The following is a 288,358-nucleotide window of genomic DNA, read 5'->3' as shown; positions in this document are numbered from 1 at the left end:
GAACGAGGGGTGAGTGGAAATTTGTGGATCCACACAAATTCCAGAACTTTCCACTGCAGAAATGTAAGAAAAATGTGTTTTTTTGGGATAATTGTTAAGGTTTGCAAGGGATTTTAGGTAACAGAACCTGGTGGGAGGCAGTCAAGTCACCCCATCCTGGATACCTTGGGTGTCTAGTTTTCAAAAATATATAGGTTTGCTAGGTTTCCCTACATGCCGGCAGAGCTAGGGTTCAAAAACTCCAGCTCGGTACTTTGCCAAAAAACGAAAAATTTACGCTGTGAAATTGTGATTTCTCCACTTTGTGTTTTGCGCCGTTTCCTCTCGCGGGCACTAGGTCTACACACACAAGTGAGGTACTGTTTTTCTCGGAAGACTTTGGGAAACACGGAGTGGGTAAAAATTTGTAGATCCACGCATATTCCAGAACTTTCCACCACAGAAATGTGAAGGAAAATGTGTTTTTTTTTACATTGTTTTAGGGTTGCAAGGGATTCTGGGTAACAGAAACTGGTGAGAGGCAGACAAGTCATCCCATCCTGGATTACCCTGGGTGTCTAGTTTCCAAAAATGCATATATTTGCTAGGTTTCCCTAGGTGCCGGCAGAGCTACGGTTAAAAAACTACAGCTAGGTACTTTGCCAAAAAAGGAAACTTTTTCACTGTTAAATTGTGGTGTGTCCACGTTGCGTTTTGCACCATTTCCTGTTGCAGGCACTAGGCCTACCCATGCAAGTGAGGTACCATATTTCTCAGAAAACTTTGCGGAATGCGGGATGAGTGGAAAATTGTAGATCCACGCAGATTCTAGAACTTTCCACCACAGAAATGTGAGGAAAATGTGGATTTTTTTAAATTTTTTTAGGTTTGCTCGGGAGCCTAGGTATCAGAACCTGGTGAGAGCAAATCAAGTCATCCCATCCTGGATTTCTCTGGGTGTCTAGTTTTAAAAAATTTATAGGTTTGCTAGGTTTCCCTAGGTGCCGGCAGAGCTATGGTTCAAAATCTACAGCTAGGCACTTTGCAATAAAAGGGTAATTTTTCATTGTGAAAATGTGGTGTGGTCATGTTGCAATTTGAGCTGTGTCCTGTCGTGGGCACTATGCCTACCCACACAAGTGTGGTACCATTTTTATCGGGAGACTTCAGGTAAATCATATTTGTAAAGCAACTGTTATTACCTATAGCCTTTCGATGCATTTCTGCCTTCCACATGAAAGACAATGTGTAAAAAATAAGTAATTTTGAAAAATGATCGATAATTCTCATGCTAGTATGAGTATTCCCAATTTCGGAAATGTGCAAATATCTACTGTTTCTAAACTCTATATTTTGTTCCCATTTAAGAAATACATAGGTGTCTTTCATACCGATTTTTCCATGTATACATTTTCCCAGAATAATTGCTATATACCTATTACATAATGAAAAAACATTGCAAGTCGCTGCTCAGTTTTTGGTCTTGGGTTTGTCGGGTTCTTGGTGAACCTACAAGTCCTATATATCCCCACAACCAGTATTGTCTAGCGGATGTAACGGTATATTGATTTCAAAGAGTAGTCATAATTAGAAGAAGTTACAGGTGAAAACGTTGACACAAAAGGCTGTTTTTTTCAACTAATTTACAATTTTTCCTATATTTAACTGCTAGTTTCTATAACAAACCTTATAGGTCCTACACAAATGACCCCTTGCTGACTTCAGAATTTTGTCTATTTTTCAAAAATGTATAGTTTTCCAGGATCCATTATTTCTTTCATACCCATGTCTACCATTAACTAGAAGGAGGTTAAAAGCACAAAAAAATAGCAAAAATAGGCTATATCCAAGAAAAATGGCAAAACTGTGTAAAAAACTTTGGAGTGGAGTACTTTGTTGCCGCAGGCTGCTACCATGACCCATTGAGGATTTTTCACTTCCATTTCATGGACTGAGGGTCATATTTATGCAAAGTAATGCAACACAGCACAGCAAGTCATCTTGCTGCACTGCATTACAGAAAAAGGGCAAGAATGCCGGCATTCTTTTAAATATTTCCTGTCCTTGTCCCTGAGCTGGTGCAGTTTTGTCAGTCTAGAGCCAACACTGACACCCTTGCACTATTGTGAAAGGGTGCCTGCATTTCAGACAGGATTGGTTTTGTACAGGAAGGGACACCTTCCAGAACAAAAACAATCCTGAGAGGCCGATTACTTTGGGTGCTGAAGAATGCAGCACCCATCGGAAGAGGAAGTAATGAAGAGAAATAAAGATATTTTTCCCTTTAAGCCTCACCTGGGGAGGCATATCTTTTGAATGCATTTCTAGGTTTACCAATTTGGTAAATCTGGCAATGCGTCAAAAACCATTTCAGTAAAGGAACTCTCCAACAACCCCAGCGCCAACGACATACCGCCCTCACAAGAACTGTGCAACTCACTGGCCATCTTCTTCCACCGCAAAATCGCTGTCATCCATGACAGCTTTAACACCATGACCACCCCGTCTATGCCAGATCCCACCTCCTCCGTGAACACCACCAGCACCAACCACCTGACCTCCTGGTTCAACGTCAACGACGACGAGACACGCAAGGTCATGAACTCCATCCACTCAGGATCTCCGTCAGACCCGTGCCCACACCACGTATTCAACAAAGGAGACGCTGCCATGGCACCCCAACTACGGAAGGTCATCAACATCTCCTTCGAAAGAGCGACATTCCCGGAAAGCTGGAAACATGCCAAATCAAAGCCCTCCTCAAGAAGCCCAAGGCGGACCCCGAGGACCTCAAGAACTTCTGGCCCATTTCCCTGCTCCTGTTCCGGGTGTAGGTCATAGAGAAAATCGTCAACATGCAACTGGCCCGCCACCTGGAAGACAACAACATCAAGCACCGAGACAGCCCTCATCGCCGCCACAGACGACATCAGGCACCAACTAGACAGCGGTGAAACATCAGCCCTCATCCTCCTGGACCTGTCAGCCGCCTTCGACATGGTCTGCCATCGCACTCTAAAGACATGCCTCCTAGAATCCGGAATCCAAGAGAAGGCCCTTGACTGGACCACGTCCTTCCCAGAGCGTCCGCCTCCCGCCCTTCCGATCCAAGGCCACCGACATCATCTGCGGCGTCCCCCAGGACTCATCCCTCAGCCCGACGCTGTTCAACATGGCCACCCTCGCACAAGTGGCCCGCCAACACGACCTCAATATCATCTCCTACACTGACGACACCCAGCTCATCCTCTCCCTCACCAAGGACCCGCACACCGCCAAAACCAACCTCCACGAGGAAATGAAGGCCGTCGCCGACTGGATGAGGAACAGCCGTCTGCAGTTGAACTCGGACAAGATGGAGGTACTGATCCTCGGACCCACCCCCTCAGCCTGGGACGACTCCTGGTGGCCGGCCACTCTAAGAACAGCACCGACACCCACTGACCATGCACGCAACCTAGGATTCATCCTCGACTCCTCCCTCTCCATGTCTAAACAGGTCAACGCCGTCTCCTCCTCCTGCTACAACACCCTCGGCAAGCTCCGCACGATCTACAAGTGGATCCCGACTGAAACAAGAAGAACGGTGACACAGGCCCTCGTCAGCAGCAGACTGGACTGCGGGAACGCACTCCATGCAGGAATCCCAGCCAAACACCTACGACGACTACAACACATCCAAAACGCCTCCGCCCGACTGATCATCAACGTCCCCCGCCGCAGCCACATCACCCCCCACCTGAGAGACTTACACTGGCTCCCCATCGACAAGAGGATCACCTTCAAGCTCCTCACCCACGCACACAAAGCACTCCACAAGGCCGGACCAGCCTACATGAACAGCAGACTCAGCTTCTACACCCCCACCCGCCAGCTCTGCTCCGCCAGCCTCGCCCTCGCCGATGTTCCCCGCATCCAACAAACAACCTCCGGCGGCAGACCCTTCTCCTACCCCGCCGCCAAGACCTCGAACACCCTCCCTACCCACCTACGGCAGACCTAAGACCTACTCACCTTCAGAAGACTCCTCAAGACCTGGCTCTATGAGCAGTAGCGGCACCCGCTTCCCTCAGCGCCTTGAGACCCTCACGGGTAAGTAGCGCACTTTACAAGTACTCTGATTGATTGATTGAGTTGCATGGGAACACCCACGCAGTATTTATGTAATGGCTGAGAAGGGCAGAGTAATGCAAGATAGTGATTTGTACTGCTTTGCATTACTTTGCATTTTTGGAGTCGCTCAAATACAGCCACAGTGGCTTTGCATGGCTTCAAAAATCTGACTTAAGGTTTGGGTCGCTCTTGCAAGAGCAAAGAAATCCAGATCATAAATATGGCCCTAAGTGTGAAAGTTAAACTTCAGACCGGGTTAAACCTAGTTTCTGCTCCATAGTGGTAGGCCTTAAATCGTGGCTAGGAAAAGGCCAAGTGGGATTAGATGACTATGGTTAGTGCTTAATGATGTTAGTGCTGTTTTTTAATTTAAAGTTTAAAAATCCATATTCAGCTTAATGGATGTTTCTTTGTTTGTTTTTGTGTAATTTTGTTAATTACATTATTCTTTACGTTTGTAAATTGGACTGGAATTTTAATTGTGTTGTGTTTTCGATTCGTATCTGTTTTAAAACGTTTAAATGCTTTACACATATTTTGAAGGTAAGCCTGATCTGTGTTATGGCTACCAAGTGTTGAACTCAGGTTTAGTTTAGTGAAACCTTCACTGAACCTAAAAAGAATAATGATTACTATTCCTTGTGGTGGACTGAGATCCACCTCAATTTCTAATCCCCTTTTAATTTCTTATATTGATAGTAGCATTTGTAGTCTGTGTGAATGATACCCCGTGCACTTTGGTTCCTGACAAATTGAAAACAATTTTGGAAAGAGAGACAGGCTAGAGCCATAATATTTAGGCTTGGGACAGGATGTTTCAATTCGAAAACTTTGAAAGGGAAGGCACACATTTTGGCCTCATTAATAGATGGTACAACACAGATTAATTTAGACGGAGACAAAAGCACTTTGAACTGACATATTTGACTTAATTGAATTTTAGCAAACTAAGACACATGAAAGCTGTATATTATGATATATTATGAGATGGCAATATGTTTTCATAAAACATGCCTTCAGGTCTTGGCTGTAATAATGCGAATCACTACTTGCTTGAAACCTAAGCCTCAAACTCATAATAAAGTCAGTAGTATACATGCCAAACAGGCTAGGCGAAAGCTGCCAGTTCTGGGGGTGATAATACAGCCACAGACAGAGTGCAGTTTGGAAATGTTTGGAAATGTTTGCCCCTTGAGACCAGACTCTGTTATTGGAAAGGTACGCCACGCTTCAATTACCTGATAATACAGTGCTACGTTTCAAAAGAACACCCAAAAGACTATTTCCTCTAAACCAGTGGTAAGGAATTCCAAGTCTGTTTGAGGGTGTAAGGTAGGCTGATTTTATGTGGCACAGTGTAGTGTAGGTGTGAGGCCTTGTGAAACTTTACACCAAAGAGTTTTTTTACATGTAATGCTGCAGTTCCAGTAACCTGCTACCTGGGCTAGGTGTTTCATCAATCTGCTCTGGCTTGCTAGTGAAGAGATTCTGCTTAGATGGGCAAGCTGTGAAGGCGGTTGTATGGATGAGGTATTGGGTGAACGTAAAAATGTGTTATTAGTTTGAGGAATACTGGGATGCATATTAGATTGGTTTCATTAATGAGTAAATATATGTATGGATGAATTGTTGAGTTGATTAATGAGGGTTTGGTGAATCTGACGTAACATGCATTTATATTTAATCTGGGGATTCATTTTCCAATAGATTGAGATGTAAGGGACCTTGAATAGTAAAGCCATCAGAATATTGTTTTTAGACCACCATCCACAACTTTAGTTGCATGCAACTGCAAAGGAATGAATACACACACAATGCCAAGATAAACCACCTTTAAGCCACCATTAAGATTATGCCATGAGCCTGTAGCATAGTGATATTGGTGGAAGGGACTCTAGTTGTTCATTATTAAACCAAGGATCGCTGAAATATGACAAAATGCCTATCATGACTTGGTCAGCTTTTATATAGGGTTGCCACAATGTGCACGGAATTACCAGTATTGCACCAGTCCCAGCATTATGTGAGAAGGTGGTAATATGATGCCATGGGGGTAAATATACAATCATAGTCATCAACAGACACAACAGCAGGGAAAAAGGTGAAATACCCCAACATATTAGTGAAAAGGAGCGGATGTAGTAAACTGCAGAAACATCCCAACAGTCATGGGTGGCTGGGGTGAGACTGGGGTGACTTGTAAGGTGCACAGCCCAAACTGGACAGTAGTAGCAGCTAGGACTTTTCTAACATTTACAGCAAATTAAAAAAATATTACAGACTTTGGGGCAAATTAAAAAAATCTTTAATGCAAGATAGAAAGCGAACAAATGAGGAGAAAAATGATACTTCTCGTTATGCATCACCTGTCGAGGCGTAGCATTTTGACGCATTCCCAGGTATGCCAGTAATAGTAAATCTGGGAATGCACAAAAATTCATGGGTGCATGCATGAGAACATCCACACTCCACCCATGGAACGTATCCAGGGGCTGAGTAACACAGTTATTTGCGCTGCTTTGCGTTACTTTATATTTATCAAGCAACACAGGGCCATGCAAGGTGGCCTGGAATGGCTTGAGTAATCTAACCTTGTAGTCCAGTTGCCCTTTTGCCCCATTGCATGGTGCAAGGGCGACGCAACCCTTTGATAAATATGCCCCTTAGATTCTAAGGTAGAGAGAGGAAAGTGATTTGTTAAGAATGACATAGTGTTTTGGTCAAGTGCCCAAGATTTATAACATGAACAACATGATCAATTTAGTGACATACTTCTCTTCTATTGGGCCTGATTTATTAAAGCAATTTGCAATGGAAAACCCTGCAATTCACATAACCACTGGGTAAGTAACTGCAACACTCTAGTCGTAATTTAAAAACATTTTAAAACTGTGAAAAGTGTTTCTGACTAAATGGGTTTTACAATTCATATTCAATCACCTTTGGAAATTAATGTGAAAGGGCCTTTCCTTCCAAACTGACATTCAATATGTAAGTAATGTTTATTTGTACATGATTAATTAAAATCTTTACAAAAATATAAAACACCAATAGAAACATTAAAAACAGTTTATAATTAAGCTTAAAAGGTACGAGATTTACTGGGATCAGTTCAAGGTTGGCCTCAGGTCATAATAAAGTTCTTTAAACCTTACTAAGTCTTTTTCTTATTAAGTCAAAGAACTTCACAACCTGGCAGTTCAGTTGGTGTTACTGGTGGTAAAGCATAGTTTGACAGCCTGCCTGCAGGTCTGAACAGCATGTGATTTAAAGGATGGTAGCAAAAGGTTATACCTCAAATCCCTTAGTCTGGGGCATATACAAATCACATGAACAATGTCCTCCTTGCCGGACTTACAAAGGCGACACTTGCAAAGCATGTGTTCTCTCCCAGGGGGGCAGGTGTGGCATCGGGATTACACCAAGGCGTAGTTTTAGAAACTTTTCTTTAACTTTTATTTTCATCCCGGTATTAAGGTATGCTTGTGGCAGTGTTTTACCATAATCACCCAGGGTTGTCCATCCATGCGCTCTGTTTACTAAGTCCTTCTTGTCTTCAATCGCTGAGATAATACGTGCTGATTTTTTAGCAAATTTTTTGAAGGACTGGAGATCTATGGACGTTTCCCAGATGTCAGACAAACCTAGAACTTCAATTGATTCAAATAAGTAGTCTCTAGGCAACGAAATACGGAGTAACTCTTCCCATACGTTGGCGTTTAGGGAGTCGGCCTCTGCATTGCGGATCTTGCGCCAGCTGGCTACATACGCACTCCGCCTTTCTAATGTTTGTTTAAGAATGCCAAATTCTAAACGAATCTGAGCAGGAGAGACATATTTAGGAAGATTAAAAATAGCCCTATATGAGTTGGCTATGACTGTGTCCAGCAGTGCGGCATCCTTCCCATGAAGAGATTCACTCCCGTATGTGAGCGTTGGTTGTAGTTTCGCACGCAGGACTACAAGAAAGGGTTTGAGTGTGAGATCAGAGAGTTTGGCCTTTAGTTATTTTAGTGCCAGATAAGTCATTGTGGCCTTCCCTCCGATGGAATGAATTTGAGTCCTAGACGTATTATTTGAGTCCAGGAGAACACCCAGATACTTGTATGTGGCTACCCGGTCAAGTTTTTCTCCATTCAAGTGCCAACAAGGATTCCTTTTTTTCCTGTAATTCACCGTCATGACCTTTGATTTGCTAAGATTTATTCAGAGGGCGTTCTTTGCTGAGAAGGCGTAGGCTGCATTCAAGAGGTGCTGAAGGCCTGTCGGCGAGCGGCTTATCAGCACCAGATCGTCCGCATATAGCATATTTGAAAGGGTGATTTTCCCTAACTTGGGTGCATGGTTGCGGCATTTATCCAGTTCTGCAGGTGAGTCCGCTAAAAAAAGGTTGAATAAGATGGGCGCTAGTAGGCACCCCTGCTTTAGTCCTTTTGTCGTCCTAATCGGCTTCGAAAGGTGTGTACCTGCCCCCAGTTTAATTTTAATCCAGGTATTGGAGTAGAGCAGTATTAGGACGTCTAGGAGGCGTTTCAGAATACCCCAATTGCATAGTTTCTGCCAAAGTTTGTTGCGGTCCACATGGTCGAAGGCAGCAGTATAGTCGATGAACATGAGGAATAAAGGTGACTTGGTTGCTTTGGCTGCACCCATCAGGAGGGACAGTGCCATAATGTAAGTTGTAGTCCCTTGCCCTTTGCAGAAACCCGTTTGGTTGAATGGGATGATGGCGTTTTCAGAGGCCCATGACGATAATTCCTCCAAGATGAGTCCTGCGAAGTATTTTGCTTCTACGTCTAGCAGGGCAATAAGACGATAACTCAATATGGAATGTATCAATAGATCAATGGGTTTGTAAGAATTCTGTTAATTGGTTGAGAGGGGTGGAAGCCCAAATCAGGCAACAACCACAATCCTTTTCAGGAGGAACCAGAAAAATCACTAAATTAACCTGTGCTTAATCCCCTGGCAGAATAGTTTAAAAGCAGGCAGGCGAGGAGGAGCTACGCTAGCAATCAAGATGGCCGCGTAAGCTCCCGGCTCCTCCGACCTCCGCCAGCAGCTCGAATATCCTGCCATTACTCCTGAACTCCCACCAGATTCCCGTGTTCGTGAAGTTTTTCTGTTTCTAAAGGTGCAATCCCGAGTTTTTTATCTTATCGGATGGAGATGATACGCCGTGTTTCCATTCTCGGCCTAACACCGTGTGGAAGCCGGGGCCTCGATTTCTAGCCTATCCTGGTTGGAGTTGATCAACATCGGCCGTGGGACCTGGACTGAGCCCGGTCTCCCAAAGGGTGCCGTAAATTGTTGATTTTTGGGGACGATACAGTGTACGATCTACACCGAGGACCCACCAGCGTGCCGCACCGGCTGCCGTGGTCGGGGGTCCGTCGCCCTGAGACCCTGCTACCTTCCCGGGGTGGACGGGCTGGGGCCCTCCCTAACGGCGAGGGGGTCGATTTTGCATGGCGAGGAGCGCCTACTGTTACATCGGATTTGCGTGACCTGTTGCCCCGGAGTAGCCGGCCTCCGGGGTTCAGGTCCTGCTCTATTGCCTACTGAGAGTGGATGGGGCGGACGGAAGGCACGCCATCGCTGCAGGCCGTCCTGGGCGCCATCGGGGCGCTCCATTCGCACTCCATCGCTGTGTTCCGGACACTGATTGTGAAAGAGGACGGTATCTTGGGATCGGATGACGATTCATCGTTAAGTTTTCCGCTAGCTGTGGTACCAATGGTGCACTGTACGCTTGAGATCGAGGACCCCGTGCGGAACCCGGATTTAATGAGTTAAGTCGGTTCCCAATTAACAATCAGCAACCCCGTGATTATCGCCAGCGTCCCCTGCTCGATCCTGCTGCCGCCTAATACATATGTTGACGGTCTTCTGTGCTGTAACAAGTTCCTCAGTGACTATTGGAGATACTCACAATTCTTGGACACTTTTCCTTGCCCGATTAGTGGACATAGTGAATTTGTATCCTGTTCTCGATCCTGCAGCACTGACATGAACTTTGACGAACACTTTGCCTTTTCCAGCAAGATGGCGGTTCGAGTAAAAACGACTCTTACAAAAGACCGTACTGGCCAGGGCTGAACTTGACTGCCTGGGTTTGAAAAAATACCTTTATTCCATGCCGGAATTGTGCCTATAATGTTACGGGAGTCGGGTGGTTATTTGTGAAACTCCCCCGATTGGTCTGTATATTTTGTTGAATATTGTTCGACTATGTCTCGGGGTGGTCGCTTCTGGCGGGGGGTATGGGGGACCGGGGGTGTATTTGTTCTCTCCTCCTCCACTCTATCTATCTTTTCTCCTTCTTTTAGGGCAAATTCTTGGGCGACAGGCACGCTGCTAGTGGGGTTAGGCCGTAGCCATTGCAGGGGTGCAGGGTGGGGGGTTAGGGGGGGTTTCTTATTTTGCCTTTGTTTTGTTCTATGGCTCCTTTTTTCTTTCCTTTTTCCTTTTCACGAGAGGTGGGCTGTTTATCCTTCACTGGTCCTTTACTCATCTGGGTGTCTACACTGGCTTTAATTATCCTGTATCATTGAGGACGGGGTCTTGCGGTTGGGATTGTTTTAGATCGTCTGATATAATGATTAATCCTCTTTCTCTAATATGCGTAATCGAGATGACGTCATATGTTTTTCGTTGCGTTGATTATTTGCCTGTATAATTCCCCCGCCTGTCCCTGTTCTGTATTTTATAGTATGACACCTGCTATCTGTAATGCCTCCTCTTGCTTTATTTCTAAAATAAAAAATATATAAAAGCATGCAGGCTTAACTTAACTTAACTTAATTTAGAGGCAATGCGTAAAGAGTTTATGAAGCACCCAAACATTAATAAAGTGAAAACAAAATATGAGAAAAATTTCAATGGTGTAAAGCTCTAACATGTTTGCTAGTTCTGTCTTTCAGAGGTCTTAAAGTGCTGCCCACATATAAAGTTTTCCACATGTGCACTCTATGATGTATACAACAAACTCCGTGTTGCAGTTGATGTTGTGTCTATTATCATATCTTCTTTTGTCATAGTTAGTAAAATTCAAGATTCCACGTTTTGCCCATCTGCACACCCTACAACAAGTGCATTTGTAAAAACTCATGGTATGGTGGGTGAGCCAGGTTGTATCATTGGTTGTGCGTGGGACCGTAGGGCTAAGTCTGTTTCTTAGGGTCTTACCCCTCCTGAATGTGACTTGAGGGTAACCAGTGATGTGATCCTTAAGCAAATTATCAGATTGTAGGATCCCCCAATGTTTAGTAGGACTTTTCCTAATAATGTGATTCAAGCATTTAAATCAGTGAAAAGTCTCACTGGTTGATGTGTTTGTAGTGTGGGATTCTTGAACTTTAATGTATCTGCTCTTTGTATATTCCCAATTCTGTTCTCAGCTTTTTTAATGGCATTTGGTGTGTAGCTTCTCTTTATGAATCTATGCTTCATGTCTGTGAAGAAAATTTGAAATTCCGTTTCTTCACTACTGTTTCTCCTTGCCCTCATAAATTCACCATAGGGTATTGCTCTAATCGGGTGAGCCGGATGAGAACTGTCTGAATGTAGAATAGTATTGCACAAAGTTTCTTTACGAAAGAGTGTAATATGAAATGTGTCATCCTTGATGTAAAGTTCCACATCCAAAAAAGTGATTTTGGATGTGCTCGATTCCATAGTGAACTTCATGTCTAAATGGGTGTAGAATTCATTCAGTTTTTGTTGTGTACCTGACCACAGTAGGAGACAGTCGTATATGTGATGACCCCAAAAAATAATGGATTTGATCCAAGGTGCTCCCTTTTTTCCCCAGATCCAGTCTGATTCAAAAGTGCCTATAACTACATTCGCTAAGGAAGGTGAAAACTTGGAACCCATGGCTACTCCCCACATTTGTTTATACCAGAGTTTGTCAAACATGAAGAAATTATTATTCAAGATAAGATCCATCATGGAGATGAGCACAGTAGTGTGTTGACATAGTGTGGCAGGCCTGTTGTGTAACAGTCGCGTCACTGCGCGTAGGCCAAGGTCTGGTTTGATGCTAGTGTACAGGGACACTACATCTAAGTTGACTGGGATGGTACCTGGATGCCATTGTAAATCTGATTGTATACTGAGGATGTGTTTCGTATCTTGGATGTATGAAGGTAAATTCTGTACCATTGGTCCAAGGGTAAGGTCAATGTAATAGTCTAACTTCTCAGTTGGGCCTCCCGTCCCCGAAACAATAAATTGACCTGGAGGGAAGGGGAGGTGCTTGTGTATATTAGGTAGGGTGTATATCCAAGGCAAGGTGGGTCTAAAGACCTTGAAGTACATGTATTCCCCCTCATTTAGTAGACCTGCAGTGTGCCAATCTGCCACGTGCTTATTAATCCTATTGGTCAGTGGTCCTGTTGGATTACATGGGAGTAGTTCATAGCAGGCAGTATCTAGTAATTGGGTAAACATTTGATGTTTGTAGTCATCCTGATTCATGACTATGACATTACCCCCTTTGTCTGCCTCTCTAACCAGGATGTCTTGGTCAATACTCAATGTTTTGAGGGCTAGGCGCTTGCCAAAGGTGGGATTGTCCTTATGTCTGTGTCGTGTTTTGGTACTTTTGGTGGCGTATTTGTCAATATCTTCTAATGCCCGTTTGTAAAAGGTGGTCAATGGAGTTGCCCCCAGGAAGAGTTAGAGTACATTTTGATTTGGTTTTAAGACCACTCGCTATGCTGTAATCAGAGTCTATGTTCAACTCCTCTAGGAGTAGTTCCACATCATAAGGTGGTTGCTCAAGGTCCGTGAGCGAAAGAAGTAATTGTGTGGCTTGGATATCATGTATAGAAAGTACATTAGACCAACACTCGCTAGTGATGTTTATAGTGTTTTTATTCGTTGATGGGTTAAAATAAAAATGTTTTTTATGTTTCAGACCCCTGATGAATTTGAAAAGGTCAATTTTGAATGTACAGATGTCTCCTGGTTCATATGGGTTAAAGCTCAGTCCTTTGCTAAGAAGAGAGATCATGTCCGGTGTAAGAGATTTAGAGGATAAGTTAACAACTTGAACCTCTCTATTTTGTTCTCCTATTTGTTCCTCACATCTCCTGACCTCAGCTTCTTTCTGTATTCCTTTTTTTCCCTAATCTCTTGCCTTTGCGGGTTTTGAATCTTGTCCTACCCACGTTTGTGGTGTTCTGTTCCCTTTCCTTATTCTTTGTACTTACCGTAAAAAAGAAGATTTGGTCTGTCCAGCAATCAGTGAATTTTCAGCCTCACTTTCGCTGGTAGAGCTTGATGAAATATATGTGGTTGCCAATCTAGTGGATCTATCCCCTTGTGCATCAATTTGAACAAACGTATCATATTGTCTAGCGTACGTCAAAACTCTGCCCTCTCTGTAATCAAGTTCTTCTCTTTTAAGTTGTTTGCTTTCCTGGTATATTTATTGCTCAAATGACAGGCACATGAATTTTCTACCCACCAGAACTACTGTTCTTTGCTTACAAATCTACTTGAACTGTGTTGATACAGTATCGTTGTATGATTATTTTTATGTGTGGTAAGCAAGAAGGGTATGGAGTTCCTCCAAGTCAACGTGAATGAACAGTGAGATACAAAAAGTGGAATCAAAGCAGCAGAAAATCCCACGGTAATAGAAAGTAAGGGGCGGAACTAGGCCTCTCACACACCTAGCAAGCTTGGTGTCATGCTTCATCATATCAGCCTGCCACTTATCAGGTAGGCGCTGCGATATCCGACGGGCACCCAGTACACGGCTCATTATCGGGGATCTTTTGTTCCTGCCATTGGGTGCAGTGGGGTTAAGAGCCTAGTATGTGTTGATGTGAAGGGAGTGGATTAAAACAAGTCAGTTTGTCCTAGCAGTAATTTATTTAAGAAGTTAAACTGCCTGATTAAAAAAGGGAGAGTGGCAGTGAACTAGAGCCTATGTATCTAGCAATGTACGCCCTACTTTCAGACCAACTGAGAGTGTGTGTGAAATAGGGGAATCCCTCCTCTTACTTTCTATTACTGTGGGATTTTCCCCTGCTTTAATCTCACTTTTGTTATCTCGCTGTTCATTCATGTTGACTTAGAGGTACTCCACACCCTTCTTGCTTACTGTACCCATGGGGCATGTATGCTGGACCTCCATAAACTTGCCTCTCCGTCCCTCTTTTTGGAAACATATTTTTATGTGTGCCCAGGACTTTAGTTATATATGAAGCTATTTATTTTTATTTATTTATTTATTTATTATTTGGGCTTTTAGAGCGCGACAGCTACCCATATGGGTCTCCCGGCGCTAAGATACTGCAGCTAACAAGGGATGGTTGGCCAATTAGTTATAGATCGAAAAGCCAGGTCTTAACGGCTTTACGAAAACAAATAAGGTTGTCCTCAGACCGGATAGGATTTTACTAGGGTCTGTAAATAACTAGGTGCTTTCTTGTGCCTGATCTTGTGCATGTAGGTGAGAGCCTTAAACTTCAACCGGTTTTCAACCTTCAACCAGTGAAGATCACTGATTCAGTGAAGATTTGGTCGGTTTTACGGCAACCGCTGAGAAGACGCACTGCAGCATTTTGGACTAGTTGCAGGCGTCCGGTGACAGCCTTGGCCGCCCCCAGGTAGAGTATGTTGCCATAGTCCAACCGGAGATGACCAAGGCACTCACCACCGTCCTCCTTGTGTCATCAGGCAACATCCACAGGATCTTTCGAAGCCAACGTATAATGGTGAAACATATGGCTGATACTTTACTGACTTGACATTGCATTGTCAGGCCCCTGTCAATGGCAACGCCCAAATTCCGTACCTGCTCCACTGGTACAGGAAGGGGACCTAGGTTTGCTGGCCAGTGTCTCGAGGTCCACAGGTTAGGCTTCTGTCCTAGGACAAGGACCTCCGTCTTCTCGCCATTCAGCTTGAGGAGGTTGTAATTCATCCATTTTGCTATTTCTCCGAGACCAAACTAAAGGCGGGAGGAGGAGGCTTTGTCACAGTTCGTAAGGGAAAAGATAACCTGGGAATCGTCGGCGTATGTGAATAACGTGAGACCGACGTTATCAGCTATGTGGGCCAGAGGGGTAACATATAGATTAAAAAGTAGGGGACTAAGGATAGAACCCTGAGGGACACCGTGGGACTGTGAATAGGTATTGGAAGTTGCGGAATGGGAAAAAATTTTAAAGGTGCGCTTAGAAAGAAAGGAGGCCAGCCAGTCCAAAGCCAATCCTTCCACGCCCATGGTGGCTAAGGCGTCAAGAAGAATTTTGTGTGAGATGGTGTTAAACGCCGCGCTGAGATCAAGTAGTATCAGCACGGCCGTTTCACCTTCGTCAAGCAGGGACCGTAGGTTCTCTGTGAAGCTAGTTGTTCCAATGTGGCTCACACAGAAGGTCAGCCAACTGGACCTTGGAGTTACTACAGTTAGCCTGTGATGAAAGTAAGCAGATCCAGTCTTCCTTCTTCAAGCAGGAAGGCATTCCACTTGCACCACAACAGTCCTTCTTCTAGAACTTCCACAGGTTCAGAATGTTTCTGATGAGTGGTTCTGGAGGGAGAAAATGTATACTAGGGGTGGATGGGGAACTCCTCTTCGGCAAAAATTTGACCAGCCTCCGCGTAGTGGAGTTTACTGGCTCACACCCATCCGGAGTCAAGAAGCTGTCTGTGGAGTCGGGCGCCAGAACCTAGAGAGAAGCCGTGACCAACCAAGGTTAAGGGGAGGAGGAAGTGACGAATGTGAGAACTGGAAAAGGAATGCTTGACAGCAGCCTGTGAGCAGCATAATCGAAAATAAAGGGATAGCCTTTCACCAGCGAGTCCATAGGATTCCTATCTATCACAGTATCACAGTTGTCTCCAGTCCCTTTTCACACCGTGGTGGACCCGCTCATACCAGCTGGCGGTCCATTACTTTTAACTCGTAGTTCAGGGGCCACCATTCTGGCCATAGAGAGGAAGCACATGCATCTCCTGGGCCCATATTTGGAAGCCTGACTATCTGCACTGCACGCAGTGAAGAGCTCCAGCTCCTGGGACTGGGTGAGCCCAGCATCATTGCACTTCATGCAGAAAAGCTGTGTCCTTTGTACACTGGAAGGCACACATGTGTGTTACTGATTACTGCCTTTATGTTCACTTCCACAGACAGGGTTTTCTCCTGGACCCACGAGATGTTGAACATGTTGCATTATTTTTAGTGGGACCCTTGCTGTCTTTTCAACTTTCAATGAAGTTGTAGAAAGTGGCCTGAGTTGGTCCAACACTCATGATGGTAAACGCGGGCTCCAGAATTGCCTATGGGAGTGCACATTAATGGAATATATACAACATGTGGTTTTCCTGCTGGAACAGTGAAAGATGAGAAGTTAGTCCGCACGCAGCTTGTGGTGTGAGCTGCATGTGTGTTTCCATGTACATGCTTGAATGAAATGTTAGCAGGAAGTTTTGTGAACGCATGTAAGGAAGTTAATGGCGGGCCTGGACAGATACAGGTGCAAGCGTTACCTGACCCAGGTATATGTATTGTCCAGTGAGAGAAGGGGCCATACTGTACCCCTATAACTGCTAGGTGTGTGCCATTTATTTGTCTCATAGAGCTCTGCACAAGTGCATTGTCGATATGTGATGGCCGTGCTACTTGATGTCTGCCAAATAGGCAGCTTGTTTTTATAGAAACAGTAAGCAGAGAAGTGAACCCTCATGCAGCAAGGCAGCTTTCTGAAAATCTCAACCGATGTTTGCTTGGGGGTGGGGGTTTTTGTTGAATACCATTGGACTGAAAGAGCTATAAGTCCATGACCTGAATGTTTTTATTTACATTAGCCATCCACACATTCTTTCAAATCTTACTTGTTAGTTCCTAATACTGAGTGTGCTAATAGAAATGTAACAAGTCTAATCAATTTTCCAACATGTAACATGCACGGTGCACATAAATAAATATCTGCTGCAGGTCCTCCATCTGCCGAACAATTTGTCTAATCTGTGTATGGGTAGCACCTTGCAGAGGTACGGAAGCCAGAGACGAGTGCATACTTTCTGGATCAACTGAATTGCTTCCAAAGCGGCACATGTACCACAAAGCATATTTTATAACTGCAAAGAAAACAAGAACTTTCACCCTCAGCTGCCTCCCTCCCTCACGCAGATACCAAAGTGCATGCAGGGTGTGTCTGTGTTTTCTTTTAAGATGGAACTGTGTTGTTTAAAGAGGCACGGGTATAAAAAGCTGTGTTTGGTGTTTTTATGATCATTGTAGTTTTAAAAATTGTTATGATATGCTGCTAAAATTGAGTTGCATTGATCCCACTCCAATCCTAAGGAGAATCAGTGCAGCATGGAGGCTGCAACCTGAGGCCAGCTACCACTGATCAGAAGCTATAGACTCTGGCAGAATTACTGTGATGGAGTATGTGACCACGAGCGGTTTGACTCACCCACTGTAGAGGAGCTGAAACCCCGGCAGATGTAAATGGGGATGATGACGCTGGGATTCTGATACAGATTTTTCCTTACCAATCCTTAGAAACCCTGGCTGACTGAATCTCTTTTGTCTGCAAAGAAGTGTAAAGGGAAGTTCTCTATTTTCATACTTGTGACAATTTTGCAAAGACCAAATACATCCCAATCCAAAGGACCACTGACTACGAAGTAAAGTTCAAAAATTTGTTACAAACCCAAAAACAACTTAACATACAAGCACCTCAGCAAGAGGTTCAAGAAATAAACTGGCACTAATACAAACATATTCCTATGCCGGAGTCTCAGACAACTCAAAATGAAAAGCTGGGTAAATTCCAGAAGCAGTAGGCATACTATGATTGTTCCCACTTGACGTCTTGACTGCATTTGCTCCAATGGAAAAGAAAGGATTAGTCTGTCCCTACACTAACTCTAAGGTGACATCCCTACATAACATGCCTCCCAGGCAAGAGAAAAAGGTGTCAGCTGTGAAGGATCCCTAGGAAGCACATTCACTTTTTCCATGTAAGTAGCCAAAGCTACCGAGCTCGTTCTAAGATGCTCCTTTCTTTCTCCTGCCTAGATCCCACTATAAACCCCTGTCTAACTGCATCTCCAGCTGGTCTGCCTTAGACTGAACTAACTCTCCTCCCTTAGGGCACTTTCCCTAATACAAATTCCCAAAACAGTAGACACGCCTTTGTCACACTCCATCTGGGCAGGTGCCGCCTCTCGTATTTTTCAAGCACAGATCCATCGTCTTCCAAAAGCCTTTGCTGTGTCCTTGGGTCCCAGGCACCTTCTCCCCAAAATTTTGCAGTTTTGCATACCAGTAGACTCCCTTCGTTCTCACTCTTACCAACCTAACTCCTAAAACAGTGGATTATTCTACCTAACAAGTCACATTCTAAGTTACATTTCAAATTCATCTGTGGAAAGGAACCTTTTCCCAAGGAAACCATTTCTGAAACCTGTAACATTAGCCAAACTAAGAGAATACAGTTAGGCCTCTGATAGCGATTTCATGTCTCAGGCCTTTACACTTTAAAATGAAGTTCTAATACAACATAAGCATTACATTTAAACCATTCTACAGCATTATTTCATTACATTTCGAAACATTATTCTTTCTCATGTTAGCATCACGCGATTCTTTAATAGGCAACCTACGTGTGCAACTTTAATATGGCACCTTCAAATCTAATGCAACATTTTAAACACGAAACAATAATTTCTGCTTTACTTCAGGCATATTCTCGAATCAGACACTACATTAATCTCCAAATGATATGTGCACACTTTTACGCTTGGCAATATACTCGATTAGTTCCATATGTCTAAGAATCACATGTTAATACAGTCCTCTAAAGATGTGGGTGCTGACTACGAGTGGTTATGATGCCCTACAATTTTCAAAATAACATGGCGCTCTATCAGGGATTAGAGGTGGCATGTGACAAGGAAGTTAACCAATGACTTCCTCAGATGTGACAGCAGTAGCCTTGACATGCAGCGCATCATTTATCCAATAGCCACGGCTCACATTTGCAGACTGGAAACTTTCCCTCTCCTGGTAAATGTAAGAACACAGTCTAAAAGTTTCATGGATGCAGGGCAAAGTTTAATGTCACCTGTCTTATAGCTCATATGCTTACTGGTTTCAGGAAATACATCTGCGCTGGTCAGAAGGGCATTAGGGCAACTCTCTCTCGAATAATCGGCCTGCTTGAGGAACTATGCCGAATTTGTCAGAGTTTTTTCAGTAACTCCGTGGAATTCCAAAGAGTGAAACTCAGCTGGCCATGAGTACATGTAGTGCCATTAATCAGGGATTTAAAAGTAAAGTGAATGCACCAGTCGGGTAGAGGCCAATTGTAAAATGTTTAAAAGGAGAGAGCACAACCACTTTACCACTGATTAGCGAGTAAAAAGTGATAATGCCAACAAAAATGGATCCAGCACCAGAAAGCAAAAATGGTGGGGAGAGTCGGGGGGCACTGCAAAAAGAGCAGGCTCCAACAGTTTTCACATGCAATTTGCATTAAAAATCATTGACCAGTTTGGGACTATTCCCTTTTAGAAATCATAGTGAAAGGCTCAGGATGAATAGCCAATGGCTCTGGGGTTCATGACCTGCTATTCATGATGTTTTCCCAATCAAGAAACCTATTTTTTTTAAGCAGAACCATCTCCTTTGAGGAACGGAGCTGCTTAAAAAACATGAGGATCTTTTGAAAGGCAAACACAGGGATGGTAGTCTGCTCTATCATGCCGGACACCATCCCTATGTTTGTAGGCATTTGCATGGAGTACCAATTTGCAACATTCCTTATAAATATCCATTAAGCAGGCCATTCTGTGACCACTTTTGAATGGTGATTTTGCGAAGTAACCTAATAGATTTTGCAAGGTGATCTAATGGTACATACTACTATACACGTAATAAGTTGCAAATTCAGAGTCTAGTCTCAAAACGTTCCTGCACAATATTCAATCACGTTTTCCTAAAGTACTCTTACCACACTGGGACAATGTTTTAAAAACTGCTGCAGCACTCTTTTATTGAGCAGAGCATTAGGTACATGATATACATTTCACAATCCAAATCAAAGACACATTTTTTGAAACCTTTTAAAACATTAAATAACTTCTTCCTTCCATGACAAGATTAAAAAAGATGAAACTGTAGCAGCCAGTGTCATAATCAATAATTTAAAAAGAAACATTGTGCAACAACCTGTAATAAAGTGCAGCACCAGAAAAGTGCAAATATTACAAAGTGCAACGACCATACATGTGCTAATGCTTCTAAAGTGCAACCACAGAGGAATAAGTGCTAGTGCTCTTAATCGCAAAATCTGCTACAATTTCAACATCATTATCAATTTCAGGTGTTAATCACCCCCCTTTAGTTCTTCTAGGTTTCCAACATACTTCCAATTTCTTTCAAATTTCTTAACGGCTCCCACCCGACTTGCATATGCTTTTTCGAAATTACAAGTCCTTTTGATTTTATTGAACCACTTCAATTGGGAGGGAACATCACTGGATATCCAGTTCTGAAGGATTAAGGAGCGGGCTACCGTGCAAGAGATAAGCAAAAACACTTCCTCAGCCTTAGTTAACATCTTTCTATCTTTACATATGCCAAATAGGGCCAACTCAGCCTCAGGTTGGATTCTCTTCTGGATTGCCAGCTCTACATCCGCAAAAATTGCCTCCCAAAAGGGCTCTAACCATGGACAGGTAAAGAAAATATGGTGCCACCCGCCCTGACAAATGGCTTGGCATCTAAAACACTTATTTTCAACCTCCGGATATCTTTTCCCCAAGGCCTCTGGAGTCAAATAGGCAAGCCACCTTGATAAAAAAGCCATCCTTTTAAAATTGGCTGCGTGTAGGGATTTGCTTCCTAGGTTGCATAGGGTCTCCCAGTCCTTACATGAAAAAACACATTGTTTCTCATGGCCTATTTTACCCAGATGACTTTCTATTGATGATGTTTGTCCCCGGCAGTGTATCAACCTATACCAGTTCCCTATACCATTGATTTTGGCCCCATAAATGCTACCACCAATTTGATTGGAGACTCAAAAAGGCCATTAATATTTTTTAAAAAGTGAACTACTTGCAAATATTCAAAAAAGATGGGTCTTCTAGGGTTGTTAGCCCTTGCCATCACCTCTTCCAAAGCAACCACCCTATTTTGAATAACAAAATGTCTTAGCTCTATAGCTCACAATTTTCCTAATTTCTTACATGGCTTATCTTTAATTGGAGGCCTAGGCTGGTACACTCCCTCAAATTCAGATATTGCATACCTGAGGAGCTGGTCTTTTTAATAAAGGACTGAAGTCTAAAAGAATATTCCCTTAAGGTATTGTATCTGTTTTTTTTTGGAAGTTTGGAGGTTTTTAAAAACACTTGAGTTTGAGTACCAATTTCTTCTAACATTTGATCAAAGAAGCAGCTTTCTCAAATACATTTGGATCCTATCAATCCCGCCACTATATCTAAAAAGGCAGCCTCATAAAACGTTTTTAAATGAGGTAGAGCTAGGCCCCCCTGGGCAATAGATAATTGTACTACTGACAGCTTGACCCTCTATACTTTTTTCCACCAGACAAAACCTCGAAGCAATGTTTCATTTCTTTAAAAAAGGATGAATTAATTTTTATTGGCCCATTACTAAATAGAAATATAAGCAGCGGTAATATCAACATTTTGATTAATGAAACCCTGCCCACTAATGAAAGAGGAAGTAAAAGCCACCGATCTAAGAGTCTCTTGACTTTATTTTTCATTCTTGTATAATTCAGATGATATAGCTGATAGTACTGGCTAGTTACAAATATCCCAAGATATCTAACTGGATCTTGATTAGCGGCTTGGACCCTCAAAGAAGATGGAAGAAGATTTAGATCGGTGTTGAGGGCAAGGACCTCCGTTTTATTAGGATTTATTTTGTAACCCCCAATTTGTTCAAAATCTCCGAAGTCCCTCAATACACTTTCCATATTTTCTTTATTGGGCATCAGATATAGAATAATGTCGTCCACGAAAAGTTTCAGCTTAGCCATTCGGGGATTAGGGGATTGGATAGCAGCATTATTTCTGATTTTAATTACTAATGGTTCTATAAAAAAGGTACAAAGCAGCGGCAAAAGTGGACAGCCCTATCTAGTCCCCCGGTTTATTTGTATTGATCCTGTTTGTTTTGTATTGAGTAATACCTGGGCCGAGGCCCCCTGATAAATATTGCGTAACATATCGATAACCTGAGCTGGAAAACTGAATTGACCGAGGGAAAATGCTTTTTCAGCATCGACCATTATAATACATGCCGGAGTTGAATTAGTGTTAAAATAGTCCAAGGCCTGCATTAAAAACTCAGTATTAGCTGCCATAGGTCTTCCCGCTATAAAACCTGTCTGATCACTATGAATTACCTCCTGGGCAGCAAATAAAAAACGTTTGGCCCATACTTTCATTAAAATCTTATAGTCAGAATTTAAAAGACTGATGGGCCTATAAGAGTTTACATCCTCAGGATTTTTATCTTTTGAAACAAATGACACAATTATCGCTTCTTTTAAGGTTGCGGGAACCAAACCTCCTTGCTTATTATAATTAAATATTTTTTTCAAAGGTGTCAGCAATTCATTTGAAAAGGTTTTATAAAATTCGATAGGGAAACCATCCTGACCACATAGTTTTGCCCCAGCTGTTACTTTAATAGAAGTCAATCTTTCTGCAGAATTTATATCAGATACTAATTGACTGATCCGATTGTCTGATAGTTTAGGGATATCTATATTAGAAAAATAATCCTGGATCAGTTCTTCCACCACTAAATACTCTGTGGAATAAATACGGTGAAAATGTTCTATAAATCTGTGTAATCTTATCACCATTGACCTCTTACTGGCGGGTCTGAGGGTCCCGTACCTTCAATATTACTGCCAACTCCTGTCTTTTCCTTGTTTTGTTTGCCAAAAGTTTCCCTACTAGCTGGCTATCTTCATACACCTTTTGCTGGTACATTTTTGAACTACAAATTTCCTCCAATATAAGAAAATCTCTCGGAGCTGCTCTTGCCTGCTCAAGTTGATTAAGATACTGCTGGAGCTGGAGGGCATATTCTTTTTCAACTGCAGTATGTAACTTGGCTATTTTAAGCCTCCTACCATTTGCCTGGACAGCCGTTTAGGCGATGATCTGGCCACGAGCTGCCACTTTGAACCCACCCCACATGGAGAAAGGTTCTGCAGTTCAACACAATGGTTCAGCACACCACACAATGTATAATAGCAATAGTAATCAAATTATTAATATCAGTAGGCCATGAGGTATTCTTTCTTGTTTTTATTCCAAATCTTCACACATAAGTAGCCAACGCGTTTCGTCCGAAGGGCTTCTTCAGGGCGAAAAATTGTCAAAATTATCTCACAGAATATGCATTCCAGGGCTTTATCAATATGAACCAGTCTCCAATTAGCGAAAAAGAATCCTTATTTTAAAATAGTCTGGTCGATTTTCTTTCAAACTTGTATTCGGTGGAAAACGTGATTATGGGATGCCAAAATTCACATCCTTTATTAGTGATATCTGTATTCACCTTCAGTGGTCGTTACATCTCGCTTCTATCCGGTCGCCGCCTCGAGTTCGTACTATTGCTATTATACATTGTGTGGTGTGCTGAACCATTGTGTTGAACTGTATACAGTGCTTTAGGGCATTGACTTTGGAAGCCCAGGGGTATATGGCTTCAGGTTTTTGGCACCCACAAATACAACCAGAACAGTATAGAGTAGAAGAAGTGCAGTTAGGTATCTTACCCTATACCCCTGTCTTTGATTTGCTAATGGAGCAAGGTTCTGCAGTGTTTTAGTTAATCTTGAAATATTCGTAGATCCATTCTCTAAAGCCCTCCACCCAATCCTGAACTTGAAGCTGAGTACGGTCCAGCTGCCACCTGGACCGCTCTCTACTTTCCCCCACGAAATACAATTTCAAGCTCAAATTTTGCGTGGTCTAAGAAGGGATTACACCCGCTATCGATCTTAGAGACCTGGAGAGATCTTGATATGAGAAAAAAATCAATTTGAGATGCAGTTTGAAATCGATGCGAATATCAAGTAAAATTTGTTTTATCTGGATTACTATTTAGCCAGGGATCTACTAATTGGTATTCTAGTTTAAGAGCTTTCATAGTTCTTTTGGTGTTCAGTTTCAGTTGTTTCTTATTTTTATATGAAGTGTCTTTTTTCAAATCCGGTATGAAATTAAAATCCCCTTCTATAATAAACCGCCCTGGGGCCCCCCTCAAAAGCTCATTAATTTTGACCAGACTGGAAGTATCATCCGAGACCGGACCATAATAATTTACAAAATTCATGACTTTCCCCTGTAAGCTAGCCATTACCCATAGCCATCCCCCCTGTGGATCTCTCTGAACTTGTAGAAATTCCAAAGATAATTTTCTGGGAAAATAAATGGCAACTCCTCTCAGGGCCAAACCCGCCGATGAAAAAAATACATGAGAAAAAAACCTGGGTAGAAATAATTTAGGAGAATTTGATTTTAAATGCGTCTTCTGAAAGAACACCACTTGGGGATTAAGAGATATCAACCATTTATCAGAACCTTTTGTTCTTACTCTTTTCACTGCTGTTAACCCAGCCCACCCTGCCCTCCCAATCCACACTAAAATGAAGAACCCCCCCGAAATGTGGAAGAACACCTACCAACCACGCTATCCATATTTTGCCCCTCCCATCTACCATCCTGGGTGTCACGAATTTACACCCTGAGTGACCCCGCTGACCCCTGCTCCCGCCCCCACAATACTTTTCAAAACAAAACAAAATCAACTGGCTGAAAAACACATCTTGTACTATACATAACCATGTTTAAGCACCTGATCCTGACGAGATTTCATTTAACAGTGCCTGAGCTTCTTCTAAGTTGGAAAACATAAAAAATGTCCCACTTACTAGGACTTTCAACTTTGACTGCTGTTCAATAGAAGCCTGGGCACCATGGGCTTTAAGCAAATGAAGAATCTTAACAAATTCTTTCCTTCTTCGAGCGGCAGTGGCAGTCATGTCGGAAAATATACGGCACTTGGTGGTCTCATTTACAACAAACTATCTCTGCTGAATCGCCCTTGTCAAAATCCTTTCCTTAATATGGAAATCTGCACAATTTAGCAAAATGGTTCTTGGTAATGTGGAATTAGGAAAAAGTTGTGCCGGGACTCGATGGGCTCTCATAATGGTAAGGCCGCCCTCAAATTCCGGAAGAACATTCTTTTTAATAAATGAGTTGACCCATTAGAGGGTTTGGGAGCCTTCGATACCCTCTGGGACTCCCACAATCCGGAGGTTTGTCCTCCGAGAGTGGTTTTCGAGCTCCTCCAATTTATTCTCCAGGTAGCTTTTGTTCTTCACTGCCTCCTTTGCCTCTCCCATAACCTCGTTCATTTGGTCCTCCAATGCCGAAATTCTGGCTTCTGCCTCCTGAAGTCTAAGGGGAAACATGTCATTGTTTCTTCTATTTTCCCCAATCTTAGATGCAGAGCAGCAAGTTCTAATTGCTGTGTTTTTTTCATTTTGCGGACCTCTTCCAATATCAGGTTGAGCATATCTTTAATATGTGCAACTGATACACACCCGAATTCTCCGTAATTTGACTGGAATTATCTTGCGGATCATCAATACCGTGACTCATACTTCCAGCCTTAGCGTTTACCTGACTAGATATGGCCTCTAACAGTCCTTGCCCTTGAAATCCCAGTTGAGATAAAGATTGAGTTTGCAGCCGAGACTCCGTTTGCGGTGTTGTCGAGCTCGAGGGAGTAGCAATCACTGTCCCTCTATCTTCGACCGATGGATCTAGAGCCTGAGATGAATTAGGCTTATTCATGGTCTTTCCCCCTATACTCAAGGATGTGTGCAATATTGCAGGTGCTACCGAGTCTTGTGATTGTGCTTGAGTCAGACCTTGTCACAGCATCTGGGCTCCACGATAATCAGCTATGGGGTCAGATATGACATTTTCCGACTCTCCCATATTGTCTAGTATCGGGTCTGATAATTGTATTGAAGAGACTGATCCAGACCCTGCTGATAACGTTTTAGTTGGTCTTGTAGTTGAACTTAGGTTTAGAGAGGAAGGTTGTAGCTTAGTTTTCTTTACGAATAATGGAAATTCCTTCACTTCCCTTAAGCCTTACTTTGGGCCATTAGATTCCGGGTTACCCTGTTGATAGGGCAGTAGCTTCTACCGGTTTTGGTGTAATATCCGTCTGCTCAATCATTAGATCTACCTGACACTAATGTTTCTCATGTTCCTTAGATTGTGGGGGAACGGTAGTAGGGTGTAACTCTTTCTCTGAGCTTTCGAGTGTGGTGTTGAGACCTGGAGAGCCAAGATTAGGTTCCTTGCTGTTGGCCTGGCGCGCTGCTTTTTTTGCTTGAGCTAGGCGTGTTTGAGGCAAGCTACAGAATCTGCTTTATTAACAGCATTCAAATTCTTCTGGGGTTTGCCCATTTTTTCCCTTCCTTTTCCTTCGTATTTTCTGATTTTACTGTCTCTGTAACTCTGTCCTAATTGTTTTTATTGCCTCCTGTGCTTCCTTTCTGTCAACTTTAATTCTTCGGCTTTCTATTTTATTTTTTTATATACAAAAATATATATATATTTATTTTTTGTAACTCCTCGTGTGACTGGTATCAGTTAAGCTGTGCCTTTCTGTGTCTTGTAGCACACCCTCCTGCTCCTTCTCGGGCTGCGAGATACCCTGGAAGACCTGTACCTGTGTTATTTTTCTTTTCCCATGGAGGTTTCTTCCAGGAAATGTTCCCTCTGCTTTTCAGTCTATTTGCCTCTCCTCCGTCTTTGTACGGACATCCAAAGGCCAGCACTGCAGGGGATTATTAAGTTTGTTTCTGCATATGTATAAAATGGATGTGAGTACTAAATACCTGTAATGTTTTGCTGAAATGTTTTCAATCAGGGAATCGCAAGCGCACTACTCACCTGTGAGGGTTTCAAGGTGCTGAGGGGGGGGTCCGCAGATCTGTTTAGCCAAAGTGTCAGGTCTTGAGGGTCTTCCTGAAGGGGTTCAGGGAGGGGGCACGTCTGATGTCTGTCGGTAGCTTGTAGAAGTTGATTCTGTCTTTGAGGTATTTGGGTCTGTTGTTGTGTAGTCATTTATAGGCGTGAGTGAGGATGTTGAAAGTCACTCTTCTCTTTACGGGGAGCCAGTGGAGACCTCGTAGGTGTTGACTGATGTGTTCGTGTCAGGGGATGCCGAGGACGAGTCTGGCAACGGTGTTCTGTATTGTCTGGAGTTTGCGGAGTAAGGACTTGTTGATGCTGGCATAAAGTGTGTTTCCATAGTTCAGTCTGCTGGTGATGAGTGTGTGTTTTGATGAACATACATTGTGGTCAATTAGTTGTATCATTGTGGTGAGTTTTTTACAAATTAAAAAAAAATTGCAGTCAAAAGCCAGTCTTTGTTTGCATTGCATGTAATAAAATATACTTTTCTAAATTGACTTTTCTAGATATTTAGTACTGGAGGGCGGACTCTGGTTCAGTGCAAACTATCTGAATTTTAGTGATTTTGACACTAATTAAGTGTTAACTACCCGGTCCCTTCTGGTGTAACTGGGGTATACTCTCTCTTTTTCTGGATTGGAATCATCCAGGTGGTGACAGCCTTCATACCATCATGAAAGTTGTTCTTGTTGACTGTGGGTTGGTTGGTGAGGGAGAGATTCAGCTGGGTGTCTTCGGCATAGGAAACGATGTTGAGTCTGTGGTTCCTGATGATGGCTGCAGCGGGCCATGTAGATGTTAAAGAGAGTGGGGCTCAGGGTGAAGAAATGAGGCTCCTGAAGTACTAAAACAATATACCATAGAGCTATACTTACCAATAGCCCATAAACCCTATTTACCAAGAATAAGTCAGTCGGCAATGGAGAAGGTTCAATCATTTATTTTGCAAAGCGTCCTATATAGGGGAGCCTCTCTCTCGCCTTCACCCTCAAAGGTGCGCAGAGGAGACTGCTGGATTACATTCAACACAGTGCATATATACTTTCAGCATACCTCATGAAACCCCGTACATGGAAAAGTATCACTTCTCGTGAAACCAACAGGAAAACCCATATATGGCACAATTGATTGATTCGAAACTCAGCTTAAACTATTTTGGGGGTAGGTCAGTAAAGGTGCCTCCCTTTCGTTCTTGGGCACGGGAGTACAGGCACAGCGTCTGCAAGAATGTGCTCATCCCACTAGAAAGGCAGATACGACCTTGAGTTTCCTAAGTTAGAATCAATGGTCCATTCATAGCCCAGGCCGACCTTTTAGGCTCTTTCTGTCTACACAGTGGCAGGTCATTTGTTTTCCTAACAAGAATAAGAGATACAGAGAAATGAAACCAACATGTCGTTTCTTCAGAGAAGGCCCGATTCTTAATGTATACATGATTCGAGCATATTCACAATGGAGGGGGTAAACTAAAGACGGTATGCTAATATATTGGATTCATTAGGCCAATATTACATGATATCGATTTTATATTTCTTCAGATCACCCTTTTGGCGTGATGTAGCCAATATACATACAAAGAAAGAGCAGGTTTCAATCCAAAACCACACCTTCATCTATTTGCATTAGATCTGCAACTTCCTTCTGCACTAACTGTTTCTCTATTTTCGCCTGGCGCGAAACTGTCAACGAGGAAGTAAGCTTGGCAGCACAATAATAGCAACATGCCGGCCCACAATGTAGGCACAGTCAACAAGTAAATACCACCCCAATTATTCCAGCAAGGATCATAAAGATCTTCCAACCCCAAGAGGACAAGAGATTCCAGAACCACCCTGTTAAGGACCAAGTACCGGTGTCAGCATGAACTTCCGCAGCTAAGCGATGTAATTTCTGAATGGCTAAGTGTATAGTTGGAGCAGAATCAGGGATATACGCACAACAGGAGCTGCTGATCACGCGGCATGCTCCTCCTCGATCAGCTAGGATGACATCAAGCACCATCCGATTTTGAAGCGAAACGAGTCTCGTACCGTTACATTTGTCAAAATTCCAGCAGTGGTTTGAACTACATTTTCCACCACTCTGGAGAGGCGTCTAATGTCTCTGCTAGTAAAAATGGGACCTCATATAGGAAAGAGGCCCTTTGCTATGTTCACAAACTGCTGCGATGCGGTGTCAGTCTGATCAGTACTATCAGTATCGATACTTCTACTAGCTCGGGAGAGATCTGAATTCCGTTTAGTCAGCCGATGATTCTTATGATAATTAGAAGGAGCTATGTATACTGGAGGATACAGGAACGACAGGTAGCACTGCCCTGCCCATCCTCGGGGAAGCCAAGTGTAAGCATTTTCACCGCATACAAAATACACATTGGGCGGAGTTATCAAGGGCGGGGTGCTGTTGGTGTGCAAAGTGTAGGTGTAGTTACATCTACTATCTCCTACCTTAACATTACCTTTACCTTGAAAACAAAAGGAAGCAGTACTATTTAAAATAGGGACTGGCATTGCCTTGTCATCAGTAACATTACGTTCCTGGAAATACTGGAAATATTGCGTGGAGTTACAACATTCGAAATGTAACATTTCTTCCTTCAACCACGTAGCGTTCTCATAAGTAGTATACATATTCATACAGGCATCTGGATCTAAAGATCCGTCTCCTTGGTTTCCCAATGCGTCAAATCCTTGATGATGTTCTATATATCTGAAATCAGCTTCATAATCTTTTTCGGTATATCTGTTGGGGTCGGCTACGTAATGTAGATACATAAGAGATAGCAACTGAAACCATGCCTCACAGAATGCTAAGTGTGATAACGGCAGAGAAATTAATAAATCTTGACGATGCATTACAGATGGCAAAGGGCCACATACCCAACAATTTGTCTTATTTGTAGTGCTGTCAGAAATGTTCAGGCGGAGCTATTGTAGTACCTAATACCTTATGCACATGATATTTGAATTCTAAATATACAAACACACTCATTAATGCTATTAGTTCAGCTGCTTGTGTTGAATGATGGGAAACCTGAGCAGTCTCCACTACTGTTCGGAGGGTAGTTATAGCATAAGCAGCTGTTGTCGTGCCATCTGGTAACTTAAAACATGAGCCATCCACATACAACTCCCCTTGAAGTTCAGATGAAGGGGAGTCAGTGAGGTCTACACGTCCCTTCGTTTCTTCTTCAGTCCGAAATATACAATCATGGACATCGTCCTTTTGATCACTCAAAGGGAGGGGTAATAACGTGGCTGGAATCAGAGTGGCACATCGTTTGATAATAATGTGTGGTACAAATAGAGTTAATTCGTAACGAGGTCAATCGTGCACTCGTAAGGTGCTGTATTTTCGTTCAATTCAATAGTATATCCACAACATGCAGTACCATCACTGTGAGGTCAGTATTCAAAACAATCCCCTCCGACTGTCGAATGGCCACCACCACAGCAGCAGTAGCCCTTAAACAGCTAGGAAGGGCTCTGGCAACATTATCCAATACTGCCGAAAAATATGCGCAAGGTTGTTGCTTTCCGCCAAAACCTTGTGCTAACACTGAAAGTGAACAACCGTCCACCTCATGTACGTAAAGTACAAAAGGTTTTCGGTAGTCCGGAGTACCCAAGACAGGTGCAGAGCAAAGGACAGATTTCAAAGAATCAAAAGCATCCTGACATTCATCCGTCCAGGGCAAGGGTTCATGCACGTCTTTGTTAATCAAATGCAACAAGGGTTTAGGCAGAAGAGAAAAATTAGGAATCTATTGTCGACAGTAAGAGGTTATGCCAAGAAAAGCACAAACATCACGTTGAGTACCGGGCACAGACATGTTAGTAATAACAGTTATTCGTTCAGGAGTTAGTCTTCTCCCCGCTTTCGACAGTAAATGACCAAGATAGGTCACTTCCTGTCGACAATATTGAAATATAGATAAGGAGACCATATTACCGTTAGCTGCCAAATGGGTCAATAATTTAACAGTGGCCTCTTTGCAACCTTCTGCTGTGTCTGACGCCACCAGTATGTCATCCACATATTGGATAAGAACATTACCAGGAAGTAGGACTAGTTCATCTAAGACTGCTTTTAGTGCTTGGCTATAAATACTAGGACTCTCCGTATAGCCTTGAGGTGCGCAACAAAATCTAAAACTACGGCCAGATAATGAGAATCCAAAAATATTTTGGCTGTCAGGTTGGATTGGGATGCTAAAGAAAGCATTCTTCAAATCTATCACTGAGAAATACTGGGCGGTAGGGGGAACCATAGTAAGAATTGCAGTGATATCTGGAACCACAGGATATTGGGGAATCACTATTTTATTAACCTCTCTGAGGTCAATCACAAAACATTATGTATCTCTATAGCCAGGGTCACCGTCCAGTGGGGCCTTTTTCAAAATCGGTAAAATGGGGCTATTACAAACATTAGCAGCTGTTTCCTCTATAACTCCTTTCCTAATTAAGTCACGAATAATTTGTAATAAGGCCCGGTCGCCTTCTGTCAAAATACGATATTGCGGGATACATGGCAAATGTGCATTCGGTTTTAAGGTAATAGATACAGGGGGTATTTTTAACAATCCCACATCTGTGTCCCCTGTTGCCCAAAGGGTCTGGGGAATCTTGGAAAATTCAGGTGGAAGATGTTCATTTTGGGCAAAACATTGAGACGTGCATTTAGTAGGAGGCTGCATGGTTAAATAAGCACCATCAGGAGAACAGTAAATGCGAGCATGCAATTTCTTTAAGATATAAGATATCTAATCCTAACAGATTCTCGCCACAACTATAAGTAAGCAAAAATGGGGAATCCACAGTAATCGTGCCAATCGTAAATGGCAGTGGCTTAGAAATGGGGCTTACTACCGGGATTCCTGAGAAACCCACTGATACGTTATTTTGCCCATACAGAGCAGCTCCTAGGACCAGTGAATGAGCAACAGAACTATTCATTGCTCCATTATCCACCAAAAATTTCTCAGATGTCCCCATCAATTGCCCCTTTACATAAGGCCCCTGTTGGTCAACTGGTACTGATATGTGGCCCCTGCTCTGTCCTTGGCTGTCTCATGCATAACCATTTCCATCATATCCATCCTCCCGATAATCCTCATTGTAGTATTGTCTCCCTTGAGGATCATCAAAATAATTCCTGCCTGACTCACTACCGGACATGTCCCCACGTCTCATACTATTCCGATCATTACCTCCTCGCCCTCTTCCCCTGTTGAAACCACCCCGTCCATATAATAACGGGCACTGAGCTCGCCAGTGTCCCTCTTGTCTACAGTTTGAACACTGATTTATTCCTATATCAGGAACCGGATACCCTCCTCCCCTTCCTCTCATCATTGCTCCTCTTGGAAAGGAACCTCTTCCTCCTCTCCTAGCACTTTGTCCTCTGCTAACCTGTTGCAGCAGCACTCTGGTTTTCAACTCTTTAACCTTTTTATCTGACTTGTCCTTGCTCTCATTTTATCAATGTTCATAATACTGGGCCATGCTAAGAATAACTGAGGGGGTCGAAGTGGTCCATGTACTTTCGGCAGCCTGAAATCGTGCCATTACTTCAGGCAATAAATTAGTGACAAATCTATTCACAAATAATCGTATGCCACCTTCCGTGGACAAGTCTTGTCCACTAAAGTCAATAAATACTTTTTCAAACCTGGCAAAAAAATCAGACACACTCTCATCCTTTTTCTGTTTACAAGCTGTTAATTTATCCCAATCCACCTTCCGTGGGGGAATGACAGTTTGCATATATGTTATGATACAAGCAGACATAGCTAAAATATCATCTTTAGGTTTCTCACCCGGCTTCCGATCTTTGTCCCATACTTTAATCTGATCCCAGGTCCCTCCAAGTTCTGCCCCATGATCTGAGTCATGTACCTGTCTCCATATATCCACTGGGATCAAGAGGCTAAAGAATAACTCAATATCACCTAAAGTCATAATGGCCAATTTGCGGCTTCGGTTAATTCTTTATAATAAGCTGTAGGATTTTTACATGGTGACTACATGAAAAGCTACTTAAACAAAATGTGCTAAAAAGAATTAATATTGTGATGTCTGTTTTTTGTGTCTCTATACTGTACGTATAAATGTGTGCACAAAATGTCATGCACACACCCACATGCACAAGCATGAAGTACTTTATCTCTATCTCCCCTAAAGGAACCAAAACCTCCCCTTTTTTTAGGAGGACACCTCCCAAGGGAACTAATATCCCAAGTATTTCACAGGAGGGAAGAAAGAATCTTTCTTTTTTGTGAAGGACCCTCACTCACCACTAGTTGGTGACATGCTTCATCATTGGGTCCGAGCTTGGGTGGCCGAATAACCCCCCAGCGTGCTACAGCGCCTGATTACAGCGAAGCGGGATGTGGTGAGTGCAACAGTGCCCAAATTAGAATGTGATTATAACTATGTGTGCAGAATTTTTAAAAATGCGAGATTGTAGCCTTTACAAAAATCTTTAACAATGGCCAACCTGCATTTGGATTAAAAACAAAGTGGACAGACTGCCAAGGTTCTGTGCTAGGGAACCTGGGTCCTTTAGAAATAAAAAATGGTCAACATGTTTCTGCTGGTTTAAATGCAATTTGCTCAGCATTCGTCAGGACCTATAAGAAAAGTCCTCCGGTGGTGTACGCGCGCTAAGGCGCACCCTCCCGTGAGGCTCTACGTGTGAAAAAATCTTACTTGGTGGATTTCACGGTCAGTATCCGTGGTTATTCACTGCAATTTGCAGGAATATACAAAAAAACCTGTGGAGAGAAAGAGGACAAATAATAATACACATTGACATACAATTACAATTTTGGCGAGCACTTACTCTGCTATGCTCGTGTGCTGACAACTTTAGATTTTAAAACTCCCGCTTTTTGGTATTTTATTTTATATGTTATTTCTGAGCGTTTCACCCTGGTTTTAATTCCCCGCGCGCACACTTGCACACTAAATTGGTTCCCTCACCGCTACTTTGGTGGCACGGTCCCTCGCGCTCACGATTTGCTGAGCGCCATCTTGGGTGGGTGCAGGAAACGCAGGACACTCCCGCGCTCTAGCAGTCAGGAGGACTGGCTAGAGACTGACATCGGGAAATGCTTAAAAGTAGGTAGGAGGAAGGTTCTTCCTGTTTGGCGAGCACTTACTCTGCTATGCTCGTGTGCTGACAACTTTAGATTTTAAAACTACCGCTTTTTGGTATTTTATTTTATATATTATTTCCGAGCGTTTCACCCTGGTTTTAATTCCCCGCGCGCACACTTGCACACTAAATTGGTTCCCTCACCGCAACTTTGGCGGCCCGGTCCCTCGCGCTCACGATTTGCTGAGCGCCATCTTGGGTGGGTGCAGGAAACGCAGGACACTCCCGCGCTCTAGCAGTCAGGAGGACTGGCTAGAGACTGACATCGGGAAGTACTTAAAAGTAGGTAGGAGGAAGGTTCTTCCTGTTTGGCGAGCACTTACTCTGCTATGCTCGTGTGCTGACAACTTTAGATTTTAAAACTCCCGCTTTTTGGTATTTTATTTTATATATTATTTCCGAGCGTTTCACCCTGGTTTTAATTCCCCGCGCGCACACTTGCACACTAAATTGGTTCCCTCACCGCTACTTTGGCGGCCCGGTCCCTCGCGCTCACGATTTGCTGAGCGCTATCTTGGGTGGGTGCAGGAAACGCAGGACACTCCCGCGCTCTAGCAGTCAGGAGGACTGGCTAGAGCTCTATTTAAACCGAACACGATGACGCGCAGTGTGTGCGTGCAGCGTGATCGCCACAGCCACGCCGGAGTCACGCCAGAGTCCAGCCCGTCTGCGCCCGTCCGCGCTGAGGACGGGCTGGGCGGCTGGACCACTGGTCAGAATAAGGTAGGGTCCTATGCATTGAAATACTCTCTACAAGAAGTACTACGGCTTAGACCCACACCTGCCCCATGCTTCCATCTGTACAGACCTGAAGACTTTCCAACATTTCTTGGTTGTGCTTGCTTTCAGATAAATGCGGAGGATCCTAAACTTTCTTTCCCTCCCGCTTTCCTGGAGTCTTGCCCTTCTCCGGCACTTAAAGGACTGAGCGAAAATTGCCTTCTCCTTAACGCTCGCTCGCTCATTAAGAACAACATTGTTTTTAAGGAGCTCGTTTTAGATAGGAAACCATCCTGGGTTTTCATCACTGAGACTTGGGCTAAAGACTCTTCAGGCCCTGATCTTGTCAAAGCGGTCCCTGAGGGCTACTGCTTAACTCGACAGAACAGAATAGGCCGTGTTGGTGGTGGGCTGGCTATTCTGTATCAGGACAGATTCCACTGCCACACTATACCTCTCTCTGACCCTAGGGATGTGTTCCAAGTTTTATATTTTTCCCTGTCTGACTCCTCCAACCCTGCGTTTAATGGGATCCTGGTCTATCGTCCCCCCGGCCCTAGAGCAGGTTTTGGGCTGAAATTGATGCAGGTTCTAGAACCCTATTTCGGCCGACAAAATCTCACTATTCTAGGTGACTTCAATTTTCACCTAGAGTTACTTGAGGCTCATGACACCATTTCCTTATTGGAAGTAATGTCAGCCTGTGGACTCACCCAACTGGTGAATGCTCCCACCCACCGAGCGGGGCACACGCTCGATGGAATTTTTTCGAATGATCAAAGGCTGACAGTCATCAACCCTTTCCATCTTTCTTGGTCGGACCATTTGGCCGTTCCCTTTAACATGATCAATCTGAATCGGGACTCTGTCAGAAGGGTCCCGAGTACTATGGAAGCGCGAAGGAACTTCAAAAACATCAGGGAAGATTCTTTTCATCCGTGGACATCCAGCTTGTCCACTACTCCGGAGACGGACGTTTCCTCAGCGGTCCTTAAATATGAAAATACCATCTCGGAGGCCCTGGATGAGCTGGCTCCAGCTAGGTCTTGCTATTCAGCCAGGAAAAGACCCTCAGCTCCCTGGTTCTCAGAACAACTAAGGCTTCGTAGACAGGAAGTAAGGAGACAGGAACGCCTATGGCACTCTAGCTGGGCCCCCAAGGATAGAGAAGCTCATAAGGTCCTGCTTAAAAATTACAAATTGGAAGTGATTAAGACCAAGCAAGAATACTTTACGGCCCTCACTTCCTCACTTTCGTCTCCTAGAGAGCTTTTCAGGATCGCTGACATCCTTACCTCCCTCCAGATCCCAGACCCTGTGGTTGCCTCTCAGGAACTGTGCAACAAGATAGCTGCCTTCTTTCAGTCCAAAATTGCGGACATTTACACTGCCCTGGAGGCTCAAAGATCCTCTACCGCTGTGCCTTCGGTGCCCGCTCTTTTTGAGCCTGATGATGCTGAATCATCTCGACTTCAGGATCTGGAATCCTTTCCTCCTCTCTCTTGTCAGGATCTTGAGATCCTGCTCAACAAAACTAAATCTGGCTCTCCGCTAGATGTCTGTCCGCTAAAGATCCTCAAGCAGTGCAGAGATTCCCTCCTTCCCCCACTGGTTGACATCATGAACAGGGCGATGAAGGAGGGCATTTTTCCCCAGCAGTGGAAAAATGCTGTAGTAAAACCTCTGCTCAAGAAGCCCTCTCTTGACCCTGGGGTATTAAAAAACTTTTGCCCCATCTCACTGCTCCCGGCTCCCGCGAAGATGTTAGAAGCCCATCTCAATAAACATCTGGCTGCATTCGTGGAGAGCTCGGGCTGTTTGGATCTTTCCCAGCATGGATTCAGGAGGGAACATAGCACCGAGTCTGCCCTCACCATAGTGCTCGATAACAACGCACTAGGGTTGATGAGGGACAGACCTCCCTCCTGATCCTTTTAGATCTCACGGCTGCCTTCGACACCCCATCCCCCTCGGTGCTAACATCTCGGCTGAGGAAGATCGGGGTTCGCGGGTCGGCCCTGGGACTCCTTTCCTCTTTTCTCGGCCATAGAGAGCAAAGGGTGATGCTGGGATCGTTCCTATCTCCATACCTGTCTGTGCAATGTGGGGTCCCTCAAGGGTCAGCGCTTAGCCCTACCCTTTTTAACATTTATGTGACCCCCCTTGCCAGACTTATTAGATCTTTCGGGATGGAGGTAGTTTCCTATGCGGACGACACCCAGATCCTCGTCTCTCTCTCCCAGTCAGTCACGTCGACTGCCGCCAATTTTAGATCTTGTATGGAGGCAGTCGGCCAATGGATGATTCACAATTCATTGAAACTGAATGGGGAGAAGACGGAGGTGATGGTATTTGGAGGAAAGGAAGAGATCTGGTCTGCTGAGTGGTGGCCGAACTCACTGGGCGTCTGTCCCGATCCTACCTCCTTAGCAAAAAATCTGGGGGTTATGATCGATCCCATCCTTAGTATGTGCCAACAGGTCAACAGGACTGTATCGACCTGTTGGGGGATCATCCATATACTAAGAAAATTCAGGCACTATCTGTCCCTCCAGGCAAGAAAGCAACTTGCCGTCGTACTTCTGGGCTCCCGTCTGGACTATTGCAATGCGCTGTATGCAGGACTGAATAAGAGTCAGCTACAGCGCTTGCAGGTGGTCCAGAACGCGGCAGCGAGATTTGTTCTCGACTTACCCAAACGTGCCTCTGCCACTGATGCCCGGAAGCAGCTCCACTGGCTTCCCGTTGGGGATCGTATCCTTTTTAAATCCATGTGTATGGTGTACAAAGCCTTAGCTAAAACCAGCCCTACAGGCATTGGGTCTATCCTGTCTCAGTACAACCCTGGCAGGAATCTTCGTTCCTCATACAAACTTCTTCTCTCTGTGCCTCGTGTCAGGAAGACAAGATGGGGAGGCAGGGCCTTTTCTAACCTGGCCCCTAAATGGTGGAATGCTCTCCCTCTGGAAGTAAGGTCCCGCCCCACTCTACAAGCTTTTAGATCTGCTTTAAAGACCCACCTCTTTACACGCGCATACCTGTAGTGGTGCTCGGCATACTTTTTGATCTGTTTTGATAGGCGCCTTGATACCTTCGGGTTTAGTTTGCGCGATACAAATTGCATAATAATAATAATAATAATAATTAGTTAGGTCAAATGCGTTATTTCTTAGTGTATGGCCATAAAATTTGCATAGAATCAGGAAATATCGAAATTAATGCTCCCTTTACGAAGACTAACAAAGGGGGGCCATCCAGCTAGTAAAGCGTGCTTCCCCTGATTATTGGGTACAACACCATAGGCAGAGTTAAAAAATCTGACCATCATGGAGAGATTTACCTCAAATGCTACTGTTCAAGCTACTTCTCATCAATTAAGTATGGTTAAATGCGGGCATTATTTACTTAGCTCGTCATTGCCATTTAAATAAAACAAACAAAATATTTGTAGATTTTCGTCGAGCGTGGTAATATGCCTGAATCAGACATAGGGAGAACCAAGATAAACCCCCCATAAAAAAGAAAGTTAGTGGCAATGTCGCAATGATCACAAATAGCAACATAACTCACTTAACGAGTAAAATAGACTCGCCCCTTTGGTGAGGACAGCGCGGGTTCACTTCACGCGGTGTCTCTCTGAAGAGGAAAAAAGGAAGGAAAAAAGAGGTGCAATGAGCCCTCGGATAATAAGTGAGCGCCCGTACTGTTTGTGGCTCGTTTGATGGATAAAAAACTTACTTTGGCACTCGCGACTCCCCGCGGCATTCCTGCTCTCTCGGCTGCTGTCTCCCGGAAATGTAGGAGTTGGGCAGGCGGAGGCATTATATTTCATTTTACAGTGATACGTCGGGGCCGGTCACGTGGGTGACGTGAGGCTACGTAACTACCGCCTGGTCAGATGCCTTAACCTCTACCGCGCTACCTCGTTTTCCCACTGTTCGCTGATTTTTGAAAATCACGCGGTTTATGACAAAGCCAGCTGTCATCCGCGTAGCGCAGGTAACGCCCATGACGATCTGGCTTTTTCATTAGCATCGAAGGGGTTAAAGTGACAATTACTAACAAAAGGACCCAAGATGTGGTTTGCAGTGATAGGCCGGGGCAGGTCACGTGAATGACGTAACGCTATGTAACTATCGCCTGGTCGGATGTCTTAAAGTGACAGTTACTAAAAAAAGGGGGGGGGGGCAAGGCGTGGGTACGGTTCCCGGTGTAACCGGAATGTTGATATCTTATCAGAATTTTTTTTGGGGTAAGTCCATGGGCACATAAAAAAGTGCGAATGAATTTCGAAAAACCGCATTCCTTATTGCAGCCAAATGGTCACATATGATCCCAAATTAGAGGTGCACCCTCAATATCAGACGCATTACGTGTGAGGTATCGGAAAAAAACATCCACAAATGATCGGTGACTGTTACATGTTAGCAACCCTATCAAAAGTGATCAGTGCAGTGTGTAAATGTAGTCAATGTACAGACAAATTTATAAACACTAATCGCACTAAGAGACCCTGATATAAGGATATCCATAAAAAGTAAGGGCATGGCATTAACAACAAGTAGTATCCCCACATCATTAAATCTAGTGTGGCGCTATTAAGACGTGGACAACAGCGGGAAGCCTGGTTATCGGAGCATGTTGCAATGCGTAAACCTGGGTGTATTACGGTAGGCAAAGGCGGAACAAAAATACAGAAGCTCGCAAAGTCTATATTCCTAGATTTGCACTGGATTGTCATCTTAACACACTTCCCCATGGTATGTCATCATTCAATCCCGTTTTATTGGTGCCGAGCCGATAAACCCAGCGCTGTTCCTTCTCAAACAACGTGGCTTCCAAACTGGTTTCCAGATGCTCCAATACCATCCACTGCAGGTCATTTGGTGTGTGGTTCAATTGTAAAAAATGTGCTGTCAACTTGGTTGTTGCTCTTTTACAACGTATGTTACTACGATGTTCACTTATCCTGGTTTTTATGCGTCTAGATGTCATCCCTATATACTGTAGACTACATCTGCAGGTTATCAGATACACAACATTGGTGGTATTACAATTTGTGTGACTGCGTTCTTCCCATCGTGTACCATCAGTCAAATCCAAGATTTTCGTGTTGGAAGTGAGGTGGCAAACATTACAATTTCCGCACGGGAAATGTCCTGTAACTGATGGTAAACCCCAAGCATTTAAAACACTCGGTACACGGTTGTCTGTTGTCACTTCCCTGGGTCGTGTGTGGACTAAAGAGTCTTTTAGACTAGTAGCTCTTTTATACGAAAAAAGGGGCTTCTTCCAGTTTTTCTTGTTGCTGGTGATGATTTTCCAGTTTTTTGTAATGCATTTACTTACTGCATTTGACAATGAGTTAAAAGTTGTCACACAAGTCAAGGGAATCTCCTCAATTCCTGTTTTGGGATTGTCGTCCAACAATACATCCCTTTGCTGATTTCTGGCCCTCTTTTGACTCTTGTCTATTATACCCTTAGGGTACCCTCTGTTAGTCAGCTTAGTAGTCAGGTCGTTAGCCTGCTGTTTATATTCAGAGAGGTTGCTGCAATTCCGGCGTATCCTTAGATACTGCCCATACGGGAGATTCTCCCGCAGGGCTCGAGGGTGGTAGCTTGTGAAATGCAGCAAATTATTTTTTGCAGTCGGCTTGTAAAAGGTCTTAGTCTCAAGCTGATTGCCCTTCCTACTTATGCTGACATCCAAAAAGGTGATTTTATCCAGTGAATCTTAGGTGGTTATCACACGTGTTGACCCAGGTGAAGAAGTCAAGTAATCAAGTCTCATCACCTTTCCAAATCATGAGCACGTCATCTATATAGCGTTGCCATAAGATGATATTTGCTCCACAACGGTTAGTTGGACTCAGTATGTAGTTGGACTCAAAATTGAACACATAAAGACCCGCCACCGAAGGGGCAAAGGTGCTGCCCATCTATGTTCCTGTTGCTTGGAGGTAGATCTTTCCTTCATGTTCAAAATAGTTACATTTCAAGGCAATAGTGGCACAGTCTACTACAAAGGCACGGGTTGTATTAAAGTCCCAAGGAGCTCTGTCCTGAGTTTCTTTCACCACCTTGATGGTCTCATCCTGCGGAATGCAGGTGTATAAGCTCTCGATGTCCATTGTGACAAGAAAGCAAGGGTCTTCAGCTAAGGTGATAGTCCTAAGTAAAGAAAGGAGACTTTTGGTGTCTTTTAAATAAGTACTTGTAGACTGAATAATGGGTCTCAGAAAAAAGTCACAGTATTTTGAGAGGGGTTCAAGAAGTGAACCCAAACCCGAGACGATAGGTCTCCCGGGGGGATGTAACACATTCTTATGGGTTTTTGGCAGTATGTAACAATACGGAACCCTTCCCTCTGATGTTGTCAGGAAATCCGCCTCTTTTTTTGTGATCAAACCATCTCTTGCTACCGTTGACACAAGTTCGCAGATTTCATCTTTCAGGTCACTAGTCGGATCCATATTTAAAAGGACATAGTTGGTGGCGTTGTTAAGTAGACGTTGACACTCAGTGTCATAATCTATCTTGTTTTGGATCACCACACCACCCCCTTTGTCCGCACTTTTTATAATTATCTCTTTGTTCCTTTTCAAAGATTGAATGGCCTGGAATTCATCTGCGGTCAAGTTCTTAAATGGTGTGGGTTCCTGCAATTGCTCCACTTCCTTGAACACGGCCTGCTCAAAAGCCAGGATTTCTAGTGTGACTGTGTGTGGAGGAGGTGTGAAGGTTGATTTCAGTTTAAATTCAGTATCACTTTTAATCCCTTCTGCTTGATCTTTCTCTGTAGATTAAAAAAAGTTCCTCAATCGGAGTTTTCTGAAAAATTGATTAAACTCACAGTGGAGTTTAAAGCGGTCTAGCCGAGGGGTAGGTATGAAACCTAACCCTTTTTCCAAGACCTCTGTTTCTGCTGTGGTGAGGTTATGGGAAGATAAATTAACAACTAAGGTTTCGCACTGCAGGGGCCTGGTCTTTGGTCCCCTGGCATCCCCAACTCCCTCCGGCTGTTCCCAATGAACTTGGGTGTTGCCCTTCTGCCTCCCCCTGCCCCGCCTGCCTCTGTCCTGAAAAGGATGCGGGTATCCCTGGTGGTTAAATTGTGGGTATGGTACAAAGATTGGGTTCCAGCCCATCATAGGAGGGACTGGCGCCTGAAAAGGGTGGGGATGATATGGTCCCATCCCTTGTTGGGGGAATGGTGTTTGCCAACCTGGGAGGGGGTATTCATTGACATGTTGTTGTTGGCCTTGCCCTCTTCCTCTACTTCTGCCCCTTCCTCTGCCCCTTCTCCCTGTACTATCGGTGCTTGAACCACTTGTATTAGATAAGATATCAACATTCCGGTTACACCGGGAACTGAACCCACGCCTTGGCCCCCCCCTTTTTTTAGTAACTGTCACTTTAGGACATCCGACCAGGCGATAGTTACGTAGCGTTACATCATTCACGTGACCAGCCCAGGCGTATCACTGCAAAATATAAGATATAGGGTCCCTCACTCTTTTTATTATGTGCCTGTAGACTAGCATTATAAGAAAAAAATTTCTGATAAAAAAGTTTTTCCTGATACGATATAACCATTCCGGGTACACCGGGAACCAAACCCACATCTTGGGCCCTTTTGTTAGTAACTGTCACTTTAAGGCATTTGACCAGGCGGTAGTTACGTAGCGTCACGTCACCCACGTGACCGGCCCTGACGTATCACTGTAAAATGAAAAATAATGCCTCCGCCTGCCCAACTCCTACATTTCCGGGAGACAGCAGTCGAGAGAGCAGGTATACCGCGGGGAGTCGCGAGTGCCAAAGTAAGTTTTTTATCCATCAAACGAGCCACTAACAGTACGGGCGCTCAATTATTATGCGAGGGCTCATTGCACCTCTTTTTTCCGCCCCTTTTTTCCTCCCCTTTTTTCCTTCCTTTTTTCCTCTTCAGAGAGACACCGCGTGAAGTGAACCCGCGCTGTCCTCACCGAAGGGGCGAGTCTATTTTACTCGTTAAGTGAGTTATGTTGCTATTTGGGATCATTGCGACATTGCCACTAACTTCCTTGTTATGGGGGGTTTATCTTGGTTCTCCCTATGTCTGATTCAGGCATATTACCACGCTCGACGAAAATCTACAAATATTTTGTTTGTTTTATTCAAATGGCAATGACGAGCTAAGTAAATAATGCCTGCATTTAACCATACTTAATTGATGAGAAGTAGCTTGAACAGTAGCGCTTGAGGTAAATCTCTCATGATGGTCAGATTTTTAAACTCTGCCTATGGTGTTGTACCCAATAATCAGGGGAAGCACGCTTTACTGCCTGGATGGCCCCCCTTTGTTAGTCTTCGTAAAGGGAGCATTAATTTCGATATTTCCTAATAATATGCAAATTTTATGGACATACACTAAGAAATAACGCATTTGACCTAACTAATTGTAATTGTATGTCAATGTGTATTATTATTTGTCCTCTATCTCTCCACAGGTTTTTTTGTATATTCCTGCAAATTGCAGTGAATAACCACGGATACTGACCGTGAAATCCACCAAGTAAGATTTCTTCACACGTAGAGCCTCACGGAAGGGTGCGCCTTAGCGCGCGTACACCACCGGAGGACTTTTCTGATAGGTCCTGACGAATGCTGAGCAAATTGCATTTAAACCAGCAGAAACATGTTGACCATTTTTTATTTCTAAAGGACCCAGGTTCCCTAGCACAGAACCTTGGCAGTCCGTCCACTTTGTTTTTAATCCAAATGCAGGTTGGCCATTATTAAAGATTTTTGTAAAGGCTACAATCTCGCATTTTTTTAAATTCTGCAAACATAGTTATAATCACATTCTAATTTGGGCACTGTTGCACTCACCACATCCTGCTCCGCTGTAATCAGGCGTTGTAGCACGCTGGGGGGTTATTTGGCCACCCCAGCGGGGGCCGAATGATGAAGCATGTCACCAACTAGTGGTGAGTGAGGGTTCTTCACCAAAAAGAAAGATTCTTTCTTCCCTCCTGTGAAATACTTGGGATATTAGTTCCCTTGGGAGGTGTCCTCCTAAAAGAAAAGGGGGGGTTTTGGTTCCTTTAGGGGAGATAGAAATAAAGTACTTCATGCTTGTGCATGTGGGTGTGTGTATGATATTTTGTGCACACATTTATACGTACAGTATAGAGACACAAAAAACAGACATCACAATATTAATTGTTTTGAGCACATTTTGTTTAAGTAGCTTTTCACGTAGTCACTCCTCTGTTGTTGTTTATGAATTGACTGGGGTATAAGAGTGCCAACTCATGCTCTTTCTCTCCTGTTGGTATTAATGGATTTTTACGTGGGCCAGGAAGTTGGGCTTTTAATGTAAGAACCTCACTTCGCTTCCAAGGGGTATAAACCCATTGCTCTTGGAAACGTGCCTCTACACGATTTCTGGTCACCGTCCCACCTCCATCTCTTACTTCGGGAATCTCTGGATGGAAAAGAGGATGCACTTCTCTTATGGAATATTGTGCCCCCCAGTCTGGACATTTCCAATGCATTCGTTCTCTGTGTTGTATCAGGGTCTCAACATTCTGGAATAGTTGCAATTCGCATTTAAAAGCTCGATCCCTGATATCACATAATATTTGAGGGGCCAGCCCTTCCTCAAAACACTGTTCCCATTAGGAAATTAATCGAATTGCCATGTGCTTTAATGCCAATTGTTGCGTAACTGGTTCAGAATCCTTCATAGTGCTCCAAATATCTTCTAAAGTATAAATCGGATTCTGCATCCACTGGGATGCCTGAATCACAACGGCCCATCTTTCTTCAGTTCCTAAGGACGATCGAGTAAAAACTCGTCGGCCTTCCAAACCCCCTACGGGGCATCGTGACGTAACATCTAAAGAGGCAGTGGTCATTCCCATAGGGAGGACAACTGGCCCTACGGACGGGGGTGTTAAAATTACCTGGGGTAAGGGGGAAGCAGCAACCGGCCCAGGTCACAACGTAATCAAATCTGAGGTAGTAGGGCGAAGGGTAGGGGGAGAGAACACTGGAGCCGGAGGGCCCATGGCTACTGGTGCGGTAGCGACTGAGGGCCCCGCTGCGGGAGCTCCAACCACTCCTGTCCAAGCTATTGGGACCGCAGGGTACAAACCTTGAGGGGCATATGGAGGTGATAGACGGGCTTCCAATAATTCCTCTATTTCATCTTCTGCCTCAGTTTGTGTCATATAACTCTTATCGGTCTGTAATCGAAATTGTCTATCCATTTGTTCAATATTTTTTTCTACCTTTTCTTTCTCATACGCCACTGCCTTTTGAGTAACAGTCTGTCCAGCTTTAATTTTTCCCAATTTCTCTTCTCTTATTCACCGTCGTTTCGCCTCCTTTGACCACAAGTTCAGGGAGTCGAACATAGTTTGACGGCTTCTCTTCATAAACAATTTGTTTTGCAAATAATACATTTTTCTTTCATCAAAAGACCCCGTTAAAGGCCATTGTAGTTCTGAATTATCTAGTGTACTTGTTTCATAGTGTATTAAACAAAATGGGAGCAATACCATGTTTTATATATATATCAAAACTGGGACTGCCTTCCGGAGGAGCAGGCTGTCTTTCTTCCAGCCGACCATTCCGACGACGGCAGCATCCAAAACACAATTTACTAAAACACGACATGTTTATAAATTCGATAACTCAAACCATTTCAACCAGACTTACTCACAGGGACGCGTCCGTTTATCACATACCCTTTCACTCCTAGATCGTACAATCCCACTTGCTATTCATACTTAAAGTGCATATTTTTGATCGATCAAAACAATTAGGGCATGACTTCAAATGACTGTAAAATACAAAATGACATGTCTTCCATATCGAAAAGAAGCCCGTTGACTCCTGTTTGGGGAATCGATCACGCCGGATTCCAGACCACTAAAAGTATTCACAAAAGAGACAGTCCAAAGACTGCCCTGTGATCATCAGACAGGCGAACCACGAACCCTCTTACAGACCATCCCATAGTCCTGTGCTGGTTGGGCCGGGCAGCTGGGCGCATAGCTCCAGACCCCAAGCTTAACCAGTTGATCCTAGGGCTTTTCCAAAGAGGATTCGGACGAGTGAGCACCCCTTGTGCAACACTAAGGCGTCCGACGTTGTCCCAACTAATCACCGAACAAGTCTGTGGGGCATCTGCCCGTGCAGTCACTCCACTGCCACGTCAGACCCCCAGATTTCCTATGGTTCACTAACCACCAAATTCCATACACAGTCAACTGTTTCTTTAAGCCACTTCTCCAAAGTGCTTATTCAAAAGTCATCAAAGGAATAACATTACAATTCACTCACCTAGTGCACTCAGGTCTGATTGCGTGTTCTCCACTGCCGACTCCTTTATAGACCAACACGGTCAGCTGTTCCTGGGTTAAGCCCAAAGGACTCCGGCGAAGGGTTATTTAGCAGCTGGGAAGGTCACTGGGCTCGAGAGTGGAATTTCCTTTTTGACCACAAACTGGTTTCTCAATTAGGATCCTTTTTCAATCCACCCACTCGACCAGAACCCCTCCCCGTCCCTCTTCTCCTGTTTACAGGAGGGGACAACCCTATCGGGGAGTCCCGGCGGAGTCGTCAACTGAAGTACTAAAAAAATATACCATAGAGCTATACTTATCAATAGCCCATATATCTTATTTACCAAGAATAAGTCAGTCGGCAATGGAGAAGGTTCAATAGTTTATTTTGCAAAGCGCCCTATATAGGGGAACCTCTCTCTCGCCTTCACCCTCAAAGGTACGCAGAGGAGACTGCTGGATTACATTCAACACAGTGCATATATACTTTCAGCATACCTCATGAAACCCCGTACATGGAAAAGTACCACTTCTCGTGAAGCCAACAGGAAAACCCATATAAGGCACAATTTATTGATTCGAAACTCAGCTTAAACTATTTCGGGGGTAGGTCAGTAAAGGTGCCTCCCTTTCGTTCTTGGTCACGGGAGTACAGGCACAGCGTCTGCAAGAATGTGCTCATCCCACTAGAAAGGCAGATGCGACCTAGAGTTTCCTAAGTTAGAATCAATGGTCCATTCATAGCCCAGGCCGACCTTTTAGGCTCTTTCTGTCTACACAGTGGCAGGTCACGTGTTTTTCTAGCAAGAATAAGAGATACGGAGAAATGAAACCAACATGGCGTTTCTTCAGAGAAGGCCGGATTCTTAATGTATACATGAATCAAGCATATTCACAATGGAGGGGGTAAACTAAAGATGGTATGGTAATATATTGGATACATTAGGCCAATATTACATGATATCGATTTTATATTTCTTCACTCCCTGCAGTTGATCTCTGTGGGTTCTGAGTAAAACTGTGGAAGCCTGACTCTATGTGTTTGGCTGGTGAGGAAGGAGCAGATCCATTCTAGGGCTTTGTCATCGATGCCGGCATCGCGAAGTCTTGTGCATAGGGTGTGGTGGGAAACAATATCAAAGGCAGCCGAGTGATCTAAGAGGATGAGGGCTGCAGTTTTAACTCAGTTGAGGAGGGTGCGGACGGTATCTGTGTCAGCGAGGAGGGCGGTCTTGGTGCTGTGGTTGCTTCAATTGGGTGAGGTCCAGGATGTGGTTCCCTTCAATCAACTCGGAGAGTTCGGCATTGATGGCCTTCTCAATGACCTCGGCTGGAAAGGGGAGCAGAGAGATGGGTCTGACGTTTTTGAGGTCCGTTGAGTCAGTAGAGGGTTTTTTCAGCAAGGGGTTAACCTCTGTGTGTTTCCAGTCTTCCGAGAAGGTGGCGGAGTTGATGGAGCTCTGTTTAATATGTGATGCAGGCAGGGATCCGAGGGTAATCCGGAGTGGATGCTCGTCATGATCTTGAGGGTATCATCAGCAGTGAGGGGAGTCCAACTGAACAGGGTATGCTGGGGTCCAGTGTTGTTGGCTGCAGTGGTTGCAGTGAGAGGGTATTGGGTCTCGAGGCTGTCGAAGCTGTTGTAGAACTCCTTAATCTTGCAGTGCGAGAAGGTGCTGCGGTTGTTGCAGAAGTCTTGGGAGGGTGGGATGTCTGCTGCCTCTATGCTGAGTTTGGCACAATCTTTGACCATGACGTGTGATCTTTGTTGTTCTAATGAGGTAGTAGTGTGCAATGGGTTATGTGAGGGTAGACTGTAAACCTTTTTAATTAGAGACGCTTTTAGTTAATGGTACTGCAAGCGGTGAGAGTCTTTTCAGTCTCTGCTAATACATGCACGTTTTTCTGGAATTATAGGCTGCGGGAGGGCAACTTCAAAACTCACTTTAGTTCGAAGATTGTTTGATTGTGTATTGGTTTCTAAACACTCAAATGGCCAGTCTTTAATGAGTTTCCGGCTCTGAGGAGTGCTCTTTATTTGATCTAACCCCATCGATTACGGGCGTTGGTAACTACTGCTATTCCTGATACCTCGTCTACATGACATGTGTGGGTAGACTTAAATGAGCATTAGCTGTCAGATACTTATTTCAGTTGTGAACAATGGTGAAGTAACATAATACTCTGTTTTAATAAACTTTAACATTTCAGCTGATCTGTGTGGCTTTTTACCCACTCTTTGTAATTATGCGTTATTTCGAACTGATCTCAAAATCCGCTAAGGTTGAAAAACATTTCCCTATCATTTTGGTTTCTTGACTGTACATACGGCTGGGTTGTGAATATTAATTTATGTGCTTCCAACTAGTTGTTGCTTTGGCACATGGAAGCTGTGATGGGTGAATACTCAGTTTTACAATAATAGTGATAAGACTGCATATCTAGTTGTATGCGTATTTTTGCCATTATTGTTTGGCAACACCTTGTGACTGTTCTGGACATTAGGCTGCTGCTATGCAATTGGCTGCTTGCCATAGAGAATTTATAAAGAATGTATGGCTATTTGTTTACTGTAACTTCATTGGAATTGATCAAACCAATATTTTTTTGAAGGGACTCTTGTTGAAACCATATGGAGGTGGGGATAAATGGACCACATATCAGAATGTGTTACAGTAGATTCTCATTAGAAGAAAAGTTTGTAACTATACACTGAAGTTTGTCTAAGTCTCATATGTCTCATATTTCAGTTAATAAGTAACTTATGTTAGAGTTCCTGCCATACTTCTCAGCCTTTTCTCAAGATTGGAGAACAGATGTCTAATAAATAGGTAGGTCAGTCGGTCCATTAACACATAAGGATAATGTTTAGTCTAATTCTATAAGTATAAAAATGTTGCTCATTGTTATAATGGACATCTGTATCTCACTGTCAATCCAAAAACTCTGATTTCAATCACAAATTCAACTTTCAAAAATATTACAATGTGTTTGTCTTTCTTTTTGGGATTTTATCATTCTTAAATCTTGTTCACGAACTGATTTCCAAATGAGAAGAGTGTTTCTCAATTTGTTGTTGTTGTTGTTTTAAGCCCAAATCTTTTGTGTTTTGTAATTTTTGTGTTATACATATTTGCAACTGTATGTGCATTGTATGTGGCTTATGTTGGTGTCTGTCTGTTTTCTAACAGCACTTAAGAAGTCCCAATTTGTAGAGAGCAAAACATGTTGGCTGTGTCTATGTCCAATATGTACTTTTCAAGATGGAAATAAAGCATTGACTTTTAACATATTCATACATGTGTCTGTGGTACCTTGATCAATAAACTGGAATTTCTGTGCATTGTGGAATACAAAGTTATTTGATGATATGAACCGAATCAGTTTATTGGCTTCTATATATAAATTGGACTTGGATTCAGTAGGACTCTGAAATAAATATAAACTTCTTGATCTTTCCTATATTTTGTTATGATAACAATTATTTTCTGCGACCACAGCATATAGAGTATTTCTCCTTTGTTATGTTTATTATGAGTGTTAAGTTTGGGGTATTTCTGGGACGGTTAGGCCTGGGATTAGAGTAGAGTCTTTGACTGTTTATCTGTTTTGGTACTTTCTTTTGGTTCTTATGCATCATAGCTACCTTTGGTTGAGCTTAGGTTTAAACTGCTGAAGCCTTTGACTGGATCTGGCAGGATAGCAACTTTATTCCTTGTGAAGAATTACCATCCAACCTAAATAATAATGCTCTTGCTTATATGCCTTCACAGAAAAACAGGTCCTCTCAGATAATCATTAATATGTAAGATTCTGAATGTTGTGAGAGTGAACTTTGCTTTTTGACCTAACTTTCTAAAATTACCACAAGTTATGAAAAAATAAAGTACACAACTCCAAGACTACTGTTTAAGATTTAGCAGATCCTGATTTTCTTAGCTTGATTTCTCAAGCTTAAGTAGGCAGGTCACAATTTGCGACCCACTATGAATTGCTGCAATCACAAGAATAGTGGTCAGCAAGGAACAATAAACCAACATCCATGTGATTGCTTCACACACGCCTTTTGACATAGACCAATTTACTTAAACGAAACAGGGTCTTTTTGGATTGGGAGCCCAATCACAATTTGGAAGGGATGTTCACAACACACCCCTTTCAAATTGTGTTTCCGTATCCATTCATAAACACATTATTTGAAATGGTACATTTTTACTGATTCCTAAAATGGGTTTAGTACATTCAAAATTACATTTGAGCAGTTGATTTGGGGGTTTGTGATGCTAAAAAAGTTTAGACAATATGGCCCTCAATGTTTTGTTTGCTAAAGTAGGCTTCCATAAGGAGCCCTGCCCTCACCTTATGGCTTGCTTCTCGAGAGCCAGCTTTACCTTTGAAAAACTTGTACATTATTAAAGCACCACCAAAAACAACATCAAAGTCAAGAAACGAAATAACAAAAACCTAAAATCAGTTTAATAAATAGGCAACAGTTTAATTGGAGAAATAACACACAATGCTCCAACTAGAATAACAGATTAGGCAAAATGAAATTTTAAATGTAAAAGTCACTAGCACAAAGAATTATCAAACTGTAATTCCATTCAGGTAGGGGACACCGGAATAACTAGCCTCTGGAAGGGAGCGGGGTACCACATTGACCTAAAAGTGTCCTCAGTAGCGAATGCTGAGCTCTACCATGCAAACACATTTAGGGTAATTTGGACCCATAATTCAAATCGAAATTATTCAGTAAAATGGCAGCTCTTAACTGTTGAATGAAGGATTCAGCTTGTAATATGAGTGAGGGTGACTATGTTACCCTCCTTTCAGTTGTATGCACTGGCTGTGGACAAGCAAAGTCACTTCTTGGAGAAATGAAAGGTCTTCTTTGGCTGGAATCTTTTTCTTCTTGGCAAAAGAAGGTTGGTTCTCCTTCACTTTAAGAGACGTTTGAGGCTGCTTAGTGAATTGATTTTTATTTCCCATGTTCTCTGATTTCCTTCACTTGTTTACTTGCCCCCTGTGTTTAAGCCACCCCTTCACTGCCTTCAAAAGCATTTATAAACTTTTCTTGGGACTTCAGAGATTGGGTTATATTGTCTGTGAATTTCAGAGATCAGCACCACACTTGTGAATCAACATTTTATTAATGAATTGACACTGCTACTGTGGTGCAGGTTTCAGAGTAAGGATAGCACCATCACCTGTGGATGGAATGGAATAAAACATTACTGTCACTCACCATGCCCCTTCTGTTTCATACATGGGAAAGTCTTAATCAAAGAAAAGTGCAAAATAAATGTCCAAGGAATCCTTGACCTCATACCTAGGTTCAACTAGGTACCACTACCTTAAGTGAATGAGTTGTACTCCTTTCAGAGACTGCCCTATTTGCACGTTTTTTATGTTGTTTTTTAAATTGGGTAAATGTACCAGGCAACTCTCTGGGTCAATCGTGCTAGGCTATTGTTACTTGGCCATTGTTTACTTTTCTACGGCAAAACCATTGGGTGTCTTTTTTTCCTTTCAGGGCCAGAGCAGTCAATGTAATGTCAGCCCCCATTCAGCTTTATTGTCCTGATACTATACTCTCTACACTTTCACCCCATAAGTGATCAAAATATTAGCTAACACACAATTTCAATCATTGGATGGTACAAGTGAATGTACAATTGTATATGGCATGGTGACTCGCTATTAGGAAGGGACACTCCTTTCTAATAGCGGGAGTCGCGAATGCTGTCTGCTTAATTTAGGTATCAGCACAACAACAGCTTTTTATTAATTCAATATACATTAACAATAAATAATACCTGTCACCCAAGCTATTCTATTAGCTTTGGTGGGCTAGACTAGTCTGAATTGTCACACTTGTAGGAGTGCGATGGTAAGTAGTTGTGTAAGTACTGCCATTGTCAGAGATGGCACGGGCAAAGGAAGGAGCAAGCTGAAGGGCCTTCCTGCGAGGGGTGCTGGCACTTATTTTATTTTTTTATAAATTAGCACTGAGCAGTTGGCAAGAATATTTGCACTGGTTCTGAAGGTCTAACGCTGGTAAATGTGATAGCTTGTATTTAGAATTAACAACCGATCTCGAAAATGCCACATTTGATTTGGAAGTGTACTTTAATACATATACAGATACATAGGGCAAAACCTATCGGACACCTTTACATAGAAGACGGCCAACTACTGGACAGTCCACAGCTCTGCTGTAATTTAGGGCCAGATGTAGGAAGCCAAATAGCGACCGCAAACACCGATATTCGCAGAATTTCAGCCTTTGTGTTCGCAATTTGGCTTTGAGCAATGTAGGTAAGATTAAACCTACTCACAAAAAAAGGAATCGCAAAAATTGTGATTCCCTATTTTGCCACTGCATTTAAGGAATCGCAAATTGTGAGTCCTTAAATGCAATGTAAGTAGCACAAAAGAAAGTGCACTTTAGCCTTAAGGAATCGCTAATTACCACCAACTTCAAGTTGGTGGTAATTAGCAATTTCCTCTAAAAAGCACTTTCTTTTAAAAGTGCCATGTGGCACACATTCTTGGCCTTAGGGCATGTATGTGACACACATGTGCACACATGCACATTTCAGGGGTGCAACAGGGTGTCCTTTTGGAACCCTTGAAATTGCGGCCGCAATTTGCACGTGCCTCTTGGTCACGCGCAAATTGCGGGCGCAAATCCTATCCATTCCTATAGGCCTCTTGGCCCATAGGAATGAATGGGATGGTATTCCTTGATTGCATATCTCAATTTGCAATTCCCAATTAAGGAATAATAAGGAATTGCAAATATTTTTGCGATTCCTACCTACATTCAATTTAGCAAGTCCTTAATAGGGATTAGGTAAAAATCGCTATTAAGGACTCGCTAAATTGAATTTACCTACATCTGGCCCTTAATCTTTTAACCATTTCCCCTTGCAGCACTGCTGTGGCAAACTGCTATCTCCTTGCCTAATTAAGCAACTCAGGCAGAAGTGGCAATGTGCATGCTTCAAAGTGCTTGGCAGGGGTGGATATTGTAGAGTGATTGTGCCTTGTTAGCTCTATTCACCTCAGAGGCTTTCTTGGTAAACATGGTAAGTATGGCTCTTACAAGCACATGCACATTTTGGGAAAGATGACAGACCTACATACATGGGCTGATAAAATACACTTTGTTGCATGCAACACGAAAAACTATCATGTCACTGTGAACATGGGAGAAGCAAGAATATGTGAAAAAAATCCCTCACAGAAATACATACAAGAATGATAACACTATGGCAGTTCAGTAACAGTAAAGCGCAATAAAGAATAGTGCTACGAAATACATCTATTTAGGTCTCCGCGTATGAGAGGAGTTACAGCCTTTGACGGCATCCTACTCAGAGGGTACAACACTTGCTCTAAAGGTTCCTGCGAAGCAGTGCTTAATTTGTAGAATAATTAATGCCAGAGGCCAAAGGTTTGCTTACTAGTCTGTTGCTGGTGCTACCAAAGAGCAGGGTGTTGGAAAGTGGGTGTGTGGCAGATTGTAAATAGGCATCTACCACTGGCAATAAGCCCGCTAACACTGTCCAGGATTCAGAATAGGTCTCAGTAAATTATTCCCCTGCTCAACCCTGGGAAGCTTGGCTACCAACAGGCAGGCTTAACTTAGGAGACAGGTATGGTAAGCATTTAAAACACCAATTTAGTAAATAATTAAGACACAAAACACAATAAAAACCGCACAACAATTTACAAGTATAGGAAATACTTTATCTTTAAAATGACATAAAAATGGCAAAAATCAAATGTAGGGAACTGAATATATGAATTTTTAATGAATAAACACTTTGTACCACTTAGAAACATATAGCGCCGCTCTGGGACATTTGGTCACATTTGACCAGGACAAAGTCAAACTTTCAGGCTGACCACAATGGAGCCCTGTGTTGGTACACTTAGTGGGAGGCCCAGGACAAAATGTTACCTTCAGTCTTGGAAATGCTTCTGGAGCTTTTTCCATCAGGGGCTCCTAGATGCTCTTAACAGGTCTGGATTTGGTGAGGGTTCCAAGGCTTGACTTTCTGGGAGCTCAAGGTCAAACTCTGGAAGTCAGACCTCTGGAGCTCATCAGGGGGACAAACTTTGAATCTGGGCTTGGTCATGGTTGATGATGGATCTCGGGGTGAGTGGGTCAACTTATGGAGCTTTTTTCCAAAGTTGCTCCAAACTTCATTCTCTAGAACTTCTTCCTGATGTTCCTCCTTAGGGTCCAAAGGGTCCAAAACACAATCTATGGGTCTGGAAGCTCGAAGATGGTCCTTAAAATTTGGGACCATCATTTCTACAATGCACCTGGACAAACCCTTACAAATCAACTGGACGCACTCTGGGCAAGGAAATCTTGGTGGTGATGTTCCAGGTGAGCTCTGTTAACCTTTAGCTTGCAGGGAGTCCATTCATTAATCCTTAAGGAGCAAGGTACATCCACAGGGCTGTAGTTTCAGATTGTGCAGCAAGTGCAGTCAGTCAAAATGCAGGGCACGGTGGTGCAAATCAAGGCTCCAGCTTGGCAATCCGTCTTCTTCTCTTAGTTTCAAGCAGCAGATCTGGGAGTGCCTGCACATCTCACATATTGATTCAGTGTTCTCTGGAATCAAGAAGAATGGCACTCCTGTCCAATGAGGTGCAAGGCAAAATCCTAGAGCATGACCACTTGCTTCAAAGTGTGGCATAATCTTCTCCAAAATAGCACTATTCCTCCAAAATCCAACATGACTAAAAGCTCAGATGAGCATGAAGAGCTGACCAAACTAACTCTGAGTATGGCTCATTTCCATAGCTCTCCTCCCCCTAACATATGCAGATTCCTTTCTTGACTGGATCAGAGGGGATGGGGGTAGATGGACCTGGCATTCCCTGCCTGTCCTATTCCTCCTTTGAAGCTTCATGCTTTAGTACCCCTCACCCTTCTCTGACATTCTTGTGCAGCAGGGCTCTCACCAACAGATAGCATCTCCCTCTGTTAGCTACTTGTCACTTCATCAATGCACTAAATGCCAATTTGGTATTTCAGCAAAGGCCTCAGTCTCCTTTTATAATATCATATTGCTGCAGTATTCCTAATAAACAATAATGCAAACTGGAGATTGTTCCTCTGACATTATTGCACCAAGTAATGTGCAGATGTGAGCTACATATAAACAGAGTTGGCATAAGGCAAGAAAACACAATATAGACTGGAATACTAAAAGATCAGAATGATATTAATTTCTTGAATTGTCATGAAGGTATCAGTATTGTGAGTTAAAAATAGATATAGTTGCCGCAAAAGCAAAACAAATAACACCACCGAAATGTAAGCAAAATAAATAAATTACAATTGCAAGATAGTAGAAAGTGCAGACTTTTAAGTAATAATATGAGTTTGTCGTCTTCTAATGATGGTTTTACTTTGGTTTTCTGAACCCTAGCAAAATTATTTGTAGTGGAATTAGCAAAAAAGAACATTTAATGTTTAGAAAACTGCAGAAATGCAAAAACACAGTTTCTATTAATCTCCGAAAAAGCTTTCGCTGCAGGTTGCTGACAGCACTGGCAGATTGTGATGAGGAATCAATGTTAATCGCCATTGTGAATGTGTTCGCTCTCAAGGTTATGTAGACAGTAGCTGCTCGGGCATCGATATCACCTTCTTTAATCTCACTGAGTGTAAACACAAAAAGTTGGTAAACAGCAGTGCAGTTTTCTCTTGACGGCCTTAATTAAAGCTTTGATGCATTGTAATGCCGACACTGAAACCTGACCACTGGGGCAGTCAAATACTATCTGGGTTGGAAAACTCCGTGGGCCTTAAAGTGGCCTATCATTTTGTCTCCAAATTAATCTTCAACATCTCTGTCAAATCCAGTATTCAACTATCAGAGTCAAAAAGTTAAAACAATAAACATATTGGATAACATATCGAACCTGACTCCTGACCAGAAAATCAATTTAAAACCCTCACATGTGACACAGGGCTTAGAACGAAGCAAAGGGTTTTCTGTAATCACTTTTCGCTATAACGTTTGTTTGATTCTTTTTATGGAAAGCTACAGTCCAAATCCAACATATGGGGAAATAATTGGATGCGTGTGGCTCAAACTTATTTTTCAACTGAAGCGAGCAGGGCTGGGTAATGGATGAACTGGATTGATATTCTGATTTGCCTCAGCGGTGGGAGTGGTAATACATTTCTGCCACCAATATGAGCCTTGCCATCCATGCCATTGGGTGTTCTCTCTAAACAGATGCACTTGTCCACTTTGTTGTGCTAAGGGTTAAGCCTTTTGCTAAAAGTGTGACAACAACATAGACGTCCCATTGTAAACAGTGTGGAGGGTTTATCGTAGTCCCAATCTCAGTGAATGGACGTTGAGGGAAGCTAATTAATGGTAAATATAGAGTTTCAATATGGCACGAAGCATCAGCGAGGTTAGGGAAGAAATATTTGTATTTATAAATCGAAACAACCCTACCGCTAGCAATAGGAAAGATAATCAGTAGTCATAAAAAGGTATCTCCTAGCTCTATAAATGTTAACAGCAAATTGCTACTTGATCAGTATATTTACCATTTTACCAGATTTGGCAGGCCTAACAACACAATATGGATATGTGATGTGATCTGTGTGGTGTACTGGAGTGTAGTCTATCTGAACTGTCCTGAGATGAGTGATCCTGAGTTGCCAGGAGGCACTAGTTACTCACATTGATGTCTGTCAATGACTGGTCATGTGTGTAATTAAAGGCATACCTCAGTGTCCTTCATTAGGTTCAGCATTGCTGGTATGTGTCACTGCGTGTGAGACTCTTACATCACACATTGCTGTGATGTCTGTGCCAGTTAGAGGGGATTGCTACACACATGTACTTGACCAACTGGTAGTCCCTACTTACATATGAGATTTGCAATGCAGCATACAATGCGTAGCTATGAATGCACATTCACATTTGAGTACTTGATTAGCTGGAGGCACAAAGGGGCACATTGATGATGGTTTGTGCTAAGGCACTCATGGCCAGATTTTCAAGAGATAGGATTGTGCATTTCATGCTGGGCTATGCATGACATGATCTATGACCAGTGACTAATGACCAAGGGCCAGATGTAGGTAGCCCAATACCGGTCGGTAACGGACGAATTTACCGATTTTCGGCCGTTAGCGACCGGTATTGGGCATTTGGGATGTAGAGGACCCAAAAACATCCGAATCGGTAAATTTACCGAATCGGTAAAGTTTCCGATTCGGAAACCTTACCGAATCGGAAAATATACCGAATCGGTAATTTTTCCAAATCGGTAAAGTTACTGAATCGGAAACTTTACAGAATCGGAAAATATACCGATTCGGTAAATTTTCCGATTTGGTAACTTTACCGATTCGGAAAATTTACCGATTCGGAAAATAAGAAATGGTAAAAATTCATTTTGAGATGTAGGTAACCTTTTAAATACCGAATTTGCATGGAATTCGGTATTTAAGAGTCAGTATTTACCATGGATTGAAATCAGGTGGTAACCAGATGCAGGCTATAAAAAAGGCCCCAAAATGCAACAGTTTCACCAGAATAGCGGCATTCTATGTCATTGCGAGGCGGCTACAGCTACAGGCAGAAGGAGAGAGGGGCTGGAGGAGGGAGGAACAGGTGTACAGGCAGAGGATCACTGTATTCCAGCTAACTGAGCCAGAGATCCTACAAAGGTACAGATTGGCTCCCCAAACTATCCTGGACCTTATCAGGGACCTCCGCCCACTGTTGGACCATCCAACCCCAAGGGCACACGCCATTTCACTTCATGTGCAGGTGCTGCGCAGCCTACACCTGCTTGCATCTGGGAGTTACCAGAGTGTGGTCGTTGCGGTAGGTGGGGTGTCCCAGAGCTGTCTGTCCCGTTTCTTTAAAAAATTCCTTGATGCCATGTTGCAGAGAATGCATCATTACATCAGCTTCCCTGCAACGCATGCTGAACTGCTCAGGACAAAGACAGACTTTTATCAGATGGCGCATTTCCCAAACATCATTGGCTGTATTAATGGTACCCACATACCAATATACCCACCTGCTTGCACAGAGTACATTTATCGGAACCGGAAGTCCACCCATACCATAAATGTACAGGTGATCTGTGATTCCAAGTACATGATCACTGACATAGTAGCCAAATTCCCCGGGAGTACCGACGACTCCTACATCTTCCAAAACAGTGGTATCTACGAACGCCTGACAGCGGGGGAATTCGGCGAAGGATACTTGCTAGATAACACACTGTGTGAAACTCCCGTGATACGTATTGCAGGTGGATGTGTGTGTGTGCATGTGAGTAATGTTTTTTCTTCTTACAGTTAGGGGACAGTGCATATGCCCTCCAGTCCATCATCCTAACACCCTACCTCAACCCTACAACACCAAGCCAGAGGAGATACAACAGGGCACACAAGACAACCGAAAACATTGTGGAGCGCACCTGTGGTATGTGGAAGAGCAGGTTTCGCTGCCTCCATAAGAGTGGAGGGGCCCGCCAGTACACACCAATCACCTGCTGCAAGATTATTGCAGCCTGTGCAATGCTGCACAACCTTGCAGTCAAGAAGGGCACCAAAGTGGATATCTCTGATTATGAGGACCATGATGACGAGGAAGCAGTGCCTGAACCACACACATCTGGGGTTGCAACACCAACTGATGGCAGACACAGACGGGAAGAGATCACACGCAACTTCTTTTAAGTAAGTAAAGAGACACAGACAGGTGGATTATGCCCCCAATGTAGTTTAATTGTGTAATGACGTAGGTTTCTAAAGCACAAATGTGCAACAAACAGCATTTAACTTCAGTGAGGTCAGTCCTGGTTCACTTCACCATGAACTGTAATAGTCATTTTCGTCCTCGCTTCCCAGTGCCACTTGTATGGTGCTCACTGTGCTCACTGTCTTGCTGGCCTGTGGCGTCAGCGTGGCGCCTGCTGCTCCTCCTCGTCTCTGGGACAAGGGAGCTTGCAATGCTGCTCCTGCTTGTGCTCTCCTCACTCACAGGCACATCCAGAGCAGCTGTCTGTGCAGTTTGGGCTTTTAACAGCACCTCAAGAGCACTGGTCATCCTGCCCATGCCCCTGTGACCTCATTGCTGTTTTGGGTCATAGCCCCCTGCATGTCACTGCTCCTCCTGCATAGCAGGGATGTGGCAGTGGCCAGGCAGTTGATAGCTTTATTTTGGCCATGAGCACGCTGCCTTTCCTTGCGCCTTGACTCAAAATCAGTGTCTAGTTTGGTGCATAGCAGCTGTACCGATTGGCTCATTTCGCGCATCCCTGCTGCCATCTCTTTGTTCACTTCTACAAGCTCCCTGATGACCTTTCCTATGTATCCTATGTTATTGTTCAGGTACCTCATTTGGCGTTGGCATGACTGGATGGCTCTTCCCTGCTTCCTCTGGATTCTCACCATGCTCCCCTCCAGGCCACGGAACACACTTGGACCCTCCACAGGTGCATCTGCTGGCCTTCCTAGGACTCTGCAGCGTCTTGCACCAGTATGGCCCACCCCTGCAGTGAAGTGCGTTGTGCCAGAGCTAACATCCACAGGCAAGTTGTGTGTTTCGTCCCCCTCCATGTTAGCTGATGATGACTCCATTTCTAGAAGTGGGGCAACAACATGCCTCCTGCTTGGCTGTTATGCAGGTGTTGTGTCATGCTGTGATGCTGGCATTTCTGGGGATGACAGCAACAGAGGGGATTGAGATCTGCGAGGGGACGCCTGCAACTCTGGAGCCATTTCTGAGTCTTGTGCAGGAGGATGGCTACTTGGTGCACCAGTGTCCTCTGGTACGTTCTGGGCAGTTGGACCTGGCTCCTGACTCTCCTTTCTCTCTGGTGGTGTGCCTTCAGTCTCCTGCGAACGCCTGTGAGACGTTTCACCTGTGGACATATGAGCGTACATTAGCTAAGCGCTACAGTCTCACAGTCACTACAATTAAATATTTATCACTTTAGCTTTATTCTCTCCGCAATCATTTCCCTAACTTGGTGGTTGCTGTGCTGTATGTCATGTTCATACCTTTCCTGACTACATATACCATGATGCATTGCTCCTGTATAGTGCTAGCAGTACTGGACTGGGGTTCACTTGGCCACAAAGGGTACAGGTAAGGATGAAGGTATGGGGGGAATGCTGTGCATTTGTCTTACCTATGGGGGGGAATGCTGTGCATTTGTCTTACCTTTTTTGCTTGCAGCTCTGGCTGAGCTGTCTACTTCTCACAGTCCGCAGACGCTGTCTCAATGGTTGAGGCCACCATCTCCTCCAGGTCAGTAAGGGGGGGTGCTGGGTTCTTGCCACCGCCAGTTTTTGTTGCCTGCTTGTGGTGTTCAGCCAATTTCTTTTTGGTTTGGCTCCTGAGTCGTATAATCGCTTTTTCAGGTCCTCTGTGTCTCTGGTAGTCACCCCAACTGCATTAACTTTGTCCAGCCAGAATTTCCTTTTGACAGATTCTGCCACAGTGAGGGACTTCCTGCCAAACAGTTTTTGGTGCACCTTCACCACCTCCTCAACAAGGACCTGCAGCTCCATGCTGCTGAATTTGAGTTTCCTCCTCTCTGGCTGCTCTTTTTCTTTGCTGCTTGACATTTTGCAGTGCTCAAAACCCTTTCTGCTGCTCAGGGACTCAGCTCAGCTCCAACTAGCTTTCCAAAAGGTTCTAATTAGTTGCAGCTGCCTGTGTAGCCACTTCCTGGTAGGGAGGGGGAGGGTGGTAGCACCTGATTGGCTGCCTACTTAAGTTTCACTTTTGTTTGCTTTCCGATTCGGATTTTACCGATTCGGTATTTACCGAATCGGTATTTACCGAATCGGTATTTCCTATTCATGGGGAATACCGAATGGGGAATACCGAATCGGTAAATACCGAATTGGTAATTTCCGACTGTACGATTCCGAATTTTACCGATTCGGTATTTTTTACCGATTTTTTATCTACATACCATTTACCGATTCTAAAATACAGAATCAGTAAAATTCGGTATTTTAGAATCGGTAACATCGGATTACCTACATCTGGCCCTAGATCTATTGTCATATGCTAAACCGGGCATTACATGGTGTAAGTATCTTCTTGGGCAAGCAACAACTTAGGATCAATCTAGCATGACAGAAATGAGCAAATAGTAGCGGGTGCAGAAAATGATGTTGAGGCTGGACAGATACCAGTAACATTTGTTGAGGTTAGTGTGCCATGCCATATTTTTTAATCCCTTAAGGGCCACAAGAGCTTACAGAGACACCTTAGATAATGCATACTTGAATGTTTGTGACAGATAGCAGAATGGAGCAGCCAAATCCAAAATGTGCATATGTCAACATGCCCCACTGATCCATGTACAAACATGTCCTTGAACCAGATTCTCATCTGAACATGACATTGTTACTTTGAAACAGCAAAGCAGCACTTTGCATGCCAAAATCCTTGTAACAGCAAAGCTACCGATGTCTGTTAGCACAAACAGTCCACATGGCCTGGAGGCCATGCTGTGCTTTTGTATGAGACCCAGGTGGCTAGACACAGATACTGCAGAGTTACAGCCGACTGAAGTTGATGTCAATACCTGCATTGTGCCTGAGACAATGGATTCCTGGCTCTTGCCATCAGTGCATCAGATATGACCATTACATTATGACAAGGAATGACATGTTATAGGTTTAAACATTGATGACATGAGAAGTATGCATGATGCAACTTGTTGTTTTTATCAGTAAAGGTGCTACTGATCATGTACCAAGGGTGGTGTGCATTGCTTGACACACCAAGAGGACACTGGTCTGACAGGGGAGAAATCCTATATCTTTGAAAGGCCTCTCAATGTCATTATGCCCATGTAGGATGTAATGTCCGCCGATGTTGAGAGTGAGGCCCATCTACTCTCCAAGACTTGTGATGCTGGGGACCTGTGAGTCAGCAACTAAGAGGGTCCACTTGCCTCTCCTGTATCTCTAGTTTCGAATGCACACTTAGAGTACCATGCTGCACCTAGGCTTGTGTGATCTGGACTGACCAAGGTTTATGTTGGCTGAGTCAGTGACACAGAGAGGATGCTATTATTTGAGGCCAGGTGTAGTATTCAAGTTTGGGAAATGGTTGGCTGTGAAGCAGAGTAGGTCCAGAGGTTGTATCTGCACATTAGCCGTAAACAGACTGCTTTCCTTAACAGTTTTCACTGGACAATATGGAACATGTGATCTGTTTGCCTATGTTGCTATTGATGAGGCAAACATGTGGTGCATCCTATCATCCCCACATGTTATGGAGAACTTGAGTGTATGTTGGTTTTCCATGGATGCTATTGGGACAGATATTTCTGTCAAGCATACTCCTGACTGGAGTGGAGTGGCTTCTTTTCCACACTGTACTGCTACATTATTATTATAATTATTATTATTAAAAGGCTCTTCTATAGCGCATGGCCACTCGGGAGCATCCCAGCGCTTAAGACTAACCAGAAGGAGATGGATTAAAAGATGCAGGTCTGTATTATCTAGCTTTTGGGAACAGGAAGGTTTTTAACTTTTTCCGAAAGGTGAGTAGGTTAGGCTCTTGACGAAGAGGTGGAGGAAGAGCATTCCACAACCCAGCCGCGTTATGCGGGAAAAGACGACCCCCTGTACGGGCCCTGCTAATCCTGGGAGTTGTCAGAAGGTTTTGTTGGTTTGAACGAAGGTTCCTAGTGGGTGTGTATGGCCTGATCATGTCATCTAGAATGGGAGGGCCTCTTCCGTAGAGTGTTTTATGGACCGTGCAGAGTGTCTTGAAATGGATTCGCTCCTTTATGGGGAGCCAGTGCAAGGTGCAGAGCGCGGGTCTGGCTGATGTACGATAGCTAGTGCCCGTGAGTAGTCGTGCTGCGGAATTCTGGGCAACCTGAAGTTGCCGAATAACCGAAACAGGGGCTCCAAGATAGAGCGCGTTTCCATAGTCCAGCCTAGATAAAACAAGGGATTGGACTAAGGTTTTCTTAGCTGTTTCGGGTAGCTGAGGAAGGATTTTTCGAATTGTTTTCAGCAATCCGAAGCAAGTGGCTACTGTCTTCCTTGCTTGGATCTTAAATGACAGCTCTGCGTCCAACCAAAACCCGAGGCTCTTTATCTCGGTCTTTGGGGTGGGTCCGGGACCCATACAGGAGGGCCAGTGTATCGAGTTGTTAAATATGGCCTTTTTCCCTAGAAGCATCAGCTCCGTTTTTCCTCCATTCAATTTAAGGTGGGACAAGTCCATCCATTTTGCTACTGCCTCCAGGCAACAACGGAGATTGGAGGGGGGGACTCCACCTGATTAAGAGAAACCACTAGCTGTGTGTCGTCAGCATAGCTTACTAGTTGGATTCCAAAGGGAGCTACTACTTCTGCCAGGGGCGCCATATACACATTAAACAGTGTGGGGCTAAGGGAGGAGCCCTGCAGCACCCCACACTGTAATGGTATTGGTGGAGAGCAGCTGTCTCCTGAAAAGACCTTGAAGAATCTGTCGCCAAGAAAGGACTCCAGCCACATAAGTGCCCTGCCTTTAACACCGATCCCCCTAAGACGAGACAGGAGGACACGGTGATTCACCGTGTCGAAGGCGGCGCTGAGGTCCAGGAGGATAATGGCCGCGCTGCCACCTGCGTTCAGAATCCTCCTGGAATCCTCTACCACCCTCAACAATGCCGTCTCTGTTCCCTGTCCTCCCTGGAACCCGGTTTGGGTTGGATGAAGCAAATTGTGGGTCTCCAGAAAGGATGCTAGTTGTTTATTTACCCATTTCTCGGCAAGTTTACTAATGCCAGGGAGCAGGGAAATGGGACGGTAGTTGGAAAAGTCTTGGGGGTCGAGATGTGGCTTTTTTAACAAGGCCCTAACCATGGCCAGTTTCCAGTCTTGAGGTACCTTCCCAGATTCAAGTGAAGTGTTAACTAAATGAGTGATATATGTACTGATATTGGGCAGGGCTAGGTTTAAGATGTTCATAGGGGCAGGGTCTAGCGGAGAGCCACTTTTTATAGAGTTAAAGAGCGAGGGTAAGAGCTCTTTACTAAGGGGAGAAAAGAAGGGGAGGCAGGGCGAGATACTATCAGTGCCATCTGCCAAAGGAAGGATTAGTTCTTCCAGAGGTAGGGGAGGAAGGGAAAGGAGGATTTTTTGAATTTTTTCAGCAAAAAAATTTGCCAGATTATTGCAGTGAGCATCAGCTTCCTCCATACAGAGTGGCGATGATGACGAATCGGGGACTTTTAACAGAGATTTAGCTATCTTAAACATCTCTCTTGGGGCGTTGGCAGAGACCTCAATTTTTTCTGCATAGAAGATGGATTTGGCCGCGTTAAGAGCAGATTTATATTTCTTTAAGGCAAATCTATATTTGATTTTTTTCTCTTCGTCAAAGTGTTTTCGCCATTGCCTCTCCAACCGTTTGCATTCTTGTTTCGGGACCTTAATTCTAAAGTAAACCAGGGTTGCTTAGTGGGGCCTTTCTTTTTGGAGATATATTTTTTTGGGAGCACGCTATCCAATGATAGTTCGATCCATTGGTTGAAGTCCATATTTGCCCTATCAATGTCCTGATTGGCCTGGGGTTCACTTGTTTTCAATGCCTCTACCCAGTCATTAGCTTCTAATTTCGTCCACCGCCTGCCCAACGTTGTACTAGGCAGTTTTGCTAGGCCGGGTGTGGGCGTATTCCATATGAAAGGAATAACCATGTGATCTGTCCAAGGAATGGAGTATGGCTCGGCTGATATTAAATCCATAATGTTTGAGAATATAGGGTCTAAAAGGTTCCCTTTAGAGTGGGTGGGGTGTGAGACTATCAGATTCAGTTCACATGCCGCTAAGTCCTCAGCTAGTTCTGTAGCAATAGTATCTGAGGGATTATTGAAATGAAGATTCAAGTCTCCCAGTACTATGAAGTTTGAGACCCTGCTGGCTAACTCTATAGTAGTGTCGATAGTTCCTTCCAGAAATTGTCCAATTGAGCCAGGCGGACGGTAGATTAAGAGTCCTGAGAATGACACTTCTGGGGATACTGTGATAGAAAATTGTGCACTTTCACAATCAGGGATGGCGCTGTCTGTCATACGACAGATTAGGTGTTCCCTATATAGTATGGCTATCCCTCCTCCAACCTTGAGTTCTCTGTCCCTATGTTGGATCAGATATCCTGGAGGAAGGGCCTGGACGATATCTGGGCCAGACGTGGATCCCAGCCATGTTTCAGTTAAAAAAAGAATATCGAGCCCGAGATCTTGGATTAATAGAGAAATTTCAATTGCGTGTTTAGAGAGTGATCGGCAATTGACCAAGGCCATTTTCAAGGTACCTTCTGCTTTTGTTGTATTAATATCCACTTCCATAGTTCTAAAAGGGCAGTGTTGACAGAAGGGGCAGCACGTCGCTAGGTTCACAGAATGAGTACAAGAGGAAGGTAGGACATTATTAAGTGCGAGGAGAGTCGAGCGGGAATAAGTTAGTAAGCCGCTAGATGATCGGTCAGAGGTTCTGGTCCCTGAGCCCGACCGAGCGCGAACGGGCGCAAACGGGCTTACCTCTGGCGCACCTCCGGCGCTCCGCCGTCGCTCCCGCTGCGCGCCTACGCTGCGCGCTCTAGGGATGTGCATGTGCATGAACCATTCATGATGGCTGAGCAGCTTGCACAACACTATTTCAGGATGAGTATTTGTACACTGCTTGAGAGATACAAAATTGTGTGACATTATCATTTCTTCTTAGAAACATGATTGTCTATGTGTTCAACTGTGCCTGCATATGTGTGGCTAACGTGATTGTTGTAGATGTGCTGAAGAGCAAATTTACACACATCATACAATTGACATGTGTAAACTTGTAGTCACAATACAGATCTAAATGGTGCACCTTCTGGGGGCTAAAGTAATTTATTTCATGTCTGTATGACCCTAAGCAATGTCCATTCCTGTTGTCATAGGTTGCATGTTGTTGGCATGTTAGGGCTGTACTTATTGTATTCCCTGTAGCACTTCACTCATGTGTATGTCTATTCTCTGTTTTGGGGGTGTGAACACAGAGCAAGAGTTATTGGATGGAGATGTAGCCCAATCTATCCCTTCATTGCCATGACACTTTCATGTTATTGAGCATGTGACATCAATAATGTTTAGACAATCGCATTGGCAGGTACATGGTCCTACATACACGTTGGTGTGTTCTGGTGCCTTGCTATTTGGCCCATAGCTGACATATGTGTCATTGTGTGTTGCTTATGTGAATATAGGATTGTCAGATCATTGCTGTGTTGTAGGATGATTGATGCACAGTATTAGTGATGCATGGCATTTGCTGATTGGTTATTCCAATGGCACATTATTTATTTATTATTTTTTATGTATTTATTATTTTATTTCTTGAATTCATATGAGCGCAAACAGCTACCCACAAAGGGTTTCCCGGCGCTCTCAAAGGAGCAGCAGAGTCAGAGCCTACTCGCCGAATAGCCAGGTTTTTAGTGACTTTCGAAACAGGAGGAGGTCGGCGTGCAAACTCAGAGAAAGGGGAAGAGCGTTCCATAATACAGGGCCCAAGTATGAAAAAGACCGACCGCCCATACGGGAAAGTCTTATCTTGGGGACCTGGAATTTAGCTTGTGTGGAAGACCGAAGAGTGCGGGACGGAGCATAGGGGAGGGCCAAGTGCTTGAGATAGCTGGGAGCTCTATTGTGCTTGATGCGGAACATATAGGTGAGAGCCTTGAACCAGGTTCGTTTTTCAACTGGGAGCCAATGAAGCTTATTAAGCAGGCTGGAGGCCGAGGAGAATCTGGGGGCCTGGCACAGTAATCTTGCAGCCGTGTTTTGCACACGCTGCAATTTGCGCATGACATCTTTATTAGCTCCCAGGTAAAGGATATTTGCGTAGTCCAGCCTAGAGGTGACAAGGGCCTGGACTACGGTTCTCCGGGTAGGGGCCGGTAACATCCATACAATCTTCCTCAGCCATCTCAAGATGGTGAAGCAGGTAGCCGCAACCTTGGTGACCTGCTGACGCATAGATAGAGTTTCGTCCATGATAAAACCAAGGTTGCGGACCTGCGGGGAGGGCCGAGGGAGAGGACCTATTTCTGTCGGCCAATGTAGAGGGCCCCAGAGTCCTTTCTCCTTGCCCAGGACCAGCACCTCTGTTTTTCCCCCATTCCATTTTAAAAAGTTGCCATTCAACCAGGACGCAACCTTAGTAAGCCCTATCCTAAGAGCTGAGGCCTCTGAGGTCTTCCCTGCTGAAAGAGAGAAGACAATCTGGGTGTCGTCAGCATAGGAAAAAATCGACAACCCAGATTCCTCCACAATGGTGGCCAGGGGTCTAATATAAATGTTAAATAACAAGGGACTAAGAATAGAACCCTGTGGGACCCCATAGGGTGATGAGTGGACCCTGGATTTGGCAATAGGTAAAAAACCTTGAAAGTGCGGTTCGTGAGAAATGAAATCAGCCATTTTAAAGCAGCGCCCATAACTTCAATGGATTGGAGAGATTGTATTAGTACGGCATGGTAAACCGTGTCAAAGGCCGCACTCAGGTCCAATAACACCAAGGCCACCGTCTCACCCGCATCAATGCTCCTGCGGAGCAGTTCAGTAACTCCTAGAAGTGTCATCTCCGTTGAATAACCGGTCCTAAAGCCGGATTGGGAGGGATGGAGAAACTCATTAGTTTCGACATACTGGTATAACTGGGTGTTAATATGCCTCTTTAAGACTTTAGAGAGGGCGGGGAGTAAAGAGATCGGGCGATAGTTGGAGGGGAGAGCAGGGTCCGTATTGGCTTTTTTCAATAAAGGAACCACCATAGCATGCTTCCAGTCAGCAGGGACGAAAGACTCCACCAAAGATGTGTTAAGAAGTTCCAGAGCACATTGGAGGGCTGGCTGTTCAAGCTGTTGTAGTACTGAAATAGGAAGGGTATCGAGCGGGGCTCCAGAATGGGTCTTATTACGAAGTAACTTAAGCATGAACATGTCGAGGAGTGACCAGGTATTGAGAGAGTTTCCCCGGCCAGGGGCACAGGGAGTAGAGCTGTCGAGCAAGGGGCAGGGTTGATCCGTACTCAGAGCAGACAAGGAATAAGGTGGCAGGTATTGCCTGCTAATGCACAGTATATAGTTTCAACTTTACTAAGGAAAAACTGAGCAAGGTCCTCGCACATGTGTAATCTTTTGAGGTAATCAAACTTCCTGTTGTTGTTTGACTGAGTATGCTTGGAGTTTGTGGCATTACATGCACTATGTTGATACATTAGTTATTGTATATGTACTATCCTCTGTAGCTTCATCTGACACACCCACAAGTGGATGCAGTGCAGATCTGCAATGCATATTTGATACTGTTGTCAGTTACCTTTATTCCTGTACCATTCCATTCACAGATATGTTGAATTTCACATATTATGATGGTTTTTAGCTATATGGCCACAGCTACAGTGATGCGTCAGACATATAGTGTATGTTGTACTACATTCTTGTATGTAAACAAACATGTAGGTGCTCCTGTGATGGCACTACACACAGTTATTGATTCTCAATGAGGGACCATACACATTAATTGGCTCAGATGCCCAATACGTTGTTCCAATCCCACTCTTCATTTAATTTGCATCATGTCCCCTGCTAGGTGTGACAGCTCTGTGGAAGTTTTGTTTTGTTTACTTTAACTTAACAGATAGATCAACTTCAGAAGCCAGTAACCAAGCATACTAGACTTTTGTGTAGTGATATTTTATTTTTCAATGTAACAATCTGTGGACTTGTTTTTCAAGACATGCATGTGATGGGACATTTGTTTATGGTGATTAGGTAAAAAATGTGCGGATGATGGCATCCCTCCTTGCTGTTCCAGCAACAGAAGTTGTGGTGTGTCTAGCATCAGCTTCTTATTGCTGGCCATCTCTGGATTGTCCTCCTCCTCCTGGTCTTCAGCCAATGGTGTGTTTTTCCATACACAAATATTGTGCAAAATGCTATCAACCATTATAAATTGGCAGACCAGTTCAGGACTGTACAGGGGTCTCCCCCCAACAAAAATATCAAGGCACCTGAACCTTGATTTAAGGACTCCAAAGGTCCATTCAGCAATAGCCCTTGTGTATCCCAGTGCAACATTGTAGTCTCTTTGGGCCTGTGTGTGGGTCACTTTTATGGGGGTCATCAGCCATGGTGAGAGTGCATATCCTTGATCACCTGAGATATATAATGGAGAGATGTGTCCATTAATATTTGTGCCTACTATTTTTGCAGAGTGACTTTTTTAGTGTGTGTTCATTGGGCAACTTTGTAATTTCTGTTTTGTTATGGGGTGGTTCAGACAATTGACCTGCATCACTGAAATTGACTTGCCTATACATGACAGCCTACACGCCATTATGTCATTGGCCAAGTTCTGTTTATTACTTCCATGTTGTGAATGTCGGGATGTCTGGTTCAATCACAAAAGATTTGAGGTTATTTACAGGGCTGTTGCACCAACAGTACGTCATTTATGCACAGATTTTATGGGGTGCACCCTTGGCGAATGGGCCTACAGAAGCATCCACCTTGACTTTTGGCAGATTACTGTTTGAACGTCATCAAAATAAATAAATGGGAATTATTGTTCTGAGGGTAGCTGAGAGCAGAAATCCTTGGCTGCTAAATGTTTTACTCATTGTGGGTTCTTTACATCCTGCTTGCCCCCAATGTGGGTCAGTGTTTGAGTGACAGTGGCAGAGCTACCTGGTGCACTTGACATGTGAAGGCAACAGACATGTGTATTGATTAACTTTGACCCTGCTTGTATGCATGTTGGGGTAATACCTTTCGATAGTGCCCTGTGTGTGTGTCTGTTCCAAATCAATACACCTTTATTTGGCTACATTGTGCATCAGATTGCTGCACATCACTGTGATTGTTTGTATGCTCTTTCTATGCATGCGCCATTCTGCAATGACCGTGACTGATGTTTAATCAACTTTGGTGATTGTCTGAGTGCAGTTGGTGCTCCCTTCCTGCAGCAATGCTTGCAACCCCATGAGGCAGGCACCCTCGCAGCATGGTGCATGGTTGACTGTGTTTTTGCATGTCAGCTAATTATGCACCATCACAAGGGAGAACAGGGTGATCTATCATCTTAGTGTACATATGTCAGATGTGTTTATTTCAGGATGGATGTTGCACAGAAAAAAGCATATGTCTTGTGGCATGTGCTGCATTGATTAATTGCAATTTTTGTCTGAGGAGTTCTGCAAAATCAATATTCCGAGAGTGCCATAGTGCTGTGTGAGAGATTTTCTGGGATACTCTCTTGTTGGGCCTACTTACATATGTCTTGATTATTTGGCATTGGGTACTTGTGTGTAGTAGGTGGACCTGTTACAAGGTATGTTGTATTAAATTTGCTAAATGTGCATTATCACGTATTTGAGCTATATAATTGGAGACTTGAGGTTTGTGGTGTGTTCACTTTGTACTCACCAACAAGCAATCCTTTTCCATATGTGCCATTCTCAAATCGCTGATTGATGAGTGATTGGCGAAAGATGTAGGAGTCATGCACACACCCTGGAAACTTTGCAACAACATTGATGAACAAGCTCAGGTGGTCCACGATTGCCTGCATGTTCATTGAGTGAGTGTGTTTCCTGTTCCTGTCTATATGTGCAGTGTTCGCAGGAGGCACAAGTTGAAAATGGGTGCATTCAATTGCCCCAACACATTCAGAAAGCCAGCAATGTCATAGAAGCCTTGCTTGTTGTCAAGTTGTTCTTGTGCAGTGTTGGGGAAGCGTAGGTGCTGTGGTGTCAGGTTGGTGATGGCATCCAATGCAAAAAGAACAATTGATGGACAGAATGTTGCGCAATCACATGAGGCGTTCGGTTGTTTCCTTCTTGATGCAGTATTGTCCCAATCCCCTTGTGAACTAGTCAACCCAGCAAGGAGGAGAACACTTGATGAGCTAACTCGTCCCCAAGGGAAAGGGGAAGTGGAGAGAGAAACAAGACAAACACTGGGCCTTCGTCTCGAGGGGTCCAGGTACAGTTTCTCTGTTGAAGTGCTCTGGGCCTTGATTGCGAAGATGCTGCCAGCCGGCACCTTTCTTCTTCTATTAACAATAATACCAAAATAAATTAACAAGAATTCTTCTAGGATGACCTTAAATAAAAATTATCCTTTAAATAGTGTACATGCACCATTTATCCGTAGGCCCATGCCATCACTTCTATAGGTCTGAGGTTTAATCTGACTCTAGGTTCTGACCTTTGCACCCTTTAAAAAATACAATCAGATTATCTTGAGTTTATTATATTGATGATCATGCCATACGAATGTTAGATAGATGAGGTTAGTGATGATTAGCAAACATAGTAATGACACCGAACAAGTAACATACCTGAAGACCTTAGGAGATAGTCTTAGATGGGATTCTATCTGAAAGGAGATTAAAAAGAAATAAAAAAACAATTCCAAAGCCAACATCTACAAACCCTTGGACTGTAGGTTTGTTTAATAAAAGACTCCAAAGAAGAGCCACTATCATGCACAATGATTATAATGTACAATTCACTAAGCCTTAAGTTCTCACAGACACAATAGTCAACTGAATATTGACTTTTCAAAGTTGCATTGACCTGCGCCTCTGTCTATTCAAAATTGTATTGTTCAGTGCTTGTTGGCACTTCTAAATTATAGGAGTCTAGCCTATTTACAATGAACACAAAAAGATTCTATGTCTTTAAATAATTCCGAGTTGCATTGCCCCTTGGTTGTAATCAGAATTTGAATTTGTATTGTCCAAGGCTTATTTGTAACCTCCTAAATTCTAATTCCAAGCACACAAGAACAGATTAATTCACCAACACCAAGTGTCTTTTACAATCTTGTACAGAACGAGGTAGTTGCTAATCAACCTAAACGCGTACTTTCCTTTTCAGATAGTCGGGAGACACTTGCCGAGTTTCCGGTGATGAGACGCCGGTTCCGGTGAGGAGGGGCCGATGAAGGGTTCCGAAGATTTCTTTGCTAAAGGAAGAAGTCCAGGAGAGCTGCAGGAACGGGTAAGGAGGAGAAATAACTACGTGGAGGGGCAGGGGAGGAGTTGGGTTGAAGGGGCTTGCACAGGAGGTTCTGGATTCAAGGCGACTTGTAATCGAGTAGAGCTGGAGTCCGGAGCGCTCGTGGTGACTAACTATGAGCGTAAAATCCGTTCCGCTCGCGGATTTTGCGGATTTTCGGCAAATTCGCAATCCGTGAATTCTCGCGAACTTGCCGAAAATTCGTAAAATCCGTGCGAAGCAGATTTTTTGCTTGGTCGCACTTGCCAACTAGAATACTATACAATGTCGCGGGAGTAAACACTTGCGAACACGTAGATGCGGTGGGCAGCGACAATCTCGCAATTGCGAGATTGCAAAATTTGCAATTTCGCACAAGAAATCCACCAGCAGGCAGCATAAACCTTGAAAATTACGATTTTTATCAGAATAACTCCTCAGGTTGACATTTGCCTGCACTTTTTCTTTGCAAGGAGTCCATTTTGGGGGTGGGGTGGGGAGGAAGGAAGTGCCCCACAGTCTCCAACTTCCTGTTCCTGTCCAGCAGGCTCCTCCCAGTGCTTTCATCATGTGCTGGTCACTTTGATTTGGATCTTGACCTGGAAGGATTACTTTTTGTGGATGCTGCTGGATATTTGGATTCTTGCAAAACTGAAAGCACTCAGCAGGTGCAAAAGTTCAATCTTATCATTAGTAACCATTCCCTGTAGTGCTTCCTGAGGGGCCCCTTCAGGGTTCAGTTGCCTACTTGCAACTATTCTATGACCCTGCTCTGACCCTCACAGCAGGCTCAGAGAATAGCTACAAGTAGGCCACAAAGGTCCTGTGAAAAAAAATTGCACTGCAACAGAAAGCAAATTACAGATAAGGAAGCAGGTGCCAGCCAGACTGGAAGTTTAAATTCAGTGACACATTAATCAACCCCAAATTAATTCATGTCAGTTGAAGCAGGGCAGGTGTGCTTGCTTTTTTTCACCCCCATTATCTACAGTGATAAACCAACCAGAGGGTGGCAGTGATGTACCAGAGGGTGGCATGGGTGTACCAGAGGGTAGCAGTGGTGAAACAGAGGGTGCTGTGAACCTGTGATGATGAACCAGACGTAGAAACAACATAGTCGCGGCCATTGCGAGCCGACAAGTAAGTTCGCAATTGCGAACTGGTACACAACCCTCGCGAACTGGCAGAAACCCTTGCGAACACAAAAAAAAAAAAAATCCGCAAATTCGCGAGAGTTCGCGGATTTTGCGGATTGTGAATCCGTAAATATGCAAGTTCGCGGATTGCCAATTCGCAAAATCCGCCCATGCTTAGTGGTGACGCGATGCAAAGAAGCGAAGCACCGTCACGTTCTCGAGCGCTCCCTTTATAGCTTTCAGCTTGTGGCAGTTTGTATATTAGCATATGCTTCACGTGAATTCCATTTAGCAGTTTGTCGCGAGGAATTTCACGTGGAGCACGAATCCAGTGCAACGAACCAAGAAAACAAGCATTGCTAAAATCACTTATACTTTCAAACAAGCATTGCTACATGTAAACATTATATCACAGGTAATGAAATGAATAATTACTGCGCAAATGTTCTAACCGGATATCTGGTGTTAATAAACATATTCTCAGGTTATGCTATTTAAGAAAAGTGTTTAGGGTTTTAACAAACAGCAGCATGAGCTTCCTTAACAGTTCCTCCCCCCAAAGGCAGTCTCACAGGACGTGGTTTGTCCGGATTTAGGGCATGAAAAGATCTAATCAACCTTGGGGCATGTACATTACTTTCAGGTTCCCATGATCTTACAGAAGAATCATAACCTTTCCAGTCAATAAGATAATAGAGGCGACCTTGAACACGTTTTGCTTCCAGAATCTTTTTGACTTTATATTCAAGCTGATCACCAACTACGACTGGTTTAGGAGGGTTTTCAGGTCGAGTAGCTGGATCGTGGGGTTTCAGAAGGGAAACATGGAAAACTGGATGATTTGCATAATCCTCGGGAAGACTCAACCTAACAGAAACTGGGTTTAAGATTTTTTCGATTGGGAATGGGCCAATGAATCTTGGTTTCAATTTGTTGGGACCTTCAATTTGAATATTTCTGGTTGATAACCAAACTAATTCTCCTTTTTTATATGGTGGGGCTGGTAATGTATGTTTGTCAGCTGAGATTTTCATTTGCATTTTATTGCTGACCAACCTTTTCTTAACTTGTTCCTGAAATGTTAGTAATTTTTCCAGTCTTTCTGTAACTGCTGGCATAACTTGTTGTTCTACTGGAAATATTACTGGGATAGATCGTGGGTGTTGCCCAGTTAGAAAATAAAAGGGAGAACAACCCAAAGCAGCATGTAATGTGTTATTGTATGAGAATTCTGCCCAAGGTAATACTTCATCCCAATTGTTGGTCATTGTAGAAAGTAAACGACGTAAACCCTGTTCTAAATACTGGTTTACATTTTTTGTTTGACCATCTGTCTGGGGATGGAAAGAAGATGACAAAGCCAATTCAATTGCTAATTGTTTGCAGGGCTGAGCCCAAAATGTTGAAATGAATTGAGGGCCTCTGTCCGAAATAATTTTACTTGGGAGGCCATGCAGTTTTACAATATTAGCTAGGAATATATCACTAAACTCGACTGTTGATGGTAATTTGGGCAAGGGAATGAAGTGTCCCATCTTTGACAATAATTTTACCACAACCAATATTGTAGTCAAGCCATTTGATTTGGGCAAATCTGTAATAAAATCTAAACTGATTGTGTGCCAAGGATAAGGAGGAATTACCATAGGTTGAAGTAACCCCATAGGAGCGTGTGTAGAGCTTTTTGTCGTGTACATACTGGGCAAGCCTTGATGTATCGTCGTACATCAGAGGTGATATCATCCCACCAAAAATATCGCTTACAAAGTTCAAGAGTTTTGTTAACTCCTGGATGAGCTGCCGTGGACAGATCATCATTCCAATTTAACACTTGGCTCTGTAATTCCTTTGTAGGGACAAAAATGTTGTCTTTATGAAAGAAAAAGCCCTCACAAACAGTGTTATGCTTTTGGGATAACCATTGCTGTTGATCTAAAGTTTCTACTTGTTTTTTAATCAGTTCAAGGAAATTATCTAAATGAATTTCAGCCACAATTCTTTCTTCTTGAATGATACTTTGTGATTCCTTATTCTGATCCTGATGCTTTGCACAAACCAAACGTGATAAGGTGTCTAATAAGAGCTGTTTATTTCCTGGACGGTAGGTAATTAGACAATCAAATTCACTAATAAACTGTAACCAACGCATTTGTCTGGGGGTAAAAACCTTTACCGTAGAATAGAATTGTAAATTTGTATGATCAGAGTAAATGGTAATGGTATGTTTAGCTCCTAGGAGATGATGTCTCCATTCTTCAAAAACTGCTTTAATAGCCAAAAGTTTGCGCTCAGCAATGATGTAATTTTGTTCTGCTGACAGAAGTGTTCGAGAATAAAAGGCTATAGGATGTAAATGCCCAGTTTCAGGATCCTTTTGCATTAATACACCACCCAGAGCTGTTTGTGAGGCATCCGCCTCAACAAAAAATGGACTATCAGGATCAGATGCACCAAGATGGGTGCTGAGGTAAATGCCTTTTTTAAAGCGTTAAAGGATTGTTCAGCCTCTTCTGTCCATTGGAATTTTCTCCCTTTCTTGAGTAACTGTGTGCTAGGTGTTACTATTTCAGAAAACTTCGAGATGAATCCTCTGTAGAAATTAGCAAACCCTAATATTCTTTTTGTATCTTTAATTGAGGTTGGTGCTGGCCATTTCAGAATCGCTTCCACCTTTTTAGGATCCATTATGATCCCCTCAAGAGAAAACCAGTATCCCAAAAATTCCACTTTAGATGTGTTGAAAACACATTTCTCTAATTTTACAAATAAAGAATTGTCCCTTAATCTCTGCAGAACTGAACGAACGTGCTGCACATGATCCTCAGTATTCTTTGAATAGATTAGGATGTCATCTATATATACTATACAACGGACATCCAACAGATCATGTAATACTTCATTTATGAAGTACTGAAACGCAGCCGGGGCGTTGCAAAGACCAAATGGCATAACCGTACATACAAAGAGGCCAAATTTGGTTCGGAAGGCGGTTTTCCACTCATCGCCTTCCTTAATGCGAATTAACTGATAAGCTCCTCTTAAGCCTAGCTTGGTGTAAATGCTGGAGCCTTTTATCTGATTTAGCAATACAGGGATCAATGGTAGAGGGTATCTGTTTTTGATTGTTGCTTTATTCACAGCGTGATAGTCGATACACGCTCTCAGATCATCAGTCTTCTTAGCCACGAAAATGAGTGGTGACGGGACCGGTGATGAAGAATGACGAATGAACCCTATTTCTTATAGTTTGTCCAATTAAGATATTAGATATTGATTCTCCAGTTCGGTAAGAGCATATATCCTACTGCAAGGCAGCACAGCTCCGGGGATCAAATCTTTTTTACAATCGTAGACTCTGTGAGGTGTCAATTTGGTGGCTTTAACTGGATCAAATACTTCGAAAAAGTCTTGGTACTCAGAAGGGATATGAATTGTCTCGAGATCCAAGGCTGCACAAAAGAGAGGCATTACTGGGTCCTTTGTTTCCTGATAGCAATGAAGTTTGCAATAAGATGAATCCAGGGAGACTGTTCGTTTTATCCAATCAATTTTGGGGTTATGCAATTCGAGCCAGGGAACTCCCAGAATTACCCCAATAGTGGGAGTATTAATGAGATCAAATAGAGTGTTCTCGGTATGGCCATTATCAGCTACAAGAGTTAAAGGTTCTGTATGAGACTTTATTAGACCAGAGGATAAAGCCGAACCATCCTTACCATCCGAACCATCCTTACTGGCTCTGGTTCTTTCTTAGGCACTTGGATTAGTTGCAGTTTTCAAGTTAATTCTAAGTCAAAAAAGTTACCAGTGGCTCCAGAATCAATAAGCACCGATATACTATGTCTTTGTTGAGTGGATAAAATAAAAATTACTCGTATAGTAAAATGTTTGGGAATATGATTGATCACATTGGTTGCACATTGAGAGATCTTTGATACAACACCTCCCGGAGAAACAACCTCTTCTTTCTCGGAGAAACTTAGTTTTCCGACAACTGAGGTGAACTTTTCTCAATTACTAAGGCCTTTTTCTTTACAGGTTTTATAGGGCAATCCCAAGCAAAATGGCCAGGCTTTCCGCAATAAAGACATAAATTCCCTTTACGTCTTCGCTCTTTTTCTTCAAGTGTCAGAGGTCCTTTAACACTACCTATTTGCATAGGTTCGATGGTAGAACTTTTATCCTCCGCCTCTTTCCTGTCTGATTTGAAATGCAAATTCCTTATATCTCCTCTGGGTCTCTCACTCTTACGTTCCCTCAATCTATGATCTAACTTAACCACTAAATCTTGGAATTCTGCGAATTCATCAGGCAAATTGACTATATGGGCCAAACAGTCTTTCAAGTCGTCCTTAAGGCCCCGGTAAAACAAAGATACTCTTTTTTTCTTCAGGCCAATGAGTTTCCGCCAATAATCTGTTAAAGGTAGTAATGTAGGTAATCAGATCTTTTGATCCCTGACGGAGACCTAAAAGCTCGTCATCTGATGCCTGTATAAACGCATGTTTAGCGAAGAGATTAGACATGGCCACTTTGAAATTATGTAGATTATGAAGAAAGGGGTCATTTTTATCAAATAAGGGCATTGCCCAGTTTGCTGCCACACCTCCTAAATAAGAGATTATAAAAGTCACCTTGGCAGTATCAGAATTAAAAACCTGTTGTTTGCACATAAAGTGCAATTGGCACTGACTCATGAAGGTAGTGTACCTACTACTGTCCCCTGTAAACCTCTCAGGATTTGCTAGAGGAATAGGACTAGGAGTAACAACTGTGACCTGTACTGGCTGCTCAGTGGACTGACTTACGTGTGACTGGGACTGAAAAGCAGTGGTGCAGAACTTGGGAGGGGTTAATATGGGTTTTCCTTCCTCTGTTGATTCTCTCCAGGAAGTAAACCCTGATTTGTTTTTTTCTAACTCCTGTCTAAGAGACTGATTTTATAAACGCAAATCCTACATTTCCTCATTTAGTTTTTGCACAAGTTGGGTTAGTTGAGTGACATCCATATTTACTCAACTAAGGAATACAGAATCAAGAGGAAAAAAGGGTGGCTTCGCTTTCTGTTGTGCAATCACACGAGGCGTTCCGGTTGTTTCCTTCTTGATGCTGTATTGTCCCAATCCCCTCGTGAACTAGTCAACCCAGCAAGGAAGAGAACACTTGATGAGCTAACTCGTCCCCAAGGGACAGGGGAAGTGGAGAGAGAAACAAGACAAACACTGGGCCTTCGTCTCGGGGGTCCAGGTACAGTTTCTCTTTTGAAGTGCTCTGGGCCTTGATTGCGAAGCTGCTGCCAGCCAGCGCCTTTCTTCTGCTATTAACAATAATACCAACAGAAATTAACAAGAATTCTTCTAGGACTACCTTAAATAACAATTATCCTTTAAATAGTGTACACGCAACATTAATCCGTAGGCCCATGCCATCACTTCTATAGGTCTTGGGTTTAATCTGACTCTAGGTTCTGACCTTTGCACCCTTTAAAACAATACAATCAGATTATCTGGTGTTCAATATATTGATGATCATGCCATACGAATGTTAGATAGATGAGGTTTGTGATGGTTAGCAAACATAGTAATGACACCGAACGAGTAACATACCTGAAGACCTTAGGAGATAGTCTTAGATGGGATTCTATCTGCAAAGAGATTAAAAAGAAAGGAGAAAAAAAACAAAGCCAACATCTACAAACCCTTGGACTGTAGGTTTGTTCAATAAAAGACTCCAAAGAAGAGCCACTATCATGCACAACGATTATAATGTACAAGACACTAAGCCTTAAGTTCTCACAGACACATTAGTCAACTGAATATTGACTTTTCAAAGTTGCATTGACCTGCGCCTTTGTCTATTCAAAATTGTATTGTTCAGTGCGTGTTGGCACTTCTAGATTATAGTATTCAAGCCTATTTACAATGAACACAAAAATATTCAATGTCTTTAAATAATTCCGAGTTGCATTGCCTTTTGGTTGTAGTCAGAATTTGAATTTGTATAGTCCAAGGCTTGTTTGTAACCTCCTAGGTTCTAAATCCAGGCACACAAGAATAGGTTAATTCACTAACACCAAATGTCTTTTACAATATTGTCCAGAACGAGGTAGTTGCTTAGCAACCTAAATGCTTACTTTCCTTTTCAGATCGTCGGGAGACACTGGCCGAGTTTCCGGTGACGAGACGCCGGTTCGCTAAAGGAAGAAGTCCAGGAGAGCTGCAGGAACGGGTAATCAGGGGAAATAACTAAGAGGAGGGGCAGGGGAAGAGCTGGGTAGAAGGGGCTTGCACAGGAAGTTCTGGATTCAAGGCGACTTGTAATCGAGGAGAGCTGGAGTCAGGAGCGCTCGTGATGACGCGATGCAAAGAAGCGAAGCACCGTCACGTTCTTGAGCGCTTCCTTTATAGCTTACAGCTTGTGACAGTTTGTACATTAGCATACGCTTCACGTGAATTCCATTCAGCAGTTTGTCATGAGGAATTTCACGTGGAGCACGAATCCAGCGCAACAAACCAAGAAAACAAGCGTTGCTAAAATCACTTATACTTTCAAACAAGCAGTGCTACATGTAAACATTATATCACAGGTAATGAAATGAATGTTTGCTGCACAAATGTTCTAACCGGATATCTGGTGCTACTAAACATATTCTCAGGTTATGCAATTTAAGAAAAGTGTTTGGGGTTTTAACAAACAGCAGCATGAGCTCCCTTAGCACAGAATGCAGACTAATGTAATACATTGACCTCAGTACAGAGATCTGGGCCTAAATCCATCGTTTTTTTGCTCACCATGCCATTGTTGATGGCATCCGAGACCATTTTTTAGACCAGCTTTTTTCTGGTCTTAGAAACCTGCAGCTACATGGACTTAGCAGCATTTTATTTAGATTATCGCCAGACCAAAAATGTATTGTAAATATGGTGGGGTTAGCTGCAGTGTTTTCACGGGAACGCCCACCCTGCATCTGATTTTTGTTAAGTCCCGCTAACAGATGGGGCCATCTTCAAAAATCATGTTTACACCCAAAAAAGTGCTTCTAACTGCATTAGCGGCAGCTTGTAAATACAGCAATTAAAAAACGGTGCTGTAACGTCAAATAATTGACGCCACGGTGACATTAACTTCTTGTACATAGGCTCCTTAGGGCGTTTCTTAATTGCAGTAGCTACTCCCACCCCCTATTTTTCCTGAGGACCTGTTTTTCTGAAGAAGATTGTAGTTTGCTGGGAAAGCTGCTAGACCATTCAGAGAGGATTCATCTGTTAACCAGGTGTCTGTTAAAAATAAGATATCCAGGGACTCAGGTTCAAGAACATCTAATATTTTGATTTGGCGCTTAACCATGGATTTAGTGTTAAGGTGCATGACCCTGGTATGGAGAGAGTAGTAGAAAGCGACAGATTTGTCCTTTACGATATCTAGCTTTTGTAGTTTATCCAAAACATGGTTGATAACTTGTTGAGTACAGCTTTTTAAGTGCCTCTGAAGAACAAGAGAGTAGAAGGGCATGAAGTCTGGTCCCTAGCTCCTGCTAGCTATGGACGCTAGTAGAATAGGCTTGCCTTAGGCCCTACTTTGGCGTGCTAGCAGCGTGCCCACTGCACGCGTCCACTGCGTTTCTGCACTGCTGCTGGCATGAAAAAGGCTGAAAGCTCTTAGAGGCTCTGCCCCCTTCCCTTCTGATTGGTACACCCTATCCAATCAGAGAAGGAAATAGTGGTAAGCAGTTCCCCCCACAATGGTGGATACAACTTCCACAAATGTGGCAAGAAAGTTCCGATATAAGTTAGAAAATGTACTCAAATGTTGTGCAATACTTCAATGAGGTAGGAAGCCAGTGCATCTAAGTTACCAGGGCATCTGAACAGCTGTTGGCATGAAAAAGTCTAAGAGCTCATACAGGCTCTGCCCCCTTATCTTCTGATTGGTACCCCCTATCTAATCAGCAAAGACAATGGTAGCAAGTAGTTTGCCCAACAGCGGTCGATACAATTACCACAAATAGAGCCTTGACACCTGAAATCAAAGACTTGGCCACATATGTCCCATATATTCCAGCCTGCAGAGCCAGATGCGAGCCAGAATACACTTTACGCAGGGCAGCATCAATCTTGTTGTCCACTGTATCCTTGATGACTGCATCCTCTGCCGAAGATGTTCTCACAATCAATCTATCAATCAATCAGAAAACTTGTAAAGCGCTCTACTTACCCATGAGGATCTCAAGGCGCTGTGGGGGGGAGGGGGGGGTGCTGCTACTGCTCGAAGAGCCAGTACTTGAGGATCTTTCTGAAGGTGAGTAGGTCTTGGGTCTGTTGTAGATGGGTGGGGAGGGTGTTCCAGGTCTTGGCGGCGAGGAAGGAGAAGGATCTGCTGCCGCAGGTTGTTTGTTGGATGTGCGGGACGGCGGCGAGGGCGAGGCTGGCGGAGCGGAGCTGGCAGGCAGGGGTGTAGAAGTTGAGTCTGTTGTTCAGGTAGGCTGGTCCGGCGTTGTGGAATGCTTTGTGTGCATGGGTGAGGAGTTTGAAGGTAATCCTCTTGTTGACAGGGAGCCAGTGCAGGTTTCCTAGGTGGGAGGTGATGTGGCTACGGCGGGGGATGTTGAGGATCAGTCGGGCTGAGGCGTTCTGGATGCGTTGTAGTCGTCGCAGGTGTTTGCCCGGGATTCCTGCATAGAGTGCGTTGCAGTAGTCCAGTCTGCTGCTGACGAGGGCCTGGGTCACCATTCTTCTTGTTTCGGTCGGGATCCACTTGTAGATCCTGCGGAGCATGCAAGGGTGTTGAAGCAGGAGGAGGAGATGGTGTTGATCTGTTTTGACATGGAGAGGTAAGGGTCGAGGTTGAATTCTAGGTTGCGTGCGTGCTCCGTGGGTGTTGGAGCTGTTCCCAGTGCGGTCGGCCACCAGGAGTCATCCCATGCGGAGGGGGTGGGGTCTAGGATGAGGACCTCCGTCTTTTCCGAGTTCATTTTCAGATGCCTGCTCCTCATCCACTCGGCAACGGCCTTCATTCCCTCGTGGAGGTTGATTTTGGCGGTGTGTGGGTTCTTGGTGAGGGAGAGGATGAGCTGGGTGTCGTCGGCGTAGGAATGATTTTCAGGTCGAACTGTCGGGCTACTTGTGCGAGGGTGGCCATGTAGACATTGAACAGTGTTGGGCTGAGGGATGATCCCTGGGGTACGCCGCAGAGGATATCGGTGGCTTCAGAACAGAATGGCGGGAGGCGGACTCTCTGTGTTCTGCCGGAGAGGAAGGACGTGGTCCAGTCCAGGGCCTTTTTCTGGATGCCGGCTTCTTGGAGGTATGTTCTTAGTGTGCGGTGGCATACCGTGTCAAAGGCGGCAGACAGGTCCAGGAGGATGATGGCTGAGGTTTCGCCGTTGTCTAACTTGCGCCTGATGTCGTCTGTGGCGGCGATGAGGGCAGTCTCAATGCTGTGGTTGCATCTGAATCCGGACTGGGATGGGTCTAAGATGTTGTTGTCCTCGAGGTGTTGGGTCAGTTGCATGTTGGTGATTTTTTCGATGACCTTCGCCGGGAAGGGGAGCAGGGAGATGGGCTGGAAGTTCTTGAGGTCTTTGGGGTACGCCTTAGGCTTCTTGAGGAGGGCATTGCGATGGTTGCGTCAGCTTTGGCAGGGGTCTGCGGGAGATCCTGAGTGGATGAAGTTCATGACCTTGTGTGTCTCTTCGTCGTTGACGTGGGACCAGGAGGTCAGCTGGTTGGTGCAGGTGGCGATTAGTGTGTGGTTTGTTGTGGTCGGGGCGGGTGAGGAGTTGAAGCTGTCGTGTATGTTGGCGATCTTGCGGGGGAAGAAGGTGGCCAGTGAGTCGAAGAGATCTTGCGAGGGCGGGATGTCGTTGGTGTTGGCGTTAGGGTTTATAGAGTTCCTTCACTATGTTGAATGGTTCTTTGCTGTCATGTGCATTGTTGTCCAGTCTGGCTGTGAAGGACGCTCTCTTGGCTGTTTTGATGAGGTGGTGATGTCTAAGAATGGCGTCTTTGTGGGCAGCGTTGCCACCAAACTGGCCACAAATTAATAAATAGGGTTTGAATCTAGAATATCGTGCTGCATGTCCTGCAGTAGATACAACTTTGCCATACATTTAGGGAGAATGATCTTGTCTAGGTCCTTGCACTCCCTTTTCAGGACCTTATTTATGTAAGGATATACAGGAACATCCAGAGGAGCTGCACATTGAAACTGGCGAAGGAGCCACCCCGCTGATGTTTCAGGGACCTCATCCTCCAGAAAGCCCATGTTGGACTTAACATGCATGATTAACTTGTGCAACATATTACTGGCAATGTATTCCCTCTGATTTGTTTTGTCAGATCCCATTTCCAATAAAGTCTCCTTAGTAAGACTTTTTGTTCTGGCATCATCATTCTCTCCACAGCGCTTCAGCAGACGGGGAAAGGAAGAAGACTCAGAAGAAGAGGATGGCTCCATATGCCTCCTCTTTTTTGGAACGTTTGCCTATCTCAAATCAGCCAGCAAAATCTATAGTAAATGACTAATATCACTCTCCTGTTATAAAAATCCTAAAATAGCCTTGTGGTATTCACAAGATCGCCAGGTCAGGGAGACGCAAAACCCTGCTGGCCGACACCCATGCCCAGCTCGCATGCTGGCCGGTGATGACTACAGCTGATGGAGTGCCAAAGTCTCACAGGAGCAACCCCATTCCTTGTCCTCATCATCCTGTTAGGCAACAAGAACAACAAAGGGAACCTGGGGATAATCAGGAGGGAGAATTTTATACGGTTTCATTGGGAAAGCAATGGCTTATTCAAGATGGTATGCAGCAACATGATGCCACCAGTCACTCAGGCCCACCAGTCACAAAAAACACTGTGAATTGTTTAAGAGCTTTGGCAACTGTCTGTTAGTCAGTGTCAGACCCCTGGATGTCAAAACTAGCAGGTGGCCTTGAGTATTGAGTAGGCCTAGGAAAGCAGAGATAACATGCATCTTCTTATCAATACTACCAACCAGTTGTATGATTTGAGTATAACTGCCAGTGTAAGGGTAGAGCGTGTGGACTACCAACGCATAAAGTCGGGAACTTTTACTCCCCCTTCAATTAGTAATGCATACAGGTATAGTAACAACAAGTTGAGGCAGTAGCTTGCGGAGTAGCCCAAACTATTTGACATACGGATATCAGGCATCCATCCATTACGGACTGAGGTCGCTTGTAGCAGATCTTCAACACACTGAATATTTTTCAGAATATTTAATTGTTCAGATTAGCAAGTAAAAATCATTTTAGTTGTTCAGAAAATAGGCTAAGCTGGTTTCCTTTATAGAAGTTAGTACCATTCTTCATTGGCAAGAACCACCTCGCAATTGACCAAAAGTTGACTGAGGCAGGTACATTTATGGAGCCCTAACTCTATTGCATAGTCCTCAGTTCTGTGACACGATTATCCACGTATTTCCTATATAAGATAGATAGATATTTAAGGGTTTGGGTTGTCAGTTATTCTTCGTTGCACTTTAGAGTGAAGCAATGACATAAAAGAATTTAATTGTGTGCGTCCCAACACAGAGCCCTCCAAAATCTGAACTTTAATGAAAAGCGCTAGAGCCCATCTCTGTTGCCCAATCTTACATTGTTACGTTCATACATATGGACCTTATTGTTAGTTTAAGTACCTTCATTAATTATAGACATACTCTGTAAGTGGACAAACATGAGTAAAAACGAACTAGAATCCTTTGTACCACAGTTTACCACTATCTTTTGCTGTTGCCCATGAAACCTAAACAACTGTATCGCTAAAAGGATAGTTATAAAATACAGTAATCCCATAAATAAAAAAACATATTCTGAGAAGTGAAGATATTGAGCACCATCATTGGATTGGTGAAGCAGTGCATTTCCAAACAGTCATTAAAGGCAGAGATTGTCAGCATTATCCTGAAAATACTAAGGTATGCCACTCAATATAGCAGGAACGAGATGGGGAAACCACTGCCCCCTTTTTGCTGATGATAATATTGTAGATTGTGTCCTATAGATTTGTGTATACCTCTTGCGTTGTGTGTGATAATGGGTACTTAAAGGTGTTAATTTTAGGGGGGGCGTGGCTAGCGCCCGATAACAATGGCGGCTTCCCCGTAGCTCTCTCCAGGAGGCGCGGATGTCTGGAGACCTGGCGTGACTCCTTCAGGCGTTACATGCTCAGGAATTGAAGGAAAGGATGTCGGAACGCGAGGGGCGTTAGAGGACACCCTCTGCTTGCACATTTGCAGCCTTCTGAGAGGTTTTTGAGATACAAGTGAGTGCAGCGCTCAGCAAAGGAATCGCGGCTGCCATTTTGTGAACTGCCGACGGAGCCCCGCTCCTAGCGGATTTGCCTAGTAGCGAGACTTTACATTGTTTCATATTGCTGCTTTCCTCTACAACCTGCGACTTACCATGCTCCTTGTCTCTGCCATAAAGTGCCAGCTTCATTGAATTTAGTGCTTTCCTCACGCGCTTTTGGTTGTTTTTGCCTCATGATGTCACGGCCATTTTGCCCTCAGCGCTGACGTAACCTCAATTCCCGCTTTATCGCAGTTGGCCTCTTTCATGATAATAGCGCTTGTTTTACTTACCTCTCTTCAGTTACAGCGTTTATTACGCTATATAATAACTTTTCAACACCGCCTTGGATATTGCTCCTCCTTTGAATTTCTGTCATCGTGGAAGTTTCGACGCTACCTGCAGCTCCTATATGGTTTCATCATATGTTTTCAGTGTACTATTTATATATATTTATGCCTTATTGAATTGTGCAGTTTAACTGTATATTTTACCTCATAATTTTTCCTTTCATGCAGAGCTTTTTTCTGCTTCTCAGCACAAATGTCTTTTACTTCTCTGCACACTTGTTTATTTACTGCTAGGCATAGCTTATAGCAATTTGTGAATTTATTCTCACATGACTTTGGTGTTCATTATCCGTTTGGAATACGTGTGCCTCATATTGCCCTATATGTGCTCTCATTGTTCCCTTGCACACTTTTTCTACTTATTGTGGTTTTGAATTTACTGACTATGTTTTATTGTTACCTATGCCTTGGTTTATGAATATCTCATTGTAGTTCTCCTTATATTCATGATCTCTTTGATGTCAGGTAGCTCCGTTTCATTGAATATGTTAATATAACTTTTCTCAGGTACCTGTTAAATTACGACTGTTTCATTTTCCCTCCAAAAATTTCCGCAACTACATTTTCTCTTCATGGGAAGATTGTCCAAGGATCTTTGTAAGCCCTCTCCTGCTCCACGTAAATTTCTCCTTCAAACCAGTTTTCGTTACCAGTGTCTCGAAATGGATGATTCTATTGACACTTCTTCTAAGAGCTCTTCCTCATCTCCAGTGCCTCCTACGTCTGGCTCTACTAAAGGTTCCATCAAGAGGCTAAAAAAGGATCCGCCTTCTCCTCCCAAACAATCCACGTCAGCAACTATGGACATTATATTGGAGGAGATTAGGGCTTTGCGCCTCTTCATTGAAGAAACCAAATCTACTCTTCAGTTTGTATCTAACAAGTGGTCGAGTGTTGATGAACGTGTCACTATTCTAGAACAAAATGTCGTTGCTCTTACTTCTTCTGCCTCCAAAGTTGATCCGCTTTGTGCCCAAGTATCTGCTCTTCATAAGCAAATTGAGAATTTGGAGAAAAGGAACAGAAGGGACAATCTATGCATTTACGGCCTTGCGGAAGGTTCAGAAGGTTCTGACGCCCTTTCCTTTTTCAAAACCTTCTTGCCTAAAGTTCTTCAGCTCCCTGATAGCACCAATTTCAACATACAACGAGCTCATCGCTTAGGCCCTCCTTCTACTGTGTTATCTACTTCTACTGTCATAAGACCTAGAGGTGTTATCATTTACTTTCTCGAATACACGGATTTTCTCACGGTCTTGTCAGCAGCCCGAGCCATGCCCCGAATCACCTGTTCTGGAAATACACTTTTCTTTTCGCAGGATTATGCCAAATCCACTGCAGATCGCCGTAGAGAATTTCTCTCCCTTCGGCCACAACTTCGTGCTCTGGGAGCAAGATATGGGCTCTTTCACCCCTGCCTTTTCAAGGTGACTTTCAATAACAAAACCACCACATATGATGATCCTCTAAAGTTAAAGACTTTCCTTTACTCTCACAGTATTGTTACAATGGACACTGTTGCTTCATCAAGTTCTTTATAGCTACCTTTCGTCACTGTGCTTGCATTATTGCATTCAGGTTATGCTATGTTTGTTCTTTTTTTTTCTCTCTTTTCTTGAAATTATCTGTCTTTAGATGATGATCTTGGATTATCATGTTCCTGTAACGCTTTTTCTATTTTTTTTTATTGTTCTTTGTGATTGTTATTTCTAGTCATTTTCTCAAGTTGTTCTAATTTCCTCATTTTTGTAATCTTTATTGCTACGCTTTGTCCCCTTTTTCCCATTATACAGTTTTTCTTCCTTCATGTTACACCCAGTCTTCTTGTCCTTGGAGTCTGTTGCAGTCACCTTCCTTCCCCGCCTTCCCTCTGGAGCTTAGGATCCGTCATTGTTCTGTGTGGCCTCCATCCTCCTAGTCCTTAGTATGTCTCCAACATTATGTAAGTTGATCATTTTTCTCGTTATTCTCTTTTGTTCTCACATTTCTCTCTTTCTACCTCTTCTGTTCCTATTGTTCTCGAAACAAGTTCTTCTTCATTCTACTTCCACACTTTTTATTCTATTCTTCTTCTCTTTGCATTATCTCTTCCCAATTTTTTCTTTTTCTTCCCTACTTTTTTCTCATTCCTATCAAGCCCTCTTCGTTTCTATTACTCTAGTCTTATCACTTCTCTGCGTATGCTTTGTCCTCTTTTCTTTGCTCTTCTTTTTTCTTACTTTTCAGTTTTTCTTTTTGTTATTTAACTGGTCTTTACATCATTCTGTCCCTTATTCTTCATGGCTTTATATTATTGACTGGTTTTTAAATGTTTTTCTGACTTTTCTGTATGCCTTTAAAAATAATATCTTGGAATGTTAAAGGTTTGCACTCTCCAATCAAAAGACAGAGAGTTTTGACTCACCTTGCCAAGCTAAATGCAGACATTGCGTGTATACAAGAATCACACCTATCGGCTGAAGAATCTGTCGAATTGAAGAGGAATTGGGTAGGTGAGGTATATTTTTCCCCGGGTGATGGTAAACGTAATGGAGTCCTGATTTTGTTTCGGAAAACTCTTCCCGTCAAGCTCATATTAAACTGTGCAGATGATTCAGGTAGATAGGTGCTAGTGAATTTTACATTAGATAATGTCCCTATTTCCATTTTAAATGTTTATTCTCCAGTGACTGGTGATGCCTCCTTTTGGACCTCCTTAGCACCACACATTACACAACACTATGTCGATAACTTTATTCTTACTGGTGATTGTAATGAGGTTCTTGACCCATTTTTAAATAAACACTGGTCTACCGCTTACATTCCTCACAAATCACACAAATCTTTTACACAACTTATTACTCAATACAAACTTATCGATGCTTGGAGACTTTGTAACTCCACTTTGCGAGAATACACTTTTTTTTCACCCCCTCATCAAACCCAATCTCGATTAGATTATTTTTTTATCTCACATCATCTTTCCCAGTCCCTTATTTCTTCCGATATTGGTTCCATCTTAATCTCGGATCACGCGCCAGTCTCTATTAACTTAGATGTCTTGCCAAAATCTAATTCCACTAAGAAATGGCGTTTTAATAATTCCCTACTTCTTGATTCAACATTTGTCTCTTCCTTTACATCCTTTTTCCATGAATATTTTTTGTTCAATCAAACTGATGATGTCCAATTTACTGTAGTGTGGGATGCTTTTAAATCATCGGCTAGAGACTTCATAATCAGTTATGTTTCGCGCAAGCGAAAGAAAGCTCAACAAATTAATAATGAACTTTTCTCTAAAATTAAACAGTTAGAACACACATATTATACCACCAGATCCAAAGAGTGTTTAACTGAACTCATTGCCACCGAACTCCAATTTAATAAAGACTCCACATATAACGCTTCCAATTTTCTATTAAAGTCTAGTGCTTAATTCTATGGTGGCCAAAATAAGGCTGGAAAACTATTGGCCAATTATCTAAAGGTCAAACATAACAAAGTTAATATTGATTCTATTTATGGTCATGATGGATCACTAAAGCATAAGAGCGATGAAATCCTTCAAGAATTTCTTCATTTTTACGAAACTTTATACTCCTCTGAATCGGTTTCTTATGAACAATCTATTTCCCAATTTTTATCTAAGATTACCTCACCTTTCGATGTTCCTCCAGATCTTGCCCCATTGGAAACAGATCTTACAGAGAAAGAGCTCCTTCAAGCACTCAGTTCTCTTAAACAGGGGAAAGCCCCGGGTCCTGATGGCTTTACTGTTGAATTCTTTTCTCATTTCTCAAAATTACTTATCCCTAAATTGCACATTCTCCTTTCCACTTTTTTGCAATCAGGCTCTGCTTCTGGTACATTTTCTGACGCTCTTATTTGCATCATTCCGAAACCAGGTAAGGATGCACAACATTGCAAAGATTATTGTCCTATTTCCTTAGTTAACATCGACTACAACATTTTTTCGAAAGCGTTAGCCTTACGTTTGGAATCATATTTACCCACTCCTTTAGGAAAAGATCAATCCAGGTTCGTTAAAGGCAGATTGTTGGCGGACAATACTAGACTATTTTTTGACATTCTCTCTAAAACCTCGCATTCTTCTCACTCCCTTGCAGCCATAGCTCTGGATGCTGAGAAGGCTTTCGATAGGGTTGAATGGCCATATCTCTTTAGTACTTTGCAGTGGTTTGGTTTTGGTCCAAAAATTTCCACCCTGATTTCGCTCTTGTATTCTCATCCTAGAGCGGCGATTTCAGCGAATGGCAGTTTATCTTCTTATTTTTCCCTTAATAGGGGAGTTAGACAGGGATGCCCTATTTCACCTTTTTTGTTCAATCTTGCTCTATAACCTTTTTTATTAAGGATCCGTCAAAATACTGAAATACATGGTTTTAATTTTCAGCAGTCTCACATTAAAATGGCAGCATATGCCGATGACGTGTTATTGTTCCTATCTCAACCTACTACATCCCTACCTGCATTTTTAGATGAAGTTCACGCTTTTGCGCAAGTATCTGGCTACAAACTAAATAAAGATAAATGCGAAATTTTACCCCTTACTAAATTCACTCTTAAAAACGATTTGTTTCTGATTCGGGTTTTACTTGGAGTCCCTTCTACATTAAATATTTAGATCTTCACTTTACCCCCTCCCTCTCGGGCACAGTGACTCGTTGCATGGACGATTGTATACAGAAACTTACTACTCTCACCACTAAATGGCATCCTTTGTATCTGTCATGTTGGGGAAGGTTAGATACAATTAAGATGATGCTCTCCCCTACTGTCCTATTTACAATTTCCAATATACCATTTTCTATTCCCTTGAAACACTTCAAGAAGATAAATTCCATTTGATCTCTCTTTCTGTGGGGACACAAAAAGTCTTGCATGTCTTTATTTAAATTGATGTGTCCTAAAAAAGAAGGTGGGGTGAATTTTCCAAATGTTTCCTTATACCATACATCCTTTTTGTTAAATCAAGCATCAAATTGGATCTTGGATTCCACCTCCTCATCTCCCCTATGGTTGGCCTTAGAACACTCTTTTATTTCTCCCTTTTCTTTCAAGGAATATCTTATGTTTTCTCGTAAACCGCAATCCTTATCAACTCCCATTCTTAAATTTACTTCCAAACTCCTCCCTGACCTTCCCACTACATCCTTTTTTGACCAGCCTCTTTGGCACAACACGTCTATCTTAATTAATAATAAACCGATTTTCTGGAAAGCCTGGAGATCCTGTGGCCTTATCTGGGTCCACCAATTGTTCCATCAAAACCAGTTTATATCTTTTTCTTTAGCTGCCTCTTCTTTTCACTTGCCTTCCACTTTTCTGACTAAATACTCGTTACTGTTACTTGCACTTCAAACTGCTTATGCAGCTTATCTGGCTTGCCCTCCTTCTTCATGTCGGGATTCTTCTGTTACTCCTTACCTACGATTCTTACTTCTTAAACACTCTAAAGCTTCAACAATCTATGCACTTCTTCAAACTTCACCCACACCTCGCACCAAAACCAAGATAGAGGAGGCTTGGGAAGAGGATCTGGAGGTTTCCTGGTCCATAGAATTATGGGACAAGATTTGGTTAAAGATCCGCAAATCTTCCAGAGCCGCTAACACAACTCAGACACTATTTTTCCTTTATAACCGTCTATTGTTACCACCAACCACTCTTAGCAAATGTTATCCAGACATCCCTGACATATGTTGGTCCTGCACCTCACCACACGCAAACCTTTTTTATATGCTTTTCAATTGCCCCCTCGTTCACAATTTTTGGGTACAGGTATGGTCTCAAATTAACAAGATTTTTTCCTCCACGCATACCTTCTCTATTTCACACATTTTCCTAGGGAGTGTTTCTCCTATTTGGGATCATTGTTCTTTCAATATCAGGATAATTGACTTATTATTAGCAGGAGCCTTCCAACAAATTACCAAAAATTGGAAAGATTTTACTAAAATATCATATCAGGCTTGGTGGTATGCTGTCTGCTATAACCATAGATTAGATACGACTTTTGTTTTCCCTTACATTTAGCTACTAAAATAAGAGAACTGTGGAATCCAGTTACATTATTTTTTGATATGATTGCTAGTTGTTCTCTGTCTAAATCTCTGATGCAACAAGAAGTTCCTAAATCTCCATGACTTCCTCTAATTTTTTAGATGTACTTCTATTACTTTGAATTTGTATTTATATTGTATACTTATTATGTTCTTCATTTTTCTCTAATTTACCAGTTGCCAGTTTTACTTACAGTCATGCTTAATTTTTTTTTCTCTATTTCGTATTATCATCATTATCTGTTTTATTGTATAATCTTCTTTATCGTCTTATTAGACTCATTTTGTTACTTTTTGTATCATCTATTTCAATAAAACTTTTTTTGAACTTAAAAGGTGTTAATTTTTTACAAGAGCCTGTTGTGAATTGACCGTCAAAAAAAAGGAATTATAACTGGACAGTGAGAATGCAGATATAAACGATGTATATAGCTCACCCCTTCTAGGGGGTAGTTCCCCAAAGAAAACTTGAGAAAAGGGCCAAATTATACATGTTGCAGTGCAATGTTCATACTAAAGGCATGTTCAGGAATTGCTGTGACCTTCATCCGTTCAGTGTTTGGATTAGCGTTAATGCAACAGAATAGTCGATGCCAGACCAGTCTGAAAAAAGGCAAATAAAAAGAATATAAACTTAACTATGGTAAACTATGGTAAACTATGGTAAATTGTGGATTAATGCAATCAAACAGTTAACTACAAACCACTCTGGAAAATCCCATAGTGAATTATGCTACTCAATTTTAATTGCCATTGTCCATTGTCCAATTGTGATTGTCCATTGTCCATCATTAGAAATTAGATCAACACGGCACCACAGGGCTCACTATGTAATAAAGTGAGGTTATAGAAATAGTGGTCCTTAATACTTTGTCTCCAGTCCACCCTCCACAGGGGCCGGGTGAAATGAAAAGACAGGATCTGTGAACCCATTTGTGGGAAAAGTTTTGGATTTGAGAATCTGTATCCATATTCAAATCCATATTGACACTTCAGCACTTCAGGAAATTGATAAAGATAATTATACATCATCACTCCAATACCTAGGCTGAACGAGTTATGCCACGTGTTGTTAACAGCTTACTCTCTAATTGTTAGAGTGATTTTCAATGTTGAATGATTTGGTCAAATTTCCCATGACTAGAAGTTCCCCAAAGAAATCGTATGACGTCGATATTGGATTCAGCAGCTACTAGTAAGGCTTTCAGCCTAAGAGCACAATGCAGTCCTGGCACACAGCTATACATAGCAAACGAACCAGTGGCCAAAGCAGCTGAAACAGAAAAGGCTATATATTGTGACAAGCATTCTGTGTGATAGTTAGTAGGTACCTGAAGGTGCACGTTTCTATAAGGCTCTTAGAAAGTGCAAGGCAGCTTGACCAGTGTTTTAGTTACAGGGAATTCTGGTCAATTCTGAAAGAGGTGGTTTGATATATTTGGATGGAGCTTGGTGTTATCTTCCAAGAACATTTTGTTAAGTGTAGAAACCATTATGCCAGGAATAGCTCAAATGTTATCAAGAGGTGCAAAATATGTCAATGATGGGTCACCACTGTTTTACCAGGATGGAAATAATATCACTTAAATGGTTACAATATATCAAAGACAAAGCACTATTATGCCAGGAATAATCAAAATATAATCAGATATACTCACAATAAGGCAAATATGGTCACCAGCAAGATGCAGTGGTAACCACCATTTTGTCAACAAAGGCCACAATGAACGAAGGGTGGACCATTATTATTGAAGTACTACCCAGAATTGCACCACGAATATCCCAAATTGTCGCATGCTCATACTCAAAAACACACACAAAGGTACAAAAAACAAACAAACACACCCTCTTATGCCTGACTGCCATAATATATACCAGCCTGCACTGCTCACTTTATCCATAGGTTTCAATGTGCTTCCACTCCTGTGCCCTAGACAGGATCGAAGAGACTACACCTGTCCAGGTGAGGAGACTGCTAGCAACGAATGAACACAGATTTCAGGAAAGGGTGCACTCGCTGCCATTTCATGTAATGGTTCATGCCCCATTCCTTGTTGGTTTCTGAAGAAGAGGAAGAGTTAGACTCAAGACCAAATGGGCTCCGAAAGTTTACATGTTGGTATAGAGGGTGTTGAGCAACATGTGGACCGTACTATGCATTATACCTGTGTACTGGGAGTGAAACTGATGTACATCCCTTACACTTGGGAAGGCCATCGAATGTCGAGATGGAGCGTTCATTAGATTTTCTCTCCTGTCCTGCTGATATTTCCTCGTTGCTCAGTCAGTTCTCCGGCCACAGAGATCAAAACGAATGAATGTAAAAGGTGTCAGTACTCTTTGTTTCAGTTTCTACAACGGGTGCCTGTTGTTGATGACCGGAGAATCATGATTCACGGGCCAGGCAGCTATGGTGATTTCCTCGATGAAAGTCTGCTGTCGATACACCACTGTGTTGCTGCCCTGAGCATGACCACAGTTGAGTACCCGGGTTCCATTAATCACTTTCACTGGACAGACCGCAAGAAATGTGCACAAAGCTTCGCACATTGAATGATTTTTAACCTTTGCTCTGGGGATCACAGTTATAATTTATTTCCATCTTACACTACAATAAAAAGTCGCACAATTGAACAATAAAGACCAATATCCTGGGTTTAACCTTGAAAGTTTACGATATTACATCTGCTATAGCAGTATCCTCAGTTTACCTCATGTTTTGCACCAATATTTTGAACTTTTTTTTGTGGTGTGACAATTTTCTAAACTATGTATCACACTCTCTATGCTCTGTATAAATTAAATGGAGTCTCCACCAGGGTAGAACTGTGGTAGTGTATTACAGATCAAACTGATTGTCAGACCACTAACCTCTACCTATGGAGCAAACCCATGCTGGGCTGATGTGCTGCAGAGTGGTGGTAAATCCTCAACATCCGTTTTACAGCCACATGTGCATGCAGCCTCAGATGTGCAGACTGACAAGAGTTGCCTTGAGTTAAGAGGATCATGCGCTGTGTGGTCGGTCTTGGTTGCAGTGTAGTAAACTGACTTTAAGATTAGTACTCCTTGGCTTTTGTGAGCTGTTTACTGCCAAACAGTGCTTAGGTGCAAACATATCTGAAATCTAGGAATATATATTTATACTTAGTGGTAGGTGGTTTATTATTTTGATAGAAAAGTTGACAATTTTCATCCTTAATTTTTCGGTGAATTTCAAGACAGTGTTTACCACATTGACAAAATGTGCACTTGCTAATTTAGGGCCAGATGTATCAAGCGAATTCGCATTCGCAAAGGCCGAAATTTACAGAATGCGAATTTGTTAAATGGAATGTATTAAGCAAATTGTGGTGCAAAATAAGGAATCGCAAAATTTGCGATTCCTTATTTTGCGATTGCATTTAAGGAATTGCAAGACTTGCGATTTCTCAAATGCAATGTATGATGCAAACAAAATTGCTAATTGTCCCTAAGGAATCGCAAATTACCACCAACTTCAAGTTGGTGATAATTTGCGAATTTCTTGAAAAATGCCAATTTTAGCATTTTTCAAAGTGCCATGTGATGCACATACATGCCCTTAGGGCATGTATATGCACCACATTTGCACCCATGCTTATTTCAGGGGTGCAGCAGGGTGTCCTTTGAAATTATTCTCAATTTGCGATTAGCAAATTGCGAATCGCAAATTGAGAATAATTTCACATTCATTCCTATGGGCCTCCTGGCCCATAGAAATGAATGGGAAATTATTCCTTAATTGCGATTAGCAAATTGCTAATCGCAATTAAGGAATTTTAAGAAATCGCTAAAAATTTGCGAATTTCTACATACATACCATTTTGCGATTTATAAATAGCGATTCCTTAAAAATCGCTATTAAGAAATTGCAAAAGGGTATGTTGATACATCTGGCCCTTAGTGTAAATGAGAGTCAAGAGAGAGCCAGGTATGCACCGTTAATTCTCTAATTCTCTTTTTAATATATATCTGGCACCTTTGGCGGCCTTGGCGGAGTCCTTCGGTGCCCAGATCGTTTCTTATGCTGATGACACTCAGCTTCTCTTCACCTGCAAGAAGTGCTCGGATTTTGACAGCGTGCAGATCAGTGGCTGCCTGGGGGCAGTGTTTGAGTGGTTTGAACATCATAGCGTCAAATGCAACTTCGATAAATCGGAGTTGCTGTTTTTTGGCTGTCCCGCCGATCCCAGATGGCAGTCTTGGTGGCCTCCGGCTATGTTCCCTCCATCGGCTGTTTCCACCAGGGCGAAGAATCTGGGAGTGCAGATCGATGAGGGTCTTACTCTAAAACCTCAGATCCTAGGTCTTGTTGGAAAGTGTTTTGGCATTTTGAAAATGCTTAGGAAATTTCTTCCTATGCTTTCTTTGGCACATCGAAATGTCACTGTACAGGCCTTGATAGGCTCCCGCCTAGATTATTCCAACGTCCTCTACCTAGGCATGCCTGATTACCTGTTATCGCGTATACAGGTAGTGCAGAATTCGGCTGCTAGAGCCATCTATGGCCTCCATCGTAGAACCAGTGCAAAGGAGTTATTGGAAAAATTGCATTGGCTCCCTATTAAGAAACGGGTGGCTTTCAAGGCACTTACACTCGCCTTCAAGGCACTGCACGATTCAGGAGCAAAATATATTAGGAAGCGATTGGCTTTCTATATTCCGCCAGAACGCTGAGGTCAGCCTCTCTGGCCTTGGCATCTGTTCCATCCATATATCGGGCCCGGATCGGGGGTTGTTCCTTTCGTTTTCTGGCACCCAAGCTTTGGAACTCCTTGCCAGCTCACCTGAGGAAAGTCCCTAATTTGTTGACTTTTAGGAAAGAGTTAAAGTCCTGGCTCTTTGTTCAATAGTTTCCTGTCCCTCCTCCACTCCCAACAGCCACATCTGTTTTTTTTTTTTAAAAAGCGCCGGGACACACTTCGGAGTAGCCGAGCGCTATATAAAACCATTAATAACATAACATTAATAACAAAACATAGTCTTGAGGGGAAAAACATCTTTTGAGAACCTCTACATTTTTATTGTAGTGCTCTATTTCCCAATAAGGAAAGTCACAGTAGGAGCTCCTACCAGCTCATGTCATAATAAACTAGGAGGTTTCTGGATTTGCTAGGATTAAAGTTCAGGAAGGAAAAGAATGCAGAAAGAAAGGCTACAGTTATGAATGTGTTCATTATCAGTGAAAAGTTGGCTGGCTAATTGTCTTTATTCTTTTGAGAAAGCCTTTCACCAACCAGGAGGGTATGGGTGTGAACAAGGGCTGCAGAGGCGGGCACTCTGGTCCCATAAGGGTATCTGACAACACTGGTTACCACAATAAGCAACTCCAAGGTCTGAACCACGAGCACATGATTTTCAAGTACACAAGGGAGGAGTAATAGGTGTAACCCCAAAATGATCAAGTATTCTAAAAACCAATCACTCGTACAGCAAGCATCCACGCCAACAAAATGTGGCTAATGGTGCCCCATCCATGACTGAGTGAAGTTATTGGAGTCCAGGTTCTGATCACCAGTGTATTATTAGGGGCCGTATCCAAAGTTAGTGGAGTTTAAAAAAACAGTTTATCACATAACTGGTTTAGATGTGTTAAAAGGAACAAATGCAGCAGTGCACTTTGATGTACCTATAGTGCCTTAGCACTGTATGAGCATGTGTCTTGGAAATACTGGTTTCTGTCAAACATTTCTAATGTTGGAGGATTCCAAAAGAGTGCAGACAATCATTGCAGTCATTCCTGTCACTATTTTCAACTGGGAATTCTTTTGTTTATGGTTAGTGCTTGACTTAAACCTAAACATTCAAGAAGTAATGAACTATACATTTTTGGAAGGTTGGCTAAACTGCTCTAGATAGGACAGCTGATAGGACCCGACTCTACACTGGGTGTGTGAAGATGAAGAGCCTCCTTGTCCTTCTGAGGCATAGGAGAGCGAATGTAGTCACCTAATATGCACATTGTTGGCTGAAGGTTGAGCAGGCTTATCAGACCTTGCAGCAACAGGTGCCTATGGAGACCCATTACACAGATGGTACAACTGCATTGACCAGCTGTAATACATAAAAGCTATCGTTTCTGCATGAACTCCATCCATCAAGAAATCCATCATGTAGATCTTCCATTCACCAGGTTTTTTAAAGGTCTATTATAGATCAAGTCTGCTTCTACTGGTTGGTCCCTAATAGAGGCAAGTTTACTATCTCTTCACATCAACTTGCAAACTACACTTCATATCACCTTGCCAACATTATTGATGGAGGAGGGTTTTCGCGAAATAAAACCTGCTCGGATTGAACTCCTCCACGTGTGAATTACTAAACAAATGGCATGAAACTAACCATGCAAGACTAAAAGGGGAAACATGAAAACTTTGCAAGCACGTGCTGGGAGTGTTAGAGTAGGCCACAAATGCACATGACTAATGTTGAAAATAAGTCAAAAGTCAAGGGTTTATTTTTTACTAACAGCTAGAAAATAATAAGCAACGTGTAAGAAAAGGGAGTCAATGAAAGCATTCAAAGAGCGTTTAATAGAGGTGTTTTATAAAATGATACATAACACTTGTATTTGTTTTCTCTAGATGTGTACTTACTGCCCTGCAGAAAAGGCCCAAGGGTCATTTTAGAATTAACATGGCATATTACAAATGTAGACGGGAGAAAAAAAATGTGATGTGTCCTTAGAAAGTTCCTGATGATGACCAAGGCTGCGCAGAGAGAAAATTGATAAAAAGAATGGAACTTCCTCACCGAGCGGCGCATGAGGACATTGGTATTACAAATAGATACATGAGTGAGGTGGGGAGACAAACAAAACACGGAAGCCTGATACTAGAGTTTCCTCTATTGGAAGTGATTACAGTGTGCGAAGTTAAACAAAGGGATGTTTGAAAGTTAGGCACACCAAGAGTGGTGTGATTGAACACCCATTGTTTTGGACCAATTAAAAAGCATAAAACCATGTGAGATGACATAATGAGGGTTGGACCTTTAGTGAATTTAGAGTATAACTAGTAGTAGTAAGAGGGTGGGGCTAGGAGCGTTTTTCTTACTTTGTGAGAGGAGAGGGCTGTGTTGCTGGTTCCTAAATTCTATGGCTGGCTGTTGTTCTGCTGAGCCTGACTCTTTGACTTTGCTCCTTAACTCTTCTTGAGGGGCCTAGCTTACTCTCATGGCCAGAGGGTAGCTTTTCAGATTTCTAGAACCTCATATGATTGGTTAGTATTATATTCTGAATTTGCATAAAATCTACGTGCACATGTCTTTATTCTTTTGTCTCTACTCCTATCCACTCACTCATTGCGCTGACAATTGAGATGTACAATTGGTGTTTATTTTGCTAATTTTTCTTTTGTGTGATGACTTATGATTCGGTTACCTAGAAGGGTAAGCCCAAAGTGGTCATTGGGACCTGGTTATCAAACAGTACATAGGAACAGTGGTCCCAGTGAATAGTTTCATATACATTGAAAGAAACAGTACTTTCTTTACAAAAATAATAAACCAAAATGAAAACGTTGTTTACTTAGTGCACAGTGTTATTTAATCACACTGGACTCATAAAAGATTCATACATTGTTATCACAATTTTTTAAAAACGGTGCCCCATGAGGGGAAAGGGAAGGTAGGGGTGTGTTGATTTAGGGTGCGGATAAGTGAGTGAAAAATACGGAAGTGTGATTCATACAATATATTATTTACACAACAAGGAGGCTCACAAATAAGCCAAGTTATTCACATTGTATCAATAGTTCCAAAAGCCATGATCACATAACAAAGAACACAGTGATTTATTGCTGTTGTTGTCACTGGCTAATATTCTCAAGTGTTGACGTTTCAACCCCAATATGATTGTAGGTAAGTGAGTCCCTTACGCCGGGGTCTTCCTCAGGACAGTGGTAGTGAGACCGGGGGAAGAGTAGATACCCTGAAAAGGCCTTGGTGTGTCTGAGCGTGAAGAAGATGGGCGCCTAGGCTCCAGTGGAAATGAACGAGAACAGAAACACAAAGTGTCCAAATCACTAGTGATTGGTCCGTAGGCCAGGTGTATCAATCAACATAGGCCTGGAAGCATTCAAGTAGTTTGATGTCTTCACACTGGGCATAGAAGCTCCATATAGAATACTCTCGCCCCTTCGTCGTGACTGTCCCTCCGGTGGATGGGGCCCACCACCAGAGGGAGAGTCATGACGAAGAGTTCAAGGTCCTTTTGAACAGGTGGGAAGTTATGTCACTTCTTTGAAAACTTTGTCACGAACCTGTGAGTTTTGGTGGGTTGTCTGAGTCTTTAGTTAGGGATCAGTTGGTGAGATGCACCAACAGTACTCATGTACAAGAGAAACTATTATCTAAAAGAAAGATGGTCAAGTAGGTGTGCATGCTTTATTAGACTTTGACTGTTCAGTATCTTGTGATAATGTAGCTAAAGTTTCCTTTAATGATAGGAGTAAAGTTGGAGAGAAGGACGTATGTAATATACATGGTTCTGGCAAGGATTATTTATCGAGAGCAGAGCAAGATGCACGTTAACCTAGTACTGATTGTAATATTAATGATAAAAATGTCAGTGATTCCCAAACATTTAGGTGTTTTAGGTGTGGGAGTTTCTCACACCTTTCCAACAATCCCAACTGGTAAGCCAGAGGGTCAGTCTGCAAGTAGTGTGGTATCAAGGGGCATTAAGTTTGAGTCTGTAGATCCTCCTGGAAAACCCGCACCTCTGAAAATATGGCTGAAACTGTGCGCACCATTCTCTTGAATGTCAAAGATATGGTAGAGCTGATGCGGGGAAAAATAGTGATGCCAGAATGTAATGTTATTGTAGACGGACATGACTTTGTGGTATTAGCTGATTCAGGTTCACCTTTCATCATGATTGGTAACAAACAATGGGATGCAAGTGTGGGGTTGAACAATGTAACACTTATAACTCCTTATATTAGTCCAGTCAGTTATGGGGGTGTGAGAAATAATGTTCTTGGATATGTTGAAGCTGAAATCCAATTTAAGGGGAGGCATATGGTTGGAAAAGTCTATGTAGCGGAAAGGGGTGATAACTTGCTAGGATGGAGACACAAGCGTCATTTAGGTATTATACTTACTTTGAGTGCTATAGAAACCAGAGATCAAGTAATGTTAGTTGGTTGTGAAACTTAGGAGATGAATAGTTTGACAAATTCCCTGACAGTTTTACTGATGCCTTGGTTGGCTCAAAGGCTTTACGCATCGCATCATTCTAAAGGTGAGAAAATTACCCAACATAGTGATGGAGCCTTTGAAGGTAGAACTCCAAAGATTGCTAGATTTGGGGGTCATTGAGAAAATAGAAGCTTTGGAGTCGTTGGCCCCCATTGTTTTCCCCCAAGGATGGTGGGGCCAGTGTCAGAATGTGTGTGGACTTGCTGGGGTTAAATGAATGGATTTGAGTTGATTGGCATCACCTCCCCAACATCTCAGGGTCCATTAGCATGCTTAAGGCCCAGATCTTTAGTGTATTGGATCTCTCATCTGCATACCACCAGATTGTTCTGCACAGGGACTCAAGACACCTCCCATCCTCCGTAACGCCTCTGGGTGCATACCATTTTCTGAGAATGCCCCTTGGGCTAGCATCAGCTGCGACCTGTTTTCAGAGGGTTATGAAAGTGCAACTTGGTGATATGCGTAACGTGCTATTCTTTCAGGACGATCTCCTGATTTATGGAAAGAATGAGGTGGAACATGATGCGAACTTGGTTGATTTGCCAAAAAGGTTGAAAAAGAAGGGGCTCATTGTGAGGAAATAAAAGTGTCGCATTGGCTTGAGATCAGTTACATATCTTGCACACGTCATCTCAGGGGAGGAAATTCAACCCAAAATGGAGCTTGCAGAGAGTATTGTGAAGGCTCCCACTCCCGTAGATAAGGAACAAGTGAGGTCATTCTTTGGACTCGCAGAGTTTTACTCAAAGTTTGTATCAGGGTTTGCGATCGTGGTGGAATCAATTAGAGCTCTGCTCAAGAAAGGAGTGCATTGTGAGTGGTCTGTTGAATATCAGAAAGCTTTTGACAACATTAAATATGAAATTGGGAGAATGTCCACCCTGAGACATTTTGATGTCAAGCGGAAAACTATCCTAACCACTGACGCCAGTCTCAAGGGATTGGGAGCTGTGCTTTCTCAGGTGGTAGAGGGTGAAGAGAGAATGGTTGCCTTTTCCTCCAGGGTGCTCAGAAATGCTGAAGCAAATTACTCCTGTATTGAAAGAGGATTTAAGTGTGTTTTGGGCTGTGCAGCATTTTACATTTTATCGTTGGGGTATTCCTTTTCTTGTCAGATCCGACCATTGCCCCCTGGTTCAAGTTTTCACTTGTCATCACAATGAGCACATCACTCCCAGACTTAAAAGCTGGAGTGGAGGACTCCAAGAATATAATGTTCAAGTGCTATATATACCTGGTTCAAGTAACAAATCTGCTGATTGTCTTTCCCGACTGCCTTAAGAGCGTGTGCAGAATGATATTGAAATTGTGTATGTGAACTGGGTGGCAGTGTGAGAAAAGACAATGTGTTTTCTTCTCTTAAGATGTGGATAACCCAATGATGGCCTGATTATTAGACCATTGATCATGAGATGAGGTTGTTTTGGTCTGTGAAAGATGATTTGTCGTTCTATTGCGGCAATCTTAAGAGGGGTGACAGGATAGTTCCTCCCGTTGGCTTCAAAGATAGGATAATGAATCTCGCCCACGATGGTCATTTGGGAAGAAGTCTCACCAAAGCTCGGGTGGGGGAGAGACACTGGTGGCCAGGTATAGATCACATGATCGAATGTGTAGTCAAAGATTGCGTGTCCTGTGCCACCAGTGACAAGTCTCACGTCACTAGCCATGTACCTTTGTCTCCTGTGGAGGGTCCTGATACTGTGTGGACAAAGTTGGGTTTGGACATAATTGGTCCCTTCAAACATATGCCCTCCTATGAGAGATGTGTCCTTTTATTAGTAGATTATGCCTCCAAGTGGGTGGTGAAAAGGGTGTGTCAGCTGATTTTCTCAAAGAGGTGTTTGTGTCTGAAGGTGTTCCGAAATGTGTAGTCAGGGACAATGGGGTACAATTTGTGTCCCAAGAAATGTGCATGTTTCTTAAAGATTTTGGCATAACTCACCAAAAGACAGCCTTGTATGCACCCCTGGGCAATAGTTTACCCGAGAGAATGAATAGAGTAGTTAAAAGTTGTGCTCAACGTGCACTTCAATCAAAAATGTCATTTACCAGTGTTTTGTGAGATACATGGTGCACTCACCGCACTGTTCTCAATTCAGTCACGCTGAGGTCTCGTTTTGAAGCATCAAGGGGTAGAAAAGCTTCTTCCAAATTGAATCTGGCATGGTTGCCTGTATGCAGTAATGGGGGTATTTTGATTGAAGCGAGACATTCTAGACTTGCTGATTACCAACAGAAATAGAAGTTAAGATATGACGCAAAAATGTGTGTGAAGAGTAGGAAGTGGTGTCTTGGTGATCGAGTTTTGGTGAAGAATCCCAGACATACCTGTAAGGGAACTTCAAGCTTTATGGGTCCTTATACCATCATTTCAATCAGAAAGAATGTTGTGAAAGTTAACACTGGTAGCATGTGGAGTATGTCCAGGCTGGTGAGGTATACAGGCAAATCTCCAAATGTTCATGTTCGTATTTCTTCTGATGGTTTTGATCCTTTGAGTGAAAATGCTTATGACAGTGAAGCAGGCAGTTTTGCAGGAAGGTGCAGGAATCTGCCTACAAGGTTAAAGATTATGGGCCAGATGTAGGTAAATCCTGATTACCGACTCTTAAATACCGACTCATACAGAATTAGTATTTAAAATTCGGAAAACGGGATGTAGGTAAAAAAATCTGTAAAAATTACCGATTCGGTATCACTTGGAAAATGAAATCGGCATTTACCGAATCGGTATTTTCCGAATCGGTAAATACCGATTCGGTAATACCCATTCATTCCTATGAACCCCCTTGCCCATAGGAATGAATGGGAATTACCGAATCGGGATTTACCGATTCGGAAAATACCGAATCGGTAATTTGAAAAAGAACCCATGTGAGCTTGTAAACCAATCAGGAACACCTACCACACCCCACAACAAAGCTACAGATCCAACCAATCAGATGCAACCACCCCTCCCCAGTACCAGGGAGTGGCCACACCCATGCAGGTGCAGAGCAACTGAACTTTTTGCAGAGCAGGAGGAAACAGAGAGGAGCAGGCTTCCCTGAACATACCTGATCGCCAGAATGGAGTCCCAGGATGGGCAGAAGGATGCAGCAGAGCGCAGGAGGAAAATAAAATTCAGCCCAGCAGAACTGCAGGTGCTTGTTGAAGAGGTGGTCAAGCACCACACCCAAATTTTCGGTAATCAGTCTCTGTATGTTGCAGAGTCTGTGAAACGTAATAAATGGCTTGACATCCAGACAAAGGTCAATGCCATTGGGGTGACGCACAGAGAGATTGATGACCTAAAGAAAAGATGGTACGATCTGCGTATCATCACAAAGAAAAAACTTGCTGCACAAAGAAAGGAAGCTGAAGCCACTGGTGGAGGAAAAAACAGAGCACCAAGACTAACAGACCTCGAGGAGCTGGTGGAATCTACCCTGGAGCCAGAAAGCATCCATGGAATTGGTGACGCTGATAGCTCTGCCAGAGCTGCAAAGAAGCAAGGTAAGATCCATGGACAGTATTCCCCACCCATTTCCCTGTCCCCCTTCCCCACTGTGTGTGTAAGCATAACACTCCAGAACAGGTTTCACTGATGTCCAGCAATGCATCATGGAAGACAAAGTAATAGGTACATACATTCAATGCAGTCACCATAGAATTCAGCAAGGCATGCCACACACTACTTTGAGAATCTGATGTAGACTAGGCAATTGTGTGATAGAAATGTAATTTAATCATGACACACAGGTGAACGACACCACTGACCCAATGTCCATATCTGTCCATAGGAGAGTTCTCACGCAGTACAGCACCAGAAAGGGAGGAGAGTGCACCAACAACTGAGAGGAGGGAAAAGAAGAAAGAAAGAGTTGGTCACAGCGCTGTTGAGAAAGACAACACCACAGCGCAGGAAGCCACAACACCTGAGCGACCCACAACACCACTGCCTCAGTCACCTCTGTTGTTTGGGACACAAGAGTTGGAGCCAGCAGCACTTTCCCCAACACCAACAACACACTCATTTGTGCAGGAAAGGGTAAGGAGGCTTGCTGTGCCCCCTCTGAGGATCCTGCAAACCTCAGATGAGGAGGGTGGAATGCAAAGTAATCCACCTGTGGCTGACAAGGCTAGGCAGCAGAGTACTGCAGGCGCTGTGCGGGCCAGTGTCCTTGGCTGAAAGGCACAGGAGAGAGATGAAGGCCAGGAAGGAGAGGGGTCTTTTGTGGACTAGAGGCCACCATGGTAAAGGTGCAGCGCCTGCAGGCGAAGGCAATGTTGGCAGTGCACAGGCAGGTGCGCAGTATCAATTGCAAAGTATCTAACATTGACCATGGAGTTGGCAACATGGCTGAGAGCATGCAGTCAATTGCAAAGGGGATGACAGACATCACACAGTACATGAGTGCTCTCTGTGACAAATTGGATAGAGACCACTCTGAGCGGCGCAGGGAGTGCCAGTGTATGCGGCAGCAGTCAAAAGCCATGAACCGCTTTGCCACAGCAACCTCACTGATGTGCCGGCGTTCTGTCGCCATGCAGGATGCAATTGGGCACTGCTGCACAGATTTGTCAAGGGGGGTGGGGAGAGTCACCTCTGCAATGGAGCAGATGCTCACAAACCAGGCAGGCACTGCTGGAGACACAGGTGTTGATGAAACTGAAGGGTCCACCAGCAGGAGTGGCTCCAGCACTCCTGTCCCTGAGATGCGTAGGAGCGGCAGGTGCCAAATTTCTAACCCAGGCACCACCGAAGGTGTTGAGACCCAGCCTCGTACATCCCGCACTGTAGTGCGTGGGCGCAAATGTTAAAAATGCCCTCAACCATCAGGACAGGTCACAGTGAGGAGAACTGCGACCACCCAGTCATGGACATAGACATTGTAGGACCATGGTGTTGAATCTTTTACATGCTGTAGTGACAATTAAACTACATACTTCACATACTATGCCTGTCTGTGTCTCCTTACTTACTTAGAAATATCGATGTGTGATCTCTGCCTGTCTCAATCTCCCATCTGTTGCTGCTGCTCCTGTTGCATGGGGCTCTGCCTGTTCTTGGTAATCATCAATATCCTTGTGATGTGTGAGCTCCACCTTTGTGTCTTCCTTGGTGGCAAGATTGTGCAACATGGCACATGTCGCTATCATCTTGCAGCACAGGATGGGAGTATACTGGCGTGCACCTACACTCTTGTGGAGGCAGCGGAACCTGCTCTTGAGGAGTCCAAATGTGTGCTCCACTACGTTGCGAGTAGACCTGTGAGCCACATTATAACGCCTCTCACTCCTGGTAGTTGGATTGAGGTAGGGTGTGAGCACAAAGGACCGCAGGGCTTATGCACTATCGCCTAGGTTGAAATGAGAGGTCCATTAGTTACATACTCATGATACATTCATCTGCTATGACTATCAGGGTGTGTCACAGTTATTTACCTAGCAGATATCCGTCCCCAAACTCTCCAGCAACAAGGCGTGTGCATATCCCACTGTTCTGGAATATGTACGAGTCGTGGGTACTCACAGGGAATTTAGCCACAATGTCTGGAATGATGTTGCCAGCATTGCATATCACCTGCACATTGATAGAGTGCGTTGACTTACGGTTCCTGTATATGTGTTCAGTGGCTGCAGGTGGGCAGAGTGCAATGTGGGTGCCATCTATGCAGCCTATCATGCGAGGGAAGTGTGCCAGTTGATACAAATCAGTTTTGGTCTTGGCAAGTTCCGCAGGTGTGTCAGGGAACCGGATTTAATGATGCATTCTCTGCATCATGGCCTCAAGGAACTTCCTGAAAAAACAGGACAGGCACCTCTGGGACACACCACCAACTGCAGCTATCACACTCTGGTAGCTCCCAGAGGCAAGCAGGTGTAGGCTGCACAGCACCTGCACAGGGGGTGGGATGGCGTGCGCCCTTGGTGTTGGGTGATCCAGGTGTGGGTGGAGGTCCCCAATCAAGTCTAGGATGGTTCTGGGGTGTAGCCTGTACCTCTGCAGTATCTCTGGCTCAGTCAGTTGGAAGAGCGTCATCCTCGGCCTGTAGACCTGTTCCTCCCTTCTCCATACCCTCTCTCCTGCTGCCTGTAGCCGTAGCCGCCTTGCTATGGCGTAGAATGCCGCCATTCTGGTTGCACTGTTGCATTTTGGGACCTTCTTTTATAGCCTGCACCTGGTTACCACCTGCTTTCAATCCATGGTAAATACCGACTCTTAAATACCGAATTTCATGGAATTCGGTATTTTTCGGGTTTCCTACATCTCGATGGACATTTTTTACCGTTTCTTATTTACCGATTCGGTAAATAAGAACTAAGTAAATAGGGATTCAGTAAATACCGAATCGGTAGATTACTGACTCATATTTACCGAATTGGAAAGTTTTTGCCTCCTACATCTTAATTTCCAAATACCGGTCGGTAACGGACGTATTTACCGAATTTCTGCCGTTACCGACCGGTATTTGGCTCCCTACATCTGGCCCTATGTCTTGTACTAATGTGATGTTTTCATCTCTTCAGATTATCACAACTATTATCTTGCATCAGCTCCTGTTAATTTTATTTGTTACGTTTTCATTTTTTGTGCTCACTTTTTTCATTTTTTTTTTCATTGTAGAGGGTATGTGTTGTAATCTGAGACTTATGGAACCCTGCCTATGTCATGAATGTAGTGATGCATGGGAAAGTCATGATACACTAATTCTGTGTCTGGGCGGCCTGCTGTTAAGTCAGTGTTTCTACTACTGGAATAAACCTCTTTATCAACATTGACTTGTGTCATGAAATTATAATAAAATGCGTGCAAATAAAGGGGAATCATCTCATTTATTAGCAAGGGAAACAGGGACAACAATGACGGAAATGATATATCCCATGAGAGAAGTACCAGGAGGTGAACATGTTCACGTTCCATAGTCAAGACAGGATATACTGTTTTTTTACAAATGAGTTTCCCAGATTGAGAGAAAAAACAGTTGAATGGTGCCACCAAGTAGGGAGATTTGTAAAAGTTTCTAGAGTTTTATTGAAAGATTTGGATGGAGTGTTTGATATTGTGTTTCCAGATGATTTATGGACTGAGTGTAAAATTGCAATAGATCTGCCAAAAGAGAAACATCCTAGCGATGCAAAGACGGGAACCCCGTCAGATGAACTGATGAAAAAATATAATCAAGTAATTACCTATTTAAGTGAAATATTTCACCAAAAGAGACAGAGTGGGTAAAAGTTGATAGGACGACTCAGGAGATGAACAAATCAGTACATGCTTATTATGAGAGGCATTGACAGGTGTTCAAACAGTATAGTGGTTTTGAAAGCATACCTGACAAAGATATGGGACATTTTGTATACAAGGTTGTGTTTGGTTTGAAGCCAGAAATTAGTAACATGATTCAACAGCATTTGGTTTGTTGGCAGAATAAAAGTGTAGATGAGCTACTATGGTACGCACAGTATTGTAGTAATGATATTGAATTGAGACACAAGTAGTTGAAAGAGAAATTAATGTGTGCACAGATGAAGGCAGCACAGAAAGTGGTAGTGGATTATTCTCAAACAGTATTTCAAGGAAAAAGTCAAATCAGAATATTCAAAATGGTCAGATTTCTAGCATGGGAGGTCTATTGTTTGTTTATTGTTATAAGTTAATAAAAACCATCACAATATTTTTACAATTAATACAAAAGGAAAAACAATTGAAGTATAATTCATCGCACTTCTAATCGATCCCCACACATTATTTTGCAATTAATGCTAAATAATGGAACCTATATAAAATAAAATACTTTGCTTTTAAAATTGATCAGTTTTTAAAATGTGCAAATTGACAATACAGGAATGCAATAAAGCATTTTGCATTTCAACATGTTGTTGTTGCATTTCCTTCAGATGTGATCATTCATTGTTGTAAGGTAAGTAGCATATGTATCAGTGTAAAAATTAAATGCTTTCAACTATTGGTTTAGACAGAATTTCTCCCACTGGAGCTACACACTTCCAATTCTGTTTGATTATTTTATCATATGATTGTAAAAACGTACAAAGTTTGCAATTTAACCGAGGATCCGTAGAGTCCAGGCTCCTCATTAGTGCTGTTCTGCAGGTACGAATCCTCCTCTCATTAAATGAGCATTTTAGGAATATGAGGCGTGCATTAGTTAGTATTAGTTAGTATGGGACATTTGCAAACCAAATGCAGACATGGGAGTAGTCATGATGAATGGAGGTGTTTCTACTCAAGGAAGAGGTAGGGGTAGAGGTAACAAAGAAGAGATGAAAAGAAAAGTTCTTGTCATCTGTGCGGCAAGTTGGGAAATTGGAAAGTGTAAAGTTTTTCTAGAAAATAATTTTAATCAGCAAATGCAGAATGAGGTGAACAGGGATCAACAGCAGCAGCAACTGGTAGCTACACAGGTACAAATACCTCAAGCCCCAATGCCAAATGATGTGAAAGCTTAAGTACAAAGATACAGTGTAAATGTGGGTTTTCATACGGGAGAATCAGTTGGTAATAATCAAAATGTACTAGGGTGACCTACCCCAGAACATCAGAGCCAATGGCTCTGATGTTCTGGGGTTGGTCACCCTATTTTCTAATTGAAGGATCATTTGTAGGACCTATACATATGTTCTGGCAGGGTCTTGTTTTTCTTTTTTTATTTGATTAACCCCTTTTTTCCTGCCAGTATCATAAATACCCAACGGGGAACCCCCTTCTTTTCTGACACAAGTCCAGTAAGCCTGTTAGGTAGGGACCTATTATCGAAGATGAATTGCACCATCTATTGTACACCAGATGGCATCACATTTCAGAGGTCAGATGAAGATATTGCGTTCAAGGTAATGTTGGCAAGGCATGGTAAAGAGGTGAATAATTTGTATCCTTTGTTTACAGAGAAGGATTTGCTTGTTGCTTTTCTGAATCATGTTGCTTTGAGAGGCACAGTGAGGACTGATGTGTGGGATGTTTCAGGGAAAGACATTGGATTGATTAAAGGAGTTAACCTCATATAGATTTCAGTCAAACAAGGTGATGAATTTAAAAAAACGCCACAGTATAAAATTAGTCCTGAGACCTGTAGTCGAAGAGATGATTGAACAAGACATTTTGAGAGAAATACTTGGGAGTACTTGTAATTCGCCTATGATGGGGATTAAGAAATAGATCAGGGAATATAGGATAGTTTAGGACCTGAGAAAAATTGGTAAGATTGTGCTACCATGTTGTCCAATAGTGCCAAACCCAGCAGTGATTCTTTTTCCAAATTCCTTGTGATGCAGAGTGGTTCTCTTTAATTGATTTATTTCAAGCATTACTCAATACCTTTGTACCCGGATAGCAAATATCTTGCATTTTGTTTCAGAGGCCGTGTCTTGGCATGGTGCTGAGTTCCTCAAGGTTATACACAGTCCCTCAATTTTCAATCAGATTTTGAAAACATGTTTGGAGTCATTGGTGATGCCAGAAGACTCAGTACTGGTATAATACATAGCTAATTTACTAGTTGCATCGAAGACGAGGGAAGCATATGTGAGATACAATTGCTCTACTGAACCATTTGGCAGTAGGTGGGCATAAAGTGGCACCTGCTAAATTGCAGTTTTGTCAAAAGGAGTCAGGAAGGTATCAAAAGATCGAATAACTGAGATCTTACAGATGGATCCCCCCAGAACACAGAAAGAAGTTTGAATGTTCTTGGGTATTGTTGGATACTGCAGACAATGGATCAGTAGATTTCACTAACAGCCAAGCCATTACAGAGATTGACACATATGGATGTGGTTGATCCAATTGAATTGGAGGTAGAATGTATGAGGGCATTTGTAGAGTTACGAGACAGCCTTTGTTGAGCACCTGCATTAGGAATGCCAGACTACAGTAAGGACTTTGCACTATTCTGTTGTGAAAAAGATGGTTGTGCACTTTCAGTCCACGTCGTCTAATAGTCTATATTTCCTCTACCCTGTATTCAGTGGCTGCTGCATTACCAGGCTGTTTAAAAGCAGTAGCTGCTACTTGTATGTGTTTGGAGCAGAGTAAATCGATTGTGATGGGACATCCATTGATAGTGTATATGCCACATTATGTTGAGATATTGTTGACACAAACTCGAACACAGCTTCTTAGTAGTAGTATGTATGTATGTATAGATATTCTTATATAGCGCATTTGCTGTCACCCAAACGGGCATCCTGGCGCTTAGACAATCATGACATACAAGGTATGACCAGCATCCAAAAACCTATTGCAACATCCTGGGGAATAAGTGGGTCTTCAAATTTTTCTTAAAAGAAGGGAGATCTGCCATACCCCTCAGGTCCAAAGGCAGAGAATTCCACAGTTTCGCTGCGGTGAACCTGAAAGCCCGACTTCCCATCCGGGAGCGTCTGATCTTAGGTACTGATACCAGATAGGCTGAGGCTGACCGAAGTGGCCTGCCCGGGGTGTACCAGGAGAAGAGATTCTGCAGTGGGAGTGGGCCTTGACCATGAAGAGCCCTGAATACCAAACACAGGGCCTTAAAGTCGATTCGCTGCGAGATTGGCAGCCAATGCAAGTCCCTGAGAGCCTCAACAGAGGAGTCTAAACGGCGGCGCGACAGTGCCAGTTTTGCGGCAAAATTCTGCACACGCTGCAGTTTCCCCAGTAAGGTGGCAGGCGCCCCCAGAAGCAGTGCGTTGCAATAGTCGAGACGACTTAAAATAATGCTCCGCACTACCTCTGGCCTGGCATATGAAGGGAGCAAAGGTAGAATCTTACGCAGCGAGCAGAGCAGTGCCATACAAGTGGCTACCGTTTTGTTCACCGCTACGTCGAGTTGCAGATTGGAACTGAACATCACACCCAGATTCCGTACTGATTCAACAGAGGAATCAGTCCCTTGGAAATCAGGGGGCCAGAAATCCAATGGGAGAGGCCTAGGGGTACGGTCCATTGAGCAATGTAGCACCTCTGTTTTCATGCGTTTAACTTGCAAGGAGTTGTTACCTAGCCATGCTGCCGTGGTGCTCATGCATTGATGGAAAACCTCCTGGGATACCGCCTTCTTGCCTTCAAACGAGAAGACAAGCTGGGTGTCGTCTGCGTAGTTGGTGACTGTTATGCCGAAAGATGTTATCAACGAGATCAGGGGGCGGAGGTAGAGATTAAATAAGATGGGGCTGATGGAAGACCCCTGTGGTACACCCTGCCCCACCTTCCTGATGTTAGAGTTGAAAGGTGGCAGGGATACCACCTGGTACCTATGATCAAGATATGATACCAGCCACTGTAGGGCCAGCCCAGAAACTCCAACCTCCGCCAACCTCCTGATCAAGATTGCATGGCTAACCGTATGGAACGCGGCCGACATGTCAAGCAGCACTAAAAAGGCCACTTGACCCTGGTCGGCCCGCGTCCGAAGGTCATCAAGAACAGTCACCAAACAGTCCCGTGTGCTGGCCTGAAGCCAAACTGGACCATATCCAAGCACTCGGTGGACTCGAGAAAGTTGGAGAGATGCCTTGTGGCCAGTTTCTCCAGGATTTTAACTGGAAAAGGCAACAGGGAGATCGGCCTGTAATTAGCTGGGCACATAGGGTCCAGATTTTCTTTTTTCAGCAGTGGGGAAACCACTGCCAATTTCCAGCAGTCCGGCACTCGTGCGGAACCCAAGGACTGGCAGCAGATTGAAAAAAGTGGGGGGAACAGCTCGGCACGAAACATCTTCCAAAACTTCGGTGGAAGCGGATCAGATGGAGATCCGGAAGACAGCCTGTCCGCCAGAGCACAGAATTCCTCAAAAGATGGTAGTGGGAAATTGTTCAGCCCTGTAGATGTGGCACTCACCTTGCTGATCTCGCTCAAAGAGGAGCTGTCCGCCATCTTATCAATGGACGGAGCAAGATTATTTAAGACAGAAGCAATTTTGTCCTCAAAGGCTTGTGCCAGCGAGTCACAAAGATCCTGAGAGGCCGGTATGATGTTTTTAGTACAGGCTGGGTGGGCTAAATCCTTCACGATTCTAAAAAGAGCCTGTGATTTATTCGCCGCCGTCTTCAATGAATCCTCTAAAAACCGACACTTAGCCCGCTTGATCTGAACTTTATAGTTTGCCAGTGTCTGCCTGAAGAGGACGCGTTGCGGTTCTCAATACTGTCTCCTCCATGCTCTCTCAGCCTGTTTACACTGCAGCTTAAGCTGCCGGAGTTCTTCAGTATACCAAGGCATCACAAGATGAGTCCTAGCTCTGATGGTACGCATTGGAGCCAAGGAGTCAAGGGAAGATAGAATTCGCTGACGAAAAATCTCATAGCTCACGTCCACATTAGTTCCCAAAGTGAAGCCGTCAGGCAGCAATGTGGGCAATGTAGAGCTTGCGAGAATTCTGGACCATTGTCTACCCCTCCTAGTGCCACCCATCCTGCCCTTCTTCGTAACGGCGGCTATACATGAAAGAGAGAAGAGGACAAGGGAGTGGTCCGTCCAGCACTGAGGCAGAACGGTTTTCAGGGTCACTAAGCGTGCATCAGCAAAGAGCAAGTCCAAGATGTGACCCTTGGAGTGGGTCTGGGTGAGTACAAGCTGTTGCAACTCAATATTACAACAAGCTTGAGTCAGCTCTACAAAGGCGGAGTTCGTTGGTCCTTCAGGCCAGAGGTTAAAATCCCCTAGCACCAACAGCTTCGTGTGGGAGTGGGAGAGATCATAAATTAAGTCAATGAGCTCTGAGACCGTCGATAGCGAGCTAGCCGGGGGTCTATAACATAGCAGCCCAGTATATAGTACTCCTCTGTGGTCTCTAATAGAGAAACCCAGCATGACAAGTAGAGTAGTCGCATGACAAGGTATGAAAGAGTGATACTGGGAGCAGAGAATGTGACTGTGACAAGATGTACACATTTGAATCCAGCTACACTGCTATTGAGTCCAAGTTGTGAGGAAGTAGTGGATGAAGCAGATCATGATTGTCTGGATGTGACTGAATTGTGTACAAACCAATGCCAGATATAAAAGACACACCCTTGCCGGTATCTGATTGTGTGATGTTCATGGATGGATCTTGGTGAAAAAGGCACTCTTCGTGCTTCCTATACAGTCTGTACAGTGGCTATGGTTAATGAAGCTTCATGCTTGAAAGGAATAAGTTCTGCACAAATTTCTGAGCTGGTGGCACGAATAATTGGCAAAAATCTGAGTATAACCATAATCACTGTTAGTCAAAATGATTTGGGGGTTTTGCATGACGTTGGAAAATTGGGGATGCAAAGCGGGTTTTTTACATCTTCAGGTTCGCCAATTCAAACCTGTAATAACGTGAAGGATTTGCTAGATGCACTACAATTGCCCAAAGAAATTGATGTGGTAATGTGTTCAGCAAATAAATCTGGAAACGGTTATGTGCCTAAAGGTAACAGATATGCAAATTTCTGTGCTCAAAATTCAATTTTGATACAAAAAGTAACGCAAAAATCTGATACAGATTGTCATCTAATGTTCTCTTCTGGGGAGACATGGGAAGAGGCTAGACAGTTGCAAGAAGGAGCTAGTGAGGAGGAAAAAGAAACATGGATCAAAGCAGGTTGTACACAAAGGGTTGTAGATGAAGTGTGGGTGTATACAGATGGGAGACCATTAATGCCAGATAGCCTGCTATCACAGATTGCAAGGATGTATCGGTTGTTAGTTGGGGATGAATTGGAAAAGCAGCAGAACCATTTACCCAACTGCAAGCAGATTTCATAGAGTTGCCTTAATGTAATGGTTTGAAATATGTGTTGGTTGTGGTTTGTTTGTTCTCTCGTTGGGCAGAAGCTTATCCTACAAGGGGAAATGTTAGTCCAACAGTTGCTAAATTGCGACTAATAGAGATTGTACCAAGGTTTGGATTTCCAGTCTTTTTAGAAACAGATAGAGGAACTCATTTTAATAATGAAATAATGTGGATGTCTTGTGTAGCATTGCAGATTGAGCAAAATCTACATTGTGTTTATCGACCAGAAGCTTCAGGCATGATTGAGCAAATTATTGCCACTAGTAAGTCAAGACTCTCAAAAGTATGTGCGTCTACAGCACTGAAATGGCTACATGCTTTACCTTTAGTTCTGATGAATTTAAGAATGGATTATCGCCCAACCAAGTGATTACGGGGCGAGCAATGAGGCAGCCAATAGTTCTAGCATATCAACTGATGATCTGCGGCTTGATTATTGCAAAGGATTGGCTGATGTGGTGTGTTCTGTGTCTCATCATGTTAGAGAAGTTGCAACTACAACACAGCAAGAACAAGCACATGACCTAAGTCTAGGATACCGATTCTGGTGAAGAAACATGTGAGAAAGTTGTGTTTGGAACCATGTTGTCACGGGTCATACCAAGTGTTATTTGTGAGAACAACAGCAGTGAAGTGTGGTAGCGAAGAGTCCCAAGTCCACTTAAAAGACCAGAAACAAATGAAGAAGAAGAGCGAGAACTGGCTGAGAGTCAAGGAGAGCCTGAACAAAGTTGAATAAAGTAGGCACCATCTACTGGGTCTTGTGAGACTGTTGTCAATGTCAATGATGGAGAAAATGTGATTCAAGAAGAAGTGCAAACACAAAAAGAAGCAAACAAAATAAGTTGTGGCCCTAGTTCTGAATCTGGGGAAACTGAACAAGTCAAAAAGGCAAGAAAAGGAGATATATGGCCAAAGGGAATGAAAAGACTGAAAGACACTCGAAAAGAAAAAGTTCCAAACACAATAATAGAAGTGTCAAACCAAACAGAACAAAGTAACTCGGAAGAAGATACAGTTCGGAGAACAAAAAGGGCAAGAGTTTCGAACAAGAAGTACACAGCACCTGAATGTACATATGTGGTGACTGAAACAGCTGAAAACACAGACTAGTGTAGAGAAAAGACTGTTGCAGAATCGAGTCACAAAATCGGTTATGAGACACCCTAAATTAACTATGTTAAATATTAGGGTGCAGAAAATTCTAAAGAACACTTTGAAAAAGTACAAAAAGCTGTAATTGAATTGAAGGCTGTAAAGATATACAAAAAAGAGAGGGGTGAAGCAAATAGGCTCAAGGGGCTTTCAGGTTAGACAGAGAGAACACTACTCTCGTGTGTTCAATCTCGATCAAGGGGTTCCCCGGGCTCTGCCCTCAGCCCCACCCTATTTAACCTTTACGCCTCCCCTGTTGCCACCATTGTGGAAAGGTATGGCATCCAACTGGTATCGTACGCTGACGACACACAGCTGGTCATCTCTCTGTCACGGGCACCCGAAATCGCGGCATTCAACTTCAGTGCTTGCATGCAGGAGCTTGCCTCCTGGATGTCTAACAACTGCCTGAAGTTGAATGGGTCCAAAACGGAAGTGCTCGTTATGGGGGGGGGGGCCATCTGTGTGGTCCTCGGCATGGTGGCCTGACTGTCTGGGCTCAACCCCCGTGCCGGGTCAACAGGCTAAAAATCTTGGGGTTCTATTCGACTCTGATCTGTCTTTTGCTCCCCAGGTAAATTGGGTGCTTGGAATGTGCTTCGGGATACTTAAGAGCCTACGTAAGGTCCTTGACCTGCTTCCTGTTGGTGCTAGACAAACTCTTGTGCATGCCTTGGTCACATCGAGACTTGATTACGCCAACCTATTATACCTGGGTATTACAGCCAAAAGTCTCAATCGTCTCCAAGTATTGCAAAACGCCACAGCCCGGCTGGTGCTGAGGCTTCCCAGGAGAGCACCCTCCAAAGCCGCTTTGAGGTCCCTACACTGGCATCCGATCCGTGAAAGGATTACCATCAAAGCTTTATGCATGTGCCATCGCGTCTTTGGAGGTAGAGCACCCGGCCCTCTGAACAGCCTCATCACCCCCTATAGACCAGAGCGGATGCTTAGATCCTCTGGCATGGGTCTGGCTGTTGTCCCCAAAATCCGTAAGCTCGGATGGGGGGCAGATCATTCAGGCTTCTTGCAGCCAAGAATTGGAACCTGCTCCCCACTGAATTGCGCCTTGAACCTTCTGAGACCAAATTTCGCAGAACCCTCAAAACTCATCTTTTCCGCCTAGCACTGCTGTAGCCTCATGACTCTCTCACAGGTTTACTCTCAGCGCGGGAACACGCCGGAGCGCGTAACCAAGCGCTTTATAAAATTCCAAAATAAATAAATAATAAAAAATTGGATACACTACATTATTTTTTTAACTTTTTTATTTTAGCATTTTTTTATTTTATTTTTTATTTTTTACAATAGAAAATGGCAAATGCAAATTTTCTAGAGAATGGATATCAAAACCAAAGTTTTAAACTTAAATGTTTTAATACTTGCTTTATAAGTGCTTTACTACTATTTGGTTAACACTGATTGTTGTTGTGCCTTATTTTATGTTCCCTACTAAAAAATAGTATTACCAATAATGGGTTGAGTGAAAAAGTAGATGTGGGAAATCTTAAAGAAGAACCAAAAACTAATATTGAGAAAATAACAGGTGCTAATATATATCACCAGGATAACTCCATTAATGATTTTTTGTTTAATGTTTTCATAAACTATTATATGACTATGCTGATACCATGGATGCAAGAGTTTGTTATGTGTGTTTGCAATTACCTTTGTCTGTGCCTGAGTGTGTGACCTATCATCACCTCCCTTTAACTTATGAAGTTTTGTGTAGTGTACTAACAAGTTTGTTCTACGAAAAAGGAAATTTGCAGTATTATTACTCAAATTATGATTTAGTGTTTTCTGAAGTGCCAATTAAAAAGAATATGAACCGGGTACATTGTGCGAAAAATGCTGAATATATGGGTGAATACTTTCTTAAGACTAAATAGTAGATTCTCTATATGCACACTGTAATAATTTAATATGTAGTTTGCTTCAGGAAGAGGTTGAATTTATACATCTGGTGGAAGATAGAAAACAGAGTTTTAAGGAAAAAGCTTCTGAGCAAAAGTCCTGAGTACCTTCTTGGGCTTTTAGAAAAGGTGATTAAATAAAGGGTGACACTTATGCTGCGATTACTCTGGATTAGCTTCATAGGGGAAAGCTTTGCTTATTTAGACTAAAAACTGATTTTAACAATTAGTTTATTGGTTCTAGTGAGTGTGCTCATGTTTTCCTAATAACGAGAGGATGAGGAGTAAGAGGTGGTATGGATCCTATTTCACCTGGAATGTATTATGTGTGTGGTAAAATTGCCTACTATAGGTTGCCTGCACATTGGTATGAGTGTTGTTATGTGGGGATAGATTTTCCCAAAGTGTATCATTTAGATAAGAATCATGGAATCAATAAAAAGAAGAGTGAACTATCACGAAATAAAAGGTGAATTAGTGCCACAGAGATTGTAGGTGATATTTTCTGAGCATTGATACCTTCAGTTGAGGTAATTTTAAATTCACACAAAATTAGAACATTGTTCACAGTGGTTGATTGTTTATCACAGACACTGCTAGTGGGTTCCTAATGATTGGTACAGAAATGGTTGCTATAAGATCTATGGTCTTACAGAATAGACTTGCTCTTTACGTACTCTTGGCAAACGAGGGTGAGGTCTGTTGTATGTTGAAAAATCAACAGTGCTGTACTTATATCCCTGACCAAAGTAAGAGCCTGGACAATATATTAAAAGTATACACATTTACAGTAAGATTTAACTGAACTGAAGGTTTATAGTGCTTGGGAGAGACTTGGTAAAGGTTTCTCCTCAGTGGGTAATTGGTTTTCTACATTTGGTAATAGCATGTGAGGGAAAATACTAACACCTATAGTTGCTGCTGCAACAGGGATACTAATGCTGGCAGTAATATGTAAGTAAGCGCAATAAACAAACACTGGATACTAAATAAAGAGCAAGAAAGAGAAGGAGAAAGAAATAAAAATGGAAGACAAAAGGGAAAATTACTATGAAATGGTAAAGGATATTGATGCATTTATGTTGAAACAAAAGTGAACTACTGACTTTCTAAGTAGCATAAATGATGACAATCAGATATGTGGTTGTGTTTTTATGATGGCTCAAGTCACCATCAAAGGGGTATTGATGAAGCAGGGTTTTCGAAAAGTTAAACCTGCATTTATTGGACTCCTCAACATGTGAATTACTAAACAAATGGCATTCAACTAACCCTGCAAGACTAAAAGGGGAAAAATAAAAACTGCACAAGTGTGTGCTGGGAGTTATAGAGTAAGCCGCAAATGCACATGACTAATGTAGAAAATAAGTCAAAAATCAAGGGTTTATTTTTTACTAACAACTAGAAAATGATAAGCAGTTCATAAGAAAAGCAAGCGAATGAAAACATTTCAAAGAGTGTTTAATAGTGGAGTTTTATAAAATGATAAATAACACTTGTATTTGTTTTCTCCAGAAGTGCCCGTATTGCCCTGGAGAAAAGGCCAGAAATTAATTTTAGAGTTAACCTAGCATATTAGAAATGTAGAAGGGAGAAAGAAAATGTGATGTGTCCTTCGTAAGTTCCTGATGATGGCCAAAGTTGCGCAGAGAGGAAATTGATAAAAATTATTAAACTTCCTTGCAGAGCAGAGTATCAGGCCATTTGTTCTACAAATCTATATATGAGTGAGATGGAGAGACGAATAAAACATGGAAGCCTGATACTAGAGTTTCCTCTGTTGGAAATGATTACTGTGCGGAAAGTTAAACAAAGGGACGTTTGAAAGTCAGGCACATCGAGAGTGGTGGGATTGAACACCCCTTGTTTTGGACCAATCAAAAAGCATAAAACCATGTGAGATGACACAATTAGAGTTGGACCTTTAGTGAATTTAGAGTAAAACTAGTAGTAGTAAGAGGGTGGGTTTTAGGAGCATTTTTCCTACATTGCGAGAGATGAGAGCTGTGTTGCTGTTTCCTAAATTCTATAGACTGGCTGTTGTTCTGCTGAGCCTGGCTCGTTGACTTTGCTCCTGAACTCTTCTTGAAGGGCTTAGCTTACTCTCATGGTGAGAGAGTAGCTTTTCAGATTTCTAGAAGTTCATATGATTGGTTATAATAATATTCAAAATGTGCGTAAAATCTGCTTGAAAATGTCTTTATTTTTTTGTTTCTATGCCTATCCACTCACTCATTGCACTTACAGTTGAGATGTACAATTGGTGTTTATTCTGCTAATGTTTCTTATGTGTGATGACTTATGATTTGAGCTGTATTGTGCTTGATGAACAATTCAGATTTATTTGGATAAATCATTTCTAACTCTCGAAGAGAGTTTGTCATTATTAGTGTCATTGCTTTAGATATATGAAATGATTATTCTTATGATGATATTTTAGAAAATCTGATATTATTTTGCCAAATCCCTGATTTACTATAAAAAGATTGATCGCCAAGAAAGGGATATATAGGATGAACAAATTGGTAAGTATGATTTAAACTCACCTAGCGTACAAGGACCTGTAGGGTTATTAAATTGGATCCAGATGTCGGTTCCTGAATGCTAGATCATTGTCTCTGATCTTAAAAATAGTCGCAGGATAGCAAAAGTTCCACTCTTTGTCTTGATATCTTACGAAATTGGGATATTAGTTGAGGAGGTGAAATCCTTCTCAATCAAGAACCACTATCCTTGTTAGTGTGAGTCACAAAGGTCACTAGATTAACGTATGTTGAACTGTCCTGTTGCTTGGCACAAACACAGTTAGGCTTAACTTAGAGGCACTGTGTTCCATATTTATGCAGCACACAAACAGTAATAAAGTGAAAAGATAACACAAGACAGCTTAGAAAAATAGGATTTCAATAAATAGATTAACGTCGAACATATTAATTTCAATCATTAGAGCCAGAGTTAGGAATGAATAAAGTTTATGTTAAAAAAACAGTGCAGATAAGGTCAAAGCATGAATCGTGGGTATCTTGATATGTGAGACAGGGACAAAGTCAAATAATAAGGCTGATCCAATGAAGCACAGTTTGGATGCACAAAGTGGATTGGGCCTCGTCTCAGCTTACCTGCAGACTCAGAAGAAATTCTGAGAAAAATTCCAGGAAAAGGTAGAGTTTAGCTGAGCAAGGTAGCAGGCTGTGGCCAAGGAAGAGTCATCACTGCCAGTGAGCGCTGGATAAGGTCTCTGTAAAGCTGTCGGTAGTGGCAGGAAACAGTTCTACATATGATAAGCCGGATTTCCAGGCTGAGGTGGCTGTTATAGGTAATGGTCAGCCTATTGCCCTTGAGATGGTGAATAGTTGTCCCTCCTTACTTAAACAGCCTTTTGAAAGTTAAAAACATCCAGTGGGACAAAGCTGTGGGGTGTAGCCGAAGAGGGCCCCATGAGGCCGGATATCAAAACTGAGAGGTCCAAAAACAGAATTTTCTTCTGCAGAGAACAATGTAGAGGGGAGCTAACACATACCCAGGCTGACAAATGAGGCACCTTGGGTGTATCAGCTGACAGGTAAGTTCTGGTCTTCTGTTGCTCATTCTCTCCCTTTTTGGTGAAAACATTGCTTTATACCACCACTTTCAATGGTCTAGGACTGGAGGGGCATCACTTGGGGGGTGGTTATGACTCACTCCAGAAGACATCAGGTTCAGCGTTCAAGGTCTCAGGAGCTTGTTATTACCCTGTAGCCCATAAAGCAGGCCAGCCAGCCACCATGCCCTTGAGTCACTTTGGTACTCCTGGGTCCAAGCAGAAAGACAGGGCTCATGCAGCAGGACAATCCACTGGGGAGCAAGGCAAGCCTCAAACAGTAGGGCACACCTCTGGAAGCATAAGGGCAGTCCTCAGAAGTACAAGGTAGATCTCAACAGCAGGGCAATCCCCCAGGGGATGGGGTCCAACACAGTCCTTCTGAAGTCCTCCACAGGTCTAGGAGTTTACTGAAGATGTGTTCTGAGGGTCCAAACGTTATACCTTGTGCCAGCCTTTGAAGTTGGGGACTTTTCTAGGCTTCCCAAGCTGGTTCTAGAAAGGTCCTTCCACCCCTTCCATGGCTCCAGACATCTGGACATACAAAAGACTAGTGTTATATTTTTTGTGTGTGTTGAAGGAAAGCCCTTTTAAAGTGCAAGTGGGGCAGGTAACAGCTCTGATTCTACCCATCCTGTCAGGATGTCCCATCTTGCCCACACCTTAGCCCTTTTGTCTCACTGCCTGGGAGTAATACAAAAAGCCTAAAAGCAAAGGTGCCAGGACCCAGAACACAGGCACTAGGTACCGTGGGGCATATTACCAAGCTATACCGATAATTATCGCTAAGCTTGGTTAGCGGGTATTAAAATATCGCCGCGCTCCGACGATTTTTACCGCTGAGATACCTTGATATTATCAAGGTTTATCTCAAAAACGGTAAAAATCGTGGGAAATGCATGAATATCGCTGTAAAATCAGCGATATTCATGCACTATCGTGACAATGCTCTTAGCCATGTTATCCACCTTCCTTTGGATAACATGGCTAAGAACTGCTCTGGGCAGGCGTTAGCTTTTGGAGATAATCGCGCTTAGCGTGATTATTTCCAAAAGTTGGTAACAGGTTGGTAATAGGGGATAGCGATGTTAGCGACTGTTTCCAATCGCTAACATCTTGGCATGCCCACTTTGCATGTCATTAGCGATAATCATCGCTGACATGCATAGTGGGCCCCTAAATGCCCGCTATCGCTTATTAGCTGTCGCTAACTGGTGTTAGCGACAGCTAGGTAGTAGGGCGATAAAATGATCGCCGCTTTAGCGGGAAAAATTCCCGCTAAAGCGGCGATAATGCCCTTGGTAATATGCCCCCGTATGTTTACAGCAAGAAAATGACAACGTTCTAAATGTTGCATTTTCAGAATTGTGATTAAAAATCTAACTTTAACGTTAAATAGCATTGAACTTGTTTGAGTCCACACATGCAATTCCCACTTGTTACCAGTCAAAGGTTACCAGCTTTGAATTACAGTACGGTAAACCAATGTTATTCTAAGGGAGGGTCAGTCTTACTATACTGCAAAATGGATTTAGGAGTTTTCACTACCAGGACATGGAAAACTTAGCAACACATGTCCTACTTTTTTTTAATACTATGAACTCTACAATGAGGGCTGTTTAGAGCTTAGTCACTTATATTTATTGCAAAAGAAGGTTTAGGACCTGCCAAAAGTTTATTTAAAGGATGAATTGGCAGTGTACAACTGCACGACAGGCAGCAATAGTAGGCCTGAAACATGTTTTGCCGTGCTACTTTAGTAGGTGGCACAAGGAGTTGTGCAGGTCCACTAGTAGCAGATACGTTACAGATCCTGGGTACATGTAGTACCACTTTACTGGGAATTTAAAAGTACATTACATGTGCCAATTAAAGCAAGTCAGCTTTACCATGTCTTAATGAGAGAGCACAAGCATTTTTGCACTTATTAGCAGTTGTAAGTATGGGCGAATTTTGCGGATTCGCTGTCCGCGAATTCGCGCGAAATGGCAAAAAAATCTGTGAGTTTGCGGAACATCCTCAGAACTCGCGGATTTTTTTGCCATTTGCACAAATAATGTGACACGTGTGTCTGTAACTTTGCCACCACGTCGAAAGGTGCCGAGGTCCCTCGAGTGAGCTGTCCATCGTAGTGAGGAAAGGGCAGGAAGACGTTGCATACCCTAGTGTGTGTGTGTGGCAGAGCCAAACAGACGGGGCTTCTATGCGAGTTCACATGCCTCTTGTTTATAAAGGGTCAGCGACCGATCAGAGCAGTAGATGAGAAAAAAGCAACCTCCAGGAAGTACACGGGGATTGCGCACGAGAAACTCGTGGATGCAAAGACCTCCATCAAGGATTACATCTAATTGTAGGCGGTAGATATGGGGAGGAAGCACACCTGGACCGTGCTCACCAGTTGTTTGGGCTGATTATAATGCGGGACTGAATTTGAGCTTCAACTCGGGCACCTGCCTATATCTGTAAGGGCTTCTTGTTGAGGTTTAATTTTTTGTGAGAGGAGCATCTTGCCAGAATGAATCCTGCCTGCATATTTATCCACCAAGATGTCACTGTGTTGTGCCATACCTCTACTCAAATGGAGTACTTTCTACTGGCTAATCAGTAAGTGCTACCTCGTTGGGTAAATGTATAGTGCTTTTGCTCCACTACAGCTGCATAAAGCGCAGAAACTAGTAGATGCAAAGACCTCCATCAAGGATTACATCTAATTGTAGGTGGTAGATATAGGGAGGAAGCACACCTGCCTAGCCTAGACCGTGCTCACTAGTTGTTTGGGCTGATTATTTGAGCTTCAACTCAGGCATGTGCAAAATTCCACCCGCGAGCGAATGTGCGAATTTTTCGCCAATTTCGCGAGATTCGCAGATCGCGATTGCCAAAAGTTCGCAAATTCCGCGAGCGGAACGGATTTTGCGCCCATACTTATGGGTGTGTTGGTGAATGAATGAATGTCTCAGTGGAATATGTGTAAGTAACTACATATGTTTTAAGGCAGGATATGTCAGTGTTGGAGTATAGGGTGCAAAAAACACAAAAAAAATATATTGTGCTCTATATAACCAACTTATATTTCTAAAAAAACTAAATGTCACAAAAAGGTGCATAAGGTGAAAGAAAAAGGCTTTTTTCTTAAGAAGAACCCTCACTCACCAACCTGGTGGTGACATGCTTCATCATTGGGTTCCCACTGGGGAGACCGAATGTCCCCTCATTGTGCTACACTGCCTGATTTACAGCGGAGCTGTTTTTTTGTTTTTCAGTGAAAAAAAAGTGGTGAGTTAGTGAATGGTGTAAGTGATTTAAAAGATAACTGACTGTACCCCGTACAAATTTAATAAGGGGCCAACCAGCAGTACAGTAAGGTAAGGTAACATTGGATACAGTAAGGTTCGTCAGGACACTTAGAGATGATCACTAATTAGGATTGTCTTTATTCCGTACAAAATGATGGTTAACTGAGAGTTTCATCTTATAAATGTTTATGAACAGTCACAGTGGAGATAATATATAGGTACATAATAGGCCCTTGTCAAGTTCATCTTCCGCCCTTCTCACATGGTGAAGGTTAATTGTGATTCAAGTATAATAACTACTTTGAGGATTCAAATAAGCTCCCCGCTGGCTTTTTGCCTGATTTATTATGTCTACGATATAAACAAGAAGTTCATAGTGATTGAAAGTTCCCTGTTCGACAGAGGTAACAATAACGTTTCGTGCTTTCAAATGCTTTTAGATAGCCTGTGGAATATTATTGGGATATATTCAGGTATGGACAATTTAAATACCCGCACGAGATGTAGCTCCTTTTGACAACTATAAGAAATATCGATCAATTATGATTTCAACCAACATTATCATCTAAGTTTTGTCTCACTTTGTTTAATTGCTGTAGACAGCATTTACAAGACCAAATCAAGACTACTTTGACTTTAATAAGTTGTAGCAAACGGAATGATGTTGTTTCTACGGCCGGACTCGTGACCGCAGCGAGAAGGATTTTACTTCCGCGTCTCGCTGGCATTCAGTGTTTTTCGGGCTGCGGATGTGCCACTGTGTAGTTTATGAACGGGGAGTCGTCGGCTTGAAAGTAAGTCCTAAGCCCTGTGAACAAGTTACTTTAGTTAGCAGAATGGTGGCGACAATGAATTTGACTCTATCTCTCTCATTAGCTTTCGCGTGAAGATGAACCCTGCAGCGTGAGTCCATGTAGCATTTCTTTCAATTTGTGAGAGTGAGTTTTTAATTTTAATGTTATGGCTGTGATCTTCCATTTCGAAACAATTTTAAATTCCTAATGTTTTTCGAATTCTTCCCGTGACATCATTGGGAACGATTTGAAAATGGAGGGGTAGGCACGTACAATGACATTGTGTCAACAATCAATTAAAGAGGCATTTGATAGCGCCTACCTAAATTTGGTTAATAATATGCGCTGTTGTAAAGATGCTAGGAATGATAGCATTCTGTAACTACCACACCCCGATATTTCTGTGGGGTAATTATCGTGATTTGCACTTCAATTGGACATGCAAGTTGTGATTGTCACATTAGGGTGATAACGGTATTTATAAATGGGAGAATGTGATTTGAATGTATATGAACTCATTTGTTGACTATGTAGCAACTTGTCGGAAGTTGCTATTTCTAGATAAATTGTGTTTGCATTTATTCTCCCTTTTGTTCACAGATCGCCGGCTCTGGTGAAGTCTGGGTGAGCCCACACGGGTAATTCTGTGAGTTACATTAATTTTTGACACGCAAATCCTCACGGTAGGGTGCGCCTTAGCGCGCGCATACCACCGGAGGATCACAACTTTGTATTGGTCCTGAAGAAAGCTGAGTGAATTTAGCTCATTATAGCAGAAACATGTCAACCTTTTATTTCCAGGACATTGAGTTTCAAAATTAAAAACTCTTGATTGTCCGCCACATTGTTTTTAACTGATGCTGCTTGGCCCCTTATTAAATTTGTACGGGGTACAGTCGGTTATCTTTTAAATCACTTACACCATTCACTAACTCACCACATTTTTTTCACTGAAAAACAAAAAACAGCTCTGCAGTAAATCAGGCGTTGTAGCACACTGGGGGGAGATTCGGTCTCCCCAGTGGGAACTCAATGATGAAGCATGTCACCCCCAGGTTGGTGAGTGAGGGTTCTTCTTAAGAAAAAAGCCTTTTTCTTTCACCTTCTGCACCTTATTGTGACATTTCGTTTTTTTAGGATTATATATTGGTTATATTAAGCACATTATATTTTTTTTGTGTTTTGTGCACCCTGTGTCACTCTTTTGTTGTTGTTATTCAGTAAATTGAGGGGTAGAGGAGTGACCCAAAAGATACCCTAACTCTCTTATTGTTTATATATAGTTTTGGAGTATATACATTAGTATACATGAGAGTAGGATATTCAAAGATTGGGTGTATAAATCACTGTCTGCTTGTATCAGTGATTGTATACAGCACTAAGTATGTGTTAGTATCTGCATAAATAAATTATGTGGTGTGTATATAAATAACTCAGTTGGTGTATATAACTGTATACATGAGTAAATGAGTATGTAATTCTTTCTTTGCATGAGTGACTAGGTGTGTGACTAACTCCACGGATGAGTGGTAGAGTGTGACTGTATGTTTAGGTGGGTGTATCAGCACATATTATAGTACTGTATTGATGAGTAACTGTATGTATAAGACACTGGATGTGTGTATAGACCTAGGAAATAGCTGGTGGTATGTAGTATCTGGCATTCTTGTGTGTATGGTTTCAAAAATAGTAGTCTGTATTTTAGAGTGCGTGTATCATAGTTTATATTAGGGCATCAGTATGTGCATCAGATTATCACGTGGATGATGTCATCAGTGATGTCATCAGTGATGTCATTTCAGATGTCATCAGTGATGTGTTCAGTGATGTCACTGATCATGTCATGAGTGATGTAATATGTGACGTCATCAGCAGTGGATTGCGGGTGCGCGAGTTATAGTTAGCTCAACTAACTATAAATGGCAAATCTCTACGTTTCATATGAGTCAAATGTCCAACTAACTATAACGTCCCTGAAATCTATTGTTTTTTCAGTGAATTTCTAAGGTTTTTAAATGCTAACTCCTAGCTATAACGTCTGCAAAACCTATGGTTTTTTCAGTGAATTTCAAAGGTTTTTTAAATGTTAATTTCATATTTTAATATTTATAAAACCTATATTTTTTCAAATTGTTTTTTATTATTTTACAACTTTATTATCCTTTCTTTAACTTTAAAAATGTTGTAATGTTTTATATCTCCCCCAATAAATATGCATATCAAACCTTTTTTTTGGGAGGAGAAAACGACAGTCCCGTACCGGTAGTCTACCAACCTCGATCAGCACTCGAATCCTATCCACCACATTTAAATGATGCGCATTTCATATCCGAATGGTGTGTGACACCGCGTCGCACGTAATTCGGTAATTAAGAAATCACCACTCAATCTAAATTGTGAACCCTGTGAACCGCAGTCTAGACCAGATGAAGTGGTCATTAACACCTCACAGCCACATACCGTTGGATTTGAAAGCACGGAATTAGTTGCACCTGATCAGAGAGGGTACACAGAAATCATCACAGACTTTAACTTATGACATCCTCAATCACACAATCAAGACCCCATTTCACTGTTTGCACCTGCTGTACCCCACTATACTCCACCGACTAGTGTCAACCAAGCCCAATTATCATGTGCAGCAGTTAGCTATGGAAGCACAGAGTGTGATGCACCTCAACACACAAACTTCTGAGAAAAGCAAGCAGCAGGTAATATCGCACATCATCCATTATGGGATCAAGATACCATTCAACTGTTGGGACCCAGAGTTGGTTGCACCTGATCGAAGAGAGTACCTTCATCTCCACTCTCAAATGCAGTTCTAACATTGTCCATTGTGAAATCACCACACCGTTCCACTGTTGGGACCTAGAGTTGCTTGCACCTCATTGGAGGGGGTACACAGAAATCATCACAAACTTTAACTTCTGACATCCTCAATCATAGAATTAAAACCCTGTTTCACTGTTTGGACCTGCTGTACTGCGGTGTATTCCATCAATAGCAGTCAACCAAGCCCAATAATCATGTGCAGCAGTTAACTACAGAAGCACAGAGTCTGATGCACCTCAACATAGGGAGTTCTGTGAAAAACCAGTAACAGGTAATATCAGACATCGTCCATTGTGTGATCAACACACCGTTCCACTGGTGGGACCTAGAGTTTCTTACACCTAGTGGAAGGGAGTACCTTCATCTCCACTCTCAGATACAGTTCTAGCATCGCCCACTATGGTAGCAAAACACTGTTCCACTGTTGGTACCTGTCGGACTACTGTGTTAGTAGTATACAGAGCAATCCACGGTGCTAGACCTCAGGTTGGGCGCTGTAGTGCCTCTGTTGCGGTACCCTTTTACAAAAAAGGGGGAGTGTGGCCCATTCGGACATGAGTGGGGTACGGGCCCAAATACTTTATGAAAAAAACAAAGGAACCCACACTCATAATCTTTCACACCATTCTGATTCGGGATGAAGAAGATAAACAAAACTTGATATGTTTATCTCGGCAATTAGTTATGCCGTTTTATTCAACAATTCTATCAACAATAGATATCAATTTGCGTCAAGAGAAGTATCAATGTCTTGAACTTACTGACCAAAAACGTACAACTGAGCAACCAAATCAAAAAATTACGTGATTGCACAAACATGTGAAGAAACATACATATAAATTGACGATTCAAATCAAAGACTGCGTGATTGCGCAAAAATTTGACAAAACAAGCATTTAAATTGTAAAGAACATGTGACTAATATGCAATACAAAAACAAGTGCAAAGGGAATATTCATGACATTATCATACGATATTGAAAAATATTTGACCAAAATGAAGCCTTTTAATGAGCTTCCATATAACAAAACAACCTCTCGGTGGAGATGTTACCAGGCGTAATGTTCCTAACAGTTTTAACTATTTCTAAACTAGCTAAGATTTAATCCTGCCCGCCTACGCGTTTCGAGTTTGGGAGGGTTCTTCTCAAACTCTCATCAGGGCCAAATGTATTCCATTCCCCATTTGTTGACCTATTAATAAAAACACAAAAATTGAAGATACTTGTTACTGAATGCTCCCCTCAATCTGCTCAACCTTTCTCATATGTACAACGTTAAAAAGACGTACCTCTGGGGATTTGAGGTAAATCAATTCGTCCAGAAAACTCTTGTGATTCAGTACGGTCTGTGCGATAATCTAAAAAAATTATGGATTTTTATGAAGCACTATGTATACAATTTTGTTTTGAATTCACTGTGAAACAGGCGTACCATTCATACCTGGTTAACAGGTACAAGGGGGACCAAGTTCGGCTGTGATTCTCGTTAATGAAGATGTCCGTTTTGAACCTGGTGCGCTGTAAGCAAAATGAGCGCGTTACTTGCTTTTTCAATGAAGTTGACAAATGAACTAACCAGTGAAGTTATACCCACACGGGTCATAACTTACTGAATACGTTCCCAACTGGCAAGGTACAAGGGTGCCTTTGTTCACAGTGTTGTCGGTTATTTGCCTGGGTCCCTTCTGAGTTGTTTTCAACTTCCGCGGTTCTGTTTAAGAAAACGCGGGTATATGTTAGAAAACACGTTTCGTGTTGCAGGGGAATGGGCGCGCGCTGACTGTTTGCTGGAACACAGCGGCGGTGCGGCTTAAGTTAAATTTAATAGGCTAACATTTTAGAAACTGTCATTTGGTAAAGCCTGATTTTATATGAACAAAAAGCAAGCGCTGTAAGATACATCGTGACCGCTGGCCCGCTGGTAGCAGCTTGTCATACCTGTAAATTCCGCAGCCTTCGCTACTTCCTCATTTCATTACACAAAGTGGAAGCAAGTCGGTTCTCTCAGGGGCATAAAGGGACATGTAGTCAACCAGGCTGGATGACAGATTATGCCACTTAAACCCATCATAGCATTCCCGGGCTTGGAATCAAATCCGCTGTGGTGCTGGGTTTACAGCCTTGATAGCTCACTCATTGAGTTGAGGCCGGTGTTGATAGTATCAAACCGCATTATTAAATATGCCTCTTTGCGCAACAAAGCCTGCTCTACGTTAGGCGATTTGTGCTGTGGATCTATTCCAGTTATACGCACACGGGTCACACGGGTTTTGCCACAATGGCATAAAATGGAGACACAGTTTACACACAAACTGTAAAAGTAAAAATGTGATCTGCGGGATCTTGTGCACTTGCAATAAACTGTATATAGGCAAAACATGCCAACAGGTAAATATAAACAATGGGTCGCACTCCGACTCCACCCACCAGCAGGTGTGCCCCAGGAGCATCATGGTAGATGCAGTCTTTGATAGCGTGTGCGCTATATCGAAACAGTGTGTAATAGCAAGGTTGCAGCACCAACAGGTAAATGTCCGGATAACCCAACATCGCTCGCGGCTCAAGAAAAAGGTACAAAATGCACCAATGGTTGAGCACTTTGCTAACGCAAACCACAAAGAAACTGATTTCAGATGGACCGTTCTGGCTGGAATAGATCCACAGCACAAATCGCCTAACGTAGAGCAGGCTTTGTTGCGCAAAGAGGCATATTTAATAATGCGGTTTGATACCAGCACCACAGCGGATTTGATTCCAAGCCCGGGAATGCTATGATGGGTTTAAGTGGCATAATCTGTCATCCAGCCTGGTTGACTACATGTCCCATAATGCACCACTAAGGCACCGCAAAACCAACTCCTCCCTGATTGGCTAAGCCAGAAGGGGTGGGTCCCTTTATGCCCCTGAGAGAACCGACTTGCTTCCACTTTGTGTAATGGAATGAGGAAGTAGCGAAGGCTGCGGAATTTACAGGTATGACAAGCTGCCACCAGCGGGCCAGCGGTCACGCTGTATCTTACAGCGCTTGCTTTTTGTTCATATAAAATCAGGCTTTACCAAATGACAGTTTCTAAAATGTTAGCCTATTAAATTTAACTTAAGCCGCACCGCCGCTGTGTTCCAGCAAACAGTCAGCGCGCGCCCATTCCCCTGCAACACGAAACGTGTTTTCTAACATATACCCGCGTTTTCTTAAACAGAACCGCAGAAGTTGAAAACAACTCAGAAGGGACCCAGGCAAATAACCGACAACACTGTGAACAAAGGCACCCTTGTACCTTGCCAGTTGGGAACGTATTCAGTAAGTTATGACCCGTGTGCGTATAACTTCACTGGTTAGTTCATTTGTCAACTTCATTGAAAAAGCAAGTAACGCGCTCATTTTGCTTACAGCGCACCAGGTTCAAAACGGACATCTTCATTAACGAGAATCACAGCCGAACTTGGTCCCCCTTGTACCTGTTAACCAGGTATGAATGGTATGCCTGTTTCACAGTGAATTCAAAACAAAATTGTATACATAGTGCTTCATAAAAATCCATAATTTTTTTAGATTATCGCACAGACCGTACTGAATCACAAGAGTTTTCTGGACGAATTGATTTACCTCAAATCCCCAGAGGTACGTCTTTTTAACGTTGTACATATGAGAAAGGTTGAGCAGGTTGAGGGGAGCATTCAGTAACAAGTATCTTCAATTTTTGTGTTTTTATTAATAGGTCAACAAATGGGGAATGGAATACATTTGGCCCTGATGAGAGTTTGAGAAGAACCCTCCCAAACTCGAAACGCGTAGGCGGGCAGGATTAAATCTTAGCTAGTTTAGAAATAGTTAAAACTGTTAGGAACATTACGCCTGGTAACATCTCCACCGAGAGGTTGTTTTGTTATATGGAAGCTCATTAAAAGGCTTCATTTTGGTCAAATATTTTTCAATATCGTATGATAATGTCATGAATATTCCCTTTGCACTTGTTTTTGTATTGCATATTAGTCACATGTTCTTTACAATTTAAATGCTTGTTTTGTCAAATTTTTGCGCAATCACGCAGTCTTTGATTTGAATCGTCAATTTATATGTATGTTTCTTCACATGTTTGTGCAATCACGTAATTTTTTGATTTGGTTGCTCAGTTGTACGTTTTTGGTCAGTAAGTTCAAGACATTGATACTTCTCTTGACGCAAATTGATATCTATTGTTGATAGAATTGTTGAATAAAACGGCATAACTAATTGCCGAGATAAACATATCAAGTTTTGTTTATCTTCTTCATCCCGAATCAGAATGGTGTGAAAGATTATGAGTGTGGGTTCCTTTGTTTTTTTCATAAAGTATTTGGGCCCGTACCCCACTCATGTCCGAATGGGCCACACTCCCCCTTTTTTGTAAAAGTTCAGAGCGGGTTGTTACCCGAGTGAGTTAGGACTGAGACAATCACTGTCTCTTGGACATCACGAAATTGAGTAAATCCACCACAAGGAACAACCTTCCTTGTTAAAGCATGTCAGAGAAGGAAACATTGTCTTTTACGGAAAACCACATACAAAATTTGATTGCTTCTAATCCCTTCTCAGGTATTTCTCTAAGTACCACTGCTAAACATCAAAATGAGGCAGACAGGTTAACTCGTCTCCAAAAAAAGCACATAAGGACAGAATTGCATGGGCATTTCCTTCTACAACATTTGCGGGCAGGCACAATACCTTGGGGTCTGCAAGTGAAAAATATACCAGTGATCTTTGTGGAAGATCCGGAATATAAGAAAGGCTTTAGTTACATTAATACTAAATGCAGTCGGGACCTCATGGTCCACACAATTGAGACCGCTCAACGTCTTTGCAGTGAGGAAGAAAAAGAAATTGCTGAATTATTAAAAGCAATTGCTGACAATAAAACTGAAGTAGAGGCAAAAAATGTACTTGATAAAATCGAAAAAGAAATCCAGACTTTTAAAGATATAACTATTAACACCAAAACTGCCCAGTTTGAGAAAGACTCTAAGTCATTCAAAATAGAGCAAGTATATCCCTTTTTGAAGGAAGATTATTATACTACTATTGACTCAAAGAGAGCTCTAAACTCGTACCAGGGTAGATCAAGAACGAGATTTTCCACCTTCTCATCTACTTCATCTTCTGGATCGTCTCCTGATTCCAACCAGGGTCAGCAAAACAAGAAGGGCACTAACCAACCTTTTTTAGCAAAGGGCGGACAACAAAACGTCCGCTTCAAACAACCACCATGGGAAATGCGGACAAGAAACAGATACTACAACAACTAGATGTATCTACAATAGTGAACCTGTCTAATAAAACCCTCACTGAGGACGAGAATATGATCCTCAATTTGGGTCTCAAATTCGTCCCTAAACGACGTACTGATTTTACCAAGCTTAAGCTTGAGGCATTGGATTTTTGTAGGAAAATCAGATTAAAAAAATCCTTCGCCGGGGTAGAAGCTGCAACAAGCAGTGAAACTACTGGCCTTCGAGTGAAATCCAAGTTTTTGCCTACTACCAATATTCCCAAACAGGTGTATGCGTTCGAGCAAGCAGTCTTGTCAGCACTCACAAAATTAGAAAAGAAAAAATCATTTATCAGCCACAATATCAGTAAGGGTCAGCTTAAAGCTATAAAAGATCTGAAATCAGACCCTTCCATAATTATCAAACAGGCCGACAAGGGTGGTGCAGTGGTGGTATGGCCACGCACAATGTATCTATTGGAAGGAAGGACACACGTGGACAATTTGGAATGGTACCGAGCGGTCAAAGATGACCCGGTGGTAGAAATCCAAAATAAAATTTCCTCTATCACCAAAGAGGCATTGGAGAATGGCTTTTTGGGTCCAAAAGAATACGAATTTCTAAATAAAAAGTCGCCGAGAACACCTGTTCTCTACTTCCTACCGAAGATACACAAAAATAGTACAACACCCCCTGGGAGGCCGATCGTTTCCGGCTGTGATTCAGCCCTAGAGCCGGCTTCAAAATACATCGATTTTTTCTTGAAACCGTTCTTGGAGGGGGTCAAATCGTACCTAAGGGATACTATCGACTTCATTAACAAACTCCAAGAAATGACGTTTGACTCTGAAACGCAGCTGATGGTAACGTTAGACGTTACCTCACTGTACACTCAAATTCCCCAAGATGAGGCTCTTGAGGTTATGGAAATTCATCTAGAACAACGTGAAAGGCCACACAGAGTTCCAACTGCTTTTATTCTGGCCTTGGCTCAAATCACACTCAAAAACAATTACTTCAAATTTGAAAACGAGTATTTTGTCCAAATCAAGGGGACAGCCATGGGTTGTCCCTATGCTCCAGAGAGGGCGGTGCTGTACATGTCACAGTACGAGGAAAAATTCATTCATAATGATAACCCCTATGGTGCAAACATCAAACAATGGCTACGGTACATTGATGACGTCTGGCTCCTGTGGCAGGGGAGCCAGACCAAGCTCATGGCCTTTTATGAATGGCTAAACTCGAGACACCCTGACATCAAATTTTCCATTGACTGTAGCAATCAAAGAATGACATTCCTCGATGTTGCTGTCGGCACGGAAGGGGGTAAGTTTACCACCACTTTGTTTAAGAAGGCCACAGATAAAAACACTATTCTACACTACAAGAGTGCCCACCCACAATGTTTGAAGGATAACCTCCCGTATGGGCAGTTACTCAGGATCAGGCGCAATTGCTCTGACCTTGATGGGTTCAATACACATGCAGACACCTTTTGTGATGAACTAAGCAAAAGAGGTTACCCCAAAAAACTTTTGAAACACTCTAAGAAACGAGCACGCTTTACCCCCAGAGAAGAACTTCTCAAAATAAAAACCAAGAAAGAATTGGACAAACTCGTATGTGTCACCACATATGGAACACACACGAACAAGTTTCGCCAGATCATCCTGCGTAATTGGCATTTGTTGGAAGGATTGGGTTTCCCTCTACAAAAGCCCATTTTCGCCATGAAGAAAAACTTGAGCGTTGGCCAACAAATCATAAGAGCCGACAGTTTCATACAGAAACCCAAAAGTGATCTAATTTCCAAATGGAACCTCAAACCCATCACAGGCCACCACAAATGTGGGACTTGTGTGGCCTGCACTAGTGTTGTAGAAGGAGATGAATTTTGCCACAATGGCATAAAATGGAGACACAGTTTACACACAAACTGTAAAAGTAAAAATGTGATCTACGGGATCTTGTGCACTTGCAATAAACTGTATATAGGCAAAACATGCCAACAGGTAAATGTCCGGATAACCCAACATCGCTCGCGGCTCAAGAAAAAGGTACAAAATGCACCAATGGTTGAGCACTTTGCTAACGCAAACCACAAAGAAACTGATTTCAGATGGACCGTTCTGGCTGGAATAGATCCACAGCACAAATCGCCTAACGTAGAGCAGGCTTTGTTGCGCAAAGAGGCATATTTAATAATGCGGTTTGATACTATCAACACCGGCCTCAACTCAATGAGTGAGCTATCAAGGCTGTAAACCCAGCACCACAGCGGATTTGATTCCAAGCCCGGGAATGCTATGATGGGTTTAAGTGGCATAATCTGTCATCCAGCCTGGTTGACTACATGTCCCATAATGCACCACTAAGGCACCGCAAAACCAACTCCTCCCTGATTGGCTAAGCCAGAAGGGGTGGGTCCCTTTATGCCCCTGAGAGAACCGACTTGCTTCCACTTTGTCTAATGGAATGAGGAAGTAGCGAAGGCTGCGGAATTTACAGGTATGACAAGCTGCTACCAGCGGGCCAGCGGTCACGCTGTATCTTACAGCGCTTGCTTTTTGTTCATATAAAATCAGGCTTTACCAAATGACAGTTTCTAAAATGTTAGCCTATTAAATTTAACTTAAGCCGCACCGCCGCTGTGTTCCAGCAAACAGTCAGCGCGCGCCCATTCCCCTGCAACACGAAACGTGTTTTCTAACATATACCCGCGTTTTCTTAAACAGAACCGCGGAAGTTGAAAACAACTCAGAAGGGACCCAGGCAAATAACCGACAACACTGTGAACAAAGGCACCCTTGTACCTTGCCAGTTGGGAACGTATTCAGTAAGTTATGACCCGTGTGCGTATAACTTCACTGGTTAGTTCATTTGTCAACTTCATTGAAAAAGCAAGTAACGCGCTCATTTTGCTTACAGCGCACCAGGTTCAAAACGGACATCTTCATTAACGAGAATCACAGCCGAACTTGGTCCCCCTTGTACCTGTTAACCAGGTATGAATGGTACGCCTGTTTCACAGTGAATTCAAAACAAAATTGTATACATAGTGCTTCATAAAAATCCATAATTTTTTTAGATTATCGCACAGACCGTACTGAATCACAAGAGTTTTCTGGACGAATTGATTTACCTCAAATCCCCAGAGGTACGTCTTTTTAACGTTGTACATATGAGAAAGGTTGAGCAGGTTGAGGGGAGCATTCAGTAACAAGTATCTTCAATTTTTGTGTTTTTATTAATAGGTCAACAAATGGGGAATGGAATACATTTGGCCCTGATGAGAGTTTGAGAAGAACCCTCCCAAACTCGAAACTCGTAGGCGGGCAGGATTAAATCTTAGCTAGTTTAGAAATAGTTAAAACTGTTAGGAACATTACGCCTGGTAACATCTCCACCGAGAGGTTGTTTTGTTATATGGAAGCTCATTAAAAGGCTTCATTTTGGTCAAATATTTTTCAATATCGTATGATAATGTCATGAATATTCCCTTTGCACTTGTTTTTGTATTGCATATTAGTCACATGTTCTTTACAATTTAAATGCTTGTTTTGTCAAATTTTTGCGCAATCACGCAGTCTTTGATTTGAATCGTCAATTTATATGTATGTTTCTTCACATGTTTGTGCAATCACGTAATTTTTTGATTTGGTTGCTCAGTTGTACGTTTTTGGTCAGTAAGTTCAAGACATTGATACTTCTCTTGACGCAAATTGATATCTATTGTTGATAGAATTGTTGAATAAAACGGCATAACTAATTGCCGAGATAAACATAGCAAGTTTTGTTTATCTTCTTCATCCCGAATCAGAATGGTGTGAAAGATTATGAGTGTGGGTTCCTTTGTTTTTTTCATAAAAAATCTGTTGCGGTACCCAGCATTAATCTCAGGAGCCTTCTGAGCTCGCAGACCTTGAACCAGGAGCTTGTGCTAGCATGTTGTGGGCCCTCTTTCACATACAGCGGTGAACTGTGAAGCATATATGCGTCGCAGCGGCTATTACGCTTTCTAGATACCAGTACGTTGAAAGCATCATTCACACAGCCACCTTCTCTCACGGCATCAGCATCGTGGCGGTGTAGGCTGCGCAGATCTGGCAGACACGTTTGCCAATCCAGAAGAGAACCACACCCAGAGAAACGTGCCTCTTCTTCAAACCCTTACGCTAGCCTTTTGCACAACGAGCCAGCCACTACCCTAAACATTTAGGGGGGGGGGAGCACGTACACGCTACCATTCCGTAATCATCCCTACTGACTGTACTATCATGGTTGCAATCACTGTCCACTTCACTCAATAGACCATCATTGTATGTTGACATGTACATGTCTGTGCTCTGCATACTCACCTCTGTCCGGCACATCCCCTCAAGACTTTGTATTATATACTTTTATAATCGATAATTACTTACCACCTTCTCACATACTTTGCTCCCATCTCTCCCCGCATTCTGCAGTGTGAGGCAGAGGGGCCATGCCATGTTTAGTTTGTGTACATTGCTGGGCAGGTTTCCCACAGTATGTAGTGTTGTTGTGTCTGCTAGGTGCACATGTTGTTTGTCATGTTGTATGTGATTATATAAGGTAGCACGTTTATTCACGAGCAGTGGTTTCTCCCATTTACATATCGCTGTCTTAAAGAGCATACAGACGTTTTTCTCACAGGTGAAAAGTGCGACCACAATGACAGTCATTTATTACTATCCAAGAATGTCCAACTACTTCTAAGGTTACAGCCCTCAACCTTGCATCCTTTTTTAAAAGAATGCCAACTCCCACAATCAGACCAACATTCATACAGCTTTCTAACGGCAGTTATCTGCTTCTCAAAAACATGCACACATATGGAATGTGAGCTGGCACATCGCATGTCCTTACTGTTTCAAACACAGTAACTTCCTGTGGCAAAGTCTGTTCCCACACAAACTAACTCCCAAACTTTAACTTGGTCTTCAATTCCTAATTTGAAAACAGATTTCAAGAACCAAACCAAACTAAAAGTGCTTTTGTTTAGAACAAATGTCTCCCTGACTTCTGCAAAATAAATTTAACGACTGCAGATACCACGAACTTTAAGTAAAATACACTCACTTTTAAATACGAATAGCCAAATACACTTTGTGAATTGTTACACAATGTTCAACACATGTCACACTCAAGATCTGGCACACTTTTTTAACATGGTCTCCTACAGCCTACTAACACACTTTCAAACTGCACTTCCTTTAATACCAGACTACATTCATTTGATCATCTCTGGAATAACAGGAACAGTGGCCATAATTCTAGCTCTCTTTGCGGCCATCCTACTTCTAATTCTACTTCTAGAAATGGCTACTCTCTCTGTGGTAACATCTATGTCTGACAGAATATGCCTTTACGCCAAGCTACATCAATGCTGTAAAAAACAGGAAAAACTTTTCGGCTACCTGCCTCTATCTATTATCGGAGCTAGCTACAAGATAACATTTATCTACACTTCTGCAATATGCGTACAACCATCGTGTGATTGCAAAACTTGAACATTTGACTGGCGAATGGATGTATGCCTTGCCAAAATCCCAACAATTGCTCCCGATATCCAGCAGGTAATGCATTATCTTGAAAACCATGAACGTGATTGTTCTGGCAGTGGTGCAATGGCGAATGCAATGCAAAAAGGAATCGCAGCAGAATGGGATTTCTGGCAAGCCAGCAAACGATCTCCTGCAACGTTCGACCTTTCACAACATCGCAGATTGCCTGCCAATTCAAATTGGGGTGTCAACATTCGAGGAACATTACTGTCCCTTCGAGGATATAAATTGGATCGCTTAACTTTTCTCAGACGATGGCAACAATAGCCTCTTGGAACATTACGCATCTCAAACTGCTGAAGAACTTCTGGACTGGAATCTCCAAGACTTTTTATTCTTGAATGGATTTTTTTCCATCTTTTTCGACTTTTTTCTTACATTTTTTTATAATACACTTCAATCCTACTACTTTCATATAACAACTTTCTAAGTATACTCAGACATTTGAACTCTATATTCATTATTGCCCCTACGTCTCCACTTTAACCAGGGATCGGTGATGTATGGCCTATGCAAATACGCTATTTACTTCCTAAATTAGCTTAAACCTGACACCCATTTAGAAACCATGTCTATTCTTTGTGCACATGCCTCTCTGCCTCCCTGTTATTCACAAAGCCCTTTCACACAAATTTACTCAAAGTCAACCTCTGCTCAGAACCTCAATAAAAATGAAAAAAGACAACTTTGTTTAGGACCTGGTTGGCACAGTGTGGTAATCGTAAACTACCTTTATTTTCATCATACCATTTATGCATTCATGTCTAACAGCTATTGTTTAGGTCACATAGAACTGTAACATGTAATGTGCAATTCACTGATGCAGGAGCTTCGATTTGACTACAGCAGAAGCAGTTGGAGTTTGTCTCAGCTCGACGCCTTAGCTCTCTACACAAGAATGTTTTTTTGAAACAGCTGAAGACAATAATGTATGGTTTGATAACAAAGGTACCGAATGTGCTTCTCAGAAGCGCAGTGTTTTTATTCATCCTCAAAGTTCCAATGTGAGTAGAACTAGTACCAATTCTGACAAACACCACATTGAATCTACTGTACAACAGATTGCTAACTATTCTACTGTTGATAATTTTATATTACAAAAAAGCACTGCCAAGGTACCTAAAAAGTTTGATGATTACATTTTGCAATTTCTTTTTTATTTCCTAATTTCTTAAAGGATACATGTAAGATAATAATCTTTATTGCGTGATTAATAAAAATCTTTGCAATTACTCAAAGAACAAAAGAAAGCGATACATAATCAAAGAGTTTTACAAAGCAGATAAAAGCGATAGAGAAGTTGAAAAAAGAAAGGAAAGAAACCAATCATGCAAACAATACAGTACTGTGCATTTGTATAAAAAACCTTTCACAGTTTGCTGTGTCTTTAGTTATCAAAAAAGGATTGTCTTAAAGTACCAGAGCAGATCGCGATAGATCTAGTACAGTACTGTGTATTTGTATAAAAAGCATTTCACAGTTTACTGTGTCTTTAGTTATCAAAAAAAGAATTGCCTTAAGGTACCAGAGCAGATCTCAATAAATAAAGTTCAGACACTAGCCACAGGGTTTAGGGTCGAGTTAACTATTTTCATGAAGCGCACTAGTCTACAGGCTAGTTGGATGTCTACTCCCTTGAAGCTAATCAGTAGAGCTTGACGACGAGTTCGCACACAACTTTGGTTCCAGAGCTGTGTTAGTTGACTCCTTCTGGCTCTATCTAAAGCCTTGCAGCTACATAACAAGTGCAGAACGTCCTCCTTTGGGTTATCACAGAGCCTACACTTAAGGTTGGAGTCCAAGCGTTTCCACGGGGGGGAGATCTACTTTTGATGGGATTACCCCCATCCTCAACCGCATAAAGTCTTCCTTCGCCTTCCTTGAGAAGCCGGTGTTGAGGTATGACTGTGGTAAGGCGCTGGTATAGTCTTGAATCACGAACCACCCATGGGACCTCCTGGTTAGTGCTGCTTTGTCTTCTTCCAAGGAGATTATTTTCACAGAAGGAGCTTAAAGCATTTGTGTGAACAGCTCGAATCCCAAAGGTCTTTTAGCGCAATGGAGTTTATAGCTTCTTGGAGGTAGACCATTGCAGGTGATTCTTTATTTGTTTCTAGCTCTTTCCAAAGACGGGCATTCAGAGAGCCTATTTCAGCGTTCCATACTTTATGCCAGCATTTTGCGTATGCACCCTTACGTGCGATTTGCTGCTTCTGTAAGCCGAACTCCAGCCTTAACTGTGCTGGAGAGGTGTGTGGAGGAAGCGTGAAAAGTATTTGCAGTGTTTTGCTTACCACGTTGTCTAAAGTGACATTGTCTCTCCCGCTCATGCATTCACTGCCGTATGTTATCGACGGCAACAGTTTTGCACGAAGTATGTCCAGCAAGGGGATTAAATTAGGACCCGCTATTTTGTTTTTAATGCTTTTTAATGCAATGGCAAGAGAAATCCCTCTGTTCTTTATTGATGGATATATGTGGTAATTGTATCCTACTGTTATTTTCCTGATAGAATGTAGTGTCATTCAAGTGTAATAGCTATTGCTAATGTCACATGCAACTGTAACATGTAATATGCAATTCCCTGATGCAGGAGCTTACGTTTTGAATACAGCAGAAGTGGTTCAACTTTGCATCAGCTGGATGCCCTAGCTCTTGCACCAGTGGGTCCAATAATTGGCACTTAAATAAAGACACTTTCTATATAATTTTCAAACTCCATCCCTTTATTACACACAGCAACTTTCTTAGGCACACCTCATTCCACTATTTTTCTTCTGTGGCAGTGAAACATTCTTTATTATACTCTTCACGGTTATTTCTTTGTTCCTGCTTCTTAAAACACTTCATTCGACCGGTAGGGGTGTGTAGTTCGCTTCCCACTCCCTGTATTGTATAAACGCACACTAACACTACTTACACAGGTATGCTACAGCAGCCAGTGTCCTACAGCACCCACAGCACATCACTTTACAGCAATAAACTCACGACTTACACTCACAGTTTCATCCCCGAGTCTTCAGACCGGTACCAGTGAGTAGTTTGCTTCCCACTCCTGCTATATTCTAAACGCATACTAACACCACCGTCACACATATGCTACAACAGCAAGTATGCTACACCGCAGAGAGTACATCAGTTTACAGCACTCAGCTCACAGCTTAGGCGCACAGATTCATCCCCGAGTTTAGCTGTACCTCACCTCTGCACCATCTCACTCTAGACATAACAGCACTTACACACAAGGGTAATTACTTTGGTTCTGCCAGTATACTACAGACCACTCAGCTCACAGTTTAGGCATACACTTTCATCCCCAGGTGTACCGGCACCTCACCTCACCACCATCTCACAGTGGGCAAAACAGCACTTTCACACCGGTAGGAGTAAATACTTCGATTCGGCCAGTATGGTCAGCTTTGCAAATAATAAATGGGTCAGCCCACAGCCTTTGCAGTCCCAACCTACTCATCCAATCAGAAACAAATTTTACCCACAGTACTGACTTGATGCTTGCTACATTTAGTAAATCTAGAAGGGAGTCTCTGTACTCACATAATTGAGGCTTAAGCCATAAATGGTTCCAATAAACGAGTGGTCTAAGTGTCGGCAAATCTGCAATTCTTTTTATACCTAAGTCAAAGTATAGAGGCATTAGAGACAAACTGGTTAGAACAGAAACTGACTGCCTCACAAATTTGTTTTCAGCAGTGGATAATAAAGAAGCATCAGTGGAATCCCAGGTCTCAGCACCATACAGTGCAGCGCCTTGGGCCTTAGCAGGATATACTTTAAGGGCCAGTGAGACAGAACTTAAGCGTGTTTGCCTATGCAAACTGATGAATGCATTCGACCTATGCTTGAATAATAATGAGCTTTTACTAAGTTGCCCTAGTCATCTAAAATTTTCCATAACTTTTACCCCCATATAGTCAAATCTCTGCACCCTTTCTAAGAGTTTTCCACCTACTCGTATGATAGAGATTTTAACCACTCCTTTCCCAAGCACCATATATTTGGTGTAATTAGCCTTAAGCTCCAAGCCCCTAGACATACAGAAACCTAAGAATTTATCAACCAGGAGCTGGAGCCCCATTGGTGTCTTGAAAAGAAGGAGGGAATCATCTGTGAATAAAAGAATAGGTACCTTTTTCGTGCTCTGAACAGGAGAATTATTGCTACAGTACACCTAGATGACTACTACATCATTCATAGAAAGGGTAAATAGCGTGGGGGCAAGAACGCGCCATGGGCGCATGCCACGCTGAATAGGAATGCGTTCAGTTAGTTCACCCATATAACCATAGTGAACCTGGGCAAAATTGATTTTGTGGAGTTGAGACATAGGTGAACCAGATACCGAGGGACCCCCATAGTTGATAAAACATTCCACAACTTATTCCATGGGAAAAGCAGCTCTGAGATCTATAAATGCAACGTAAAGCTTTTGGTGACATAATAAAACATATTTCTAATACAATGTGGCAAATCTAAAAAGTTGGTCAGAAGTACTAATCTTTGGTCAAAAACCAGCTTGAAGGGCACCCAGTTTGACAGTTTCTCAAGAGGTTGTTCAGCAAAGATCTTCTGTGCATTAGCTATTTAACTGATTGTTCTGTAGTTTGAGGGGGCACATGCATCACCTTTTTTTTATATTGTAATAACCTCGGCTCCTCTCCATGAGTCAGGGATCTCACCCCCCAGAAATGCTTTGGCATTCTAAAGTAAATTTTAAAAACTGTCCAGATCTGGAGCTCTGATTTACATAGATCTCCTGGGATTTTATCTGGGCCAGGTGCCTTAGCAGAATTAAATGAGGCAATAGCTTTATTCTCCAAGCTAAAAACAACTGGGAAAGCAGCTTCTATGGCATCAAGACAAGATGTGTCTAAAATAGTCCCCTGTTGCTGCTCAGCCATGAATTATTGTGATCGTTTGCCTCATAATGATCAGAGAAATGGGACGCCCATTTTTTTCCGCAGAAATATGATAGTGGTAGCTTTTCACTATTTCTGTTCTATATTGGGCTACTGTATACCAAAAGGACCGATTGTCATTTGTTTTACCAACAGACAACATATCTTTCCAGATTTTTTTGTCTCAATTCTTTTTTACTGGGTGTAAAGCAGATTTGTAAATGAGTCTAGCTTCGGCTATTAGAGTCCAGTCACCACCTAGAACAGCTGACCTCAAGCAGCACTTAGTCTGCCTGCAGGCAAGATCGTACCATTTTACCTCTTTGCCAAAGGCTGGTTTCTTGAGAACCACATCTTTGTAAAATACCGTTTTGTAGCTGTTTGAATAACAAACTATTTGTATTTAGAACTGAGATTTCTGTTTGAATTAACCCCACATAGTTTGATAGCATTTTTTTATTGGAAAATTGGCCACAAGACATAATGCCAACTACTAGCTAATATGGGTTCCAGCACTAATGTGTAACATATATTTGTTTTTCTTTCCAGGGACGCCCCAGTTAGTCCACTGTCTGGTCACTGATCCACTTTCATTTTGACCTGGAGTGGCCACAATCTTACATCTCAGATAACAAAATCAATGACACTTGTACAGAACGCTCTTCTGAAAGTAGGGACTTAATCTGGATCAGAAGTGGTACATCTGTTACATGCCCTCAGCCCTCTACCAACCAGTAGAGAGGCTAATTTGAGTGCAGTGGCTGAAAAATTAACTTTGGGTTTTCAAGTTAATGATGCAATGCCCCACATTTCATCTTCCTCTTCTATTATCTCATTGATATATGAGGATGGCCAATCATCAGTCAATGCTATTTTTGTGTTTGGATGTAAAGAGTCTAAAAGTTCTTCCAAAATAGATAAAGTGGGAAATTCTTTACTTTCCGGAATCATTCTTACATATATGTGTATAAAAAACAAACTAAGCCCTGTGGGGAAAGTAACACTAATCCCCAGCAAGTTAGGACATATTGACTGAAATATACTGTATGAGCGAAATACATTATTCTTAATTAGAATCAGAAGACCCCCAATTGCCCTCCTGTAGAACTTGGGGGGTTTTGCTTCCACACTAAAAGTAATAAACCTATCTACAAACACTTTTTCAATAGCACAGGTATCTTGAAAACATGCAAACATCATGATCACAAAGATATAACACCCAATCAGGATCAACCAATTTTGAAGAAACTCCTGCCAGATTCCAAGATAGTAGGCTAATAATAGATTGTGAGTAATTAGCCCCAACTAACTCAGAGCCCAAATTGATAACTGGGCATTGAGTTCCCTCTCCATGCATGGTAATATTGTCATCCACCGGTCTCCACGAATAAGACCTGTGTCTGGCTTTAGCAGAAGTTTTCACTGGACTACCTGTGCATGACAGGTCAGCTGTAATTTCTTTTCCCCTCTTTTTAGCCTCACTTCCATCCAAGAACTCAAGACAACCAGATATTGCCAAAGTAGGGCTTCTGTTACCATTATATAAGAGTTGATAGTGACACCAATTGGATAATACACTCTCAGATAATACACTCTTGGGGGTAATCAAGGAGACACTATAGCTGGGATATTCAGTTAATCAATTGGGTTCAGATTTGACAATTCAGTGAGCAATGAACTGGCATTACCCTGCTGGGTTAAATTTGGAGTATGCACAATAGAGCCTTCAAGAATACTATGAGGGGGGGAGTGCTTTCAGTTCAATTCACAGTAGCCCCCCAGAAGATGACAGGTTTGAAGTTCAAAGTCTATAAGATTCTTGACCAAATGGTAAGCACACAATATAACCTGAATGCAATCATAAGGTCCTTGGACTAATTGCTACACACACCAGGACTTATCGCAAAGCCTGAGTTGAATGGACAATAGACATCCTCACCAAAATAGTAATCCAGGAATCATAGCACATGCCTAGTGATGAATAAACCACAAAGCACCTCCTGTGGGTCTGAAAGTTTGTCAGGTTCACTGGAGTAAAAACAAGGGGATGTCAAGAAAAGTATTTCTGTACAGGATGGCACAGAATGGCTGACTTATGCACTTGAAGTTGGAACTTTAAAGTGACTGCTTCCTCTTAATGGTGAAACCTGCTTCTTTCCGAATCACAAATAAGTTCAAATTGAACATCTACACAGAAATACATTTCTGTTCTTTAGCAATGTGGCATTCCATAATTTCCAATTCCCAAAAAGAAATAGGCTCAAAATGACAAAACTCTGGCCATGGTTGTATGCAAAAAAAGAATATACACAGAAATATATTCTGATATATATATTGTGTTATAAATTTATTTGAAAAAAATCATATTCTGGTACCATTCACTGGCCATAAATATTTGAGTGTCAAGCATGGTCTTATTGAGTTCTGCAGAAAGACTGGGGCTAGGCAATGAGCTCAGATACTGGGCTAATTGTTTCTGCCCAGCCTTTCAGTTACCAAAAACAGCAGGTCGTTGCATTGATGCCACTATGAGCAATGTCAGTCAATGACAACTGACTGATTCTGAATGTGAAGTAGTTGACGCAATGCCCAACAAAGAGAAAGGTGCCTCATCACCCATAAACTTTCTCATTATATTTCCTGTATCCAGCAACAGACTGCCTGTGTTCATGCTTTAGCAACAAGTGCAGAAGACCAGCAAAAAGTAAGTTGCACAAATAGGTGAGGCACCACCAAATGTTTTATACAAATGTCAAAAACAAGGGGCACAAATATATATGCTGCTTGTAAAAAGAAACTAATTGTACAATTTGAATGTTTATTGTGGGCTAAATGGCATAACCATGAAATAGTTTGCAACTGATACTTACCAGCACACTATGCAGATCAATGCATTGCTATGTTGATTTTATTGACAGTCTTTTACATTTTGCTAACTACCAAAGTTTTGTCCTTTAGAGGAACTGTAAATAACAAGTGTTAAAATCCCCCAACTGAATTACACTAAAGTTATCAATAGTGGGTGATAGAGGAGTGAGCCTGCCTTACAGCATACAAATGTGTGGATTACACTCAGTAGTAAGCCCTACGTTGCTGAGCTTTCTTATCTATAAAATAGATTCCTTTTGTTCAGGGAACAATCCATGCTCTTCAGAAACAGTTAATTAAATATGTAAGAAAAAGAACACTATAACAATTCAGTGTAACCTTTCAATGAATTAATTAAAACAAATAAAAACACATATACATTTATGTCTCAAATGTGTCTCTAGCACAGAACAAAAGTGAATTAGTTATTAGAAAACAACCAGCTGAGATAATTGTTAGACTTGTCCTTCTCTTCAGGGCCATCGGCAAACTTTTTGCCATCACCTTCTGGTTTTCCGAACCCATTGTTGTTGACTTCTAGGACTCTGCACACTTTACCACTGCTAACCAATGCTAAAGCACTTATACTCTCTCCTTTGAACATGATAACTTGGGGTTACACACAATTGGCCTATTTATTTTACTTGTAAGTCCCTAGAGGTCCCTAATAAAGTGGTACTACATTTACACAGGGCCTTTAAATTAAATGCTACTAGTGAACCTGCAGCACTTCTTGTGACACCCACTGACGTAGCCTTCTTGAACTTATCTCACTCCTCTCATTGCAGCCTATGTGTGCAGTTTTAAACTTCCATTTTGACCTTGCAAGATAAACCTTTTGCCAGGTCTAAACCTTCCTTTTTAATACATATAAGTCACCTCTTAGGTAGGTCCTAAACAGCCAATAGCGCAGGGTGCAGTGTGTTTAAAAAGGTGGACATGCACTTTTAACATTTACATTTCCTGGTAGCAAAGAACTCTTAAATTTGTTTTTCACTTCAGCAAGGCCTACCACTCCCATAGGATAACCGTGGGCTGCCTTATTGCATTTAATATGTATTACATTTTAATTGGTGACAGGTGAAGATTTCATGTTCGTGTCAGAGAAATTATAATTAAAAATACTCCTAAATGGTAAAGTTGGATTTGAACTTGCAATTTGGAAAATGCCACTTTTAGAAAATTGGCATTTTTCTGACCTAACGATTTGGTGCTTGCAATCGGTTCCTGAGTAACATGACTGTGTGTAGTTGACAGATGAACTTTGGTATTCCTCCCAGGAAGCCAAACAATAGAGGGAGTAGGTGTGCCTGGATGGGCCATCAACTGGCAGGATTGGGGGACGGAGCTGCGCAGAGCCCTACTTACACTTGAATAGGCTGTCTCCTGCCTCCACACAAAGGGCTGCATAACAAGTGCGGCATACCACCTGTAATTAGTCTGGAGCCAGGATATGGAAGGCAGAATGCATGGGGACTTCAAAAGGAAACCTTAGAAGCTTTTCCCTTTTCAAAGGAAAGCCCAGGTATAAATACTGGACCACAGACATCAACTCCTGAGTACACTTCTGGATCTGTGGATACCCTGCAAGGAAAAATTACTGCAGTGCTGCTGAAAGAACTCACACTCCGATGGATGGCTGCTTCCATCCTAAGCTAACCTGCTTCCCTCCTGCCTGTGAGGGAAGGACTGGACCTGCATCTGTTGAAGCCAGGACCCCAAAGTGATTGCACAAACTATTTAACTGGCCTTCTGACTACCAGGGACAAAAGATGCTAACAACCTTGACCCCAGCACCTAGACTCTACCATCTGTTAATCCTACCATTTCAAGTGGTGCCACCCCAGTCCTGGACCCTTGGAAGTGGGCCTGAATATGCTCTGCCAGCCCTCTGGGGATCCAGCAGAACCAAAGTATCTTCTCCATGGCGCGGTGCATCTCCAGAAGATCCGGAGCATTGCTGTTCGACACACAGCCTTTGAAACCAATGCATCATCTCTGCTACGAGGGTCTCCCAATACAAGGATTCCTCATTGACTCCAAAGCCCTCACCAGAACCCCCACTTGTGTGAAGCTTTCCCAACACAGGCTCTAGCACCGCAAATAACGATGTCAGCAAACAGGAGGGTTGAAGGCAAAAAGTAAGGGGGAAATCATGCCAAGGATGACAGGTCTGACAATAGTTTTATTTGGGTGTGTGAGAAAGTCAAACTTCTAGTCCTGATCACCCCCATTGTTTTTACTGATATTGGTGGCTACTGACTCTGATTGTGCCTTGGGATCAGCTAATGAGGCCCTGTTTAAAAGTATATGGTAATTAGCTATAATTACAATTGGCACTGACTACCTACCTGTCAGTCCCTAGTATATGGTAAGGCATGTAGGTTTAGAGGCCCAGTAGACTTGATACGCATAAGTGTATACTGCTGTGATGCCTGCTGTCATTTTAAGAGTAGCCCTTCTTTGCAGGCTGCTTTTAAAATAAAATGATGTCCAAATTCGACTTTAGAAATAAAAGTTTTTCCAAAATCTTAAACTACCTTTTTTTGCATGCCACCCCTAAGGTCCAACCTAGGTGCCCCAATGGTCAAACCGCGACTTGGTCTGAACTTCAGATTCGATCTGATGAAAGCTCCTGAGCTCTTTGTCAGGGGCGATGAGAACCAAGACCTTCTGAAACCATAGAGGCCTTGCCCTGAAGCAAGCCGCCGTTGCCGAACTGCATCCCTCCTACAAGACCTCCACTGGCTCCCCCTAAAGAACAGTGTCACCTTCAAACTCCTCTCCCAAAGCCTAAAATTCACTCAACAACGTCGGACCCAAATACCTCAACGAGAGATTATCCTTCGACGTACCTAAGAGAAACCTCCACTCCTCTGACCTCACCCTGGCAAAAGTTCCCTGCATCCACAGAAACAGAACAGGCGGGAGAGCCTTTTCCCACATCGCAGCCAAGACCTGGAACAAGCTCCCTGTAAAAATCACATGCACATGTTCAGGAAGAGCCTCAAGACCTAGCTCTTCGACTGATTCAGAGCTGCTCCCCCCCTAATGGGTGAGTAGTGCCCTCTATAAACCCTGATTGACCGATTGATTGATAGAATCAGGCTTGCTCAATGTTGAGAGAAAAAAAGACTAAGTGCGATGGAAACATTTTGACTGGCCCCAACCACCCCATCGTATCTGACCTGCCCTCCTTCACGGTTGGCCTGAAACTTTGACTTGGTCCCGGTCAAGCACAACTAAATATCTCAGGTTGGTGCTTTATGCTTTTAAGCACAGGAAAGCACATTTTTGCATTTTATCATTAAAAAGTAATGTTGGGCGTCCGACATTGTACTTTTGTCATTGTTGTGTCATTTTGAAGATAAAAATGTTTCCTATTTTTATAAACTGGTGTTGGATTTTTATTGTGTGTTGTGTCTTACTTATTTGCTGTTTTGATGATGTTAAATGATTTACACACAGGTCTCTTAAGTTAGGCATGACTGCTTGTGACCCAAGTGTTGAGCAAGTATTAATTTATTGAGACATAACTGGACCTTATTTGTAATTGGGGTGTTCTTACTAGCTGTGGGTCTCTACATGCACCTAGTAAAAAAACATCTTTCAATGGGGTTCATTTAATATTACATTCTTTTGAAGCACTTGTTATGTACTGACTCTAAAATGTCGATCTAGAGTCAATTTCAGTTTCTCAGAAAAGTACACAGGGTCACTAATTTATAACAAACATTTAAAATCTATTAGACGGTACACAGTTGAACATGGTGCATTCAGATTTCTTAGGTATTTTAGGGCCAGATGTACGTCATTTTTGCATGTGCAAACAGGTTTACTCATGCATAAATAGCATAGGAAATGTACAAACCCTAGTTTGTGACTCACAATTTTTTGCGACTCGCAAAATAGGCATTTGCGACTCGCTATTAGGAAGGGACGTTCCCTTCCTAATAGCGTGTGCAACCTTATGTAAGAATATTTTGTGTCTGCAATTGCGGGTGCAAAACACTCACAAATTACCACCCTCTTCAAGAGGGTGGTAATGGGGTCGTCAGAGGGAAGGGGTCCCCAGGGAACCCCTTCCCCTTTCAAACACAGGGAAAAATATTGTTAATTGGCAGGCAGTGGACAGACTGCCAGCCCTTAAAAAATTAAACAAAAACATTTTTTTTTAATGCATTCCATTTTCCTTTAAGGCTGCATTAAAAAAAACTGCTTTATTTAAAAGCAGTCCCAGCCATGGTGGTCTGCTGAGCCCAGCAGGCCACCGTACCTGGGAGGGCCTGCCATTCCCAATGGGGTCGCAAATTGTGAGAGGTTCATTATTATATATGAGCCTCTCTATTTGCGACCCCATTGGGAATCACCAACAGTGTCAAATACACTGTTGTACATAGGAAATAACGCCTCACAAATAGCGAGTTGCAAAAGGCTCGCAATTTGTCAGGCGCTATTTCCAGGGTCGTACATCTGGCCCTTAGTTCACACTAAGCTGAAAAGAATGCTGAACAAAGTGAGCAGAGGCAGCAGCACCCTTTTTGTTACAAGAGGTTACTTTCCTCTTTTATTATCAAATACCACATCTGAAGGAGAAAATGTTAATGTGGCTGAAACTGGCCTCCAGTATTGGGCAGTAATAAGAAGCACTTTATAGGTATGAAATTGGAAGAGTCCAGTGTGCTGATCAGGACAGCAGGATCTGTTGTGTGAGATCATCCCACACAAAATATAATGTGATTTGTAGCATATAGAGAGGCCTGCCTGTTCTTGGAGACATGCACGCTGTAAGCTCAACAACCCAGTTGCTCATCCGAAAATTCAATCCCAATATACACTATTCAGTATCACTTTTCCTTCTGTTTATGGGGAAACTGAAATACATTATAATGATTTCTGAATGAGATCATGATAAGAGGCAAGGAGTGGGTTGATTATGTGGATCCTTTGCAGAACATCCACGATGCAGTGTGTAAACCGGTGACTCTTTATTGCAACATTGCAAACTGAGAAAGGAAGTTGATTATTTAAAAGTGACACTTGTTTACAACCAATATTAAACAGGCAAAATTACTACTTCAGAAGAAAAACTCTCTTCAAAGTTAGAACACATTTCCTAATGCTATTGCCACCATATGTACATCGCTAAACAAATCTACATTGGCATTTAGAAATTTCATACCGTTTTTTTTACCTGTAGGACTTTTAAATTCCTAGAATAATCCCAAAATTGTTATTGGTTGCAACAATGTTATCATGTGTGAGCCTTAAGAGCTGTTTAATAACGTACACGGTTTCCTGCATTACCCTTATTTGTTTGGTGAGCTCCAATAGCCTCACAGATGGGTGAGGTTTTTTTATGGCACTGTGCACTGTTACACCTCCCACCAGTAGGGAAGACTGTATGTAGCTCTTAGTTAATGCACTTGATGTGAAACATTTGTTTACGCTGCATAGGCTTGGGTTTCGTGGTCAGACTTTCAAGGATTCAGTAAGCGAAGAGCAGTTCCAAGGCAGGCAAGAATCTCATCAGTGCCTCACAGCCCTAAGGTTTTATATTTTTTTTTAGGGGATGAAAATTAACATTTCAGTTTTAGATTGGATTCACTGTCGGATGAGTACCACGAATATTGCATGCTTGTTTTAAAGTATGCCATGCTGTCAGAACGTCAATGAAAAGGTTCCAGTGATGAAAAACAGTGCATTTCTGTTACATTCACACAAAAAAAAACACATAGAAAAATGTGTTGGCCCTCTTTGCCCAGTATTGTAGAATGGTTTATGAGCTAGAGTTTATCCAATAATTAGTTCACGCAGTTTATTTAGAAGTTCGTGTTCTGAAGCTTATTTTTGTGCCAAGTTTCTTCATGGCATTCGTCCAAAGAACAGCAATTAATTTATAAATCTGTGCTGGGAACTTGGTCTCCTGCTGCTCCCTCAGCCTCTCTTTTTCTAAATAAGGAATAGAAAGGGAGAAGCACTCTCAAAATGTTCATTCGAGGCCAGATGCAGTCGAAAAAATAAAGAAGACAGAAAGGGCTGATGGAATGGCAGCTTTATGTTCGTCCAATATGTGCGCGTAGAGTCTGGAGTGCGCAACATGAAGAGGGAAGTTGGGCATGCGCGCAACCACTCAGTTTACAAGGAACATACCTCATGACACATTTTGGGGCATATTACGATAATTATCGCTATTGCTTGGTTAGAGACAAAAAGTACCGCTGAGCTGCAGCGATTTTTATCGCAAATAAACCTTGGTATTACCAAGGTTTATCGCAAATGCGATAAAAATCGGCCGCAATGCATTAATATCGCTGAAAACTCAGCGATATTCATGCATTACCGAGCTAATGCTCTTAGCCATGTTATCCACCTCCCATTGGATAACATGGCTAAGAACTGCTCAGGGCAGGTGTTAGCTTTTGGAGATATTCGCGCATAGCGCGAATATCTCCATAAGTTGGTAATAGGAGATAGCGATGTTAGCGACTGTTTCCAGTCGCTAACATCTTGGCACGCCCACTTTGCATGTCATTAGTGATAAATATCACTGACATGCAAAGTGGGGCCCAAGATGGTCGCTATATCCTACTAGCTGTCGCTAACTGGTGTTAGCGACACCTAGGTAATAGGGAGATAATTTTATCTCCTCTTTCTTGGCTTTTAAAGCCAAAAAAGCGGAGATAAACCCCCTTGATAATATGCCCCCTAATTTCATGGAAACAGTCACACTTACTTTAATCGTCGAATGTATTAATGTTTGAAGACTGAGGGCCCGATTCACAATGGTAATTTATGCTTTTAGGTAAGTATACAACACTTTCAGTAACTTTACAGCATTTTCACAAACCGGGCTTTTGTGTAACTCTAGCTCGACTCATAGCCAAATGCTGGCACTTCAAAATCCCCACCACAAAAAATAATTGAGGTAAAACCCCATAGGAAATGATCTTGGATGACATTAAAATATTTCAAATAGGTAAAAATATAAATAAATATAAAATAATATATAAAACATTGTGTCTATATTTTATTTAGTTATGCAATGGTAACTAACCTATTTAATATGTAAAAAATAATGCAACAAAAAATGTTAATATTTTTGTTTAAACCTATTTTGTACTTAAAAAATAATGTTATGTGTATATGTAAAGCGCACTATCACCTGCGAGTGTATCCTGGAGCTCAGTAGGTATTTGTGCCTAGCCCTGCCTATAGTTGGTTGGTTACTTGAAAAGCAAGGTCTTAAGTTGTTGAAAAGTACATTATTAGTAGTGGAAGATATGCAGTTACCACTAGCAATAATACCACTGACACAATATAGGGCTCAGAATAGGCCTTAGAAAATTATTCCCAAGCTCCATCCTTGGTTGCTTTGCTGCGAGCGGGCAGGCTTACCTTCAAAGACATGTATGTAAAGCATTTAAAAACACCAATTCAGTAGATAATTAAGACACAACACACAATAAAAAGCTAATGCCAATTCATAAAAATAGGAAATAATTTGATCTTTTAAATGACACCCAAATGAAAGAAAATCCACTGTAGGGAACCAGAGACATGAATTTTTCAAGATTAGTCACTTTTTAGTGCTTAGAAACAAACAGTGCCACTTTTGGTCATTTTGTTGCTTCTGGCAGAGACACATTCACATTTAGCAATTCTTCTGGACGATCTCTCACCAGTCTTGTACAGCCCCCTCAAGCAGGCTGGATCCTGTTGGAACTCCTTTCTGAATTTCTTGTTGCGGGTCTAAAGTGTCCAACACAACGTCCAAGGTTCTGGAATCGCCAAGAGGGTCCTTGAAAGTGTGAGACTTCAATTCCCACAATCCACTTGGACAAAACCCTTACAAATCCACTGGTAGTTCTCCAGGCTGAGTATTCTTTGAGGTGAAGGTCCAGGTTAGCTCTATTAACCTGCAGCTTGCAGGGAGTCTACTCTTTAGTCCATTTGAAGCAGGTTTGATCCACAGGGCTGAATTTCAGATGGTGCAAAAGGCGCAGTTTTCAGTGTGCAGGCCTGGTGAATGCAGATCAATGTCTTCAGCATGAGCCCTTCTGATTCTCTAAGGTTTCAAAAGCAGATCCTCCGTTCACAGTGCTCCTAGCACAAAAGTTGATTTAGGGAAGCACTGTACAACAATGTGGGGAGTGAAATGTGCAATTTCACTAACCCCAGGGCATATAAAAACATTTTTATAATGATTTTCCTTCTAAGTACCTGATCCCCTATCCCTGGAACACGCAGGGGAGACCCTGGGGTACCTACCATTCCCAAACATTGTAGTTTATTTAGGTACCCCAAACACAAACGTTGAGTTTGGGCATTATTTGTATTTTAAAAGCAGTCCTGCAAAACAGGACTGATTTTAAACTGACCTCTGGCTCTAGCAGTGCACGCATGCAAGTGCAGAAAATGCTCTAAATTGCCCTGCCCTATTCTATACTAGGGGCTTAAATGTAGTTTCAACTCCTCTGCCCTGTATGTACTAGGGCCTTAAGGGGGAGATCATGCCAGTCACAGGGGTACCCTTACTCATAGTGTATATACGTAGGTGTTTTCACTGTATTCTATATGTGTCTTCAGCATTGCACTGGTCCTGGGCCCAGGGTCAGTCAGTTACCACCAGTACCAGTCAGCAAAACGTTGGGGGGGGGTGCCCATGGCACAGGATGACTGTGGAACATAGCCACTCCAAACGAAAGGTGATGAGTTACTAACCTACACCCTGGTAGTCCTCATCAGCTAAGTGAAAAAACCTGGAAAGTCTATCTGCATTTCCATGGGCAACTCCAGGCCTGTGTTCCACAGTAAAGACTATTCCCTATTGGGAAATAGATCACCTTAACAGCTTAGGATTCTCCCCTCTCATTTGTGTGAGCCATTTGAGAGGTGTGTGGTCAGCCTGAACAAAGCAAAAGCCTCTCTCTCTATGGCACTCCACGTCTGCTCTCTGGGAAGACGTTGCCTCCTAATAAAGGTAACTGGCTGATCAAAACCCTCTTCATTTAGCTGTGACAACTCTGCCCCAATCCCTTGCTCTGAAGCATCTCTCTTAACCCAACATTCTTTTGTGTAGTCAGGGGACAGCAACACTGTTGCTGAACACATAGCAGCTTTCACAGTGTCAAAAACCTTCTGACAATCCATCTTTTTGGGCCTCTTCTTAGAAGTGAGTTCTGTTAGGGGATCCACTAGGGTCCCATAATTTTGAACAAACGTTCTATAATACCCTGTCAGTCCCAGGAATGTCCTGCCCTGAGTCTGGGTAACAGGAGCTGTCCAATCCAAAATAGTTTGGATTTTAGCATGGAGAGGCTGTACCTGGCCACCACCTACCAGGTGGCCCAGGTAAGCCACTGGACTCTGCCCTATTTGGTACTTACTTGCATTAATAGTCAAGCCCGCCTGCTGAATGGCCTGAAGCACTTCCCTTAGGTTGCTTAAGTGATCCCCCAGGTTGAACTGTATTTAGCTATATCGTCCAGATAACCTGCACTGACTTGTTTCAACCCAGACAAGACCCAGTTCACCAACTTTTGGAAGGTGGCAGGTGGCAGGTGCATTCTTTGAGGCCAAAGGGCATTACCTTGAATTGATAATGTCCCTCTGGTTTTGAGAAATTTGACCTCTCCCTTGCTTCATCCTTGAGGGCAATCTGCCAGTAACCTGTAGTCAAATCAAAAGCACTGAAGTACTTAACCGCCCCTAACCTGTCAATGAGTTCATCAGCTCGAGGTATAGGGTGAGCATCAGTCTTTATGATTGCATTCAGTCCTCTATACTCCACATAGAACCTTAACTCCTTGGGTACCCTCTGGGAATTAGGTTTGGGCACCAGCACCACTGGACTAGCCCATGGACTTTCAGATGGTTCAATTATCCCCAATTCTAGCATTTTAGCAACCTCAGCTTTAATGCTGGCTCTGACATGGTCAGGCAACCTGTACAGCTTATGTGAGACAGGTAGGCTGTCACCAGTGTCAATGTGGTGCACACACCACTCAGTGATGCCTGGGGTCAAAGAAAACACGCTAGCAAACTGATTCAGCACCTGCTTATAGTATCTGTGCTGCTGGTCTGTCAACTTGGGAGAGAGTGCAAGTCCCTCCACTGATCCATCTTGCACATTTGTGTAGAGGAGGTCAGGTTCTGGCTTAGTTTCCTCCTCCACTCCCTCATCAGTGACCAATAGCATGGTCATATCTGCCCTGTCATGGCGGGGTTTCAATTTATTCACATGCAGGGCCCGGTGAGTGTCCCTGGGGGTGCCAAGCTCAATCAAGTAGGTAGTTTATGGTGCGCGAGGGCAACAACAAAAATGTCTGCACACTTCATTGATATGAAACATACAATACATGACTTGCAGTGGACGGTGATCGAACACATTACATGTGAACAACAGTGGGTTTTCTGTTTAAAAACACATGTAAATGGATTAAATGATGGAATCCCTTGGATCCAGTTTGCATGAGACTCTGAATAGTAATAGGTACAAAACAAAGAGTCTTATGAAGACATAAATCACACTACTGGGCTTGACCACTGCTCTGTCCTACATCTGAGACAAAGTCAGGACTACACCCTATCAGATGCACACGGTTAACATTGAGAGGGTGGTGGCTGCAAGTGAAAACAAGGTTGTGTATGGTGATTACATAATCAAGTATTTAACATACACCATAACCAATCGAAGGTGCCTCACATGAACAAAGAGACACAACTTAAAATAACACACCATAACCAAATCCAGGCACATATCACATATAATGCCACATATAATGCCCCCAACCCTAGCGTATTAATCATTATTCACAACATGGTCTGGATACTACTAGCCATTAACACTCATTATGTATCGTGCCCCATGTATAGCAGTATGTCAGACCGTGTCCACCCGTCTTTGTCTGTTTCTTCTCTTTATTTTCCCCATAGCCCAAAATGACCATGTGTACATTTAGAGTCTTTGGTAAGCATCTACCATAAGGGGGACCTTATCCTTCAACTAAGCGTAAACCACAAAAAACAGATTCAGAACCTATATCCCACATTCCTGATAAGGTTTGATTAAACCAACACTTGTCCCAAGAGGCATCAGAATTAGCCATTAGCGGAGGCTATTAGGTACAATGTTAGCATACCATGCAATACTGACAAGGGTTAATATATTATGAACCATGTAATAGTAATTAGGGTGAAGGTCGGAACCTACCATCTTCACAATAGAATTGATGATTGAAAAACATATGCTGACATAAAACAGGGAGAATGTAAACACGTATCGCTTGTACAAATTTGTTAACTATCATCAGCATGTTGTAACACGATCGGGGGAAATAATACTGCTCCCAAGAGACATCAGAAGAGACCGTATGGCAGCGGCCATTTTGAAAGGTTAGCATTCTATGCTTTAGCAACACGAGACATTTGAACATGAGCCGACTGGTCTTTAAAAATGGAATGTGCAGCCACACATCTTTACCCACGGAGCCACGGGTAGAATGCAAATATCGATCTTTTGTCCCCAAAGTGTGACTAGAAGCGTCTCTCCCCACCGGGCTCAGCTCATGGGGCAATGTTAGAATCATTAAAAGTACGATACTCCAGCTAAGTACTTGCACTAATACAACGAGTAGATATCTGCACGAAGTCAGGAAATTAAGCACCTAGACATGACGTCATCACACAGTATGTGCTTTCTGTTTTATGTAATGTACTGTCTTGTTTGTCAATTTTTACACCTATGATAAGTGCACTTTTTACAATGTCACAAATAGTAGAAAAGTACATCACATTTCCTTCACCAGATGGTGTTACGGTTGACAAATGCTTAACATGCTGGTAGGTTAACCCATGTTTTGTATCCTTCTTTCATTCCAGATTGAATTAAGACAACTTACCAAATAGATAGTACTATGTCAAGATACCAACTGGGTATTGTATGAACACATGTAAAAACCTTGAATAGACACTGTAATTATATCAGTCACAATTCAGGAGTGGTAACAAGGGATGACTACAGTTGGTCCTGACCAGAAGTCGCAGGGGAGGCTTGAAACATGTAGACCTGGAGCAAACACATACATTATATTGCACACCTCCAAACACCCCCTTTTTTAGAAAAACAACCACAGGTTTGAATACAATTTTGGATCCTAGTGGTCAGGTAACTTTTAAAATTTTTTTTCACAAATCTCACTGACCCTTCCACTCCTCTATTTATTACTATACCCCACACCTTCCAAAAAGTGCTCCCACGTCAACTTCGGTCGCGCAGCGGGGTGGGAAGAACCCGATGATGAAGCATGCCACCACATGGCCTTTTGGTGGGTGAGGGTTATATAAAGAAAAAGGAATTCCTTCCCCTCAGTGAATAATATTATATCTGAGATGTTATCAGTTTGTACTCTCTAGTGTATTTCTCTTGATTGCTCTATATCGTACAGGAAGCTAGGTACACTAAATACCTCTCTCCCTCCCTTTGATTGCCATTACAACCAAGTAGCTAAGCTCACCCTTATTTTCTAAGATATGATAGTGCCCACTATACTTGCCATGGAGTGCCCTGGGAGCCACGGGCTCCAACACCCACACCAATTGTCCTGGAGTATACTCACATAGTAGTCTTCTGATCATACCAGTGTTTCATGAGCTCCTGGCTGGCCTCCAGTTTTCTGCATGCCTTGTACATGTGCTCTGCCATTCTAGATCTCAGGCCTAGCACTTAATCAAGCACATAGTCCTTTGCTTCTTTAGGAGGCTTCTTTTAAGACTCTCAGCAGGCACAATGGCCCGCTTAAAGGGTGTTCAAACAGCAACTCAAAGGAATTGAATCCAAACCCTGTTCTGTGACCCCTCCCTGTAGGCAAACAGTAGGCATGGGCGGAGAACATCCTACCTCCTCCTGAGTTTCTGTGACAACCCATTGATCTTGCCCTTCAGGGTTTTGTTAAAACTCTCAACTAGACCTTTTGTTTGTGGGTGATAGGGGGTGGTGAACTTGTAGCTGACACCACACTCATCCCACATTGCATTCAGATAGGTGGACAGAAACGTTATGCCCCTATCTGACACCACGTCTTTTTGAAAACCCAGGTAAACACACCAAGCAGTGCTCTAGCCACTGCAGGAGCATCAATGGTTCTAAAAGGGTTTGCTTCAGGGTACCTAGTGGCATGGTCCACTACCAACAAGATACACATATTCCCTGATGCAGTAGGTGGGTCCAGGAGACAAACAATATTCATCCCCACCCTTTCAAAAGAAACCACAGGGAAGCCTTTGTCTTGCCCCCTGCATGGCTGCTGTCCTTACAGGTGACACAGGAGCTGCAACACTCCTTTACCTTTTCAGACATATGGGGCCAGTAGAAATGGTTTACCAACTGGTTTGTTGTTTTTGTCTGTCCAAAATGTCCTGCCAAGGGGATAGCATAACCCAAGTAGGGATGAATTCTCTATACTTCTGGGGCACCACCAACCTCCTGGTGGCCCCCTCCTTGAGGTTTCTGGCCTCAGTATAAAGGTGTCCATCTTCCCAGTAGATTCTATGAAACTCACTGTCATCCCCTTCCTCTTGCTTGGAGGCAATCCTCCTCAAGATCTCAAGGATGGGATGGTCACTCTGTCCCTTACTGAACTCCTCTCTAGAGGATCCACCTGCTGCTGTCAGTTCTGTCAAATCTGACAGCTCCGACAGAGATGGAGTCCCTCCCTCAGAGGCCAAATGCTCCCCATCAAGGCTAGATTCTTCCTGTACCTCTGGAGTTTTCTGGGCTGGCTCACCAGACCCACTAACTTGTCCTTGGATGCTTGGCCCATTGTTGCAGGATCCATGTGTCCACCCCTTCTCTTCTGGCTAGTCTGTTACCTGGTCACAGCGCATACCCACTCAGGGAGTTCCAATATTTTCATATGGAGTCCTCTCTCCACCTCTGACCACTCAGAGGCTGCAAGATCATTGCCCAATAAACACTGGAACTCGAGCACCTTTGACACATGTACCTTCATAGGGCCTGTCACACCTGCCCATTCCAAATCCGCCAGAGGATGGAGTTTGGTAGTGCTGTCTGCATAAGTCACCTGGCGAAACTCACCAGGTAGCAACCTCCCTGAAGGCACCAGCTTATCCAGGACCATAGTTATACTAGCTTCTGTGTCTCTGATAGCCTGAACCTCAGTCCTATTCACTTTAGGCTTCTGCCTGTACTTGTCCATGTTCGGAGGTAAGGCAGCAAGGGTGGCAATATTTACCCCACTCAGGGACACTAAGGTGGCTTCCACTACCTGCCTATCCGGGACACCACTCTCTACCCCTACACTTACACTGGCACTCCCAGGGGATTGCCCTTTAGGGGGGAGCTTTTTGATACAGACAGCATCTCTCTTTTTGTGCCCTGGCACTTACCCACCTTTGATGGATCAAATAACCTACTGTTCTTTCCCTGATACCCCCTTGATCAGGTTTTTGTGGGTCTTTGGAGGACTCCTTCTGTTTTTGCCCTTCTTTCCACTGGGCTTTCCCCTGGGGTGGGACCTTTTCTCTTTTTCTCTAGTCACCACCCCAGGTGCTAAATTGAAACCCAGGTTTTCACCCACTCATCAGCTGCTTCTCCTAGCTCTCTGGGGTCCGTCAGATTAAAATCCACTAGATACTGGCGTAACTTCTCTTCTACACAATGACTCAAAATATGTTCTTTCAAAAACAAATGATACAACCCCCCATATGTGTCCACTTTGTTACCAAAAACCCAGCCTTCTAGTGCCTTCACTGAAATGTCCACTAAGTCTACCCAGGACTTTGAATTTACCCTCTATGTGTCTCTAAACATTACCCTGTACTGCTCTGGAGTCAGACCAAGCATGTCCTCATCTGCTGGTATGATTCTGCATCCTAACCCCTCAAGGTCAGGAGCCTATCCCTCTCAGCTACTGGAATCAAATCCCACAGTAGTTCTCCCCAATACTTATTGTGGACAGTACTCATTCTAAGGGACTTCTCAGAGGCTGATATCCACCTATCAATGTCATCCCCTCTATGTACCTGGGTACTATACACTTGGGAAGTTTGTGATCAAATCAACTACCCCTGGACATCTCGAAATCTTCATCATTTTCACTGCCACCATTTCCTTTTTCCTCCTTCCTCTCCCATTTCTTCCTAGCTAACTCCAATGTCTCCTTTTCCAAGGCAATGGAAGCTAGTTGGGCCTCAAGCTGCCTTTCTGCAAGGGACAGTGATGGTTCCTCAATAGGGAACCCTGCCCTCCACTCACCATCTGGAACTGCATGGCTATCAATGGAAAAAATGGAACAGGCAACATCCTTACCCCCCTCCCACGTGAGGGAGGGGGAACACTCCCCTTGCCTCCCTGGATCCCCTCAGCTACCTCAGCCCAGGCCTTTAGGGACTTAAGCAACCCTGCCTTCCTAATGTTGTTGGAAGGAGGCAACCCTGCATTCCTAATCATGTTGGAAGGAGGCAGCCCTCTCAGCCTACACTGTACCCTAAGATCAGCCACCCTGAACTGGGCCAGTTTAGCCAGGTCCAGCTCCATGATTCCCTAGTTTTGGCTCCCAACAACAGGGCACACAGAGTTAGACCAATTTTGAAAAATCAAAACAATTAATGAAAAACAGTTTTAGTTCAGATTCCAAAAATCAAACTCAAAAGTTTTGTTCTAAGGCAATTTAGAGGAGTTTTAAAATCTTAAATCACTTTACAGAAAGGTGTACTTTTTAAACACACGTCCTCATCCACACCGCTGAGCACCAAATGTTGGAAAGTAGATTATAAATAGTGGCAGATGTGCATTTACCACTGGCAATAATACGACTGACATGAGATAAGGATCAGAACAGGTCTTAGAAAATTATTCCCATGATCAACCCATTGTAGCTTGGCTGCGAGCAGGCAGGGTCAACTTTAAAGACAGGTATGTAAAGCATTTAAAAATGCCAATTCAGTAAATAATTAAGCCAAAACACACAATGAAAATACAACACCAAGTTATAGAAATAGGAAATATTTTCATCTTTTAAAGGACACCAAAACAAAAACAAAATCCATTGTAGGGTACCAAAGATATGAATTTTTAAAGATTAGTAAATTTCTAGTGCTTAGAATCGAACAGTGCTACTTTTGGTCATTCCGTTGCCTCTTACAGGGACACATTCACATTTAGCAATTGCTCTGAAGGATTTATCACCTCTCTTGGGCAGTCCCCTCCAGCAGGCTGGATCCTATTAGAGCTCCTACCTGAAGTTATTCTTGCGGGTCCAAAGTGTCACACATGCAGTCCAAGGTTCAATCAATCTCCAAGAGGGTCCTTGAAAGTTTGGGACTTCATTTCCCACAATCCACCTGGACAAAACCCTTACAAATCCACTGGTAGTACTCGAGGCTGAGGGTTCTTTGTGATGATGGTCCAGATGAGCTCTGTTAATCTGTAGCCTGCTGGGATTTCACTCTTTAGTCCTTTTGAAACAGGTTTTATCCAGAGAGCTGTAGTTTTAGATGGCTCAAAAGACGCAATCTTCAGAGTGCAGGCATGGTGAATGCACATCCAAGTCTTCAGCATGGGCCCTTCCGATTCCCTTAGGTTTCAAAAGCAGATTCTCATTTCACAGTGCTCCAAGCACAACAGTTAATTTTGGGAAGCACTTTACAACAATGTGGGGAGTGAAATGTGCAATATCACTAACGCCAGGCCACATAAAGACCTTTTTATAAGGATTCCCCATATAAGTACTTGATCTCCCACCCCTGGAAAACCTGGGAGAAACTCAGGGGGGACCTACCATGCCCACACATTGTAGTTTATTAATTTGTAAGTGCCCCAAACACAAAAGTCGATTTTGGGCACACTATGCATTTTAAAAGCTGTCCTGCAACAGAGGGCTGATTTTAAACTGAACTCAGGCTCTCGCAGTGCACACATGCAAGTGCAGAAAGGCTGCTGGCCCCTAAACTGCTGTGCCCTATTATATACTAAGGGACTTAAAGGTAGTTTACCCCTCTGCCCTATATGTACCAAGGCCTTATAGGGGTGGTCATGCCAGTCACAGGGGTACCATAACTCATAGTGTACCCTAGCATATGTAGGTGTTTTCACTGTATTCTACATGTGTATTCAGCATAGCACAGGCACTTGGTCTGGTTAGGCAGAGCCTAGGGTCAGTCAGAGTCAGTTACCACCAGCACCAGTCAGCCAAATGTTTAGGGGTACCCAGGGCACACAATGACTTTGCAACATCAGTTTACGGCGAACTTGAAGAATAGAGAAGGAGGCTCTGATGTGGAGGCTGTTCCAAACTTTAGGAGTGATGTAAGAGACTGTCCCTCCTCCTGATCTCAATCTGTGAATGTGAATCTTGTTCGGTGGTGTGTGTTTAAGTAGGAGTCCTAAAGAATAGAGGTGTCAGAGTAGTGGGTGAAAGGAGTTGCAACTGTTCAGGTAGGTGGGGACTAAGTTGTGTTGCCTCGAGTGTGTGTGTGTGTGTGTGGATTTTAAAATGAGCCTGCTTGTGTATCAGGAGCCTAGGAAGCTCCCTGAGTGTGGTGTGATGTGTGGGAGTTTGAGGATAAGTCTAGCTGCCAAGTTCTTGATGGTTTGTAGTCCACTAGTGAGTTACTTGGTGATCCCAGAGTAGAGGGCGTTCCTGCAGTCCAACTTGATGTCGAAAAGGGTGTGAGTGACAGTTTCTCTAGTGCTGCTTTGGAGCCTATTTGACATGCCATATTGGTGTGTATTTCCCCTAATATTTTGCTTTCAGACCTCTTATTTTCGTTTGTTGTTTCATTTTTACTGGCCTTAGGACTCGGCACACTTTATCATTGTTACCAAGTGCTAAAGTGTTTGTGCTATTTTCCTACAACAAGGTAACATAGCCTTATACCCAATTGGCATATTTAATTTACTTGTAAGTCCCCCATTAAAGTTGCACTACATGTGCCCAGGGCATGTAAATTAAATGTTACCAGTGGGCAACGCAACGCTGCTTGTGCCATCCACTTAAGTAGGATTTTAAACTCAGGCCTGGCATTGCCGAGCCTGTGAGTACAGTTTTAAACTACCATTTTGACCTGGCAGTGCAAACCTTTTGACAGGCCCAAACCTTTCTTTCTAATACATATAAGTCACCCCTAAGGTAGGACCACGGCAGCCCAGAGGACAGTGTGCAATGTATTTAAAAGGTAGGAGATGTACCGTCAAGTTGTATATGTCCTGTCAGTGAAAAACTCTTAAATTAGTTTTTCACTACTGAAAAGCCTATCTCTCCCATAGGCTAACATTGAAGTTTCCTTATTACATTTATAAGTGACATTTCCAAAATGGAATAAATAATAAGCTCCTGTTTGGTGTCTCTGCAACTGGACTTTTAGAAATCTTCCATTTTCCATTTGTTGCCTCCAGCCTCTCTGTGGGTCACATGACTGAGTGTAACTGACAGTTGGTCTTTCAGTATTCCTCCTAGACAGCCACACACAATGAGGATCCTAGATGTGACTGGATGGGCCATCACTGGCAGGATAGGTGCTAGGAGGTAGGCCCAGCCCAAATTACACTTGAATCGGCTGCCTCCTACCTCCTCACAAACAGCTTCATACCCCCTGCAGTTAGTCTGGAGCCAGTGCCAGGAAGGCAGGGTATGAGAAATTGGGTTATAGGTTGACTAGGGTGTGAGCCCTGGTCAAGCAATAGATGCACCCTTGCAGGGTGACCCACAAAATGTCACTAAACTAACCCGTGCTTCACCCTGTGTAGGATGGCACGAAAGGCAGTCAGGCTTAACTTAGAGTCAATGTGTAAAGTATTTATGCAGCACACAAACAGTAACAAAGTGAAAACATAATACAAGAAAAAATACCAATCTCATTTTTAAAAGGACTACATTTTAATACATTATTTGACACCAAAACAACAAAAAAGCAATCAGTAGAACAGGAGTATTGATTTCTGAAAGTTTTAAGTGCAAACTAGGGCCTAACATATGAGATTGTCAATCACAGACATCTAGTTACGCGCAACCATGTAAAACCTTACATTTAAGGCTGACTGCGATGGAGCACAGTTCGGATACATGAAGTGGATTGGAACTGGTCAATGCTTACCTTCAAACTTGGAAAAAATCTTGAAGAAAAATGTATGAGAAGGTAAAGCTCAGCCGGGCATGGCTGCAGGAGGTGTCAGAGGCGGCAGCATTGTCATCAGTTGGCCCTGGGTCTAAACCATGGTGAAGATCTCTACATTTGGTCTTAGTCGTCGAAATGGAAGTCGAAAAACTCCAGATTGACTAATCAGAGGGATGTAGCTAAAGATATTTGCACAGGACTAGACACCCCTTTGGTGTGGACAGCTGGAATGGATTTGCTGCTGTGGAAAATAATATACCAGGAGAAGCCACACTGTCAGTCTGACCAGCGATATATCTCAAGCGGATAGGCAAGTAGGCTGGTATTGGTCTCCTCCTGGTTCTCAGAGAGCTTTTGTCCAAATTGTGTCCTCAGTTTTGGAAATAGGCCATCTGGTCACTTTTAGCAACACAACCAAGGGTCCAGGACTGGTGTGACACCTCTTGGGGTACAGGACTCCCTAAAGCTGGGTCCAGGTGGGGGTTCAAGTGGGTGGGAGCCTTTTATGTCCCTGTGGCTCTGAACAAGAGGCCAGCAAACCATCCCTTGGAGTCACTTCTGGTAGTCCTGGGTGCAGGTGAGAATGCGGGGCTCAGGAGCAGGGCTGGCCTCTGAGGGTTAGTTAGTCACTTTGTTTATGGTTGGCAGAGTTCTGCACCCTGTGCAAGCAAGAACCACAATCCTAGTCAGGGTAAGTCACAACACACCTAAATTATCCTACGCTCACACTATGGTAGCTTGGCATGAGCACTTACTTAGGAGGCAATATGTAAAGTATTTGTGCAACACTACAAACATTAACACCGTGAAAACACGACAAAAAAACTCAATACCAGTTTACAAAAATAGACTATGATCTTATAACTAAAACAAGACCACAACAAAAATCCAAAAGTAGAAGTTAATATTTGAATTTTTAAAGATCAAATGTACAAAAACGCACTTAGAAGCAATAAACATCTTTGGGGTTATCTGGTAGCTCTGGACCAGGGCAAAGTCAAGAGTTCAGGACGATTGCAATGGAGTGCGGGCTGGATACAATAGCCATGCAAGGCCCACTGAACAAAGGTACTTTGATAAAGGTCGCAACGCTGAGATGGTGGGTGCAGCCAAGCAATGCATTGTGTCAATCCCGCAGTAGAAGTGATTGATTTTCTCCATGCAACTATGGCAATGTGCCAGTTCTGAAGATGAATTGCTGGGTCTGAGATGTGTTTGTTCTGAAGCTGATGCACTGGGTTTCTCCACGCAGGTAAGGGGATGCGTTGCTCATCTCTAAGCAGTTGCAGTGAAGCTGTAGTTCTTTTCTTTTTTATTGGGGCACCAAACAGAGAGAAATAAACTGTACCAGAAAAAACAAATTAAAAAACAATGGTTTGTAACTCCAATATTTTTTGTTTTACACATTTACCCCCCCCCCCCTCAGGCGGATCCATCCTGTCCCTCACGAAACAGAAGAAAGGAAAGGGTTCAAAGGGAGAAACAGAGAAAAAAGGAGAAAAAAACCAAAGAGGAGCTCTGATAACACAATATACTAAAGCACTAACTAAAGCACATAGAAATAAACCCAAGGATATGGGTAAATCTGTCTTTACCTAGCGATTGAGCCAGTTGAGCATTGGGAGCCAAAGCTTCTCTCCCACCTCTCTGGCCCGCCTGCCTCTTCTCCTCACCACCGCCATCACCCAATTATATACATACATAAATTTACTAAGCCAGACATATTCTATCGGCCGTGTAATGTCCAACCAAACTGTAGCTATACATAAGCGATAGACGGCCATAGCTACAAACACAAATTTCTTGCAGTTTTCATCCATCCCTTGCTCCGAGATCCCCAGCATAACAGTCAATGGGGTAAGTCTCAGCGCAAGCCCCAGCATAACTTTTAGCCTGCATTCAATTTGGGATAGTAATAAGGAAAGTATAGGACACGTAGCAAACATATGTGTACTGTCTGCAGCTACTTCTCCACTGCGCAGACAACAAATACCCGTAAGGCCGCCCCACCTGTGTATTCGAGCTGGGGTAACATATAAATTACACCAGGTTTTAAAGCATTGTATTTGAAGGTTAGCAGATATACACGTTGTTTGACTATAAAACAAGGAATCTTCACAGTCCCCCTGCTCGGCCTGAACCTGCGATTGCCATCGTTCAAAATGTTTATATATATCATCCACCATCCCTGCCATAATGAGTTTATAGACACTTGCTGTTTGTGGGGCCCTATTATTACTAAGCATTTCTAGCAAGGGGAAATGGACCCGATTGTGACATTTTTTTACTATAACGTCCAGAACTTGCAGATATTTAAAAAAGTCCCAAACCAATCTTTAAGAGTATCAAAAGAAATTATACTGTCCACGGCTATAAAATCCCCATTACAATAAATCCCTTTCTCCTTCCACCTACAAAAATAGCTATCCGTAAATATATCCAAGCAAAGGAGAGTTTTACTAGCCAGAGGGGAATACCGATGCAGCCGAGGAATTCCCATCATTTTCCTAATTGAGGTCCAAACCTTATATTCACTTAATAAAACCTTAAACTTAACCCTCTTGAAATATGCGTAGTCTATGTGTCGTAGCAATAGGTCTCGGGCTTCTGCCCCACACAAAAGTTGAAAGATTGAGCATCCAGAATCATCTAAGCTACAACCATTGATCAATTCCGCGAAATATTTCAAAATGGTGGCCCAATAATATGCCTGAAAGTTAGGGACGGACCATCCCCCCCCTATCTCGGGGCAGGGTCATATAGCGTAAAGCCCTTCTCGGCGCTGCTCCGCCCAAATGAACCAAGAAATAGGTTGATCAAACTTCCGAAACCAGTCTTTGCTAAATTCCAGAGGAATCGCCCTAAAATAATACAACATTTTCGGAAGAAACATAATTTTTATAACGTTAGCCCGCACCAGGAGTGTTAGGTGTAGATTGTTCATTCTCTTAGAATAAGTTTTCATTTTCCCTAAAAGGGGCCCAAGATTAATATCAACAATTGTAGCCAGATCGGAACTGATCTCAACCCCGAGATACCTTGCATGGGGAACTATCCGTGAGCCAACCATATCCACCTTCCGATTTATGACTATTTGACTACTTCTAGCCGTAATAGCTCCTAGAGCCGCCAAAGAAACCTGCGGAGTTGGGGTAACCACTGCTAAATCAACCGCATACCCTAGGATTTTGACCTCCCCTCCTAAAGCTAAAACAGATGAAATTGCCTGACTTGCTTGTATCAATCTATTGAGGGGATCAATATAAATTGTGAATAACAAGGGAGAGCAGGGGCAACCTTGTCTGGTACCCCGCTCAATCCTAATCTCTCCAGAATAGCAGCCCTTCAGAGCTATTTTGGCTACAGGCTCTATGGACATACCTTTGATAGCCCTAATGTACCCGTCTCCGATTCCGTAATGTTTCATAGCTGCCCATAAAAAGGGCCAGGAGACCCTATAAAAAGCTTTTTCGCCATCCAATAAAATTAGTGCCATAGGGTCTCCTGTCACCTGAGTATAATCAAAGAGAGTTATGACTCTGCGGATATGATCGATAGTTTCCCAACCAGGAAGAAAGCCATGCTGATTAGGTTAAACAATTTTTTTGATAACAGAGGCTAGTCTATTCGCAAAGATCTTGGAGTAGATTTTAACATCATTGTTAATCAAAGTAATAGGACGATATGCCCCTAAATCTGTTGGTGACTTCTGTAGTTCTAATGCATTGGTTCCCATGATGATACATAGGTTCCAAGTGTGATGCACCTGTTCTGTTTACGCAACAGCAGTAATTGCATCAATTCTGGTTCATGCAGAAGGGGATGCATCGATTCCACTGGGTTAAAGCACTGAATCCACTTCTAATGGACCAGGCACAGGAGCAGCCGCTAAGACTTTAAAATACCTAAGTTTGAAATAGGAGGTAAGCCAGCATACCCTTGGAGATCACACTGGGTTCAAGTCTAAGCTCTGACTCCAGACTCACTACAGGAGGATATGCAGCCCTTAGTGTGGAGACAGGACACAGCCTATTCAGGTGTAAGTGTCAGCTTCTCCCTCCCATCCTGCCCAGGATGGTCTATCGGGATGTGGATGGCCACTTAGTCACACTTTAGCTGTCTTTGTGTGCGTCTGTCTAAAGGGAATGCACAAAGTTCCGCTTTCACGGCCAGTGCTTAATTTGTGCCGGTGCTTTCCGGTGCTTAGCACCGGCACTTATTTATTAGGACTGGGTCTACAACACACGTCTGCATGTCTGTGTCAAAGTAAATATAATAACCTGATTTACTAAAGGCGCACCTGGCGCAGACACTATAATTCACCTCCCGAGTGACAAGTCCTCAGTAAAGTGTTGAGAGGCAATATAAATCAAGCCATTCTCCATGTGGATTTGCTTTAGGTGGCAGCCCTTGGCTCAGTCTAGCTGGTGGGTGGGGGTTGGTTCTGCATGGGTAGGAGCTGCGGCAGCATGCATGCGCAGTTTTTATTCAAAACGCCACGCCCCGGCACACGCACCTCACAAGTTACCTTCTGTGACCAGCAGTTTAGCACTACATTGAGATGGCAGCAAGCTTATGAATAAAGGCCAGTGCCGCCCACCAGTTACTGAGTAAGTATCTAACCCAATGCTGCTTTTTTCTTGTGTGTGGTATGAATGAAGTGTGAACGGAGGCTCGAGCAATCATGGCTCCGGCGCCAGGCACCGTGTGCAAGTGGAAGTGGCTGGAAGAGCAGGGCCTTCCAGCCACTTAACGCCTATTGTTCTAATAAACGTTGATCATTCACACGAAATGAAAATGTGCTGTTTTTCCGTGCATTTCACTTTCATCATCTCTTTTGGAATCCGGATATATTTAGGTATTTATAATACTTGTTCAACTTCTTCCTGGTGTGCAGTATGTCGTAATGCGCCAGTTTTAAGTTTATTTCTATTCCACGTCATCATCCCTAGTGGTTATGCATGCAGGTGGTTCAGTGCTGAGGCATTCCCTTAGCTCAAGCCCAAAATGGTGTCGCCTTGCTCAAGTTTATCTAATATGATCCTTCAGCTCTATGATGCAGGTCACCCAAACATTGCTGCTCCAACTTCTGCCTCCTCTGTTTTGCAAGGTATGGTTTAAAGTGAACACCCAACGGAGGCCGCATGATGTCATTTTATTGTCTAAGTAGAAGTTGAGGCCCATGTCCTATACATTTATTTTAAGGGCCAATTCTGCTACGTTGCCAGCTGTTGTGATATATGTAACTATTAAAGGACTATGTAGAATTATTTCATAGTGCATAAAAAATGTAAGGGTTAGTTGTGTTTCAACAGATGAAAGCTGAGCTATCTTAACTGATGTTTATGAACATAATCTGCAAAAACAATCCCGGATACATTTAATTAAAGTATACACTTGTACCAGCATAACTTTTGCTGCTCTTCCTTGGGCTTCCTGTAGACACACTGTATTCTGCTCATAGATCAGAGAGAATGTATTGGAAGCATACTTTCTGGACAGGCAGCGCAGCCATTGCTTTAACCCCTGCCAGGGTCTTCCTGTTTGAACACGTTATTCCGAAATGTGAACGCTCTGAACGTCCATGAGATCAAGGAAGGTCATCCAGGTGGCGGAATTTAGCTAACCTTTCCTGCAGCTGGCCACGTTTGTCTGTGTTTGTTTGCTGGATGTCCCGAGACCCCAGAGGCGCGCACTGTGCAGACTCTCATATCACACATCATCAAAGCGTTGTGCCTTGCACCTGAATGTCAAATGTGGTGGCGATGATGCCTTTGTGGCAAACCACTATTGTCTGAGAGGAAAAACAGTAATCATTTAGTGCTAGCCCCAGAAGAGAGAGTGCAGATTCTCTTCGCGGAGCAGGCTGGGCAACCATACTCGGCATTAGTCAGCATTATGCTTTAAAATGTCATACTGTTAGTTCTGGGATGTGGTGGAAAATAGTGAAGTCTAAATAAAAATATCGCCATAGCCATACTGCCCACATAATGCACATACCGACTCTGATAGCAAGATGGTGCAGAAAGAAGCAGGACAACCATTAGAGAGTAAAGAGATGATTTATTAGGAGAGACAAGCAGCTAGCTTTCAGAAATACAATAAAAATGATCTCTTCCTCACTAATACTCTCAACAAACGATGCCCCCACCCTTAAGCGCCCCTAAATTATGAACATCCCCAAGCAAACAATCACAGTATTCACTGCCATTCTGCTGTATCTTCTTCTTCCACCCATCCTCCTTTCATATCTCACCACTAGAGTAAGGGGGTGGTGCCAGTGGAGGACGCGGCTGGAGCTCAGGGAAGCAGGTGTGGCCTCCTATAAAAATGTAGCACCTGGACTTAATTTTTTACAAATTAAGCACTGCTGTCAACCACTGCAGACCTGTATTGGAGACAGGCAGGCACACAGGGCTAAGTGCAGAGAAATGCCATCTACCTTTTGATTACATACCACCCTGGTCTATGGGCTACCTTAGCTGCGACTTATATGTAATAAAAGGGGAGTGTAATGCTAAGCAATGGAGTTGAAGCGCCAAGTCGACATGGCAGTGTAACACTGCATTTAGACTGCTATGGCAGGCCTGGAAAATGTTTTAGAGGGCTTTTTAAGTGGGTGGATCAATAAGTGCTGCATGCTCACTGGTAGCTTTTAATTTACAGGCCCTCAGTCTATGGTATTCCACTCTACAAGGGACTTAAGAGTAAATTAAATATGCCATATTTTGGTGAGTGAGTACAAACACTTTAGCACTGGCTAGCAGTGTCAAGTGTACAAAGTCCTAAGCCCAAAAAAATGAAATTCAGCAAAAATTCGGAGGCAAGCGGGCAAAATGTTTGGGGGAAGAGCACCCTAAGACTGGCAGATCTAGCTCAAAAGTAGGGAGAACTGCCCAACCTCCTTGGAGTTCTCATCTGCTAGGCGGAAGAACCTAGAGAGACGATCAGCATCAGAGTGGTCTGATCCACATCTATGTTCCCCTTTTGTCATGTGGCCCGACTTGAAACAAAGCCATCTTTATGTTCACGTTTCTTAAGATGCCTTCTTTCTTTAACACAGTGGCTTTTAATATACATTTGTGGACATGTCAGTGCAGGATAAGATTCCCCGAAACTGCATTTGCTTACATTTCAAGGTTATAGGAACACTACCATGACACCTTGGTATGATGTATAAAGCTCACTGCACAAATATCACGGCTTATTGTTGCCCAGTAGGCGAAGACACTATCTAAATGTAAAAATAAATATGTAAATCCGTATTTGTAAAGGGCGAACTACTCACCCTAATGGGTCTTAAGTCGCTGGGGGCTGTTGTGAAAATTAAGTGAGCTATTGCCCAGAGTCACATCGTGCTGAGCTGCCGATCGAACCGCGAGCCCTGTGCTCCGAAGTCAGCATCCCTTGCCGCTGCACCACACCTCTCCACTAATCTAGATAACATAAACAATTGCAGCCTGACAAAGACCTCAACATGCCAACATGGACACTGTTTAATATACATACAACTTCACTTTCTCGTTAAACTCAGAGGAGCACTCAGCTGACACTTTGAGGTCACATTCTGGCGGAATTCCAGGTCTGCCGATTTCTGTCCATTCCACCAGGGATGGCACATTCTACACCAAGACGGACAATCTGATTACACTTGCCTGCAAGGAATGAGGAGTTATATCACCCAGCAGGGTTTCTTGACAGATCACCCACCCTAAACCAAACTAGGGGTCCGATTAAGATGGCGGTGAATCTGCATCCTCCGGGCCGGCGGAAGCCACCGCCGGCCTGGAGGATGCGGATTCCCCGCCGCGGCCACAGAAAACACCCACCGCCAGATTAGGATGGCGGTGGGATTGCAGTGGGAACAGCGGCGGATGGCAGGTCCGTCCGCCGCTGATCCGCGGGGTGTGGAGGGCTATTTGGTGGCGGTGTCTGCAAGACACCGTCAGCCAAATTACAATGTGCGTTGAAACATGCTTTTCCACAGCGCTTTTCTGCCGTGGAAAAGCATGTGGTCTTTTGTGTTTGGGGGCCCGTTGCAGGCCCCCATGGTGTCGGGGGGTGAGGGGTGCACATGGGGGGTACCTAGGGTACCCCCCAGCATTTACATGCACAAAGCGGCAGGCACCGCGCGGTGCCTGCCGCTTTGTGCATGTAAATGTAAGGCATGCATTTTTTAACCTTGCGGCGGGTGCTGCTTCAAGCAGCACCCGCCGCAAGGTTAAAGCTAAGGGATGTGTCCGCCAGAGTGGCGGTCACATCCTAATTGCACCGGAGGGACCGCCGCTGCCCCTGCGGACGGTCCCTCCCTCCTAATAGGTCCCTAGGTTAGGGAACGCTATGTAGGAGCACACTACTTTATACTTTAAACACTACATATATGCTAGTTACATTCATTGTTTTAGAACAATGTTGGAAGTATTAATTGACTCCACTGTTCTTGTATTGCTAATTATAGTAATATGCTTTGTTCTGATATTAATTGTAGCATATGCATTTTACTCAAGAATATCACTGCTTCAAAAAATATTGAAACTGCACATTGATTCTTCCTTGCGAATTTCCTATGAGTATGCATGAGAGTCCAAACAAAAAGGTTCTAGATCTGTCACCACGATTCCTTAGGTTGTCAGGGTTGTCAAATTATAAGGTTGAACACACATTTGTTACCAAGTAGGGTTAGAAGTTTGAATGGTGTAATGTGATCTAGCAGGACAGTAGGCCAACATCTCCAGAGGATGTGTGGGGAATCAAACTTGCACCCTCCCAACATTTTTGTTGTCCAGCAAACGCCCAGTTTTTACTGAAGAAAGTATAAAACCATACAACATGGCACCGCCAACGATAGAGTTTGGGATCTTATGTAGTGAGATCACCCGAGTGTTTTTTTATACCTAAAGAGCCCTACTCACCTACCAAACGGAGAGTTCCAAGGTGCTAGGGAAAAATCTTCCTCGGCTATGTAAGGATTGCCTATGTCTTGGCTGTGGGTTGTTCAAGAATGAAGTTTTCAAAGGATTGTCCTTTAGTGGTACCGTCTCTGATTTACACGTAGTCTGATGGCTGCACCAGAACCAATAAGCATAGCTGAAAACTGAAGACATGAAGTAAGTCAGATGCTGCAACAACATGACCTTGCACTCACGGGTGGGGTTGTTACCTTCATGGTGGAGGCCCATTTAGCATATAGGACAGAGGTGTTCTATTCATGCATCATATTCTACGCCTGGATGGAGCTCGTGGAGTTTTATTTTGCGGAATTCCGTGGTGTTACAGAAAAACTCAGCACAATTCAATGGTTTTCTGCGAGCTGGTAAGCCACCATAATATTATTCTAAATTCAAGTTTCACACAAAAAAATAGTCCTTGCACCAGATAGTTCCAGACATTACATAATGCCATGCCCCGACCCAACACATGAGTTTTAGACCTTGCATGACCCTTCTTGAGGGTCTCATTGGATACATTACTAATGCTAAAAGAGCAAAGAGCATTCATAGATACATTGAATAGTCCATTTATTTCTGTGACTGTCGCACCTGCTGGTGATCTGGCCGACACTTGTGGTTGTCTTCTATTTGTGATTTGTGACCCTTTGCAAAATGTTGCACAAGAATGATACATATCGAAAGACAGCCAGTCAACTGGCTTACAGCTCTATTCCCTTCACCTCCTCTCAGTCCCCGACCTGAAGATCACATGTCTGAAATCTGGTGGCACTAACTCAGCCTTCTATCCTATAACGATGGATAAATGCGAGTGCCATTGAGCTAGATGACTGTAACACCTACAAAGAGCAGTTTATGGTCTGAGCTTTAGAGCGTAGGGTAGAGAGCACTGACCAGTCTGAGGGTACATTGTGCATTGAAAAATATTCACCTCAGTGAAGCAATTTAATTCTATTTAACATATCTTGGTGATAGAAGTAGCCTTGGGACAGGGACCCCGAGACCCCTTGTTTTATGAAAAGATTTATGTAGCGTTAACCAGAGAGTAGGCTCCAGCGCAAGAAAACAGTCCCTGCAAGGATGCTGTAGTAACCAAGTCCACGCTAGTAGTAGTATTTTAGGAGGATTTATTCAGGTTGGTTACAGCATAGTAGTACAATAGATATTAGTCCCACCAGGAGTACCCAGCTAGGCACTCAGCCCTTCTCCAACTGTGAGTTCCCACTCCCAACATTCCATCTTACATCACTCAAGCAGGGTTCCACTGGCATAGCATAAATAATAGCAACCCAGGATACTACATATCCTCCTTTGTTCCAAATGAAAACAAAAAGGAGCGCCCATGTTAGGAACAACACAATGTTCAAAAGAGAAGGAATGGACGCAGACTAGAGGAACAAGGAAAAATGAAAAACCAGAGGAAAAGTAGAATACAAGTGAAAATGTGACTAAAACAAGAACGCAAGAGGAGAGGAAAGAAAATAAAGTAGGACACCAGTGAAGGTGTGATCAGGACAAGAACGCAATAGAAGCGGAAAGAAATATACAACATATATCCTCCTTTGTTAAATGTTAAAAGAAGAAAAAGTGGAATAATAGAACAACAAAGAGAAGAATAAAATAGTCGAACATATGCAAAGAATAGAAAGAGAAACCATCAAAGGCAGCCCAATGCAAACCCACTGGCCAGGTAAGTAAGCAAAGAGACAACTCACATCAGGAGAAATGAAGACGACAGAGAAGAATAGGAGTGAAAAAAACTCAAACTTCCCCATCTGAATTTAAGAATACATAACAGATTGAAAAAACAACTGGGCTACAGTGTAAGAAAACAGAACAAACATCATAAATAAGAACGCCCAGAGTAAAACTGCCCATGTACTATGGTAATTAAAACCATACACCCATTAGGGTAAAAACTATATATACATGGGTAAACGTTGTGCACAGTACGAAAGGGATGACACCCTGTAAACAGACCCCAAGTGGTTTTGAGGAACTAGTGCACTGTATGAGCAGCTAAGTACCTGGATAAAAATATGAAAACAAAAATCTATCACTCAAGAGAGATCAAGATAGTGTACTTAGAAGAAGCGGAACAACTTCCACACAACACACACCTCGAGTGGAGGTCAACTGAAATGCACATGAAATTGGGGAAAACCACAAATACACCTCATGGAGAGGGAAAACACACCTCACGAAGAGGTCAAGAGACAAATAAATTATGTGCATAAATAGATGCGTTCTCATAACATATTCCAAACAAAGAATGAAATATAGGGGTATAAACTCTTGTTAATATTAAAGGACTATAACCTTAGCATAGTTTGACAGCGTTTGGGTAGGAACTCATAAACGTAATTCACAGGGACTAATACCCTTGCATAGTTCCAAGGAGGAAGAGGAAATGCGCACACCCTACATAGGGTAAAAACAAATATAAAGAGGTCTATGTGTGGACAACTGACGTGGTGCTACCACAAAGTGCGCAATTGAAAGCAGATGGGACAGGGGACCCACTGCAACTTTAAGTGAACAAACGCTGGACACGATAAACCTTGACGTTTCATAGGAGAAACCACTTGCAGAAAGGAAGAACAACAGATTGCATTTTATACATACAACCATCATACATAAATTGCGGTCAGAGACTATATGCTGAAGTCTGCTTAGTTCTAAGTGTGAGAGTTCACCTGTAAAAGGAATAGTTTAGACTAGACATACTTGAAACTGTGAAAGAGAACAGCTATTGTGAAAAAACAGCAGTGTGCTCTATTTGTGCACCTGAAAAACAAAATGCTGAAAATTAACAAAGACCAACAAGTGCTCAAACTGGACATCAGAATATCTTGCTGCAAAGGGGACCGATGGACAATAAATGTCATGGTAGTATTACCATTGAATTGAACATATTGCCTTTAGTCAACAATGGAAAAAAAAACTTCTGTAAAACAAGAAAACCATTGTCACTGAAACAAACCTGGAGATCGCTGGAGAATTAAGTGTTTAAGAGGCAGCTCGTAAAAACCCGAGATGTGAATAAAATATCTAGATGAGTTGAAAAATCATTAACATTGAACTGCACACCGTGACGTTGTTGCTAAATTTACTGATGTAGAACAACAAGTTTTACATGATGGGCACAAGTCATGAAGAGAAACAGCAAAGTTATTATCCAAGCCAACCATGGCGGCACGTACGGAGACGCAAGCCGGGTGGCTAAAGGTGCGCTCCTGCTCCCAAACGTCCTTCGACAGCCTAATACATCGTGATGCGAAGACGACGTCATGGAAGGCTGAAATAACTCCGTGTGGCACGATCAGCAAGGTGAGGTGCGCGTGACTAACATTTGAATTCTTCAAAATGCAGCATAACAGTAAACTCTTGCCAGCCATACATGATGAAAGAAAAAAAAATGAAATAATGTATTCTCCTACCAGATGGCTTTTAGTTGGTATACGAACTATACGAAGGCAAGATGTAGACACAGTTTCCTTTCGCCATATATTAGTCCTTTCTCTCAATGTTTCAAAATGAGTTGACAGTTAAAATAAACAGACAATGTCATTTTCAAGCGTTTCTTTCTTTTTAACTCATAACTCGCTTCTTAAACATGCTAAATAAAATGACCTTGTACAAAACAAGTAGCATTTAACCCCGCACTGGAGGGCATAATAAGCACAGCATACGTTTCTTTTCGACTTTGTAGGAATTTTGAAAAGGCAGAACAATTACCTTGATTGGAGACACTGTAGGAACAGCTTGAACAGACGTTTTGTGACATTGCATGTAAAAACAGAAGCTGTAGGTATTGCAGGCAGACTTGAGTTGCATAGGTTGGAACCTCACAGAAAACGCAGACACTTGCAGACATAGTAAAATTGTAGGTAGGCTCACCCTGTTTTGTAGATTCAGCACGCTATTGAGGAAAGGTTATTAACCCTTTAAAACCACTGCTGAAGACAGGGTTTGTGGACAGTCTTGCTTACCCTCACTGAGGGCACAGCACGGGAACCAACTTGAAGACTGATGAGGGCGACCGGTGCAGAGGTCACTGGTGGGGCTAACTTGACAGTTGGTAGACAGCAGTGAAGATAGTTTGAGGTTCCCAGACACATCTACTTGAACTTGAGAGGTAGAAATCGCAGATTCTTTCTTAAAATCGTCGCCAAGAAAATGTAGTAACCAAGTCCACGCTAGTAGTAGTATTTTAGGAGGATTTATTCAGGTTGGTTACAGCATAGTAGTACAATAGATATTAGTCCCACCAGGAGTACCCAGCTAGGCACTCAGCCCTTCTCCAACTGTGAGTTCCCACTCCCAACATTCCATCTTACATCACTCAAGCAGGGTTCCACTGGCATAGCATAAATAATAGCAACCCAGGATACTACAGATGCGATTAAAGATTCCTTCTACTATGGCATTAAACTTCCTGTCTATGAAAATGAGAGAATAAATAAACATGTCAAGTTCACGGTGGCTTTAAAAACACTCCTTTCTACCAGTTACCTCAGCGGGGACACCTACGGATGCCACAGATTGGCAACAATTGTGCTCTAGCAACTCCTATTTAACATAAAAGAACAATTACAGCCAAGACCGAAAATTGGGTGGGTGTGGGGGTTAGAGGGAGGGAATAAAATAGGAACAGTAGACTTTGGGCCTGATTCACAAATGAAATCTGAGACAAAACCCTAACTTTACGACTTTCCGTATTCACAAAGGGCATTTAGGAGTAGTAAAGTTAGGAATCCTAACTTTACTACTGCTAAATGGCTTTTGTAAATACTGAAAGTCATAAAGTTAGGATTTTGTCTCAGATTTCTTTTGTGAATTGAGCCCTTTGTTTTAACAATAGGATAACAATCACAGATGTTAAGTGCCATTTTTCGCACTTAATCAAGATGTTCGGTAATCCACCGATCATCGACTTAGATTTTACCTTGCTTGAGAGGTGCAGAATTGAAACAATAAAATGGTGTACTTTATAAAACATGAGCACTATCCAGGGTATAGCATGAGAAAGCAACTTGTTGTTTACATAACATCTCACTTTAAGCATTCCACTATGGTGGTAATATAATAATGCATCACCGGAGAAGTGAGTCACAGGGCCTGTCGCGGCTCAGAAGTTACCGAGTTTGCCGCACGCCAGTCAGGCGTGGACACTTCATATCCAACGTTGTCGCATTGCATCAAGAAGCCCTTTTCTCGCATTGCACCGGATCGTTACATCGCATTGAGGCGCCATCTTGTCGTATCGTACAGGATGACAGTAAGAATCCGACGCATCATTTCCTCTCCGGTTAGGAACTGATGCATCACTTCCCCTGCGCTGCAGTAAGGAACAGACGCATCACCTCCCCCGAAGCAAGGAACCGATGCATGTGGAGGGGGAGAACTGAGCCATTGTATTTGCCAACCAAGAATTCCTTATGTTCGTCCATTGGCCAATCTTATTTCTTTTCAAAAACTCAGAATAATCAATATCTCAAACCACTAAGTCCAGTCCTTTACATGTTGTCTTCTTGAGAGGCTTTTCAAAAATTGCCACCACCAAAATACCTAACCGGATATTTTTGATAGAACATACTGTCTGTATCTGAATCATAGTGATGTGTGTGGTGTATGTATTTTCAATTTTGCAAGAAAAAATTAATTGGGGAGGCATATATGACATCTAAATAATGTGTAATGTTTTTTCTAGCCGCACTGACCACCAGTGCTGGGAACAGTGGGGACTGCGGCGCCATCCAGGAAGCTGATGCAGCAGTGTGCCATCAGCAGTGGCAGGTGATGGTAAGTCACATTACTTACTTATTGACAATTTATAAAATCGCTGCAATGGTGCACACTGTACTATTGAGACATGTGAGAAGTTGAAGACACCCCTCTTTATTTAACATATACAGCAGAAGTTGAGTAACTAATGGCCTCTTTTATCTTCAACTTAGCAGGTAAAGTTTAATGAAAAGTCAAACCTTGATAGGTTGATGGAAAAGGGAAAGAAGGATGGAAGGAGAAAGGACGGTGGTAATGTAATATGACTGGAAGAGAAGGATGCGTGGGTGAAAGGATGCATATATTATAGGTTGCTGATAGGAAACATGGGTCAGTGAAGGATGGATGAAAGGTGGAAGGATGCCTGTGTGGGTGGGTGAAAGTGTGTGTATGAAAGTAAAGGAATCCTCCGGTGGGTTTGATAGGTCTAAGCAAAAACTCATAGGTGGTTAAATGACAAATGTATGTTGGTGAATGGTTTGTTGAGAATGACAGCCATGTTTGGATGGCTGGATGGATGGTATTCATGGGTGAAGACTGGATGGAGAGAATGTAAAGCTTAGATGGTGACCTAGTAACAACACAATGGGTGAAGAATAAAAAATACTAGAAGAACAATGCGAAGATGAATCGAAAAATCCCGGGGAAGAAGAGTAAACAAGGATTGTTTTTTTTATCAAGGATTTTGATTCAAAGTGTTGAGGTAGTGTTTCAGACTACTCCATTGACTCACAGTAGTATGCAAGAGCAACATATATTATGTACCCACCTATCATCATCAATGCCCTCCCTCCGAGTCCCTACCCATGGCACTTTGCCTGTGACAGCAATGGGCGACCTATCGGCTGCATGATTGGCACTGCATTTTTGGCTGTGCAATGTGCATCTTTCTCAGTTAATTTGTAGACCCCCTTTAAAAATGTCATGGCAATGAGAAAAATAAATAGTTGTGTTTCTCTTCAATCCCAGTGCCTACTCATTCACTTTCTAGTATATAAGTAACTTCAGTCCCTTCCTATTGTCCTTGATCCTGATTCACAAAAGTAATCCGAGACAAAATCCTTACTTTACGACTTTCGGTATTCACAAAGAGCGTTTAGGAGTAGTAAAGTTAGGATTATTAACTTTACTACTCCTAAATGCCTTTTGTGAATACATAAAGTAGTAAAGTTAGGATTTTGTCTCAGATTAGTTTTGTGAATTGGTCCCCTTGTTTGTCTTATCCTTCCATAAGATTTGATTTGAAAAAATACATTCTTTGCATGCATTTCTTTCCACTGGCAAAGTGATATATTTAATTACTGCTTCTATAACGTATAACAAAGTGACTCACTACTAGCAAAAGCTTAGGCACTTGATGATGATGATAATGTTCAGTTAAACGTCTACCTATCCGGTCTTTTCCTTCTAACTTACCTGCAGTCGACTAAGTTAACCAATATTTTTCTTACTGCCAAGCAAATGAATTTTGTTGGGAACAAGTTACGTCAAATGGGGTGATGGAGGGTCAGGCAAGGGAGTAAAATGGGAATAAATAGTAGGTGACTTTGCTTTTTGTGGATAGGATAGTCTGTAATGTTCGTGCCAAATACAATATTATGTTCCTTAATCCTTCTCCTGTACTGTAGTGCATTGTTTTCCCATGGGCAGACAGGAGGATGTCTGTCTGCATAATTGTCTTATTTGTAATACTTATTAGTATACCTCACATTATGTCCAGCATCCATATATCAGCAACTATTCATCTGCCTTATTTTAATCAGGGTGAAATTGAGGCATTTAACAGAGCATGGACATGATAGCAAAATAAATAATTGTCTAGGTAGAGCTACCCCACCTGCAGACAAAAGCAAAGTAATGCGTCACAAGTATGTCTGTCTAGGGCGCAAGCTGAACTAGCCATGCCAACATTAATTTAGCTCAAAAAGAGGGAGAAGAAGAATACTTCTATACTCCATGGTGCGTAATGCCTGAAATTCTAACCACTTCAAAATTAAATAGGCCGAGGATTCGAGGATACCAGTAAACGTTATGTACTGCTAGTGCTACAGTGCCACTATATAATTTTATGTGTTACTCTTTTGCTAAGTGTATTGGTTACAATTTGTCTTTTTTTCTTTCTTGATATAGCTACTCCTGCCAATCCATCATCATCTTCAATACAACCCAACAGGCAAGAGGTCATAGCCAGGACCCGGCAACAGAAGCTGGAAGCCATTAGGGCTGAACACCAGCGGCTGGTGGTCCTGGAGGAAGGGGAGGAGGGGAAGGAGGAGGCGGCAGCAGCTGCAACCTCAAAAACCCTTGCCCCTAACCAAGACCCAGTGCATCTGGTAGTCCGGTGCCATGGTCAGTCAGCCACGATTCCACCACTGCTGCCCCCCTATAGACTCTATAGAGCCTTTCAGCACTGCATGCTCCTGAGGATGGTGCACCCGGGAGTCAGGATTGAGGAGCATTTTGACAGATTGGAGGGGAAGTTCTTAGCCCGCCGCTAGGCCTGTCTTGCTCCTTTTTTAATCTTTTGTTTGGTGGGTGCACTTGTTTGGGAGAGGATGGGAGTTGGGACACTTTGGGGGGTTTTCTCTTATTTATTTATTTATTATGGACAGATATGTTTTGGGACTTTGTTTTCTTTGGACTAAGCCTGGAATATGCTTCCTTTGGAAAAAATGTTGGGGGTTAGGGAGAGGTGTGGGCAAGGTGTTGTGGTATTCTAGTTTACAGTTGTTGAGGAAATACATTTTATATAGCTGAACATATGATTGAAATCTTTTTTGCGTGGTTACTATTTAACTTTGCACTGCTTCCTTTTCCTGCAGGCCCACAGCCAGTTTAAATCTGCGAATAGCAAAGAGTTATGCGGTACTCTCACTTGTCCCACTACTTTCCCCTCCTAGTCTCTGTAGTCTGCAAATATTCTAAAGCCTAAGGACTTGGAGGGGTTTTACGTGTGTTAATTTCCATTGTATATAGATTATTGCAGCTTATTAATGAATCCCCCACAGTTCTTCTCCTAACTATGGGGCCGATTATGATGGCGGACGGACCTGAGTCCGTCCGCCACCATAGAGAAGGAGGGACCGTCCGCAGGGGCAGCGGCGGTCCCTCCGTGCAAATTAGGATGTGACCGCCACCCTGGCGGTCACATCCTGTATTTTTATCATTGCGGCGTGCAGCTTGAAGCAGCACCCGCTGCAATGATAAAAAAGTAAGTTGTGCATTTGCATGCACAAAGCGGCAGGCACCTCACGGTGCCTGCCGCTTTGTGCAGGCAAATGCAGGGGGGTACCATAGGTACCCCCCATGTGCACCTCCCACCCCCCCTTCACCCCTGGGGGCCCGCAACGGGCCCCCAAACACAAATCCGTATGCCTTTACACGGCAGAAATGCCGCCGTGTAAAGGCATCTTTCCGCAGTCATCCTAATATGGCTGGCGGTGTCTGATAGACACCGCCAGCCATGTTAATGCTTTTCCGCCGCGGCGGACAGATAGTAAGACCCACCAGCCATCCTAATATGGCGGTGGGTCTTGCAAGGCTTCCCGGCGGATTTCCCGCATCCTCCGGGCCGGCGGTGGCTTCCGCCGGCCCGGTGGATGCGGGAAATCCGCTATCGTAATCGGCCCCTATGTTTGGATGAAGCAATGGCTGCATGGTTTCATGAGGTGCCATGGTGATGATAGCAGTAGACAGTAGCAGCATGCAAGCACACTAGTCAAATAGTGAAACCACCGGATTCAGAAGCGATGTCCCACTCCCTCCTAGCCGAACTCAAATTGTAGGATGAGGAATATTCATTGCAGGGAACTAACTAAATTGAAATTAAAACTGAGGTAATGCCATTTTATATGCATGCTTTACAAACAAATGAGACAGTCGCCAGAGGGAGACTAGACTAATACACAAGAAGAAGAGTGGCAAAAGAGAAAATATGATAAGCAATGCTAAATTAAAACAATCAAAATGGTGAGCTAGTAAAAGTTAGAAAATGAAGTCGACTTGAGCTATGAATAGACAAGCGTAACCTTTCACGCACACAATACAGTGCCGGAAGGATGATGATGATGCTGGCAATTATTAAAGATGTTCCTCTGAAATATTCTTAAAATATTGAATACTGTGCATGCATGGGTAATATAAATATGTATAATATTGCCAGTGTGGGCCATACCTAGAGCTGAAGAAGGTCCACGCCCTGCCTTGAGTTGCTGTTGCTTTTACCACATCCTCCAAAACCGATTGTGTAATCAATTAATCATGTAAAGTTAATTTAGTCACACCTCAATAAATCACACAGCCATGGGTAAGAGGATTATGGGTTCAATGAATGAATGGGAAGGGGGATTTGAGGGAAACATTTGACATAGACAAACACTACACAAGGACAACATTCATCTTGGCAGCCCGCCATCATGAATCTGTTATGGGAGGAAAAGGAAAAGGAGGAATGATGATTCGTACAGATAAACCAAATCAAATATTCTGTCTGCTCCCAGAGAGACTCAATTTACATTATGTTCTGCTGTACCAAGCTTTGAAAGATAGCAAATGAAATTGAAATATCCCTAGGAGTTAAGTAAACAAACATAAACAACGCACACAGTTCTAATGATTATGGAGAACAAATGATACTGTTTTGCTAAATTGGGAGCTGCATCTGCATCCTCTTGGATTGTCTGTCAATCTTTGGTGCCTGGTAGATGTGGTTTGGTAAGGTAAGTATGAGTATGTGATATAGTTTTTCCAGCATGGTGCAGGGTAAAGGGCATGGAGATTGAAAAACAAAAATGATATTGAATAAACAAGGAGAAAAGTTAAACTGCATAAGGAGTGCAACAATAAAACTCAGAGGCAGCATTGCTAAATGTTTGTTTCCAGTTTTCTTAAACAACAGGCCCCCAACCATCACTTAGCTTCGAATTTGAACTAGACTGCACTGAGTACATACACACCCAGCAACATAGCATTTTCCCAATTAAGTAAAAATCAACGCACCACTGTAAGTCACCACTCACCACTACTACACAGAGTTGTGTGGGTCTGTTGTTTACCTTAAGGCCACTTCAAAGTCAGCACCAAATTGGTTCATTTCAGTACGTTTGAAAACTACCACCTTCTTCTGTGGCAGTTCTCGAAGTAGTCAATCCCCACGCCCTGAGTCATCTCATCATCCTGGATCTCTGAGTAAGGTGTACAACTCTGTACTAACTGTGTCCCAAATCTGACTCAAATACAATAGATCGGATTGTAGTAAAAAATGTTTGCTGCACAAGAAGGGAAAAATTGAGTCATTTTTTTGTGTGAACTAGATTTATGTTTGCATGATCTAACGTACTTGTCGGGTCTGACACTTTGAGGAGTATAAAGCAGAAAACAATCAAATAAAGCCGTGTAGACTGTGGAGTGGGCCTGGTGAAGGGATCTTGCTAGCTCTCAAAGGAGAAGGAAAATAAATAAACTACAGAGGAAAATTATTGATCAGTCATCTGTAGTAACCCTGGGCGTAGTGGGGCTACGCGAAGCTTCGTGAAGTGGGCATTAATCTACACCCACCCACGCGCTTCACGTAGCCCCACTACGCGTGGCCCGCCTCCCTCCCGCCCTCTTTTACACCCCTAATTTAGATTTTTAATAGGTTAAAAAGTAAAGAAAAACACCTACCCTGTATGCGGCGTCCCGGGGCTCCATCTTCTTCTTTGCGCCGACTTCTTCCAAACCAAATGCGCATGCGTGGCAGCCGCGCATGCGCATTACTCGCAAGAAATGCACATGCGCGGCCGCCCGCTCATGCGCATTTGGTTGGATGAAGTTGGCGCAAAGAAGAAGATGAAGCCCGGGACACCGCATAAAAGGTAAGTGCTTTTCTTTACCTTTTAACCTATTAAAAATCCAAATTAGGGGTGTAGAAGAGGGTGGGAGGGAGGCGGGCGGCGGGCAACTTCGCTCCGTCCACGGGTGTGCGTAGTGTTGCCTACTACGCCTACTTTGCGAATCGCATAGTAGGCAACACTATGTGCACTCCGTGGGCGGTGCGAAGTGCTCAGCCCAGGGTTAATCTGTAGGCCCCCAACATTGTGAATTATCACTAACACATTAAGCGTAATAGTTACAGATAAACAAACACCTAGTGTCACACTGCCTGCCACCACATGAATCATCTATTCTCAACACACATGATGATGACACATCTTAACAAGTTCACAACAAACAACAACACTCAGCGTGAAATGCATGTCAGCATATACCTGTTCTTTCGGTGTGCTAACCATGATCGAATATTGGTACATTGCAGACTGCAGATCCATTTGTTCATGAAGCAAAGAATTGTCAGTGTAAATCAAATTATAATGTCAAATGTGAGGCAATTCCTCTAGGGTAGGAAAGGATAGATAGTTGCAGACCAGGGTTGGAGGCAGGCACACATTTTTTTGTATTCTCCGTCCAATACCCGGCTTGAGGGAAATGGGTGTGGGGGAGTTGGAGTCTAAGAGTAAGACGTTGGTGATGAATTGGTCATCCAGACACACACACTTAATAAAGTAAAGTCAGTAATGGTTTGTACCGTGGAACAATAATTGTGGTATGTATGTAATGTTTTTAGGGCACAATGTCTCTTTGCACCCTTGTATTAGCAGACAAGCAAATGATTAAGTTCTCCACTAAGTCATCTGTGTACATTGCAGACAACTCATTTAGCTGTTCCTGTAACATGTTCAACAAGGGAATAGCTTGGCCCATGGTACTGTCCTCTTTGCTGACTTTCCATGTGAACACCTCAAAAGGATGCAGCATCTCTGTCAGGCATTTGACTAGACCCATTGGTCCATCTCAATGATTATGCCAGTCACAGTTGCATCCCTTCTTTGCATGACATATCATTGATAGGTCTATGCTGCTCAACTAGACATTCAAGCATGTAATAATTCAAGCGTCAGAGTGTTGGCAGACCTTGTTGTTAAAAGATATGGAACTCTGTTCCACCGGATGTATGCAGATTCTCTTCAATAACTGCTTTCAAATTGGAAGCCAAAAGATTCCTATTGAACAAATTCTTACCTTAATTGGGTCTAGGTTTCTCCTGCTCGAATTCATTGATCCTACAACCATTGCTCCATCATATGTTGCTGCTCTCCTTTACCGCATTGTCTGCCCCCACTACTAGCCTGCTATATTCCTGTTTATTGTATTACTCTCCTTGATTTGATTGTCTGGGTATGTGATTATGTGATTATTCCTGTTGTGTATTCTTACTTGATGTCGATATTGGATTTATGGTTTACCTTCCATTCTTTTGTAAAGCGCTCTAATATCCTTCGGGATCATGTTCGCGCTATAGAAAACTTTATAAATAAATAAATAAATAAAGTATTCCTAATGTTTGAAGCTGAATGAGATTTCTCCATGGCAAACATGGCTACTGTTGCATACTTCCAAGCAGCGTTAAAAATCACAGCTGTTTAAACACCTGCAGATATTTTTTCTCTAGCCTTCACATAGGTGATCCAGTGTGCAACTTCCACCTGGAGAACAACAAGGACCGCAACACCACCGCCCTGCTGGAAAACTTCGCCAACCTCGGACTCAAGCAACTGGTCAACACCCCCACCCACTACGCCGGCCACACGCTTGATCCCGTCTTCTCTTCCAGCAAGTACATCACCTTCAGCCACGCCACCGGACTCCACTGGACCGACCACAGCTGCGTCCACTTCAGCTTCAAAAGATCCACGACCCACCACCACCCGCAACAGGTACCTCACAGGAATTGGAGCAAGATCACCGCAGACCAGCTCACCACCTCCCTCAGCCAGAGCCCACCCACCAACACAACGGACCCCAACGAAGCAGCCCGCAACTTCACACAGTAGCTGACCGCCTGCGCCGACGACCTCGCGCCACTAAAGAACCCTCCCAGCAGACCCAGAAGCAAGAAGGCATCCTGGTTCACCGACGACCTCAAGGACTCCAAGAAGACCTGCCGCACCCTCGAGAAAGCCTGGCTCCTCGACCGGACCACCGACAACATGACCGCCCTCAAACACGCTACCCGCAAGCACCACCAGCTCATCCGCACCACCAAGAAGAAATCCCTGAAGGAACGACTGGACAACAACGCCCACGACAGCAAAGAGCTCTTCACTATCGTCAAGGAGTTCTCCAACCCCAGCACCGGCACCAACGACATCACTCCGTCACAAGACCTCTGCGACTCCCTCGCCTCGTTCTTCCACTGCAAGATCGCCGACATCCACAACAGCTTCGGCGCCCCACCCACGCACCCAACCGTCGAACCAATGCCCCCCACCGCCACCCTTCGCACCTGGACCACACAGCCCGCACGATGAACACCATCCACTCCGGATCACCGACCGACCCCTGCCCACACCACGTCTTCAACAAGGCCGACTCCACCATCGCACCCCAACTCCGGAACATCATCAACGCCTCCTTCAACACCGCCACCTTCCCGGAGAGCTGGAAGCACGCCGAGATCAGCGCCCTCCTGAAGAAACCTACAGCGGACCCCACCGATCTCAAAACCGCCCCATCTCGCTCCTCCCTTTTCCTGCTAAAGTCATCAAGAAGATCGTCAACAGACAGCTGACCGCCTTCCTCGAGACGAACGGATCCCTCGACCCCTCGCAGTCCGGCTTCAGAGCCAACCACAGCACCGAGACCGCCCTCATCGCAGCCACCGACGACATCCGGACCCTGCTCGACAAGGGGGAAACAGTGGCCCTCATCCTCCTGGACCTCTCCGCTGCTTTCGACACGGTCTGCCACCGCACCCTAGTCCAGCGCCTCAGCACATCGGTATCCAAGAGAAGGCACTGGAGTGGATCATCTCGTTCCTCGCCAGAAGAACACTAAGAGTCCACCTCCCCCCGTTTCGCTCCGAGGCCACCGAAGTCATCTGCGGCGTCCCGCAAGGATCTTCACTCAGCCCCACCCTCTTCAACATCTACATGAAACCTCTCGCAGCCATCGCACGCCAGCACAACCTCAATATCATCTCTTATGCCTACGACACCCAGCTGATCCTCTCCCTCACCAGAGACCCCGACACCGCCAGAACCTGCCTACACGAAGGGATGAAAGACGTCGCCGAGTGGATGAAGGACAGCCGCCTGAAACTGAACTCGGACAAGACGGAAGTCCTCATCCTGGGATCTTCGCCCTCCGCCTGGGACGACTCCTGGTGGCCCCCAGCCCTGCCAACCGACCACGCACGCAACCTGGGCTTCATCCTGGACCCCTCCCTCTCGATGACCAGACAAGTCAACTCCGTCTGCTCATCGTGCTTCAACACCCTGCATATGCTTCGCAAGATCTTCCGCTGGATCCCGACAGAGACAAGGAAGACTGTCACCCAGGCACTCGTCACCAGCCGACTGGACTACGGAAACGCCCTCTACGCCGGAACCACAGCCAAGCTACAGAAAAGACTCCAGCGCATCCAGAACGCCTCCGCCCGACTCATCCTGGATGTCCCCCGACGCAGCCACATCTCCAGCCACCTGAGGAACCTGCAGTGGCTCCCCGTTGACAAGAGGATCACGTTCTGGCTCCTCACCCACGCACACAAGTCTCTCCACGACCTGGGCCCCAAGTACCTCAACGACCGCCTGACCTTCTACACGCCCACCCGCCAGCTACGGTCCACCAGCCTCGCACTCGCAGCCGTACCACGCATCCGAAGAGCCACCACCGGAGGAAGATCCTTCTCTTACCTGGCTGCCAAGACTTGGAACTCCCTCCCCAACCACCTTCGGCTGACCCAGGACCATCTCGCCTTCAGGAAACAACTCAAGACCTGGCTGTTCGAGCAGTAGCATACCCCTCCCCCCAAGTGCCTTGAGACCCTCCCGGGTGAGTAGTGCGCTATACAAATGGCATGATTGATTGATTGATTGATTGCAGTGATTCACATGTAATCAGTCGCTTGGCAACTGGTCCACATGTCTGTTGTCAGGTGGATACTGTGAACAGCAACCTGCTGCAAAGCTTGCCCAATCAATTCCAGTACATCGTGATGTAGCACTGGAACAGCAACTCTGGCAAAATAGGACCAGCTTGAAACCTTTCATTTTGGGCAGATGGCTGCCACAAATGCACGAAAATCCACTCCTTCCACAAAAGAAAAAGGGAGAAGGCCCAGCACTAACATTTTAGCCAGTTTGCGTTATAAAATGTGCAGTCGGGTGATTATGTTCATACTGCACCTCTGGCCTAAACATGGCAGGAATAGTAGCCTGAATTTTTTTGTTTCCTGATGCCACTGATGCAGGTGAATTCTTGAGAGCAGGCGGTGGCAGGCTCATTTTGCCTTACAGTGGGACAGTCACTGTCCTCTGTTGCCTTGGTGTCTCGATCTGAGTCTTGTGTCATTGCGATGTTGCTGATTGGGCAATACTACTGCACAGCTGAGGAGATGGTTGCTTTGCTTAATGAAGAGGTCTTCCTTTTCTTCACCTTCCACCACTGGGGAGCAGTAGCCCCCCAGTGTTTTGCTATATTCCTTTTCGCAATCACTGCCACCAATCTTAACCATTTTTCCACGCAACTAGGCCACGACTGTTCGTTTGAGATAAGTAGCAGGAACCATCTGGAGTCTAATAGGCCCTCCGATCCCACCACTTCTGTCATGATATCTCCTGCTTTCTTCCAGTTTATTTGTAACACTGGGCACTCCTACAACATGTGAAAAAAGAAACTCACCTACCCGTACTGTCTCTGACATTGATCATGCTCTGCATGTCCCATTCAATGTATTGCTGTATGGGAGTAATATACCCTATGTAGGATTTTTAATTGGATAAGTCGGAAGCGGGCACGGATGGCTACTTCCCGTGGTCCCTGTATCACTTCCGTCCATTCCTGATCATTTATCTGTCCTAAATCATCCTCGCATTTGGCTGTCAGTGTCCCCAGGGGGTCTGGTGAGCTGTTAATGCATTTCCTATATATGCACGATATGGCTTTAGTGGTCAGCGGATCCATCAGCAACCTTCTCGATGGCTGAAATGCCAGAGACCGGTCCTAGGAAGCTTGTTTCCCCTCCAGGGAAGGCATGGCTTGGCAGTTCGGGCTGGACTGTTCCCATGAGGCACAGGGTCAGACTGATTTGCATATGGCCATGTCTGAACTGGGGTGGCAGAGTGGGCTAAAGAACGGTGATGGATTCAACCCAGATCTGTTGACTGGTTGTGAGTGTTTAATTGGTTCAGATGCTCCGTTCATCACCACCTCCTTTTGTACAGCCTGATGTTTGGCCCCGCTAATCCCCCATCATAAATTACCTTCTGTAGTTTCCGCAGTGCAATACGCGGCAGGCCAACCTTCCAAATTAAAGTTCTCAGCTCCGCCTCTTCTCTAGTGTAGAATACATTTGTAATCTCGAATGGAGTGACACTTGCAGTTTTTTGGCAACTAAGTTACGTCTCCCACCAGATCATATGTTGCTTTCTTAAATGGGTTTTTGGCCCTTGGTACCATCATTTGTACAAAGCTTATCCTGACTAACACTTGCTCAGCAAAAGGAGCCTATCGCAATGTTCGCCTCCTTCTAGCTAACTGAAAAGAAGTCCCAAACTGGGGTGCTCAACTTTCTGATGCTGGTGCCACTGCCAATGTCAGTTGAACTGGCAGTAAGTAGGCGTTTTGATGTATGACTCTCTGCAATACCTATTTCTACTGAGGTAGTTTTGGATGTAGGTCACTGCCGGGACTATGCAAATATGCAGCTGGCAGTCATTGGATATGTGGTGCCACTGCAACATCTCCCATGGGAAGTTGGGATGGGGTAATGTTGGTCTCCACTGGGGCTGGGCTAACATCCATGATGACTGGCTCATTATCCTCCTCCTCTTCTATATATGCCTCCATAACTCTAAGGCTTTCTGGAACCTCCCATTTCCCTATTCACGTCTCATGGGTGTGTCTCACTCTCAGACTGCGGCGGGTTCCAAGTGGTGTCTAGATCACCAGAAGATGGGCTTGAAGAAGAAGATGATGCATCACTATTACTTCTTTTTCTAGCTGGAGATCTGGACAACAATGGATCTTCTGAAGCAGATTGCTCTACTTACTCAGCAAGAAGCTCAATCTTGTGAACTGCTCCCACTTCAGGAGAAAATACTATTGACAGTTGTGGCTGCTGTTGTTGTCCACTTCTCTGTGTTTACTGCAACGATTGGGTACTACTTTGCGATAGAGATAAGTCAATTTCAACGTCACTGCTCATTGGCTTTGACATGATTAGACTGGCTGCCTCTTTGAAAGACATGGGCTTGGGCCTAGATAGGGGTGGGTCCACTGATTTGTGGGTACTGCTCCAAGTTTGCTCCCCAGAGGACTGTGCGGCAGACACAGTTTTTTATTTTACTAAAGAGATCTGAGGAGACATACCAGTGGTGGTGGTGGTTGCAAGCTCCTTCTTCTCACTGGCCACTTTCTTGGTAGCAGTTTTAGCACTTTTCTTTGGGGCCATCTTGGAGCTCTCAGTTAGCAGTGGCACTTAGCTTCAGAAGTTGAAGAGATATCCGTGATGTGTGGGTCACTCGTGTATCACGCCATGCACAGGCCTTCTTTCTGGCAGGTATTTGGCAGATGTTGTTTTTTGTGCATGTAAAAGAAAATAAGCCAGAAGGACATCAGTAAATCATTGCATTGTTGCTGTTTAAGTACTGGTACAAACAAAGACAGCATCTTTTAGTGTGGCCACTGGTTATCCCTATTATAAATAATGAACAATATAGTGTATCTGTATGAAAAACCACACAAACATAAACTTTCATTGTGACTTAGGAAGGATAAGAGAACAAAAACAGCAACAGCATACGGATGAAACTGTTTGCTTTATCTGCATCACGTGACGCCACTCACGTGTGATGTGGGACTCGGGGAGGTGCAGCTGGCAAATTCCACTGGAAAGAATAATCCCCAGACAACTAATGCTGTTGTGCACCTCTAGCAGACATTGGGTTGGCTTGATTTATTCCATATGTAGTGGAAAAGTGGCAACTTTCAACCAAAAAATAAAATGCAATAAATTATACCAAAAACTAAAAAAAAAATACCATAAAAACATAATTTGCCAATTAATAAATAAATGAAAATTAAATTAATTAAAAATAAGTGAAGTTATTCTCAAAGATATAGTAATAAGTTATTAAACTGCTATCTCATTGCTCAACCATCCATGCAGCATATGGCTCAGGCTGAAATTGGTTGGACGCCCAAAATGACTGCCAGCCAGTGCCACATTGTCATCAATAACAACATTGATAATGAAGGCATTGGTAACAAAGAGAAGACATGCAGTCCTATACGAAAAGCAGAGAGGTTGCCTAAACAAAATGGCCGCCAGCCACATGGTCAGTGGTCACAGGCTCACTACAAGAAGCAGGAGCCCTAGAAAACAAAGAACGCATGGAGGCTTATTACAAAATCACACTGGCTGCCTATACAAAATGGCCACAAGCCACATGGTTACAACAAGAAGCACAAGGCCTAGGCTAGAATAAAGAATGCATGTAGGCCGATGGCAAAAGCACATTGGCTACCCACGCAAAATGACCGCCAGCCACATGGTCACAGACTCACAACAAGATGCAGGAGGCCTAGAAAACAAAGCAGGCATGCAGGCCCATGGCAAAACACACTGGCTGCCTACACAAAATGGCCACCAGCCACACGGTCACAACAAACAGCAAGAAGGCATGCCACAACAAAGAAGACATGCAGGCCTATGGCAAAAGCACACTGGCTGGACCCTCAAAATGGCCGCCAGCCACATGGTCACTCACAACAAAAGGCAGGAGGCCTGTAAAATAAAGAGCACATTAAGGCCAATGGACAGTCCACTGACTATACAAAATGGTCTTTGGCCAGTGGCCAATGGCCATATGGCATCTGGAACAAAGGCACATGGTGGCCTATGGAAAACACACACACACATATTGGCCAGACAAAGGAGGTATGGTAATACAGAGAAAACAATATTAATTCAGCAATGCCAAATATGAAAATTAACAGGGCAAAACTTTTTTTTTACAACAACACACATCCTCCAAAGGCATTATCCCATCTAGTCTTATACACTGTTTGCAGGAAAACAAATACGTAAAATACCACAAAAAACACAAATTTTTTATTCAGTCCAAATCCATCCATGGTTAAATTATATTTAAAATTCAACAGAAACCACAGAAACAGTTGTTTCATGTACCGATGACTAGCAATGGGGCCCAGTGGCTGGAAGGCCAATTGTCAGACTAGGACACATAGTGAATTAAATAAATATTGCACATGTATTCAAAATTGAGAAATTTAGTGAACTGTGACATATTGTTCCTTTACAAAAGAATAAAAATGAAATGCAAAGAAATCACTAGGCCCCTATTGTAACAACCGGCCACCCACCACAATCATTTAAAAAAATCAGTAAAATAACAAATAAATCTAGGTGCATGGCTCTAATCAAATAAACAACACCAGTTTTTCAACTTACTTGTGAAATCTGAAATATAAAACGTCCTTAAATCCAATGGGATATGCAGCATACACAAACAGTAATCCTTCCAGGTCAAAATCCAAATTAAAAGTGACCAGGATATGGACAAAGCACTGGGAAGAGCTTGCTGGACAGGAAGAGGAAGATGGAGACTCTAAGGCGCTTCTGTCCAGTTTGAAAAAAAGTTTAAAAAAAACAAAAAGACTCCTCAGACACAAATCAATGCCAATTGTCAATTTGAAGACATTTTTAACTCCAAATCATCAGTTCCGAAAGATTTTGCTTCCCAAGGGGAGAATCTTCCCCAGATTGCAGCTGCAGTAGATCATGGGCATTCGGCATTACAAACGGCAGAAAATATCTGCCAGAAGTCACTGGCACACCGAAAGGACTTGTTGGCGACCGCAAAATCTCGTGGGAGAATGCGGCTGGCTTGCAAATCTCATGGATGGCACGAACAGCCCAGAAAGTCTTGTGGGCTATCATAGCAAGTTTTCTTTTAGTCTGCGTGTGTTGCAGAATTCCGCAAACTCCACAAACAGAGCGGTGTTTGACGCCCAGGTTTATTAAATATTCTACTACAGTAGCCATGTTTGACATGGCAGACTATATTGGATCATTTCAGTTTCACAGTACTTATGGTTAGGATATTTGCAGTCCTCTGTAGTATGCAGATCCACCTAACAAAATATCTGTCTCCTGTAAACAATAAAGATCTCAAGATCAGCAGTTGTCTCACCAGGCTACATTCCGCAGCTGCCACAACATATGAGAAATCAGTTGGGTTATAGACAACTGCACTACCGAGGTCAGTCACGTGGTAAATAGATATTGCCCACCTCAAATGGTCAGCTGCCACATGACCACAAATAGAAACATACACAAAAGCTATATGAGAGACAATAGACACGAGTAGCAAGTAACACACTGCTAGGTGTACAAATTGATAAACAATCAATAGTCATTTGTTGATGTCTTTGTATGTCTTTATTTCAAATACTCTTGGTGTGCATCTTTAGAAACAGCAGTATCTACTGCCCCTCATCTATCTTCTGTGTGCATTCCACAGCTGGCCAGTGTAGGCTCAAGCAATGTCAATCAAATGTAATTTGTACCTGACTTGTGATGACTGCACAAGCATTATTCGATGATCAAAGCACCTTGCCATATTGGAATCTTCTCCTTCATCCTCCTGTCTTCTCAACCTGTTTTTGATGGCTTGTAGGGCTCTGTGCACTTTACCACGGCAAACCAGTGCTAAAGTGTGTTTGATCTCTCCTTTATATATGAACAACAAGAGAGAAAGGGCTCAAAGGACACTCCTCTACCCCAGTCTGAATATATCTAACAACAAAGGAGTGACTAATTATTAATCAATACTAAAAGTGAAAACAGAAGAAAAAGGGAAAAGGGAAGTGCGACGTGAAAGTACACAAAGTTTTTTGTAAAACCCTCACTCACCCGTCTATTGGGTGACATGCTTCATCATTGGGTTTTTTTCACCGGGCAGGCCAAATGCTGAATGAAGAGTGATGAAAAAATTGCTACTACTACTCACCAAGCCCGGGGACCTCCACTCCCAGCAGGTCGAGCAGGTCTGATTATAGGTGCGCTGGACCCCCGTGATGTTAAAAAGGGCCCGGCACACCTGCCCCCACCGCTTCCGACGCTCCTGGCTGTTGGTGTAACCGGCAGCGATCCTGCCGCCTGCCGCGATGGTCCTGGGGAGACGGCGCTGCACATAATAAACCAGTGAGCCCACCTCCTCAGGGCTGAAGATCTCCCCGGGCACCACCATTTCCGCCCTCAAGCGGCCACACGGGAGACGGGCACGGGCTGCGGTGCCCGTCTTGGGCAGCTTGACAGCTGTCTTACTCTTAGTCTTCTCCATGTTCTGGGCAGGTAAGGAGATAAAATGAAAAAGAATAAGAGTAGAGAAGAAGGAAATAAAAGTTTAAAAAAGTAGTTGAAAAGTAAACAAAAGTAGACTAAAACACAAAAATATAGACCTAGAAAACAAGAGGGATAGAAAAAAAGTTTAATAGATCAAAAAAAAAAAAAACAAGCAAAGGATGGCAGAGATATACAGAGGATAGAAACACCATGCCCAGACACATAGGAATGAATGAAAAACAAGATGGCCGCCCGAACAGGTGCGTGTAAGTAAGTTCGCACGCGATTTCTCTCGCGAACTCGTGCGAACTTGTATTCGCAAGGCGCTCATCGCGCGAGATTACACATAGCGGGCGGAAACGGAAATACGTCACGCAAACAAAATGGCGGCGCCCGTACTCAACCTTGGGGTAACTCGCACGAGTTCGCGGCTTACACGATCGATTTCGCACGACGTCGCGCCTCGCGAATAGGGCGAAATTACCGAAAAACGAGTTTTGCAAAAGCAAAACCAACGAGCAGGTGCAAAAGTTCGAGCTCATCATTTGTAACCATTTCCCTGTAGTGCTTCCTGAAGGGGCCCTCCAGAATCCGGTTGCCTACTTGCAACTATTGTGTGACCCTGCTCTGACAGTCACAGAATAGTTACAAGTATGCCATTGCATCCTGTTAAAAAAAATTTACAATGCAACAAAAAGGAAAGGGAGCAGACAAGCAGGTGCCAGCCTTCATTAATGTCAGTTGAGGCAGGGCAGGTGTTGCGGTTTGCATAACTTAAAGCACTTAGCAGGTGTGCTTTGCTTTGCCTCAATAATGTACACTCACTGGTCAATCAGAGGGTGTTGTGATGACACCGAGGGTGGCATGGGTGTGCCAGCCAGAGGGTGGCATGGGTGAACCAGAGTGCCAGTGTTGACAGAGGATGGCAGTGCTTTGCTTTGCCCCAATAATGTACACTGGTGAACCAGAGGGTGCTGTGATGACACAGAGGGTGACATGGGTGAGCCAGAGGGTGGCATGGGTGACCAAAGAGAGTGCCAGTGGTGACAGAGGGTGGCAGTGATGAAGAAAGCCTTGCAAACAGGCTGGGCACGTAGAAACAACAAGTTCGCAAAACTGGCGACCCGACAAGTAAGTTCGCAATTTGCGAAATTGTACAAAACCCTCGCGAACTTGCAGAAACCCGTGCGAACACACCCCCCCAAAAAAATACGCAAATCCGCGAGAATTCGCGGAATTTGCGGATTTTCGCAATCCGCAAATCCGCAAATTCGCGGATTGCGAATCCGCCCATGTGTGGTGTTGGGTTCAAATCAGGCCTACATACTCTGCTAAGCTCTCGAACACCTTAGTATAGAAGTTGGCACGGACACTGGAAAAGGTAAAAGACAAGTTTATTAAGACCCCATGGGGTGGTGATACATTCCTACAGCACCCTTCGGCAGTGTAAGAAGTAGCACACCGAACATTGGTGCGCGACCTCTTTTATACAGTTTAATAGCAATAAAAAGATAGGCGGTCACAAGTTACACATTTTAGGTACATATAAGGTCATTTTTGGAACACAGCCAGCATGTGGGAGGAGTTAAATAGCACTGGTCAGTTAGTACCAACATTCCTAAAGAGTGACCAGTAAATGCATGATGCGCATGTGCGCTTGACCAGTACTAAAAATAGCCTGTTGCTGAGCAGAATAAGGGACCATGGATATCGAGAAAGGACGAAAGGGCACACTGACCACGAGGCAGCGTGTTCATAAGAAACGGAAGTCAGAGGGATTCAAAATGGCCCCCGTTCGTTTTGGTCAAGTTAACAGAAAAGACCGTGTAGCTGTGCTAAACGCTAACTCAGGAGCTGCCAAAACACGACAGACGGCCCTTTTAGCGTTTAGCAAAAGCTACCTCATACTGAACATAATCAGAATGTTCATCATCAATGTTAATAGCCATTAGTTTCAATACTTAGTCGTTGATCAGTTTCTCTTGTTTAACAATAGCTCGTTTGGACGGAATACAGGCTGTGATACATACAGAACATAACGTAGGGCCGCATTGAATACATAGACAAAGGGTAAATAGTACTCCAAGAAAGACACAGAGAATCGTTAATAATTTCCAACCCCAAGTAGTAAGCAGAGTCCAGAACCACCCAGAAAAAGTCCATGCTCCATTTTCTGGATGGATCTCAGCAGCTATCTTATGTAATTTCGTAATTGAATCATACACAGAAGGTGAGTTATCTGGCACGTACACACAACAACTACTCCCGATGACGCGGCATGCTCCACCCCTATCAGCCAGTATCACATCTAAAACCATTCTATTCTGGAGCGCTACAATTCTGGTAATTTGCAATTCCTCAGTAATATTCCCTAAAGCAGAGGCAGTTTCATTGGCGACAGCTTCCACCACACGTGTAAGCCGCCTTATCTTCCTGCTATTCAGTGCAGCTCCTACAAATGAAAATAACCCCAAGTTGAAATCTACATATTGTTGTAAAGTGGTATCAGTCTGATCAATTTCATCAAGATCTAACGTTCGTTTAACTCTGTTCAGCACGAAATCATGGTACAGAACGTAATCATTGTGATACATGGGAGGAGCAATAAACACAGGTGGTAATACAAAAGCTATATAACATGTTCCTTACCATCCCAATGGTAGACGATGGTATCCCTTATTTCCACAAATGAAATATGTGTTACGTGAAGCTACAAATGCAATTCCAATCGGTGTATCGAAGGTAAGTGTAATATTACATTCACTGCGACCTACAGGGATTGTACCTTTATTTCTAATACACAAATCTGCTTTTGTATCAATGACTGTTATCATATGCAAATTCGTCACATTTATAAATCTTTGATTCGTATATACACGAGGTGTAGAAACATTGTCCGGACGATACTCTTCCCATTCAAATTTAGTTCCTTCAGCGTGTGGATAGCCATCTTTATCGTTATAGCATATTTTATTCAGCCGAAAAAGTAGTCCACCTTTCGTTGGCCATCTCAAGGTGAAGAGAAGAGTGTACCAAGGATGACAAGAACCATTATGAGAAAACGGGAGAGGAATAAGTGGTGTTCCTCCCTTCTTCTGATGTCCGGGCAACATTCCACATACCCAACAATTGGACATGTTGGTCATGTTATGAGTATGATGCAAAATCTGAATAAAGCTGTTATTCAAATAAGTCTGCCTATGTCTTTCTTCGTGAAAAGGCAAAGTAAAATGAAAATGTTCAGATGGACTCGGAGTGGTGGGCAGCAAATGTTCTCGTACAGGAAACAATAGTTCTATAGTCCAAGCTAATACTGCGATCACCACTACGGTCAAGACAAAAAAAACAGCACCAAGAATTCTCCCTTTTCGTGTCGAAGGAGATGCCATAGTTCACAAAACAATATTCTTCAAAAGCAACACTAAGCGGAAAAATAAAAACGATGGTTCTGGACCGAGGCTGCCGTTGATTTGTTCTCCGGGATTCAAGACGGGTGTCGCTACACTGGGTAGAACTGATCCCCCCCCTTGATATTCCCGGCTTCCGTTTCACAAACCTCAGAGCGGTTACCAACCAGTTTCAAAAACACAAAAGGGAATCTTATTTCCTGGGACGTAGATTGTACTTCACTTTATCAGAAACAACGTGGTCCGGGAAGGCTCCCTCCAATTCATCAGGCGTGACAGCTGGGCTCTTTTCTGTATCCAAAATCTTTCTGTAGTCGGATATCACCACAGGGCTCACCAGATCCGGAGAGACACGTCGGCAGTGCGTTGAATGTATCCACCGCTTCTTGTTGGTGACTCTCACAGCAGTTCGCGTAGCCAGCAGCACTTGTTCAGGGCCATGCCATCTCGGTTCCAAACTGCTGGATCGCTCAAATACTTTGACCATCACGTGGTCCCCAGGGTGGAGATCGTGAGCCTCACCAGTGGAGTTATCAGGGAGCGCCTCTCGAACCTGTTGATGAATAGAAAGCAAATCATTTGTTAATCGTGCCAAATAATCGTTCATCATTATACAAGGCACATCATGTATTAAACGAGGTTTTGGAATTCCCCAAATATTCATCGGCCTTCCAAACACCACTTCATAGGGTGTGAGGCCAGATCGGGAATGTGGGACTGATCGAATGGACAGCAATGCCAAAGGCAAAGCATCCGGCCATTTCAGAGATGTGGATGCCACTATCTTTGCTAGCTTCAGTTTCAGAGTTGCATTGTATCTCTCGACCAAACCTGCTGATTGTGGGTGAAAGACTGTGTGGAATCGTTGTTTGATTCCCAATCCTTTCAGGATGTACTCAATTACTTTCCCAATGAAATGAGGACCATTATCACTCCACATAAGTTTACAAACACCATAGCGCGGGAAGTACTCTTTGAGTAACACCTTAGCTGTTGTCAATGCTGTATTGTCTTTCGTAGGGTAAGCCTCAATCCATTTGCTGAAGGCACACACCACCACTAGGACATACCTGAGATTATTACAGCGCTCCAGCTGGATGCAGTACTTCGAATGGTGCAGTAGGTGGAACAAACCCTCCTTTGGGAGTATGAGTCCCTTGTCCAGGATTGTACTGTAAACATATCAGACAAGTCTGTACTACTCTCTTAGCCGTGCTTGCAATATCAGCATTTTCCCAAACTCGTGTAAGCAATTTAGTAATTGCGAGAGCTCCAATGTGTGCCAGCCCGTGTGTCATTTGCACCATTGTTTGTAAATAGGCCATGGGTAGTTTCCATCTCTCCATATCTTTACTACGCCAGCAACCCTCATCATCCAATACTCCTTCAGTGGCCCATTTCGTAAGTTCTGCCTCAGATGCAGACTTCTGTATATCTAATATTTCTTCTCTAGCATCATGCCACCGCTCAGCTTGTGACTTCACCACATACATGGGGAAATTATTTTGCAGCATAGCGGTCTCTCTCGCAATGCGATCTGCGAAAGCATTGCCTTGCCCTATTTTGTCCGTCACCTTTTTGTGTGCACTGCACTTGACTATTGCAACTTTCTTTGGGCACAACAGTGCATTCAGGAGATCGCGTACCAATTCTCCATGCATGATGTGTACTCCGTGTGAAGTCAAAAATCCTCGTTCCTTCCAGAGTAAGCCAAAATCATGCACTACTCCAAAAGCATAACGACTATCCGTGTAAATGTTCACACATAGTCCAGTACTTAACTCACATGCTTTCGTTAAGGCTATCAGTTCAGCTGCTTGAGCCGATTTCTGGGGTATTCGTGCTGCCTCTACAACTGTCTTAAGTGTCGTGATCGCGTAGGCTGCAGAAGTCGTACCATCTCGTAACCTCACGCACGATCCATCAACCCACAGTTCCCCATCTACATCTGGAAACGGTGTATCCTGTAAATCGATACGACCCTTTGTCTGTTCCTCAGTCAGAAAAACGCAATCATGTTGTTCTTCCTTCTGAGTCTCAGCAACAGGATCCGGCAGTAAAGTAGCAGGATTCAGTGTCGTACATCGTTTTAGTGTGATGTGCGGCGCCAACAATGTTAGCTCATATCCTGTCAAACGGGCGCTGGTTAGATGCTGTGTTTTCGTTTGATTCAGTAACGCATCTACCGCATGGGGAACTAACACCAACAATTTGTGTGACAAAACTATTCCCTCACTTTGTCGTATCGCAACTGCTGTTGCTGCAACTGCTCGAAAACATCCAGGCAATCCTCGAGCCACAGGGTCGAGTACCGCCGAGAAGTATGCACAAGGCCTCTGTTTGTCTCCGTGTGTCTGCACTAGCACTGACAATGCGCACCCATCCTTCTCGTGTACATACAATGTGAAAATCTTCGTGTAATCAGGTGTACCTAACACTGGTGCAGAACAAAGAACTTGTCTTAATTGTTCAAAAGCATTCTGACATCCATCCGTCCATTCAATGGGGATCGGTGTATCTTTAGACAACAATGCCAACAATGGTTTAACGATGTGTGAAAAACCTAATATCCATTGCCTACAAAAAGACGTCAAACCTATAAAGGCACGAACATCCTTCTGGGTGCGAGGAACTGGAGTGTCTAGGATTGCCTGAATTCGATCTGGTGTCAATGCACGGCCCTCCTTAGACAAAAGATGACCGAGGTAGGTCACCTTTGGTCTACAATATTGCAGCTTTTTCTTCGAAACTTTATGATTATGTTTGGCCAGGAAGGAAAGCAAGGAAAAGGTACTCTTCTCACATTGTTCTGGCGTGTCTGCAGCAAGTAAGATATCATCTACATATTGAATAAGAGCCACTCCATCTTGTAATTCGAAGGAATCAAGCTGTCTTTTTAATGCCTGACTATAAATGCTAGGACTTTCAGTATAGCCTTGAGGAACTCGACAAAATCTGTACGATTTGTTATTTAATGTAAAGCCGAATAGATATCGACTGTCAGGATGTACAGGGATCGAAAAGAAGGCATTCTTCAAATCGATGACTGTAAAAGTAGTTGCCGTCGAAGGAACCAACGTAAGCAACGTGGTGATGTCGGACACCACCGGGTATTGAGGTACTACTATCTTGTTTATTTCCCTCAAATCAATAATGAAACGGTAAACCTTAGCATCTGTATCTCTTTTAAGGATCGGTAAAATGGGGCTATTGCAAACATTGTAGGGGACTTCCTCAACTACTTCTGCCGAAATCAAATCATTTACAATGTGTATCAAAGCAAGTTCACCCTCTCGGGAAATCTTATATTGTGGGACACGTGGTAGAGATACTCCCTCCTTTACAGCAATACGTACTGGAGGAATTATCATCCGCCCCACATCCGTATCAGAAGTGGCCCACAACGTTTTCGGTAAAGAGGCCAGTACTTCAGATTCATGGAGAAAACACACTCGTTCTAATTCTGGGTAATTCTCATTCAACACAACTCGCACTCCTTCTGGGGCACAGCGAATAGTGGCGCGAAAGTGTTTTAACATATCGAGTCCCATAATATTATCTGGTGTATTTGGAGACAACAAAAAAGGACAAGGGGCAGCAAATTTATCAACATGAAATGCAACTGGTTGAGACAGTGGGCTAGAAGTAGGTGTTCCATCGAACCCTATAGCTGTAATTACCTCGCCAGACAGGGGAGCCCTTGGAACCAAGTATTTGGACAAGGCGCTACGAGTAGCTCCTGTATCGACCAGAAATTGATCAGTAGAACCCAGAACATGTGCTTCTATATATGGACCCCTTTGATCAACCGGTACCTCAACCGATTCCACACCCCATCCTACGCAATCCTATGCATAGTGCTCATCCCGTGGTTCAGCAGAACCACCCTCATTTATCTGATATTGATTACGATTATCAAACGTATTATAGTCTGTCTGACCACGACCCCTTGCTCCATATCCTCCGCGATCATTCGTGCCATAACTTCCTCGATCAGTCGTTCCATAGCCTCCTCTTGACCCCCCATAATTACTTCTAGACCTCCCACTTCCTCGTCCCCTCAAATTACGCTGCTCTCGAAACACCGGACAGTCTGCAATCCAATGCCCAAACTGTTTGCAGTATGCACATTGATTCACAGAAATGTCAGAACGAGGGGGAGGAGCATTACTGTACGATCCTCGCCCTCCTCTATTGTTTCCTCTCGTAGCCTGAACCTGAGCTAACATTACCTTCGTCTTCAAATCCTTCGCCTTCTTTTCACTACTTTCTTTTGCCTCCAATTCCTGTCGTTCATAATATTGAGCCATAGTCAATAAAGAAGCAGGGGTTGCTGTGGTCCATGAACTTTCACTCGCTTTTAATCGTTTCGCAATCTCCGGTAGGAGATTAGCCACATACTTATCAACGAATAAATGCCTGCCTGTATCTTCTGTCAATGATTGACCACTGTAATCATGGAACGCTTCCTCGAAGCGAGAGAAAAAATCAGAAACCGATTCATCCATTTTTTGTGTACAAGAAGCTAACATAGTCCAATCAATCTTTTTAGCGGGAGCAAGAGTCTTTAATTTTGTTAGTATGGCCTGTGGAAGGTCTAATATTAATTGACACGGCTTACATGCTGGTTCTCTATCTAAATCAGCCTGAACAAGATCTTTCCAAGTGGCCCCGAGAGTCGTGAGGTCATCAAACTTATGAATCGCTCTCCACATATCAGGAGGCAATATCAACCCGAAAAACAGGTCAATATCAACTAACGTCATAATACACGAAGAAATCGCGCTTTCAACATTTTCATAAAAAGCCGCAGGATTTTTACGGGGATCAGGTAAAGCATTCTTAAGCGCCATAACATCTGCTCTATTCCAAGGCGTATAAACCCAGTTATATACAAAATACCCTTTCGCATCTTTGGATCTTTTATCATCATCTGTGCCATCCCCTTTATGAGGGACATATAAAGGCGCAGCTTCTCGCATAAGTCTAACATTAATCGCAGCAATCTTATCTGTTTCAAAGATAGGGCATTCTTTGGATATCCCCGTCGCTCCAGACGCAGACGAATTCTTCGACTTTGCCAACTCCCGTAGTCGTGTCGCCTCATTTCGCAGTTGAATCAAACGCTTGAAGAAGTCGTCCGCATCTGAAAGAACAAAAAGACCTTTACGAAAATTCTCACGACCCTCGGATATCTCCTTTGGCTCTAACTCGAGAGAATATTTTCTGTACCGCTCAACAACTTCATCTCCAAAATGATCTAAAAAATACAGTCGCTCCTGATCAGACCACTGTTCCATTTTCGCAGTAATGTCAGAAACAGTAACAGTATTAATATTTAGCTTTCGTGCAAACGAACGTAATTCCGCAGTTTGTTCCGCATGTAACCTGGTACGCTGTGTTCGATCACTATCCTCGTCTGATTCCTCGTTCGGAGCCGTAGGTGCGACGTACGGAGGCGGACAACGATCTAGTAATGAAAAATCATCTGTTTCATTAGTAAGGACTGGATAAAGAGGACGCCTGATAGGGAATTGACCATTAACCTGTAAATTGCGTTCTCGTCTCTCCCTCTCTTTCTTTTCCTGTAATTCCTTCTCCTGTAGCTGTAAAGCTTTGTCATGTGCAGCCTTCCGCTGCACTTTCTCCGCCAAGGCTTCCTCACGCTTCGCTCGCTCACGCACCTCTTTCTCCCACATACGCACACAATCAAACATATCTTGTCTAGACCTTCGCTGAAACAAACACTGCTCTACATATTGTACCTTTCGAATGTCAAACGATCCATATAGTGGCCACTGTAATTCGCGATCAGTCTTAGTATACTTATGCCATAATGTACTATACATTATTGGTGGAATACCGAATTTGACATACATTTCACGATTTGGAGTCCCTTCTGGGGGAGCCGGCTGTTTTTTACTTAATCGATAATTGGTACCATTTTCCGGACAGCACATCCTGCGGAGTGTGCTAAAAACAGGCATGTTTCAAAAAGTACCACGAGAACGCGATACTACAAAAATGACACCTAACGCGGTGTACCGTTCAAATCAAATAATATCAGAGAAATATCCCTACATGCCTGCCTATGTGAGGTGCACTTCACATATTCAAATTCAAATTCAAAAATTCAAACGTTAGCTAACTTCAAACAAATTCAAATTCAAATTCAAAATTCAAAAAGCCACAGTAAGTGTCAGTAGACTACCTCACCAATCAAAAGCTTACCAAATATTTTCAAACGTCCAAAGTCCAACTGCCAAGTTCTGTGGTCAAATCAGCCAAAACGGCACATCACGGCAATCCAAGATCAGAATCTCAGTCGGAGACCGGCGCCACCTGGAAGGTCAGATCGGAAGGAAGGAAAAACACACCGTGGGTGCCAAGACTCGGGTCACTCAGTGGCAGCGTACGCGTCCATGGCGAGTTTCCTAACCTTCGTCACGACCTCTCCTTCGGGCATCCGAGTCGCCGATGAGTCCCTTCGTGGTCGCCAATTGTGGTGTTGGGTTCAAATCAGGCCTACATACTCTGCTAAGCTCTCGAACACCTTAGTATAGAAGTTGGCACGGACACTGGAAAAGGTAAAAGACAAGTTTATTAAGACCCCATGGGGTGGTGATACATTCCTACAGCACCCTTCGGCAGTGTAAGAAGTAGCACACCGAACATTGGTGCGCGACCTCTTTTATACAGTTTAATAGCAATAAAAAGATAGGCGGTCACAAGTTACACATTTTAGGTACATATAAGGTCATTTTTGGAACACAGCCAGCATGTGGGAGGAGTTAAATAGCACTGGTCAGTTAGTACCAACATTCCTAAAGAGTGACCAGTAAATGCATGATGCGCATGTGCGCTTGACCAGTACTAAAAATAGCCTGTTGCTGAGCAGAATAAGGGACCATGGATATCGAGAAAGGACGAAAGGGCACACTGACCACGAGGCAGCGTGTTCATAAGAAACGGAAGTCAGAGGGATTCAAAATGGCCCCCGTTCGTTTTGGTCAAGTTAACAGAAAAGACCGTGTAGCTGTGCTAAACGCTAACTCAGGAGCTGCCAAAACACGACACATGCTTACATAAAACATATCTGCTACGAGGGTTGCTCATCAAAAGTACTGTGAAGCCAATAAAACTGCCATACCCAAATGAAGATGCATGGAATGACTGAAGAGCCCTGTCCACACTGCTAGTCAATTGAAGGACTTTAATCTGGTCCATGACTGCCGATATAAATATCTATTCACAAGGGTCGCTACTTTACTTTTCACAATAACTTTGAGATATGAAAATGTAGTAACAATGCACATCCAAGAAGATTTCTCCATTTCTCACTCCCTACAGGAATGCCACCTCTGCCTGAGGCCTGTGCTCAAAATTCCTGTTTCGACAACCCAGTGCAGTAACCAGTAAAGCAGACTATATAATTAGAAACACCATAAATGCATCTGTATAGTTGTTCAAAGCTGCCGGCATATTGATAAATCATAAACTGCGCATATGCGTTTACCACAACTCATCATCCATCACACTACTACCGGGATGCATCTTGTGACAAGATAACCGCACATCATTGGTCATAACGCACGACATGGAAGCACTTCTCCCATAGAATCACAAACCAAAGACCACACCCTTCCAACCACATGCCACTCTATATGGCATAGCTTGCAGCCCATGTAGGTAAGTGCTTCAGGGCAAAACATAGTAAGTGCTATATACATGTACAATACAATACAACATTCATCATTTATGCCTCACCAAGATTTGTTTTAATCGGATTGAAATCTTTTTTCCATCAGAAATATATTACAGAATGTGCTTTATTTGTGGTTTTATAAATGCTGGTATAAGTTGAAATATTTGTATGATGTGTATGTGTATGATGACTAGGGAACAGAGTCCATGCCATTCAGGGAAGAGCTGAGTGTATGCAAACTGACCGCACTGCTAGTAGATATCCAGCAGCTTGGAGGTGCCCAATTGCATATGCAGAATGTACAATCATTCATGCTCAGTGGAAGTGCTCCTTTACCTCTGAAACACAAGGAATGCAACATACGTTTCCTTATAATTAGGGGATGGCCTTTCATTCTAACAAGTGTATCCACCTATCTCGGTATCCCAGATTTCCTGACATGGGGTGGGTATGATTTTACCGGGTGTGACTCATTTCCCTGTGTATCATCAAGCTGGATGGCCCTATGGAGGAACTTCATGTCGGAAGTAGACTAGTTGTTAAAGAAGAATACCCTTGATATGTTTAGATCCACCCTTTGACCACAAACGGAGGCAGGAGTTGATGTGTTTGGGCATTGAGTTGGGGGGTTCCCTACCTCCAAGAATGACTTCTCTGAGAAGTCTCTGTGCCAAAAAGTATGCTCCCCAATAATGCCCTTTCTACCCATCCTGTCTAGCTCAGTTTCACTTCTACTCTGTGGGGTTCTACCTTGTTAAGCTACATTTTGGCCCTGATTCTGCATAAGTAAAAGTAGAGGAGGGATTCTACTTTTTCAGGGGCTTCCTCGTGGGACAAGTGAAGTTGGTCTGCACCTACTGCATGCGCTATCAATGCACAGATGTAACATGACTGGCTGATGTTTGAGTGCCCACGGTTGTCATGTGCTGATACCACGTGTTGTGCAAGAGGGCACTATGTAGTACATTTGGGATGTTGTCATGACACAGTGGTACTGCTTTGACCTATCATGTATCACACTGCATATGCCTGGCACCCTGTATTGTAACAGAGTAATGGAAATCTGCGTATCATGTTATTGCAAAGCGCATTATGATCATGCCACAAGCACAAGGATATAAGAACTCACTGAACCACTAGTCTGTCCTTAGATGTTCGCCCAGTGTGTGGCTTAACAGAAACTGAATGGTAGTTACTGAGATCTTGTGAGTTCTTGTGAGTTTATAGCAACTCTCTTCAGCCATCTTGAGTGTGGTTTCCTCATGTAAACCACACCCCATGGCTTAGAGGTTGCTTTGCTTCTGCAACTTCGGAGGGAGCAATGAGAGATTGCTCCAATTTTCGATTCCTGGTTTCTGTTCCCTATTGACTAACCTGAGAAGATTCTTCGACTCCAGATGAAGAATCCACAGGTACCATTTGTGCACAGCACAAATTAGGCACTTCGCTCAGCCTTCTACTTGGCTATCCTGAGATTCTGGAACAAAAACAGAAAAGGCATATTACAGTACCCATCGCAAGCAAGTAAGGACATGCACTATGCATACCCCACGCTTCTATGTGTGCACTCATTTTGTAGACATTTTTGCAAAATAAAATTTTAACAATGTTCTCTTAGTGTGGTTGCGAAAAGAAGCAATCTTTTTTTACAGACAAAACAACACTGAAAACGACACAGAACTATAGAGACATCAGTGAAAGAAACCAGGTGTCTTCCCTTTACTTACACAATCATGTTTAGGAGAATGGTACTCACCACCATACAATACTAAGAATGAAAACTCCAGTTGCTTTCACAGGACGTAATGTCCCATGTTGATCTATACATCCTGGAACATGTTTTACATGTGATAGATGTAGACATATCTGCTTCTTCAAAGAAGTCATTGCAGTTATATTGAGACAAGATTCTGAGGGACCCACACGAGTACACCACAACCAGATTTAATTACCAATGAACACAGATGGAAGCCCGACAAACATAGTTGTTCGCAGGTGAGATAGGAGACATAAACTGGCATCACAATCCACTAGGGACATCAGGGAAAGGTCAACTGTGGGATCATTAGTATACATCCTGAAGCAGCTTTTCTCCACAGGTCGACAATTACCATTGGTCTCCCCAACGACTTCCCATCACGGTCTTTCTCCTAAACTCTACCTCACTTTCCTTGTGCAAGAAAGAGTCACCAGCAGTAAGGTACAGTGTACAGAGCTGGGTCTTGAAAAACCCTGTGAAGCTGGCAATGCAGGCTGTTGGGTAAGTGCCAGATTGCTCTGTCTGATAGATGCTCGTGTTGGGGTTGGTGTAATTGTAAGTGACATGGGAAACAACCCTATTCAAGCGCTGTGACTGTTTTTGAACTGACTTCATTTGGTCAAGTGGTTTGGGAATAGGTACAGCAGCACCCAACATAGAGGGTACACAGAAGTGCAATGGTACATAAATTGTTTTTGAATATTTTAGGTTTTGGTATAGATTCCGAGGAGTTGCCTGTGGTCATTTGGTGATTGGGGTCTCTCATTTCACAGTTTAAAAACGTTTAAATTGCAGTTCGTAATTTTGATTTGCACACTTTAGACTCGCTTTGGGGTGTTGATGTGACAGCTGAAAGTTGGTGCACTTGGAGGTTTGATTCCAGACCTGTTGGATAAGAACTTGGTTCATTTGTTAATTCAGAGAAACATTGCATGTGCGCCATCATTTAATGTTCTTTACTTTGGGTTCCTGCATTTCCCTCAGTGGTGTGTACTCCACACTCCATTTATGCACCTTTCAGTGGAGCACTGTAAAGTGGCCCACCTCATGGTATTTTTTTGATAGTAAAAACGTAAAGGCGCCGTATTGTTGATCTGACAGAGCATTCTCTTTTATGAGTCGTTGAGTCCCCCCTTTTTCTTTGAACCTAACTGGATGATTGGTTAGGTGCGATTTTTCTTTAAGGAGTGGTCATATGATCATAAAAATTAAATACACCAGTATTTTTTTATCTAGGGTTTTATGGGTGCCATCAGTTTTTTCAAGAACATTTCTCCCTTGGTGTGTGCATGGGGGTGCCATCAGAGAGGGCTTGTCACTATTAATTGTTGTTGTTGATTACAACGTACCGCAAAGTCACGTATGTGTATCTCCCAGTTTCTGGCATGTGATGTGCAACGTGTTTTGGGAATAATATAGCTTTTTAAAAAATCATTTTTAAGGTTTGGTCAGGGGCAGATTTGCCGATTGATGGCAGATAAATGAACTCTTGTGCAAGAGCATCCCCAATTTTATAGATGTAAATATCTGTCTTATTTTTTAACTGTAGTATTTTAAAAACTGAATTGTAAGACTATATTTTTGGAATTATTAATTATCGTACATGTAAAAATGTATTATCTTGTATGTTTTTATTGCAAGGGTTTTAGGTAACCACGTAATTCTCTAAATAAACTCCCAAAACTCTCCCTCCCACAGTGCCTTGAGACCCTCACAGGTGAGTAATGCGCTTTACAAATCCCTGATTGATTGATTAATTGATTGATTGATTCTCCTAGGCTCCGGGTCCTCCTGACTACCCTCTATGATGGTCATGGAAGGTGTAGTCAGACACACCCACTCAAGCAACCCTAACATCTCCAAGAGGGACTTGACCTCGACCTCGTTCCAGATGGTGCACTCCAGGTTATTACCAAGGAGAAAATCCAAAGCCATGGATAGACTCACAGTTACCCTCAAGGAACTTGAGACCCTTCCCACTGAAAGGGACTCAGAGCCACTAGAAAGTGACTCTTGTGGTTGACAGCTGCAACAGCTTGGTGAATGCAATAGGGACTACCTGGTCTGAGGTTACCAGATGACATTTGACAGTTGTCATGCTGTCTCCAGTGTCTCTCAGAGTCTCTACCCTCTGCCAATTGATGGTGACCCACTGCCTGTCTTTCCTAGTATTACTAGGCATGCAGTCATTCACCATCTCTCCATAAACCAGGGACTCTAGTCTAACTTTTAAGAGGTTCCCAACACTATCTAGGAAATTCGTCTCCCCAACCTATACACTATCCAACCCCAGTCTCTGCAGATCATTGGGGGGTTTGCCTGCTTGGGGCACTTGGCATCCACCTTGTTTTGCAGTGCCCAACCAGTTGGGAGCGATAGCACTCAAAGTGCGCCCTCTTTGAAGACTTACTATTGTGTACCATCTCATTCTCTGTGTGTGTGGGGATTCAGAATACTGACCATTGGAAGCAGCTTTAAGACCTTTAGAGAAATCCCTCTTTTTATGTTTGTGCCCTCCTTCATTCTTCTAATGGGGACCCTGCCCATCCTTGTAGAAAACCACCCCAGATATCTTCTTGTGAACCATGGTGCTGAGTCAGAAGCTCACCTCCTTAGTAAGCAATCTTACTATTAATAAAATGTTGTCACAGCTCTGAAAACAATTACTTAACATGTGCTCTCTTGAAAATAAATATTACAGCAGTTTGTATAGATTCACCTAACTGCCCTTCACCCATACATTGAGTGCGTTGCAAAATGAATCCACGAAATACACAAAGGACTGCTGAGGCAGCTTTTGGCTGTCCCTGAAATTCTACCTGTATTTTCTAACAAGGGCTTTCTTGACGGGGGATACCTCATCCTAGCCTACCCACTACTCATGGGTCAGTAGGGTGTCCTTCCACTCGCTAAGGATACTTTTCTAGAGACTAGGCTCCCAATCCCCCTAAAGGATCCTTTGCACCTGTAAATCCACTTCATAATTTTCAAACCATTTGTAAATGTTACCCCCCACAAAAATGCCAAGCACCAGACATTTAGGGATATGGACCTTCCTGTCTCTATCAGACAGTTCAGGTACACAGCCACCATCATTGCTGGACTCCACCTGCTGAGTTCTAATGTCCACCTCTCTGAGACTTAGCTTATGGAACATTCTCTTTTCCTCCATGGCTATTTTTCCACTCTAAGGCTCTCACAACCTTCTCATTTGCCAAGGCCCACGCAGCCTCACCATTCTCATTTGGTGAAAACAAAAAGATGCTAGTCAAAGAGAATTTAAACTTAAATTGGTCATAGATATGGGAAGGTAGTTTATAATGCATCACTGAATGGCACTGCACAAACAAAATTCCTGATCCTCACTGCTGATCACCAATTTGGGAATTTGGGGTGTTGGTTGAATGTGATGTGAACCCTGGTCAAGCAGCAACCATAATTCCTGTCAGGGTAAGGCAAAAGCAAAACCCAAATCAACCTGTGCTCAACCCCCTGGTAGCTGGGCATACGGCGGTCAGGTTTGACTTAGAGGCAATATGCAAGGTATTTTTACAATACCTCAAATCGTAAAAAAGTGAAAATACCACACAAAAAGATATCAAACCAAATTATAAATTTGAGCAAAATGTAATTAAAAGAAGACCAAAACAACAAAATTCTGATCAGTACAAACAGAGTTAGGGATTTATAAAGAACAAAAGGAAAAATAGTGCATAAAAGCACAAAGCCATAGCCAGGACATCTGGTCATGATTGACTGGGTCAAATTCAGAAGTTCAGTCCAACCGTGATGGAGTGCATCTTGCATATAGCCCCAGGTTAGTCCAGCTGAAGGTTTGCCTTCTCAAGTATGTGCCAAGAGTTCAGCTCACATTGCAGAGGGCAGCGAGGAGCTGGGAGAGAGTCGAAGGATACTGTTGGTGAAGAGTGAGCAGGCAGCCGGTGTCTGGGCAGGCTAACTGGAGCTTTGAGCTGACTGTCCACACAGGCAACAAATGCAGAGTCGAGCGTCATACGATTTGAGATTAGTGCGATAAGATCTCAGTGGGAACAGGCCTGTTTACAGTTGCAAAGAGCTCAAACGCTTGATTTCAACACCTTTGAACCACACCTAGGGTCCAGCACCTTAGAGGCACCACTTGGAGGTCAGGAACTTGCTGTAACTGGGTCCATGGGCTGGGATAGGATGCTAGAAATAAAATATGAGTTACCATTGAATAATAACATATACCTTTAAATAATAAGACAAGGTTAATATAATTCTATAAGCTTGAGAGACTGCGTTATCCAAACTGCTTGCATTCTGCCCTCCTAAAGCCTTGCTTTCGTATGAAATTGTTGGAAGGAGTTTCGCTCTTACAACTTTCAGAAATGTCATCAAGAAATGTCGGCTGGTGCATGGCCGGCAGCCGACAAACATGGCTGCTGCCTAAGAGAGCTCCAGGCCTCAAGAGAAGTCCTCACACATCTGATCATTTATCCGGACCTGAAACCACCTGCAACCAACAGTGGTAAGATCAGAACATCCGAAGAACTTGAGCTTCCCGCGACCCAGCATCTCGACGATCTGGGGAAGTTATGCCGACAGCGCGAGGTGCGGCCTCAGGAACACAGCATGACCAGGGCCTATGTTAGTGCCTGACTCCAACGGGCATCAGTGACATCACGCCTGTTACGACGCACTCAAGAGGTACATGCCAAGAATCAATCCCTTAATCCAGGACTTTCCAGTTGGAACCAGCCGGTTGCAAATCTGGACCTCAGCCCACAGGCAAGGTCCCACCCCCACCGTAAGCAACACAGAAACGGAGTGCTAATCGCACCCCCTCGGAGCCTTAAACCGAGCAATTGCGGAGGCATTTGGCCAAGAGCGTGGATGCAGAAAATAGATGCTTCTGCATGGTGAGTCCCACCACCAACTGACTAATCTGACTTTCAAATGAAGGAGCTAGTGGTGATACGGTCCACCTATTAATTGATTTTTGGGGAAGGGTCTGGTCCCGAGGTGAGGAACAATTGATTATTAAGAGGTATATCAGCGGCGCGCCAAGACCACCTGCAACCAACAGTGGTAAGATCAGAATCGCAATCTTCATTACCTCATAGCGTTGTGGGGCGGTATCCTGGGCCGGGGACGGCCCTGCGACACTAAATCGCTCACTTTGAGGTCCTGGTGCCTACAACCGTATCACATGACCACTCCCCACGAAGACTCTGTGGCTCTACTAACCCTCCCCACAGTACCGGCAGGCCCAGAAAAGTGCACCCGCACTCATCAATATACTGCCCACGAAGATAAAGTAGAGTGAGGCCCCAACACTATGGACTGCGCAGACTCCCATGCAATGCAGTCAACGCAATAACTAGCTGGTAGAAAACCCAACAGCCTTTGTGTAACATGCTGTTGCACTGGAAGGTGGCAGTGACTATTGCCAGCTAGTGTTATACTACTACTATTGTTGCAACAACATAAGGCACGATGGGAGGCCATGGCCAGCGCGCGACCAATCAAAACAAACTTGAAAAATATGCATACTCGAAATCCACTCAAAATCCACAGGATTGAACCACCGTTGACGCAACAGACAATGTTATGTTTATGTTATGTTATGTTAGAGGCTTTTGTATAGCGCTCAAATCACCCGGGGCATCTTGGCGCATCACCTAGCAAATACAGTGAGGACAGGAGGAGGGACCATGAAGAAAAGATGGAGTTAGGAATGTTTTCAGGTGTTTCCTGAAAATCAGGTAGGAAGTACATTTCCGCAAGGGTAAAGGGTGCTTATTCCAGTATTTTGGGGCGACATAATAAAATGCTCTGCCACCGGTACGTACGAGACGTATACATGGAATCTTCAAAAGAGCTAAAGAAGAATTGGACCTAAGGTTGCGGACCAAGGTCTGTTTGACAAGCATCCTTTGAAGGTACTGGGGGCCCCTGCCTTCCAAGTCTTTAAACGTGAGATAGCAGATCTTAAAGAAGGAATTTTTTTTATTGGCAACCAGTGTAGTTCTTTCAATAGGGGAAGTGATGGAGAGCCAGGTGGACGATTTAGTGTCATCCTGTCGGCCATGTTCTGAATAACTTGTATCTGGCCAATAGTAACTCACCCACTTCAGCCAGTAAGGCATTGCCGTAGTCAAGATGGCTAATTGCTAGCGCCTGGACCACAGTTCTACGATGGTTCTCTGGCAGAAAAGGTATTATTCTGCGCAGAAGACGTAGGCTGTAGTAACAGGAGCTCACTGTGGCTGAGATGTGGTCCTTCATCGTGAGAGCTCGGTCTAATTTTAGGCCCAAGTTTTTTACTGATGAGGCTGGGACAGGAGGTCATCCCAAAATGTCTGGCCACCACTCCCCTGTCCAGAAGGATGCTGCTTTGCCCATAAGCATCATCTCCGTTTTTTCGGGATTCAGCTGTAGACTATTTTCGGTCATCCATTTTGAGATGGCCAGCATGCCCTCTGAGAAACGCAGTTTCTCCTCTTTAAGATTTTAAACTATTGGGAATATAAGCTTGGTGTCGTCAGCATACGAAATAATTTCAAACCCAAATGGTTCAACAATAGAGGCCAATGGGGCCATATAAATATTGAAGAGCGTAGGGCTAAGGCATGAGCCCTGTGGTACCCCTTTGTCTAACGGATTTTTTTTTGACAGATAGGGCCCGAGCATGATGGTTTGCCATCTATCAGTCAGAAAATCATTAGGCCATTTTAAGGGCAGTCCTTGTATGCCGCAGGCATGTAATCTCTCCACAAGCATTCCATGGGAGATGGTATTGAATGCTGAGGAGAGATCGAGGTGGATCAGAACCAAAGAACCACCAGCATCGAAGGTCCTTCTCATAGAGTCGGTTACTGCAAGAATAGCTGTCTCGGTGCTAAAGCCTGGGCAAAATCCAGATTGAGATGAGTGAAGGATCTTATTCGCTTCCAGGTAAGAACTTAGTTGTCTGTTCACTGATGTTTCTAATAGCTTACCGAGCAGGGGCAGCAATGATATAGGTCTATAGTTACTGAGCACCTGGGGGTCCGCGGTAGCTTTCTTTAGGATCGGGAGGACATAGGCTTCTTTCCATACTGCAGGTATACTGCCCGATTGAATCGAACAGTTGAATATTTCTGCGCTGTCCTGTGCACAGCTGGAGGAAAGAAGAGCCATGATTTTAGGAGGGCAGAGGTCCTCTGGCGAGCCTGATTTTGCCGATCGCAGAAGATTCTCTATCTCTTCCGGCAAGATGGTATTTAACTGGATGTTACCCTCTCCTCCTCAAGACTCATAGTAAAATCTATGTTATCTGACATCGTGGTGGGGAATTTTGCATAGATCAATGCGATTTTATTCTGAAAAAATTCCGCTATTGAGTCGCAGAGTTTCTGTGACTCCACTGGTATTTCCTTACAGGCTTGAGGTGCCAAAAAGTCTTTAACTATATTGAACAAAGCTTTAGAAGAGTTGGTCGCTTGTTCAATTTGATTCAAGATATATTCTCATCTCGCTGTCTTTATATTTTGGTGATAATTGGCGAGTGCCAGTTTATAGATATGCCTGTCTTGAGGACTTTTTGTACTTCTCCAACGTCTTTCCAGGCGCTTTTAGCTGGGTTTGTCATTTTTCAATTCCCCTGAGTACCAGGTGGCAGATTGGCCCACTGCAGAAAAAGAAATCACACTGCAGTACATGATTACCACACCGAATAAGGTACATATGTCTTTGGAGTCCCGCATTTACACTGTCTTTACTGAACTCTCATAAATCCGTGCCGATTTAAGAAAACTCAGCTCACGAGTGTCAGAAGTGGAAGCGACAACAACCACTCTGAGAATTGACACCACCTCCCTGAAGAAACAAATGAAACATCTTGAGATGTAAAATAAATCTATTGCAGCAAAACTGGATGGCGATGAAGGTCGCATCCGCTGCAATAATGTCCAAATTGTGGAAGTGCCTGAGGGAAGAGAGGCAACTCGGTGGACCTCTTTGTTGAAGACCTGATCAAGAATCAATTGCAACTCAACGGCTCCTCCGATATGGTATCAACAAAGCACAATCTCCTTCTTCCCGGACCACACGGCGGCAGTTGCCAAAACACAGAAGGAGTTTCATCACCATAAAGCAAGAACTTTGCAACCGTGAACTTGAATATTCGATGATGTTCCCTGCAGCAGTGAGATACAGGCAATTAACCCCTTGGGTGTGGCAGCGATTCTGCACCTGTGCGGCGTTTTTCGAAGTGGGCGGGTTTATGATGGCCCCCAGCCGTCATCAGCACACGAGCCCCGTGATGCATGATGGCTGGGAGCCATCATCAGCATCGAAGGGGTTAAGGCACAATGAGACAAAAGGCACAAAAGGCAGCAGGGCACAAGAGACAGAGTCACAAAAAAGACAACAAGAGACAAAGGCACAAAAAGACAACAAAGCAGAAGAGAGAAAGAGGCACAAACTGCACAAACAGACAATTAGACACAGACAGACAAAAGCAGGGAAAACAAAGAGAAAGGCTGGCAGAGCAGACCAGCGCAGGCGCAGGCAGGAGCCTTCAGTTTGAGGAGGGCCTCATACAACTTAACTGGAAGCCGGAGGCGCAATGATGGAGCTGAGCGAGGGGAGAGCAGTTTCCCTGGCCAGTAAGTCAGCTGTCCAGCTCACCCTGTCACGCAGCGGCTGCCATTTAGTGGGGGTCGGGGTAAGGAGAGGAGCTGGGAGGTGGGAGACAGAACAGGCAGGGGGAGGGGCTGTGTGGACAGCTGCAGCGGGAAAGGGAGCAAAACTGGCAGCAGTGAAAGTACAACAAAACAAAAAGGCACAAAAGGCAACAGGGCACATAAAAGACAATGAGGCACAAGGGACAAAGGCATAAAAAGACAACATGGCAGAAGAGAGACAGAGGCAGAAACTGCACAAACGGACAATTAGGCATACACAGACAAACAGGGCACAGACAGACAAAAGCAGGGAAAACTAACAGTAAGGCTGGCAAAGCAGACCAGCAGAAGAGCAAGGCACTCCCACTGGACCACCAGGGATGAGGCGCAGGCAGGAGCCTGCAGGTGGAAGAGGGCCTCAAACACCTTACCTGGAAGCCAGAAGGTGCTGGGTACAGAGGCGCTATGAGGGAGCTGCGTGAGGGAAGAGCAGTTTCCCTGACCAGGATGTCAGAGGTCTTGCTCTGACCTCCGACCACCTGGTCAGAGTCAAGGGACTACTCCCCTTCTGGCCCAGTTGCCTGCCATAAAGAGGAAGAGCAAGGGTGCAGGAACCCCAGTCCTGAAACTTCCATGGTCCAGCAGGAGGGTAAACCTGAGGGAAGGGATGCCTGAACCTATATGGGAAAATGTTGCCACCCTGCGGAACCCTTCTGAGCTGGCTAACTGGTGGCAGAAAGAGGATCCCACCAGGGTGGAGTTCTGCAGGGTGCAGATGGAGTGCTGAGGCCCAGGCAGCTGGCAACACCTCTGGTGATCACCTGATTTACTGGGAGAATGGTATTCTGTATAGCAAGCTTAGGGTTCCTGAGCCTGGGACATCACAGTGCATTCCTACTGGAGCTCGCTCATGATGTAACCCTGGCCGATCATTTGCCTCAAGTGAGGAGGGCGTCAGGTGCTTTCTACCCTCCAGACCAGTGGAAAGCCAGAAGCGAAGCGCCAGTCTCCTCTACAACCTTTCTGTCATTGGCACCCTCTTTAAAGGGAGGGCATCAACATTGTTGGGCCTCTGTCCGCAAGACATCCATGGGCAGCAGGCTTATCCTGGTCTTGGTGGACTATGCCACCTGGTTCCCAGAGGCTTTCCCTCTAAGGACAGTGACTGCACCTGTAGTTGCCAGGGCTGTTACCTGTGTGGGGTTCCCCAAGCAGGTGGTGTCAGACCAAGGTGCCAACTTCATGTTGGTGTACATGAATGCTATGGAGAAGGAGTGTGGAGTAACCTATAGTGTATCGACTCCTTACTACCCTCAAACTGACAGGCTAGTTGAGAAATTCAACAAGACACTAAAAGGCATGATGATGGTTCTGTCTGAACCTTGTCTTAGAAGTTGGATGTCCTTTTGCCATGCCTGTTGTTTGCATACCAGAAGGTGTCTCAGATGAGGTTAGTTCAGCTCTGTTGAGCTCCTGTATGGGCTCCTGGTGCAATGACCTCTCATTCTGGTCAAGGAGGGGTGTTTGCATGCTCCCAGGAAGGCCCCCCAAGATGATGTCAGGTACGTGCTGGCACTCTGGACCAAGATGAAGGGCTTCAGGAAGACAGCTAAGGCAAATATAGAAGCCAGCCAGGAGGTCATGAAACAGTGGTATGAAGCACTGTGAAGGGTTTAGATTAGGTACAGGAAGAAGTGGCACTCTTGCGTGTTTAGGAGTTGAAGTTCATGGCTTGTGAGTCCACGGTGCAGACAGATCAGGGGAAACAAGCCCTGAGGAGAAACAACCCCTGCAAGTGTGTGGGTCAAGACCCACACAACACATATGAGACAAAGTCCTGTGCACAAGCAAATAGAGTAGTTAGGCTTTGTTGTCAAAGCCCAACGCATACAACACTGTTCTTAGAAAAAGTAATGGAGGTCGACTTCCAAGGTTTCATGTAGTATAGATTGTATTTCAATTGGATCAGTACAAACGAAAACAAACCAGCCGACATATGTTTCGTCACACTGTGCAACAGTGTGACTCTTCAGGGCTGTGGGTTTGATAGAAGTAACGAAAATCGTGCCGCCGGTGTGAAAATCAACCAGGTCGCGGTCTAATGAGGGTTCAAAGGCAATGCAGGTAAACGGTATCCGTAATCCCTGATGTCTCAAGTTGTGGAAATACGAAGACCGAAAGGACGGGTGCGTCCAAACATTAAAATGGAGACCTGAGCTCCTATAGCTCTGTAAGCTGAAAGCATCACGTGATCCGTGTAATGGATCACGTGACGCACCCGTCCTTTCGGCCTTCGTATTTTCACAACATGGTAACATTGGCTTATAGTTTAAATGAATGTCAGACACAGTGGTGTGATGGAGCAAGGTTTCACATATTTCGAAACTTGCTTGTATTCAGCCCTCTCTAAATAACTTATAAAATATGAATCTACATGTTTTGTTTACTAATATTTCCATTTCCCGACATTTTTAGTATCTAGGGGAAGCTCTTCAATGTACTTTTACTAACAGTAACTCTAATGCATTAAAATGGCCACCGAAAACGCGTGAAATCTCCTGCGCATGCGTCTGCCACACTCACTTGGTGTGACTTACCTCTTTGCTTGGTGGTAAAACTTTGCTTCTGCGCACTAATGCCAGAAATGGCTGTTTTAAATTTCACATGCTAGTGCTTATGCTGCAGCTTGTACTAAACTTGCTCGTTCTGCTTAATCATAAACACACAAGTTAAAATAAAGTAATGGGAATAGAGTAGAGATAAGTAGTATACAAAGCATTTATTTATTTTTGTATTCTAATATGTTTCTTTTTGACTTTGCTACTTGCTACTACTTTGGGCCTGACCCTTGATACATCTTCCATCTTGGATGACTTTGCACATGCGCACACTGACTCTGAATTTGCTGAAGCATTGCCATTGAACCCCTGCCATCCCACTTCTTACCCACGATGTGCCTGGGAACCTGTTCATCTGACCTCTAGAAAGGAAGCTACCAAATACAATGTATTCGAAATGTGTACCAATATTGTTGGGCGGAATAAAATCATGGGAAAATAACATTTTGAGTGGGGATTCAATCAATATAATTGAAATTGAAATTACATCATCTTAGTATTGTATGATAATCTCTCCTTGTCTTTCCAACCAACCACTAAAGGGGAACACATAGATTTGCAACATTTAGGGGTGGTACATTGCCCTCGAAATGGTATAACTAAGGTAGGCTCAGATAGAGAAATTGTCCAACTTGTTCGAATAGCTGACTTGTCACTGACACAACGCACTCAATAGGCGATCGAGAGCAGAGGTGATGGCGGAGCACTCTGTCAGAAGAATCAATTAACCAATCGGGGTATTTATTGGCTTTCCTAGAGAGAGGGGTGTGATGCTGGCGTTGCACTTAGCTGAAGTCACCTGTTCTAATCTGCACCTGTCTTTTCCCGTGGGCACCTGATTAGTCGGGAGCCCAGTCCTGGTCCATATTTTGTCCCAGCCTGTGGCCAGGATTGGTCATTGCACCATTCTAGGTAAATATAATCAATGTGATATGTTCTTGTGCTATTTCCCTTTCTCATCCTTCCCAGGTACCAATGTCTAAAGGTGTTACTGTGATTTCTTACAAACTGTATGTCCTGCTGGTTATATTTTTGCTTGTAAAATTTATGGTCATGAGATTGTGGCCTTTTTCATTGATTCAGAAAATCTATCATAGATAAAGGTTTTAAAACTTACCTGAGTATTTGGGTATTATAAGAAAGGTAGATGTGTTTAAATACTATATGTTTATGCTAACTCCCTGATCCACAGGACTTATAATATGGTGACAAGGATTGGTAAGTCATGGTTTACAGGTATAAGTCCTAAATCGGACCTCTGGGCAAACTGATAGAGTGAATAAATTAGTAAATTGGTTAGGCAGGACTACTAGTTCAATGTGTGAATGTTGTATGGGCCCAAGGTGAGTATGGTAAAACTGAGCTAGTTGGTCCCTGCGTGGTCCATCAGGTGTCTGGCACCTCAAATGTTTGTCTAGAAAACCCTCACACACCAACCTAGTTGGTGTCATGCTTCATCATCAGGTCACAGCCGAATGCTACTCAGCTGTGCTGCAACACCTGGTTACAGTGGAGCGGGTTTGAAGTGTCTGTGAATGTGATGAAGTGAGTTTGAATTTAAAAATACCTCCAGAATTCTACCTGTTAAATACTTTATATTCCTGATGATCCAGGGTCTGTTAAAAACAAGAGAGTGGATAATGTGTAAAGGATACTATGTGTAACCTACTATTATCCTTTCATGGTCATCATGTTTCAGCCCACTCGAAAATATTGGGGCTTTCTTCAGGACCTCTCAAATAAAGTGAGTGCAGTGCAAAAAGTGAGTGGTAAAAATAAACCATGTGTTAAAGCATTTTTAGTACTCACGCTAAGGAGTACTGTATATGCTGGGAGGAATGACCGTGCTTTGGGTTCTCATGCGGGCAAATACCTGAAAAAGAAAGAGACATAACACAACACTATGCAAAAGTTAACATAAAGAATTGTACATTCTGAAGGTTATCCACAACGGTGGTGGACTATGGTTTTCTAACTGCGGCAAGCTGTGTCAGACATACATGCAGTACCTTTCATACACATACCATGCACTCAGAATATCATGCTTGTGTATGATACTGTGATCATGCCATCAGATACTATAAGTAAGGCACGCTTTTTCGTGCCTCATATTATGCATTATTGTTTGTTGTGAACAGTGGCAGTGAATGGGCTATGGAACTATAAGTGATAGTCATCATTAAGGGCGGTTTTAGTAGACCGCGTGTAGTAGGCTAAATTGCGCCGTGATTTTTGTAATAGTATATTCTACAGTGACTTGTAGAGGAATGATTAGTGTTCAGTATTTGCACTAATCGTATGTTTGGCTCACACATCTGGTCCTGTGAGGGGGGCCTTTTAAGTCACATACTAGAACAAAGAAAGTGATAAAAAAGGGGTGGAGAAGATCAGCAAAGACCTCCTGGCTAGTGTCCTGAAGATAAAGTTTTGGCATGGCAGACATTTCAAAACACGGGATCAGCAGCGAAGTTTGCAAAAAGCCGACTGTACCCGGAAATGGTTCGATCTTACTTGGTGAAGAGAGCTCTCCCGCTGTATGACCTATTATGGTGTCCTCAGGAGCAGGCTGGTGGGAATCGGGAGAACCGGTGCTTGCTTAAGAAGGCTTTGAATCCAGGATCCCAGAGTGACTACAAGGACTAGTCTGCTAGCCTCCTGATGTGAGCTTCAAGGACATAAAAGACTCTCCAACATCCTACCCCGGCCCCAGCACCCTGAACACAGCTGCAGTGAGCTCCTGACCCTCAACTGGTGCCTTTCAGATCCTGCACCCTTAATGTGACTCATGGGCAATAAAATCAAGGTTTTGGCCTAATTGTGACTATGATAGGTCAGTTTGCACAGAGTCCTCATCGCTCACACTGCAAATTGGAAAAAAGCTCCGTCAACCCCACTCTTCACACTGAAGCATCGACTGCACACAAGTCCTGCCAAGGCAAAGCTCCAGGATAGCCCACCTGCAAAGCCAACAGGTTCCTGACTATTCCCTGACAGACTATCCAATAATGCTCTCCTTGCTCCTCACAACCCTCTGCAATACAAACCGGACTCTAGGCATGAACTTGAGAAGGTGAACCTTCAGCAGGACTAACCTGGGACTGTAACCAGCCTGTGCTCCATTGCCTTCGGCCTGAAGTTTTGATTCTTTTTTACCCGGTCCAGTGCGACCTGATATCCTGGTTGGCGCTTTGTTCTTGAAGGTGCTGTTTTTCACTTTGTTCTTCAAAAATGTATAACTCCGGTTCTGCTGAGTGAATTTTTGTTATTTTTGGGCTTGGTTTATTTGTTTGATATTGTACCATTTTTTTAACTTGATGTGGGATCTTTTTGCATGGTCTTTTCACAGTTTTACAATTAAACCCTTCCTCCCCCCAAAGATCTGAAACAGGTCACGCAGGCACTAGTGCTCTCCAGAATTGACTATGGCATCGCTGTACTGACCGGAACAGCCAAGTCGCACTTGGGTCCTCTCTCCTCCACCCTCAACGCAGCAGCAAGAATGGTCACAGGAACAAAGAAATATGACCACATCTCTCCGGCACTCAAAGAACTGAAATGGCTCCCAATCGACCAACGAGCCAACTTCCGCACAGCCTGCCTCACACATAAAGCCCTGCATACAGGCAAACCAGAATACCTGGCCTCCAAACTCAAAAGGGCGGGTCAATCCAGGAACCTCAGAAGCTCCAACACACTACTACTCATCCCTCTGAAATCACAGAAACGCAATACCTCAAATAAATCCTTTGCGGGGAATGCTCCCAGGATCTGGAACTCCACCCCCCCCCCCCCACATCAGAATGACCGCCTCCTTCACGCAATTCAAATCGCTACTCAAAGCCCTCTTCCTGGAACGCTCCTCTGTTTAACGAGAACTCCGCCTGTTGGTGAAATCCGATATCTCTCTTGATCGAGAACCGATTGTTTCGCTCTTGAACTCCGTCCCATTTTGCACCCAAGCTGTTGTTTTACAGACTCTAACTCCTACCTGTTGTTCCTGATTCCTGTTTTCTATGTTTATTTCTCCTGTTGCATTTCCCTATTTGCAGTGAAGCGCTCTGATACCCTCGGGTCCAGCCAGCGCGATACAAAACTTCAATAAATAAATAAATGTAAAAAAATAGTATTCTGAGAAGTGTCAAACAATTGTCTAGGATGCTGCTAAGTTTTTTAATGACAGATATTTCTATTCAAAACCTGTTGGACGATACCTTTGGTAAACTTTCTGGAATTTGGGAAAAACCTTCAGAAATCCGTGTAGAAATGCGAACTTTCACTTTAGTTCTCCATTCCTACTGGTCAATATCAGAGTAGTGCTTTAATACTACACACAGAAATGACCACACCTCACTGTTGTAGGAGTGTATCACACTGAGTTACCACACTGAGAGTCATTCATGTCTCATAATCAGGGCTCTAGGATGATCAAAGTAGCTGGCCCCACTGTAGGTCTTCTACAGTCTGTGGCAGCCGGCATGGCTCGCGGGTGGTGGGGCCAGGCAGGGGGCGACTCACGTAGGAGGTACGCACTATCAAAAAAAACACGTACCCTGCTGCTGGGTCCCACATCTCTGCTCCTGCTCTCCTGGTTGAACTCGAGGAGCCGGAAGCACAGCCAGGCCCCACTGACCAATCACAACGCTACATACAATGCAGCATTGTGATTAGTATGAGCAACCTGGTTCGATGCTTACACAGGGAATAGGGGTAGTTCTCCACACAGGCGGTAATGCTGCCTGCACGAAGAACAGGGAATTTGTGCAGGAGTCTTTTGGGCCACTTGAGAGGGCTGAGCAAACAGTCATGTGCATTTAGAAGTGCAAACCACTCCTCCCCTTCTCCGAGAGCAGAGCAGTTCCGCACACCCACCCACTCGCAAAGCTGCACAAGTATAAAATGATAATAACTCAAAGTTATTATCATTTTGTGTTTCTACTTTGCACTGCGTAGAAGCAGTAGGGCGAAGCTCCTCTACCATAGCGGAGGAGCCGCTAGTGATTACAGTTGGCACTACTAACTTTCCATGCTAAACATCGTAAATAAACATGTATCCTGTCCTGCCACGCTTCCAATTGCCCTACCTCATCCAAAGGTAGAATTAGCACAGATTGTTGTTTAAAGGACCAGTACATCTGCCAGAGCTCAGTGAAAGGATGTGTCTTGTTTGCTGCAGAATCACCGCATTTCATGCTTCAGGACATCCTTGGTGTTAAAGTCAGTCCTTTACCCCATATTTTACTGACACGTGAGGTCTGATGTTCCTAGGTTGGCTCTATAAGCTATACCCACCAACACATAGGAAGAGAACTCGATAGACTTCAGGACAATTAAATTTTTTGTTTTCCACTGAAAAATTCTCACTTTGACAGTGTGGTTTGGAGGTTGAGAATTATATAAGAAGCGTCCCAAAATATCTTGGTGCCTGGTTTGCACTCACTTCTAATCAATGTGCGATGGTGCAATTGTGAGTTGTCAGAAATTGAACACCACTGTGGCTGCCAATGTAAAATAGAGTAGGCATGTCAACTGAAGGCTGAGTGGTCGGAGGCCAGGCCTCCGCCCCTTTAAAACCTCTGTGGACGCTCTCCTGAGTTCTAAGTGACCTCACTGAAGAAAACTGTACGAATTTTGAATTGAGTGAGCAATTGTAGGTGAAGCAGATGTTCCTGTTGTGATTCTAAAACATTAATAATGAATTAAATGTATAACTGATAATAATGAATGAAATGCATAACTGACTCAGATCAACAGTCCTGCTTATCTTCGTATTTCCTGTGCCCCAAATTGACAGCCGAGCCACATAATCATTAAGCGAAATACATGTACCGTCATATCCCATCCAATCAGATACTCGTTCTCCGACTTGAACAGATTATTACAAACAGCAGACACATATTAACCAATTTATGAAAAGCTGAGCGCTAACGAATCTGAGATATGGTCAATGTGACTTTTGAGAATTATGATTACATTTGCTCCTATTCATCCATCCTAAAATAATATTGCAATTAGAGATGTTGCCTTTATTGTTTACTAAATTAAAGAAGCACCGCGTCTGCTGATTTCTTCAAATATGTCTGATATGGGGCTTTTTAGCAATTAGTAGAATCATAAACGCAAATTGAATAGTGTGCTTCTGATTTTTGTAATTTAATTTTAATTTGTTGTTTGTATTTAGCTTGCAGGAAGCAGCTGTTATTGTACTTGTGCGATGCTACTAATATTTCTGCAACAATGGTTAAAAAAACAATTCCCCTTTTGCCTTTCTATATAAGTGTCTGCAAATCTTCCTCATGGTTATGAAAAACAAGCTCTACAGTAAAATAATACATGTAAGAGACGTAATTTTGATATTTTCAACGCAAGATTACATCCTGCAAAATGCTCTAGAGCACAGTATCATATGTATAAACTTGTTCTACAAAATCAAACCAATTACTGACCATATTTGGGTTTTAAATACAATTTTTATCATTGTCATTGTATTCAATTTAGACAGACATTCAGGTTGCATATAGGGAAACATAATGGCACTTGCGTTGTGAATAAAGTGAACTGAAACAAACTGAAAGATGTTATCAATCAAACAAAAATGTGTAAAAATGATTGTAATTAAAGGATAACATAAGCCACACAGAACATGAAGGAATGATTTTGCGTTTGAGAGGAGCATGACAAAGTGTCCAGAACAGCCACATTGGTGATGTCAACGGTGCTCTGTGAAAGACATTCTGGTATTCCATCTTCTGACGCAAATTAATGTCTACATACTTAATGTTTACACTCTCTGCATCAATTCCTTGGTGGTGGCAACGTTCAAGCTTTCATGTCATTTGACAATAACTAAAGTTGTAGCAAAAAGCAAGTCTTACCCTAATTAAAACCTTGCAGATTCCGAATCAATGTATGCCACATGGAGAGACTCTGGATGCAGTAACAGCTAAAGTCTACAGTATCTGTCATTCTATCTGCCACCTCCTTATTACGCAGAATGGAGTGACTTAAAAAAGAACTAGAAAGAAAATAATAAAAAAATGGCGCTCATTGGTACTAGTTTTCAAAGGATAATTGTTATGGTTGCTTTAGCTTCTGTCTCGTGCGGGAGTTTGTTAGAATCTGGAGTCATGCAGTAGAACTAGCCTGATTCCAGATTCTTGGGATTCCGGCTGGGACGGTTGCTGAGGCAGGAAGACTTGTACTTCTCTCTTACAATAAATCGACTAATGAACTTCAACTCACCTTGACTGCTGGACTTCTTACTTACAATATTTGGCGACGAGGATGGGAATGCCATCACGTCTTATTCAAACCTCTGTCTTCATTTCTGCTTGGTTTCAAAGTTTCACCTCACGGAAAACGATAACGATCACTTCTCCCTCTTCAGCTTCTTCGTGAGTAACTCGCTGTGGTTACAGGTACCTTCTCATCTTTTTGGCACTTTTGGCATATTTCTTAAAGGAAACCGTTAGCTGCATGCGCAACTTCAAAATCCCCTTCACGCGCTGACTAAGAGACACGTGCTGATTCAGAGACGTCATTAACTACGCGCAAGCAGCGAGACACTCCTACGTGCGAGCAACGTTGTGCACGTCACCCGCGTCATCACGCTTTCACGCACAGCGGCCATTTTGTGCTTTTGCCAATCAAATTTTGCCAACCACATAACGTTTTACACGCATTTATCGTGTTTAACGTTACCAGTGCCTCCAGCTTTGTTTTCTTTTGTTTTAACGTCTGTTCATCATCAAAATATAATATAAGTATCTTACAAACACGCATTTAAAGTGCTGATTTATATTTTAAAGTTTTGTAAATTTTTTATTTTCGCTTATTCTTCTAATGCTGTACAACTCTGCCATTTTAAGCATTTATTTGAATATTTTCCTGCCTCAGCTTAATTTTGCATACATTATTTGATCTTTAAAATTAAAATGGCTACTACAGCTAATTCTACTATTGCACCACCTCCTCCTTTTTTGATTGATGGTGATACTCCTACCATTGAATGGGAAGAATGGATAGGTATTTTTGAAAATTATTTGGAAGCCATCGATGGACGGAGATTTCCTTTAACACGCAAAAAAGCAATTTTTTTTAATTCACTTGGTAAAGGAGGCCAACATGCTTTTAAATTCTTGCCGGAATTACGTGGTGCGGATGGTGAACTTGTTGATAACCCATATGTTGAAGCAAAAATGAGACTTGAAAAATACTTTGGCAAAAAAGTGAATATTGTTATGCAGAGACATAAATTTTATGCTATGCCACAAAAAGACAAAGAATCTGTGGATCAAATGGTTACTCGTTTAAGGGAACTCTCATTAAAATGCGATTTTGGTCCTATGACTGATCAAATGATCAGAGATCAGTTGATCGTTCAATGTAAAAATAAGAGAATGCAACAAAAACTGTGGGCTGCCAGAAATCCAGGCTTAATGGAAGCTATTGCTATTGCCGAAGTCGTTGAAGAGTCGGATAAGTGCATGGAGGAGATGCACAGTTTGGAATTAAAGAAGGATGACGCTATTAATGTTGTCAACAAAGTTGTTGAGAACATGGTTTCTATGGATATTAAACCCAAAAACTTTGTCCCTACTGATGTTAAATCCAAATTTTCAAATTTTAAACAGAAAGGCAAAAATGTTGTTCCTTTTGGGAAAAGTAAATTTGTGGGTTGTTTTCGCTGTGGGAGTATGTCTCACGCAGCGGACTTTGCAGGTTGTTTTGCCAGAGATAAAACCTGTATGAAATGTGGGGAAAGAGGTCTGTAGATTTCCTTCACTTAATAGAGTTGCATATGTTGATGATGACACTATTTCTAATGAAATGTCTTTATGTATAGAAGAATGTTCTGATATAGGAAATTGCTTGTGTGTTGCTCTTCAAAGGCCGAAAGCTGTCTTTGTTGTGAATGGAGTTGCTATAACGCTTTTGGTTGATCCTGGATCTATGTTCTCAATTATTCCTTTTCCTTTATTTAATGAATATTGGCCCAACTTTCCACTTTATAAAAGTGATATCACTCCGAAGGGATATGGAGGCCAGATTATTGACATTAAGGGCGTTATGGATGCTTCATTTGAGTTCAAGGGCAGATTTTCTTCTGGGAAAATCTACATCTCTGATGAGGGTCCGGCTATTTTAGGCTGGATACAACAATATGATTTGCACATCATCTTAGATCCGAGGTCTGCAGAAAGTGTTCTTGTTGTTGATGATTTTACCAACATTGATACTATTCTGGATAAATACAGTGATGTGTTTCGCACAGTCTTAGGTAAACTAGAGGGTTATATGCACGAGATAAAACTTAAAGAGGATGCTGCTCCTGTGAGATATCCCTCAGGAGAATTCCTATTGCCATTCGCAATGAAGTGAAAGAAATGTTAAATGATATGCAGAAGCAAGACATAATAGAGCCTGTTGAGGTCTCGGAGTGGCTTTTCCCTGTTGTAGTTACTAAAAAAAAGGACGGAAAACTTCGTTTTTGTGTGACCTTAGGTCCCTCAACCAGAATATCATTGTGGATAAGTTCCCACTTCCAAACATTTCTGAAATGGTTCCTCTTATGGACAAGGCGAAGTTCTTTAGCAAGCTCGACCTCCGTTCAGCCTACCATCAGGTTGTTTTACACCTGAAGTCCAGGGAACTGACTGCTTTTATTACAGTTGAGGGAGTGTTTCAATTTAAAAGGTTACCATTTGGGCTTGCCTCTGCGGCCAGCGTGTTTCAACGCATGATGCATTCCTTGTTAAAAAAATTGAAACATGTTCATTTTTTTCAAGATGATGTTTTGATTACTGGAATTGATGAATCAGAGCATAATGTTAATTTAGCCAAAGTATTACATGTATTTTCAAGTGCTGGTCTCACCCTTAGAAAGGATAAATGTCAGTTTTTATTAACAGAGATAGATTATCTAGGGTACACCATCTCTCGTTCTTGGGTGAAGCCAAAAGAGGATTTATTGAAGGCTATTAGGTGTGCTCCTGTACCCTCAAATAAAGATCAACTGAAATCCTTTTTAGGGTTGGGGGAGATTTACTCCAAGTTTGTTTCAAATTTTGCCCACAAGACTGAAGCTTTGAGGTTACTACTTAGAAAGGGTGTGCAATTTGAGTGGGGCTCACAACAATCTGATGCTTTTGAAAAAATTAAACTTGAAATTGTCAATGCAGGCATTCTCTCCACATTTGAACCTGGTAGAGACACCTTTGTGACTGTTGATGCTAGTGCTCATGGTATTGGTGCCATTCTCTCTCAAAGGAAGGGTGGCGTGGAGAAAACTGTAGCTTTTGCTTCGCGCACTCTTGGTGCCTCTGAAAGCAACTATGCAGTAATAGAGCGTGAAGCGCTGGCTGCTGTTTGGGGAGTTTCTCACTTTCGCACTTATGTGTGGGGCACGCATTTTTCTTTAAGAACAGACCACAAACCGCTTTTAAGAATTCTGTCACCAGGAGGAGCTAATAACGGTTCTCCTCGTTTGATGAGATTTGCTGCGAAATTGCAGGAGTATGATTTTTCGTTGCAACATATTTCTGGATGGAAAAATGTGCAGGCAGACTGCTTGTCTCGCCTACCTATTAGATCTGAAGAGTGTGTTGATTTTGATGATGAGACTGTTTGTTTGGTTGCTGGCTTTGATGATGTGTGCTCAAATGGTTTAAATTCTATTTCTAAAGACGAGTGGCATCAAGCTGTTGCTGAGGACCCTGACTTCGGTGAATTAATTAGTGCCATTCGTCTTGGTTGGAAAAGAGAAGGTGATGTGAAGCCTTCTTTACGTAGTTTTGTGAAATTACAGGAAGAACTTAGTTTGGGTAGTTCTGATGATTTTGTGTTGAGAGGTGAACGTTTCATACCTCCGCATTCTCTTAAAAGAAGACTTTTTGTTTTAGCACACAAAGGTCATCTAGGTCAGAGTATGACTGGCAAACGTCTGAAGGCCAATTCCTGGTGGCCTGGTTTGGATGAAGACGTAAGAAGGTGGGTTGAGAACTGTTCTTTGTGCAAGGAGAGCGAGAAGAGGCTTAAGATTGATTCGCGTCCTTTAGATTCGATTGCGTGTGATGAAAATGTACCTTGGAGCAAGGTCTGTTTGGATTTTATTGGTCCGATGGACTACTTGTCTGGTGATTGTCGTTTTGCAATGGTTTTTGTGGATGTGTGTTCACGATGGGTGTGTGTTGAGTTCATGAAAAATATAACTACTGAGAGTGTAATTAGACAACTCAAATCCATTTTTATGAAAGAAAGTTTTCCTTGCATTTTATTGACAGATAATGGTACTCAACTTACCTCTTCTTCTATGCGGATGTTTTTATCCAATCATGGTATCAAGCATATGTGTACATCTTTATATAATCCGCAAGGTAATGGCATTGTGGAGCGCATGAATAGGTTGGTTAAGGGCACTATTCCGTTGGCTGTGCAGAGTCAACGTGATGTTTGTTGTGCTGTGGAAGAGGCGGTTTGGTCTTATAATACCACTGTTCATAGTGTTACCTATAACGTTCCTTTTGAGTGCATGCGTGGTAGGCTTCAAAAGACCAAGATGGTCCCTCAGTGGTTATTTGAAGAGAAATGTCATGATGTTAACAATTCTTGTACCAGTTCTGGAAATTTTTCTAGTGGTTTCAAGGGTAAGGTTGGTAGAGTTGAGGTTGGTGACTTTGTCAAGATTAAATTGGGTAGGAAGGAGTTTGGTGTAAACAAGTTTTCGGAACCCCTTAAAGTCAAAGAAGTGCATAAGTGGCATGTTGTTCTGGAGAATGGTCAGAATTGGAACTTCAGGAGAATAGCTTTGTATTCTAAGGGAGATAGTGGTAGTTCTGGTACTAATGATTTGGTTTCTAGTAAGGATGCTTCTGGTTCCAAGCTTGTTGTTAGTTCTAAGACTGTTCCGAGTAAGGATGCTTCTGGTTCCAAGCTTGTTGTTAGTTCTAAGACTGTTCCGAGTTCTGTTAGTGGTAAAAGAGATCTTTTTAACAAAATTCTGCAAGAAAATAAAACTGTGCAAGAAAATGTACACTCTACTAGACAGCGCAGTGTGCCAAAGAAGTATGATGATTTTGTCATGTATTAGTTTCATTTTAGTTTTACAAGATTTATACCTGCAGGGTGTTATTTTGATTTTGTGTAACCTTGTATTTTTATTCCATGCTTTTGTCTTTATTTTTGCTTGTCAAGTATCTTAGTGTTTTGTTATCCTTTTCTTGTTGTTTCTTTTTGTTCTATAAGAAAAGGAGATATGTTATAGTTGCTTTAGCTTCTGTCTCGTGCTGGAGTTTGTTAGAATCTGGAGTCATGCAGTAGAACTAGCCTGATTCCAGATTCTTGGGATTCCGGCTGGGACGGTTGCTGAGGCAGGAAGACTTGTACTTCTCTCTTACAATAAATCGACTAATGAACTTCAACTCACCTCGACTGCTGGACTTTTTACTTACAATAATAATCAGTGTGGATTTATTTTTTTAAGACAGCTTACTACTCTTAATAAAATAAAATGCATCTATCTAAGTTCTTGTAAGGCGAATGGCCTCTTCGACTACTGAAGGAAAAGTCCCACTTTAACTTGGCCCGGATCCTATGATTTAATAGATCTGTCTACAGAAAATGTGTAGACGAACAACGTGGAAAAACAGTTATAATCTAAGGAGATCATCTGTAAAGCAAAATGGAACTAACACTGAGAATCCATGCATTCAATCACTGTTTCATTACAGACCTGCTGCATATAAGTGCTTGTTTCTAAAATGGTTTGTATATTAGGCTGAATTGCTAATCTCTAAGGTAGGAGACATTCTACTTGATCTACTTAATACTCAAATTAAGGGGCATATTTATAATCTCCTATCACCACAGGAAAGTTACTTTTAGTGACGTTCCTGTGGCGATTTGTGCTTCACATTATTAACAAAGCAGCATTGAGCCACTTAACATGGCTTAACGTGCCTGGCAGATAAGGCCCCCTTTCAAGCCAAACTTTGCCTGAAAGGGGTGGACAATGTGTGTTATGTTGGCCGTTCAACCTCAACACCCATTGATTTTGACGCTGGCTCATATTTACAAGGGCGGCGTAAATATGGGTCAGCACCAAAATTAAGACCAGAGAAAACCTGGCCTCAAACAGATGCAGCTAGGAGAAATGTTTAATATCTCCTCTTTTTTGCTGTTTCCATGTGTACTGCGTTGTGCAGCACACATAGAAACAGCAAAAGGCCTTTGATTGTCTATGTGCAGGAAGGTGTTAATGTTAGCGCCTAAAACCGGCAGGTCTCTATGCGCTCAGAGAGAGTAACCATAGCCCACCCCAATGTGTGAATGTTAGCCCCTGATCAGCATCTACGTTATATCCAGGCCTCTAAGAAGAGGCCAGTCTTCAGTTTGTTCCTGATGGTAAGGAGGGCTTTTTCTGACTGGAGGTGTCCAGGCAGCTTGTTCCACAGTTGTGGGATCAAGCCAGAGAAAGCTTGCCCCCCTTTTAATGCATGTTTAGCCCTAAGAAGAATTGTTTCTAACTTGTTGGCTATTGATGTGACTGAGTCACAAAGGTAAATGTACACTTTTGTGTATGTTTACAATTGTTTGATATTCACAAAGGTATTCATAGCTTTATGACTGAGGAGTCTCCACACGTAAAAAGCTAGGACTATCAAAAAGTGTAAGTTTACTCTTGTGATTCAGACCAGATAAATTTAGTTTGTCATTCAATGTTCCTTGTTTTTCATGTTTTTCTCTGAGTAATAATTTGCATACTCACTGCTATCAGTTTCTTGTAAATCAGGCCACAGCCTATTTATGTTGTTTTTCTAACTCATAAAGTTTCATTTGTAAATTCTTTCTTATTGGAACCCTCAGTCATTTCAGATGAGACACTGCAGTGATAACCTTACTGTAGGAAATGACTATATTTTGCATTGTGTAACGCTTGGGTTTCTGCCTTTGTCTGTTTTTGCTGGCATTAGAACTCTGAACATTTTACCCATAACAAAGTGTCTGTGCTTCCCCTTTTAACATGGTTGAATTTGCATTCTCTCAATTGGAATATTTAACATACCTATAAGTCCCTAGCATGTGCTGCAAGGAACTAAGGGCCATATGTACAAGGACTGGCGAAAACTATCGCTAAAGTTAGTTAGCGGCAGTTTTCTACAAGGCGTCGCTACATGGTGATAGCGTTAGGGATCGGGGCAAAAACTGCAGCCAACATTAACGTGATGGCAATAGGAAATCCGGCGTTAACAGGTAAAAGCCAACAGAAGGCCCTTTAGCGGCATAAAACGCATGTTAGTCAGCCTCTATTGGAAAGAATAGCCTATCAGTCGATCGTCAATAGAAAATAGGCAAAAAAAAACAATGAAATGAAGAATGAAGCAGCAGGGCACACTAACAACCCCCTCAAGTCACCCAACATCCAGGATGACCAGGATGAGAACCTGGATGCCTCGCTGGACCTGCGTCTGGAGCCTATAAGCCTTGCTGGACCTGTGCCCGGAGCCTGGATGCCTCGTTGGACCTGGGTCTGGAGCCTGGATGCCTTGCAGGACCTGTGCCTGGACCTTGGATGCCTCACCGAACCTGCGTCTGGAGACTGGAGTGGGATGTGGAGAATCTGTGAATTTTAGAGCCATGAAGGTAGATATTGAGGCGCGGTGATTGCCCGTACCTGGTTGTGAAGTCTAGCAGGTCGCATGGAGACACGTTGCTGATCTGTGTGAGAAGACCACCTTGAGCCCCTTGGAGCTATGAATGGTAAAGGCGCTCCTGCGCACCAACGTAGGGAGTTCTGAATTGCATGCTACGATCCACCAATACACCTGGGTGAACAAAGGGGATTACCAATGGTGGGCGGTGCCTCTCTGCATCACAGGCCGGAAGAAGTTGCGCTGGCCGGTTGCTGGGGAGGGTGAGGCCCCTGAGCTGCACCAAACTTGTGTGGTGGGACCACTGTAACTTCACGCCTAAGAGGGCCCGTCTGCATCAACTGCATCAGGAAGTTCACCAGCAGACTTGGCAATGGCTGCTGTACCCAGGCTTGTGAAATCCCTCCAGGCTTAGGCTCCTGCTGGCTGAGTCACAGGTTTGGAGAGAGTTTTGCGGATTGCGCCACGGTGTCAATGTCCAGGTAAGAGGAAGGTGGGACACGTAGCGGAAGAGACCCGGACGTCGAATCCCCCAGGCCCAGTACCTGTAGAGGACGCACTCCCAGTGTCGGCTTATTCGCTATGGCAGAAGAGCGGTGCCGCACTGCTTTCTAGCAGTGCAAGAAGAGGAACAATCATCACATGATGATAACTTCCTGATGTAATCATGTCATGTTTCCTTTGCGTGGGGGAGAGTGGGTAGGGCTGCTCCACTCATGGAGCAGGACGGGGTGGAGTGTCATCCCCAAGTATGCAGTGACTGTTTGGTCGGCGTACTCAGGCTGCCTACTTCCTGTTCCTGGAAGCAGACTCAGGAGAGCAGGAGCAACATGGGACCCAGCCTTGAGTTAAGATTTCTCTTTTTTAAATATTTACAACACCCGCTCACCCCCCGCGCCCATTCCCCTTCCAGTGCTCACTCTGAAGTTTCCCACCTTCCAGCTGTCATTTCAATACATGCATACTAATACTAGGCATATTGCAACAGTAGGAAAGGTGTTGAATTGCGGAGATGTAAACATTACTAGTCCCACTTCAGTGAGTGCAGCCCTAATACTAACCCTTGCACACAAAAATCAAATCCTGAACCCTAAAATTAATCTTTGAGCCCCCAAACACACCCTAAAAATCATATTTGACCCAAATGCACAGCCCCAATTCTCATAATAATAATAATAATCTTTATTGCATGAATAATTAAAATCTTTGCAATTTCTCAGTAAAACAAGAAGGAAGCAGTAGTATAAATATAATGATTTTGCAAGCAATTAAAAACACTTTTGGAAAAATAAAAAATAAACAAGAAAAGAGAAAAGAAAAAGAAAAGAAAAGAAGCCATGAAGCTAATACAATGCTGTCCATTAATAGAAAAGAACCTTTGCAATCAGTAGTGACTTTAGTTATCTGAAGAAAATGGTCTTAGAATGCGAAAACAAGTCACAATAGTTCAAGTTTAGTTAGTGGCCTCTGGATTTAGGGCCATGTTGGCTATTTTCATAAAGCGCACTAGCCTGCTGGCTAATTGAATATCTTCTCCCTTGAAGCTCATCAGCAGAGCTTGTCTGCAAGTGCGCACACGTCTTTGATTCCAAAGCTGTGTTAGTAGGTTTTTTCGGGCACTATCTAGAGCTTTACAGCTACACAGCAGGTGCAGGACGTCCTCCTTTGCGTTATCACAGAGCCTACACTTGGGGTTACAATCCAATCGCTTCCAAGGGGGGAGATGTACTTTGGATGGTATTACCCCCATCCTCAACCGTAAAAAGTCTTCCTTCACTTTCCTTGAAAAGCCGGTGCTGAGATATGGCTGTGGTGAGGCGCTGATGTAGCCTTGAATTACAAACCACCCATGGGACCTCTTGGTTAGTGCTGCTTTGTCCTCTTCCAACGAGATTGTTTTAACAGATTTGTTGACAAGGCGCTTGAAGCAATTGTGTGTGCAACTCGAGACCCAAAGATCTTTTAGCACAAGGGAGTTAATGGCTGCTTGGAGGTACACCATTGCGGGGGAGTCCTTGTTTGTTTCCATCTCTTTCCAGAGATGAGCATTCAGGGAGTCTGTTTCAGCGTTCTTTACTTTGTACCAGCATTTTACGTAAGCGCCTTTACGTGCAATTTGCTGCTTCTGTAGGCCAAACTCGAGCCTTAGCTGTGCTGGGGAGGTGTATGGAGGGAGCGTGAATAGTATTCGCAATGTTTTGCTGACCACGTTGTCTAAGATAATCTCGTCCTTCCCTCTCATACATTCACTACCATATGTTATTGACGGCAGCAATTTCGCACGAAATAAGTCTAGCAAGGGGGTTAAGTTTGGGCCCGTTATTTTGTTTTTGATGCTTTTTAATGCAATGGCCAGTGAAATCCCTCTGTTCCTTATTGCTGTTTCTTGTCGCTTGAAGGAGCCATTTGAATCAAGAATTATGCCCAAATACTTGTATTCTTGAACTATTTCCATTTTGTTGTCCTGAAGAGACCATTGGAATACTTGCTTTTTTGATTTTTGGTTTAGTACCATCACCTTCGATTTTTCCGTGTTTACACATAGCCCGTTCTTTCCGGCAAATTTGCTTGTGGTGTTGATGAGGTGTTGCAAGCCTACTGGTGTTTGACTGATTAGTATCAGGTCGTCTGCATATAGCAGGTTGGACAGCGTAAAACTCCCTAGCTTTGGGGCATGGTGGTTGCAGTTATCCAGATCTTTGGAGAGGTCGGACATAAAAAGGTTGAACAGGGTCGGTGCGAGAACGCACCCCTGTTTCAGCCCTTTAGTAGTTGGAATTTCTTTGGACAGACAGTTGCCGGCCCCCAGTTTTACTTGGATCCATGTATCTGTGTGTAGCAACATCAGTAGTTTCAGCAATTTGTGGTCCACTCCCCACCTTGAGAGTTTTGCCCATAGTTTTCCTCTGTCAACGCTGTCAAATGCAGCTGAAAAGTCGATGTAACACACATATAGTGGCTTTTTCTGTTTGATAGTAGCATCTGTCAACAAGAAAAGGGCTAAGATATTTGTCGTGGTGCCCAGATTTTTTTGAAAGCCAGTCTGATTGATGGGGATTAGTTTTTTTGCGTGACGCCCATGCTGTTAGTTCTTCCAAGAGAAGCCCCGAGAAGTATTTAGCGTCTATATCTATAAGGGCTATGAGCCTATAATTCTTTGCCTCGTTCTTGTTGCCCTTTTTGTAGATTGGGGCAATAATTGAACCCCTCCAGGAGGATGGGAGTTGTTCGGTCCTCCAGGTTTCCACAAAAAGGGGGAGCAATTGTTCAGCCCAGTAAGTTGGATCTTGCTTATAGAGGATGGGAGGAATTCCATTTGGACCTGGAGCTCCCTCCTTCCGACCTTTCGCGATTCGACCCTTTAACTGGGCGTTTGAGCCTGGGAAGTTAGACTCTTCGACTAGAGGCTTTGGAACCATCAGGTTTGCTTGACAGAATTTAGGGCTTTGTTGGTTTTTGCATTGGCCTTCGTCATTGAAGTGTTTAAAGAGAAAATCTGCCCATGTGTCCTCAGTGATGTAGGAGTTCACGCCGCGGGCGTTCGGATTCTCTATTATATTGATAGTTTTCCAGAATCTTGCGCTGTTGTTTTTTGAATCGTACAGCAGTTTGGCCCAAGTTTGTTCAGTGGACTCCTGCTTGATTCGCCACAGGATTTTGTTCTTTTGACACTTTAATGATCTCAGGTTGGTCAATAGGTTGGTATCACTCCTAGCGTTCCGCAGCTCACGGAGTGTTCTATTTATGGCCGTTTTTATTGCCCTTAAATTAAGGAATAGAAGAGTCTGAGATTGTGTTTTTGAGTCACTACTGGTACGGGTAATTGTTTGTTAGCCTGTCCGTATGTCATTTTCTCGAGAGAAAACAGCCGAAGGTTTTCAAGAAGGTCTCCCAGGCAGTAATATGACCAACATTCGAGTCTGCAACACTTTCCCAGCACAGCTTCGCTTCTTTTGCTAGTCGCTCCGGGTCATTGATATTGCATTAATTCTTTTACATTTTGTTGTGGTCAGTAACTTTGGGCCATTGGTGGGAAATGTTAGAGCTGTCCCTTGAGCCCTTAGGGTCAATTCTTGCGGGAGATGGTCACTGCAGTCGAGTGTGCCTATTTTGAAGGCTTGAACTAATGTAAACATTGAAAAAGATAGGAAGGTGTAGTCGATCGCCGAGCTGGCGGACGTGTTGTGAAAAGTTGCCGCTTGTGGTTTGTCCCCCGGCGATCGGCCATTTATCGAAATCAGGCCCAGGTTTGATAAATCTTCCATTAATCTTTTTGATAGATTTGTCAAACTGCCCCATGGACACACTTCCAGTGTGGGAATCCCCCTGGTCAGCAGATGTTCCTCCATTGGCGGATTCTTACCAGTTGACTTCGAAAGGAACATATTAAAGTCTACTGAGACAATAAGGTTCGAGTTTTCCGCTTCTGTTATTAATTTAGTCAATTCTGTCACCAGGTGTTTCGCCCCACTTGTTTTGCCTTTTGGGTGCAGGTAGATGTTAACCAGGGTTAGTTCCTGCCTAATGGTTCCTGATGTTTTTATTTCTAGCTGGACTGCAATGATCCCGTTTTCTATACCCGAAGTGTTTTTATTGAGAAGTTCTTTTGCATTATTTATTGTTTGTATCGAGGTGAATATCATTAAGCCACCTTTCTCGTGGCCAAACTTTGAAATTCTCCTTGCTGGGAGGTGAAATGTTTTGTAGCCTTGAAGATGAAATGGTTCTGCTAACCAGGTTTCCTGTAACAAAATTAGATCATACTGCTGGAAGTATGACAGTAGATCTTTATTTGACGTTTTTGATCCTAATCCGTTTATGTTCCAGGAACACAATTCTCATGATTGACCCCAAAACTCATCCCACATTTCAAATTTTACCCCATAATACACCCCACATTTCCTCTCCGACACCCGAAACCCATGCCCACCCTAAAACTTATAAATACCCCATTACTGACCGCACAATGCATTGTAAATGAATCTGATGTAAAGGCACCTGCGTTGTTGGATTTGCGTTGGAAAGGCATTACGATGTAATGCCTGCATTGTAATGGATGTCTCCTGTGCCAGAGGCAAGCCATATGCAAGCCCGTCTGCGTCCGTCTGCTTCTCGACCGCGCTCGGCACCAAGGACCCTTTTGTCTCGGATATTCCACCCCCAGGGCACCAACACCGTCCTCGCCATCAACCCTGGACACCACATCACCTGCCAGGACCAATGTCTGCTCCGGACTGGACATCGCCATCATTGACTACTACTAAATCACCCGCAAGGACCAACCCGACCGTCACCTACAGAAGCACACTCCGACAGACAACGCACTCTAATGGCCTAATGGTGAACATGGAACACCTCAACTTTCAGATGTGGAGCAACCCCAAACCCATCCTCTGCGGCACCCTCATCTGCAGACTCCCCCCCCCCCGGGCCATGGACACCCGTTCTCCGATACCATTGTAGACCTCACACCTGGCTCTCCCATCCTCCGACAGCATCCTATTCGGCGAACTCAAGTTCCACCTGGACAGCCCCAGTGACCAGAACACCACCCCCTTCTGGGGAAGCTCCCCAACATCCGACCTAAGAAGGTAGTCACAATAGCTAGCCATATAGCAGGACACATGGTCGAGCACGTCTCCTCCATCAGAGGGACCTTTAATTATCGCTAACAGAAGAAGCAATCTTTTCTATGGATGTTTTCGCTGGTAAACTGCCACTAAAAGATGTTAGCGACAGCTTGTACAGATGGCGATAAAACTCGGCACAAAACAATCAGAAAAGTACTGCTAATGCAGTGGTAATTCATTGTACATAGGCCCTAAATGTCTCTAGTGAACTGCAGCACGTTTGCGCACTTGCTACAGTGGTATTATAAACATGGTTTCAGACCTATCAATGTAGCCTGAGGCTAGCTGTGTAAATATTTTAATTCAACCAGTCAAAAATAACCGTTGATAGGTCAAAATTAACATTTAAATATTAATTAATCATACCTATGTAGGACTTAATGTTGACATCGCCTTAGAGTGACAAGCACCCAAAAGGTATTTCGCTGTAGAAAGGTGAGCTAATCAATAGAGAAGCACAAGAAAGGAATATTAAATATGAATTTATGCTATCATAGGGTAGGATCTATTTTCTAGTCAATGAAGTGAACTCCAGCGGTCATAAGGCTGACGTCTTGTTCAAGTTGCAGTGACTCAACAAGCTACAAAAGGCCTTTTCTGCAATTTCCCAGAGGACCACGTCCAACTGGTACGTGACCTGGACCCTGCTGGTGGCACCTGCTGGAGTGAGTCCTGAACCTCAAGTTTTGTTCTTGAGGTCCTGTGGACCTTGGCTGTGTCTCAACAGCTATTTGAACTAAGGGAACCCTGTTGGTTACAATCGCCTACCTTGACCCTCTAAATATGTATGACTTTCATTTTGGACCAGAATTACTAACGTTTGAAACAGTGCAATGCAGCAAGGGGATGTAGCATACATGGAAAGAGGAAAGAACAAGGAGAAATATCTGTGTTAGGCACAATATGTTGGTGCAACCCCAGGTTGACTTCCTTTAGTAAATCTGGGATTGTATCAAATTCCAAAGATTACTGCACAGGAATGCCTATGCCCCACCTATGGAACACTTATATCACCAAAATGTAACACAACACAGTGCAAATTACTACGTTGCATTACATTTCTTTGTAAAGTCAGGCATGGCAGTGCAAATAGTCCCTTGTGTGGCATGGTAAAACCCATTTTAGGACTCACTTTGCGTTATGATGATGTGCGCCATGCAAGGACATTGCAATTCTTTCCTAAAATTTCCCTGTGTCCCAAAGTAAAACTTCCAACTGTATCGAACCGCTCTATTGTGGTCGGTCTCAAATGGCACCTAGGTCCCTGTCTACCGTGAACAGTTGTCCAAATTTGACGCTTAATTCTTTTTGGTGCTATTTCGAAATGTAAACCTTAAAAACGAATGTCACTATTAACTCTCGTTAGACATTTATCATTTTGGTGTCATTTTATTTATTTTTAATAAACTCAACTTGTTTAGTGTTGTGTATAGATTTGTTTTGTGTTTTGGTACTGTATGAATTCTTTACACATTGGTTCTAAGTTAAGCCTGTCTTCTCCAAGCCATAGCTACCATAGAGTTGAGCTCAGGCTTATTTATTAACTTCAGTGGTTCACCCTAATAAGGATTTATTTATTAGTGGTGAGTTACCCCCTATTAAACTAATACTCCAATGTTTTACACCACTAAATTGTCCATCCTTGATACCAATGCAACCAGTGCATTTCTTTGACGATTTATTCCAAAGAGTTCCTTGATTGATCATTTCTCCCTTGTGTCGGTAACTTTGGAAGTATCCTGGCATTGAAAGTTCCCCAGTGGTAAATGTACATTTACATTACCCCCATGTATGACTCTAAAAGGCAGGCTACCATTGTGGCCAGAAAAGAAACAGCCTAAAACACTGCAGTAACAAATGCCAAAAAGAAACAGTTTTGGCATGTAGAATTTCAACATTTAAACAATTTGTGGTAAGGAAAAAAGGAAAAGCCTGAAATTTGGAAATTATTTTAAGATTGAATCAGGAGTTGTCACTAGTCACTAGCAAGTGTGCATGATAAATATACTGGCTAGAGAACCCACGGTTAACACTAGATTGTTAAACATTAGCAAGCTCATCATAGTCCCCTCCACCTCCCTCGCCTCAGATGATCCCAAACCCCAGCTTAAATGCATACTTCTCAATTGCAGATTGGCAGTCTGCTGTGCTGCAGACATCACTGACCTCATCCTTGCAAATGATCCTGACATTGCAGTGCTGATGGAAACTTGGTTTAACCATTCTGCTGGTCCTATAATCGATATTCAAGTGTCCCCCATTTATAACAGGTAGGCTAGGTGGCAGCATTGCTTGCATTCATTGTATCAATTTATCAGTTAGACAACTGCACTCTGATTCCCTGGCTTCATTCGAATACTGTGCTTCGAGGTCTCATGCAACAACATGCAGACCTGCTAATCCTATGCCCTCTACCACCCTCCAAAAGACAATCCCCTTCTATAGAACAGGCCATGGTAATCATTTCAACAAATGTGAGCAATCCCGGAACCCAGATATTCCTGCGTGACAACATTTTTATTGGAATGACCTAAATGACGCGTCAGTCAATAGCCTTAGAACCTTCATATCAGACCTAAACCGTACTCAAATATGTGACAGCCCTGCGCACAACAAGGGGGCTACTTTAGACCTGCATATTGGCAAAAGCAACTTCACTCAACTTATATCTATTCTCACATGTCACTGGTCAGACCACCACTGAATTTCCTTCCTCGCCTCAGAACCAGCGAGAACCATTAAATTGCAAATGAGGAAACCTAGAATCTAGCAAAGAAACCTGAGAAATATTAACCTATATGATCTATCCTGCTGCACAGACAACATCCTGCCTCCTTCCCCAGACATGTTGATGGTCGATGACCTCAAAATCACAACAATCACTTGATCCAACATACTAGACGATATGGCACCATTACAACTGAAAAGAATTCCCTCCAAAAGCTCTAAACTTTGGTACAACGTGAACCTACATACTCATAGAAGAAATCGAAGACTAGCAGAACGTATATGGAGATCATCGCCCTCCATGTACCATTTTTTTGCAACTGAGATCTCTCAGAAACGTATATACAAACGCATTAGAAGCTCTAAAGCTAACTACTTCAGAGAACAACAAGACCAGGCAAGAAATCATCCCAAAAAGATATTTGAGCTCATCAAGCTTCAATCTAAGAACACACCTATGCCGACCTCCACACGACCTGATCAGGAGTCAGACTGTGAGGAGTGTGTCTCCTTCTTCTGGGATAAAACAACAAAGATTGAACAGGATCTACAGGCAGCCTGTGAGATTCTACCTGCCACCTTCCTTTGCCCTTGGCTGGTTATGCCCCCTCAAAGTCTAGTTCCTCTGCCCAAAAACAATGCCTCTTGGAATCGATCCCAAACTGTTGATGAGAGCACCATACACAAAACCCTTACTACTTTGAAACTTTACAACCACTTCAATGACCTAGTATCTCCTAACTTCTTCGAGGATATCAGATCATCCATACTCCCTCTATGGAAGAAGATAGTTAACACCTCTCTACTCCTAGGGTCTATCCTGGATGGCCTAAAGTCCGGACAGGTCACCCCATACTAAAGAAAACAACGGCTGACCAGACCAATCTTTACAACTTCCGTCCATTCCCCACCATTACCACAATGGCAAAACTCCTCGAGGAATGCGTTTACACCCAAATTTGTAGTCATATTGAACAATTCCAACTTCTTGACAAATTCCAATCCGGCTTCAGATAAGGTCATGGTATTGAATCCACTCTTATTCTCAATGTGGATGATGCACTATGTATGCTGGACCAAAATGAATCATGCTTTCTGATCCTACTTGACCTTTCATCAGCGTTTGACACAGTCAAACATGATACCTTCCTCGGTCTACTGGAGCACAGGATGGGGCTATCTGGGAAAATGCTTAACTGTTTTTCTTTTTTTCTACACAATATTTCCCAAATCTGAAGTTTAATTAGTCCCTCTCCTCACCCTCTCCGCTCATTCTGGGAGTACCATTGGGGTCCACACTCTCACCCACTCTCTTCAACCTGTTCATGGAACCTCTAACAGAAATCCAGAAAGTGTCCAACATTCATTATCACATGTTTGCTAACAACAAAAAGCTATAGCTGAAAATTACCTCCCTAGAGGACATCAGATCTCTCAACTCGGTGCTTCAAGAAACATAAAGTTGGCTAACACTCAATCATCGGTAACTGAATGCTCTCAAAACTGAATTCCTCTTCATCGCCCCTGACAAACAGTACCCAGTCATTGCAAAATGGATGCTTCAACTGACAGCCCTCAACTGCTCGCCAAATATCATTGACTCTACAAGCTAACTCGGATTAATACTTGACAGACACCTGAACATGCAGAAGCACATCAGCTCTCTCACTAAAGGAGCAAACTTCCATCTACGCATCCTAAATAAATTAAAACTGTTTCTCCCCTACAATGACCTCAAAACTGAGGTGGAAGCATTAGTGATCTCTAAGCTGGATTATGGCAGTGCAACCCTATGTGGTCTCCCGAGAGCGAGGACTGCCCACTCAAGGCCTCTCTCGATTTTGCTGCAAGGCTCATCGCAGGCTCAAAAAGCTATCATCACATCTCGCCGGAGCTTAAAGCTCTTAATTGGCACTCGTATGAAGCAAGGATTCATCTAAAAATTGCCTGCATAACTCTCCACTTCAAAATCCCTCTAAATCCTGCAAACAAACTTGAGCTCTCAGGAGGTTCCAGATCCTCTAGAGGCTCCTGCACCTTACTACTTAAACCACAGAAATTCCTTAAAATGAAAACATACAATTGTGCATTCTCAGGTATTGCACCTAGAATTTGGAACTCCTTACCACAGGATTAGGACTGAATAATTCCACAGCTTTATTCAAAAGGGAAGTCAAACTGATTCTGATGAAGATATGTCTGGCCTAGTCCCACAGCCCACTGGAGAAGGCGATGCTTTTCCCTAATCTCATGGGTACTACAAGGATTGCTATTGTCATTTAGTTCTGCCCTCTCCTGTTCAACTATGTCATTAACTCTTGCTCCCCGATTAAGAAAGTCATTGGGGTACACTGAAAGAACTTGAGCTTGCTGTCTTTCTCTGCCCCTTGTTTAAACGTGCTTCGGTTGTGACTGATGGTGTCTCTTTCCGGGCCTCCCTGTTCTTAAGTCGTTTTTATTGCTTGTGCCCTGTATTGTCATTTCTATTGCTTGTACCCTTGTAACTATACAACTACCTTTCTGTGAAGCGCTCTGATACCCCCGGTGGCCATGTCCGCGCTATATAAAACACTCAAAATAAAATAAAAACTAAAAAATACGACCCCATCTCCCACTCTGTATACGACAACTAAATCTGGTGAAGACTTTTCAAAACAGAATGCCTATCTGGACCTAAATGCAGTGGCGTCACTAGGGGGGTGCGGGGGGTGCGGCCCGCACCGGGTGACACCAACACATGGGGTGACACCAATCTGCACTGCAGCCTCGCCTCAGCTCTCACCTTTACTGTCGCTCCCTGTGCAAGCTTGTCCCTCATGCTGTTCACACTCGCCAGCGTCTCGCAGATCTGCAATGCTTGACTGCAATTTTCTTTGATCACAAGGCAACTCTATAGCAGCCTAGCTCATCTGAGGGTGCATGGTTTCCTATTTTTCAGTATCTTGCAGTCTTCAGTTTTCCAGTGAACCAGTTCCAAATTTCAGCTTGCTCTTCACTACAGTGCCACCTGTTGCTCGCACTCTTGTTTATACAAATCCAGGGAAGATAGATGGAGTAAGAGAGAGAGGGAGACAGAGGGAGCTAGAGGGAGTAATACAGAGAGAGGGAGCTAGAGAGAGCAAGACAGGGAGAAAGGGAGCAAGAGGGAGTAACAAAGGGATAGAGGGAGCTAGAGAGAGTAAGACAGAGAGAGAGGGAGCTAGAGAGAGTAAGACAGAGAGAGAGGGAGATAAAGGGAGTAAGACAGAGAGAGAGAGGGAGCTAGAGGGAGTAAGACAGAGAGAGAGGGAGCTAGAGAGAGTAGGACAGAGAGCGAGAGAGCTAGAGGGAGCTAGAGGGAGTAAGATAGAGAGAGAGGGAGCTAGAGCGAGCAAGTCAGAGAGAGGGAGCTAGAGGGAGTAAGCGGGAGAGAGGGAGCTAGACAGAGAGAGGGAGCTAGAGGGAGTAAGAGAGAGAGAGAGAGTGAGCTAGAGTGAGCAAGACAGAGAGAGAGGGAGCTAGAGGGAGTAAGAGAGAGAGGGAGCTAGAGCGAGCAAGACAGAGAGAGAGGGAGCTAGAGGGAGTAAGACAGAGAGGGAGTTAGAGGGAGCAACACAGAGAGAGGGAGCTAGACGGAGCAAGACAGAGAGAGAGGGAGCTAGAGGGAGCAAGACAGAGAGGGAGCTAGAGGGAGTAAGAGAGAGGGAGCTAGAGGGAGCTAGAGGGAGTAAGACAGAGAGAGAGGGAGCTAGAGGGAGTAAGACAGAGAGAGAGGGAGCTAGAGGGAGTAAGACAGAGAGAGAGGGAGTAAGAGAGAGAGAGAGGGAACTGGAGGGAGTAAGACAGAGAGGGAGGGAGCTAGAGGGAGTAAGACAGAGAGAGAGGGAGCTAGAGGGAGTAAGACAGAGAGAGAGGGAGCTAGAGGGAGTAAGACAGAGAGAGGGAACTAGAGGGAGTAAGACAGAGAGGGAGACAGAGGGAGCTAGAGGGAGTAAGACAGGGAGAGAGGGAGCTAGATAGAGAGAGAGAGCTAGAGGGATTAAGATAGAGAGAGAGAGGGAGCTAGAGGGAGCAAGACATAGGGAGAGGGAGCTAGAGGGAGTAAGACAGAGAGAGAGGGAGCTAGAGGGAGTAAGACAGAGAGAGAGAGGGGGCTAGAGGGAGTAAGACAGAGAGAGGGAGACAGAGGGAGCTAGAGGGAGCAAGACAGAGAGAGAGGGAGTTAGACAGAGAGAGGGAGCTAGAGGGAGTAAGACAGAGAGAGAGGGAGCTAGAGGGAGTAAGAGAGGGGCCTAGAGGGAGTAAGACAGAGAGAGGGGAAGCTAGAGGGAGTAAGACAGAGAGAGGGAGCTAGAGGGAGCAAGACAGAGAGAGAGAGGGGGCTAGAGGGAGTAAAACAGAGAGAGGGAGCTAGAGGGAGCAAGACAAAGAGAGAGGGAGCTAGAGGGAGTGAGAGAGAGAGGGAGCTAGAGTGAGTAAGAGAGAGAGCGGGGGAGCTAGAGGGAGTAAGAGAGAGAGAACGGGAGCTAGAGGGAGTAAGACAGAGGGAGGGAGCTAGAGGGATTAAGACAGAGAGAGAGGAAGCTAGAGGGAGTAAGACAGAGAGAGACTGAGCTAGAAGGAGTAAGAGAGGGAGCTAGAGGGAGCAAGACAGAGAGAGGGAGCTAGAGGGAGTAAGACATAGGGAGAAGGAGCTAGAGGGAGTAAGACAGAGAGAGAGGGAGCTAGAGGGAGTAAGACAGAGAGAGAGGGAACCAGAGGGAGCTAGAGGGAGTAAGACAGAGAGAGAGGGAACTAGAGGGAATACGACAGAGAGAGGGAGGCAGAGGGAGCTAGAGGGAGTATGACAGAGAGAGAGTGAGCTAGAGGGCGCTAGACAGAGAGAGGGAGCTAGAGGGAGTAAGAGAGAGAGAGGGAGCTAGAGGGAGTAAGAGAGAGGGGGCTAGAGGGAGTATGACAGAGAGAGAGTGAGCTACAGGGCGCTAGACAGAGAGAGGGAGCTAGAGGGAGTAAGACAGAGAGAGAGGGAGCTAGAAGGAGTAAAACAGAGAGAGGGAGCTAGAGGGAGCAAGACAGAGAGGGGAGCTAGAGGGAGTAAGAGAGAGAGAGGGAGCTAGAGGGAGTAAGAGAGAGAGCAGGAGCTAGAGGGAGTAAGAGAGAGAGAGCGGGAGCTAGAGGGAGTAAGACAGGGAGCTAGAGGGAGTAAGACAGAGAGAGAGGGAGCTAGAGGGAGTAAGACAGAGAGAGAGGGAGCGAGAAGGAGTAAGAGAGGGAGCTAGAGGGAGCAAGACAGAGAGAGGGAGCTAGAGGGAGTAAGACAGAGGGTGAGGGAGCTAGAGGGAGTAAGACAGAGACAGAGGGAGCTAGAGGGAGTAAGACAGGGAGAGGGAGCTAGACAGAGAGAGGGAGCTAGAGAGAGTAAGACATAGGGAGAGGGAGCTGGAGGGAGTAAGACAGAGAGAGAGGGAGCTAGAGGGAGTAAGACAGAGAGAGAGGGAACCAGAGGGAGCTAGAGGGAGTAAGACAGAGAGAGAGGGAGCTAGAGGGAATACGACAGAGAGAGGGAGGCAGAGGGAGCTAGAGGGAGTATGACAGAGAGAGAGTGAGCTAGAGGGCACTAGACAGAGAGAGGGAGCTAGAGGGCTTAAGAGAGAGAGAGGGAGCTAGAGGGAGCAAGACAGAGAGAGAGGGAGCTAGAAGGAGTAAGACAGAGAGAAAGAGAGCTCGAGCGAGCAAGACAGAGAGAGAGGGAGCTAGAGGGAGTAAGAGAGAGGGGGCTAGAGGGAGTATGACAGAGAGAGAGTGAGCTAGAGGGCGCTAGACAGAGAGAGGGAGCTAGAGGGAGTAAGAGAGAGAGGGAGCTAGAGGGAGCAAGACAGAGAGAAAGGGAGCTAGAAGGAGTAAAACAGAGAGAGGGAGCTAGAGGGAGCAAGACAGAGAGAGGGAGCCAGAGGGAGCAAGACAGAGAGAGGGAGTTAGAGGGAGTAAGAGAGAGAGAGGGAGCTAGAGGGAGTAAGAGAGAGAGCAGGAGCTAGAGGGAGTAGAAGAGAGAGAGCGGGAGCTAGAGGGAGTAAGACAGGGAGCTAGAGGGAGTGAGACAGAGAGAGAGGGAGCTAGAGGGAGTAAGACAGAGAGAGAGGGAGTGAGAAGGAGTAAGAGAGGGAGCTAGAGGGAGCAAGACAGAGAGAGGGAGCTAGAGGGAGTAAGACAGAGGGTGAGGGAGCTAGAGGGAGTAAGACAGAGACAGAGGGAGCTAGAGGGAGTAAGACAGAGAGAGGGAGCTAGAGGGAGTAAGACAGTACCTAGCGCCGTACATTTCCGACAGAGGTGGTCCATGCGGTAAGTCGTGAGGGGGTGACACCATGAGTTACCCGCACCGGGTGACACCAACCCCAGTGACGCCACTGCCTAAATGTGAAAAAGACTGTGAAGTTACCTGCTCTATACTTGCACACAGACACTAGAAGTGCTATTAAAGGGTCAGTTGGATGTCCTCTTGTTACCTCTTCGGTGCTCCAGATGCCCCATGGCCGTCTGACGTCATGGTGGGCGTGTGTGGAAGACGGCTGTGGGCCGTCCGTTTTCCGCGCTCGTGGGAGAATTTGTGCCGCAGCGAAGCGAAGCAGTTAATATTATGGAAAAAAGCTCAAAGAATTGTATTTCCTGTGTGTAAGAAACTGCTGCCTACATGGATGTGAACTGTACTTGGCACAGAGGAAGAATGAACCAGAGAGAGAGAGATGGACTATAGGGAACTCTCCAGAAGTCGTGGAAGTGTAGGAGAGATAGGAGTGGATTGTCTAGCAACTAGTTAGTGTTAAGCAGATGTAGAGCATCCGCCAATAAGGGTAGGTTGTCCCGTCCACAACTTCATTTTGCCCACCACATTTACACTGAAATAATTTGTGAAGTTAAAGCAATTTTGAGTTATTATGCCACCTTGCGTAATGACACATAATTTGAGCAAAAGATTTACTTCAAGCACATTCAATGTACCATGAATGCATACAAACCACAGAATACAAGTGGCTGTTGCTTGTGGTCCTTTTGTTTTTTAGACTACATTAATTTTAGCCCAAAATTAACCCCTGGGTCAAAACTTAGCTCTAAGATGCATTATGAACTAAGCTATAGCACTAAATAACAGATTTGCAATATGCATAATTACTCAAAATTTGATATAAATTTGCTGACATTTTATTTAATTATACATGCGAGAAATACAACTTTTTGCATGATCACCATATTCATTTTGTAGACTGATGTTGCTGGTTTTCTCTGTAAACCAGGCCCCTTGCATGTGCTCTGACCCAGAAAACACGTGAAATAGGCTATACTCCATTTAGCAGTGGTGACTCGCAGAGGGAGTGCTGCGGGCGGAGGTGGTGCAGGATGGGGGGTTAGTGGGGTCGGATATATGACGGCAAGGAGGAAAGAAAGTAAATTAATAAATACAACTATTTACCTTCCCCTCGCTGCATCACCAACTCAGCGATGCAGCGAGCGCAAGGTAAATAGTTGTATTTATTTTTTATAAACACATTAAACAGCCAGAGAAATATCAGTTGCACCTAAAGTATGAAGACTTTGACATAACCCAACACTTACTCCATATAAAAAGACACCATTTTACTATATATCAATCTTAATAAATATATGATAAAAATAATGTATGCTACCAATAACAATTTACTAGCCTTATTACATACTGGAACGCGCTTCCACAAGACTTATATGAAAGTCAATCTCTCCTTCAGTGTTAATGCCTACTCCAATAGGTACCACTACTATGTGCTTCTAAAAACATTTGTGTTTTCATAAGCTGTTTCTACCTCACAAATCTATTGCTGCTGATACTTACACCTTCTTATGTATTATCGCTGTACTGCCATTTTGCCTGTATGTCTACCCTAATATGTTTTATGTAAATCACATATTAGCTACCATGTATAAACTGTGAAGTGTTCTGATGCCCTTTTGTTGAGCTAGCGCTCTATAAAACTCTATAAATAAAAATAAACAATGCATTGGATTATGGATGGCAGTTCTAAATCAAACCATCCAGTATTTGGAACTCACTCCCTGCCCACATTCGTGCTCTGGATGAGTTGCTTGCATTTAGAAGGGCCATTAAAACTTTTCTTTTCCCTCTTGGTTCCCAATGACTGTTTTGCTGTTAATTCATCTTTTCTGCTTGCCTTCTTGGTTGTGTTCCTTCTTCCAGATAAAGCGCCGCGACGCCCCTTTGCTGGGGCAGCCGTGCACTCTAAAAGTTGAAATAACATAACATAACATTTAGTCAAATATACACAATAGTAGAACAAATATATAAACACCTCATCATTGTATGCATTGTTATTTAACAAACAAAGTGCAACTTACAACTCATGTAAAACAACAGAATAAAAACTATAACCACAAAAGATCATCATTGATTTTGAAAAGGCAAGTATTCCAACGTTATTTAAAATCTACACACACATTGCAGTTCAGTGGTGCTACTATCACTTTAGTGTGAGCTTATAGAAGCATGTACAAAAATCCACACTGAGCCTTGACTAAGCAACTAACCTAGTATTTACACATGAAGTAAAACATCTAATTGACTTAGCATACTACCCTGAAGTCACTTAACATAATAATCTGTTAATTGACACTCCCTATTTCCAACAACATGAAAAAAAATTAGCTCCACTGGTAGATTGTTTTTAGAATATTGGGATTGGTCACCAACAGTGCCAGGGACATCAACCCAAATATCCCATTCCATGGTGGAATGTCTGACAGTACCATGTTCCAAGAAGCATAGACAAATAAAATAGAGAAAAGGATGGGACAATTCCTTCAAAGGAACACTTGGCAGAAGCCACCCTGCGCTTGACTAATTATCAAAAATACTTTAAAAAAAATACATTATTAGAAGATAAAATAGAACAAACCCTATCCCAATGTAAATCAAAAATCTCCAGAAAAACTAAACATCAAAAGTAAACCTCTTTACTAATAACCAGAGCTTACCATATCTAAAATCAATTGTAAGAACCCTACATCAAAAAACACACTAAACCACAATATCATATAACTTTCCGAAAACACAAACACTCACACTTTAAAAATAATTATTAGTCTAAATATTATTACAGCAAATGTAAAATACCAATCTGAAGAAAACAATAATTTCAAGGATGAAATTCAAATTAATAATGAACATTTATTATAAGAAACAGCTAACATTAATAAAGATAAAATGCAAAATTATGAACATTATAGTAAATAATCAGTCACTTTTCTCCCACCGTAGCTCCATAAAAATCATATAAAAACACAATAATTATGTGTAAATCGTTCTGATATACTTTATTCTTGCACACTTGCTTTTTGCACTCTGAGCGGAGCGCCATCTTTCTCCGGTCGGCTTGTATACTTATAGGTATCACATGCAAGACAAGGAACACAGAACACCCCCCTCAGACCAACAAACCACTCATGGTTGGTAAAGTCAGTGAAGTCAAACAACAGGCACCACAGTGCAACAACACAGGAAGACTGGGAACAGCCACACATGCATTCAAGCACCTCACGGAAGTACACCACCAGCACAACACACAGGGCCCATATACATACTTCAGTACTGACAAACACCAGGTGGAATGTACACTCACACCCCCCCCACAACAGCAGCACACAACACCAGTGCCACACACACTGAAAGCTGCCAATACTTGCCCGTCCATACACACAAAAACAAACACACACCCTGGGTGTAGCCACAAACATCACACACAGGGATGCCACAGCAAATGTCTGCATAAAAGCATCACACAAACACATAACCAAATGAAACACACACAGAACCACAACAAAAACAGACATACCCTCTCAGCCAAACTGTGGAAAGGCAATGTGAGCACAGACACAACAGGAGTGCACAACCTCATCACTCAGTAACAAAGCACACACAACATACCACAAATCACACAAGAACTGCACCATCACAGAACAACACAGCCACATCAAACCAACTACAGTTGCACAGGCCAAACAAACAGAAAAAACACTGCAGGACATCAGGAGATGCAAATCAAGCAATGTCAAGGCCTTATGCATACAGCACTGTATGCACAACAAGCAGTGTGTTCACACCAAGCATACCAGTCACACACAGATATGAGTGACAAAAAACCAACCCATACAACACAAATCAGCACAGCACAAACACAACAGCACACCCAGAAAGTGAAGCAACAACACAGCCAACACACATACATCCAACACAACCAAAACAGATGCACAGATCTGGGACATAATGGTGGAATCAAATTGAACATAGCACTGGCCAGTACACACAGCTGAACAGCAGATAAGCAACCATGACTGCCAAACAGCACAAGAACACCACAAAGGAACAATCAGGGAAATAACCTGAGTGGTACATAGCCCCAGCCCAAACAAAGGCACCACACTGCACAATGTCACAAATTAAGTGGTCAAGAGGCACATACACACACACAAAGCAAGGGGACAGCTGACATCCAAGTGAAGTATACTGCACGACATCAGTGGGCATGACAGGAATGCACAAAACACAATCAAAGGAAGTCCAGGCCCACAAAGAGTACGTACAAGAAGCACACATAGGGGATGGTATTACACCACACACACCATGCCATACCGGAGGATAAAAGGCAGCATGTGCCTGCAATGCCTGAGAAACACAACCAAAATGTCAGTGTGTAGCAGCAGGTCTGGTCTGTACAGTCTACACAAACAGAATCAAGACACATGGATGATCAAACAAATACAACACCGATGTGCCAATCACACACTCTGCACACTCACAAGTGACTAAAACAACAAGTAGGAGTCAGCAGAACAGCATGGACGTACCAACACACTGCACACCTCTTGACAACCCAAGAGCACACATCTCATGTAGGCCATGGAACCAGGATGACGGGCCATCACAAGATGACCTTTGACATACACAGCTAGGCACACATAAAGGAATAACACACATACTTGATGACATTGCCCAGCCTGCATGCAAACCTGTGCACAGAGTCACACTCTGTGCTGGCAGTGTCCCCCAACCTGACATGTGAACAATGTGGCCAACAATTGAAATCCTGGAAAATGAGAACTGCAACACAGGTTAAATTGACACCACAGATGACACAAGTATCAGTGTCAGAAAGAACTGAAGTCCATGTCACCCCTGTGAAAAAAAGAGTAGGCGAGCAAAGACCTTGGCAATGTTGAAGTGCCACATAGAGCATGGGGCACAGCCAAACATATGCACACACACAAATAACTTCATTCAGTAAGGACACTGACAAAACAGACAACAGGAGTAACTGTCTTTATTCACATGTTGCATAGATAGGCACCAATAGTAGAGAAGAGCAAGGCACAAAATGCACAGCATATCCATGAGAAGCTGCACAGGCAAGGGCAAAACAGCAAGGACAGTGGCCAGTCCGGGGTGCAGAGTGAGTACAGGAAATACTGCACAGGGAATTGTCCAACACAGCAGAGCAACAGGGCCAGTGGCCAGTTCAGGGTGCACAGCAAGTATATGAGAGGCTGCACAGGGAATAGTCCAACACAGCAGAGCAAAAGGCCAGTGGCCAGTTCAGGGTGCACAGGAAGTACATGAGAGGGTGCACAGGCAATAGTCCAACACAGAAGAGCAACAGGGCCAGGGCAAAATTCACAGCAAGTACATGAGAGGCTGCACAGGGAATAGTCCAACACAGCAGAGCAACAGGGCCAGTGGGCATGGCAAAGTGCAGAGTGAGTACTTGAGAATCAGCACAGGCAAGGGCAAGACAGGAAGGCCAGTGGGCATGGCAAAGTGCAGAGCGAGTACATGAGAATCTGCAAGGGCAGGACAGGAAGGCCAGTGGGCATGGCAAAGTGCAGAGTGAGTACATTGAAATCTGCATAGCCAAGGGCAGGTCAGGAAGCCCAGTGGGCACAGCAACGTACAGAGCATATCCATTCATATCTGCACAGGCAAGGGAAAGACAGGAAGGCCAGTGGGCATGGCAAAGTGCAGAGGGAGTACATGAGAATCTGCACAGGCCAGAGCAGGACAGGAAGGCCAGTGGGAATGGCAAAGTGCAGAGCGAGTACATGAAAATCTGCACAGGCAAGGGCAGGACGGGAAATGGGCATGGCAAAGTGCAGAGCGAGTACATGAGAATCTGCAAGGCAAGGGCAGGACAGGAAGGACAGTGGGCATGGCAAACTGCAGAGCATATCTATGCAAATATGCACAGGCAAGGGCAGGACAGGAAGGCCAGTGGGCATGGCAAAGTGCAGAGTGAATACATGAGAATCTGCACAGGCAAGGCCAGGACAGGAAGGCCAGTGGCCATGGCTAAGTGCAGAGTGAGGACATGAGAATCTGCACAGGCAAGGACAGGACAGGAAGCCCAGTGGGCATGGCAAAGTGCAGAGCGTAGCCATGAGAATCTGCACAGGCAAGGGCAGGAAAGGTAGGCCAGTGGGCAAGGAAAAGTGCAGAGTGAGTACATGAGAATCTGCACAGGCTAGGGCAGGAAGCCCAGTGGGCATGGCAAACTGCAGAAGGAGTACATGAGAATCGGCACAGGGAGTATGTGCGACTGTACCCTTCCATGGGCAGCAACACAGTCAGGGGGGTAACAATTGGCAGAACAGACCCACCTGTGAGTGAGACAGGTGTGTGAGGGGGATTAGCACTCACACTTGGCTGTCCGGCAGACTGGGAGCTGGCTGTGTGTCGGGGACATCAGGAGCACCTGCTTGGGGAGAGAGCGGCCCAGGTGAGGAAGAGCTATCAGTGGCTTCACAAGCCGGAGGGCTGCTTGGACCAAGTGGACAAGCCGGAGGGCTGCTTGGACCAAGTGGTGTAGTGGCACGTGGAGGTGGAGTCATGCAGACCTGAGACACTGTGTGGGTGGGAGAGGTTTGAGGGGTGCCTTTCCACTTCCGGGGAATTTGGAATGGATTTCCATTACTGGGGTTAATGGGAACTGGTGTTGTTGACACAACACACACCAACAGAGCCGCATCAGGTGCCTTCGCTGGCACTCCCTCTGGTGATGCGCTAGATCCTGTGGTACGCTTCATCTGGCTATGCCTCTGGCACTCCTGCCCCTGTTTGCTAGGTGTACCCCCAACAGTGCCATCCTTCACCTGCTTCACTGGGCTTGGAATGGGAGTCAATGTGGTGGGGGAATGTGGCTCTGAGCCCTTCCTAGGTGTACCCTTGCCATACAACACCTCCTCAGTGGGCACAGAAACTGCATGCCTTGCTTTGCGTGATGTTTTAGGGACAGGAGAGTCCTTAGCTTTGTAGTGTAGTTCCTATATTCCCAATAGGCTCTGCGCATTGGAATAACATAAACGATAGTTTAGACGTAGGACTTAGGTCGACTAGCTCTCTATTGAATATTTTAGACTTAATTATGAATGCCAGCTAGCTCAGAGGTCACTAGAAACTTTCTCGAGTAAACAAGAAGGTGTTAACTTTCCTGAATAGACAAGAAGGGATTAGTTTCTGACAACCGAATAAACGTGACTACTTTGCTCCCTCCAGAATAAGGAGTAAATCTCCAGAGTCACGGAAACAATAGATAACTATTTCACTCAGTCAATAGTGCATGCTTAGTTTCACCAGAAGCGCAGAGAAACAGAGAGACGGGCGTTTTCAATAAAAGTGGTTATTTATTGAACAGTCTTCTTTCTCATGCAAGAGAAGTGAGTTGCCACAATTGCAATACTTGTCATAAAGTAAAGTGCGTACAGTAAAAGGAGTATTATGAAATAATACTGTAAAAGCATGGTATGGTTTCTAAGCCATACGGTGTTTAAAATAGATCAAATATATACATAGATAAAACCATGACTAAACGTACTCAACTGGTGCTTCTAAGATACGCCTACCCCGGTGTACCTAACCTAAGCCTAGTACGTGGCAAGGAGTAAGTGAGCTGCAGTTTAAGTTAAGATAGGTTTTTGCCAAGAATCTGAATCAAGAATTCTCTAAGGGTCTAATCAGCTCCGTACGTTGGTTATAGAATGAAGGAGGTCTTGTATCTCTCTCGCAGGACTCTATCTCCCAGAAACCCGCAAGGGTGACTGGAAACACTGGAGCTGGAATTCTCGGCAGGAGAAAAGACAGCGTCTCTCTCAGTGCGTCAATGGGAGGGTCGGCTTCCTTCGGCACTTGCCACACCAGGGCGTCGGGCAAGTAGATAGCTGATCTGCTCAAAACCACCGTGTGTTTGCTAGGGCAGCTGTTGGTATATTTATACCTGGAAGGTGCCGAGTTTGACGAAAGGTTGGACATAAGACGTCACTAAGAGCTCGCAGTTCTTTCAGGACTCCAGGAGTTCTAGGACAAATCAATACAGAAGCAGGGGGAATTCCAGGGCTGTTGGAGGCTTGGTTTGTTTAGGAACACGTTGTGCTTTCTAGGAGTCAATGGGAGTAGCCTTGCCGTATTTTGACTGCATTGGCTATGACTAAATATGGATATGATTCTTATGCCTTTATAAGGATATGTTTTGTTATAACCACATAAGGGCATACATCGGGAATATTTAAATAGGGTCCTAGATACGTTTACAACTCCCACTCCACATATAATGTCCATCATTACTAAATACTAAGCAATTTTAAACATATGACTATGCATGTGTTTTCCATCCCACCCCAAAATACATAAAATGCATTTGAAATGGTATATACACGAAAAATGAGTAATATACTGTACGTTTTCAAGCAGTGGTATCATTCAGATAATGCAAATATAGTACGTTTAAATATTGGCTGAATGAATCACTAAAATTACATTCATGAAATGGCTCTTAATACAGAAGAGAAGGTCGAGACCATTTCATCACATATTTATACAAGATTGTACATGTGCTAGAGGCTGAATCAAAATATTGTCTCTAGAGTTTCAAAATAGAAATCTTGTTCTCTAAGAATAGTTCTACTTTAAGCAGAGTATCATGTGCCAAAAAAAGGTAAATATTTTGGGAACGGGGAAAAATAATTTCGCTTTCAGGGCAAAAAATAGTTCCTCCGTTTTTTTAGAAGTTTCTGTTTTTCCAAATTGAAGGTCGAATTCACAGTTCAGGGAACGGTATGTGCTCAAAAGTTATTTGTGTTGTTAGGAGAGAACATTAACTCAGATAGGGTGGCAAAGAATTTGTCTACAACAGTAGGTGAAAGGTGGACCAAGTCCGAAAAAGCAGAAATAGTGCAGATATGCGAGGCATTGCTGTCATCGGTGTTCAGATCAGCAATGGTCACAGAAGGTGGTACCTGTGTGCCGCTTTCATCTCGTAACTCACCGTCACCTAATCGTAATGGTGAGGTCTCAACGAATGCCGTCATCAGAATAGGTAGCCGCTGGGGCAACACGTTGCATGAGCCGTTACCGAACCAAGCAAAGTATCGATATCCAAAGGTAATGCTGATGGTAGTGTGAGACAGACGCCCAACATGCATTCTTCCCCGCATAGCAGGCATCGTAGAACAGGTAGGATGCAATCTTGCCAGATTGGTCTGAAGGAAAGAAACCATGTGGTATTCAGATCTCTTAGCCGAGCTATGCCGAGTACTTTAGTTATTCTTTCTCGGTATCTCATCGCTAGTATCGTTTCTTCCATGGTAGCCTGAGTTTTGTTTGTGGCTGGATTTGCCATATCGGAGCAGAAGGAACAAAAATAACATTCCTGCTACGAATCCCAAGATGAGAAGCAGGCCGCCAAACACAGAGTGGACGAAATTCGGGAAGATGCTCAGACCTGCTTCAAAGGGTGCTAATAGTCCTGAAAAAATTGTCTTAAATACATGTGCAATGCCACTGGTATCAGACATGTTTAAAATTTGACCTAACTTTTCTGCGAAATGCACGGGGCAATTTGTTGATAATAATGCATGTATCTCTGCCGCTGTCCTTGCAACTTGCAGATCATACGTCTCTTTGGACGAGGTTAAAGGCACAGTTGTTTGTAAAAGAATGGATTTCATTCTGCTTAAAGAATCAATTTGAATAGAAGAGATATTCAGAGAAGGCCATATTGTTGCCTCCTTGTCTGGTTTGTTGTTTGGATACAATATTTGTATACCGCAAGCTGACAATGGAAGTTACACGGACGAGATTGGCCCTTCCTGGCACCATGCCACAACAGCTGCGGTCACTTATTATAACGTAACTGCCGTTGGAAAGGTGTATGAAAAAAGGCTCTATTTGTGTAGCTGCGGTGCCGTGCAGGTGGCATGAAAGGTTATTTGATGAACCTTTGCAGGCTCCATGCAAGTTAATTCATTGACACAGAAGTGTGCCGCTTAGTGAATTTTTACAGTTATTACCACTAAGAAACACCTCTTTTTTCCCCTCACTGTAACATTAATGTGTATAAGGTAGATTCCAGGTCGACTTGATATAACCTTTCCCCAACCTTTCATACAGGCCTGCTGGTATATGCTTTTGGCAATACTGAAACTGAAAAGTCGTTATCGGAATTGTAATTGTGCCACGTATTATCCATTCAATGACGGGTCTCTCGGAGACTGTCAATGGCAATTTTTCAAGTTTTTCAATGCTCAGCACCGTATAGTCTGCTCCTTTTTGTGCCAAAGAGATTTGTTAATCAGTAAGGTTAAAGTTTGAAAATAATGACGTTGTGTTGATTAGACACTATGGCACATAGCCTGAATGGAGGTTTTGCAACGTCCAGCCTAACTGTACAATAGAATGCAATTGGAACTGGCCATGTTGTAACATTAGCATATCCTGTTCTATTATATCAATAGCAGATGATACAATGCTGTCCAGTGAATAAATTCTGGAGTACAGAGTCGTTAACCCATTGTCCACTACAGACAGTGATTTTTCCAAATTATTACGATCAATTTCCTGTATTTTTTCTGCAGTTTCAACTTGCGTTACTTTCCAAGCTTCGTTGTAAGCAGCGTATATACCGGAGTATATGAAACATTTTTGACGCTGTTTGTGAGGTCCCAATATGAAGTTAGCACCTTCTTTAAGTAAAGTCAAGTGTTGCTTAATTTCAGGCAGTGTGGATTTCTGTAGCCATTCGAGGCATAATTTCCCTACACTGTATGTTGTAATTATCCCTGGATGTTGTCTCTGGGAATATCTTGGGTCTGGCCTGTTCTGTTTGAACCCCTGTCTTTTATTCAGGAATCTATCTTGACAGTTATTAGTGTCTGTGGGCCAGATCAACCATTTTCTCCAATCAGGATTAGTTCTGTTTTGTTTTAAAATATGGGATATGTCAATTTCCGCATCTGTAGAGCTATTACTATCAGGTATTGGCTTTGGTATAGACGGTTTGTTTAAGTCCTTTATCTTGGCTAGGCCAAGACAGGTTGTTTGCTGAATGGTGTCATTCAGGAACATTATTTGTTCTGGGATCATGCAGGCTCTAAATAATGATTCTAGACCTTTTACCTGCCAGTCTTTTGTACCCGAGATGGTTTTTGTTTCAATGTTATTTTTCCAAAATTCAAAACCAAATGTAGATATTTTTTCATAAAATTTTGTGGAATATATCAATTTAGTGTTTGTCAACATGTTTTTCATTCCTGTCTTATTTAATATTTTAAAATAAAATGTTTCTGGATCAGTGATGTTAAACCCTAAGAAGTATGGGAATTTCTCAAAAAAATGTTTTCGAACTGCCTTTTGGCGGTGTTGGACAATGTTCCCATTGATTATAAGTAAAAACATTTCTACGATTAGCAGATTTATGCATATAGTGATGCCCATAATGATTAAAGCAATACATTTCTTCATACTTTGATGAGCCTTCTAAATAATCATGTTCTGTAAATTTTGCTGACATTTCTAAATCTGACATAATATTATTAATATTTTCAAAGTCCCAATCATCAGAGAAAGTACTAGGTGATAAAAAGTCACTTAATGAAACCTTGAACTGATGTAGATATTTCAAGAGCTCAACCGGGCCATATATGTCGTAATCAGTAGTGTCCGATGCTACACCACCAGGTATAGGAATGGCTGTGATGTTTACTGATGATAGTTCTCTTTTTTCAATGTGAGAAGATCTGTGAGGCTTTAGGACCAAGTTGATGTTCTGACTTGCTGTGTCTATTGTACTATATTTTCCTTCAATCATTCTTCCCAAGCTTAAAACCAAAATGAGCCAGAGTAGGAGGAAAAGTACACCTAAAACAATCCATAATTCAATCCATGGTGAAATCAGATATGTTTCTTTGAGTTGATGAAATAGTTCAGTCATTTTTTCTTTGAAAGCTTTAGGTGCTGGCGTTTCTTCATGTTCACTTGGATCATCAGAAAAGTCATCGAAATTGATGAAGTAGCCAGATGCAGTTCTGTCAATGGTTGGAATTGCTTCTGGATTTTCATTAATCTTTGTATTTGTGTAATCAGAGGCTACATCATTGTAGATTGGTGTTTCTTGACGAACTGTTGTAATTTGGGTTTCAATTGGCACAAGTTCCAAGGCTTTGTTGCATAGTCCTTTTTTATACACTGCAGGTTTATCAAATGTGATTAGTCTCTCAGTCTGAACCTCTTGAATTGTAGCAAGGTTTGGTCTTCTGCTACTTCTTGGGTGTCCACTGGGCCTACTACTTATTATTGGCCACATGATTGTGGTTTTATCAGGTCAATTAATACAACTCTGTTCTCCTTTTTACCAGCAAGGGGCGGTAGTACTACTGATCTTGTTCCGCTGATAGCTAAGACAGGTACTGCTTTTCTGTAAGAAGGCCCAAATTCCTTCTTCACCGCGATCTTTCCTCTGACCAGATCCCCAATCTTTGGAATCCAGACAAGTCTTGCTGGGACAGGTGGTTTTTCTTCAGTGGCCGTTGACTTTAGCTTTGTGTTACTTAGACTTCTTCTCGTTTCATTTCAGTCCTGTAAAAGAGCCAAACGATCTTTGATATCAAAGGTTTGTTGTTCTACCACCGAAGTCTGACAATCGAGGTCTTCGATTATCATTCTAGTACCAAACATTAGCTCATACGGTGTGATTCCCCCCAGAGAATTTCTTGGCAGATTATTAAGACTACGTTGGACACTTGTTAGATGTTTGACTCACCCGTCACCCGAACCTAATACCCTTGCTGTTATAGATTGCTTCATGTCATGGTTTTTTCTCTCCACTACCACATTTCCCTCGGGATGGAATGGACTAGAGTACCGCAATGCAATGCCCAAGCTGGCCATGGCCTCCTTGTAAGCTCGAGAGCTAAACGCAGGACCCTGGTCAGAATGTAGCATGCCAATTGCGTATGTACCGATAAAGACTCGCAAATCTTTTATAACAGTTCTGCCGTCAGCCGAGCGCTGGGGCCTCATCTAAATGAATCTCGTCTTAATAATTATGGGATCGCATTTTTCCGTCTGGATGTCTGCTTATAGATAGCCTAATGCTGTCTAATAGAGGTGTCCGGGCAGGTGTCTGGTCTGGTTCACAACTGCGATCTCTGTTGCAGTCCTGACAATCCATTGCAAAGTTATAAATTTGCACGCTCATCCCCGGCCACCAGTATTGTGATTGTAATTCTATTAGAGATTTCAAGATCTCTTGGTGCCTCAGACCCATTCTCATGTGTGCTTCTTGAATCAAGTAAGCCATCCGGTTCGTGTTTGGAATTACTCTGTCCCCCACTCCAGGGATTCGAGCAAAAGGAACGGAGTTCGCATCAATTATGTATGTATTGTCGAGTGGATAGTTGAGAGGTAATGCTGCATAGTCGCCTTTTAATGAGGCTTTTACTGCCAGCATGGTTTCTCCATCTGTTTGTTTTTTATAAAGCTTTTTTGTTGCTACGGAAGCCGGTTGAACCGCTGCCGTTCTGGCTCTGCTAGCCAATGAATTCCCTGCAACGTGAACGCCATCACGTTGAAGACTCTGCATATGTATCACGTTAGTCTTTCGTATTTCTTTCTGTAAAAGAACTACTTGTTCCCAAAGTTTTTTATGTTTGATTGTGACACCTGTCTCTTCTTTGTAACCGTTTGTAATCCAGGTCTGCATGAATTTGTTGTAAGACTGGAAGCAATAATACGAATCGCACACTATTAGTGTGGGGAATTCGCGATCGGCATTCTCAAGCGCCATCTTTAAAGATCTTATTTCAGCTCGCTGAGCTGTACAGTTTCTGAGTGATTCAGTTTTAGTGACCATCGGTCTGAATTTACCTAAGCGCCAGCGACCTTTAACAATCGCGCATGCTGCTTTGTAAATTTGTTTTTCTACAACGTAGTGTTGTGCAAATCTGTCCGTGTAGATTACACAGGTGTACTGTTCGAGAGGCAGAATTTTGATTGACAGAGGACATTCATGTTCGTATTCCAGATCTTCTAATTTTTAGGTTTTGCCCTGCAATCGATCGTGAAGCGATCGTCGCAGCGAAACCTATTGTGATCGTTTCTGCTTTCAAGGAGTGAAGGGAGACAGGAGACAAGTGATGTGCACACGCAACCTTCCGAACTGGGATCAGGTCGCGCGCGCTTCCTGTCTCCCATGGCTCCTTGGAAGCAGGCACACACACGCACTCACACACACACATACAAACCCCCCCACCACCGCGCATACACACAGTCACACACACACACACATAGAGAACCCCCCAACCCCCCCGCCCCGCCGCCGCGCATACACACAGGCAGGCACACACACACAGAGAAACTCCCCCACGCCACCGCCGCGCATACACACATGCACACACACACAAACACACATAGAGATCCCCCCCGGCCCCCCCCTGCAGCCAGCATGCACACACACACATACATACAGAACCCCCGGCCCTCCGGCGCTCACACACACATCCTGTACCACGGCTCGGCGTGGTGTCTTCCGGCGTGTCTTCTCATCACAGCTAGCGCAGGGACAGCCAACGTGCACGAGCACGGCGACGGCGTCTCCTGCGCTACAACCGTGGTTTCGGTTTCGCGGCCGAACCTTGTTTATTTGGCAGAGACTTGTGCGCGTGCAGCAGGACCATGTTCAGGAATCCGTGGATTTCCAGCTATGTTGGAATTGTGAAGTACTCCGAAGAGGCAGGTAAGAGTTTCTTGGGTTTGGTGCCGGCTTGTCAATTTATTTACGCAGCCTTAAACTGCATTTGTGCGCGCGAGCCTCTTTGACAGTTTTGAATTTTTTTCTGTTTTATTATGCATTGCCACTTCTCTTTGCATGCGTTTTATACTTCACCGAAGGATGTTTTCAGTTGTCCTCGGGCATAAACGGATCTTGTAATTAGCTTACTGTGAGAAGTTGGCCTGGTATATGATGCTCACTAGTTCTAGTGATCACCTTGTACCATGCCAAGCAACCCTTATGATGATTGGTTGTAAGTCAACCTTATAGACCAGCTATCCTCGTAGCGTGGACAAAGCAGTCTTAGGCTAAACTCTGTAAAGGCAAGTGAAGCAAGCTGTTTTACCATACACAATCCCCTTGAATACCAAATGAAAGGACACCACACAGATATATATTGAAAATATATATATATTTATTTACTACAAATATCCCCTATACTCTTTATGAGCACAGAAGCAAATGCGTTAAAACAAAACACAGTTTAAATACACAAAAGTTGCACAATATGGATGAGCCCTAGGGGCCACTTAAACCATATACTAAAATAGTGGTATAAGAACCACCAATTGGAAAGGAAATAAGCCTAGGGCCTGGGGAATCGCTGGAGCTGTTCGGGACTAACAGTGAAGAAGTCGGGAAAGGCCCGCGGGACTCGGGTGCAGTGCTTAAAGTGCACGCATGCTCCAATGCAAAGTCAATGGTGCGTAAAAGTTACAAAGTTACTGCAAAAGGAGTCTTCCGACTGGACTAGGACTACCAAACTTTAGAGTTAGGCACTAGAGGGGTGTACCAGTGTAAGAAAACCGGGGTTAGTAAGTTACCTCACCCACAGGAAGCGGGTGCACAGGTGCCAAAGTGTGTCGGGTTTCGTCACGCAGTCTGATGGTGCCTGAGGATGAAGATGCTGCAGGCGTCCAGGCGAGAAGTGTCCGGTGTGATCCAAGGGTGGATCCAAGATGTGAAGACCTGAAAGCAGAGGGGACAATGTTCAGAAGTCACTAGCCAGTGACTGGCGAGGAACCAGGATGGAACCAGGCGATGTCGGGTGCAAACAGGCGATGAGGTGCAGCTTGTCTCCACAGCCACGTGGACACGAGGAGATCTAGAATGTCGAGGAGTCGATCACGAGCTGTCCCATGAAGGCTCTAGCTGATGGCAGTGTCGGAAACTTGATTAGAGTAAACAGGCCTTGGCTAATGCAAGCCACTCAGGAAGTGAAGAAAGCTTAGTTCTCTGAACAGCAAGGCCAGAGGTGCTGCTCCTTTTTACAGGAGCGAGGGCCATTCTGGAGCAACCAGACCAGCAGTTTAGATTGTAGATTTCGTTGCCAAGATGGCCACTAGCCGCAGGGCAAGTGACCGGGATGACGTGTCAAGTGGCAAAGTGCAAAAGGGCCCCACGCAGATCGTGGAGATGCTGGGGGGCTGATCTTCTGTGCAAATGCTGCTCGGTGGTGGAACTTCCCAAACGCCAAAGCACAGCATTGAGGGAGCCTCGGGTGCTGCGCAGTCAGCTTCTTGGGGGTCTTTCAAGATGGCCGGTCCCACGTCTCTCGATGCCTCCACGGGTCTCTTCTTTTCAGGGACTGTGGATCGGGCTGTGACATGTCTGGGAATTCAGGTCTTGTCGGGCTCTGGGCTCAGTTGTCCTCGGGCATAAACGGATCTTGTAATTAGCTTACTGTGAGAAGTTGGCCTGGTATATGATGCTCACTAGTTCTAGTGATCACCTTGTACCATGCCAAGCAACCCTTATGATGATTGGTTGTAAGTCAACCTTATAGACCAGCTATCCTCGTAGCGTGGACAAAGCAGTCTTAGGCTAAACTCTGTAAAGGCAAGTGAAGCAAGCTGTTTTACCATACACAATCCCCTTGAATACCAAATGAAAGGACACCACACAGATATATATTGAAAATATATATATATTTATTTACTACAAATATCCCCTATACTCTTTATGAGCACAGAAGCAAATGCGTTAAAACAAAACACAGTTTAAATACACAAAAGTTGCACAATATGGATGAGCCCTAGGGGCCACTTAAACCATATACTAAAATAGTGGTATAAGAACCACCAATTGGAAAGGAAATAAGCCTAGGGCCTGGGGAATCGCTGGAGCTGTTCGGGACTAACAGTGAAGAAGTCGGGAAAGGCCCGCGGGACTCGGGTGCAGTGCTTAAAGTGCACGCATGCTCCAATGCAAAGTCAATGGTGCGTAAAAGTTACAAAGTTACTGCAAAAGGAGTCTTCCGACTGGACTAGGACTACCAAACTTTAGAGTTAGGCACTAGAGGGGTGTACCAGTGTAAGAAATCCGGGGTTAGTAAGTTACCTCACCCACAGGAAGCGGGTGCACAGGTGCCAAAGTGTGTCGGGTTTCGTCACGCAGTCTGATGGTGCCTGAGGATGAAGATGCTGCAGGCGTCCAGGCGAGAAGTGTCCGGTGTGATCCAAGGGTGGATCCAAGATGTGAAGACCTGAAAGCAGAGGGGACAATGTTCAGAAGTCACTAGCCAGTGACTGGCGAGGAACCAGGATGGAACCAGGCGATGTCGGGTGCAAACAGGCGATGAGGTGCAGCTTGTCTCCACAGCCACGTGGACACGAGGAGATCTAGAATGTCGAGGAGTCGATCACGAGCTGTCCCATGAAGGCTCTAGCTGATGGCAGTGTCGGAAACTTGATTAGAGTAAACAGGCCTTGGCTAATGCAAGCCACTCAGGAAGTGAAGAAAGCTTAGTTCTCTGAACAGCAAGGTCAGAGGTGCTGCTCCTTTTTACAGGAGCGAGGGCCATTCTGGAGCAACCAGACCAGCAGTTTAGATTGTAGATTTCGTTGCCAAGATGGCCACTAGCCGCAGGGCAAGTGACCGGGATGACGTGTCAAGTGGCAAAGTGCAAAAGGGCCCCACGCAGATCGTGGAGATGCTGGGGGGCTGATCTTCTGTGCAAATGCTGCTCGGTGGTGGAACTTCCCAAACGCCAAAGCACAGCATTGAGGGAGCCTCGGGTGCTGCGCAGTCAGCTTCTTGGGGGTCTTTCAAGATGGCCGGTCCCACGTCTCTCGACGCCTCCACGGGTCTCTTCTTTTCAGGGACTGTGGATCGGGCTGTGACATGTCTGGGAATTCAGGTCTTGTCGGGCTCTGGGCTCGGGCTCCGGTGGGAGGTGGCGGCAAAGCTGATGTTGAGTTGCTGGTTGGTGCCTGTATTCACGGGGTGGTCACTCCTTGGCCACAAGGGAGATTCTCTTCAGTCTTCTGTGCAGCAGAATGTCGAAGTCCAGTTTTCTTCTTAGTTTGAAGTCGAGTTCAGGATGATCTGAAGTCTTGGGACACAGCTCCTACTCTTATTCCAAATCTAGGGGCCGGATTACCTGCTAGGTCCCTCCTCTGGGTGGGACCAGGAAGGGGGGTGGTTACACCCCCTTTCCTTTGTCCAGCTTCGCGCCAAGACTGGGGCTGGAGAGCCCCAGCACCGGTTTGAACTGGCATATGCACAGGGACACCTTGTGTGCCCCAGGCATGTCTCATTCTATTCAGCCCTGTCCTACCCAATACACAAAATCCTGTCTGGGGTGGTGCTAGCACCTCCCAAGGCAGGAAACCCTTTGTCCAAGCCTCCCTCGCTAGAAGGACTCCCAGCAGCAGGAGGTCAGACTTGTGTCTGTGGTGGCAGCATCCATTTTGTGATGCTGAGGCTCTAGTTTAACTTTAACCGGGGTTCAGGTTATGTACATGTTGTGTCCCTCTAGAAGGGTGGAATGCTACCCCCGTCGCCAGAAATGGCGAGGGGGTAGTATTCCAATTCGTATGACACCTTACTCGACATGTTTTGATAAAGCCAAACCAAAGTTAGCAAATAACCGCGAGGATTATAATGCACTTAAGAGTATATGGTATGGCAGTATTATGGAACAGCTACAGGAAGTGGTTCCGAAAGCTGCAGACAGGCTCAGCTCATGCTAGAGCACCATCTCACATATTTCCAAGCACTCTGCCTCCAGGATTGATGAGGCCTTCCATAGGAGTGGCTGAAAGGAACATATGTGTCCATTTTAGGTTAGGTATAGGCATACTATACCTAAGTAAGGGGTGATTACACCGACTTACCCCAGCTGAGTGATCAGCTAGTTGTGTCAAATATGGAGGCCAGGCCAGGGGTGGCCCAATACGTGCTGCAGCCCCTGGTAGGCCTTGGAAACACCTATGCCCTGGGTACACAGTTACAGGGGCCTATAAGGTGAACCAGTTCCAATTCGTAATGCACCTAGAGTGCATTGGCATTAATTTAGAGAGAGAACAGCAGGCTGTGGGTCTGATTAGCAGGCCCACAGCCACATTAAGTCATAAACCAGTGAAGCAAAAAGCAAACATTTGGGGTGACCATAGGATAGCAGACCCTACTCTCCTACACAACCCCCCCCCAAACGCAGGGACATTAGACTAAGCTTGACCAGTTGTGTCTTCATGTTCTAAGTGGAAGTACCTGGAGAGACCACCTGCATTACCATGGTCAGTCCCTGGGCGGTGCTCCACTGTAAAGTCCATCCCCTGTAGGGAATGGACCACCTGAGCAGTTTGGGGTTTTCACCCTTCATCTGATTAAGCCATAACAGGGGCTTATGGTCGGTCTGAATCTTGAAGTGAGTGCCAAACAAGTATGGTCTCAACTTCTTCAGGGCCCACACCACAGCAAAGGCCTCCCTCTCAATGGCTGACCAACGTTTCTCTCTGGGGGTCAGCCTTCTGCTAATAAAAGCAACGGGCTGGTCTTGACCATCTAAATTAAGTTGTGAAAGCACAGCTCCCACTCCCAACTCAGAAGCATCTGTTTGGACAATGAACTCTCTTGAGTAGTCAGGACTCTTCAGGATAGGTGCAGAGCACATGGCCTTCTTCAGGTCGTCAGATGCCTTTTGACAGTTTACTGTCTGAATCTTTTTGGGCATCTTCTTGGATGTCAGATCATTAAGAGGAGTCACAATGGACCCATAGTTCTTAACAAACTTCCTGTAGTACCCAGTCAGGCCCAAGAAAGCTCTGATCTGAGCCTGGGTGGTTGGAGGGGACCAGTCCTTTATGGTCTGGATTTTACTCTCCAGTGGTTGAACTTGGCCTCCACCTACAAGGTGGCCCAAGTATACAACTTTACTCTGCCCTATCTGGAACTTTGTGGCCTTGATAGTGAGGCCTGCCTTTTGCAGAGCCTCTAGCACTTCCTTCAGGTGGACCAGGTGATCCTCCCAGGTGGACCTGAAGACAGCAATATCATCCAGATATGCTGTGCAAAAGTCATCCAACCCAGTAAGGACTTGATTCACCAACCTTTGGAAGGTGGCAGGTGCATTTTTCAAACCAAAGGGCATCACCACAAATTGGTAATGCCCACCTGGGGTAGAAAATGCAGTTTTGGCTTTATACTCCTCAGCTAACCTGATTTGCCAATAGCCAGCTGTCAAGTCAAATGTGCTCAAATACTTGGCAGAAGCCAATTTGTCTATGAGCTCATCTGCCCTTGGAATAGGGTGTGCATCTGTCCTGGTGACAGCATTGAGTCCTCTGTAATCCACACAGAACCTCATCTCTCTCTTGCCATCTTTGGTGTGAGGTTTGGGGACCAGAACCACTGGGCTATCCCAGGGGATCTCTGAAGGCTCAATAACACCTAATTCCAGCATCTTTTGCACCTCAGTCTTTATACAGTCCCTGACATGGTCAGGTTGCCTGTAAATCTTGTTTTTCACAGGAAGACTGTCACCAGTGTCCACCACATGGGTACACCAGTTAGTCTAACTGGGAGTCAATGAGAACATATGTCTATATGACTGCAAAACTTGTCTACAGTCATACTGCTGATGTTCAGTGAGGCTGCCATCTAAGGCCACACCATCAACTGAGCCATCTTCAGGGTTCTGAGTCAGCAGGTCTGGGAGAGGGTCACTCTCTTCCTCCTGCCCCTCATCTGTAGCCATGAGCAAGCCCATGTCTGCCCTGTCAACATATACCTTCCATCTGTTAACATGGAGCACCCTGTGGGGGCTCCTGGGAGTTTCTAGGTCCACCAAGAAGGTAACCACTCCCTTCTTTTCAATGATAGTATGGGGTCCAGACCATTTGTCTTGGAGTGCTGCTGGGGCCACTGGCTCCAACACCCATACTTTCTGTCCAGGCTGGTACTCAGTCAAGACAGCCTTTTGGTCATGCCAAGCTTTCTGTAATTCTTGGCTGGCCTCAAGGTTTTTGGATGCCTTCTCCATATACTCAGCCATCCTGGAACGGAGACCAAGTACATAGTCCACTATGTCTTGCTTGGGTTTTCTGAGAGGTAACTCCCATCCTTCCCTCACTAAACACAGGGGTCCTCTTACAGGGTGCCCAAACAACAATTCAAAGGGGCTGAAGCCAACCCCCTTTTGTGGAGCAAACAGAAGGCAGGGTAGAAGGATGTCCCATCTGCGCCTGAGCTTTTCTGGTAATCCTTTGATCATACCCTTTAGGGTCTTGTTAAACCTTTCAACAAGCCCATTGCATTGTGGATGATAGGGAGTGGTGAACTTGTAGTTGACACCACATTCCTTCCACATAGCTGTTAAGTATCCTGACATGAAGTTGGCACCTCTATCAGATACTACCTCCTTAGGAAACCCCACTCTGGAGAAAACTCCAAGTAAGGCCCTGGCCACAACAGGAGCTGTTGTGGTCCTAAGGGGAATTGCCTCTGGGTACCTGGTGGCATGGTCCACCACCACCAGTATGAATCTGTGCCCAGATGCTGTAGGGGGATCCATTGGACCTACAATATCAATCTCCACTCTTTCAAAGGGGACCCCCACCACAGGTAGTGGTATCAGGGGGGGCCTTTGTTGTTCCACCAGCTTTGCCACTGGCTTGGCAGGTTACACAGGAGCGACAAAACTCCTTTGTATCTTCAGACATGTGAGGCCAGTCAAAGTGAGGGACAAGCCTGTCCCAAGTCTTGTTCTGGCCTAGGTGTCCTGCTAAGGAAATATCATGGGCCAAGGTTAGAAGGAAGCCCCTAAATTGCAGAGGTATAACCAACCTTCTGGTTGTACCAGGCTTGGGGTCTCTACCCTCTGAATAAAGGAGCCCATCATCCCAATATACTTTATGGGTACCTTGAGCATTCCCAGCAGCCTCAGCAGCAGCCTGCTGTCTGAGGGGTTCAAGAGAAGGACAGGTTAACTGAGCCTGCCCCAAGTCTGCCCTAGAAGGTCCCCATGTCCCCAGAAACTCAACCTGATCAGGTTCAAGCTCTTCAGGGACAGTTCCTTCAGGGGTCTCAAGATCATCTTCCTGTGAAGGCTGATCCTCACTTGTAGGCAGTTGGGAAGGCACAGCCTTTACCCTCCTGTTCTTCTTCTTGGAAGGTGCTTGGTCCATTGTTCCAGGATCCAAGACCTGAGGTTCAGAGAGGCACTTTTTGGCTTGTGACCTGGTCACAGCAAGGATATGTGATAATATCCCTAACATCTCTGCATGAGTCCTGTACTCAACTACTGACTATAGAGAGCTCTCCAGGTCATTGCCCAACAAACATTCAACTGGGAGATCTGCACTAAACACAACTCTTTTTAGGCCAGTTACCCCTCCCCAGGAAAAGTTAACAAGTGCCACACTATGTGTAGTAGTGACATTGCTGGCATTGGTCACCAGGTAATTATCACCTAGTATGTATTGTCCAGGGTCCACAAAGATAGGTGTCACCATGGTGACACTGGCACATGTGTCCCTGTATGCTTGAGCCACTTTTCCATTAATCAAAGGCGTCTGCCTGTACTTGCCCAGATTACTGGGGCTGACAGTAGTGGACAAATCTATGTCCACATCACAGATCAGAACAGCCTGTGTAGGGGTTCTGACTAGGCCAGACTTTCCCTCAGTTCCCAAGGTGATACCTACTACCCCCTTAGTTTGTGGACCAACACTGCTGACTGTACTATTGGGTGCAGGTGCCTTAGGGGCTGCAGTGTTGGGGGCTCCACCCTTTTTACACTCACTTGTCCAGTGAGAGGTGTTTTTACATGTACTACACAAGGGTTTTCTTTGATCTTCTTTCTTCTTCTTCTTGGAAGTTTGGGACCCACCCTCAGTATTAGTTTGGAGCCCTGTTGAAGACTTCTGGTCTTTAGCTTTCTGCTCCCCACCCTTCTGGTCTGTTTTCTTTTGGTCACCACCCTGGTTCTGGTTCTGGTTCTTTTGCTTAACTCTGGTTCTAACCCATTTGTCAGCCCTCTTTCCCAATTCTTGGGGAGAGGTCAGATCTGAGTCAACCAAATGTTGATGCAACTGCTGGTTCTGACAATTATTTAACATTTGTTCTCTCATAAGCAAATTGTACAATCCTTCATAGTCTGTAACCTTACTTCCCAGCAACCATCCCTCCAGAGCCTTAGTGGCACATTCAACAAATTCAGACCAGTCCTGAGTCTGTGTCTTCTGGGTTTCTCTGAACATTAACCTGTACTGTTCAGTGGTTAAGCCTAACCCATCAATCAGAGCACTCTTCAGGACCCGGTAGTTTCTAGAATCCCCATCACTAACTGTGAGGAGTCTGTCTCTGCCTCTACCTTCAAAGGAGAGCCACAAGATTGCTGCCCACTGCTCCTTAGGGATCTGCTGTACTCTGCAGGCTCTCTCAAGGGCAGATATTCATTTGTGGATGTCATCCCCAGCTTTGTAGGGGGGCACAATCTTACTCAGGTTTCTATTGTCATAGGACCTGTCTTCATCCTTTGGGATAATGCTGCCACCAGTGGATCCTAATCTACTCTCTCTAGGCTGTCTTGCCTTAGCAAGCTTCTCTTGGGCCAGGGCAACTTCTAATTCTTTCTTCTGGATCCTAAGCTCAGCCTCTCTCATTCTGGCCTCATGTTCCCTTCTCTGAGGGCTAGTCATCCCCCTTTTGGAGTGACCATGAGAACCTCTAGAAGCATGGGAAGCATTGGATTCACCTGAGTGATTCCTTCTCCTCCTAGACTCCTGGTTAAGTCCACTTGGGGGTCTGAGTGGGTTGGACCCTGACTCAGTCCCAAATTGGCTTAAGTTAGCCTGGCTAAGTCTCCTGACCGGCACCTGACTAAGTCTCTCATCATCAGAATCACTTTATTTTTCCTCCTCTTCATCCTCCTCATCCTCAGGCTGAGTATCTCCAGTGTTCTGGTCTTCCTCATCTATCTGGACAACAGGGACAGGGGTGTCAGTATTATCATCTTCAGTGGGAGAGCCTCCTTCAACATTCCCTGTGGGGTCTGCTTTAGAGGTCTTTAGAGCTTCAGACTGGTCTAAAAGCTCTCTGAGGTATGCTGTGGTAGGGGCTGGACCCATCTTGAGACCTCTTAAGGTACACAGCTGCCTCATTTCTTTAAAGTTTAACATAGCAAATTTGGATGGTGTCCTTGGAGGGTCACTCTCAACAGGGACAGGTCCAGTGGACCCCTCTGCTCCAGACATTGCTCTAGTGTGGGTGGATATGTTGCAATCTACCTACACTGGTGTTTATCTACCAAACCTATCTAGTAGTTGTAGTCAGGGTGTGCTATTCCCTATCCTCTACAACAACTAAGTTCAGTAGAACTTAAGTATACTAGTCTTGTTTTATATGTACCTAACAGGTACCTGTATGATCTTTCAAATGATACTCTCAAAGATTGTAATGGTAAAACAACAGCAAGCTCAAATCCCAACCGCTGCTCACCAATGTGAGAAGTTGGCCTGGTATATGATGCTCACTAGTCTAGTTCTAGTGATCACCTTGTACCATGCCAAGCAACCCTTATGATGATTGGTTGTAAGTCAACCTTATAGACCAGCTATCCTAGTAGCGTGGACAAAGCAGTCTTAGGCTAAACTCTGTAAAGGCATGTGAAGCAAGCTGTTTTACCATACAAAATGCCCTTGAATACAAAATGAAAGGACACCACACAGATATATACTGAAAATATATATATATTTATTTACTACAAATATCCCCTATACTCTTTATGAGCACAGAAGCAAATGTGTTAAAACAAACACAGTTTAAATACACAAAAGTTGCACAATATGGATGAGCCCTAGGGGCCACTTAAACCATATACTAAAATAGTGGTATAAGAACCACCAATTGGAAAGGAAATAGGCCTAGGGCCTGGGGAATCGCTGGAGCTGTTCGGGACTAACAGTGAAGAAGTCGGGAAAGGCCCGCGGGACTCGGGTGCAGTGCTTAAAGTGCACGCATGCACCAATGCAATGTCAATGGTGCGTAAAAGTTACAAAGTTACTGCAAAAGGAGTCTTCCGACTGGACTAGGACTACCAAACTTTAGAGTTAGGCACTAGAGGGGTGTACCAGTGTAAGAACACCGGCATTAGTAAGTTACCTCACCCACAGGAAGCGGGTGCACAGGTGCCAAAGTGTGTCGGGTTTCGTCACGCAGTCTGATGGTGCCTGAGGATGAAGATGCTGAAGGCGTCCAGGCGAGAAGTGTCCGGTGTGATCCAAGGGTGGATCGAAGATGTAAAGACCTGAAAGCAGAGGGGACAATGTTCAGAAGTCACTAGCCAGTGACTGGCGAGGAACCAGGATAGAACCAGGCGATGTCAGGTGCAAACAGGCGATGAGGTGCAGCTTGTCTCCACAGCCACGTAGACACGAGGAGGTCTAGAACGTTGAGGAGTCGATCACGAGCTGTTCCACAAAGGCTCTAGCTGATGGCGGTGTCAGCAACTTGATTGGAGCAAACAGGCCTTAGCTAGTGCAAGCCATGCAGGAAGTGAAGAAAGCTTAGTTCTCGGACCAGCAAGGTCAGAGGTGCTGCTCCTTTTTACAGAAATGAGGGCCATTCTGGAGCAACCAGACCAGTGGTTTATATTGTAGATTTTGTCGCCAAGATGGCCACTAGCAGCGGGGCAAGTGACCGGGATGACACGTCGAGTGGCAAAGTGCAAAAGGGCCCCACGCAGATTGTGGAGATGCTGGGGGGCTGATCTTCGGTGCAAATGCTGCTTGGTGGTGGGGCTTCTCAAACCTTAAAGCACAGCATTGAGGGAGCCTCGGGTGCTGCGCAGTCAGCTTCTCGGGGGTCTTTCAAGATGGCCTGTCCCACATCTCTCGATGCCTCCACGGGTCTCTTCTTTTCAGGGACTGTGGATCGGGCTGTGAGATGTCTGGGAATCCAGGTCTTGTTGGGCTCTGGGCTCGGGCTCCGGCGGGAGGTGGCGCCAAATCAGACGTCGAGTTGCTGGTTGGTGCCTGTATTCACAGGGTGGTCACTCCTTGGCCACAAGGGAGATTCTCTTCAGTCTTCTGTGCAGCTGAATGTCGAAGTCCAGTTTTCTTCTTAGTTTCAAGTCGAGTTCAGGATGATCTGAAGTCTTGGGACACAGCTCCTACTCTTATTCCAAATCTAGGGGCCGGATTACCTGCTAGGTCCCTCCTCTGGGTGGGACCAGGAAGGGGGGTGGTTACACCCCATTTCCTTTGTCCAGCTTCGTGCCAAGACTGGGGCTGGAGAGCCCCAGCACCGGTTTGAACTGGCATATGCACAGGGACACCTTGTGTGCCCCAGGCATGTCTCATTCTATTCAGCCCTGTCCTACCCAATACACAAAATCCTGTCTGGGGTGGTGCTAGCACCTCCCAAGGCAGGAAACCCTTTGTCCAAGCCTCCCTCACTGGAAGGACTCCCAGCAGCAGGAGGTCAGACTTGTGTCTGTGGTGGCAGCATCCATTTTGTGATGCTGAGACTCTAGTTTAACTTTAACCGGGGTTCAGGTTATGTACATGTTGTGTCCCTCTAGAAGGGTGGAATGCTACCCCCGTCACCAGAACTGGTGAGGGGGTAGTATTCCAATTCGTATGACACCTTACTCGACATGTTTTGATAAAGCCAAACCAAAGTTAGCAAATAACCGCGAGGATTAAAATGCACTTAAGAGTATATGGTATGGCAGTATCATGGAACAGCTACAGGAAGTGGTTCCGAAAGCTGCAGACAGGCTCAGCTCATGCTAGAGCACCATCTCACATATTTCCAAGCACTCTGCCTCCAGGATTGATGAGGCCTTCCATAGGAGTGGCTGATAGCAACATATGTGTCCATTTTAGGTTAGGTATAGGCATACTATACCTAAGTAAGGGGTGATTACACCGACTACCCCAGCTGAGTGATCAGCCAGTTGTGTCAAATATGGAGGCCAGGCCAGGGGTGGCACAATACGTGCTGCAGCCCCTGGTAGGCCTTGGAAACACCTATGCCCTGGGTACCCTGGGTACACTGTTACAGGGGCCTATAAGGTGAACCAGTTCCAATTTGTAATGCACCTAGAGTGCATTGGCATTAATTTAGAGAGAGAACAGCAGGCTGTGGTTCTGATTAGCAGGCCCACAGCCAAATTAAGTCATAAACCAGTGAAGCAAAAAGCTAAAATTTGGGGTGACCATAGGATAGCAGACCCTACTCTCCTACACTTACCCTCAAGTGACATTAGCATCTTCGGCTGTCTGACAGCAGATGAGCTTAAATGAAACACTACATTTGCATGGGCCTAAAAAAAGGCGCATGCCGCGTTCTCTTTCTCAATTGCTAATATTTAGTTGATAAAAAAATAAAACGTAAATAGAGCAGTGTGAAAAGATTTTTAATGTTTTGTTTTGAATGTTTAACATTTTTTTTTTTTTTAAAACCTTTATTGAAGCACAAAAGCATACATACATAGGCCTACAACCGACCTGGCCGGTCTCAAAATCAATGTGCAGCACAAATATAACAATAGAATGGCTCAGCAGTCACTAGAGAAAAACCAGCCAGTGGTCAGAATGACACATATGAAAAGGTGACCGTCGAGCACAGGATAAATCAGGTTAATTTTAAAGTTATAAATGAAAAGAAACATTTACCATGTGAGCCACAATAAACGAAGAGGGGGCAATGAACCCAACAGACTACCAGCAATACCAAGAGCCGCAAGCGGAGGAATAGCTAAAAAATACGCTAGCATGATAAAATCGCATGCAAATCGAATAAAAGTCAGGAGGCCATATAATAACATCCAGAGGCCAAATCATCGTGCAACACAGGATAGTGATGTCATAGACTCCAGCAATGAGGCAACAAAAAATCAGGTGCGATGATCAGAATTGTCAGCAGTTTTACAGGATGTGGGAGGAGTCTAGTTCAAAAAATTGAAGATTTAGCACTATGCTATGCACATGTAGGGACAATAGCCTTCAATTCAGCGCAGCAATGCAAACATAACAAGAGGATATAAGTCCGAGAGTAGTCCATCGAGGCACAGTAACCCCCCCAATAAGCGAATAATATGAACAGGATCTTGTGACAAAAAAGGGACACAGATAATCATCCACTCGAGGAATCTAAACCCCCGACTACAATTATAAAGGTATAAAGGAAGAGTTATTAAGAAAGAGGAAAGAAAGAAAGGAAAGAAAAAGTGGGCCATAGAGACAAAGAGAAACGAGAAACACACCCCACCCCTACCCCCCACCCTGCATGCAGCGGAAGGCCACGCCCCCCCCCCCCATAGGCATGCCTGTCGCCCCAGAAAACCCCGAAAAAGGGAAAATAGGAGGAGGGCCCTAGCTCCGGCCCCAGATACGCCCCCACCCACCCATCCTGACGAACAAAGAGCCCACCAAAATGGAGGGCAAACAACATAGAATCATCCCGGTCACTCAAAGTGGCACCCACAAGCTATGTCTCAATCCGGCATCAGAGAATCCAAGAAAGACGTAAAAAGTCCAGGTTCAGCCTTGTCCAGTCCGGGTCAAGGTAGTAAGGCGCCGCACGATGTAAGGGAGCAGGTTCAATGGGTCCACAGTCACTTTTGGAGCCAAAGTAGCAGCAAAGAGACGGAATGAAGGCAAAGTGATTGCGCAACTCCACAACACACTGGCCGTCTCAAAAACAAAGTAAGGGCAGTCAGGAGATATAACCGCCGATTGGCGGGTGAGAACATCCGCAAACACAGAGGCTCGGCTGCAGGTCCCACCAAATCCACAATCAGACTGAACCCCGTTCAGGGGGTCCTCAGTGCCAGCACACCAGGAGATGTCGGGCTCCGGATCAGCAAGTTGGCCGTCCGCCATTGAACACATCGCCACTATCCGCAAATCATCACCGGGCTGCAAACGACTCCTCAATTCGGAGTGCAAATCTGCGAGGGCCAGCAGGACATCTCGCGTTGTGGGTGCCATCGCCCCAGTACCGGTCAGTGTGGCGTGCCACTCTAGCGAGGAACCCCAGATCCGGAAAAGAAGCAAGCCCCACGAGCCGCCAGGAAAGCAAGCGCCGTCCACCACGCACCGGCAGATCTCACCAGGCACATACGGGAACAGAAAACACCTACCGCATTGTAAAGCACTCGCCGGGCATAACCGAGTGCACACTCAGAGCCACACTATAAGGACAACCATCGGTCGCCGGCAGTGCGTGGAGTGGGGCAAAGCCGTTCCGTACGGCGGTAGGTGCGCCGAGTGTGCGAGCAGTGGCATGCGAAGGTGCAAGTCTTTGGTAGGCTATTCTGGGGTGTTGATGCAATCCCCGAGCCGTCGTTTCAGGCCGCTCCAATCAAAAGTCCCGGTCCGGATCACCGGGCAAAGATGGTCTCTCGGGGCCGCTGTTGTGCAGTCGCGCATCGGCTGCCGCGTCACGCAAGGTCCCGGCCCAATCAGTGCCAGGGCCGGAAAGTTTGGGGCGATGGATCTCGGCCGTCAGGAGCAGGTTTCGAGCCGGAGTGACATCGCCGCACTCCAGAGGTGTTCAGCCGGAGTTAGCCGCGACCGGGATGCAGGATCAGGGCCAGGATGGGGCGAAAGGCGAGGGCGAGCAGCGGAGCCGGGCAGCTATGCGGCCATTTTGGCCGCCGTCTTGGCTCCTCCCCCGAATGTTTAACATTTTAATGTAGAAATTCTATGTTGAATTTGCTTGAACACGATAAACCTCTTGTGGTGTGTGCTCCTACATATATGATCAGCTTTAATTGCAATTTGTTTGGATGTAAAGGATTTGGATGTAAAGCGTGCACTTGTTTTATTTGTTTTATTACCCCCCCCCACACACACACACACACATCGAGTCTGTATTGATCCTGGCGACGAGGTTTGGCACAGAATGGCTTTCTAGGTCACCGTTTCAGCCGATGAATGGGCTACACAATCTATCGGTTTGGGAATAATGTGAACAAATGCATGTTCTGCCTCGTTACCCAGTTACATGGTGTTTTGTAATGGCGGCTGCAGTGTTGTCATCCTGTTGCGATTTGCATTTCTGAAAGTGACTGTAGCAGGCGCTACCCTGGACTTTGGAGACTTCTTGTGTGCCTAGTGTGTAATCTCATTTATACGCGTCTGCATATACTTGCCCAAGTGTTGTTGGCCCACAGCCAGGAGTACTGTATGTTGAATGAGTTGCATAGTGTGCTAAAAATAACCGTGCACTTGGAATATTGGTCCAAACTGGATGCAATTTAAATGGACATTGAAATGGACATTGAAATGGAGTCTTTGGGTGACCAAACTAAGTCGGGGGTGGGGGGGATGTTTGGCAGATACCACGTTTTTTATGCAGCATGCTTCACATACAGCATTATTGTTAACTGCATGGGGCTCAATGGCCGATCTAAACCACAGTACAGTGATCAGGAAAAGGCGAAAGGGGAGGAAGGGCCTTTGTACAGCTTTGAGAACGAAACCGCTCTTGCTGGCATGTGAGGCCATCACAGCTTGAAAAGGTACGAGAGGGACATCTCTGGGACATGCAGCCAGCATCCTAGTAGCTTGGCTGGAGGTGCCTTTTCAATTATCAGATATTGCTCAAAGTCTGATTCACTGCCTCGAGCACCAGGCTTGTGCTTTTGCCAAGGAAAGTAATGTCCGTTCAGCAGAATTTTTAAATGTTCATTTTGCAATATACAGTATAACATCAGAATCTTCATTTACGAGTCATGGAAAAAACACTGATGAAAAGAAGCACAGACTTACTTGCAGCTGTATGACCCTGATCTGATGGTTCACTCATGCAGCCAGACGGGGCCATCCACAGCCCTCTTCACCCCCCACATTTCCTCTGCTTTATTTTAGGTAGAAGCAGACATAATCCCTACCTCATCGGGAGATCTAGGGGACAAATCGACCACTCTTCGTTTGATCCCAAACTTCTGCAAGTGCTCAAAGTCAGATTGTATCTTTCTTCCCTCCAGAGTCAGCAGACTTTGGGTGTTGGCTGGAAGGGATGCTGCCATTGCTTTCTCTTTACATTGCTGCATCTGTTGTTGTGTGGGTCATCCTGAATATCTTTATTTTATTTGTTGTGGCTGTGCTTCATCGTGGCTGGAACCTGCTAATATATCAGAGCCATTGCTGGATCTCGAGACCGTCCCAGGCCTCCTAGGGATCTGTGAGGGGTTTGTTTTCTGCCATGATTACGTCAGGCAGGGGACATGAAATTATAGATCACCCCCATCATGCAAAACCTTCCTTTAACATCAATGAAAGACTTTATGGACGTCCAGTAACATCATGAACTTACAACAGTCAACATTGTAATGGACTTTTTCTTGTGCCGTCTGGAGCTGATAACCCTAGTCTGGTAGAGCAGTAGTCCCGCCACCACTTGGACCCTGACCGTGGAGCCCATGCCACCACGATGTCATTTCCAGTGCATACAGTTTGACACCCCTTCTGGGGCTACTGTTCAATCAATGCGATTAAGTTCACCTAAGTCTTTGGCAGACCAACCACTTGGGTATTATTTCTTCTCGATGGCTTGCTGAGTCCCCCACACTCTATATTCAAGAAATCTAATCCCCTTTGTTAGCCGTACCATTTAAATCCATAGCTCCAAGGTAGCTGCTTCAGTCTGAACCTCCAGCAGGATGACCACAAGAAAAACTGCAGATCTACACATTTAGTAATTTTTGTGTATTCTGGTAGTTCTGAGGGCATCTAATAGAGCATCCAATGTATCTCCATTCTTAGTGACTAAAGGTTGTAAGTGGGGTGTGTGTGTGTGGGGGGGGGATACGGTATGGACTTCAGACCACCAACCCGCTCATCCCCTGTGCCTTCGTTTTTATGCAGTTGTTTTCTACAGCTTGGATCAGGTTATTTTTAGAGTGCAACATTTGCCAAAGTGTTCTCGTTCCTGACCTGTGAGGTGTAATCAGAATGGAGATTCAAGAGTTTGCAGTGTGTCCCCATTATAAACCATCCTGTTTTAGTCCAATGTGCTTGTTTGCAACTGCAGTTTAGACTTGCAGTTTATAGGCCTGTCCTTGTTTGGTCTTCCATACAATGTGTGATGTCCTGTGCCGTATAATATCCTCTATGGGTTCCGGAGTAGCGTGCTACTTGCTGAAAAAGCCATCACTTGTAGCAAGTGCTATATAAATGCAAACCGTTTTCCTTTTATTTCTCCCCTATCCTTCTCAATCCAAATAAATAACATATCCACCACTCCAATTTCTTTCATATTTCACTATATTAATTCACCACTAATCCTTTATGGACTACGGAGTAGCGTGCTGCTTGCAGAAAGTGCTTTGATACCTTGTCAGGGTACTAAGCGCTATATAATTGCAATTGCATGGGTACAGGCCTTGCCGACTTAACATGGACACTTGCATACCCTTACCCTAGCAGTAGTAATTGTGGCTTCTGTGAGTGATAGCCTGTTAGGGCAAACCAAAAAAGGCCAGTAAGAATAAACCATTGGAGGAAGCATAAGGGTGGCGGAGAAGGGGGTTTACAAGAAGACTTGTTAGTTTGATGGAGATTGCGGCTCACAAGCTAGAAAGGCTATGCTACTCTACCGCTTTCCCACCTGTGACCCACAACAACCTGACTCTGTTATTTGTATTTGTAAAGCGCACCAACACCTGCGAGGTTATCCTGCCGCTGAGTGTGTGCCTAGCCCTCTATATGGTAGGTTGGTTAATTGAAAAGCTGGGTCTTCAGCTTCTTGCAGAATTGGAGAGGAGGTGGCTCTGATGTGAAGTGGAAGGCCTGTCCTCCTGATCTGGTTCTCTGTATGCATGTGATGTGTGAGTAGCAGACCTGTGGAGATGGTTGGAAAAGGAGATGACTGTTCTACTAGGTGGGGCATACGTTGTTTACTGCCTTAAGTGTGTGTATGTATGAGGAGTTTGAACCTAGTGCGTTGTATATCGGGAGCCAGTATCTCCCTTAGGTGTGATGCGAGTTCTATTTGAGAGATTGAGGAGTAGTGTGGCTGCCAAGTTCTGGAAAGTTGTGCACTCTTCAAGTGAGTTGCTTGGTGATTCCCAGCTTAGTGAGTGTTGCTTGCAAGCCATTTGAAGATTATTTTCCTCTTCATTGTGTAGAAGCAGAAAGCAGTGACTGTGACGTGTGCTGTCATGTCCCGTTTGCTATTGAGGATTATTCTGAGGTTCCGTGTGTGGGTGAGGATCAGAGTTTCACCAGCCCCCATTTGGAGTCCCAGGATTGTGTTCTTGGAAAAAAAATCACCACTTCTGTCTTGTCAATGTTTAGCTTGAGACCGTTGGCTTTCATCCCATTAGTGACTTCCGTCATGCAGGAGGCTAACTTGTTTCTTGTGTTCGGGGACTTCTTTGAAATGGAGAGTAAGTTGCATGTTGTCCCTATATCAGAGGGTGCTGATCGTTTAAGATGACGTTGGCCAGAGGAATCGTGTATGCGTTGAAGAGGTTGGGGTGATGAACCTTGAGACATTTCGTAGACGAGTTTACGGGCTTCTAGGGAGCAAGGTGTCAGGCTGACAGCTTGTGTTCTATCCATTACGAATGAGCAGATCCAGTGGAAAGCAGGTCCATGGATTAGTGGCGTCTCCTTCGTATGGCAGATGAGCGTTGCCCCACTGCATGAAAACATGTAAAATAAAATGATGAAGTAAATGGGAAAACTGCTTTATCTTATTTTACAATACAGACTAGAGTTTTGAGGGTGTGGCCATCCTCTGACTGCAGCAGGAGGAGTGGTGTGCACCGGACGATTTTACCGGGTGTCTTAGCACAGGCAAATCGACATGCGCACCATGCTATCTCCATGCTGTTTCATGGAGCGCAGCAGGCATAGGCTCTCAGTCCTTGTTTTACCTGTCGCCTGCCCAAGATCAGGAAGCATGCATACCGAACCGGCACCTCCTCACCACTTCTTGTCAGCCAATAGCAACCCCCATGCCCAGCATACACAGAGAACTACACTGCTATGGCACAGCAATACCAACTACACAACAATTCAAGCGCAAACCGCTTGACCTGACGCGCACTGTTGCACTTCCAACTGGAATACTTTTTAACGTTATACATGTAATACAGTTTCATTAGAGAATTTCAAGTTGTGACAATCAGCAAACCATCACTCTATTTTGACTTGTATTGTAATTTACTGTGTCTGCTTATAAACATGAAACAAAGTTTTCAATTTCATAACGTTACATCATAAACATTACATTTTTCATGATTATGACATTCATATGTATCTCATTTTACATTGCCCGCCCAATGCATTTCGGGCCTCCAGGCCCTTCTTCAGGGGCTGTATCTAAAAAATAAAAATAATCATACATTTTGTTGTAAAGTTACGGTCCTTCATACATGGAGAGTGAGCAATCTCACAACAGTTACCACTGTGTTACTGTGTAATTATTTTAACCAATAGTAAGTGAACCTTGTGTGGGTAGACTTAGGTGGTTGAATAAGAATTTCGGAGAATGAAAATACCAGTGCAAATGAAGGGTGAAATATAAAATGAAAAGTGAAATGTAAAATGAACGGTGAAAATACCCAAAAGGGCTCAATAGCTCTCCACAAGACCTATGTGACGAAGGAAATAGAAGAAATAGAAAAAACACCCTAGTGTGATGCTTGAGGAGAAGCTTGTGGCTTCTGTACTAACCTTGCTGTCGAATAATTACACCGATTCTGAATAAGTGGGATGGTAAGTCCTATATCGTAAAATACACCGGTACTTCGTTAGTACATGAAAATTTTTACCGAAAGACATAAAAATGTAAGAACTGGTCAGGTCATACCTTGCAGTTCACTCGAGATGAATGGGCTCGTTACACATGTAGACCGCTGTCTCCGTGGAGTTGCGGCAAGGAAGTTCCTCAAGCTATAAACAATGGGGGACCGCGGTTAGCATACTCTGTGGACAACCGTCACTATCAAAAATAGTAGCGTTTGGGAAATTAAACTTACCGGGAGTCATGAAAGGTACTCTCGTGTGCAATTCAAACGTCTGTGTTCTGATCGGCTTCCGTGTATGAGGTCGCGCATGCGCGATCTATGCTCAAGGGGTAGATACTAAAAACGGACTACCAATTGGTGAAAAGGAGAAGGAAGCGAGCGCCATATTAGGGAAACTAACCGAGTGTAAATCAGATAGAATTAAGAATAGAAAAGATGTTGAAAAAGTGTGGGAGAATGTATAGAACAATAAAGTATGTGAAAAAATGAAAAATAAAAATAAATCTTAAATGTGTATACACATTAGTTAAGTACAAGTTCCATATCTATTTACAGCTGTATCAATATGCTCTGAACCAACTGTCGCACGCAGGCGACTCATGAACAATATTCATAAATAGCATCCTAGATCCACTCTGTCATTGATCCCTTTCGGATCCTGAGAGTCTAATTTTCTTATCCAAAAGATTTCCCTCTGCAATAACATCTTAGTTAAGTCCTTTCCTGGGGTGGGCTTAACTACCTCTAGTACCTGGAATTTTAACTGCGCTATAGTGTGTCTGTGATTAGCCCAGTGTACAGCAAGACTGCTATTGGGATTTTTATTGCGTATTGTACTTTTGTTTTCTGATATACGAGTTTTGATTTTTCGCTCGGTTTTACCTACGTACATTAGTCCGCAGGGGCATTTTATAGCGTATATCAGATTCGTAGAGTTGCAATCTGCATTGTGTCTTGTTTTAATGGTCTGGCCTGTGTATGGATGCTTAACATTATCACTCACGATGACATTGTTGCACTGTACACAATTCTGGCATTTTCTAGTTCCTCTGAAATTTTCCTCTGTGCTCTTGGATGATGATTTCAACATTTCTTTGATATTTCTAGATCTTTTATATGCAAAGATTGGTTTTTCTTTGAATTCTCCTTGAAAGTCATTTTCATTGCTCAATAGGTCCCAGTGTTGATTTATACTCTTCTTTATCTGTTTTGAACTCGTAGAATATTTGGATACAAAGACTTGACGTTTCGTTTGTGGCTTATCAGCAGAGGATAGTAGTGATTCTCTGGTTTTGTTAGCGATCCTGAGTTTAGTATCCTCCAATAATGTTTCAGGGTATTGTTTTTCCAAATATTTCTCGGTGATTATTTCTATGTTGTTCTTCAGAGATTGTGTGTCTGTACATATCCGTTTCGCTCGCAGCATCTGTGAGTATGGTAAGTTTTCAATAAGGTTCCTGGGGTGAAAGCTTTTATACATCAGGGCTGTGTTTTTGTCAGTGGCTTTATGGTATACCTCTGTATTGATTTGTGTTCCATCTATTTGTACTAACACATCCAAGAAAGGTATCATCTTGCTTTCTATGGTTTGAGTGAACTGTAAATTCTCATCGTATGTGTTGAGTTGTTGAATCTTCTGTTCTAGGAGTTCTCTGTTGCTGTGCCATATCAAAAAAATGTCGTCTATATACCGACAATATAAGGTTAGATTATCGATCCATTCATTATCTGATAGTAGAAATGTCTCTTCAAATCTCGCCATATAGGTATTGGCGTATGCAGGCGCCCCGGAAAATCCCATGGATGTGCCTCTATTTTGTAAAAAGAATTCATTTTCGTGCTTGAAATATCCATGATGGAGACAAAAATGAAGTAATTCAAGTAGAAAAACTTTATCTGCTCCGAGTTTTTCTTGTTTCAGTAGTGCCCATTCTACCGCTTCAATGCCTCCAGTGTGTGGAATGGAGGTATACAATGCTTTCACATCCAATGTGCACAATGTCATGTTCTCATTAGATTCAACAGCTGCTAGTTTCTGTAAGAAATGGGTAGTGTCCTTTGTATATGAGTACCATGATTGTACGAATGGTTGTAAAAAGTGATCTAAATACTTTCCCAGGGGTTCGAAGATAGTGCCACACCCAGCCACTATTGGACGAAATGGTGGTTTATGGAGGTCTTTATGAATTTTAGGCAGCATGTAAATGCTTGGTTGTTTCGGGTGCTGCAATGGAGGCATTGAAGCGGTAGAATGGGCACTACTGAAACAAGAAAAACTCGGAGCAGATAAAGTTTTTCTACTTGAATTACTTCATTTTTGTCTCCATCATGGATATTTCAAGCACGAA

Source organism: Lissotriton helveticus, chromosome 4_1 (assembly GCF_964261635.1).
Source record: "Lissotriton helveticus chromosome 4_1, aLisHel1.1, whole genome shotgun sequence".
In the NCBI taxonomy this organism is placed as follows: domain Eukaryota; kingdom Metazoa; phylum Chordata; class Amphibia; order Caudata; family Salamandridae; genus Lissotriton; species Lissotriton helveticus.
Note: the sequence above shows the minus strand (reverse complement) of the source record.